This window comes from Notechis scutatus, chromosome 1 (assembly GCF_049901735.1).
Source record: "Notechis scutatus isolate UNSWTSFEM ecotype Mainland chromosome 1, rNotScu1.2, whole genome shotgun sequence".
Classification (NCBI taxonomy): Eukaryota; Metazoa; Chordata; class Lepidosauria; order Squamata; family Elapidae; genus Notechis; species Notechis scutatus.
The window spans coordinates 61,348,149-61,558,892 of record NC_142009.1 but is presented as its reverse complement, the minus strand read 5'-3'; the positions used below and the strand labels follow the sequence as shown (position 1 = coordinate 61,558,892).

General features: G+C 36.2%; 2 protein-coding genes across 3 annotated transcripts in view; both read left to right on the top strand.

The window, feature by feature from the left end:
* The first annotated feature begins 663 nt into the window (after positions 1–663).
* DNAH8 (dynein axonemal heavy chain 8) lies at positions 664–128,271 on the top strand. 2 transcript variants are annotated; one of them, XM_087952510.1, is made up of 89 exons: positions 664–786; positions 1,359–1,548; positions 3,089–3,252; positions 4,798–4,974; positions 6,866–6,979; positions 8,194–8,301; positions 10,828–10,929; positions 14,849–14,995; positions 16,105–16,302; positions 18,206–18,282; positions 19,206–19,305; positions 20,668–20,787; positions 22,440–22,575; positions 22,684–22,871; positions 23,723–23,803; positions 26,325–26,441; positions 26,868–26,984; positions 28,378–28,522; positions 30,810–30,925; positions 31,534–31,640; positions 32,452–32,551; positions 33,519–33,702; positions 35,206–35,402; positions 35,768–35,894; positions 36,882–37,117; positions 37,224–37,328; positions 37,818–37,931; positions 38,919–38,981; positions 41,075–41,175; positions 42,934–43,071; positions 43,484–43,724; positions 46,339–46,538; positions 55,843–55,996; positions 56,120–56,283; positions 57,090–57,192; positions 57,525–57,629; positions 58,555–58,716; positions 59,610–59,834; positions 60,507–60,679; positions 60,899–61,077; positions 65,307–65,494; positions 66,992–67,078; positions 67,248–67,355; positions 68,115–68,249; positions 69,037–69,198; positions 69,853–70,099; positions 70,553–70,794; positions 70,881–71,021; positions 71,258–71,495; positions 72,293–72,435; positions 73,207–73,341; positions 73,568–73,690; positions 75,899–76,112; positions 77,265–77,374; positions 77,989–78,152; positions 79,795–79,987; positions 82,928–83,050; positions 84,780–84,910; positions 86,934–87,087; positions 87,860–88,024; positions 89,679–89,905; positions 90,481–90,599; positions 92,211–92,314; positions 94,462–94,638; positions 95,617–95,784; positions 97,412–97,624; positions 99,220–99,357; positions 100,352–100,479; positions 101,115–101,286; positions 102,139–102,294; positions 103,190–103,345; positions 105,032–105,214; positions 107,092–107,197; positions 107,905–108,157; positions 108,260–108,450; positions 109,030–109,151; positions 109,461–109,579; positions 109,762–109,964; positions 110,892–110,965; positions 111,419–111,571; positions 113,936–114,091; positions 114,791–114,907; positions 116,578–116,679; positions 117,306–117,466; positions 122,575–122,731; positions 125,718–125,870; positions 125,968–126,157; positions 127,141–127,262; positions 127,958–128,271. In XM_087952510.1, exons 1-89 carry the CDS (start codon positions 679–681, stop codon positions 128,243–128,245), a joined length of 13,494 nt encoding a protein of 4,497 aa, XP_087808636.1. In that variant the 5' UTR covers positions 664–678; the 3' UTR covers positions 128,246–128,271. The 2 variants fall into 2 exon arrangements, with proteins under 2 accessions (XP_087808636.1, XP_087808642.1); XM_087952516.1 differs by lacking the exons at positions 664–786; positions 1,359–1,548 and having other exon boundaries at positions 3,226–3,252; positions 32,446–32,551.
* A 68,778-nt stretch (positions 128,272–197,049) lies between these two features.
* GLP1R (glucagon like peptide 1 receptor) overlaps positions 197,050–210,744 on the top strand; it is a 47,155-nt gene continuing 33,460 nt past the window's right edge. Inside the window, exons 1-5 of the mRNA XM_087961793.1 lie at positions 197,050–197,058; positions 197,509–197,605; positions 199,163–199,273; positions 207,399–207,407; positions 210,155–210,255. Coding sequence (XP_087817919.1) covers positions 197,050–197,058; positions 197,509–197,605; positions 199,163–199,273; positions 207,399–207,407; positions 210,155–210,255 — 327 coding nt within the window. The remainder of the gene's footprint in view (positions 197,059–197,508; positions 197,606–199,162; positions 199,274–207,398; positions 207,408–210,154; positions 210,256–210,744) is intronic.

The window sequence follows — 210,744 nt, the reverse complement described above, 5'->3', positions numbered from 1 at the left end:
GCTTGGAAATTCACGCTCAATATTAATTTTAGAGGTGCCATGGAATTTAAATATAACCTGAATTATATGAGGGTATAGCATTAATATAAATGTTTTCCATGAATTATTTTTTTCAAAGCTTTATATTCTATATTTTAGAAAATATATTTGTTATTAACAGTCAATTTTTTGCAGTACATGAGAGATCAGCATAGGACAGATTTAAATTATAGATTGAGGGTAAATATAAGTTAATATGACTAGCCAAGGACCTATACATTTTGATTGACTGACAAGTTGATGTCAACTTTTAGTTGAAATTTTTGCCCAAGGGAAGCTGTTCCCAACCTAATCCATCAGTTCTTCCAAGGGTATGTGCACTGCTGCTGTACTTCTTTTGTACAAATCAGTGTATTTATTACATAGCAGTGATTTGATGAAAAGATAGCTAGGAAAAATTTGATACCCTAATCAAAGGAATTGCCAAAGTAATTCCACCGCAGCTAAACTTAGCCTAACAACAGCAGCAAAAGCAACTATTTATTCAACTGCCTTACTCTCAACAACTCTGGGCAGCTCACAACAATTGTGGAAATTATAATAAAATCAATTTTAAAAAGATAAAATGATTTTTATCTTTTTTTTTTTTCATTTCCAGAGTGTGGGAGAGCAATTCCAGGTATTCTGAAAGGAACTAAAATGATGAAATTGTACGTAGATGAATCTCATGACAAATTCAAAGGACAGTGCTTATATTTTGTACGTGCTAGAAATGACTTGCCTGTGAACATTAAGACAATGCATGAGGTATTTTTGTTTTCTTTCTCATTATTGCCTCCCATCAAAAAAGCAAGATCATCAAATTTGTAAGGAGAATAATAGAAATAAGGCCCATAAATTATAAAGAATCTTAATTCTTGGTGAATGAGTGCATAGTTATTTGGTTTGAACCACATAAGTACCACTTTTTTTTTCTTTGCTCTTGGGCCCTCGTGTCAGATGTAAACATTCAAGCCACATGGATTGCATTATGACATTGCAATACACACTTCCACATCTGAACCCCAAACTATCCTGTAAATGCCAGTGGGTTGGTGTAATGTTACAGTGTCTGGGTTTACAAATTACAAAAAGCCATAATGTATTTGTATTGTTAATGTATTAACAATACGTTCATAGAGTATGTGAACAGAACAACTGTAACATTCTTCATAATTTACGTAGAACGAAATACAAGGAGAAAAAATTCTCATTGCAACATAAATCTTTTTTTAATGAAAGCGTTATATTTATTTTTAAATGCCAAATATTATTGCATAATAGTTTTTTTGATTATTTCCACATCTAATAACCATAGTCTTTTAATCTTCCCTGTTTAGGACATATACTATTCATCATTGGATGGAAGTGAAGGCCTTTTGCTTGCCATCAAAAATACCTTGTCAACAGTTTTTCTGCCTGCTGTTCTTGGCACAAGCAATTGGGGTGCTTTAAATCAAACCAAGCAGGGAGAACTTGAGAAACAAAGTTTCATTGAAACCTTGAACAGATATTTGGCATTTTTGGATGGTAAGATCAAATAGATCAAACAGACAAATAAGCCGAGCCTTCCATTTTAATTTTTAAAATAATTGATAAGTTGTTGTACTGTCTAATATCTGGTTGCAACATATTATATCATTGGCTAGTCAGGACAGGACTTATTCCTATCCTGCCTAGCCAAAAGAACTGCTGATGTGGATAGAAAAGAAGATCTGGAAGATTTGATTGGCTAATGAATAGCATATTTTTTCTGTCCCCTTTTTAAAATTCAGGCATCTTTCTGGGAATTCACTAAAGATCATTAAAACTTTGTCCGATCATATTAAATGTATTCTCCCAAGTAGAGTTGGGAAGAACATAATACTATAAAGTTTACACATCATAGCTCTCTTGTGTCAAATATGAGAAGCTGATTGTTTTTTAGTACATGAAAAGTCATCATAAGACTGACTGAAATAATAAACTGGAGTGAGCCAGTATCATATGATTACAAGTAGGGATAACTTCCACAAATCAAATATTGTACTTGATTTTTGTGCATTTAACCAAGAGACGAGTCTTACTCCAAAGGCATTCCTAAAATTGTAGAGAGGTAATCTAAAGCAATTCATGTTTGCGTTATATTCACTGTCAATTCTAAGAAATTATTTGTCCCTGTATATCACATTCCTATGACAATCTGTTTAATAAGACAGATACATTGTTAAAACTTTCCCGTTGAGCTCCTCCTCTGGATTTTCTCTGACAACAGTATGAATATTCATTTTCTTAGATTTTAAGCAAAACTGTTGTACTTATATAATAATATATTAAGTACTTAATATGTTAAGTAGTTATATATGTGTGTTGAACCACAGCTCTTAATGCTTTATGTTTTCTTCCTTTTACTTTTTCGGTCTTTCTCCTCCCATTACTTTAAAATTTTTATCCATTTAATTCTTGAGGCTGTCTCTTACTGGACTCATCATTTCCTTTTTCTCATTTTCCTAGCCATGCATCCAGGTTAAACCTTTTTGTACCTTTCCTTTCACCCTCAGCATTTATGTGTGTTGTAGTTGTAGCTGTGTCTGAGACTTGCATACCCAGCTCCATACATTTTTATACTTTCTTGAGTCCTGAGCTTCACTTTTTGCTTTTGAGACAACCTCCCCCAATCCTTTGGAGATCTCCAATTCTGGTTTTCTTACTGACACTGCAACACCTCTTAAGGAGTCACTTTATCTCTTCTGTGATCTGCAACACTATCTCTCAGGCTACTCTGAGGATCCCATTTCTTCTGCTTCTGGCATCTTCCACTTATAACCCTGTGAAATCAGACTCTTAGCACTCAAATTAACTGCCTAGATTCTGGAAAGCTGCGGTCTATATATATTTGTATCTTTGAGGTAGGATTCTTCCCTGCCTCCCTCCCCCCATCCTTTCATTCATAATAGCACCACCTGAGAATGTTCAAAGGCTTGGAAAAAGGACCTCTTACATGTTTTTTCCTAGAATGCAAACTGTTGTAATGAAACAGCCCAGGAAACAAATGTTAGAATCTGAAAATGTTCTTTCTCATTATACAAAGGTGCTAGAGTGAGCATCCAGGGAACTGTTCAACTGAAAAAAATAGATAACATGGATTTTTCCAAATTCCAGTCTTTTGAGGAAGTGACAGCAGCAGCTGCCAACCCTGATATTATACATCAGTTGGAGGATGCACTTATGATATGGTACAAGCAAATTGAGCAAGTAAGCAACTTAGCTAAGCAGAGGAGTATGTATGAGAAACAGTTAGAAAAAAGAGCCACGAAGAAGGCATTTCTGAGGCATCTTTTTCAGCACAGAATTATTCACTGTGGTAGCCAATCACATTATAAAATACAGGCACAGTTCCTGTATTTTTATGTTGAGACAAAAGTCAATCATATTGTGGTCGCTACTGAAAAGGGTTCTTTAGTTTGTATTCCATAAATTAAATTCAAACTTTTGCAGAAGATGAGATCGAGGCAGTTGTTTAGTCTAGTGTTGTTGGTTACTAGTTGTTCCAGTCCCAGATTTGTAGTAGCATTGTAGAAGGTTGTGTGTATGATTTCAGTTGTACAATCATTTAGGGTCCAGTCAATATGAGGTAGATTGAAATCACCAAGAAAGATAAAAGGTATGGGCAGGATGCAGCCCATGTTAGTAATGTATTTAGCTTGTTTACATGTTCATGTCATAATCAGGTGCTCTGTAACATAGTAAGAATCGAATTGTGATATTTAAGGATAGTTCACAGATGATGGTCTCAGGAAGAGCAAGCCCTGGGTAACTTGGATATTTTTTAGATGTAAGGATTTTTTATAGAAGATAGCAACACCACCTCCTCGACGATTTTCACGATCTGATCGGTAAACATGATAGTCTCTTACTGTGGTAATGGAGTCGGGGGAGATGCATTGAGCCATGTTTCACAGACAAATATAATGTCAAAGTTAGCCATATTTAGGAGGATGAGAAATTCAGGTATTTTATTCACGAGGCTTCTTGCATTGAGTAGTTTGCATTTAAGGCCGGCAGTAGTTGGAATTGAGGTAGTTGGAATTGTATGTGTGACAGTTCCAAGTGGATGAAAACTGGTTTTAAAGAAGAATCTTTTCTAGACTAACCAGTCATTTGCTTATGTTGTGATTTTACCCTGAAGTTTTAGGAAGGTGGTTTGATCAAGATAAGAAACTGTTATTTTGTATCAAAATGAGTTGGTGCCACATTCACTCTTGGAGCTGTTGTAAGGGCCAATAGCCTGAATGATACACAACTATGTTTCAGCAAATCAAATATTATTACAGCCAATATTATATTCATTGAACATGGCAGCCAAAGATAGGGATTTCAAGGAGCTAATTTTGGATATCTTAAAAAAGCAGCAAACTATTAGCTCTGATGAAGATAGTGGTCGTGATGATGATGATGAGGAAGTTCTGATAGCAAGGAACAGAAGCACTCTGTTTCTAAAACACTTTTGTGCTCTTCAGCTTAAGTTGCAAAATGAAGGCAGTGGTTTCTGTGCTGGAGGCACAGGGATCAGAGTGGTGCAACAGCATAACACTGCAAGCCTCACCCTTTGTCTACATGTAGCTTGGAATGCAGCTTGGAGCATGGTACTGTATGCCAGCCCTCATTTTTCTGAGGAAAGCAGGCAGGGCCCGCAGACCCCGTTGGAAGAATGGAACAAAAAAATGTCGTGTGACAGTCTTGAATGGGACATAGCAACACAGACATGATATTTATCTTGTTCAAATTTAACATTGGCAGGTTTTGATTGAGAGTGAACAAATGAGAAAGGAAGCTGATGACTCAGGTCCACTTACCGAATTAGAGCACTGGAAGCGTATGTCTGCCAAATTTAATTTTATTATTGAGCAGATTAAAGGACAACCTTGCAAATCTGTCATAAATGTTCTCAATGTTTCACGTTCCAAAATTATAAAGGTAATTCTTAGTTGTTGGGTTTTTCATTTTTTTAAAAATGAGGTTTTAATGAGTTTATACAGTCAATTTCAATATATCCCCATTCTCTTTTTAAAATAATATAATCTCTATGAAAATCTGTGGTAAGAGGCAATACATAACCATCCCAGGATGATTTAAACAAGTTAAACAGGTTGGGCCTGTCTTCAACTTGGATGGGAGGCTACTAGAAAATTTTACTACCGTAGACTAATTTGGGGAGTTGAAAACAACCAAATTAAAAAAACACATTCATATTCTGCCAGGAAAATTACATGCAACCATCAAGATAAAGCTTCACTCTGTACCTCTTTAACTTCATAAACATGTTATCACATGTTTGGAGTATTACACTTTTTCCATTGAGTTTAATTGATTCAAAATTAAACTGCTATATTTGTCTGATGCACCTCTAATTGCTAACATGTATTAAAATTGTGACACTCTCATAAGCATGCATTTCAGAAGAAGTAATTGTTTTAATTTAATCAAATAAAATGATTACACAATCTAATGGTATGACACATAAATTATGATCTAGATGTAAGGGCCATGTAGTTGAGATGAGAATCTGATTCTCACATCAAAGTTATTTTGTAAATAAAGGAGAGTGCTTTCAAGGCCGAGTAAAGAAAATATGGGAGAAACAGATCCACAATTTAAAGCTGGGCCCTCAGATACATAGAGAGGAAGACTGGGTGACTGCTGGTTGGATAGCTTCTAATTCTCCACAATAAATCTACTTATCTAACATGTCTGCTTGGAAATGTGGAGTGGATAGAGTTTAAATAGACATAGTATTTGGCACAAAGCCTCGACTCTTCAAAAGTTAGGCTTAAATTTACTGCCTTGTGGTCTCTGTGCATGTCCTAGCATTCAGATGTAATGCAGATATTTCTCTAAGTGCCAGAATTGCATGTGACAGCAATATGATTTGGTTGACTGTTTGATATTACTGCCATTATATGGGGTAATTGGTTTATTTCCGAAAATTGGGGCTGACTTATGGCAACTTTACTCAGATATGAGTATTAACATTTTTTGGAAATCCCAAGTCCAACTTCTGATGACTAAATTAAAACAGTTTATAGAGCCTAGAGGTTTGGTGAGACAGGCAATGGGTTGCCACTCCTCTCAGCAGACAACATTGTAAGCAGATGCCCTTCCATTTTTTGTATTGCATTTCCACAATCCTTGAATTAGCTGTGTAGAAATGCATGAGTGCATTGTAACACCACTTCCCCAGTATGAAAGTGTTCCCCTTCAGTCTACATGAGTGCATTAGTATAGCATGGCAATATCCTAATATATTGTTATGCTGCCTTAGCACTCAGAACAACTTGCAAGTCAGCATGACTATTCTGTCATGGCACTAGCCCTGATATACATGATCCTGACCCTAAAGGCCTTCAGGAAAAATACTAAAACTTTTCCCCAAGGTGCTGGTGTCAGTATGTGGATAGAACTGACATGAGGTGCCTGGTGGATGATGTGAGTTTTGTGAGGCCTCAAATTTGTTTGTTGTTTCAAAAGTTTTCATTCTGCTCACTGTTCTTTCTGATAGATGGGAAGCTATATAAATGTATTTAATAAGTAAACAATATAGTCTTGCTGCATATACAGTATAATCCCTAGTCTCACAGTGAGTGCAATCACTGGTGGTAAAATGAAATAATTTTCTTTACATAATTTATTAATGAAATGTAGTTACCAAGTATTTGGATCTGTAGGATTTTAAATTTATGTATTTGTTTGTTTATTTATTTATTTATTCATTCCAAGTATAGCTAGAATGTAATTATATTTCTACTACATGAATTCTGCACATTTTATTTCAGTGTTTTAAAAGTTAAACATTTTGTTTTTACTATAGCTATGGCGAGAACTGGACGCCAGAATAACAGATACAGCAAATGAATCCAAGGATAATGTTAGATATCTATATACACTTGAAAAAGTTTGTCAGCCACTCTATAATTACGATTTAGTGAGTAAATTTTGAAGACATCTGCATTCAGTTTTGTGTATATTATGTAGTTACATTTTCTATTACATACATGCACTAAAATAAATGGCTTTAAAATGTATATCATAAGCAGAAGATTCTAAATCTAACTATAGTCTAGATATTCTAGTGTCACAAAATATCTGACTTTTAGGGGCAATTATTATTAATTAATGACTTACATCTTTCTATTGATACTGTAGATTTAAATTAATTATCAAGACTCGGTTGTAGATAGGAATCTAAAATAAGGAAGAAACAAACAATAATCCAAAGTATAACCCAGATTGAAAGAAGAACCTGGAATGCATTCATATGAAATAGAAAAGAAGATACTGTATATACTCGAGTATAAGCCTAGTTTTTCAGCCCAATTTTTGTGCTGAAAAAATCCCCCTCGGCTTATACACGAGTCAGATTCCCCTCTGGAAAAAAAATGGTGTGGAGTCGCGGCCTCCGGCGGCAGCGACTCCCAACAGCCCCAGCCGGGAAGGGAAAGGCAAAAAGCGCTTTGCCTTTCCCTTCCCGAGGCGGCGGGACTGGGGCCGTGCCGGCGGTAGTGACTCCTGACTCAGGGGGCCTCCAAGGGAGGGGAAGAGAGTGACTCCTGCCTCCCGCTGTCATCATCATCTTCTTCTTTTGGGTTAGTGAATCAATTAAACCTTTCATGATAGTGAGATCGTTTCCCAAATTAATTATTTTTATTTTTGAAATTTACCAGTAGCTGCTGCATTTCCCACCCTCGGCTTATACTCGAGTCAATAAGTTTTCCCAGTTTTTTTGTGTAAAATTAGGTGCCTCGGCTTATATTCGGGTAGACTTATACTCGAGTATATACGGTACTTGAAAATAGTTTATAATTTACTTGTTAAGAAGTTATGTTTTATTATTTTTATGGGTCTATTGTAAATTGCCTTAATGCTTCTTGGACTAGAAGAGTGATTCCAAAATGAAGATTTACTTTTTTAAAAACTGTTTGTTGAGTGCAAAGAAAATGGGGGACAGTAACTGAATCCAGAAATTTGGCTTTTAACTGCAATGAAAAATTCTTCACCTTGGCACTTCTCATTTTAGGCATTAGGAATTTAGACTTGTTCCGAAAACAGCCATCTCCCTCTTGCACCCATTGTCAGTCCCACCTGGTAGTTTAAAGTATGCCATCTTTCAAGCTCAATTCTACAAAATATTTCTCTTAGGTTTCCATGGCCCACGGAATACAGAATTTGATTAATGCTATAAGAATGATTCATAGTGTTTCCAGATATTACAATACTTCTGAAAAAATGACATCTCTCTTTATCAAAGTAAGTGCTTTTAATCAGAGGACTGGAGAGCACTCGGAACATAAGTATGTTGTGCAAGCCTCAGTGTTGACTATAGTTTTCTGTTATATACAGTATATTTCAATGTTTTATATCTGCTGGTAAGTGTATCATTAAACAACAATATGTATTGCAAGATCTAATAATACATATTCACTCTAAATAGCCAAAGGGCCATATGAAAACTCAATAGGTCACCTGAGGTTGCTCAAGTATTAGCAGACATCATTTTCCTTGGCTTCAACCGGACTTCCTCTCTGTTTGTTTTTTCACATTTTAATTTAAAGTTATATTTTAAAACATTTAATTTTAAAAAGGTGTCATGCTTGAAAGCAAGTCTCCAGCTTCACAGCCACTTTCTTGGAAAATTAAAATAAGCCAGTGCTATCTAGTCATCTCTTTGGAAGGGAGCACAAAGGAAGTGGGAGGGGAGAAAGGTTAAGCAGAGAGAGTTTTCTGGGAGTTAGAGATGTGCTAGGTGGCATTCTAGGAGACCAATAATGGGCTATTTCCCCCCCCTTGCAAACATTGTATATATGAACAAGAAATTGCTACTTACACAGCAGCCATTTCTCAAGAGCACTGAGGGGCACACATGACATGGATTTTATAACTTGTTAACTAACATAGTAACTTTGTACTTAAATATATCTTTTCTCTCTCTCTATTTTAAAATGATAAAAAACATTACAGACTGGAATGTAGGAAAACTTTTTATCCTATTGCTATATGGATTAATCAATAGCTTGTAACATTCCCAAACTAAAAAGATAAACCATAGAAAGGATGGCTGGCAAATATCTTCTGATAAGAGAATGTTTGTTAGTGCTAATTGGCGTCCCAAAAAACTTTTCCCTCATTAACATCTTACATTTTATACCCTTCTGATATCAGAGCTCATTTAAATGGACATACATAGAACATATTTGAGTACATGTAACTGATTTCCTATTCAAAGGGGAGGTTACCTTTATCTCATCCAATCAACTTTTTTCTTGCATTTTTTTTTTTTTTTGATGTGTTAGCTATAAAATGGAATGTAAGCTAAGGATCTGGTTAACAGATAACAGATAATCACAGTTGGAAGGGACCTTGTAGGTCAACTAGTCCAGTGATCCCCAACCTTTTTGACGCCGCGGCCCGGTACTGGCATCAGCTGGGCGCCGCGGCCCGGTACCAGCATCAGCTGGGCGCCGCCATCTTTTTTTGATGAAAAAGTGCTTCCGGTGACCTCACGGAAACACGTTTTCATCAAAAAGATGGCGCGCTAGCGCTCGATGAGCTTTTCCGGGTAGAAATGGCTTTCTACTCGGAAAAGCTCACCGAGCGCTGGCGCCGCCATCTTTTGATGAAACGTGCTTCCGGTGAGCTTTCTACCCAGAAAAGCTCACGGAAGCACTTTTTCATGAAAAAAAGATGGCGCCGCCCAGCAAGCCAGCGGCCCGGTAGGAGTTGTTCCGCGGACCGGTACCGGTCCGCGGACCGGTGGTTGGGGACCCCTGATCTAGTCCAAGCCTAAGCAGGAGACCTTACACCATTTCTGACAAATGGCAGTCCAATCTCTTCTTGAAAGTCTCAAGTGATGACACTCCCACAACTTCTGAGTGCAAGCTGTTCCATTGGTTGATTGTTCTCACTGTCCCCTCTTTGAATGAGAGGAATCTTTTTTTTATCAGAATATTCTAATAAACTGAATAAGATGATCTCAGTGGTGGGATTCAAAAATGTTTACTACTGGTTCTGTGGGCGTGGCTTGATGGGCGTGGCAGGGGAAGGATACTGTAAAATCTCCAGTCAGAGGCAGTATTTGCCAGTTCTCCAAACTACTTAAAATTTCCGCTACCGGTTCTCCAGAACTGGTCAGAACCTGCTGAATACCACTTCTGGATGATCTTCTTGGCTTGGTCTTCTCATTGGAAAATATTCATATGTGTGCACACATAGTATATTTAGTTGTGGAATAACTAAATGCAAGGAAGAGATGGTGTCACACTGCAGAACATGCATCTTTGTTTATTGTGCCATCAAAGGTGGAATCTGGTTCGGATGTAAATCTATTAGTATGACTTTTAAAGCTTTCAGGCACCCTCTTGTCTTTAGGATTTATGTAATAAAATAATGATTTTTAAAGAAGTTATTTTACTGTAAATTATACGGTTTTTGTGATAATCTCAGGCATAACACAATGGTTTAAGAACAGACTGAGACCGTAGTCTGATGCAAGCTTGTTTTCATTATAACATCTTGAAAGATAACAAGGTACTTGTAGGAATAGTTTCTTTTAAATTTTGGATCCCACTGCCCACAAGTACTGATGATTAGATTCCTTTTGGTTTGTCATTAGATAAGCAGTTGCTGTGAAACTGTGGCCATTTATTTTTTTACTGTTAATGGGACAGCACATCTAAATAACTAGCTATATACAAGGTTCTGGAAATGCTGAAGGTGAAATGCTGAACTTTGATATAAAAAACTATGTATATTTTTTCCTTTTTAAAAATACAATAGGTTACAAATCAGATGGTCACAGCATGTAAAGCATATATTACTGATGGAGGATATAGCCGTGTATGGGAACAGGATACTCCAACAGTAATTCAGAAAATTAAGGTATGTTTGTAATGTCGTATATATTTTCAGCGGTATTGTTTCTGCTCCCTACTGAATCCCTATAAAGGAATTAGCATGATTTATAACCGCTATAAAACAAGATTTTGGTTTTCATGTTAGCTAACTTATTATCATGAACTCTCATTAATGTTATTAGCTAAATTCATACAAAGCCATAATTTACCTGATTGTTTATTAAAAACAATTCCAATGTGGAGTTTTCTGCTTAATTAGGCCTCTGGAGATTTACTATAGTATTGCACTTCATAATCTTTATGCTTGGAAATTAAAAGAAATCAATTGTGAATTATTAGAAAATAGTAAGCATCTTGTCAATATTTTCCCTTAATTAGCAAGAAATTATTAGCAATCAGTATAGGAACCTTATTATGTAGGCTAAGAAAAAATTATCTTCAAAAGATTCTGCTTGCTTCTATGATCTAAAACAGATTTAGATTTCTTCATATTTCAGTTGACAGCATTAAACCAGATAAAATATTAATATGAAGATACAAGCCTAAAATCAAGTTCTAATTGAAAAGTTTTTATGTTTTTATTTATTTTGATTTGTCAATCACTTACCAGATAATAGGTATAAGCATATACATAATTATGAATACATGAAATGGGTACATATAAGAAAAATAAAGAAATAATAGGGCAGAGACGGTAGGCATGTTGGTGCGCTTATGCATACCCCCTACAGACCTCTTAGGAAATGGGTGAGGTCAATAGTAGACAGTCTAAGTTTAAAGTTTTTGGGGTTTGGGAAAGAAACCACAGAGTCGGGTAGAGTATTCCAGACATTGACCACTCTATTGCTGAAGTCGTATTTCCTGCAATCAAGTTTGGTGCGGTTATCCTTGAGTTTGTATCTATTGTGTGCTCTTGTGTTGTTATGGTCGAAGCTGAAGTATTCATTGACAGGCAAGTCATTGCAATGTATGATTTTATATACCATAATTAGATCAGACCGAAGATGGTGTAATTCAAGGTTTTCTAGGTCTAGAATTTCAAGTCTGATGGCATAAGGTATTCTGCAACGAGTAGAAGAGTGGAGAACTCTTCTTGTGAAATATTTCTGGACTTTCTCAACTGTGCTAATATCAGATACGTAATGTGGGTTTCAGACTGATGAGCTGTATTCGATGTTTTGTATGCTCTAGTTAGTAGTGTGATATTACCAGAGAAAAAGCTACGTAGGATTAGGTTAGCAACTCTTTTTTTAAAAAAAACAAGTTTTATTTTTCAAGACAAACAATACATAAATACACATAAACACAAAACATAAAAATATAAAAAATCTCTTTTCTGAAAGTTGCTTAATCCCGGGTTAAAACTCTTGGTACAGACACAAATTCAATTTCATATTCATTTTACATACCATTTCATATCTTCTTTACATTTTCAATTTTCTATATAACTTCTCCTCTCCTTTAAATTTTCTCAATTTTTTTTATCTCCTCTCAATTCATATCGTAATATTTATTATTCTTTGTCTGTTCTATTCCAGCCAATCATTTATTTTTCTTCTTTAAAAAAAAAGAAGTACCTCTCCTATACACTATATGGAGTATGATGCCTTTATCTTTTCCCCCTATATTTATAGTACTTAATATAAAATACATAACATACATTGGGATTCTGTCTGGTACATTCTAAAATTATACTATATTATCAAAATAATACAAATCTATTCATTAATATTAATATTCATTCATATCTAAACATAGATGTTTAACTCATTACTTTTCAATTAAATCACATGCTTTTATGAGAGCCCTATTTTTCAAAATTATTCCCCCCACATCACATATTATAGCTCAATATTTCATTGAAATGTTCCTCCTTCTTCTACTTCAAATCTCATTTCACAAAGGGTTTGCTAATATACCATCTTCTAATTATTAATATTAATAATCATTTATATCTTAAACATTTTATCCATTTCAATTGAATATCATGCCTTTGTGGGAGCACTTATGCTTTCCACAATTATTACCCCCCCCCACATCACAATCTTGAATCATATTTCATTACAGTACTCCCTTTTTCTTAACAAAAATTTCACTTGTTTATGTTGAATATTTTATCACATTTTAAACTACATATTATTTCTAATTTTCTATAATTACTTCTAAATACAGATATAAAAATGCAATCTTATGTACCTTTCTAGAATCCCATTAACAATAAGACTTATCCATTATCTCTGAAAAACTTTTGCTTCTTAATATCTTGCTCCCCACCATTAAGGCTTCTCATCCCTTCCTTTCTCCCTTGCTTCTTCTTCTCCTTGTCCTCTTTAACCCCTTGTCTCCCCACCTCCCTTTTATTCTGCTTTCCCCCTTTCTGTTGTTTCTTAACATAATGTCCCTTTTTCACCTTATTCTTCTCTTTTTGGGCTGTTTTTCCAGATCTTAAAGACCTCCGCTTTTTCCCTTCTCCAATCAAAGTCCTTTTCTCATCAAAGATGGCTTCTTCTTCTTCTTTGTCCCCATTATCCTCATTCTGCTTCACATAAATATAAACCGCCATTTCTATCTTCCCCTCCTTGTTTTTCTCTTTCAAATTTTTGATATATAAGTTCCAATTCATCCATAGATGATGCCATTGTGTAGAGAAAAGGTTTTTCCAAACAACCACCCAGATGATTTAATCAGAAGTAATTTCCAAAGGTTCCAAAATCACCAAACAATCCAAACAGACTGTTTCTTTTAGATACCTTCTTCTTCTTGACTTTCTCTTTCTGGGGTTAAAGTAATCACAAATCCTTTTCAAATATATTTTTTGGAAGTTTTTAAACTCTTTGCAATTCTAGGCAATCTTCTCCTTATTTTCAAATTTTGCTCAGATTTTTTTTTTCACTCTCCCTTCCCACTCACAGCCAAAAAGATTTTTTTTTTCCGCTCTCACTTTAGGAAGGAGAGTCGAACAAAGAAAAAAAACTTTTCCCTTTAAGGTATTCGCAGCTTGTAACTCTCGCAAGGAACAATAGATACTTAACAGCTTTCAAGGTTCCAAGTCACTTTCTCCCGTCTTGTCCCAGTTAAAGGCAACTTTCACTTTTCTTTCAGCTTTCTCCCTCCTGCACTTGCTTACCCGGCTGCAGCTTTCTTCGTGGCGGCCATTGCTGACCGCCGTTCCTCCGCCTTGGGAAAAGGGAGTTTAGCTTGGCTGGGGAGGGGTTTGCGGCACCCCAAACCCCTTGCCGGATCCCCTATCTTCTGCTGCCTCTACAGGGCAGCTGTATCCCCCAGATCCAAATGGATCGGGGGAACCTTGGCGGTGAACGCAGCAGGGATCGCACAATGGCAAATCCCTGCCGCCGCTGAAGGCTAGCAAACTGGAAGTGGATTAGGTTAGCAACTCTTAATGCCTTTTTGGCTATGTAGTTACAGTGGGCGCTAGCACTTAGATCATTAGAGATGAGTATTCCAAGGTCCTTTACAGAGCATGGATCATCAACAAGGTCATGACTATTCAGCTTGTATTTTATTTTCTGATTTTTTTTTGCCAATATGTAAGACAGAACATTTGTTTGTTGAGATTTGAAGTTGCCATTTGTTTGACCATTCTGATACATAGTTGAGGTCTTTTTGAAGGGTAGTAGTATTGTCTGTGGTATTGAACAGCTTTACATCATCAGCGAAGAGAACGCAGTTGCTCAATATGATCACAGAAGTCATTTATGTAGAGTATGAGGGTTGGTCCTCGAACACTGCCTTGGGGGATTCTTTGTAAAAGTTCTTTGTAAAAGATCTGTAAATGGTGGGCTTTTTTCCTACAATAAATTATATGTATACATTAGATTTATTGAATTTTTATCCACTGTAATCATAAGGCTCTAAGTAATCTTACTAATCACACTCTGATAGTAATTGCTGCATAATGTTGTTGGTTTTTTTTAACATTTTAGGACTGTATTTTTTTGTTTAAAGAATATCAGAAAAGTTTTCATAAAACAAGAAAACAAATTTTGGAAACTTCAGGGGAGAAGACTTTTGAAGTATCTGAGATGTACATTTTTGGCAAATTTGAAGCTTTCTGCAAAAGGCTGGAAAAAGTAAGTACTCTTTAGAAAATCCCAGTCTTTTGCCTAACTTTTCCTTAATTCTCATTGTGGTTTAGGATATAACACTTCAGGCTGATAGAAAGATTCATGATGAAAAAGTTTGCCTTTTAAATATGGAGCTTCTTTGGTATACTACAGCAAAAGTATGTAACAGCCTGGTTGTATTTCAAGCCAGGGCTTAGTGCAACAACTGACAGTAGTATAGACAGATACTAGAGATAGACATCAACAGTTAGATTTGGTTTGAACCTAGTTGGTGATTCAGGATACAGATCATTTCAACTCAACCTGAAATAAAGTATTTCATGGTGGTAATTCTGTAACCTAATGTGTGAATAAGTGGCTCAGAATGGAAATGGGAGGATTTTCAGAAAAGAATGAGAAAGTCATAATAAGGATTGATTTAAAAAATGAAAACTGGAAGGAAGGAAGGAAGGAAGGAAGGAAGGAAGGAAGGAAGGAAGGTAAGGATTTAATAAGGCCAAAAAGAAATAACTTGTCCCATCACTGCTGCTATCAAAGACAAGCTTTTCACACATGACTCTTTACTTAAAAAAACATTAGGCAGGCAATAAAACAAAATGTGAGATTGAATAAATTTTATTAATTCCTTACTTACTTCTGGACACTTGAGAGGGTCCCCATTGTCTCCAGGAGCACAGAATATATTTGAAGTGTTTGGTTTTTATAATATGACTAAATTCAGTGAATACTAGGTACTGAGCATACCTCAACCTGTTATGAGCTGCTCAGTATTGCTTAGATGAAATGGATGACTATACAAATCAGATTAAGAATAAGCATAAGGATAATTTTGAAAAGATGGCTTAAGATAAAATATGACAATAGTTGTCAATCATAGATTAATTAAATCAGTTCAGCTCTGTATTTTGTAATTGCTGTAATTGAAAAATAAAGTTGATTCTTTTCCTAGAAAAAATATATAAGTCATCTTAGGTGTACAGTATTTACAATATAGTAATGTCTGATTTTTTTTGTCTGATGTTTGATGATTTTGTGCAAAACTTTTCATTTAAGAAAATTATAATATTAAGAGAAACCATAGTTAATACTTGAAAAAACAACCTTTCTGATTTTAGATAACAGAGATGATAACAGTTGTTCAGACTTTTTCTGCACTGAATATGTCTACCATTGAAGGAATTGATATTATGGCAATTAAATTCAAAAATATCTACCAAAGTGTTCAAAAAAAGAAATACGATATTCTTGACCCACGGAAAACAGAATTTGATGTAGACTTTGCAGATTTCATGACAAAAATTGAAAATTTAGAGGTAGGTCACATAAATATCTCAATTCAACTCAGATATGAAAAATGTTATTAATTCAGATTAGGACAGGCTGTGAAGTTGTGGTTTCCTTGGTTAGCCTGATGATCTGTACTTGAACTCCCAGATTTGACAAGCTGTTTATATGGTTTTTCAATAAGGTTTGAAGTATTTTTGCTAAGTGAATAAATTTATTTTATTTTACTTTATATATGTAAATGGCTGTCCATTTCATACCTATAACTGGGCAGCTCACAATTAACAAGATGGTTCCTCAGATATCTTAGACTTATGCCATAAATGGCCTTAACAGTAATAAGCAATCCATTAAAACTGGCCCCAGAAGCAGATCAGCAACCAGTGCAGCTTGTGTAACAGTGATGTTACATTCTGAACCAATTGTAATTTTCATATACTCTTCTAGGATAGCCCTATGAAGAGCACATTGCAGTAATCCAAATGAGAGATGACTAGAGCATGAGTGACTGAGCCTTATGATCCAAAAAATGGTGCAACTGGTTATACATAACAACATGAAGTCATACAAAGGCTCTTCTAGTCACAAATGCCACCTGCTCTTTGATCAGGAGTTGTGAGTCTAGGAGATTCCATGTTGCACATCAGTCTATCTGGGGTAATGCAATCCCACCCATTAAAGATGATAAACCTCTGAAGCCTGAGGTATTACACATCCATAGCCAGGGTTCAAGTGTCTCACATACAGACCCTTTTTCCAGGCACCACAAAGGGCAGTCGTGGCATCACTTGGATCATCTGGGATGGAGATATAGAGTTGAGTATCATTGGCATATTGATGATAGCTCAGGCCATGGTGACAGATGTTTTCACCCAGCATAGTTGTTAAAAAGGAACAAAGAGAGTACAAAGTCCTATAGTATCCCATAAAGGAGCAGCCAAAGGCTGGACCTCTCACTGTCTATCAACACCAACTGAGACTGGTCTTGGAGAAAGGAACTGAACCAGAGCAAGACTCTGTTGCCCAGTCCAAATCCCCCAGTTGACTCAAAAGGATACCATGGTTGATGGTATCAAAAGCCATTGAGAGGTCAAAGCGGGCAAGGATGGATGCAGTACCTCCATCCTGCCCTTGACAGAGATTAACAGGTGCAACCAATTCTCTTTCTATCCCATAACTGGCCTGAAACCTGACTGAAAGTACACCAGATAATCCATTTCATCCAGGAACTTCTAGAGCTATAATAATCACTTTTTCCACCACCTTCCCTAAAAGGTTTCCTGTCATTTAAAACAATTAACCAGTGGAACAACTTGCCTCCAGAAGTTGTGAATTCTCCAACACTGGAAGTGTTTAAGAAGAGCTTTGGGCAACCATTTGTCTGAAATGGTATAGGGTTTCATGCCTGAGGAGGGGGTTGGACTAGAAGACCTACAGGGTCTCTTCCAACTCTGTTGTTCTGTTCTGTTCTGTCCCGTCCTGTCCTGTCTTGTTCTTTTCTATCAAGAAGGTGAGGACTAGACAGGGGTTTCTGGGCAGGTGGGATCTGATGAAGGTTTCTTAAGGAGGGGTGATATGAAGAGGTGGTATTCAGCAGGTTCTGACCAGTTCTGGAGAACCAGTAGTGGAAATTTTAAGTAGTTTGGAGAACCAGCAAATACCACCTCTGACTGGAGATTTTACAGTATCCTTCCCCTGCCACGCCCACCAAGCCACACCCACAGAACCAGTAGTAAAAAAATTTGAATCCCACCACTGGTGGTATGGCCCAGAAATGGAAATCTTTGCCATCTCTATGTACCTCAGGTTGTTCTTTCCTCAAACGACGACTTTACATGCAACAATATTATATTCTTATTCTGTGGCTGTCTTCCTCTCTTGGAAGGAATATTGATTTCTGAATTACTAATATTCAGTTTTGTTTTCTGTTAGGTCCAAATACAGACATTTATGGGTGCTTGTTTTGTAAAAATCTTGTCTTCACAGCATGCTCTCCAACTGCTTCAGAGGTACAGCAAATATTTTAAATTAGCATTTCACTTGGGTAAAGAGTGAAAGAAGAAAGGCTGGTGCTGTTTGTTTTCACAGTTGATCTAGGAAAGGCAGCCCCACATTATCCTGTTTCCTTTTTTTTTTGGTAGGAGGGTAGCACAATAGTCTATATCCCTCCAGCTAAAGCAAGTTAGATAATTATTTAGCAAGTTATATGTAGTAGAAAAACCGTAAGCCAATAACAAAGCTTAAGTTTGTTTTTTGATCAGGTATTTTTTGGTCTTTAATGTTATTCGGCTTCTTTTTTTTTTTCATTTGTTGTTTTCTTGAAAGTGCTTTTTGCACTTTCACCATAACTACTATGTATGTATGTATGTATGTATGTATGTATGTATATATATATATATATATATATATATATATATATATATATATATATGTATGTATGTATGTATGTATGTATGTATGTGTATATGTATATGTATATGTATATGTATATGTATATGTATATGTATATTTAAAGAACACATAATAAAAGCTACCAGATTTAGCTTCAAAAATTGAAATAATTACACAAAACTCTAACACATTGTCTTTAAAGGTTGTCTGGATGCCTGCAGTTCCTATCTGATTCATAATTATGATTAGCATAGCTAACAAACTGACAGCTTCCTTTGAAAAGAACAATCTTTATTAAATGCCCCTTATGAAACTATTATAGAAATGCATGCTGTAATAATTGTTTTTATCAATATAATGTGATGGGACCTTTGTGGATTTTACTACAACAAATTAATACAGTTGATCTTCTGGAAGCATAGTTTCTAGTGTTCTTATAGCCTAATTTGCATCCCTTGAAATAAAAAACCTTTATCTCAGTCTGATTATATCAACAGTATCTTATTCCATACCTCTGTGTATTTGAATATGAACTCTATAGGTTTCAGAAATTGAGCATGCCATGTCTTCAGAATGAAATTGCATATACAATTGGGCGTATTCTTCAGCACTATGTTGCCGAACTTGAATCAACTAAGAAGGTATTTACTATGTGTTTATATTAAACAGAATCTGTTCATTTGAATAGGTTTACTTGGAAAAATCAGTTTTAAGTGATAATTTTGTGGAATGTACTTTAACTCCACACAGACAAATTTTAATAAGTCATGTGGGGTTGTTATACACATATGTTTTTTTTCTCTGATAGTGTTTTATACAAGGCACATCTCATGGAAGAGAAGAAATAATTCAATATTAATATGAATAAATAATAAAGATAAAAACTTTATTAAATATGAGCAGTCTGTAGAATCAAATGGTAGACTTGCTTTTAAAGTTGTAAACTACATTGCACATATCTTCTAAAATGACACTATACAGTTGTCCTCATTTAACAATAGAAATTGAGATTGGCATTTCTGTTGCTAAGCAATACAGTCATAAAGTACATCAGATGACTGCATCACTTAGTGAAAAAATTCTGACATTTCCAGTTGTCATTGTTTAGCGAATCACCATGGGTCGTTAAACATGGATGTCACATGGTTGCCATTTTTGATCACCTATGGATTTCCCCATTGCCTGTGTTGGCAAAGAAAATTGTAAATGGCAATCACATGACCTTGGGAATGCTGTGATAATTGTAAGCAAAAAGACCAATTATAACTATCACTTGTTCAGCACCATTGTAAGTCACTGAACGTGTGTTCATTAAACAAGTAAATGCTTCGGCAATTTGTATAGTTATTCAAAGACCAAAATAATTAAAAGGATAATAATCATCTAATTTGCTTTCATAGATTTCACTTCTAGTAATGAGATCTAAAATTGTGAATGCAATAGAACAGGCAGAGAAGCACTGAAATGTCTATAATGTACTTCATTGTGTATATAATAGATGTTAATTTCATATTGCCTACTTTGCAAATGCTGGTATGCCAACCGGGTTGATTAGCATTAAAAATCAGAACAAAAACTGGAAATGAGAACAAACAAAATGTTGTATATTTTCAAAGCTATCCATAATGTGGAAACAGGGAGTTAAGGTGATTTTCCATTGTCATAGTTATTAGCAAGTAAATGAGCTCTAATATATAATCTTTCACTTGCATGCTTGCCTTTCTCTCTTTTTTACTCCCTTACTGAAAATTATACCTGATTTGTCTGGAATAGCTAAAATGGTCTAATCCAAACCTCTTCCAGCCTGGTGCTCTCCATTGCAGTTGGAAATTCTTGGAAATGTTTTTGCAAATATTCTTGCAAATATTCTGTCTGTAGCACATCAAACTGTAGAGGTTTGGTCTTGTACATTACATTCCTTCCTATGCAGACGCTTCTGGAGTGACTTGTAACTCAAGTATTAATGGCATTCTCATTTGACACTTGACTTTGTTTTATCATAGCTTTATCAGGTACAAAAGGATAATCCTCCCCTGGCTCGAAACATGCCACCAGTAGCAGGAAAGATACTGTGGGTGAGACAACTCTTCAGGCGTATAAGTGAGCCAATCAACTATTTTTATGTAAGTTTGTCATCACCCACTTATTGGTTAACAACAAGACTGACATATGATTTTCAAAATAGATTTCATAGTCCAGTGAGAATACTGCTTGATTCACCAAGTTCTTCACAGTCTTTCCATATTAGTGTTGCTGGCTATGAATTTTGGTAAAATGATTTAGAATAGCCTGTGGAGGGCAGTATTTAATTGCTTTGAAAGCAATATTCCTGCTATCTAGTTTCCACTCTGTTGTGACAGAACCATATTAATCATGGTCTTTAAGGTGTAACTGCTAGAAAACTCCAATAAAATGATTTACACATGTGGTTTTGTTTTCCTTATAATTCACTTTTGTCAGGCATCTCTTCAGACAGCCAAGCCAAACAGATTTGATGTTTAGGACAGTGCTAGGCATTGTGAGAAACACTGTATTATTCATGGTGGTGGTTGTTTTGTCCAAATTATTTCTCATTCAAAATTGATTGCATGTGGAAATAAGCATTTCAGATAGGAAGGTCAGCTATTCTTACATAGATCTGGATTATTTTTCTTCTTATACTGGGGTAATAAATTGTATTGATTATGCAACAGAATATTGCAGAATATCTTTTCAGACTTCCAGCTTGCTAGGTAGTCATGTCTTCTTTGACAGATGCAATAAAGAAGCTCCAATAAGCTAGCTTTTTCTAAAGTTTTACTTCCCTAATCCAACAAGCTCCCTATTTTCTACAGTTTTGTAAAAACTTGTTTCAAAACAAGGAAGGGAGGAACAATTTTGAATGACCCTGCAGTGTCTATCTCTTGTTATCTTTAATTGTGCTGAAAAGCTGCCATCCCTCAATGCAGCTATTAGTCTTACAAAATTAGTTCTGAGTGACATCCATGGAATTAATGTTAGCTTGGAAAGAATTTCACTTCATTGTGATTCTGGCTAAGAAGAAAAAGCTTAAACTTTTCCTCCTTATTCTATGATCAGGTTGAAGATGACCCTTTGCCCATTGCTTTCTATTATATATTATAGATTCCACATGGAATTTACACATTTCAAAATGACCTCATAGGCCACTGAGTCCCAACCTGCAAGCAATAAATGAATCCAAATTAAAGTAGTTCCAACAGACGGTAATTCTATCCCTGCTTTGCATATCCCACAATGGGAAGTGCATCCTCTTTTTCCTACTGTAGATAAATTAATATGTGCCATACTCATTCTGGAGACCGCTTGTTCTCTTTAAACTGATAAAACTAATCCAGGCTCTTGATTTGCCTCTTATTAAGCAGCTTAATATTTGCATTGGGTCTTAGGTCTCAAAAGACCTGGGACAAGTATAATTTTTATCTTGTTTTAGTGCAAATTGGAACACCCACACAACTTAAATTTCATTGGACTTTCTTAAATATTCCTCCAGAAAACACCTTTTACTCATTAAAAATGCTTATGTTTCTCACTGATACATTTATCTGAATTTAAGTTGTGATGCTATCCGTAGAAGAAATGGTGTGAGCTACTGGCATATGTAAAATATTGAAAGGGTTTTTCAAATGCAAACATTGCAAGATTACAGGTAAATTTGAGAGATAGGTATTCTGAATGTACTCTTTAGTGAAAGGAGAAGTATTTTATTCACCTACATTTCAAATATATAGCTCTTTCATTATCATTGTTTTAACAGAAAAACTCAGACATCTTGGCAAGTGTGGAAGGAAAAGCAGTTGTTCGACTATATAATAAAATTTCCTATGTATTGGTAGAGTTTGAGGTACTTTATCACACAGCGTGGACGAAAGAGATTTCACAGTTAGAGTATGGTAAGACATTTAATCCATTGCATTTAATCCATTTAATCTATTGAATAATACCATGATGCCGACTCATTAGTTTGGGGAAGTGTTTCTAATTGCAATATTTGATTTTAGCATTGCAGGTTACACTATTGGTACGTCACCCTGAAACTGGAAAGTTACTGGTAAATTTTGATCCCAAGATTTTAGAGATTGTTCGAGAAACAAAATGTATGATAAAAATGGGCCTAGAGGTACCAGAGCAGGCAAAGAGGATAGTCAAAATTGAAGGAGAAGTAAAAGGAAACAAATTATGCTTGGAGGTAGGTAAAGAAGAAGTGTGTTGATTTCTCAAACAAATGCTTATCTTGATGTAAAGCAGGGCTGTCAAACTCCTGACCCACAGGCCGGATGCTGCTGGCCATGCCGACACCCGGTTTAGTGAAGTGAAGCAGGAAAAGTTCTCATATGTCACATGATGCCGCCATGGTGATGTGAGTTTGACATCCCTGATGTAAAGTATACATTAAGGAGATTTTATGACATATGTTGGGCATATGTTTATACAAGAGAAGAAAATAAAGAGAAAAAACAAAAAGGGGCTAAGATACCTTTAATTGTAAATTACAATGCATTTTGCTGGAGTGGGCATGTATTGTCAGGAAGGAAGAGCAATCTCATTCAACTGACATTTAATTGAGAAATTTGCATCTATAAAAAATGTCAGAATAGTTCAGCAATAATATTCATACATGAATACGGAGTTCAAAGCATGACAGAAAGCTTGAAGCTTTTTAAAATACAGTAAAAAGAGGCAGATATGTCAGGATTGCTGCTAAGGAAGAGGTCATTAAACTAGTAGAGAGAATGGTTTTTCAAGTTTTCAAAATTGTTGCCATAAGGACTTTCTCATCACTGGATATGATCATGAATGCCTTTAATGCTTTTCAGAGCAGTGCACTATAATGTTGAAAATTATATGCATTATATCTTGACTAGATGTTCATGAATGGACTGTATCTAGCTGAAGCTTGCTCCAGAAGATTATAACTTTTAAAAATGTGTATATTTTTACACAGAAATCTGCCTAGTCTGAAGGTTTTAGGAAATTCATTATATATTTTAATTTCTATTAATATTAAGTTAAATCCTGAACATTTATTTTAATTCATAGAGCATTCTACACTGCTATGAAAATTTGTGCCAAGAAATTCCAACAGTGTTTGTCAACTTGATGGCACCTAAAATGAAGAAGGTATATTAGGATATCTTTCTATATACTATTAAAACTCCCATTGTCATGACTTTTAACTGTGAAAAGTACTGTGGTTTTTGAACTAAGATATCTCAAATGGCCTAGCTACAGAATATGTCCAAAATCCAGCATCCTTGACTCCCAAGGAAATAAAATTTGGGAAAAATTTGTCTATTTCAGTGCTACTGGTTGCCGATGTACTGGTGCACTGCTTCTGCTGCTGCAATCATGTGATCTTCATTTTCAACGTTCTGTGACATTTCCCAGTCAGTCTCACAATCCTTCTCTTGTTCCCCAACCCAGCAGCAGCCACTCACCTTCCTGCTCAAAAGGATATGGAAGGCAAGGGAAAAGAGGGAGGGAAAGGGAGGAAGGAGGATAATTATAGTATAACTGGAAGTGAGGGATGGAAACAAGGGGAAGGGAGGAAGAGAGGGGAAAAGGGAAGGAAGCAGAGAAGGGAGGGAGGGATATTTTTCTCCCAGGCAGCTTCCAACAAGAAAACTAAATGGGGAAGCTGCACTAAGTTGGAAGTTTCCTCCATTCCTGCTGCTTTTTTTACCCATAATCATTCTGTTTCTCTGTTTACATAAGGAAATATCTCTGAAATGATGACCCAATGGGTCACAGATTGCCTAGTATGTATACAGATATTCATCTCTTGATTACATTATGTCTTGACAGTTGCAGTGTTCTTTCTAGGATTCTGCCCTATCTCTTTTACTATGCCATTAACAGTAACAGAGTTATTATTAAGGTTTCAATATATTGCTTTATTTTTGTACTTTATATTTATGTGAAAATTGTTTTCAATTTTACAATGTTCATTTTGGATAAAATGTATTTATGAAAAACAGAAATAAATATCTTTTGCTATGTAAACTATGTAAATAGAAGTGTCAGAAAGCAACTTGACAAAAGATTTCAGAGAGTTGTTAGAAGAGGCAGAAGAAATATTATAATAACATCTGTAAAGCCATTGAAGAGAAATGGAAAAACACGGAAAATATTTCAAAAGATCACTGAGCTCCAAAGGAGATTCCAACCTCAAATGTTATACTCAAATACTTCAATAGACAAGTATTTGCTGATTAGAAAATAAAAATAAAAAAGTTGGAAGGAGTATATTGAAATTATTTGCGTCAACATCCAAGATACCTCAGAAGATACTCTCTATTTACAAGCACCTCTAGTTTTAATTTTAGTGTGTGGGGGTGTTTGTATGTGTTTGAAATTTGAAACAGGGCAGAAACCATGGTCAATGGTATCTATCTGAAAGGTCAAGGAGAGCAAGAATGGATGCACAACCCTTATCATCTAGATCATCTAAAAGCATGACCAATGCTGTTACTATCCCATATTCAGGCCTGACTATGATTGAAAGGAATCTAGATAATCTACTTCATCTAGGGTCCTCTAAAGCTGCTACACAACCACCTTCTCTATCTTCAACCTTCCCCCCCAAAAAGAGAGGTTAGATATTGGATAAAATTGTCCATTATATTGGGTTCCAGCAATAGTTTCTTGAAGAGGGGATGAACCTCCTTAAGAGGCAGAGTAATGAATTCCTTATCCAAGAAGGAATTCACCACTACCAGAACCCACTAAGATGACACTTCCTTCCCAGCAACTTTAATTAGCCAAAAGGACCATGGAGATAAAGAACAGGTAGATGAACTTAGCGTCCTAGATGGTCCCTGTCCACCTCCTCAGGTTCAACTTGTTCAAACTGTTTTCAGAAAATAGGGCAAGACTTCCTTGGGACTTACAACAAGGCCAACATCCAGCTGATAATGAATTTGAGTAATTTATCCAACAGAAGTTGAGCACTGTCTTCCACATAGCCCTACAAGGGGCTCTAAAGATCCCCTCTACCCAAAAATATAGTTTTGAGTATGGACCACAGGATGGCTATCTGCACACACAATAAGGATGAAGAGCTATTGTCACTTTGCCAGCTTTACCATCACAAAGTAGGCTTTAATAGCAGTTCTAGCCTGTGTATATTTAGTTCATCCCTTATTGTGTATAAGCAATGCTTTAGATGTCTTTTGTCTCATTTCATCTCCCTCAGTTCCTTCCTCCATGGTGAAAAATGGGATCCATGAGAAGGGAAAGGTTGCATAGATTAAATGTGGTTGAAGGCCTTGATAGTCTAGATGGTATCCAAGGACTCAGTTGGACTATGTGGCAAACTGACAGGCATACCACCAGGTCCCTCTGAAACTCACCTGGTTCTATTAATCACTGAGGATGGCCTGATCCCACTTCCCTGCAATGGATGGTGGTATCAAAAAAACCCATGGTAATCAGGGCATGATTTGACCAAGGGGGCCACCAACAAAGGGTGATACTAAAGAAGTGAGCCAACCTAAAAGGGAAGGGAAAACAGGGAAGACTTTTTTTAGGACTGTAGAAAATGCTTGTGATAATCGATTGAGTTTAGCACAGTATAATTTATAGGATGCTAAAAATCTACTATAGTCCTAATAATTATGTTTTTCCCTTCTCCTTTTACTAGGTGGAATCTGTAATGAGGCAAGGGCTTACTGTTTTAACTTGGTCCTCTCTGACATTAAATAGCTTCTTTCAAGACGTTGATGCAGTTATGAAAATGTTTAATCAGCTTTTGAAAAAGGTATATTTAGTTTTCCCTAATTCCATTAGTGGTATCAAAGATTGAATTTAGGCCCCCAAAATGCAAAGTATGCATTCTGTTGCTGAATTTTGGCTCTACAGCTTAATTCAAATTAAGATTTGCAAAGGGTCATAAGACAAAAAGAACAGTACAGTTAATTTACTACAGTTATTTAAATACAGTTAAGTTACAGTCTTAGTTGAGGTTTGGAGCATAGAGGAATATTTTATGTTGAATGGATTTGAATCACAGCTTTTAAATGTTAACCTTATTTTAACTTATTGTAATTGATTAATCCTAATACATGTTTTTCTAGTGGGGCTTCTTATCACCCCCAAGTTTACGTTTTTTTTAAAAAAAATATGCAAGTAATATGTTTATGTAATCCTAACAAGGAATCAATTAACTATCTTTTCTTTAATACAGATCAATGACTTGTGTGAAATGCAGATTGACTTAATACTGAAGGATATATCAAATACTCTGCTGCTGATACTACCTGAAAGTGCAACAAAAGTGGAGGACTTACTGGCACGCAATGAGGTAAACAAAGTGTTTAGCCATTCTTCTGTTGGTGAGCATATGGGCATATGTTCATAATGTTGGCTCTGTAAAAATCAATTTTAGATATTTAGCTATGAGAATTTTTTCAATATTTCTTTAGAATTCTTTAGAATTCTATTTTTCATACTTTTCCACACAAGATGACAAGCATCTCAATACCAGCATGTTTCCCTTTTAGTTTTATTGATTTGCTTGACATTATGTTTTCTAAATGTATGTAAACTTCAGTCATCTCTGTTGATGAAACACCAGTTCTTTAAAATGCTGAATAACTGCAGAAATTTACTTAGGATATTCATTTCATCTTGTGTGATTATATATTCAGTCCTAAAGAACCTGCTTCAGCTTGTTATTCGCAGTTCCTCTGAATTTACCGCACAGTTCTAATTATTATTATTTATTTCAAGTACATAACTGCTATTCATTTTCAAAAGTCTTATATTCCAAATAGCAGAAAATAATTGTACTAGTAAATATGAAATCGTTGATGCTTCACCCACAGAAGTAATCTAGGTAAGTTGAAGAGCTTCAATATCAGACTATATCTGTAGAAGTAATACATGCCTTAACCTAGGTACATGTAATAAATAATAATGTCAACATTATTTAATGTTTGTATTTCACTCCCATGGTAGAAAACTTTTTGTGCCTTAGTTACCTCCATTTGGGATTGGATGTAACTAAGCTATGTACTCTACACTGAGCTGCTCTTGAAAGCCACTAGAAACAGTAGCTGGTTCTGAATAGAGCAGTTCAAATAATTATGGGCATTCTTTGTTCGCTCATGTAATTTATCTCTTTCAAGAGCTGTACTTGGCTTGTAAAATCTCTAGTCAGAGGTGGTATTTGCCGGTTCTCCGAACTACTCAAAATTTCCACTACCGTTTCTCCAGAACTGGTCAGAACCTGCTGAATACCACCTCTGCTTGGCTTCCATATTCACTGAATGTCACCTATGGAGCCCTTCAGAGAACAGGGTCAAGATATCTCACGGACTGACTTCTCCCAATAGTTTCTACCTGCCCAGTTAGATGAGAAAGAGTGGCTTCTCTCTAGGGCCATGAATGTCATCTACCATGGCACTTTATTCCGGCATTGCATCTCACTGAATGCTTAATTTGCCTTATCAAACTTGGAATTCAGAAAGTCAATCATGTTTGGCTTTGAGGGAGATTCTTCCTGCATATGAATATTGATTATATCAGTTGTTTTTGTTCCCCAGCATAGGTTATCTGTGTTAATGTTAAGGACTTGGAGCTTGGTTGTTTTAATCTTGTTTATGTGCATAAAGATTTTAAGTTGCCCAGTCAATGATTAAAACTACATAAAAGTCTAGTAAAATAATTACAATACTGTGATTCTATTTAAACAGGTAAGCACAAAGGAATGGGCTGAAATATTAAACAATAAAAGTAGGCATATAGAAGATGCCGTACAAGAACTCATAGCGATATTTGAGCAAATTTATGAAGTTAAACATGTTAAAAAGCTGCCTGCCAAAAAATTTCAATCACCAGGTATTTATTTATGGTTCCCTTTAAGAATTTAACTGTCATCATCAAGACTTTTTCTATTTATTTATAGTGATTTTAATAATTAGTAGTAGTTCTCTGTAATTGTAATTTTGGAAGCCTAACAAGGAATACACTCTTTAATATGTCATTAGAACAATATATTTTGCTGTCTGGAAATATATTAATGCTGGCTTGTATTTAATAGAAGCCAAATTGTTTATCTGGCAGTATACTCAGGTAAGAAATCCTGGGATGCTGCAGGAATGTGAGAGGGAGGCTTTGGGAGGGGATTGCTGCAGCACTCTGTGAGTACAGGAAGGTCATGGAGTGGGAGGATGTGGTGCTGTGTGAGTGCAGAAAGCCCATAGAGTGGAGAGTGCAGCACTGCATCAGCACAGGAACACCAGGGGATAGAAGGTGCAAGCTCAGGTAAGCCTGGGGGACTTATCAGAATGACTTGCAACTTTTCTGGCTGGCTTCCCCATTGATTTTTCTTGTGGGGAGACTCCAGAGAAGTCACAAATGGCAATCATGTGCCCATGGCTCCCTGCAATGTTGTAAATGTGAGTTGAACATCCAGTATGCAGTGATGGCCAGAACATCAAGGATTGATCATACATCCCAAAGGAGGGAAAGATGTACTTTCAGGGGTCACCAACCTTTTGGACCTCAGGGACCACCAAACTCATAATTTTAAATCCCGTGGACCAGAGACCCTGGGAAAATCCCCAAAAAACTCTGCAGGAAAATTCCCCACCCTGTATTCCTACCGACTGATCATTCTTTATTTGGGATCGCAGGATACTGTCTCCGGTTCCGTTCTCATGGGGGGAGAGAGAGAGAGGGAGAGAGGGACAGATAGACTGACTGACTGACTGACTGACTGACTTTTGGCTTTATGCAAGAAAAGCAGCAGAAGCAGAAGTCTTTCTTTCTCTCCCCCAAACTCTGCCAGAAATGAGTCTTTGTGAGACTTGTCATGCCAGTGCAGCCTCTTGGAGCAAGATGACTTGCAGGGTCGCAGAGACTCATTTCTGGTGAAGTTTGGGGAAGAGAAAGAAAGACTTTTGCAGCTTTCCTTGCATGCAGCCAAAAGCAGAAGAAGAAAGAAGCAGAAAGAAGCAGGCGGGTGGCCAGGTGAGGCATGTGGGGCAAGTGGGACAAGTTCCCCCCCTGCCCTTTCCCCCATCCCCTCACTACCTCGTGTTGTTCCAATGCAAGTGATGCAAGCCTTGTGTTCCCCCGGGCCATGTGGGCGGCGCAGCCTTGTATTCCTGCGCAGCCTGGATTAATTGCTTTGGGGGTGACATTTCTCTGTGGACCACCAAAATCTTCTCATGGACCACCAGTGGTCTCCGGTCCATTGGTTGGCAACCACTGATCTATAAGATTCTGTTAGTATAACCTTATAATAAAGTAAAGCTAGTACTTCTGGTTAAGTTTCTTATCTGGACTACCTTGCAAGGCTGACATCAACCTTGCAAGTCTGAAAATACAGCTCAAGTGGAAAGAGCACAACTGGCCCAGTTATGGGAAATCATGGTATCTTTCTGGACACTTATGGCGATTAAGAGTGGGATGATTAATGTTGTTTGACTAGTGTTGGCTGGCAGTGGTTGGGAGAAACTGAGCCAGAAAACTCTGAAATTCAGGGTGGATCAGGGTCAATGCTCCCATTTCTTCTTTAATATTTGCCTGAGGTTGATAGGTGAAGACAATCAATAATTTTGAGTCAGGTTAATATCAATCTATCAAAGACTCCCAGGTATACATACAACTTAACCCCAGTCTGACAAGGTGAATTGTCAAGTTTCAGTGTCTACATGCTGTGCTGGTCCCAATTAAGAGGAACAGACTATCTTCCAAATGCTGGGTTTTATGACATATTATTGGATACAAAGTTTGTATAAAATGCTTTTTTTAAAAAGTAGTTATTGTATTTATAAGCTCTGGGCCTATGTCATCAAGTGCAGGAATAGAATCAGTTGGATTTTCCTTTCTTAGATGTAGAATCAATTGTTCCTATGATGTTGCTGCCCCAGTTTTATGTTTCTGTTAACATTTACACCAGTCCTCATATCACTCAAATAATGTGACCAATAAATCAGGATTCTTACTTAACTGACTATCAATAGGAGCGATATGTATTGAGCTCCACCTATTTAGGATTCTGTGGAAATGTTATATTGAAGGTGTAAATGGAGGCAAAAATCTCCCACAATATTTACCATATGAACATATGCACGTGGCTGTTGATTGAATGAATTCACTTCTTTTTTATTTGCAATAGAAGGAAAACATGTAGCATTTGGTGGTGGAGAAGAAGAGAGGCTCTCTTCAGGGTCTTCAATTATGATTAGTAGTGAAGAAGCTGAGGACAGTGAAAAAGAGGATGAGTTTAAAAAGGTATTTCATCATCTATTAAACTACTGAAATGATGGAAAGAATTTAAAAACAATTGTATTATTTATTAGGATAATTGTTGAATGTCCTAAAGTATTTCATGCTGTGAAACTGCTTCAATTGAACAAAATTATAGACAAATTTAATGCAAAATGATCTTACTGGTACAGTATGATTTAAAATAGAAAAGTGGCAAAAAGGAGAAGTGCTGAAACCATCCCCTCCTTTACTGTTGCCAGAAACTTTTCATCCAATTTTCATTTGTGAGACTTAATTCTGGACTTTATCCTGGCCAATATAAAAACAACAAGAAAGTACGTGTCTAGGGCTCCTTCCTGCTAATACCTTCTAAGGAATCACTTAGATTTCCAACTGTGCTTTCATTCCATTATTAAAACCATTCTTTGTCAGCTTGGTGAGCTCTGAGTCAGATCTCATTTGCCTTACATGAGATTTTCTTGTGGCCCATTTAGCTGAAAATAGGAATGTTATTTTCAGCAGGAAATTCAGTATCAGTAACGTTCACAGGCTATTCAGAGGAAGTAAATTGCTGAATGGTTTTGAACAGGTATGTAGTTGACATGAATCTAAATTGCTGCTTTTAACTGCAGGAATGCAAAGAGGTAGTTGCATATTTTAGCCATCAGTTGCTGGATAGCCTGCAGAAAACTACACGGTTATCCTTAGATGCTCTTAAAAGAAGAGTATTTGTTTCAAGGTAAGTGATATAAGTGAAAATTTGTTTTTTTCTACCTGCCCTGATATACTTAGTAGCTTTGTTTCTACCAGCAGAAAGGAACAAATGAGAAAATTTCAGCTGAATGCTTCCTTAACAACTAATAAAGTTTTCAACACCAAGAAATAAACAAATCCCTGAATTCATAATTACATCTGCCATTCCTTGATCATTTGCTTTTTAACCTTAAGGGTAAAAGTATTCAGTAAATATATTCAGAATTTTGATTTTTCTTAATCCAGTAGGATATCACCATGACTTTTATTAAAAAAACAAGTTATGATTTATTTAATAGACTGGTTAATGCAATATGTGAATTTTTAAGGTGCCTAGATTCGTGCAAGTGAAATGAATCCTTCCTTGGATGGTCCATGTAGCTACCAGAAATTAATCTTAACTCAAAATATTTCATCTTTATAAAATTAGTATGTGCACAGAAAACATAGTGCTGGACATAGGGATATATATTTGTTATTAAACCAATTGTTGTTAGTTATTTATTAAACATAAAATAAGCTTTGATCAATGGCCTATCTTAGCCCTGGGAATTGTGAGTGCCATATGGCCTAACAGGGGTGTCGAACACACATCGTCAATATGGTGTCACATGACATATCAGGACTTTTTCCCCTTTGCTAAACCATGTGTGGCTATGGCTAGTTAGGCACAGGCGGGGAGTTTCACAGCCCTGGCCTAACTGATTCCTCTGAGGAGTCCATGACAGCTCTTTCTTCCTGGATTCTTGTGTTTAATATAATATATGATTCAATTCTCATTTCTTGTTCAGCTCCAGCAACTTTGGACGGCTGCCTTATTTACCTCAAACAACAGTCAAACCTGAAGATGTTGTCACTTTTCTGAAAGCTGAAGTGCATTTAGCCATTCCTCATGTGGTAAGTGGTTTTGTTATATGTGATTTTTGCAACCACAGAGTAATCCATAATCTGAATTTCTTCTGACTATGTAACATGCATGGTGCTACTCAACATGATTATTAAAAGCTTTGATGATGCAATAGACAATACATAGATGGATGTAAAATATTCAGGAAGAGATCAGAAGGTTGGAAAGTTGATCTGGTAACAAAAACGAATTACAAGAATAAAATATAGTTAAATAGAATGTAGCACTAATACACAAATACCAAATAGAAATATCAATTTTATGCATGCTGTGAAAGGTTTTGTCCATGAAAGCTCATATTGTACAAATTTGCTGTAAGGTGCTTCAGGATTTGTTTTCAGCTCTTGTCAAAGTCAGTTCATTGAATTACAGATATAGCAAAAGCTCCAGGCACAACTGAACTGGGAAGAAATGGATGACATTCTGCTTCCTAATTTCTAGAATTAAAATTGTATGACATGTACATTAGAGTAAGATTAGAATAACATTAAAGGCTATATATTAGAGTAAGTGAAGTGTTCCATATTATTGCATCATTTACTAATGTTGGAAATTCTGGGTCACAAGAAAGGGAAGCTATAATAGAAGTTCCATTCCATTCCAGTGCTGTCTCTATTTCTGGAAGAAGAAGGGCAGAGGTAGAGAGAAACTTTGCACGGACAGCTCTCATCTGCAAAAATCTACTCACTAGCTCAAACCCTGCATGTTAGTAGTGTGATGGATCATAACACTCTTAAGATTTTGGTACTTTCTCTGCAACCTGGAAACATTGCAGGGTTTATGTTGCATTTGATAGAAGAAAACCTGCCACTTCATTTGAATTTCCAATATTTCATAGTCTACACATACTGCATTAAAACACATAATTTTGTACCAGTGAGTTGGTGACTGATGGTGATAACCAATCCACCATATGCGTTTCTTGAAAAAAAATGGCTTTTTCCCCTTTATTTTCAGGTGATGGTGCCCAGTTTGGATGATATCCAGCAAGCCCTCAACCGTATGATTCAGTTAACCTTGGATGTAAGCCGTGGTGTGACTCACTGGGGCCAACATCACTTGTTAAAATCCAACCACCAGGGGGAAACCAATGTTCCTGCAACACCTAGCATATTAGGGAAACTACAAAAAAAAGAAGAAAGTAAGATAACTGTCTCTTTTTCCCCTCCTTTAAAACTATTGCTTCTAAAAATTTAGCCTTATTTTAAGTACTCAGAAGAGAGTCACAGTGGAATTCTAAACATGTTTGTTGAGATGTAAATCCCTATATATTGAATGGAGTTTGTTTTCTTAAATAGATATATAGAGTAGAATTCTTTTTATCTCTATTATGATAAATTATGAAAGCATAATAGAAATAAGTTTTATCAATTAGCTGCCCTTCAGTTGTTTCTAAATTATTTCTCTCATACACTCTCATAGACTCAGAATTACAGAAGTTTGTCAAGCACATTTGAACACCACTAGGTCAGAGAACTAATGAGTATGATGTAGCTGCTATGATAGAACAATTTGAATGGTTCCCTATAACACCAGAGCCAAGAAGTGTTGAGAGCCATTAACTTGATGCCTTTAAAAGGGGACTGGATAAACTGCTTGGAGTTTCCTACAATTGTTAGACAGGCAGCAAATAAATGTAATAATAAATAAATAAAATATGTCTGCGAGGATTCATCTATCAAAGATCGTTGCTCTTGAAGTTTCAGTGTTAGCTCTACATTGGGAGTACCTTGTCATGAACATGGGGCGGGGGGAGGAGTCTCTCTCCATCTTCTATTTAATAAAGAAAATGCTTTCCTTTATGTGCATTTTTAAGAATGTTTCATTAGTACTGAAACAATTTTCTGATTAATATTTAAATGAAAAACGTTATAGTACTCTAACATCATATTACTGTATTAACATATGCCTTATGGTTTTATACAAATATAACACTAAGAATAATCATTTTAAATTATTAAAACCTCTTTTTGATTGGTATTTCCATTTTAAAAATTAAGGACAATTTGTGTGTGTGTGTGTGTATGTATCACTATCCCTGTCTTTCAGTTTAAATAGCCCTAACCAGAGAAGTAGCTTAATTTCAGTAAATATAGTTTTAAAATAAATGAACTATTATAGGTTTGGCTTCCTAGCACTCATCAACCATTTTAATTCTTCCCGTTTAAAAATATGGAAACATTGTACTAGACATTTTCAACTATGGAAACTTCTTTTACAGTTTTGTGATAAATTTTAGTTAGCAGAGAGGATGTAGGTATGAATAGATAAATCTTTGTCTCCTGCCAATGAAATCAACAATATTCCACATAGGTGGGACTACTGCTTTCCTTTCAGGGAAATATGGAATCTCACCAAGCCAATTAAGGATATTCTCCTGCAGTATTTTGCTGATTTTTTGACAATGAAGCTAAAATTATATAAAACAAATATATGTTTATATTTTATATTTTTACTTTACACATATCAAAATGTGATATAAATGTATCATACTACAAATAAATACATTCTATTGCAGTCAAGAAAATATAAACTTTCTTGAAGAAGATATACATAATTAACATAACTGCTGATTTTTTTTAATGTACTCACTATATAGGTGATGAACGTAAAATATTTATGTGGTGATTTTTTTTTTTGCCAGAAACACTGGAGGATCAATTTCCTGCTAGAAAGCTGAGAAATTTTTATCCGGGTGTGGCCGAACATAAGGATATATCCAAATTAGTTGTGCTTCTGTCCTCAGCAGTAAACTCAGTAAGGAAAGCTGCAAGTGAAGCATTGCAAGACTTTCAAAAATATAAAGCTCTATGGACAGAAGACAGGGATGCTAAAGTTCAGGTAACACCCACTTTGGAATCTTAGCTATGATTTGAAAGTTCTGTGGAAGATAAATAACACAGTTCAGTTTAAGGAAAATGCAAATCAGTTGTAAATCGGCAATAGACCAGTGTGGCCTTCAGCAACCAAAAGCAAGTTCCTGGAGATTCTGGGAGTGGGTAGTTGGTGGGGAGACATTGTCACAAGGGAGACAATGGAGAAGAGGGTAGGCATATATCCACAGCCACAAGCAAATCTATTGTTTATGGTTTACCTGTAGCAATTCAAAGCATATGACTTAATAGAAAGGACTAAAATTGAAATGATACAGTACATGCATAATTTTTGATTAAATAAACAATATTAATGGTTGCAATTCCTCACAGCAATTTTTAGCCAGTAATCCATCTCTGACTGAGATCCGATCAGAAATTCTTCATTATGCTACCTTTGAACAGGAAATAGAAGATTTAAAACCAACTATTTCTGTTGGCCCCATTGAACTCAATACAGGTATGAAATGGTATAAGAGGCTGCAATATTTGGAAAAGCATCTAACAATTAGAAGACAGAAATATTTGCATAGATAAAATTAGCCAAAAAAGGTGCAATAGTATACATCTTTAAATAATATAATTTCTTAATTTTATGTGAATAGCTGTATCAGTATAATTCTGTCCCATTTAAACTTTTTTAAAAAGTGTAAAGACAATATTAATGAATATTAATGAAAGTTGGGCACAGCAATATTAATAGAAATTGACTAAAATATAAAAAATATACTTTTAATCTGACCAGTAATAGTTTTCCTGACAAATCTTTTTTTAAAAAATGAAATAAATAAAACATCAAAAAAGTAATAAATGGGATAAATATTGTAAAGAAAAAGATTAAATGTGGCATGACTCCAGCCATGGCCATAAATCAATAATGAGTAATATTTAAAGAAGAAATGGTCTTTAAAATGTTATCCAGAAATTATCTTTCATTAATTCCAGTCATCTTAGAAAGGGGATCAGTTTTGCATGTATAATTCTCAATCTCTCTCTAAATCTTTGTGCATCATGAAAACTAACATATGATTGTACAAAATGTACAGAATATCAGGTATTCCAAACAATTAGAGGGAGGACCCTATGGACTTAGCTTGCTCTTTTAAGTTTGACAAACCACTACTTGAGCATGTAACAACTGAGCACAGAGACCTGACTGTATGTTTTAAACTCTTTTGAATTTGAAAGCTTAGGATTTTCAACTAACATTTCTCAACATTTATTCTTTTGGGGCAAAAATATTTCAGGGATTTGATGTTCAAACAATAGAAACTCAAAGCTCTTTATGTATGCAAAACTAGCAGCACAACTATTTCAGGCCCAGATGATATGTTGTAAATTTTCTGACAGCACAGTTCTATTTTTAAGCAGTTTGTACAGTTCATTTAAGAATGAGGCATTCAGGCATCAATGGCCTGGCATATGCAGTATGACAATTTTTCAACAGGGCCAATGAAATTAGCTCTTTCGATTGAAGCAAAAGCATGGAAAATGTTGCTCTGTCGCTATTTAAATGAAGAATACAAGAAAAAAATGCAAGACATGATAAGTTTTATAACAGAGTATTTGAAAAAATTATCTCGACCAATTCGAGATTTGGATGATGTCCGTTTTGCTATGGAAGCTCTGTCCAATATACGTGATAAAGAAATAGAAATGGATATGATAATGGGGCCCATTGAAGTAAGTTCCTTAAAATCAAAAATTTCATTGAAACATTTAAAAAAAAAAACAAAAAAAAACAAGAGTGCTCAAGAGTGTGAATTGTGTGATACTGATTTGATTTTAGGAAGCCTACACAATTTTATATAGATTTGAAGTTGAAGTAACAAAGGAAGAATCAGAAGGTGTTGATACGTTACGGTATTCTTTTAATAAGCTTCAAAGCAAAGCAGTAAGTATGTTTAAAAAGCCTATTATATAACAATAGTCTATGAATATAAATTCACAATATACAAAGTAAATGAAATGGTTCTATAATAGCAATAGTCCTCGTATATGGATTGCTACAAAATTCCAAGACTGCTTATAAATTTTTATTCCTTTAGGAATTTATCTAATAACCAAGATAGATCTGCCCAAATCTATAACTTAACTTCATAGACTCAGGGTATTAATTCATTCCATCTATATAATCCTCCAAGATTTTCAGTTTAAACTTTTCTTTTTTCTTTTTCTTTTCTTTTCTTTTTTGCATTCCCAAATCCCTTATTTTCCTCAAACCTTGCCAAGAGATATATACTGGATCATTTATGTTCTCACAGTTCTCCATTTAATTAAAATTAATAACAATCTATCGAGTCCCTAGAATTGGGGAAACATATATAAAACTATAATCATAATTATTTTTCATTCTTACTACAGATATTTATTTCAATTTCAGGCTAGTGTTCAGGATGAACTAATTCAAGTCCAGCCCAAGTTTAAGGGTCAGCTTCTAGAGGCAGTTGAGGTTTTCCGTGAAGATGTATCAAATTATGAAGTGGCATATGAGATGGTAACTTGATTTACATGGGGGTTGTGAAGAAACTACAGCTGGTTGTTTTAACCAAAAAATATTTACTTCTAGAGATTTAAAATACTAAATGGTTAATGCTTGAAATCTAATTACTTTAAGATTAGGACTCGAAGAAAACTTAATCCAACAATAGTAACTTACTGAGTTATTAATAATTCCAATAATTTACTGAGGTCTAACTGAAATATAAATGTTAAATATTCCTGAGCCTAACAGGAATTTTGAGGACCAAAGCTGTTAAGGTCAAATTCAGAGGGCTGGAAATCAGAATGATTCATTACCATAACAAAGGATAAGGGACATCTGTTTTTCCCAGTCCAGAATGAGAAGATTTTAGGTCTTAATAGGTAACATGGGTGAAAGGAATAGATCTCACACTTGCCTTTGTTTCTACTATAACTATGGATTGGATGTAAATCTTGGCACTTGCTAGATTTATTCATATAGTCAGCATTTCTAGTTTTTTCAATAAATAAAGCTAGCTTATTAATGTTTATCCTTGAATCACTGTCTGCAAAACTTGTGATGTCATCATTGACTGGATTAAAAACTGATATGAATGAAGTAAACTAATTAAAAAAAGAAAAGCTTTTGCTATTGTTGTTTCACAAACATGGAATATACGTAAGGAAAATAATTATACCTAGTAGAGCTTTGAAGTACTTCAACTTTAATTCTCAAACTGTACTTTAGAACATGACATACTGTACAACATGTACCATTTCTGTCAAACATTCTTTAAAGCAGCTGCAACCTTTCTCCAGATCAAATACTTGCTTTGAAGAATGAAATCCAAAGTGATACACAGTTGTAACAACTACACAAATAATATAAAGCATAATAGTCTATAATATTAAATTTCTATACCCTAGTGATTATAGGATGTCTCTGTTGAAAGAATGTGAGAACAGAACATAGGATTTAATCTTATCAAATAACTAGCTTTGATACATTTGTGCATTTTAGGAAGGACCAATGGTTCCAAATACACCACCTCAAGAAGCTAGCAATAGATTGCAGATATTTCAGGTAAAATTTTATTGAGTGTTAAATTGAGTAGCAAGATTCCTATTAGCTCTCTCAAAAGGAAATTATTTCAATGTATATTCTACTGAATGTTGCTTTTGAAAACTTTGTTTTATCTTTGAAGCTATAAAAATATTAATGCACTTTTAAAATAAAAGATAACATTATTTTGTGCAGCTGAATTGAAACTTATATTTTGTATATTGTGTATTCTGAAGTTACAATAAGGTTAGTTGGTTTTTTTGTGTCTGATTTGTTCCATATGAGCAGTTACAAACTAATTAGGTATGCAGTATCTCAATTTAATAAAAAATATTGCAGCAAATATGACAGTTAATACAGGAGTATATTGATTGCTTAACATATTTTGTTTTCCATTTATTCCACTATTAAATCATATTTCTTGATATTTTATTTTCTAGTATAATAATTTAGAGGCTCATCTTTTACATGGCACTTGGAGAGCCATTGGGTTAGCCTTAATGTTGCATAGCTATTTTTGTGAAGTATAAGATAGATATCCTATTAGAAAGGAGGTTTGGGATATGATTTCATCCCTACATAGAATATGCTGTTTTCTCTTTTTATGTGTACATGTATTCAGGCATACATAGAATGTTTCACTCTTGTTATTCCCATTCACCAAATACCAGTTTGCAGAATTATGCAATATTACAATGGATTGTAAAGATCACCTAGTCCAATCCCTACTAGAACATTCCTGACAGATGGCTATTTAATGCCACTACTAGAGTATTCCTGACAGACGGCTGTCGAGATTCTGTTTATACATCTTTTCAGTCTTAATTGCACAATGGGATATCTCATGAGATTAATGCATCTCACATGTTACGTGCAGGGGTGGGATGCTACCGGTTCTGCCCGGGTCTATAGAAACGGTAGCCCTGAACAGCAGCAGACACTGAACCGGTTCTGTGTTTGCTGCTGTTTGGCCCACCCACCTGCCCGGGCTTTTACCTGTCCTTTATTTCCTGGTTTTTCAACCTCAGCTGCTTTGCACAGCACGGCTGAGGTTGAAAAAGCAGGAAAAAAGAGGCTTTTCAAATGCTGTGCACCTGCATGCTGCACTTTTCAGCTCTCTGGGCAGAACAGCTTAAGGTTTTTTTACGAAGCGCTCATGTGCACACAAAAAATAATCAACGAACCAGTAGTAACACTGGTTGAATTCCACCCCTGGTTATGTGGGAAGCTGTTTTTCAAGTCCCATTGTTGTAATTGCTCAGTGAAAGATGGAAGGAATTGGAGGGAGTTGGAGTGTGGGTGAATTGGTATATTGAGGGTGTGCTACATGTGAGAAAGGTTACTGGTGATAAGTAGGTATATACAATGGATATGAATATGCATATAATGGCAGGACTAGTCAGTCCTATCTATTCAGCTAAAATGTGGGGGAGGGGGAAGAAGCAAAGAGACTAGCAAGCTTCCGGCAGGGCAGGAAGTGATGCAAACCTGACATCCCTGGCCCCCAATCCTTGAAGTCTTTATCTGGCTATTCCCAAGAAAAGAGGCACAAGGAACCAAAGTAGTACTGTGAACTGATCAGAATTGCTTCTTTATTGTTGCTAATCTATTTACAAGAATCCAGGGTTTTGTGTGTGTGTATGTGTGTGTTGTGTGTGTGTCAGGTTTTTGTCACTTCCTACTGTGCAAAGAGTCTAAGCCTCTTCACACACACACACACACACACACACACACACACACACGCTGGAGATTCCATTGCAGGACATCAGGTCTGGTTAAAAGTTGGGTGGAAGATCACTAGGGAATTCCAGGGCCCTAGACTAGACTGGAACATAAAAACATGCTTGGAGAAGGCAGTAATAAACCACTTAAGGAACACTGCCAAGTAAATGTCATGGTTCTGTCCATGTAGTCAACAGGAATTGAGCTAACACTTTGAATAAATGTATGTTATATGCAGATGTGTATAGGTGTGTGCCCCATCTATTTTTATTTGGTTCTGAACACCACTGACATTTAGCTATCAAAATGTTACCATCTCCCCCCCAAAAAAAGATTATTTGTGAATGATCTAAACTATTAATTCCTATATATATATATATTTTATTCATTAGGCCAACTTTGATGAGCTCTGGAGGAAGTTTATTACATATTCATCTGGTGAGCAGCTATTTGGCTTGCCTGTCACAGACTATGAAGTTTTGCATAAAATCAGGTAACTGTAGAAAATTGTTCTACCTGCCGGAATAGTTAAGGTTTTACTAAAAGACAAGATTGGGAAAAAAAATTGCACAAAATTGTAGCTACTATAGTGCACTTTATACTGGGGTCCCAATATAGTTTTCAAAACTGTGCCTCTCCCAAACTGTGGCAAAACAAAAAGGAATCATAAAATCAATGAAAAAAAATCAGTAAAGGGATTAAGGGACCAACGCAGATTTTTTTTAAAAAAAACCAATGAATATTTGTGATAAGAGAAAACAAGGGTTAAAGGATAACAAGGATAACTAAGTAGGAAAAGCACACAAAGCATAGATTTTATAATTATTTGTAACATCTTAGCAGTGATGCTGCTCTTGGTCAGTATTTTTTAACCTTAGCAAAATGTGTGGACTACATTCCTCAGGCCACATGTCTTAAGGTTGTTGAAGTTGAGAAATATAGAACTAGGTTATATGATTAATGTGCATGAACGTAAAAGAGGAGCAGTTGGCAAAATTCTGAGCCCCTATCCAACTTCTTTTTCTGACGTTTTTCCCTCCAGTCATTGGTAGCATCCAACCAAATTTCAAGCAGTGTTTTCCTTTTATTGCCTTCTTATCCAAAAGTTTCATCCCACTTGAGTTAGTTTTCATACAGTTTTCTTGATAATGGATAGATAGATGTCAGACTTGGCCAAGAACAATGTAGAACAATCCAGTTGGAGTTCTTCATTTGCTTATACACAATGGACAGAATCTTGCCAGACTAAACCCTTACTACTCTTACTAATGGATATAGCTTTGGAGATTCTAGGAAGTGGCTATCTCTTCCTCTTTCTCCTTCAGCTCTGCGCTGTGCTGCTTCTTATCTCATCTTCCTCCATGCTGGGAAACTGCCACATCATTGTAGTCTATCACTCCAGCTCCATTTCCATAGGTATCATCTCTCACAATAGGATGGTTAGCAAGAGTTTAATGCTTTTTTGCTCAATGTTTTCCAACATTCCCTTGTTTGGAAGAGTAAAAATAGGCTATAAAGAACTAATGCTTAACTGGAATTCCATCTTGAGTGAGGTTTTTAAACTTTTTAATCTTTCCCTGTGCTTCTCTTTGATATATAGGATATTCACTTTCCTTCCTTCCTTCTTTTCTTCCTTCCTTCCTTCCACTAGAATCTCAGTAGCATGTAGTCTGAATTCACCAGGTTTGTAATCTCAGATGCAGTTGATATGAATGCCACCTAGAATAACTAATAATTAATAGGTACCTTATTGTGTTTTGGGGAAATCAAGAATAATTTACTTATCAAATTTATATGGCTCCCTATCTCATAAGGGGTGTGTCTGGACAGTGTATAACAAACAAAGAAACAAACCAACCAACCAGAAAAGTGTATTAAGAACAATCATTGTAAAAGTATAAAATATTAGGGACTACAGGGTCATAAAAATGAAGATTTCTCATAGGACATTGGTGAAACCTCAGTTCAGATCCTTATTCAGTCGTGATGCTCTACTGGGGTTTTAGTATGTTTCAATATAACCACTTTCAAAATCTTGCTATGTTATGAAAATGTCTCTAGAAATCTAATGAAGCACATCTACAAAATCCTGAATTTGAATCAGTTATGATTTATTATTTAGACTTTTGTGTCACACTTCCTCAGATTACAATTTTAGAATTTCCTATACTTTTCTAATCACATTGTCGTATAAACAGAAAGAATGCTAATAGTTTTACTATAAGTAATCTTGTCCTTTTTTCTCCTACAGGAAAGAGTTGAGTTTGCTTCAGAAATTATATGGCTTGTATGATACTGTGATGAGCAATATAAGTGGCTATTATGAAATTCTTTGGGGAGATGTTGATATTGAAAAAATCAATGCTGAACTTTTGGAGTTTCAAAACAGGTGAGATTGCTTCCTATATAAACACCTGTACTCAACTGCTTTAACTTTAACACTATTTTCTGATAATTCTGTATCCTTTCCCACAATAGATTTATTCACGTCATAGGCTAGCATTGGAACCACTCCAGGAATTCCTTCTGAGGTTCTCTAATGGGTTCAAATTGAGGGAAATTGCCTATTTGGAAGGGAAGAGTAGCATGCAGCCACTGAGATGTTGTTACTATTTACATTTCTGTAGGCTAAATCTGCCCTCCTTTAAGAGACAGTGCATAAACTTGTAATTTTAAAGGAGTGCTTCTAGATTATTTCATACGGGATTTCATTTTTGTTCAGATAGTTGCCCCGCTTTTCTCTTCATTCTTCCTTTTTTATTTAGAATAGCATTTTTATTACTTTTTCCCCCCAATGAAAGGTGCCGTAAGCTACCTAAAGGGCTTAAAGATTGGCAAGCATATTTAGATCTTAAAAAACGAATAGATGATTTCAGTGAGTCTTGTCCACTGCTGGAAATGATGACCAACAAGGCTATGAAACTAAGACACTGGAACCGGATTTCTGAAACAACTGGGCACCCATTTGATGTGGAATCTGATTCCTTTTGCCTTCGGAATATCATGGAAGCACCACTTCTCAAGCATAAGGATGATATTGAGGTAGCCTTCCCTATTGCTGCATTTTATATTTAACATCAGGAAACACACTGTTAATGCTTTTATCTTCTGTTTGTTTGTTTTTGCAATGGGTGATTTTAATATTTTTTCAGCATTTTTATGTTGTAAGCCGCCCAGAGTTGATGGATATAAGATGGGCAGCAAACAAATTTTATAAATAAACAAACAAACACACACACACAAAACACACAAAACACACAGATATCTATGTGTGTGTATGTAGGAGGATGATAATACATAATATAACTGTTTATTATCCTAATAGGAAATAAGTTATAATAGATATTTTTTTCCATTTAAACATTTGTAAGTGTCCTTATACATGATATATTTCAATATTTGAACCCAGTGTGTCAACTCATAAAACATTTTGTTTACATGTTTTATAGTTGACAACAGAAAGAGGGGGGGGGAGTGAAACACAGTGTGAAATCGAAAGTAAATTCCATTCATATTTTCTTCTGATTAGATGGCTGAAACTTCTGCCTCGAAAAAAATCTAATTGGAGAGCATGATTGATGACTCTTGGCTATGGACGTTTTTTAGTTGGATGATACACCCAGAGGGGTGGGGGTAAAGCAGGATCAAGGGTGACAGTGAATTATGTATCTCAGAGTTGGCTACGCCCAGATTAGTGCCAGACATAAAATGTTACCTTCAAATAAATCCTCTTTAGTTTTGGGAGTGTGGCTCAAGGCTCATGATTTAATTGGAGTAACTGCCGGAACCCTGACACAGTGATTGATTTGACCTACCCAAAACATGCGAACTCATAAAATGACATATTTTTTAAGCATAACATTTTGCTGTACTGAGAGAATGAATGAGACTGTCAGATAGAACAGTTTTGCTTGTTTGCACTTTTGCTGTGCGTCACTGGAACTGTTGATGTTGTATCTTACAATATTATAATACTCAAAGGACTGAGCTTAATGCAAAAAGACTTCAATAACAACAGGAAATAAAACTATCTACAATAAAAAGGGCAAAAAAAGAAAGGAAAAAATGTAGTGCAGGAGGATTTTTGTGAAATTCACCTCCTGCCTCAGCAAAGCTTATATTTTAAGGTTTAATGTTATGTTTTAAATTCTCCTAAGAACTTAACTATATCAACATGTCATGTTTTTCTACATGCATGTTTTGTGTAGATTTCCATGTTATATCGTCATCATATCTACTTTTTAAAACATTGTTACATTTGTTTATAATGATATTTTCAACTCAAAGCCGAAATTACTTAGTGAGATGAGTGGTACCTAAGTTAATAATAAAATAATAAAATGTCTCAAATCACCTAATACCTGATTAGAGAGCCAGTTTGTTGTAGTAGCTGAAGCATCAAACTAGAATCCAGGAGAGATGAATTCTAGTCCTGCCTTAGGCACAAAGCCAACTGGGTGACCTTGAGCAAGTCATTTTCTCTCAGCCTGAGGAAGCAGGCAATGACAAATCACTAATAAAATCTTGCCAAAAAAACTACAGAAACTAGGCCAGGTAGTTTCTGGGGGTCAACAGTGATTCGAAGGCTGAAAAAATAAAAGCAAAATAGCTGATAGAAAATACATGACAGAAATCATGACATTCAGTCCCATCAACCAAAGTTTGATTGCTCAAAGTATAAGAGGTATATCACAATTAACATTGTTCCTACTGTAAACCATTTTGTGGGACCTAATAGACAGCATGTAAATATTCTTTAAATAGATATATTTAAACTATGTATTCAGAAATTGTTATATTTGTCATTAAAAATACAACATTTGAATGATTGCTTGCTATTCAAAAATTATCTTCTATGGTTTTGGCTTCATTAAGCGATCAATTAATATTTTACCAGAAATACTTAAAACTTTCTGAGGTATATCACGAAACTCGCATTGAGATTAGACTTAAAATTTTAATGTACAGTATGTTTTATTAAATTATTCTATAGATATAGTAAAGTTTAGTATTTTTCTTTTTACTAAAATAGAAATATATTACTTTTTAAAGCAGTCTAAAACAATAACGTAAGACTGCATACTTGGATTAACATGAAGATATCACCACTTTTACTCCTCAAAGTAAACTACACATATGTCAAGAATCTTATAAATTCCCTATAGATTATTTATTTTTGAGTAAATGGGTACCAAAATAATCCTCTCCGCCTCAGGAATGTCTATGCAGTTTTTCTTTTTCTTTTTTTTACAATTGACTATCACTTTCTATAGATCAGGTTGTCTGAAGCATACAAAGTCAATTGATGTCTTCAGCATCCTCTCTTTTATTGCCTTTTTGTTTTTATTGATCTGGGGTTACCAGGTGTCAATCAGAGAAATGGAGGGAATATGGAATGTTAGCATCTCCCCCATCCCCAAGTAATTCTTGGTTTTTTTTGTTGGCCTATATAAGTAAGTGCTTATTTCCCTAAGGATACCTCTTAAATTAATTCACATTTTCCTCCAGTTAAAGATGGTGCTTCTTCTGTCACAGCATGATATGTTTTCCATGAAAGAAGGTTTAGGTGCTTTCTTTTTTGCCTTTTTTTTAACTTGCTTTAAAGATACATGCACTTGTGTTTTACATAGTTTAAGTGTATTTCTTTTTGGAATAGGACATCTGTATATCTGCCATTAAAGAGAAGGATATTGAAGCTAAGCTGGCGCAAGTAGTGGATAGCTGGGCATATCAGGTCTTGAGCTTTTCAGCATTCAAAGGAAGAGGAGAACTCCTTCTCAAGGGAACAGAATCATCTGAAATTATCACAATGATGGAGGACAGCTTAATGGTCCTGGGTTCTCTGCTGAGTAACAGGTAATCATAAAATTTTTAATTATTTCTACTGATATGTTTTTATTATGGAAGAACTGCCTCTTGTTTCCAAGATAGGAAGACTGGCACATAGTCAACATTAGCCATACTGATCATTTGTTTTTATTTATTTATTTATTTGATTTGTCAATCACTTACAAGATAATAGGTAGAAGTATAAACATAGTTATAAATTCATGAAATGGATACATATAAGAAAAATAAAAACAAACAATAGGACAGGGATGGTAGGCACATTGGTGGGCTTATGCACGCCCCTACAGACCTCTTAGGAAAGGGGAGAGGTCAATAGTAGACAGTCTAAGGTTAAAATTTTTGGGGTTTGGGGAAGAAACCACAGAGTCAGGTAGAGTATTCCAGACATTGAACACTCTGTTGCTGAAGTCGTATTTTCTGCAATCAAGTTTGGTGCGGTTTACCTTGAGTTTGTATCTATTGTGTGCTCTTGTACTGTTATGGTTGAAGCTGAAGTATTCATTTACTGATAGGACATTGCAATCTATGATTTTATATACTATACTTAGATCAGACTGAAGGCGGCGTAGTTCTAGGTTTTCTAGGTCTAGAATTTCAAGTCTGGTGGCATAAGGTATTCTGCAACGAGTAGAGGAGTGGAGAACTCTTCTTGTGAAATATTTCTGGACTTTCTCAACTGTGTTAATATCAGATACGTAATGCGGGTTCCAGACTGATGAGCTGTATTCAAGTATTGGTCTAGCAAATGTTTTGTATGCTGTGGTTAGTAGTGTGATATTACCAGAGAAAAGGCTACGTAGGATTAGGTTAGCAACTCTTAATGGCTTTTTGGCTATGTAGTTACAGTGGGCTCCAGCACTTAGATCATTAGAGATGAGTACTCCAAAGTCCTTGACAGAGTTTGGATCATCAACAAGATCTTGACTATTCAGCTTGTATTTTATTTTCTGATTTTTTTTGCCAATATGTAAGACAGAGCATTTATTTGTTGAGATTTGAAGTTGCCATTTGTTTGACTATTCTGATACATAATTGAGGTCTTTTTGAAGGGTAGCAGTATTGTCTGTGGTGTTGAATAGCTTTACATCATCACCAAAGAGAACGCAGTTGCTCTTAATATGATCACAGAGGTCATTTATGTAGAGTATGAAGAGAGTTGGTCCTAGAACACTGCCTTGGGGGACACCACTATTGACAGGTACAGAAATTTGATAGGATTTTGACCATTTGTTGTCTGTTTGACAGGAATGCTTCTACTCAGTTATGCAGGTGTGCAGAGATACCGTAAGATTTTAGTTTTAGGAGTAGTTTGTCGTGTACCACTGAATCAAAGGCTTTACAGAAGTCTATGTAGATTGCGTCTATTGCTTTGCTCTGGTCGAGTTGTGTCGTCCATATGTTTTTGCAGTGTAAGAGTTGCAGATTACAGGATAGTTTTTTTCTGAAACCAAATTGTTTATTAGAGAGTAGGTTGTTTGTCTCTAAATGGAGGATAATGGCTTGGTTAATAATTGATTCCATGATTTTACAGGTGACGCAGCATAAAGAGATTGGTTTGTAATTTTCAACTAGGCTGGGGTCTCCCTTTTTGAAGATGGGGATGACCGTGGCTTGTGACCATAGGTTTGGCAAGGAGCTGGTCCTGAAAGATTTTTCAAAGACTATGCTTAGAGGTTCGGCTATGGCAGTAGATAGCTTTTTTAAGAAGTAGGCACATATTCCATCCGGTCCAATAGACAGAGATTGTTTTAGATTGCGTAGTGCTTTTTCAACAATGCCTTCTGTAAAATTGATATGTATTAGATCATTGTAGTTGTCTGTGGTTCAACTAGGAAATACTGGGTATGATCCATTGCTGTTTACAAATACTGAGCCAAATAATGTGTTAAAGAGGTTGGCTTTAATGGTGTCATCGTTGTGTTCTGTCCTTTATAATTACTGACTGAATGTATAAAGGCAGACAGATAACTCTACAAAGCATCCATAAAAAAAAGTATCATCAGGTATCCTCATATATAACTCACGGTTACATCGAGATTCATCTCAATGTCCAAATCTTTGCATAGCTGAATTCATAGTGTAAAAGGATAGTGATCTTTTCATCCCCATAATGAAGGAGCAAGGGGGTGAGGCACCAGCATGCTGCTGGGGTCCAGGGAAGAGTGAAGGAACCTCCCCCAATCCACCAAGGGTCAATTCAGTGACCAATCAGGATTACATATGTGACCATATAACATGGACTACATTTCCCAGGATGTCTTAACTACATTTATCATTTAAGGGGACAGCTCCCAATTCCTAACTAACTATCCCAATTTCTAATTAACTATAAACTGTCTGGACAGCACACTCTCCACCTGGAATTATAAATTCCACTACTAACTAACTATCAATTAACTATATAACTAAGATAAACAGTAAGCATTAATATATCATCAAAAAAAGCAAAGCATGCAAAGCTTGAGGTTCAAAGCATGCAGAGCTTCATTCAGAGCTTTCTCCACAACTACACAAGGTCAGTGACTGGTCTGGTGTAGAGATTCTTAGTGAAAGTCTGCTGGTCGCAGGAGGAATCTAGCAACCTCACTATCAGGACCTTGACTTGGTGGACTAGTCCATCAGAGCTGGGCAGGATTTGATGCACAAGTCCCATAGGCCACAAGTTCCGATGCACATCCTTGTCTTTTAGCAAGACAAGATTTTTTTTAGCAAGACAAATTTGTTTAGAAAATGAGGAAAGGGAGGCTGGATTTAATCTCGCATCTGCAAACAAATGCTCAGGTGCCATCAAAACTGACAGCAATTATTGCAAAGTTGATTGTGGCTCTCCAACCTAGCAAAGACACTGTCAGAGTGTGTTGCTGCATGAGGTTTTGTAACCCCTTCAGTATAAAGGATAACAACTAGCAAAACAGCCCTTGCATTCAGGCAAATTTGTACTTCTTGGTTAGTGTTGATACCAGAGCTATATTGCAAATATATTCCTCTACAACTCTGTTATATATTTGAGCTGGGCAAGACAGCTCTGCAACTTTTCCCAATTTCTCTGGTGAGAGATATAAAAGACAGCATGCCATTAGGTTAGCAAGCTGGTAGAAATATGGAGGTGATTAAAATGGAATGGAATAGAAAAGAATATTATCTTTATATAATAAGAAATATTATAGATAATATTATATTATCTTTGCATTTAAAGTTAGGATCAGGATTATATTTACTTGGAGACATGCCCAAAAACTAATGCTAGTATGGATAAATTCTTAGGGGCTTATTAAAGAAACCAACATTGACATGTTTTCATTCAAAGTTGTTTGTGGACAACAGTAGAATAAATTGCCAGTAGAATACAGTAGAAAACATTGCTAATGAAAATGAATCAAGGGTTAGGGTTAGGTCTACTTGGAGTCATGCCCAAAAACTAATTCTATGAATAGATTCTTAGTGGTTTTCTGAGGAAAGAAACATTGACAGCTTTTTGTTCAGAGTCCATTATGGACAACAGTAAAATACATGGGAAAATCCCATTGCCAATGAAAATGAATCAAAGAATAGGGTTAGGGTTTGGCTTAGGTTTACTTGGAGACATGGCCAAAAACTAATGCTGCAGATAAATTTTTAGACGCTTATTAAAGAAACCCAAATCAACATGTTTTCATTCGGAGTTGTTTGTAAACAACAGTAAAATACACAGGAAAACTCCATTGCCAATGAAAATGAATCTAGGGTTAGGGTTAGGTCTACTTGAAGTCATGCCCAAAAACTAATGCTAGGGATAGATTGTTAGTTTTCTAAGGAATGTGACATTGACAGATTTTCATTCAGAGTTGTTTGTTGATCACAGTATATTACTGTGGGAAAATCCCATTTGAATGAAAATGAATCTAGGGTTAAGTTAGGTTTACTTGGAGTCATGGTCAAACACTAATGCTAAGGATAGATTCTTAGTGGTTTTCTAAGGAAAGAGATGTTTATTTTATTTATTTATTTATTTGATTTGCCAATTGTTTACAAGATAGTAAGTATAAGTGTATACATAGTTGTGGATACATGAAATGGGTACATATAAGAAAAATAAAAGAATAAGAGAAACAATAGGACAGGGGCGGTAGGCACGTTGGTGCGCTTATGCACGCCCCTACAGACCTCTTAGGAAAGGGGTGAGGTCAATAGTAGACAGTCTAAGGTTAAAGTTTTTGGGGTTTGGGGAAGAGACTACAGAGTCGGGTAGAGTATTCCAGACATTGACCACTCTATTGCTGAAGTCGTATTTCCTGCAATCAAGTTTGGTGCGGTTTACTTTGAGTTTGTATCTATTATGTGCTCTTGTGTTGTTATGGTTGAAGCTGAAGTATTCATTGACGGGTAGGACATTGCAATGTATGATTTTATATACCATGCTTAAGTCAGACCGAAGACGGCGTAATTCAAGGTTTTCTAGTTCAAGAATTTCAAGTCTGGTGGTATAAGGTATTCTATAACGAGTAGAAGAGTGGAGAACTCTTCTTGTGAAATATTTCTGGACTTTCTCAATTGTGCTAATATCAGATACGTAATGAGGGTTCCAGACTGATGAACTGTATTCGAGTATTGGTCTAGCAAATGTTTTGTATGCTCTGGTTAGTAGTGTGATATTACCAGAGAAAAAGCTACGTAGGATTAGGTTAACAACTCTTAATGCCTTTTGGCTATGTAGTTGCAGTGGGCTCTAGCACTTAGATCATTAGAGGTGAGTATTCCAAGGTCCTTTACAGAGCTTGAGTCATCAACAAGTTCTTGACTATTCAGCTTGTATTTTATTTTCTGATTTTTTTGCCAATATGTAAGACAGAGCATTTATTTGTTGAGATTTGAAGTTGCCATTTGTTTGACCATTCTGATACATAGTCAAGATCTTTTTGTAGGGTAGCAGTATTGTCTGTGGTATTGAACAGCTTTACATCATCAGCGAAGAGGACGCAATTGCTCTTAATATGATCACAGAGGTCGTTTATGTAGAGTATGAAGAGAGTTGGTCCTAGAACACTGCCCTGAGGGACACCACTATTGACAGGTACTGGATTTGATAGGACGCTCCCGATTTTGACCATTTGTTGTCTGTTTGATAGGAATGCTTCTATCCAGTTATTCAGTTGTCCAGAGATACCATAGGATTTTATTTTTAGGAGTAGTTTGTCGTGTACCACTGAATCAAAGGCTTTACAGAAGTCTATGTAGATTACGTCTATTGCTTTGCCCTGGTCGAGTTGTGTCGTCCATATGTTTTTGCAGTGTAAGAGTTGCAGATTACAGGATAGTTTTTTTCTGAAACCAAATTGTTTATTGGAGAGTAGGTTGTTTGTCTCTAAGTGGAGCATGATGGATTGGTTAATAATTGATTCCATGACTTTACAGGTGACGCAGCATAAGGAGATTGGCCTGTAATTTTCAACTAGGCTTGGGTCTCCCTTTTTGAAGATGGGGATGACTGTGGCTTGTGACCATAGGTTAGGCAAGGAGCTGGTCCTGAAAGATTTTTCAAAGATTATGCTTAGAGGTTTGGCTATGGCAGTGGATAGCTTTCTTAAGAAGTAGGCACATATTCCATCCGGTCCAATAGATAGAGATGGTTTTAGGTTGCGTAGTGCTATTTCAACATTGTCTTCTGTGAAATCGATATGTATTAGATCATTGTTGTTATCTGTGGTGCGGCTAGGAAATACTGGGCATGATCCATTGCTGTTTACAAATACTGAGCCAAGAATGTGTTAAAGATGTTGGCTTTTATGGTGTCGTCAGCAGTCTTTACCATCAGGTCCTATCAAGGGAGGGATGGACCTTGAGTCTTTTAGTTTGTTGTTTACAAAATTGTAAAAGCACGGTGGAATTGGTGCTTAGAAGGTTTTCCTCTTGTTTAATGTGATAATTGGTGCATTCGGTCTTTATCTGGTAGCATAAATTTTTGTATCGGTTTTTGAAATTGGCAACGTGACCAGATTTGTTTTTCCGCCAGAGTGATCTCTTTTTGGATTGAAGTTTCCTTATTGATATGGGTAATCTGCTTTTTGTTTTGTTTTGGGAGTTGTTGTTGGAACATATAGTTTGATGACTCTTTTGACTTCAAGTAAAAATATGTTGTAATGGTCTTCAACAGTATTGCATCCAGTGAATAGAGATTGCCAATCAAGGGATGAGAGATCATTGTCTATAAGATCATAGTTGCCTTTTTGAAGTTACACTTGGGGATTACATCATTGTGGTGATTTTTGTGTGGACGTATGTTGGGACAAAAGTCAATCATGTTGACAGCTTTTCATTTGGAGTTGTTAGTGGAACACAGTAACCTCCCATCAATATGCAGATTCATCACCATCTCAAATGAGACCAATGGCTGATGTATCATCTGCAAACTTCAGTACTTTAGTTAGATGAAAAGGAACAGAAGATGGAACATGAAGCTGTATTCCTTGGATAACAGCATTTCTGTCTCCTAAAGGCTTGGCAACCTCCAGGTTTCATTTATTTCTCCCATTCTGGCTATGACTATTATTGAGCAGAAGTTATTTGACATTATGCATCATACTAATAGTTTTATACTGAAATAGTTTTGTATTTGTGCACTTCAGGAGTTCTTTAGTTGAGTTGTATTAACAGAAGCATTTTGTAGAAAGATCCCTGCCATAACCAGAGGATCCTTCCAGAAGGTCTTTTGATTTTTTGGTTTATATCTCCATGAAATGATGAAAACTGATACCAAGTGTTCTAACTATTGTTCCTTGTAACTATGGCATAGGTTTTTATTTTTTGCTTCTATCAAGTTTTAATCATCATTCCGACTGCTCCTTATAGCAGAGATGAAATTCGCAGTCTACATGTATGTGAAAACAGAAGTTCATGTCAGCTAGGCATTTCCAACCAAATGAATGATGCTGTGCTTTCTGGAGCATTCTGCTTCCCATTCTGTATTGTAAGCAATGGACAAATTACTTATCACGGATTTTATCACCCCAAAAGTGTTTTTCCAAAAAGCAACTGGAGTTTATTTTTCCTTGAAGACATTTTCGCTTTCATCCCAAAAGCTTCTTCAGAAAAATCACCTTTGGGGCAACCATGATCTGGATGACTGAGAATCCCCATAGACATGGGATTTCATCATTAACTGCTAGCTTTAAGGCCAATTGTTTGTTTATGTTCAAATTATTATTAGGAATGCACTGCCTTTCTCTCTTGTTCTATTTTGTGCAGATGTTCACATTTTTCCCTTACTGTCAGAGGCTAAAACAATTGTTAATTAAGAAACATAAATCCTGAAATTATTCTTTGCCTCCTCTTTTTAGATATAATGCACCATTTAAAAAGATATTCAAAACTGGGTGTACAAACTCAGCACCTCCAGTGATATAATTGAAGAATGGTTGATCGTACAAAACCTCTGGGTTTACCTTGAAGTTGTTTTTGTAGGTGGGGATATTGCCAAGCAGTTACCCCAGGTAAATCAGTAGTAAATCAGCAACTGCTGAACTGCGCAAATATTTAAGCTTAAAAGTATCTAGCTTGGACTTAAGAATGACCTCTGAGTCTCATTCAAGTGTATATGAATTTATTCTATTTAGGAAGCAAAACGTTTTCAAAACATTGATAAATCATGGATAAAAATAATGCAGCGGGCACATGAAAATCCCAATGTGGTTAGCTGTTGTGTTGGAGATGAAACTATGGGACAACTTTTACCACATTTACATGAACAATTGGAAGTATGCCAGAAGTCACTTACAGGGTAAAAAAATTACTAATAAATTTTTCAATGCTGCAAAAAAGGTGGCTTGAAATAAAGGAATGCTTTATTGCTGTAATTTAAGAGTGCATTTTTATTTTTATTTTATTAAACTGTCTTTTATTCTAGTGGCATTCTGGATTATGTTTTGGAGGAGGATTTTAAGAATATTAAAGAGAGAATAACATTTTAGATTAATATGTAGCATGCATAGCTAACTGTAAATTTATGCTTTTAGACTTGTGCGCGTAATTTTGGTTATATTCTCTAATGTTGGATATTTCTTTTCATTTTTTTAAATATTCAGAAAATAATTAAAAGTAGTTGCGAAATAAAATAGTATTGTTACATTTATCTCTTGGAGGCAAAAGTTTTGCATATTTAATTAATTGATAATATTTAAAGGAGCAAAAAGAATAAAATAGCCTATATTTGTAGCACCAAACTCAGGGTTCTCCTCATTTGTACCTCATTTTTAAGTTGTATTTGATTTTCTGGTATCAATCATATACAATTGATAAAAGAAAGTGAAAGGAGGATTACAGGGGGGAAGCAATAAAGAAATTTGAATAGGCAGATTCATTGGACCATCTCAAATGGTTGAGACCAATGGCTGATGTATCATCTGCAAACTTCAGTACTTTAGTTAGATGAAAAGGAACAGAAGATGGAACATGAAGCTGTATTCCTTGGATAACAGCATTTCTGTCTCCTAAAGGCTTGGCAACCTCCAGGTTTCATTTATTTCTCCCATTCTGGCTATGACTATTATTGAGCAGAAGTTATTTGACATTATGCATCATACTAATAGTTTTATACTGAAATAGTTTTGTATTTGTGCACTTCAGGAGTTCTTTAGTTGAGTTGTATTAACAGAAGCATTTTGTAGAAAGATCCCTGCTATAACCAGAGGATCCTTCCAGAAGGTCTTTTGATTTTTTGGTTTATATCTCCATGAAATGATGAAAACTGATACCAAGTGTTCTAGCTATTGTTCCTTGTAACTATGGCATAGGTTTTTATTTTTTGCTTCTATTAAGTTTTAATCATCATTCCAACTGCTCCTTATAGCAGAAATGAAATTCGCAGTCTACATGTATGTGAAAACAGAAGTTCATGTCAGCTAGGCATTTCCAACCAAATGAATGATGCTGTGCTTTCTGGAGCATTCTGCTTCCCATTCTGTATTGTAAGCAATGGACAAATTACTTATCACGGGATTTTATCACCCCAAAAGTGTTTTTCCAAAAAGCAACTGGAGTTTATTTTTCCTTGAAGACATTTCGCTTTTCATCCCAAAAGCTTCTTCAGAAAAATCACCTTTGGGGCAACCATGATCTGGATGACTGAGAATCCCCATAGACATGGGATTTCATCATTAACTGCTAGCTTTAAGGCCAATTGTTTGTTTATGTTCAAATTATTATTAGGAATGCACTGCCTTTCTCTCTTGTTCTATTTTGTGCAGATGTTCACATTTTTCCCTTACTGTCAGAGGCTAAAACAATTGTTAATTAAGAAACATAAATCCTGAAATTATTCTTTGCCTCCTCTTTTTAGATATAATGCACCATTTAAAAAAGATATTCAAAACTGGGTGTACAAACTCAGCACCTCCAGTGATATAATTGAAGAATGGTTGATCGTACAAAACCTCTGGGTTTACCTTGAAGCTGTTTTTGTAGGTGGGGATATTGCCAAGCAGTTACCCCAGGTAAATCAGTAGTAAATCAGCAACTGCTGAACTGCGCAAATATTTAAGCTTAAAAGTATCTAGCTTGGACTTAAGAATGACCTCTGAGTCTCATTCAAGTGTATATGAATTTATTCTATTTAGGAAGCAAAACGTTTTCAAAACATTGATAAATCATGGATAAAAATAATGCAGCGGGCACATGAAAATCCCAATGTGGTTAGCTGTTGTGTTGGAGATGAAACTATGGGACAACTTTTACCACATTTACATGAACAATTGGAAGTATGCCAGAAGTCACTTACAGGGTAAAAAAAATTACTAATAAATTTTTCAATGCTGCAAAAAAAGGTGGCTTGAAATAAAGGAATGCTTTATTGCTGTAATTTAAGAGTGCATTTTTATTTTTTATTTTATTAAACTGTCTTTTATTCTAGTGGCATTCTGGATTATGTTTTGGAGGAGGATTTTAAGAATATTAAAGAGAGAATATTAACATTTTAGATTAATATGTAGCATGCATAGCTAACTGTAAATTTATGCTTTTAGACTTGTGCGCGTAATTTTGGTTATATTCTCTAATGTTGGATATTTCTTTTCATTTTTTTAAATATTCAGAAAATAATTAAAAGTAGTTGCGAAATAAAATAGTATTGTTACATTTATCTCTTGGAGGCAAAAGTTTTGCATATTTAATTAATTGATAATATTTAAAGGGAGCAAAAAGAATAAAATAGCACTATATTTGTAGCACCAAACTCAGGGTTCTCCTCATTTGTACCTCATTTTTAAGTTGTATTTGATTTTCTGGTGCAAATTGTGTTTGAAGATGCTGAAGCAAAATGAAGCAGAGATCCAATTGTATCATATACAATTGATAAAAGAAAGTGAAAGGAGGATTACAGGGGGGGAAAAGCAATAAAGAAATTTGAATAGGGAAAACACGAAGGACATTGGCTCTTGGAGTTCAGTGGCAGCTTCACATGGTTGAAAATTTCAGCTGAAAGCACAGAATATTTGTATGTACATATAATGACAGTCTTGGTTGATATAAAATATTCATAAAACAGGAGAATGATTGTTTTTCTGAAATATACTTTTTTTCTTCCTAAAGGTATTTGGAAAAAAAAAGATTGCTGTTTCCTAGATTCTTTTTTATTTCTGATCCTGCCCTTCTGGAGATACTTGGACAGGCTAGTGATTCTCACACAATTCAGGTAGATTACAAGTGTTATATAGGTTTGTACACACACACACACACACACACACATATATATATATACATACATATACATATACATATACATACATACATACATACATACATTCATACATACATACATACATACATACATATATATATAATTATTTACCATATGATAAATCATCAGTGAATATTTAATTATGTCAGAATAGTTATCAGTACAAACTGCTTATATTACAATTCTTCAGTTCTAGAATTTTTTCCTTTAACATGTGATCTTATTTATAAGAATGACTAATTTAAATGATAATTATATTGTTGTAATTGGTCTTATTTTTGTTTTAGCCACATCTCCCTGGTTTATCTGACAATATCAATGAAGTGGAATTTCATCCAAAGGATTATGATCGCATTATGACAGTTGTATCAAGAGAAGGAGAAAAAATTCCTGTAACATTTTACATTGTTAAATTAGTATAATTTTATTTTTAAAAAGTTATTTTATGCTCCAAAATTCTCCTGAATTAAAAAGAAATGCATGTTGCTTTGCACAAACCAATATAACACAAAAATAATCTTATTAAATTACCTTATCTATAAATAATCCTTTTTCCACTACAAGGTTTGCCAAAGCATGATTTTAATTTTATTGAAAATATGTCATTCAGGTGGTATGGAGTAGAATTGTAGTATTCATAGTTTCTATTATGTTATGCATTGTATGTTCATTGTTGAATATATCATAATTCACAATTTAATATTGTATTATTTTTCAACATAGGATAGCAGATAACTTTGATTTTGCAGCCCTGACTTTAAGAAACACTGTTTTAGTGAATATTAAGCTTTGAGATAACCTTGTCATACTAATCCATAATTAACAGCAGGAGGCAGTGTACTCTGATACTGTTAGACAACGTACATATTTTATGTTTAAAACTATAGCAGTAGTTGATTTGTTTTTCAATAAATTATATTGACTTATAATGTTCCTTCTATTTGAAAGAAATAAGCAAATCTACCTCAATGTGGTATCCTCCAGACATGTTACTGTACACCTTTCAGAATGTTCCCTAAGAATTCTGGTAATTGTAGTGCAACACATCTGGAGCATACCATAACAGAAAAGAATCTAATAGATTAAAAGTTATATCCATTAAAGGAAAGTAGTCTTTTTGCTTTCCATTTCTTTTATTTACTTCGTATTTCTCTGTGGTGGCATACATACTCAATACCAGGTCAGAACTTTTAAATACTATATTTTATTGAATAAAAATAACCATATTTGTTGCATGTGTTATGACCTGATATGTATATAATGCTAAGCCATAATAGGTAGTATCACATATGTGATATGTGTTACATATTATTTCAGTTGGATACCCCAGTAAATGCAAAAGGACCTGTAGAGCTTTGGCTGATGGACCTATTGAAAATGCAACAGTCTTCATTACATTGTGTAATTCGGGCTGCATTTTATCAGATTAGCGATCCAGGCTATCAACTGCTAAATTTCCTATATCATTTTCCAGCACAGGTGAGAAATTTGATGAGTAGTTGGTGTTCGAACACAAGCATCCAAAGAGGCTGAACTTGCATGCCAATAATAAAAAGCTTGGAAAGATTTACGTAATTTTCTGAATCATAACTTTGCTTTTTTTGACAATAAATGTAACAAGTAATAGTGTACAGATCTATTGGTTTTTGTGTGAACATTACAACTGCTTAATGCTAATTGAGCAAATTTGGACTCTCTTTTATTGATTGATTTAGACAATGGCTTGTTTTAGATTTGTATAAAGTGAATATGAATAAAAAGTGGTGCAACAGTGACAATGTGGGAAAAGATAAAAGGGATGAAAGAAGAGACAAAAATACTTATGTGAAGTAATCATGCAATGTGACATGATGGCTGCTTTAATTATATATATAAGTGGTCAGTTTTAAAAATGGGAGGCTCCCACGTGTCCCCAGGATTTCAGGTTCTCAGTCAACATGAAATCACCAAATGTCTCAACACTTCTATTTTTAGACTATCCTCACATCCAATGGAGATAAGTTAAGAAGCAATTAGAGTTTGTTCAATATAGGTTGTCCACAATGATGAAAGATGGAAACCTCCTCACAGAAGCTCTTTATTAAGCTTCCCACTTGCTTTCTCAGCCCTTTTCCTTAGAGTGCTCCTTATTCATTATCTCTGTGGCAATGAAGCAAAAGAAGATTCAGGTTTTATTCTAAGTATCTTTGAAGGTGTTCTGATTTTTCACTCTACATAAAATGGAAAGTCTATAATAAAACCCACCTTATTAGCTGTTCAAGTGAATCACCCTAAATTAGAATTTAAAACTGGAAGTTGTTCAAGTATTTCTTATCCATTGAAATAAACTATAAATGTTCCTGTACACATTTTATCATTTGTTTAAATTATAGGTAGGATTGCTGGGAATTCAGATGCTATGGACCCATGATTCAGAAGAAGCATTAACCAATGCAAAAGATGATCGGAAAATTATGTCAGTGACCAATCAGAAATTTCTGGATATTCTAAATACTCTTATTAGCCAAACTACTCATGACCTTTCCAAGTTTGACCGAGTGAAATTTGAAACCCTCATCACCATTCATGTGCATCAGCGTGATATATTTGATGACCTGGTAATATGAAAATATTAATGCTTGAGGTGTTAATGTACATATAAAATTGTTGAAATTATGTTACACGCCTGGTACTGTTCTTGGGTATAGCAATAACACATAGGTGGTACATAAGCCAAAGTGCTATTTGGTAATACTATAGTGATTTACAGAAGTCTCTGGGCAAGTTATAATGTCAGCATATTGCCCCCAACAATCTGGGTCCTCATTTTAGTGACCTCAGAAGGGTGGAAAGCTGAGTCAACTTTGAGGCTGTCAGGTTCAAACTCCAGACTGTGGTCAGAGTTTGCCTGCAATGCTGCACTTTAACGACACCACCACCATGTATAATTGTGAAACTGTGCAGAGCATCAGGATGGGATGCAGAAATGTCTAATAGCAACTGGCAAGCAATTCAGTGATGGACTTCTGTATTTGAGGTCTCATCTTCAGAAGAAAGACTGGAGAATGGGCATAGCAAATATTCCCCAACATTCCTACTGTAAAAATGAGAAAGCAAGTAAATCCAAACATTAAATGTGTTAATTTGAGATAATATTATTTGGGGAGGAAGTTGGCAGGGGCACTAACTAAACAAATACTGGTATTTTATCATTCTACCCCTGAAATTCATCATGCAAATAATGTTTCTTGCAGTTCTTATATAATTCAGGCTCCTTTTCTGTTTTGAAGGTTAAAATGCATATAAAATCAGTGACTGATTTTGAATGGTTAAAGCAGTCCAGATTCTATTTCAAGGAAGATCTTGATCAGACACTGGTGTCCATTACTGATGTTGATTTTGTTTATCAAAATGAATTTCTGGGATGCACAGATCGTCTCGTCATTACCCCTTTAACAGACAGGTGTGAATAATTTATTTATATTTGAGTCTGATGGAGTCTTAGCGTTGCAAACTGGAGCACAATCTTTTCTCCCTGCAACTTCTAATTAATTTAAAGAAGGGACTGCTTTAAATTCTATACTTATCCACTATTCCACTCTATTTGTTAAAAGGTTTGTAAGCTCAAAAATTTAAAAGAATCATTTGTGTGTACAGATATATGCTAAATTTATCTTTACAGATGTTATATTACATTAGCTCAAGCTTTGGGAATGAACATGGGAGGAGCCCCAGCAGGACCTGCAGGGACTGGTAAAACAGAAACAACCAAGGACATGGGGAAAGCACTGGGGAAATACGTAGTAGTATTTAATTGTTCAGATCAAATGGATTTCAGAGGATTGGGACGAATTTTCAAAGGTAAGATTTGGCTTATTGAATGGATTAGGTGATAAAATCATGATCTTTCTAAGAAATTATAAGCCCCATGAAGATAGAATGAAGGAATTGGAGATGTTTACCCTTATGAAGAGAGCAGAGAGGGCAAGGGAATGATAGCATTCTTCAAATACCTGATTCAGAAAGAAATTTCAGAAAGAATTTGAAACCTTGTGGATAGGATAGGATAGGATAGGATAGGATAGGATAGGATAGGATAGGATAGGATAGAATTCTTTATTGGCCAAGTATGATTGGACGCACAAGGAATTTGTCTCCTGTGCATAAGCTCTGATTAAAGCTATACGTGATAAATCATGACCATAGTCATCATAAATACATTAATCATGAATCATAAGATACAACACTTAGTGATAGTCATAGGTTACTAAATTGTTCCAGAAATTAGGATACTAAATAATGGAGTGCAGGGATAGGAAAGAACAGTTTAATGGTAGAACCAAGAACCTTCAAATGAGGTAGATTTAAGATGTTCTTGCAGAGGCTAGACAGCCAGTTACACTGACATGGGGTTGGACTCAATAGCCTAAAATGCTATATAATAAAATGAATTGCTACCTTGTAGTAGTTAGCTGCTATTCTAAATCATAATATCTAAGATGAACCCAACTTTAGGATAGATAGTTAGTGATCCATGCTTTCATGAATATAAATAAGACTATCAAATTATATTTGCATTCCTACACATACTCCAGGATTTAATTATTGTAAATCTGTTTATGATTTCATAATATATTTGGTTCAAAAAATTGGAATTTTTCAAATGAATTCATGAATGGGAAAAATCAGTCTGTTCTCTCTCATTAATAATTGGGATGGATATGAAGAAAGGCAGAGAAAATAACCCTGCTCATTTAAGCACATCAAATCACAGACTTTGCTTTGCCTTCTGAGTCGAGAGCCCATCAATACTACTGTAGCCAATGTTTTCCTATTGACTACAAACTAAGGCTAAAGACATTTAAAAGCAAAAAGAAAATGATAAATCAACTATTTCTTCTTCTCCTTCCCTTCCCTTTCCTGTTGAAGAAAATTCTTGAACTGTACCTCAAATAAGATAGCCATCATATTTCTTTGATATTCAGGAAAGCTGTTGCACAGGACATTACAGGGTCAATACAGCAAGAAGCGGTTCATAATGAAAGCCTCAAGAATCTGATATTGTCTTACCAACTCTCCCTGATTGCCAATATATCCTTTCTGAGATGTAATTGGCTAGCAGGGAGAGGTCAGGAATCACAGCTCTTTTCATTATAGCTTATAAAGCCTTTGAATGCTAGCATACATGTGAGCATGGATTGTATAAAAGAAACAGGAACACAGATATTATTACAAAGATAAAACATGCCTGTATTTTTATAGGTTCTGGGGCGTCTATATGTGTATGTCATTTTGCTAGTTTCCTACATCTTTCTATATTTATATTAAACTCTATTCTGAGTATTATTCTTACATTTGAATGAACATTGTTATATAGTGCACCAGTGGTGAGTTTCAAAGTAGTTTACCACTGGTTCGGTGGGTGTGGTTTGGTAGGCACACTTTGCGCATGTGCACACACTTTGCATGCATGCACGCACCAAATGTGTGCTTTGCGCATGCGCAGAAGCTTTCCTATTCACCTTCCACAATCCTGCATGTGCTCCCTGTGTCTCCCACAGCTGACACGCAAAGCAGCTGTGCTTCAAAAGCAGGACATAAAAGGTCAGTATGGGAGTCCAGATGAGTGGATGGGCCCAACAGCAGATCGTCTGAGAAAACCGGTTTGATCTCAGCTGATCTTCAGCGCTACCGGCTTGGCAGAACCGGGCCAAACCAGTAGCATCCCACCTCTGTAGTGCACTTACATAAAGGTGGTCACACTACATTTTTCCTAATAATTATTAATGGCTCAAAATTATCATATCACTTTAAATAATCTTAGTGAGAAATATATAGTAACTTTTTCTCGTTTTCCATTGTTTTAAATATATTTGAATGCAAATTAAATGCATTGGTTCCTAAATGGGTGCTACAGACTCAAGTGATGGAAACATGACATTTGCATTGCGTCATCCCGATACAAATGTTGTTATGATCTGCTTGTTGTATTTGCATTCCAACATTATCAGCAAGCTCATAAATGCCAGGATTTGCACTGCAACATCACTAGGCACATTTTGTCCCTTGCTCCCTTTTTATATCACCCACAATTCTAAATATTATCTCACGTCTTCTCACTTTTTTCTTTTCCCCGACATGTAAGAATTATATGTATTCACCACATTACATTACATTACATTACTATGTATTCACCACAAAAGATAGTCAAACTACTGTAATGATCTCTGACCAGAAACTGCACAACATCTTCCTATATCTCCTCAATTTCAGTCAAAGCCTTAAGCATGATAATCTTCATTGGCTAAGCCTATGTGTGCAGTTTTGATAAGTCTATGAGCATAGACTTCTTAGTTCATGTTTCATAAGTTGGTCTTTGGTGAAAACTAAGTGAGCCACTTTTAAGGGTGAAGAATAATTAAAGTCTTTTTTAAAGGAGAAGAGAGGAAAGGAAAGGGAAAAAGAAAAAATGGAAATGGAAGTCTCAATAATATTTGGCATTTCCAAGAAGAACTGGAAAACCTGAATAATTTGTAATGTAATATCCATAATCATGGGTTCAATGGGTTTGAAGTTACTCTATACAAGAAAGGTTTTGCATTTCTAAGTGCTTAATGAAGAATTCTTTCCTGGGAGCAATACAATTGAAGTTAAATTGGATTTATTTTTGAGTAAACATTGTCAAATAACATTGAGTTGTTAATACCAGAATAAACTAGAAACACAGAATCAAAAAGAGTTTTCATGGAAACCTACAGAAATGTAAGCATACATATTACATAAGATTTAGATGAATGCAACAGAAAATTAAAATCCACTGGGAGATTATGATCCTGTACTTTATAGTTGTAAGCAATATTTTTTTATAATTAGAATTTTAACACTTTAATTATTATCATGATTGAAATAACTTCAGAAAGGTACAATGCCCACAATTGCTGTTTCATGCATAAAAGATAATATTATAGTACCAAGCATTTTTAAAAGTCATTTTATCTGTAGACTCTACAGAAAAACATTTCAGATTAGATTAGAGACAAAGGTTTATTGATAAAGTGGCACAGAACCATGATCAGAAAATCTGCAACCTATATATCTATCTAGGAGTCAATATCTTTGAAATCCATGATCATTTTGAATTCTTATTATTGCAGGTTGTTAAGCTTTCCAGAAAGATCAGACAGGAATCACCAGATGAACTAACTCTACTTTTATTATAAAGCTTCATTAACAGAAGCTTGGGTGTCTGATACTGCAAATCTCCCAATGACTCTTTTACAGCCTGATAAGTTAGTTAGTGAGGTTTATTTCTGAGATTTCTCTGCCTATTATGCAGTATGCAGCCTATGGCATCTCTTAATTTATCACTCCTGAGACAGCATCTCTCCCCTCCTCCCATCTTCCAAGGTCATTCCCACATAGCATTATACAAGGTTAGATATTCAAATTCAATGTGTACACTAGCTTGGTTTGGAAACAAAAGTCCTTATCAAGTATTACCTTTGAATATTAACACTCTCTGACGGAGGCAGATAAGTAATCCCTCATCTCTCCTAATTTTACTAGAGATGCAATCTAGATCTACCCAAATAGTTTTTATGTGAGCTGTATCCTAAATCGTTAGGTTCCAGCTATCATGGAAGTGATTGCATAGCGATGTAAGCTATCTGCCCTGAACAGTTGTACTGTAAATGCAGAAGTAGATTATTCACAAGTCAGCAGCCTAACTAAAAGAGGGGAAGGTTTTTCACTGTAGCTCTGAGTGGGGCTAATAGAGAATCTTATCATAGATCTTTTCCTCTTACATCTTTTTCAGATGTTTTTCAATGATTGTGATATGTTGCCTGTGCAGTATTATGCTTGATTTAGTAGTATTGCTTCCAAATGCTATTGAATGGCATCCAACATTTACCCTACTAATGGGCGACACTACCAGATGATTTGCTTTTTTATGATATTATAATATCCAGGTTCAGACACTTCATATTTCTTTCTGGAAAAAGAGATGCTGCCCCAATATGGTAAGAACGTGAAACATTGATTACGGGAAAGTTGTAATCTGTTGAAAAATAAATCATTTCCTGTTTCAGGTCTTGCACAATCAGGCTCCTGGGGATGTTTTGATGAATTTAACAGAATTGAATTACCCGTCTTGTCAGTAGCAGCTCAACAAATTTACATCATTTTGACAGCAAGAAAAGAAAGGAAAAAGCAGTTCATATTTTCGGATGGAGATGTAGTGGACTTAAACCCTGAGTTTGGAATTTTTCTGACAATGGTAAATTTATTGTGATAAGAGTGTAGAGGTTCTTTTTAATTATTAATGAGAGAAAATCAATCATACATTTGTTATACAATTTACTTGAAAATAAATTCATGTTTCATTAATTATTTTGCCTATCCTAGCAATATACTTACAAGCTGTGAAATTTAGAGCTATAGCTACAGCTACATTTTATTTCTCACATAAAACTGAATGATTACATGCCATCAAGACATTGTTGACTCTTAGTGACCACACAGATAGATTTTCTCCATGTTGATCAGTTCCTGACCTGGTCCTTCAGCTCTTCCAACAGTGTCCCTATTGCCAGTGCTTCAGTAATTGAATCTATCACCTTGCTGCTGGTTATTCTCTTGTTCTCTTCCATTCCACCTTTTCCAGCATCAGATCTTTCTCCAGACAACTAGGGACTTCCATAAAATGCAAATATTTAATCAAATAAGGTTCATGTTTTAAGAATTTTCTCTGTAGACGAGTTTTTGAAATCTAATACTTTGGCTCAGGGAGGACATTGTTTATCTTCTGACAAGATGATATCTGTTCAGGGTCTATTAAATATTATTTTCATTCCCCCTTCATTACTTGATTGTGCTGTGTTTAAATTTTTGCAAATAACACTTGATTAATTGTTCATTTAGAACGAGAGAGCTGAATTGCAGTCAAATTTATCTGGGATGTGACATTTTAACATGATCTGATCAGAAAACCACTACAAGCTACAGTGTTAGAATCAAGTTAACCATTTGGGCTGATAAGTACTTCCATGCACTTAAGTTTAGAAGTGGGGAATTTGATTTAATGGAGGGAATGGCTGTTGGCAAATAGCCAGCAACCATGTCTATGTGAAAATCAGATGTTACATCCGAACTAACAATTTTAAGACTTAGGCAAAATTAGTATCAAAAAGACAGCAATGTTTACGTTAAATAGATGTGCACATGAAAACTGCTCTTAAATTTCCACTTATTGCCCTTCAGTCATGATGTTTGCATAAATTAAAAAGTTCTCTGTACAGAGAAGACTGTTGGGAGTTCCTCTGAGAATTCTTGAGATGTGGCAATAATCTTTTCAAATGTATAGAATAACAGTCCTATGGTGGTGGGCATTTCTGTCTTCATAAAAACAGAACATGTGCATGGAACTACATGTTCAGACTGTTATTTTCCAAAACTATTTTTGTCGCTATAATAAAGTTTGGGAGTATGGGAATCTATGCACCATGCTCCCGGATATGACAAGAGTAAATGGCTATTTCTTCCCTCACAATCAGGAAACAGGTAGGAAGTTCAGTCTAGTATCCATATAAAGTAATATATATTGCACTTGTCCACTGTGAATTCAAGTAGACCAGAGTCTTTTGCATGAAAGGCAAGGATATGCCCCCAAGCTGACTTTGAAATAAAAAGCACTATAGCTAACATGGCCTATGGTTTGATATAATCAAAATCAGTCCAACTGCTTTGAATTATTTCTGTTTCCTTTTATTCATAGAATCCTGGCTATGCTGGGCGGCAGGAATTACCAGAAAACTTGAAAATTCAGTTTAGAACTGTTGCGATGATGGTTCCAGATAGACAGGTACTGCTACTACTGTGCCATATTGTCATGCAGTATTATTTTAAATTTATAGGGCATCACTTTTATATCCCACAACCCTCATATATTCCTTTATATCTTAGCCTGGGTTGTTTTCTTCCCCCCTCCCTACTTTTGATTAACTGTTTAAATCTGTATGATTCCATTTCAGATCATCATGAGAGTGAAACTTGCAAGCTGTGGCTTTATTGATAACGTCATTTTGGCTCAGAAATTCTTTGTTCTGTATAAGCTTTGTGAAGAACAGCTTACTAAGCAGGTAATATTTTGTTAGCCATGGGCAAAAAGTGATCATAGCTAACAGAGAACAATTCAATCAGAATCTTTTAAGTAATAAAAATAAATATGCAAATCTAACTTATCAAGGCTTTTCCTAATTGATTTTGGCCTATTGCTATAGAGTTCATAATTAGATGAGTCTGGGCTACCTTCCTTATAAGTCTTCCTTTATCATGCTGGTAACTGGCAATCCCCCAGACCCAGGTTATTTAACCACAATTGGGCCAAGAATTTTGGTCATAATTTGAGACACTCATTAAGATGATCATGACCAGATTAAATTTTATGACTTTTATGATATTAAATTAACCATGTGGTCATTAAGCAAACCCAGCACATTCAAAGGTGGTGGGTTTTTTTGCCATTTTCTGCAGGAAAATAGCAAAAAAAAAAAAAAAAACCACTGCAAATTGTGGTCATATGACCATGGAGGCACAGTACAATATTTTATGATGATCGAAAGGGCTTTATAAGCTGTAAAGTATTCTTACTAAGGCCATGATCCTTTTGAATGTTTGTCAAACAACTGGTTGTTTTTTTAGTGAGGATTACATGTACTTTTAAATTAAAATTTAAAAACATTTTAAAATTTAAAATGTACAAAATGTATATGCTTGTATTGAAGTACTTATCTGTAATAGAAAATAGCTTTTACAGTTTTCAAATGTTCACAATTCTGTGAATGCCATTACTAAAGAAAGGAAACATGCACAATCTATTCATCTATTTTGTTTTTCAGGTTCATTATGATTTTGGGTTAAGAAATATCCTTTCAGTGCTTAGAACTCTTGGATCACAGAAGAGGGCAAGACCAGATGACAGTGAAATGAGTACTGTTATGAGAGGTCTCAGGGACATGAACCTCTCTAAACTTGTAAGAATGTATCCATTGCAATGTTTGGTATTGGTCTGGTTGCGATGTTTTTGTTATTTTTTTTAGTATTGCTTTGAACTGTGTTTTCAAATGAAAACAATATGATGCTCTAGAATTATGTTTTGACAACTGTCATTATTTATAAATCAGTTATTCCACTGAATAATTCATGAAAGCATCATTGTCTTTGAAGTTAATTATTGTACTTAAGATTTGGAATAATAATTTATATCTCCAGATAAAATTTTGAAGGCTGATTTTGAGCAAGAAAACTTCTAGCCCCTCTACCCAGAGCCATAATTTTAATTTTGATCAGGGAAGCCAGCAGCTAATTTTGGTAAAAGAAGAAATATACAGTAAAGTGTAATTTAAACTATTCTCTCAGTGAAATAGGAAATGTTGTAAAAGCTATAAATACACTGGAAGCTGTTTAAACTTCCCATTGCTAGAGTAATTTTGAAAATGATTTAGTAAGCTTCTTGTATACTTCTCTAGAAGTATGTGGTTATCAATCTGACTGCATACTCTCTTGTGCATATATATAGTTACTTGATTTGCATACAATAAATTAAGCAAATTACACAGAAAGTAATAATATTGAAACCCCACTGAATCAGGTTGTTGGAATTTATGCAGTACTTCCATAAAATTTATTGACCTTCATAAATTGTATCTAGATTGGTCTCTATGTTCACAAGCTCACAAGAAATATATATTTGAATGTTCTTTTGCTACTCCCTCCCACAAGTCAACAATTTATGTTTAAAAACTTTTTTTTGTTACCCAGGTAGATGAAGATGAACCCTTGTTTCTTAGCCTTATCAATGATCTCTTTCCTGGGCTGGTACTAGATAGTAATACTTACGTTGATCTTCAAGCAGCAGTTGCAAATCAGGTTGATGAGGCAGGACTGATTAATCATCCTCCTTGGAATCTTAAACTTGTACAGGTATAACATCACACATTTTAGGCTTTCAGAAAACAGTACTGTAGAATATAAAACTAAGTTAATTAAAATAGTTGCAATGTGAATATTTTTGAGAGCCTCTTCTCAAATAAATCAAGCGTAAGACTACATATTTTAGATTTTGTGTATAGTTATTAATATTCAGGAACCATACCCAAATATAACTTTACTAGAAAGAAATATAACACCCCTTTTCCTCCACTTCTAATAACCTGATGCATTCAGATAATTTAGGAATATAGTTCCCACAGTAATCAGCCAATGGCCATTTTGGTTGAAAGTTCTGGAAATTGTAAGGTCTGAAGGGGTAAATTGATATGAACTCATAGACCCTCTTATGATTTAGCACCCTTCAAGATCAGTGTTCTATTTCACAGGAACATTCTATTTATAAATTCCATTTCAAATTGATGTTACAGGGAGTTATTATGTACTGTATCATGTTCTATGGCATTTGCAGACAAAGGCGAAAAGGGTAGAATGTTTTATCCAATTTTTACTGGCTGAAATTTTTTTCCATTATATATATTTCATAAAATATTTTCTCCGGCATATATATATATATTGACAGCAAGGTGCCAGAGAAAATATTGAAAGCAAGTCCAATAATCCAGTTCCATTCCTCTCCTTCTTTAGTTATATGAAACTTCTAAAGTACGCCATGGGTTGATGACGCTTGGACCAAGTGGATCTGGAAAAACAGCAGTTATCACTATATTAATGAGGGCAATGACAGAATGTGGATATCCACACAGAGAAATGCGCATGAACCCAAAAGCTATTACAGCTCCTCAGATGTTTGGCAAACTGGATACAGCAACAAATGATTGGACAGATGGAATTTTCTCTACCTTGTGGCGAAAAACGCTTAAAGCCAAGAAAGGTATGATAAACCCACTGAAGAGTCTGTTTAAATTGGAGCAAAGTACAAATATTTTGAAATAAAGAAATAATTAGCAACATAATCTCAGAATATCACTTTCCTATTAAAAGTATTCTTCTGTTTTTATTTATACTGATATTTCTCCTCCCCAAAGGAATTATATCACTTGAACCAAGATAATATGAAAAGCTATGCTTTTCTATGATACAAATTGTTTTTTATTTCAGTTTTTAGAGAAAAAATGTTCCTGTAAAAAAAGCTAGTACTTGCACTACTCTTGGATGGATAAAAGACCTGAATCTGATTGCAATAGGGCTTAAAATGTGCAGCATGTAGTCAAATTGTAACATTAGATATGCATTTCAGAATGATGATAATGAGGACGATGATGATGAGCTTATTAACTGAACAAGAAATTTTGACTTTGTGTAAACTCTTTCATTTTATTTCCAGGGGAGAATATTTTTCTGATTCTAGATGGTCCTGTAGATGCAATTTGGATTGAAAATCTGAATTCGGTGCTTGATGATAATAAGACACTCACTTTAGCAAATGGAGATCGGATTCCAATGGCTCCTACTTGCAAGTTGCTCTTTGAAGTGCACAATATTGAAAATGCTTCTCCTGCTACAGTTTCCAGGATGGGTATGGTGTACATCAGCTCTTCTGCTCTAACCTGGAGGCCAATATTGCAGGTATGCTTTCAGAGAGGATTTAAAAAATAATAATTTTAAATTGTGGGACAGCTGACTGGCATTCTCCCTGTTTTTCCCCACCACAGGGATGGTTGAAGACTCGTACACCTCAAGAAGCAGATGTATTACTGGGTCTATATGACAAAGCTTTTGAAGCAGCATATACCTACATGAAACTGAATCTTTTTCCAAAAATGGAATTGCTAGAATGTAACTATATCATGCAGGTATATTTTTAATAAATCTAACAAAATCATGCCATATTGCTATCAAAATACACAGAAATCTTTTCTTGACAAGGCTATTGGAAAATATGAGGTACATTAAATACAAGTTTGTTATGTTCCGTGTAAGTAGCAAAATGTATTATGTGAATCTGCAGTTATTTTCATATTAGATTGTACTCCAGGTAATCTTACTTCTCTCCTTTTCTCTTCTCTGTTCCTTTTTAAAATATTTTCAGTCTATTAATATTTTGGAAGGCTTGATACCCTCTAAGGAAGAAGGTGGCATTGTATGTCTGGCACATCTTCACAAATTATTTGTCTTTGGCATAATGTGGAGTTTAGGATCCCTTTTAGAGCTGGATAGCAGGGAGAAGTTGGAAGCTTTCCTGAGAAACCATGAAAGCAAATTGGATTTGCCAACATTTGATAAACAGGGATCACATACAATGTATGAGTATTTTGTCAGTGATTATGGTAAGTGATAGCATAGTGCAATGTTTACTTTTTAAAAAACTGATTTTTGAAGTACAGTTTAGCAGAGAACGTTATCTTTTTATAGCTTATTCAGCCTATAACATTTAACTTTGGCACCCTCATTTATTTGGCTGGTTTCTATTTGTACATTAGTAATTGCTACTGATGAGTCAATTCTGATTTAGTTATTTCATTAACTTTGTTGACTTGTATGCCACCTCAGTAACTGGGTGGCTGGAGGCAACTTAGAATCATGAAGTTAAAACATAGGCAAATAACATTTAACAGCAAACAAGGACCAACTGGTCCTTGGCATGGCACACATTGTAGAGGCAGAAAACACAAACCAATTTCCCAACGTTTTGTTTTAGAAACAGCAAGATAGTTCTGAATGGCAAAGGTTTACTCATCAAAGGGCATGCTCTCCAAAGAGAAAAAAAATAGGATTCTTTATTAATATTCTTCATTAATGTTCTTGTCATCAAAGGGCATGCTCTCCAAAGAGAAAAAAAATAGGATTCTTCATTAATGTTCCCTTATACCTCCACCAGAGATCAGAAAGGTTTTCCAAAAATAACACTTTGTTGATTACAGATTATCTCACCACTAGCTTTTGTTGGATTTCACCTAATTCTAAGACCTTATTTTGGTCAATCTGCCTGAATATTGATCTGGCAGGAAAAAAAAAAGAGAGAGACCTTGATTTCTTCAAGCCTATTGAGCTGCCACTTCATAGAATGTCTAATTTCTTAACAGATAAATAATTAGTGTTTTTCTGCTGTTATGCTCCATTTTAGGTGACTGGGATCACTGGAATAAAAAGGTTCAGGAATATATTTATCCGACTGACAGTATTCCTGAATATTCTTCTATTCTAGTTCCAAATGTAGACAATGTCAGAACACAATTTTTGATGGATACAATAGCAAAGCAACACAAAGTGAGTGCATATTTTATTGGCCAATTATGAACTCTTGGGATGCTACTTTGTCACTGAATATAATGCGCACACATTCTGCCAAGCTATCCTAATGTACACTAGTGTGTTTAGCTTTGCCTTAAGATGTTGGGTGAACCTGCCATTCATGTTTTCAAACTATGATTTGTGAAAGTCTATTTGCGTTTTTCATAATTTCTCTCCTAATTTTAATTTTTAGAAGTGGAAGGTGTGATTGACACATTTGTGCTCAATGTAATTTAATTATTTGATTTTTCTATTTGTGTCTATACACTGCCTATTTTGTCTGTGAAGATATTTCCAAATAATTCTCCAATGAATAAAAATACCCTTCTCTATCTAGAAAATATTTTTTTTTCTTTTAATTCTTGTATTTCTTTCTCTTACTTTGCAGACACTCCATTCATCTTCTCTCTCACACCAGTCTTTCCACATAACATTCCATGCCAAAATGGTTTTATTACCTATCGAAATATATGTATATTTGTATGTGTGTGTGCACTGCAAAGCGGGTAACATATTTCACCAGTGTTTCTACAACTATCCTAAAACTCTTTTATGGGTGAAATGGTTTAAGCTCCAATTCATTGAGCCCCAAATATAAATCAGAAATATAATATATAATACAACAAGACAGCAAAATCACATTGCTTTTTTGTTGAGTTTAAGTGTGTAATTTGTGGGGGGCAGAACTGAAGGGGTTTTTATATATAAAATAAGGATGTGAAAATAATGATACTAAAATTATTACAGGCAGTATTGCTCATTGGTGAACAAGGAACTGCAAAGACTGTAATGATTAAAGGTTATTTAAAAAAATATGACCCAGAAGAACAGTTATCAAAAAGTTTAAATTTTTCTTCAGCAACAGAACCTGGAATGTTTCAGGTAAACTGTCAATTTTATGAGCTGTTTCTACACCATCTGTTTCTATATAAACTATTTGAAATAACCTAAAGAAAAGGCAAAATTTTGACATCTATTTTTAATATTCCAGCAATGCTTGCATAATTCCAATTGGTTAGCTTAAATTAAAACTCATTACATATACATATAACAAACAATGAAAAATAGCTTCATTTTTTTTTACTTTTTGTGTTGTTTAATTATTAAGAGGACAATAGAAAGTTATGTGGACAAGCGGATGGGTAGTACCTATGGACCTCCAGGGGGAAGAAAAATGACCATATTCATTGATGACATTAACATGCCCATTATAAATGAATGGGGAGATCAGGTACAGTTCTAACAAATGTCTCTAATTATACAAGTAAGCAATGATTTATTAATAAAAATGATACTTTTAAAAAATAAGCTATTTGGGAAGACTTTCCCCATGTTAACAATATTTTCTGATTGCGTTATAAAATTATTAGCATTGCTTAGAAACAGTATTTTAAGAATCAGTCTAGGAAAATTGTGGGCTGATTATAATGTTCTGCCTGAGTAGGGAATAACAGAATACCACAACTGAATAACAACTTCTGTCTATTAAATAAGTACATATTCTTAAAGCAGTCAAGTCATGTATTTTTGTTGATGTGCTTGCAGGACATTTTTAGGCAGTAAAACCCTTATATGAATCAGGAGTGACAGGGATACATAGATTGCATTTTAATGGTGTTCCTACATATGCAGCTGATCTGTGAGCTCATATGTATGCAGATAGATGTTGTATTGGGTTTTAAATCTGCAAAGAAACCAGGAGCTCAGCAATACGGCATCTTAACTGAATACTCTTTCTTTGATTAAGTGTAAACAATGAAATGGAACCCAGTTTGGGAATAGAAGAGTAATGCAGTAAGGAGCGCCCGTATTTTATTTTAAAAGCCCCCAAATTCATTCCTTAACAATAAGATAGTTAGAATTGGGAGAAATTTTCCATCATCTTCAAGAGCTATTTTCATGATGGTTCATGGGTAAGAAACCAAACTAAATTCATATGCCAGAATGCCCCTTACAACTATGTCATTTACATCAGGGGTCCCCAACCGCCGGTCCGCGGACCGGTACGGGCCGCATGAACAAGCCTTACCGGGCCGCTGGTTGCTGGGCGCCGCCATCTTTTTGGTAAAAAGCGCTTCTGGTGAGCTTTTCCGGTAGAAAGCTCACCGGGCGCTGTTTCAATCATAAAAGATGGCGGCGCCACGCTTCGGTGAGCTTTTCGGGTAGAAAGCCATTTCTACCGAAAAAGCTCACCAGAAGCGCTGGCGCCGCCATCTTTTATGACGCTCAGCGCCCGATGACGTCACCGGAAGCGCTTTTCGTCATAAAAGATGGCGGCGCCCAGTTGACGCTGATACCGGGCGCGGCGCCCAGCTGATGTCGGAACCGGGCCGCGGCGTCGAAAGGTTGGGGATCCCTGATTTACATGATTAGGGGAGATGAAGCCCCTGGATCTACCATAGTCCCACCAGGCTGCCTTATTTATTTATTTATTTGATTTGTCAAATCACTTACAAGATAATAGGTATAAGTATAAACAAAAGAGTACAGGAAATAAGTACGAATAAATGGAGACAATAGGACAGGGATGGTAGGCACGATGGTGCACTTATGCACGCCCCTTATAGACCTCTTAGGAATGGGGTGAGGTCAATAGTGGTTAGTTTGAGGTTAAAGGAGTGGGGGGTTAGAGGATGTAACAACAGTCAGGTAGTACATTCCAGGCATTGACCACTTCTTCCTTGCTGCAAGATTCAAGGAGCAACAATTCTCCCCTTCTGTGAAAAAAAGAGTTTTCCTCACAATTCCAAAATGGTCTGTGCTGGAGTGCTCAGGAGAAAAGCCTGTGGACCATCATAAATGTAGGGTTTCTGAACATTGGGATTCTTATCAGGTATTGTTTGGGCAGAGATCAAGTCTTCAAAAATCTACATGTATGAGCAATGGCGATGGATTCTGTATAAGGGAGAAGGATTCAGAAAAAGCAGAAGGAGTTGACAGAGCAGATAGTGAAGGGGTGTCAAACTGGTGGCCCATGGCCCAGATGCATCACACTCTGGCCACACCCACCCCAGTTCTGTGAAAGAGCATTGCAAAATGTCACGTGATGGCAATATGACGCACTGAGTTTGACACCCGTGAGATGGTGGATTCCATGTATCTGCTGTGGACAATTCTGAATTAGATAACAAGAATGTTCTCAGTATAAAGGGTTAGTGCAGTTTTTATTGTTAATAAAAATGGTCATTTTTGAAATTATTTTCATTTACTGTATATACTGTATTAATTATTTTTGCTGTTGAAAGTTAAAATAGTTCTTTCATCCTGAAATCAGGATAGGCCCATGTTGTTCCTATTCATTTTAGTTGATATAATACTTTGCATACAATGTAAATGTACACTTAAACCACATTCTGCCATGTACCTGAAGTGGAATAAAAATGTGTTTTTTTTCTTTTGAAAGAATGATCCATTGCTTTTTTTAAAAAAAAATGTGCAGGTGACAAATGAAATAGTGCGTCAGATGATGGAAATGGAAGGAATGTATAGTTTGGACAAACCTGGAGACTTTACTACAATTGTTGACGTGCAGCTTATAGCGGCGATGATTCACCCAGGAGGAGGTCGAAATGACATCCCACAACGCTTAAAGAGGCAGTTTACTGTATTTAACTGCACCCTTCCATCCAATGCCTCCATTGATAAAATATTTGGTACTCTCATTTTTCTCTGTAATTTTAAGTAGAACCCAACAGATTTCATGCGTATTTTTTTAATCAGTGGATAATTCTTTTCCTTAGAAAAACTAAAGCCATATGTGTGTAAGCTGGTGCATGGAATGAAATTGTTGGGCATTGATATTTAATCTAGTTAATAATTTTACTTACTGCTCACTCCAGAAGTTCGATTCTGAGTAGTTCAAGGTTGACTCAGCCTTCCATCCATCCAAAGTTGATAAAATGGGGGACCCAGATCGTTAAGGGCAATATGCTGACTCTGTAAACCACTTAGAGAGGGGTGTAAAGCACTGTGAAGTGGTATATAAATCTAAATGCTATTACTATTGCTATTGTTTAATTTTTATTTAATTTTATTTTACAAACTTATTGATTACTGCTGAGGTGATCTAAAGAATGTTCTCCAGCAGAATTAAAAAGAAATAAGTCTGCACCCATATGAATGATCTTGCTGCAAGGAAATTACACCATTTGGATTCTCACCCAGTCCAAAAATTTGGATGATAACTTGGACAAATTCTCTAGAACTAAATGTTTCCTACTAATAGCTGAGCTATTTCAAGGACATTGTAATATAGATTCTTCAGCCATAGATGATTGAGGATTCATATTGTTTCTATATTTTGCTATCTTTGTCCAGTCCTTTGGAGAATTTACATTCTAAGGCCAGAGAGATCCAAGCAATTTGTTTTTGAGAGTCCCTCCTGGAATGTTTCCACATTATATGAGGCAGCTCTCCTGCTTCTGCAGATAATGCGAGTTGAAATCCAAAATATTTGGAAGGCTGACGGTTAGGAAAGATTGCAACCAATTGTTAACAACTGCAATAAAACCACAGAGAGAGGAGTTTATCATTGCAGTCAAAGAAATCAAAGAGAGTAAAAAAAATTATATTACAAGACAGACGATTACACATTATCATATTTAATCTCACCAGTTTTGTAATTGTGGCCTAATGTCCTTTAACTAAGCTCTGTGTTTACAATCCTATACAGCTAAGAGAAAATCAGAAAAATTACAAATCCATATACCTGAGATGACTGCATGACACTGATGCAGTCAAACTTTAGATTTAAAGCTGTTCTTATTTGAAAATGTTAAAGCTAAAACTGTGCTATTATTTTTCAGGAATAATTGGCTGTGGATATTTTCATGCATGTAGAAATTTCAAGCCTGAAATAAGTGATAAGATAATGAAATTGGTATCCGCTGGTAGAATATTGTGGCAATGGACTAAGGTATTAAAATCAGTACTTACTAGAAAGAGATTCACTATTTAGAAGTGCTATCGAAAAAATCTATTTTTATGTATTATAGGTGTCTGATTTAATTCAATTTTCTTATCTGAACATAAAAAGGTAGAAAGTGCCAGAATAATTTTGTCAGGTGCTAGAAAAATCTGGTCCATTAAGATATAAATACTTCTTATGCTTTATGCAGTATTGTAAAATTCTTCATTATCTTCTGTTCTTCTTTGTTATTTTTTCTTGCAAGAGTTGTTTGTTTTTTAAATTTTAAAATGAGAACAAGGCCTGCCCCTTACTTTAATTTATGCAAGAAGCCTTATTCTGAGAAAAATAAAAATTTCATCCTAGACAGGGATAAATCTAAAACCAGTCCCACCAGCCTCTAATTGAAATACACTAGTATGTAGTCAAGGAAAATTCACTCAAAAGGAACTTCACAGGTAAGATATATTTCCCATGTACCAATAGTTTAAAATATTCTGAATACATTGTACTTATGCTAGTGTATAAGGAAGACAATTGTACATGGGAACCTATGTACATGTTTTTCTGCATTAGGAGAACTTGCACAAATACATGTACATGTATATATATTTTTGTTATAGATAAAGATGCTGCCTACACCATCTAAATTTCATTATATCTTCAACCTGCGTGATCTTTCCAGAATTTGGCAAGGGATGTTAACAATTAAATCAGAAGAATGTACTGATATTCATACACTACTGGCTCTATTTAAACATGAATGCACACGCGTAATTGCTGACAGGTATGACTATTTACTAAAGGAATCAGCAACCTTCTACTCAGCTTTCATTTTGAAATCCAGATTCCAAAGATGAAGTTGGAACCCCAAAACAAAGCTACAAAAACAAAACTGCAAAGAAATGCTTCATTGTGCTTGCACAAAAGTGAACCCACACCCTGCACAAGTCACTTTGGCAATATGTTAGGGGGAAAAAGAGGTGAATGAGCAGGCAGAGTCTAACATATGTATTTTGACTCTGTAGTGAGTGAACTAGACATTTTAAAAGACATTTTTTTAAAAATAAATTATTATCGTTCCTTTCCATCATAGGAAAAACTGGTGAGGGACTTCATATGTTGAAGGAATTTTGAACTGTCGTCTTCTCCTCTCCATTTTTTCTGTCTCTCTTTCAACTTGGCTAGTATTCAGAAGGTTGGTGTAAGGAGACTTGACATAGTGATTTAGGATATTTTATATCACCACAGAACTGCTAAAAAGGGCAATAAACCCCATATTTCCAGAAGGTCAGTGGTGGTGATGAAAGTAGAAGGCCTTTTTCAATATTCTTCCACCTCTGCCCTTTCCAGCTGCCAATCAGTAGTTGTTTTTATACCACAGGCCAAGGAGATGAATTTGAGCTGTTCCCATTTAGATTTGTGTGTCATGGTTAAATTGACACCCAGTGGTGCTGAAAGCACTCATAGAATAACAGAGTTGGAAGGGACCTTGGAGGTCATCTAGTCCAACCCCTTGCTCTAGCAGGAGAGTCTATTCCAATTATTAGTCTCTGTCTATGATCAAACTCACAGCCTCCTGATTGTGAGGCGAGAGCTCCATCTCTAGGCCACCAGAGCAAAGGAAAACAAGACCCATCGAAGATCTGGATGGCCTCTTGCCATGTAACAGGAAGTATGTAAAGTTCAGATGTAGTGAAGACTCCATTTTGGTTCCTCTAAACTGGATTTGGGGTAGGAGTCTAAAAGAACAAATGAACTGTTATGCAGTAAAATGTTTCTGAATTTGATCAAACTCAGTTTTCACACAAGAGTAGTTGGCATGCTATTTTGTGATTATTATTTTTTTGTGAACAGTGATTTACTGGTCCTGTAGCCCAAGATGAAATGGCCATGGAGGGTAGTAACCAGTAATTAAATGGAAGGGTATGTTCTACCATGGGGAACAGTATCTGGGAGACATTTTTCTACAATACAGTGAAATGAAGAAAAGTAGGCAAACTAGACAGCATCACTTGATCCATCACAAATTAGAATAATATTTTTTAACCCTGCCAACTTTAAGATGTTTGAACTTCAACCTGCATCCAGGAATGAAAAATACTGAGCTAGAGAATACTACTTCTTAAGTTTGGCAGGAAAACACAGATGGACTGTTGAAGTTAAGTAGAGGATGAGACTGTTGTCTTTTGTTGTCTTTTGTATTACAAGATAGTTCATAAGATAACTTTAAACCTACCAGTTTACTTCATGATGAAATATGGTTCTAAATTGTAGTTTGGCTTCATTCAGAAATACATTATGTACCTAGTTCTAAGAATAATAAGAATATTACTGAAATGGTTTTGTTCTCATTTTGTTTAGATAGTTATTTAATCCAAAATTAGTGGGAGTTTTGCACTTATAATGACTAAATTTGTTTCTTGCAGATTTATTACTGAAGATGATGAAGAATGGTTTGACAGAAATTTTGGCAGAGTAATTGAAGAACATGTGGATCAAGACTTACTACCATTAGTTTCAGCTGAACCATATTTTGTAGATTTTTTGCGGGATATGCCTGAGCCAACAGGTGAAGAACCAGAAGATTATGTATTTGAAGCACCAAAAGTTTATGAAGCGGTATTTACATAGATTTTGATTTTTATATCTTTTCTTGAGTCTAGGATGAGTAATTGCAAAAATGTAATGAATAGAGTTACATAAAATTAAAATCCATAGTTGAAAACTGCATGAAGTGTATCCATTACATTCCAGCATAATAGTCTGCAATAACTCTCTATAATGTTCAAGATTAGAGCCAATTGCACTTGGTAGTGGTACTTCCAAAGATAGAAAAAGTTCCAATAAAGGAGAATATTTGTAGCTCAGGGTTGAAATGAAGGGTCCTTGGTGCTCTCTGAGCTTGGCTGTTTTTTTTCAAACTTTTCATTATCCTAACTAGGTAACATCATCAGTGCTACCTAGTGCAGGTAATGAAATGTTTGAAGAAAACAAGCAAGCTCAGAGAGCACCAAGGACCCCTCATAGAAAAAGCTATCCAAAGAGCACCTTTCTATTTATTGGTAAATAATGATACAAAAAATATTGATCCACAGCAGCCATTCAGAAGCAAGAAAGGAGATTACATGCAAAGAGGACTAAGATTAACGTTCTTGCAATTAATAATTATTATTAGCTACCAACTATATGGATTTAAGATGCTCACAAGCCAGTCTAAGAATTGGCCATGTTTCTCATTTTTTTACTAGTAGAAAAAGACTGGCAAACTAAGTTGTCTGTGTCTATGAATAATTTAATTTTTGCTATCTTGGCAGCTTCCCAAATCAGGTTGTAATCTTAAATCTTATCTCAAAATCTCTTATGGAGAGTTTAGGGTTTCTTTTCTTGCCAATTTTTTTCCTTGCTCATGAACTTGAACTCATGACCTATTTACATTTAGAGAGACACATAGACACTTTTATATGTCACACACACACACGTTTTACTGGTCCAGGCAACAACATTTAATAACATGAACTGAGAATATGACTATCACTAGACATGGGTTAAGCTCCTGCTCACAATATGAAGGGAAAATCAAACTAGAGCTTGAAGGTATATACAACCTTTCACAGATCTGGTCCTGATCCATCTTCATGCTATATCTTCATCTCATGAACAAAATCTCCCTTGTACATGGATTAATTGAGAGTGAAGGTCCAATCTCCAAGTTTGTGGGTTGGCTTGCAAATGTTTTGTTACCAGGCTAGGTAACATCTTCAGGGAGTTTAGGAGATGTCAGTGTTCTGTTTATAATGGCTTCAGGTGAGGTGTGTTAAGTGAGGGTCTTGGGATGGTCAGCTGTGAGTCATCAGTGAGTCTTGTCATAGGTGAGTCTTGTGATAAGGAGATTACATCAGATCAGGGTCATTGGGAGGTGAACTGCTTGGTGGGGGGTTGCATAGGTTGCTTAAAAGTAAGTGCTGTCTCTGGTTGGCAGAGCGATTGATTTGGTTTCTGAGGGGTTCTAGGCTAGTTGTAAATCAATGTGTCTGTTGATTGAATTGCTTGTGGAGTGTTATTAGCCTATATTCCCCTGTGTGAGTAAACACAAGCGGTACTGAAGAAAAAAATAGAATGTGCTAGATGTTGCCTGCAACCATGGCCTCCTCACCAGTCACCTATTTTTCCAAAAAATTAGGGTAAGAAAGAAACTTTTTTTTTTAGTACAAACTCATGATAAAATGGATGGCAGTGCTCCAAATATCATCTTATAAATAAACAAAGGGTCGGAACTTCTTTTTCCTAGTTTTCTTGGTGACAAGACTTAACGCTTGTTTTCTCAAAGCAAGCATTCTTAACCATAGAAACCATAGCAAGCAATAGATCGGAGAATATAGGAAAATTGAGGTGAGTAGTGTGCTGGATAATAGTACAGAAATATATCAACTTTATTATTTATTAAGCATATTTGTAAGTTGCCACAAACAAAACAGTTATCATGGCTCATACAGAAATATGATTTCAAGAGTAACCTAATTTTAATAATCTTTCTTATGATTCACACTTACGATGCACTTAAGTTACAAGAAATTACAGTTAAAGAAATTGTGTAGTAGCTATGTTCAGGAAGCTGGCATAGAGAAGAGCAACATGCAGGTTGAAAATCCAACTACCACAAACTCAAGGTCATCCAACTAGTACAAACCCAAGGTCAATTGACAAGTATTATAGCTAAAAAGGGGATAGCCAGTGAAATAAGACAGATGCAAAACATGGATAAAGAGGTTATTGTACATGGTATAAGAGTAAGCTGCCTGCAGCTCTGGAACAAGAGAGAGAAGATATTGGGGTTTACAAAATGCAATCATGTAATTAGGGAAGGACATTTATTTCAATAAAGTTTGTGTCTCAAAAACCAGTGTGGGTACATGCCTGGACAGAGCTGATTTCTCTGCATTTATGTGATGACATTTCTATAATTATTATAGATTATAATAACTATAATTATAAATATTATAACAAATATTAATTATTCTGTGATATGTTATATAATTGTATAAATTATATCATGTTTGATTTTACTTTTGGGTGGTATATTCTTTCCCCCACCCCTTCTATTCAATCATGTGCAATTCTTGGAGAAGGCCTGGACAGGTCCATGCAGTTTCGTGGCAAGGTTTTTCAGATGTGGTTTGCTATTGCCTCCACCCTAAGACTAACAGAAAGTGACTGGCTCAAGGTTACCCTGCAATCCTAACCTTTACATTATATTTACCTTTCTTTAATCTTTTATTTTTAGATCATGTTAATTTATTGAATTTATTTATTGAAACAGATTGTAATCTCACCACCATACACAATAGCCTCTTTATCCATGCTTACATCTGTCTTATCTGACATGCGTATTTAATATAGCCTCCTATCTAGGCTTTTGTTTGTTGAATTGTTTGTTTGTGTAGATATAAATTCTTTGGGGATATAATTTTTTTTTTCAATTTTAGTGATTTGTTGATTGCAATGGTGATTAATATTATTTTTAAATGGTAGTTTTAACATATTTATTTTCTTGACCATTAGGTTCCATCTTTTGAATTTTTATCTGATAAATTACAGTTCTACCAAAGACAATATAATGAAAATGTTCGTGGGGGACTGCTTGATCTGGTGTTTTTCAAAGATGCTATCACACATCTTGTTAAGGTTTGTGTCTTTAACTCTAAAAGTAAGCTTCATTTCAAATCGTTCATTTATTTGGATTATGCTGATGCTACCTTTTATCAATTTCAGTATAAGTAAATAATGTAAATAAATGAAAACCAATTATTAAGAATTCAAAAGCTAATAGCTTGTTACCGTGATGATAGCATGATGATAGTGATAATGACGGGTGGGATTCTACCAGTTCGCACCTATTCGTTAGAACCAGTTGTTAACATTCTAAGCAGTTCGGAGAACCAGTTGTGAGAAGAAAGTACTGGCCTAATCCTGTAAGGAAGGCAGGAAGGAAACATTCTGGTGTTGCTTACAGAAACTGCCTCTCCGTTAACCCTTATTACATTCTTGGCAGGACTAGACTTCCTGTCTCTGGAACTTCTCTGGAGTTTTTTTTCCCTTCTTTTGCTAGTACTTTGCTTGTGTGGAGTGACCATTCAAAGTTACAATGGCACTGAAAAAAGTGACATGACCATTTTTCACACTTACGACTGTTGCAGCATCCCCACAGTCATCAGAGGCCAGGCGAGGAGATATGTGCCTCGATGTGAGTGATATTGAGTTGGCTACGCCCAGCCAATAACATGAGCACCAATCCACATCCACCCAGTCACATGACCATCAAACCATGCCTACCACCTAAGCCACGCCCACAGAACCGGTTGTTAAAAAATTTGAATCCCACCCCTGGATAACAATAATGATGTTTTTAGCCTGGCAGAAATGTTGGTACTGACTATCTTCCTGGTTTGCCATTACTGGGAAAACACTTTCTCGTAGGTGACCTTGTCATGGAAATTATTAGCTTTCATAGAAACACTGTTTTGAAAGGCTGCATATTATTTTAAGAAATTAGTTAATCTGTTAGATATAAAGGTTAATGTGCTACTTAACTTGGATTATGGTATTAATTAAAGATTATTAGGTCTATATTTTACCAGCAGAAAAGCTATAGAATTACCTATAAAACTCAAAGGGACATAAAAGCAATTATGTAGAGCAGGGGTTCCCAACCCCCCCATAGTTAAATGGGCTGGTGCTGGTTTATGGCTTGTTAGGAACTGGCCACACAGCTGGAGGTGAGTGGCAGGTGAGTGAGAGAAACAAAAACCATTCCCCACTCCCCAGTCTGTGGAAAAATTGTCTTCCACAAAACTAGTTCCTGGCACCAAATAGTTGGGAACCACTGTTGTGGAGGAGACTTCAGTGTGGGATTTTGTAAATACTGTATACGCATTGGAATTGTATAATAAAATTTAATTATTTTTTTTACAGCACAGTTCAGAGAAAGCTTCTATGAAGCTCCTTTGAGATAAACAAATGCGCACAGAGATGTGCACCATCCTCAAAGAAGAATTTTTTTTTATCTTCTTTTCGTTGCTTGGAGAAGATTAATTAAAAACTGACAAAATTCCTTTTTAAAAAATAAATATTCATGGTAATGTAGTGGCTAGGACAGGAGAGACTTGAATCCATTCTTGGCTTAGGCAACTAACTGGGTAACTTTAAGCCAGTCATACTCCTAGCCCCACTTACTCCTCACATTTGTTTTGAAGCTAAAATGAAGTTCTAATTTTATTTTCCCATCGCACATCCTGAAGAAAACAAAATAAAATAAAATCTTTAAAAATAGACTGAGGCTATGATTCAACTTTTCCATCCTTATGCAATGAGTTTATCATACACTGTATGTCCTTTTTTTCTTTGAATATTGTAGATCTCCCGAATAATTCGGACAGCATGTGGAAATGCTTTACTCGTAGGAGTTGGTGGTTCTGGAAAACAGAGTCTTTCCAGGCTTGCTTCTTTTATAGCTGGATACAGAATCTTTCAGATAACTTTAACAAGGTCAGAAACATTTATTTAACCAAAATGATTGCATGCAGAATTAGAGGCTCCTATTTGTGATGAAGGTAGATTGTGTGTATTAACGTGTATACAGGACCACTGTTACATTAATGATTATATGTTCTACTATTGAGACATATTAAACCAAATATTTTTTTAATGATATAATTGGGGAAAGAGTTTCTAGGCACGTGGAGGAATTCTTGTCCTGCCCTCTGCCTATAAAACATCATTTCAAATGGCACTTGGCAAAATACTTATAAAAGACCTGAAAGTTCCTTCTACGGTGCCTATCCCAGATCTGTGGGAAGGACTTCATAAGTAGATAAAAATGACAAATGCAGTCTAATATCTGGCTAACTGTACAACCAACTATAATGTAAGAATTACAGTATATTAAACTAAAATATTTCTATGCCATCTATATGCCATCTAGCGATAAACAAAAAACTAATTTCATTCATGATGACTTTCAAATTAAGAAATATACAGATTTTCTTTTATTCATGAATTCTTTTAACTGCATTGATACTTTGCATATGCTAATTTTTTACTGGCATCCTTATAATGCAGACAAGTTATTACATTTTAAGTTGATCACGTTGCTATGATTATTGATTGATAATAACTCAACCTATTTAAGATCAGGATTTGGCATATATTTTGAGGCTATGCTGCAGGGTTAAGTATTATAAAGCATCAGTGAGACAATGCGGTCAGTAGATGCTAGTTATAGTTCAAACAGAATGCTAATATAACTAATATAAACTAGTTGGTTCACTAATGTTGGTTCACAGCTGATTCATGATGGCTTTGTGCTTAATTTATACAAGGATAACCTTAATTTCTCCTAAGATGGTGAACATTTTTTTGCATAAAAATATCCTGGAACTGTCAATAGCTCAGAATGAAGAAGCTACCGGTACTTGGATAAGCAGCAAAACATTTAAAAAAGAAAAAAGGAAAAAAGATCCAGTTGGCATGACTCAACTCTACCTGGATGATGGAGAATCTTCGTAGATATTCTGAAACCAAGTTTAATTTTAAATTTGGCTTATTTTTAACACATAATCCAGGGGTGGGATTCAAATTTTTTAACAACCGGTTCTGTGGGCATGGCTTAGTTGGTGGGCGTGGCTTGGTGGTCATGTGACTGGCTGGGCATCACTCACATTAAGGCACGCATCTCCTCACCTGGCCTCTCATGACTGTGGAGATGCTGCAACAGTCGTAAGTGTGAAAAATGGTCATAAGTCACTTTTTTCAGTGCCATTGTAACTTTGAATGGTCACTCCACACAAGCAAAGTACCAGCAAAGGAGGGAAAAAAACCTCCAGAGAAGTTCCAGAGACAGGAAGTCTAGTCCTGTCAAGAATGTAATAAGAGTTAATGGAGAGGCAGTTTCTGTAAGCAACACCAGAATGTTTCCTTCCTGCCTTCCTTACAGGATTAGGCCAGTAATTTCTTCTAACAACTGGTTCTCCAAACTGCTTAGAATGTTAACAACCGGTTCTAGAAAATAGGTGCGAACCTGTAGAATCGCACCCCTGACATAATCCAATTCGACATCTTTCTCTTTGTTTTGATTCAATTTGAACAAATTATATCTTTCAGTTGTTATAGTCCAGTCCTGGGAGTCACCCCAAATAGCTTTCCTTTTTATCTCTTAAATCAGATGTGCCTTTATGTACTAAGAGCTTAAATTCACATTTTGTTTCTTTCCCACACTTATTAACACACTCATTAACATGTGGGCAATGAAGAGCATACACTTTATGAACAATACTTTTTCTCATTTTTGCTTGAGTGGTTTCAGAAGTTCCATTTCAGTAACACTCCCCATTAAAATATGCAACAAAATTTCTTTGTGGATATAAGTCCCAAAGGGAACATTTCTAGTCACATATGGAAGTCTTCTTACTTCCAATCCCTGCTGTACTGATTTCATTAATATTTGTTACTTATATGTGAAGAATTTGTACTGCAGGTTAAATTTGCTTGTTGGTTTGCTTTCTCCTGTCAGGTCCTACAATGTGATCAATCTAACAGATGACTTAAAGAACCTATATAGAGTTGCTGGTGCTGAGGGAAAAGGAATCACATTTATTTTCACAGATAATGAAATAAAAGATGAAGCATTTCTTGAATATCTTAATAACCTGCTTTCTTCCGGAGAGGTTAGAATTTCAAATCGCTATAGATGTTGCTGTTATGCTGATTATTACATTCTTACTCATAGTTAAATATACCAGTAAGCTTCACCTTGATTAAGACCCTGATACAATGATTCATAAAACATAGAATTCACCTCTGAAGCACTTTGGAAGTTGCTGAGTTTTATTATATTAGTTTGAAAATCTGAAATTTCATTTATTCATTGACATTAATCTAATAATAATAACATTTATTGTCATTGTTCATATATACAATGAAATTGATTGAAACTGAAGCAGAAAGTGGTATAACATTTTTTTTTCTCACAATAAATACATATGGAAGCAATAGAATTTTATAAGAGAACGAAACCTACTAAATTTGAAACAAATACATGCATTTGAATCTTTAACTAGCCAGTACCCAATTTTTTCCAGTGGAGTATATTTGCTATCACTTGATATTAGTATTCATTTATCATCTAAATGAAGCTAATATTTCTAGAGTGTTCAACATTTTAAACTAACTGTAAGCATTGGAAAGAATAAAATCCCAAGCACAAAAGACAAAGTGCAACATTTTGAATACTGTGTACATGAATATCTATGCTTCATTATTTCTTGACATCATAAATTTTCATAAAATATATTATGGACATCAGTTACCTATGAATTATAAACTGAAGTAGATATCTCCTGAATTAGGATAGTCTTGGAATCTATAAATTAAAAACTGTGGTATTTTAATAATATTCATAAATGTCTTTTTTCTGTAATTTTTGCTTTTTCTGATAAGATCTCCAATTTATTTCCTCGAGATGAACTGGATGAAATAACTCAAGGACTTATATCTGTAATGAAAAAAGAGCTGCCACGAGTTCCCCCAACTTTTGATAATCTTTATGAATATTTTATATCACGGTCAAAGAAAAACCTCCATGTAGTACTCTGCTTTTCTCCTGTGAGTTTCCTTTAAATATATTCTTAAGACAACCAATGACCCATTAGGTCATAATTTCAGAGACATCTCCTTGCCTAAACAGAGAAACAGAATGATCATGGGTGAGCAAAAAAGCAGTGGGAATGGGAGCAACTTCTAACTTCCTACTGGCTTTTCATTGACTTCCTACATAGGAAGTTGGCACGGAGCACTGGAAATGACAATCATGGGATTATGGCTGACCACAGCATCAAGATGGCACTAAAGTAACCACATCCTCAACAAATTTGAATCTTATGGGACTAATGGTTCCTAGACTTTCAATGCATTAAGTCAACCTGTTTAAGATAAAGATGGTCCTCAACTTACGACTACAATTGACCCCAAAATTTCCATTGCTAAGCAAGGCAGTTAAGTGAGTTGCATCCCATTTTATGAATTTTATTGCCACAGTTGTTAAGCCAATCACTGCAGTTGTTAAGCAAATCTGGCTGCCCCCGTTGCACTTTGCTTGTCGAAAGCCAGCAGTGAAATCATAAATAAATGCCAGTTGCCAAGCACCTGGATTTGTTCAAGTGACCAGGGCAATGCTGGAAAGATCATAAACGTGAAATGTTGTCATAAGTCACATTTTTCAGTGCCGTTGTAACTTCGAACAATCACTAAACAAATCCTTGTAAGTCGAGGACTATCTGTTATCTCAAAACTGTTGCTGTACGATGCACATGGTACCCAATTGAAAGTTACAAACAGGAGAGTTTTAGTAGTATGTGAGTTTGCGTGTGTGTGTGTGTGTGTGTTTAGTAAGGGATTGCAGGATCATAAATAGGATTTTTTGTTCATTCTAAAACCAGTGAGAAATTATAATAATTTGTAAGTAACATTCTAAAGAAATCTTTATTATCCTGCAAGTTTAATTCTGCAGTCATTTTTGTGGGAATGTTTCTATTAAGTTAAAACAGACTGCTGTATATATAAAGTATAGTATAAAATTGGGATATACAACCCAATTCTGTACATGCTATTTGGAAGTAAGTGCCACTCCCAAATAGCATGCACAGAAGTTTAAAGTAAAGGATACAAATAATGTTCTTGACCTATTTATTCCATATCTAGACGTAGCATGGCATTTATGTTGTATGGCAATATTCAACATAAGTCTGCATTTTTTAAAAAAATGTAAGCATTGTTAGAATTGTGTTTCTAATATTTTGTTCCTCTCTTAAATTATTTAATCGACAATTATTATTTATTATAATTAACAGTTTATGTTCTAACATACTTATATTAAAATATGAAATATTTCATAGGAGTCTTTTTTCTCCTCTCTCCAATGAGGTTTTATGATATTCCAGATCTTGTGCAGATTGGTTCGTATTTAAAGCAAGCAATAACGGGATTTCCTTGGAATGTTATATGAATATAGCTAATATGAATATCCTTAGTGCCTTATGAATTAACACATTGTTTATTGTGGTTAATCCATAGGTTTAACACAGTGTATAAACCTAGACTGTGTGAATAGTCACAGCTTTTTTTATGTGTAACAATTGCACTGGAAACTGTATATTAGTCAGACAGCAGATAAGTTTAATAAATCATCATCATCTGCTATATTTCCCATAAATATATTTCACTGATATGTCACTTTTTGTCTATTTCTTATTTTTGCTAGGTTGGTGAGAAATTTCGTGCACGGTCTTTGAAGTTTCCTGGTCTTATATCTGGATGTACTATGGATTGGTTTACTCAGTGGCCCAAGGAAGCCCTTGTTGCTGTGTCACACTATTTTCTGTCAGGTTTCAATATTGTCTGTTCAGCTGAAGTTAAAGCCCACGTGGTAGAAACTATGGGCATCTTTCATGACCTAGTTTCAGAAAGCTGTGACAATTATTTTCAAAGGTAGTGTATTTAACCATGTATAATTCTATAATAACTGTTTTAAAAATAGATGGTTTTAGGTATAAAAGAACCATTTTGCAATTTAATCTCAACATGAGTTATAAATTTGAAATAATGTTGAAGGTCATCTAGTCCAACCTCCTGATCGGGGCAGGATCTATAATAGCATCACTGATAGATGCTAGTTCTTCTGTTTGAAGAACTCTAATGAAAGAAAATTCACATCATTTGGCTGCTGTAAATAACATCACTAATATAAAGTAAAAAGCATATAAGCGTCCATTGCCTTATTTTTCTAATTGCCACCCTTGCAAAATATACTTACAATTCAAAAGCAACTCTCTCACACAGTGACAATTGATAAACTGAGATGTAACATAAAATTATATATAGCACCATTATTTTCATTTGAGGGAAAACATGATTATTTTACAGACTTTACTTCATAAATTACTGCTTAGAACTTTGATTCATGTATATAATCTAATAATCTAATACCCCAGGCTGTATCTTGAGATCATTATATAGTTAAATAGCGTTTGAACCTAAAGTGGCATCATTATTGTAAATTACAGATATCGGCGGAGAGCTCATGTCACCCCAAAATCTTATCTTTCTTTCATCAATGGCTACAAGGAAGTTTATGCTGAAAAACTGTTCAGCATTAATGAACAAGCTGAGCGTATGAATATAGGTAAGATAAGTACAAGTCAAAGACCTTATTTTCTCAATCCTTTTACTATGTCATCATATATCAATATGTTCAAAGTAAGTCTCAGCTGGACTTGTTTTCAAAAGCATTTATAAGACTATAGCTTACTCTTCTCTACTAATTGATTTTAACATTGCAAATGGATCAGTTGTTCTGTTCCTATAATTTTTTTTATTACTTTGCAGGAGTTAATTATTATTTTTACTCTTGTGTAACTATCCTGGGAATGCTTGTTATGAAAAGTAGGATGTAAATCTAATAGATAAAGCAATATAACAGTTAATTGTACATAACGATTGATTCATTATGTGCCATAAAGTTGAAGTCCAGTCTTAGTGACTTAGCACAAGGTAGATGCACTCAATTACAGCAGCGATAGATACAGCAATGTTTCTCAACCTTGTCAACTTGAAGATGGGTGGACTTCAACTCCCAGACATCAACTCTGGGAGTTAATGTCCATCCATCTTCAAGTTGACAGGGCCTCGGTGGCACAGTGATTAGAATGCAGTACTGCAGGCTACTTCTGCTGACTGCCGGCTGCTTGCGATTTGGCAGTTCAAATCCCAAGGTTGACTCAGCCTTCCATCCTTCCGAGGTGGGTAAAATGAGGACCCAAAATTGTTGATGGCAATATGCTGACTTTGTAAACTGCTTAGAGAGGGCTGAGAAGCACTATGAAGCGGTATATAAATCTAAGTGCTATTACTATTGCTATATACTATAAAAAGCTCTGAAGGGCGTGGTAGGGAAGATCATGTTGGAGAAAGTTTATGTGGTTGTTAAGTATTAACATGGACTTAATGGTCCATAATCAATCAAAGAAAGTGAATGGATAAAGACTTAATTATAAAACATGATTTTAAAAAATCTGTGAATGGGTTAAGTACATGGGATCAAATTACAGTTAAATTGAGTTGATGAGATCCTCAAAACAGATGAAAAGTTTGAACAAGAGGCACACTATGAAGTGCTGCTAATTGTGAACTCAAGCACCATTTTGTTATGAACTCAAGCACCATTTGTTATGAAATCTGAGATAGAAAGATGTGGGGTAATTTATTCTATGGCATTGACATTAAATAGGTTTAGCTTTAGTAACTTTTGGTTTTTTTTCAATCACCTACTTATTTTCTTCAGTTTACTTTTTCTTTACTCTTACTACTTTTTGTACTTTACACTGTGTTACTTACCCTGAAAAGGAATAGCAAAGTAAATATAGATTGATAGATTTGTTTAGCTGAGCTCTCTGGAGAACTGAATCTACTGGTAAATCCTAGTCTAGAGCAGTTGTGAGATTCAAATTTTTTTACTACCAGTTCTGTGGGCATGGCTTGGTGGGTGTGGCAGGGGAAGGATACTGTAAAATCTCCAGTCAGAGGTGGTATTGGTTTCTCCGAACTACTCAAATTTTCTGCTACTGGTTCTCCAGAACTGGTCAGAACCTGCTGAATACCACCTCTGGTCCAGAGGCCAGATACTTACCATCTTTTAGTGGAAGATGTTGGCATTTTATGTTCATAATATTGTCTTAATACAAAATAGAACTATAAATGATTGCCAACTTCCTCTGGATTTTGACCATTTTTATAGGCCTTGCTAAACTAATGGAGGCTAGTGAATCTGTTGCTAAACTCTCTCAGGAACTGGCGGTAAAAGAAAAGGAATTGGCTTTGGCTTCTATAAAAGCAGACAAAGTAAGTATAAGCACACATTAGAACATTAAGTACACAAAGGTTGCTCATGGATTTTTATTTGTTTGGCCTATGTTTTTAAGCTGTTGGAACCTCCTGAATCAATCCATATTTTCCCTACTGCTCAAAAATATGCATTTTAGAATCTGTAATGGATGGAGGTGCATAAAAGCCTAATATCATCTATTCTTGTTATTGTTTTTATACTGTACAGCTTCAGAGTTCAGACAAATGCTCAAAATGATCTGATGACATATTTCCTTGATCCCATAATGATTATTTTAACTGCTACAACTGGGTTATGTCTGTTTATTTATTTATGGCAATTGATTAAATACTAGTCTGGTCCATCAACTCAAGGCACTTTAGAACAGTTAAACTGAAAATAAAATCACAAAATCTAGCACCATACACAACCCATTATGTTAAGATCATAAACATATAAAACACATAAAAACAAACAGTTGTTTAGCCATGCAGTTACCGGTTGAAATTATTGTAGTGACCTTCCAAAAGGACAGTATAGTGGGGGCTATATTGCCCTATGTTTTGGGGTGATCCTCAATATCAATGAAAGTTATTAAATCTATCTTTCAGTGATAATATGCTCTCTGTTCTCATCAAAAAGTCATGCTAAGGCTTTTACTAAAGATTTTAGAAATAGTTAATTGAGCCAGTTATTACCAATATTTAATCCTCCATTCTTCTCAATTTTAGGCAGCGTTGAATGAGGATGATTTTTAAGATTCTTGTCACCCTAACCCAACAGAGATCTCTTTTTCAAAGGTGAAAAGCCCAGGAACCAGGATAAAGTAATCAGTCTTACCTTGAAAAACTGGAGCTGCTTTCTAGCTACACTTTTGTCTGACTTGCATTGCTATATTCCCTTTCCTTCCGACTATGTGCTCAACTTTGTGCTTAGTAAACAAATATTTACGTACATCTTCAGGCAGAAAACTGCATAGCTCTCTACAAATTCCCATTAAAAAGGCAGGGTGATTTGCAAGGAATGGAAGAAAGGACTGATAACAAAAGGGATATACAAACTGGTAAATGAAGTCAGTAAGAATGGAGTCAAGAAAATTAAAGCTGAGAAAGAGCGCATTGGGGAAAACTGCAGGATATAAATAAAACATTTCCAGAGTGTTAAAATATGATTCAGGGCATTTGGTGATGAATAATATGAGGAAACATCGATAAGGAGGATGTGCTTTGTGCTGTCTATGCACTTCTCTTATCCCAGAAGAAGAAATTCTTCTTAACATGCCTGAGGAAAGGAGGGAAACATAGTTCAGAATCAAAAAGGTTATATTAAGAGTCTACCTTGCTACTAAAAAGAAAAAAATACAAACCTCTTTCCAACCACATCCTATGATTTTTATGAGGTGGTCCTTTGCTTCTTTACCTTGATTGGCTTCCTTGATTTATGTCTTTCCCTTCTTACTTGTACGTTCAGTGTCGTTTTCTGGTTCATGAGAATGAACCAGATTTGCTTCGATTTGCTAATTCCAGCAGACTTTTATCCTTAACTAGAACATGTACTGAAAATGGATGAGTTGAGCCTCTTGGCTCTCCAAAGCCGCTCAGTAGTTTTAAATAATTTTAAATTAAAATATTTGCAGTATCACTAACTGATGAAGAAATTACTGTTTTTTATATTATTTCTTCCATCCTGCAAATCATTTTCCACTGAGTGGGGGAAAAAATGGTGTTTTTTTTTAAATTTAAAGGTTTTTTTGTAGATTTGTTATTAATAATATTGTTATTAATAATAAGGTGAAAAGTAAATGTTTTTGGTAGGTGATGCATCAATTAATTAATTGTGTTCAAGAACTACAGGCTTAATAAGTGTTATTTTCCATCTGCCACATGATCATATACATGATTCTTCAATAGGAAGGAATTTATCCAATTGATATTGTGCTGAAAATGACAGCTTATTTGGTGCATTGTTTCCTTATTTAATACAAGTTCTTCCTGTTTCTGGAACAGTATGCTTGAGAATGAAGAAGTAAGGAAGACTAGGGAGTCTGTCCTGGCTAAGCCAGTTCCCAATGTCAGCCATACTATAGCTTTGGCCTTTACCATTCTAAATTTGAGATATTTGCTCTGCAAATGATGGTGCATCCTTTTTAACAATGTTATATTAGGTGCTGGCAGAAGTGACCGTAAGTGCTGAGGCTTCAGCTAAAGTGAAGAATGAAGTTCAAGGGGTGAAAGACAAAGCCCAGAAGATTGTAGATGAAATTGACTCAGAGAAAGTGGTAGCAGAGGCAAAGCTGGAAGCAGCCAGACCAGCCTTAGAAGAAGCTGAAGCTGCTTTGAATGTGAGTGGTGTTTAGCATGTTGTGAATGAAATGTGCAATATAAAAAATGCAGCTTGTGTAATTCTTCTGTAAATTTATGGTGCGAAACTAGAGAATGTTAATTCAAAATAGTCTCCATGTAAGCTTAAATTACCTGCTGTAATTTACCATCTTGATTATAGCGCTTTTAATGGTTGGCAAAATTAGTGTCTCCCTATTTCAAATTCCCAATGTCATTTTTGGCAGCTGAAATAAGAATTAAATGTAAGAGTAAAGTTTCTTAGTAATTTTATAAAATATTAATCAAATATTAGTCATATATTTTAGCACGCCTGGCGACTCGATGTTTAAATACCTTAATTGAAACAACATTCAGAATGTCTGAGCTTCATATATTACGTCAAACCCAGAGAATACAGCTGCCGCTAATTAAGGAAGAACAACCTATCAGCACCAAAGCCCTTTGTGTTTATCAGTTTGTTTGTAATTGTGGAAACAATTACATCAGCAGAATTGGTAGGTGCTTGGCTTTCAGAATGAAGGAGCATTTTCCAAAATGGGTCCAGGCAGCCTTGAGTAATCCAACAACAACAAAAAATCATGGCCATAAAATGCCTTCTTCGGCCATTTGTGAGACACTTACTAGCTACAGGCCACCAGGTGGATCCAAACTCTGCTTTTAAAGTTTTACTGCAACATAGGATCTCTCATTTTCTGCATTTTGCCAAAGCCGTTGCCATGAGTTGATTGAAGCTTCCCTAGTGCATGCAGAAAAAACTGTATGTCAATCTACGCCTCCTATGGGCTTGAGGTTTGTCATTGGTTGCTTCCCTGCACACATTATAGGCTGAATTAATGCTTTTGCTAGATTTTATACTTCAGGCTTATTTTAATCAGGTTATTATAATGTTGGTACTGATGAGTCAAGATGAAATTCTTGCATCTACCACTGTTTGTCTTTTAACTGTATTATTTTTTAAAAATACTTTTTTTCCCTAGACTATCAAACCTGCAGACATTGCAACAGTTCGAAAACTTGCCAAGCCACCTCATCTGATTATGAGGATCATGGATTGTTGTCTATTGCTATTCCAAAAGAAAATTGATCCAGTTACCATGGATCCAGAAAGGCCTTGCTTAAAACCATCCTGGAGTGAATCATTGAAAGTAAGCAATGTTTCCAAGCACTGTTAATATATTCTTTAAATCTATGGTTGAAATCTCATAGAATCATAGGGCTGGAAGGGACCTTGAAGGTCTTCTAGTCCAACCTCCTGCCCAAGTCAAGAGTTCTTATACTATTTCAGACTAATGGTTGTCCAATATTTTGTTGAAAACCTCCAGTGTGTAGCAAAGCCACAGTGCAGTTTTTAGAAGGGGGAGTTCTCAGTTTCAGTTTGCCTTCTTCAGCCAAAAACATAATGTACTAATCTAAAAAATTCCTGATTCTCACAAATGTTTTGTTTTTAGGTGTGATGTCTACAACAACAAAAAAGCATTATTTAATGAGAATAATTTATCTTCCTTTTCTTTTCTCTTGGTCCATTTGATCCATATGTTCCATATACAATATTTGTTTTTGGATTTGATCCTCATTTATCCTGAAGTGACCAAACCACATCAACATACTTTCTTGTACTGGCTTTTTACTTTTGTATTCAATTCAGATGTATTGTCCTCTATACTTCATGACCTTCTCTTTTCTTAAGTAATAATTGCACAATACCACGAGCACCAGAAAAAGCTATTTAGTTTTTATTTATTTATTTTATTTATTTATTTATTTGGTTTGTCAATTGCTTACAAGATAATAGGTATAAGTAAAAACATAGTTATGAATACCTGAATACATATAAGAAAAATAAAAGAAACAATAGGACAGGGACGGTAGGCACGTTGGTGCGCTTATGCACGCCCCCTACAGACCTCTTAGGAAAGGGGTGAGGTCAATAGTAGACAGTCTAAGGTTAAAGTTTTTGGGGTTTGGGGAAGCATGTCCATGCTAATATATATACACACACACAGGCACAAAGATACACAGACACACTTTGCCAGTATGATTTGAATTAATTTTTTAAAGAAGTTTTTTCTTCTGTTCAGTTGTGTCTGGTTCGTAGAGACTGCCTGAACAAGTCTCTGCAGTTTTCTTGCATAGGGTTTTCAGAAATGATTTGGCATTTCCTCCTTCCTTGGGCTGAGAGAAAATGACTGGCCCAAAATTACTCAGTTGGCTTTGAATCTAAGGCAGGACTAGAACTAGCCTGGTGCCTTAACTATTACACCAAGGAGGTTTAAGAAGGTAATCAACAATAATATGATTTGGGTTACTCATATATTACATAATTAGCATTTCTCAAATATCTTCAGTCCAATAACATTTTACACTTCATCTGTTTGCTTCCCCTGCTTCCTCAGGTCAGTTCTTTAATCCTTCATTTCAGCCACGTTCCTAATTATAAAATCTCTTCCTCATCCCACCCCACAGTAGTGGAGCTTGCTGTTCCTCAAAACCTCATATAATAAAATCACAGATAAATAAACTGAGAATAGGTATCTGAATCAGCCAAAAATAGTATTTTGAAACATTCCATATATTAACATTTCTTACTCCATCATTTCAGTAATGGAACTAACAATGGTGTTAAAGTTTTGAGACTTGTTTAGGGAGAGAATTTTTTTTTAATTTAGAGAGGAGATGGGCTCAGAAAACTATAATATCTGGAAATGTGGTAAAGGAAAACATTAATTTTTTTAGGCAATGATGCTTTCTGTTTCCCCACTGTTCTTTTTACAGCTAATGAGTGGACCATTTCTCCAGAGTCTCCAACAATTTGCCAAGGATACTATCAATGAAGAGATGGTTGAATTATTGCAGCCTTATTTTCAAATGGAGGATTATACTTTTGAGAATGGCAAAAAAGTCTGTGGTAATGTGGCAGGGCTACTTTCTTGGACCCTGGCCATGGCAACGTTTTACGGCATAAACAGAGATGTATTGCCTCTTAAGGTAAAATAACATGATTTAGATTCATTTCTAGTTAACAAGAAGAAAACTATCACAAACTCTTATTATCATTTCCATTTGCACAGAATAACTACAGAGACATCAAGTATCTCATCTACTTTTAGTTTCAGAGACTTTGTAACAAATAATTTAACTATTCTTGAAAACTGATACATGTAATTTAAGATAGGGACAAACAGAAATAAGTTCTTCAACTGTACACAGTGTTGTAAATAGTGCTAATTAAAATGCAAAACCATTAAAATACACCATTTTGAAAAAGACATAGCAGTGACTTTGGCTCTGTGATAATGATGCCTTTCCTTCAGTGGTGGGATTCAAAATGTTTTACTACTGGTTCTGTGGGCGTGGCTTGGTGGGCGTGGCAGGGGAAGGATACTGTAAAATCTCCAGTCAGAGGTGGTATTTGCTGGTTCTCCGAACTACTCAAAATTTCTGCTACCGGTTCTCCAGAACTGGCTAGAACCTGCTGAATACCACCTCTGCTTTCCTTCCTTTCTCCCTCCCTCCTTCCCTCCTTATGGCTATAACAAGCCGTAGCTTGGGTGGCTTACTTTAGTTGAACAATATAAAACCCTCCTTAATTAAACAGAGAAATAACAAGCTCAGTGGTAGATTCATCAAATATCCTGACCCAGTGCCTACAGAAAGAATCAGGACCTAATGGCAGTGTTGGGGCCATGCACGTTCCAGAAAGATTTTTGTTCCGGATGGCAGAAGCAGTGATGGAGAAGGCATGCCTTTTGAATCCTATAAGATGGCATTGTTTAATTAGCAGGACTTAAGCATGCTGATCCTTCTGGATTTTCTTGAGCAGACAGAGAGAATTAGAATCAGGGAGCTCCAGAAATATCCAGACCATATGCTATGCAGTGACAAACCAGCACTTGGGTACGAAGTGTTTTGGACCTGCATATGCCACTATGAAGGGATATTCTAGGCTGTAAGACTAGTAAATATAGCCAGCTGCCCAATCATGGATCTCTTGTTTTATCATCAAATTGTCACCTTAGTTATTCTTTACATAGAAGATAAGAATCAAAGCAGTGTTTTCTGAGATTGAACAGTTACTTGGATAGTAACTTCCTACTAAATTACTTCCACCCCATCCCCCACTTTATAGAAAAATATAGGAAAAACATATCTACAATGACTAATTGATTGATTATGGCCCATCAAGTATTTTTCAGCTTCTAGCAATCACAAATATATATTTTCTCCATGACATCCTATCCCTAATCTGGTCTTTCATGTATTTCAATGCTGCATCCATCATTACTGTGACCGAGTACATCTACGTTCCTGCTGGTCATTCTCTAGTTCTCTTTCCTTCCACCTTTCCCAATATTAAAGTATTTTCCAGGTGGCTTGATGTGTTGAAAAGAAGATAATTTGGGCCTGATCATTTGTGTCTTCAGTGAGAACTGGTTTTGTTTTTTTTCTTGGCTGTCCATGGTATTCTCAGACGTCTTCTCCAACAATAACTCAAATATGTCTTGCTTCTTCCAAGGCTAACTCACTTTAAACATAAAAATAATTTTTAGTGAACATACTGCTTCATTTTTTTTTATTTTTAGACTAACTTAGCGAAACAAGAAGGACGCTTGAAAATAGCCAATGCAGAATTAGGGAAGGCACAATCTTTGCTAGATGAGAAGCAAGCAGAGCTGGACAAAGTACAAGCCAAGTTTGATGCAGCTATGCAGGAGAAGATGGTAAACAAGATAAAAATTCCAAATTACATGTTCCATATATTTTGCTATTACTTATTGTATGCACTTTTCAAAACAGAATAGGAAAGTGCTTGCTTGGCAATTTTGGATGCTCTTTGCTTAACTTGTCATTGCCCCTGCTTCCTCAGTTTTAAGGCAGGGAGAGGAATCAGGAAGTAGACATTGGCACTGTCTACTTTTGCATTCCCATATCCATATCATCAAGCTTCTGAGATTGGTATGATACTGAAATTTCATTGAAACTCTAGTTAGTACTTTAAGTAGAAATCTTAAGGCTGTATTGATCATCAGCCTGTTGATCTTGCTGCCTTCAGATCTTCGCCCCATCTTATTGAAATTCTCTGTTCAATTCATGTAATTAGAAGTTGGCATGTTGCAAAGGGGAGGGGAGAGACATTGAAACATTACCAAATAAAGAAACTATCTAGTTTTATCTTGACTTACAGAAATGTTTCTAGGCCTCATGTATTGCTAACAAGCATTTTGGAAAGTAAAAATGGCAGATGGTTGTAGATCAATATTTTATTTGAATGTGTGTCTGCCTGGGGTGTGAAGAAAGAAACTGAATAATAATTATAGCTTCCAGGCAAGCTCAAAGAATTAGCAAGACATACCTACATTAATCTGCCTTTTAGTAAGTTAATGTTTTGTGATTAGTTGTTTTGCCAGCCAAGAGACCTTGGTAGGAGGCAGTGTGTAGATAATTTAAATAGAATTCTGAGAAAAAGCAGGTATTTTGATTCCTTGGTTAGTGAAATTCCAAAATCCATTAAGGTTCCTAAGCTATGCATGCTCTGAATTAATTATGCCTAGTAAAAAAGTGACAGTTTTTTTTTATCTTCGTACCCAAATTTGCAACTAGAATCTGTGCCAAATATGTTGGGGTTAACATATTTATTTTCAAGTTGCATGGTCAACCTGCACAGTTCTTGGGATGAAGCCCTTGAAAAGTGTAATGAATATTTTCAAATGTCAGGACCTCTTGAATGATGCTGAAATGTGCAGGAGAAAGATGCAGGCTGCCTCTGCCCTTATCGATGGCTTGAGTGGAGAGAAAATCCGGTGGACTCAACAAAGTAAAGAGTTCCGAGCCCAGATAAATAGGTATAGTATATGACCAATGCAATAGTCATATTCTTTTTAAAATAACATAAAGCAGTCATAGGAAAATTGAGATCAATATCTGTCTTCAATCCATAAAGTATAACTGTCCTTTTTATTATTATTATTTTTCATACTGTTTATCTTTTAAAATGATTAGAAATAGATAACTTTCAGATAACTGCTGGATGGACAACAACAAAATTTTAAATGTGACTCGCTCCCTTCTTGTGATAGAGACCTAGATATGTCAGCCAAAATTGGAACCTGTCAATGTGGCTTCATCCTTCTAATTTTTTTTACATCTCCAGAGATGGTTAAATCAGGGCTACTAATTGCCGAGGTTATGCCAGACATGGTAATGCTGCTTCACTGTGCTGTATTCCATTTAATCAGCTCACTGAAGCAAGTGGTTAGTGCAAGTACTGTAGGAGCTTTGTTCATTTCAGCAGTCAATCATGCACATGTTGAAAAAGCTATAAACCTTCCAGCTTGAACCTGAGAAGAAAAATAGATATCAAAGTAATTTGTTTTAAGTGCCTTTTCTGAGTGAGCTTTTTAAAATGCCTTTGCCACATTCCTTTTTTTTTAAAGGTTAAAAAATGTATCTTAATGAAAGATTCCATGATTTTTCCTAGGCTTGTGGGAGATGTGTTACTTTGCACAGGCTTCCTTTCCTATTGTGGCCCTTTTAATCAGATATTCCGGAATCTCTTGCTTAAAGACTTATGGGAGACAGAGATGAGATCACGAAAAATCCCTTTTACCGAAAATCTGAATATCATTTCAATGTTGGTAGATCCTCCTACGGTAGGTCTTCAGTTCTGTTAGGTTTTTTTATAGTTTAGATTTTCCATTCTATTGATCATTTCACTATGTGGTTGGCTAAATCTATTAACACATGTTAGTGGCTTGATAAATTCCTTCTCACTAATTCTGTCTGAGTGCATGTTGTCACCTAGCCAACTTTGCCTGTGTGGAAAGGTTCAGCAGAGTAATCGCTTGGGTAAAAATATTCCAGGTTATTATCATGCTCTAGAGCAGGGGTGTCCAACCTTGGCAACTTTAAGACTTGTGGACTTCAACTCCCAGAATTCCTCAGCCAGCTTTGCTGGCTGAGGAATTCTGGGAGTTGAAGTCCACAAGTCTTAAAGTTGCCAAGGTTGGACACCCCTGCTCTAGAGTAAGAAGTTGAAGAATTGCACTTACATGTAAAAATGTTATTAAAATAGCAACAGAATATTCATTGCACCCTCAAAAATTGTATTTAAGTCACCCCTGCCTCTGGGGTGAGAATGAAGTCAATACTATAATATTACAAAGGAGACAGTATTACAATGAAAGCTGTGGAGAGGCTGTAGGTGATTGCCCTTTGGAAGGCCAGGCATTTTTACGGGGAAAATATAGTAAAAATATGTCAGTGTGTGGTGGGGAAATAGATAGGGGCTCATATGTGGTACTGAGTACATAAACCATACTTTTCCCTGTCACTTCCATGTTGAGACTGTAATCTTTACAATAGGCTGCATTAACTGCCATTTTACAGTAGCAGTAAAGTGTCCTGGGTAACCAGGATTCTAGAAGGACAGCATTCAGAGCTTATTGTTCTTGTTGTTTGATTCAATTTTCTTATTCATTTTATGTCTTCTTCTACATATCTAGATCAGTGAGTGGAATCTGCAAGGGCTTCCAGGAGATGAGCTCTCAGTTCAAAATGGCATCATTGTTACAAAAGCAACCAGATACCCACTTTTGATAGATCCACAAACTCAAGGGAAAACATGGATTAAGCAGAAAGAAAAGGATAATGATTTACAAGTATGTCTTACAGAATTTTAATATTCCCTTCAAATTCCTGTTTCTCTTCCACTCCCACATTCCAGAAAACTCAGCTACAGTAATGATTACATATGAAGAGGAGAGTTACTGCATTGCAGGGGCTAGAGCAGATCAATAGCAATGTTTCTTGGGTGAGGAGGAGATAAACTGGAAGAGGTCACTGGAAGAGATGCCCCCAGGTTTGCCACTTTGGCACCCTCAAAAAAAAAAGAAGTTTATCAGTGCATTAAATCAATAGTTAATTAAAGAAATGTGTCACGCTGTAATCTGATACCTGATGGTACTTCTTCCCTCACACCTGGTGTTGTTTATTAAATTTAAATTTTCCTCATTTAATATTTTGGGTAGTAACTCCTTCTTCTATTTGTTTGGTATCTTCCAGAAATGATCTTTTATTCATGTATTAAAAGCAAGATAATTCTACTCAGAACCATCTAACCCAAAGAGTTATAATCTTCACAGAATTTTCATTTGTCAATCTGAAAACACCTTAGATAATCCATCCCTGTGCTTTACAAGGCACTGGAATAAGGTCATGACCTTAGAAAACAGGAACATTAAAAAGTAGTTTAAGTTCTGGTTAAAATTTCTCATACAGAAGTGGGTATTCTGGGATTCAAAATGGAAAAATAGTAACTTGCCTCCAAGAATTGTCATAAAGTAAAATATAACAGGAAATTTAGAGAATTATGCAATCCTATATGAATCCTCACAAGGGTAAAGGATTCACTAAAACTAAATTTACTGAGATTTACATCAGATTAAGCAGGCACATGATTACAAGAACTTTAAGAAAATTCTAAAAACAAATGAAAATAAGAACTTTGGTCAACTATATTGCCTTTGTTTATAATCAACTATTTTTATTCCTAAGGTGACAACTTTGAATCATAAATATTTCCGTAGCCACTTAGAGGATGCCCTTTCTCTGGGAAGGCCACTTTTAATAGAGGACATCAGGGAAGAATTAGATCCGGCGCTTGATAATATATTAGAAAAGAACTTCATTAAATCAGGAAGCGCTTTCAAGGTTAGCTATGTTATTCATTATATTCTGCTTTTTGTTTAAGTATATGACAAATGTTCTCAGATAAACCACTTAAAGAAATTCTACAATCAAACAGTGAAGCTTCCTCTTCATTCTAAGACCAGTTCCTTCAACCTCCAAAGAATAGATAAGTCAGAAATCTCCTTGACAAGATGTTATTTGTTTCTGAACCTCTAGGGGAAAAGATTCTGATTTTTCCTCCCACTCCTTTCCATTGCTTCATTGGAAGCCTCCTCCCACTCACCCACCCACTGCTTGCCTGCTACAAGGACAGAAACGTTTTACTAGATAATGGTAGCAGCATTTCAGAGATTTTTTTTAAAAAAAATAATGCTAGGCTTTTTTATGAGGCAGCCTTGATTCTCCTTGACATATTGGTTTATTCTGCAGTTTGGCTCACTGAGGTACAGAAGTGGCATGATTTGCCTGAACGCAACATGTAGCATCCCACTCTGGACTGACAATTCCAATAGTTTGAAAGTTTCTTTCCATGCTCAGAAATCTGTGTTCGGCCAATACTGGAGGAAGCAAAGCATAGCAATCAGGCTACTTGGTTTTGCTTTGCTTCACTTCACTGCTAAAAAAGGATTTACTGTGGGTTTAATGAGATGGTTTAATGAGATCCAAGATTTCTGTCCTACTGAAGGCATCTCTTTGTCCAAGTGAAGCCATCCTTTTAATGATATGAAGCAACCATTATGTATCCAAATGGCATTGATTCTGCTCCACCCTGTGATAGAAAACAAGAATGGTAGCTTTTATTTAACATATTCACTACCGGCATCATTTTCTCCCAGCAAAATACCATCCCACATGACCACCAATTTTCCTAGGGCAGTTGATAGATATCAAATTACATTTGTCAGCAAGCTACCTTCTTATGAAAACCATTGTGTTTTGGGCCATATATTTTACATTTCTATGGAAAACAGTGGGCAAATTTACCATCAAATTATGGCAATGGGGAGGAGAAGGGGATGCTGTCAGCCTTAAACTAAGGAGTTTGGAAATTGCATATAATCGATCTGTCCAAAGCTTGCTACCCCTGATATAAATCAGTGGCAAAAACACAATGCATTCCCTTCTTTCTTTGTAATGTTATATTAAATTCCTTGTGTGTCCAATCACTTGGCCAATAAAGAATTCTATTCTGTTCTGTTCTGTTCTATTCTATTCTGTTCTGTTCTGTTCTATTCTATTCTACTCTAAAGGTTTAAATTACTAATTGAATTTGTACCATATACCATAGAGATTAACTAACTACCATATGATAAGAAATATAAGAAATCTGAAATAATTATATATTAATATCTATATATTTCTAGATATAAAAATACTGAAATAAGTATATTGGTTAATAAATGTACATGGTTAATTTCCTTGATTTTTGCTCATGTTGCAATACTTCCTCTTCACTTATATATTGGGATGGATGGGAGAGGGGCTCAATTGATTGAACAGTGATTTAAGGACAAAAAAATATTTTATTAGAAAATATTTAAAATATTTGTTTTACTCAGGTCCAGTTAAGAAAACTGTCCATTAAGAACTGGGATTTTAAAAATACATTGAGCTGTGTGAATTTTGCATACCTTCCTGAACAATATTTTTCAGTTATTAACTGTATTATTAACAATGCAGTGAAACAAGATTTGAATTTTTATTAAGGTGAAAGTTGGAGATAAAGAAGTAGATGTCATGAATACATTTAAACTTTATATTACTACAAAATTGCCCAATCCTGCCTTCACTCCTGAAATTAATGCTAAAACATCAGTAATTGATTTTACTGTTACAATGAAAGGACTTGAAAATCAGTTATTGAAGAGAGTAATTCTCACAGAGAAACAGGTAAGATACCCTGTACAATGAGTTGTTATACATAATGAAACACCAATGTTTCACTGAAGCTTAAATATTGATTCCAAAATTGCAGTTTGCAGTTTATTAGTAGGCAAGGTGAATTTAAGATGGTGGTTAGCAATGCATTTTGGAACAAAGAGAACAGGCAAAATCTATAGGATAGGAAAGGGAAAAGATTTAGACACAAAAGTTAAGAACATTATTTTCCCTACTTTTCCTCCCCAAAATTGATTATATTATTAGGTTAAGGTAATTACAAAGATCTTCCCTCCAAAGTGACATCAGTCAACTCAAAGGGAGGTATTTCATCAAGTGTCAAGACTTCTTTGGAACCACCTTTCTTCATAAGGAGGCATTCTCAGGAGTGAATATTTTTAAGCACTTTCTCTTATAGAAAGGTGTAGAACAGCTAAGGCAAAGCCTAATTTGCCATTAATCAAAATAAACATATCACAAATAAGATTCTAGGAAGATTTGGAAGGGGAAGAAAGGTCTTGTTTGCTGGTGAGTTGGCTTAATCCCAGAAATTGAATGTTTTTAAATTTTATGTGATATCTACAACTGGAATAAAAGTATTCCTAGCCCAAACAAAGCTTCAGTGATGGAAGAGCACAGTCTTGCTCAACTTATTATCATCTTGTTTTTATTAGAAGATCAGTGAACGTATAATACTGCATTCTAAAATGTGTATTCTTTAGAAAGAATCTAAAGGCTTTTAATATGATAATATTTAATACTTCTGTTATGCTATTTTGGAGCTTATTAAGCAATTTTTGGTTTGCTGTTTTAAATTTTTTGTGCATTTAAATTTGCTGTGTAGAGATATTATTATTAGTATTCGATTTTTACTTGTTATGCTTAGTCAAGGCCATTAGACTGTGACTCTAAACTGGGAAAATATTTGTTTTGAAGGACTTATGTGTGCATTTATATAATAAAAATAAAATATGTAAAATCTATAAATAAATATATAATAAAATAATTGTAAAATAAGTAGTATGTTTTATGCTATCTTCTAGGCAAATCTATGCATGATATTTTTACCTTTATTTGATTTTATTTAGTTATTAAATTTATATGCTGCCCATCTTACTATCAAGCAATGATATGAATCCTGTTGTGGTTTTTGATATTGCACAATGCAGCAATGAAAGAAGCAGAGTAGAAGGAAGCATTTGCATGAGAAAAACAGCAGTAGAAAGAAGAGATTAAACTTTGTCCTCCAGATTTGTGTTGCAGTTCATTTCAAAGCTATTTTCTTAAGGAGGGTTTTTAAAGTCCTACTTCCAGATTCCATTGGGAAAGTTGCTTACTGGAAATAACTGTACAGGAAGAGTGATGTACCCATTTTCTACTTCTGCAGTACACAATTTGTAAAATATAAAGTATCTAAATGAATTGTTTAGGATGAAGACTAGATTGTAGCACAGGGGTCTTCAAATATAAGTGAATTTAAAGTTGTATGCATAATTATTTAGTTTTTAAAATAGTGAACATTATTGCAGCAATTCCTTAAAAAGTTAGACATGGAAAAAGTAAAACTTGCAAATTTGGGTAGATTATGTTGTAGGCAGTAACTGTTTCATAAGAATGTAGGAATGTAAAAGAAGACAATCATGGATTTCTATAGAAATAGGTTTGTGAGATCTAGCAAAACCATTTATACCATGGCACATTTAGCAGCTGATTTCTAGTACCTAATGTTCCTGTGATCAAAAAGATCACCAAAATCCTATATGTCCTGAAGCATACACAAGTACTTTCCTAAGAAGACAATCAATAAACCAGATTTAAACTAAACTTCATCTCCTTTTTAACGCAAAACTGAAGAAGTAAAGACATTTTTGTTGTAATATTTAATATAGGAACTAGAAGCTGAGAGAATTAAACTCATGGAAGATGTAACTTATAATAAGAGGAAAATGAAAGAACTAGAAGATAATCTCCTTTATAAATTAACTACAACTAAAGGTATGGTATTTATGTTTACCTACTGTTACATAAATAGTATAGACATATTTACCAGTGCATTATAATAAAAGATAAATTTCTAATTTAGTTCTTATTGGGCTATTAATTTGAATCTAGACTATCCCTCCAAAATTTTCTACTATATTTGAAAACAATAGACTCTGAGGCAAGGAAACTTTGGTTCTCTGCAGATAAAACAATGGGTGTGGTTTATCCTGTTGTTAACAAGCAACCTTAGACCAATACCAGATATATAGATTCAGTTGCCTTAAATTAGCAACTGGGATGGCATGGTAGAACAATTAATTGTTCTAGCACCCCACCTAACTGGCAATGGCCGTCTAAACTATCATGAATTGATTTGGCCATAATTATACTGAGACGTTAAGGCAAGTTGAGCAATGGAACTTTACTAGGGCTGAAGAATTGTTGTTATCCTTCACTGTCTTCCCTGACTCTAAAATCTATAAAAATCTACAAAGAATGTACATTGAGCCAGTTTGGTATTGAGTTTAAGATACTTTATTATTCATTTCATTCATTGTTACTTTGAATTACATAGTTGCCCATTTCAAATGCATGACTCCGGACATTTTATTGAAGGCTTTTCTATTAGTCTTTTTCATGCTACCCTTCCCTCTGGAAGTGAAAAATCTATTCAAAATATTCTAAAACTTTATTTGAACATTTACTGTGCTCCTCTTTAGGGTCTTTGGTGGATGATGAATCACTGATAGGTGTTTTGAGAACCACTAAACAAACAGCTACAGAGGTATCTGAAAAACTGGAAGTTTCAGGAGAAACTGAGAAAAAAATTAACACTGCACAAGAGGAATATCGTCCTGCTGCTACACGAGGGAGCATTCTTTATTTTCTGATCACTGAAATGAGCATGGTTAATATAATGTATCAGACTTCCCTAGCCCAGTTTTTAAAACTGTTTGATCAGTCCATGGCTAGGTAAGAACATAATGTTATTGTACACAGTGGTGTTTTTTTCTGCTTTCTTTCCAGTATTTGTTGTAACTTAATCCGTTTGCTTGCTTTGTTTTGGCACCTTAGATCTGACAAGACTCCAATTCCACAGAAAAGGATCACAAATATTATTGAGTACTTGACATATGAAACTTTCACATATTCTGTTAGAGGCCTGTATGAAAACCACAAATTTCTTTTTACCTTGCTTTTGACATTAAAAATTGATCTTCAGAGGGGGCAGGTCAAACCAAAGGAATTCCAGGCTCTCATTAAAGGTAATCAAATAGAATTCTATCTTAATTTTATTTTATATATTTTGCATTTTAAATCTTCATCACAATCTGATATGAAGATTAAACAGAGCAGGCAACACCTAAAGAATCATCAGAGTTTTGTAGTAGTCATAGCCAAAAAAGTTATTCATAAAAGAATATCTGTTCATCATAGAAAAATGCAAACTATATAATATGTCACCATAGATACAAAGAGTGTGAACTTAGTTTGTTTCATTCATTCATTCATATTCAGTAACCAGGTTATAATGCTATAAAACAAGAAAATTACTCTGGGCAGCCCTGAACATTTTTTATTCAGAAGCCCATCTCATCAAGCCCAATGGTGTGAATGTTCTTTGGATCTTTATTCTCTGTCTCAAATAGAGATAAGCTGGAAAAACAACTATGCATGGAATGTGATACTTGGGATAAAAATTGCTGGGTTTTTGTTATTGTTCAGATCTGTAACAAGCATAACATGCATGTTTTTCACAATAATATGAAATATTAAGGCTTGATATAGTTCTTTGTCAATCCTCAGGGTCATTTTTCAATAACTATTCATGTTTTTTCATCCAGGCGGTGCTGCTCTGGATCTAAAAGCTTGTCCTCCCAAACCATTCCGGTGGATTCTAGATATGACATGGCTCAATCTGGTAGAACTGAGCAAACTGCCCCAGTTTTCAGAAATTATGAATCAGGTATGTTTACAGCCTTAGTTATTTTTACTTCTTTTAGCATTAGCAAAGAATCCTATTGCCTTTTATAAGCACTTGTGACATGGCCATTCATGCCAGGGCATACATTTTGTTCTGCATTTTAATTGCAAATATTTTTTTCCCCATGCCTTAAGGTATGTGGATGCAGAAATCATAATAAATGCTATCGTCTTTTGAAATGCCATGTGAAGTGACCTTTCCTGAATCCAAAGACCTTCCATAAAGTACAGACTTCTTGTCCATTCTTTAAAGGAAAAATAAGCTTAAATGTTACCTCTGGTTCTTCATTAGATATCCCGTAATGAGAAAGGATGGAAAAATTGGTTTGATAAAGATGCTCCAGAGGAAGAAACGATTCCCGATGGATATAGTGATTCACTAGATACCTGTCGCAAATTATTGCTTATCAGGTAAAAACCACAAGTAATGTTGGTATTACTTTTTTTATATGCTCTTAGTTCTTTTCAGGAAGTACCCAGATGCGCATTTTCTAAAATGTTGTGTTTAAAGCATTAAAATAATTATGACTATGATAATTATGAATTAAAATAATACTGATATAACACTAATTTAGGAATATCTTTTTTTGTAGGTCTTGGTGCCCAGACCGCACACTTTCTCAGGCCAGAAAGTATATTGCAGACTCCTTGAGTGAGAAGTATACAGAACCTGTCATCTTAAATCTAGAGAAAACATGGGAAGAAAGTGATAAAAGGACACCTCTCATTTGCTTCTTGTCTATGGGATCTGACCCAACGAACCAAATTGATGCATTGGCTAGAAAACTTAAACTGGGTATAAATTTATGTTGCATTTTATAACAAGGGTATTAGAAAATTGCTACACTAAATCTGCCTTTGCAGTAATTGTTTAGTGAATCTCCTAGGAATCCTACTTTTTGTAATAGTTTCTTCCACTAAATAAAAGCCCAGCTCCTTAATACGGTGCCTACAAACACTCAAGTCTCTGTGGGCAGCTACCTCAATACCTGCAGGCTCTGTATTATACTTTATTTCATTTCCATTCGTTTTCATACTTTTCATTAAATAAACAATGCAACAGAAAGCTATCATGCTTTAAAGGTAACATGGGCCTAGCACGAGCAAACATAAAAAGAGCAAAATAATAACTCTACAACTGAGCTAAATAAAAGATATCAGGTGTTCTTGGGTAGCAAGTACCGTATTTTCCCATGTGTAAGATGATACTTTTTCTTTAAAATATTTATCTAAAAATGGAGGTGCATCTTATAGACTGGGGGAGGCTGAGAGGAGAACCGTGGTTGTGAGACTGCCAATATCTTATCTCTGCAAACCAGCCTCATGAGTGAAACTTCCAATTGCAGAGACAAGCTAACAGGTTTTCTCCAATCATGAGCCTTATATGTAACTGATGTCAGCTGATGCTGTTGAGAGCGTGTAGCCAGTGCCCACATGGGACAGGGAGCGGTTATGTCAGAGCATTCTGAGCCCATAAAAATGTCAGAAAACAAAAAGTAAATATCTGTACCAGTAAGCGAATGTCGTACCCTACAAAATAAATGTCTTCTATTTAATGTTTAAAATATTGATTTCTGAATTTTGGATAAGAAATTCTATACATGCGGCATCTTATAGACAGAAAAATATGGTACATCAAATCTATAATTGAAAATTGGTTTGCAATTGCAAAAGCAGGAATATTTTCATTTATTAGCATTTTATTGTGTTATTTTTTTTGTAGAAAACAGAGCTATATCCATGGGTCAGGGACAAGAAGTCCATGCACGCAAACTAATTCAGGTGTCAATGGTCCAGGTAACAAGCAATGTCTTTTTAGCTGGGTTTTAACTTTTTTCCAACAAAAAAGTTTCGTATTTGAAAAAGGCTACAGTCTTTTACTTATTGATTTGAGAATAACTCTCCTTCAACTAAATAGCTCAATAATTATGTCCAGGTTTCAAAAAATAAGATTTATTGCCTTGGTAATTATCCCAAAAAATTACCATTTCCCCAATTGACAATAGTTATTTGCTTGTAATTTTTATAATGACCACAAGATGGCAGTGCTACTTTATTTACAATTTGAAACTATTCCTTTCAATCTGTATGCAAATCCATACTTGTTTTTGATAGTATTAACAAACAAATATTGGAGAACAAAGCATGTATGATATATGAAAAATAAATTTCCATTAGAAAAATCTTCATATAGTGTTATTAATCAATAGCAATATTCTCAAATGGTTTAATCAACTGTTTTGTGAACAGGGTGGCTGGGTATTACTTCAGAATTGTCATCTAGGTCTAGAATTTATGGAAGAACTTTTGGAGACAATGCTGACTGCTGATATTCCCGATGAGACCTTCCGAGTTTGGATAACCACTGAACCACATGATAGATTTCCAATAACTTTGCTGCAGGTTAGCTAAAACTAAGGAAAATGGGAGTGTTTATTGATAAAATAAAATCAACTAAAAATGCTACCTTCTTTGGGCTGAAAAAGCTAAACATGTAAGTCATTTGAGATAGTTTGCATTTAGACTGGTTCAAAAAGCAAATTGTTTTCCATTCCTTTATGGGGGCTGTTATCTGCCAAGCAGATGTGTGATACATTCAAAAGCAATCTAAACTCTATAGCTCTGAAGTGTCTGGTGCTCTTGAGTTACTCACTCATTGCAGATCATTGCTATTTTCAATTAGCAACAGAGTAGTTTGTATATTCATGATAAGAGATATTAGACAATTAAAGAGATGAAAGTGAACATAGGCAACATGGATTAAAGAATTCCAATCGGAATCAAAGCTGGGTGTCTAGCAGAAATTGCTACTCAATGGTTACTGATTCCTCATTGTTCCTGTGGCCATCCATGTTCTTATCAATGCTGGGGGGAGATGGGTGATATCCACTGTTAGGAATGATAGTCACCTAACAGTTGGGTTGGAAATATATAAACCAGGATAGTAATTTAATACTGTATCTTTAAGAGAATGCTGTAAGTGTGATTGGCAGTGGTTCCTCCAAGAGCCATCAGATGGAGCCAGAAACCTGGTTTCTTTCTTCTTGCATTTCCTGTTTTGCCCTATTTGCCTGATTGTAGTTCTACTTGGATTGCTGTGAGTTTTTGCAACTGTTAGCAAACTCCATTGACTGAGCTTTGTTTATGATACTTGACTTCGTTTTTGGATTATCCCTGGACTGATACTTACTGATTTAACCGTGTATGATTTGGACTGTTTATTGGACTTTGTTTACCCGTTTACTGGAAGTAAAACCTACATTTTACTATTCAGTGTATCTGTATGCTGGTTGTTTATTATTCAACATCACTCTCACTACGTTTCCCTGAGCGCACTCATTCTCCTAACGGGGAATACCTCAACACTGGTTATGGGCCCAGGCCATACTAGGCTCAGATAACTGAGAGTTAGTGTGAATACACAGTACCATTTACAGACAGCTGTTTAACAAGTTTTGTGGTGAAGGGAGACTTCCATGATCCAATGTTTCCTCTCAGTCTATGAGTCAGATCTATATACTCTTTTTGAAAACAAAAGTGGCAGAGGCTAAACCCAACTTTCTAATTGCAAGATCAAAGTTTAATGAAGGGAAAACACACTGAATATACTGAGACTTTATTAATACTCCTCATATCCTAGCAGTCTTCTTGTAATTAAAAATCAAAGCCAAGACTGAAGACTCATCAACACTAGATAGGCCAGAGCTGAAAACCAAGTCCACATGAAGGCTACAATTACTTTTATTAATAATTGATATAATAAAAAGAATATCACAAGACAACCCCTGATTGTCCTCCCCTTCCTTATATTTCTGTAAATTAGTGAGGTATCTATCTTCACTACCTCCCAATGTCACATTATTGTGTTGTTATCAACTTAAAAATATTTCAGCCTCTTTTGCCTAAATAATGGTCCCTGCTTATTTCTGTCAAGGTCATCTTCCTTACTCTGAAATTATATGGATTGATATGGAGTAGTGGGATTCAAACTTTTTTACTACAGGTTATGTAGGCGTGGCTTGGTGGTTGTGGCAGGGGAAGGATACTGTAAAATCTCCAGTCAGAGGTGGTATTTGTTAGTTCTCTGAACTACTCAAATTTTCCGCTACCAGTTCTCTAGAACTGGTCAGAACCTGTTGAATACCATATCTGGATTGGGAGGAAACAGTTGAACAATGGGAAAATGTAAAGATTGGATAAGGCAATCCGCACTAATAGAAAGAAATAAGCAAGAAAAGGAAAGTTTCTAAATGTTTTGTGATTGGCTATTTTTAGGATTTAAATTGACATGCTGAGATGAGGTGGATTACCTTAATGATATTTAACTGCCTTGTAAGACAATGCAGGACATATATGAAGTCCATGTGCTTTTATTTTTGATCACATTTCCTTCATTCAAGTGCTCAATAAGCACAGTCATAGTAGCATTTGCAGTAAACTGCAAAAACAGCAAATATTACTTGAGATGCATACAATGATGCCATCATGCAAATGCCACCATTACGTACTATGCCCCAATATCTGAGGCAGGTATATAAGTCACAACATCTGTGTGATGCCTATCATGAACATATCCTCATTTGCTCTTTCTGTGCCCTCGCAGTTGCTATGGTAAACATTCTAACCAGTACATTTTGTTGTATTTGTGGACTTGATGAAACAGCATCATTTTCTAAATGATGTGCCCTGACCTTTAATTTTCAAAACAGGGTGGCATGCCTCCTTTGGAATCAGAAATAATAAACACTTTTTTTCATGTTATGCCAGACTTCAATAAAATTCACCAATGAACCTCCACAAGGTGTACGAGCTGGTTTGAAGAGAACGTTTTCTGGGATAAACCAAGACTTGCTTGATATCAGCAATATGCCTATGTGGAAACCTCTCTTGTACACAGTGGCCTTCTTGCACTCCACTGTTCAGGTATTACAGACAGAAACCCCATTTTTTATATAAAAGAATCTTTCCTCTGGGAACCACAATAAATCATTCTGGTATTTTATTGAGGCCTACAAGCTTTGTATGTCTCATGCCAAATGAAGGCCATTTACTGTAGATTCATTCCTTAACTTCAAATGTTCTTCTATTCGGATTAAAAAGCCTGGTGACAGTTTAAATAATTTATTACTTCTAGCTGTACTGATAGACCTGTTATTTCCCTGTTCCTTATTTATATTTTGACCAAGAATAACAAATAATATTGTAATATTAAAACTATTATTTCTTGTATCTCTTGAAGAAGAAATATAAATAGAATTAGGGAAAATATACCATGTTCACTTGTCATAGTACTCTGAAATTTGGATTATTTCCAGTTGTATATACATATATTATGCTGCATAAGCTATTCACAGAAAGAAAATGTCCATCTTTCTATTAAATAGTTTGCTATATTAATGTCAGTAATGGAATTTGCATTTTAAAAAAGATTGTGTTGGTCATGAAAAAAATCAAAATCTGTATAAAAGCTATATACTGAGAAAGATTAATAATGATATTGCTCTAATATGGATATTGGAAGTTGCTAAACAAAATATTTATCATTATTAATGAAAAAGCAATATATGTATACATTCATAAATCTAAATAAATTACTACTTGTTATATATTTTCTATAATAAGGAAAGGCGAAAGTTTGGTCCTTTGGGCTGGAATATTCCCTATGAATTCAATTCTGCAGACTTCACAGCCAGTGTTCAATTTATACAGAATCATTTGGATGAATGTGACATTAAGAAAGTAAGTATCTGTAGATTTCTACCTAGAAATGCTGCCAAATATTTACGTATCTCAAATGGGATGAAAATTTCACAGGTTTCTAAGGCTCACTGGAGATGCAGCTTTGTTAGTGATGTAGATGAAAATTCAGGCTGAAGTGTCATTCTGGGTTTACCCCTTTGCTCCTCAACCCCGTGTTTCAAACAACTGCTTTATTTGACAAGAATTGTCAAAAAAATTTGTAGAAAACATATATATCCTGGCAGTATAAGGAACTGGGATCAGGGAGGAGTGTTTGGTTCGAGTTTAATTAAGAGTTGGCAGAATGATCTCGTTCTCACCGGAACTGGCTTAGCTAATTGCATAGCAAATTCAATGCAATGCAAGTCAAAAGTCACTCTTGCATCTCTATCAGTACTGTTCTTCTGCTACCTTATATTGTATTATAAAAATACCTTAATTTAAAAATTTCATAAGCAGAACCATAGTCCTTCAGTGTGTGCAAAATTCTTACATGTGAAAATCACTTGTGTATTTATTTTCAGGATTTGTCTCCATTTTTACAAAATGAATTTGAACTATGCGTGCATGCTTTTTAAAATATAGCGTATATAAGTGCTTAATTATGAGGAAAAATGTGCTTTGAATTGCAGGACTATTGCCCAGCCAACACTGCACAGCTAAATTAGACAGGGGGATTAAGTTTCAGAAGTATTTTTATGCCCGTCAGAATCAAAATGCACATTTTGGGCAATAGGGGGGAAGTCATTAAAAGAATGCAGAAACACAGATGAAGGAAAGAGGAGATGTATTTCTGATCACGTTGTGTAAGAAAATGAAACGTTCCTTGGCTGCGTATAGTAATATATATTCAACTGCATGCATTTCTTTCTTCTGAAGTCGAGTCTTTTCTCAGAAGACTCGATCAATCTAGAGTGTGTAAGAGGTATTCTATCCTCCCCCACTGCCCTGCCAAGAGCCAAGAGATTGCAAGGAGCTGGTAATCTTGTACAGAGTGGTTTTAGCCTCCCGATGGTACTGTAATCTGCACAATATTGCTGTTATTGGGATTCACATACACTTACCTGAACAACTAGAGTTAACTTAAGGGCTCAGTGTGAAAATAATGCCCATTTGTTTACCTTTGCTGGCAGCGCTATACAGACAACATTTTGGCTTCATAAGGCTCATACGTGCTTTTAGTTTTCCTGGATTGTATAACTTACGAAAGAAGAAGAATATGCCTTGCCCAAGAGTGAAAACTGAAGCCAAAGCAGCAATATACGATGCAGTATTCCACTATCTTTTGTATGCATATCTGCACCTATTACAAGATGGATCATACGTTAAACAATTGCTTAAACAACAAGGAAAAACCATATATATTTTAGACAGCTATTCAGCATTTCCCATAATACATTTAAAATACATGCAGTTAATACTGTAATATGTAACAGGATTATCAAAACAAATTGGCAAATGATATTTTGTTAACCATTTTCAGCTATGGATTGATGCAAATTTGGGTGATATATGAAGCAGAAAAGAACATTTGGTGAAAATCCAAGTCTCACACTTTGATAAGCTTCAAGATCCCTGCATATAAACAGAATGCAAACTGATGCGAGGGAGATCTTTGCAACAATAGACTATGACTAAAAACTTGATTTTTGATACATATTTTTACCTAGGGGATCTCTTGGAGCACAGTCCGATATATGATTGGAGAAGTACAGTATGGAGGCAGAGTCACTGATGATTATGATAAGCGTCTTCTTAACTGCTTTGCAAGGGTAAGAAAATAAGATGAAACAGTTTTTAATCAAACAAAACTAAAGAATGCTTTTTAAAATATACTCTCAAAACATTAAGGCAGTCACTGTAAGAAATACAGTTTCTGGAAACAGGGTTTTGCTGGACATCTGACAAAACTCCTGCTGTCTCAGAGACCTGTGCTGACCTTAGTTTCCTCCAGGCCCTGTTCTCTTCCTCCTTTCGCTGCTAGTGCTGATTTATTTGCTCTCTATGCAATTGGCAAATTTTTTGAACTACCCTTTCTCCTTGAAGGAAGTTTATGCCCATGCCAAACGAGTGGACAATGGAAACAAGAAGAAAGTGGATCCTTTAGATTACCTTTCTCTAAATGTTTCCTAAAACTTGGAACAATGGCTAGAAAAATTAAAGCTTATTACTTTTGGATGCTGCGTTTCCCTTAAGATCCATACATTAGGACTGTGTAGCTGGATTGAAGATTATGTCTCTTTCATAGGCTTTTGGTTTAAGAAAGACATTCCCAAATCATGAATGAATCCATTAATAGTCTTGATGTATACCTATAGTTTGGCTTTAATGAGTAGCCAATTTCTTTTTTTCTATTTGAATCACATAACTGTTAACTTTTTGCCATTGATTTGTTTAGGTCTGGTTCAGTGAGAAGATGTTTGAAAACACTTTCTGTTTTTATATTGGATATAAAATTCCAGTTTGCAAAACTCTTGAGCAATATCAAGACTACATTTCAACTCTTCCTGCCATGGATAGTCCTGAAGTCTTTGGTCTCCACCCTAATGCAGACATAACGTAAGTAGATCTAACAAGTTGATATTCAGGTTTTTAAAAAGATTTTTTTTTAATAACAAAGGACATTTTACTGGGAATTTTAGAGTCTGAATAAATGCAACATTTAAGGAAGCTTTCCTTGACTTCCTAAAGATTAAAGATTCAAGCTGATGCACATATATCTGGACTGAGCTCTGTTGAAATCATTAGGACTTACTTTTGAAGTCAAATGCACAAGACTGTGCTGTAAAGTGTAGCTATTGAAAAGTATAATCAATGTGATTGTGCTATAAACATAAAGCATTTCTCATATGTTTAGGCATAAAATTCAACAGTACTTTTGTCCCACTTTATTATATTAAGTGATCTGGTTGACACTTCTACAAGCAGAACATAGATTAAACAAAATGGAAGAAAAGTAATAATTTTGAATTTTTCAGGAAGTGCTTTTAGTTTAAAAATAAAATTTCAGCCTCAGCAGTTTCAAATAGAAATAAAATGTATGTGAACATCTTTTACCCTTACCAGGTTATTTCTTATATTTAGCTTCAAAAATTGTATAGCTTATTGTAGGATATAACCAGTCTATGAAATTTGTCTCCTTATAAATTCATTTAATTATGTAATGAATTATATAATTTGCATAATGTTCATTCTTAATACATTGCTCAAAAAAATAAAGGGAACACAAAAATAAGACATCCTAGATCTGAATGAATGAAATATTCTTATTAAATACTTTGTTCATTACATAGTTGAAGGTGCTGACAACAAAATCACACAAAAATTATCAATGGAAATTAAATTTAGCAACCCATGGAGGTCTGGATTTGGAGTTATACTCAAAATTAAAGTGGAAAAAAACACTACAGGCTTATCCAACTTTGATGTAATGTCCTTAAAACAAGTCAAAATGAGGCTCAGTAGTGTGTGTGGCCTCCACGTGCCTGTATGACATCCCTACAATGCCTGGGCATGCTCCTGATGAGGTGGCAGATGGTCTCCTGAGGGATCTCCTCCCACACCTGGACTAAAGCATCCCCCAACTCCTGGACAGTCTGTGGTGCAATGTGGCGTTGGTGGATGGAGCGAGACATGATGTCCCAGATGTGCACAATTGGATTCAGGTCTGGGGAACGGGTGGGCCAATCCATAGCATCAATGCCTTCGTCTTGCAGGAACTGCTGACACACTCCAGCCACATGAGGTCTAGCATTGTCGTGCATTAGGAGAAACCCAGGGCCAACTGCACCAGCATATGGTCTCACAAGGGGTCTGAGGATCTCATCTTGGTACCTAATGGCAGTCAGGCTACCTCTGGCGAGCACATGGAGGGCTGTGCAGCCCCCTAAAGAAATGCCACCCCACACCATTACTGACCCACTGCCAAACCGGTCATGCTGGAGGATGTTGCAGGCAGCAGAACGTTCTCCACGGCGTCTCCAGACCTGTCACATCTGTCACATGTGCTCAGTGTGAACCTGCTTTCATCTGTGAAGAGCACAGGGCGCCAGTGGCGAATTTGCCAATCTTGGTGTTCTCTGGCAAATGCCAAACGTCCTGCACGTGTTGGGCTGTAAGCACAACCCCCACCTGTGGACGTCGGGCCCTCATACCACCCTCATGGAGTCTGTTTCTGACTATTTGAGCAGCCACATGCACATTTGTGGCCTGCTGGAGGTCATTTTGCAGGGCTCTGGCCGTGCTCCTCCTGTCCCTCCTTGCACAAAGGCAGAGGTAGCAGTCCTGATACTGGGTTGTTGCCTTCCTACGGCCTCCTTCACGTCTCCTGATGTACTGGCCTGTCTCCTGGTAGTGCCTCCATGCTCTGGACACTACGCTGACAGACACAGCAAACCTTCTTGCCACAACTCGCATTGATGTGCCATCCTGGATGAGCTGCACTACCTGAGCCACTTGTGTGGGTTGTAGACTCCATCTCATGCTACCACTAGAGTGAAAGCACCGCCAGCATTCAAAAGTGACCAAACCATCAGCCAGAAAGCATAGGAACCGAGAAGTGGTCTGTGGTCACCACCTGCAGAACCACTCCTTTATTGGGGATGTCTTGCTAACTGCCTATGCTTCCCACCTGTTGTCTATTCCATTTGTACAACAGCATGTGAAATTGATTGTCAGTCAGTGTTGCTACCTAAGTGGACAGTTTGATTTCACAGAAGTGTGATTGACTTGGAGTTACATTGTGTTGTTTAAGCGTTCCCTTTATTTTTTTGAGCAGTGTATTTAGGGATTGTTAAAAATAAACTAAAATGCCTCAGTTGTATTACCATCAAAGTTCAAACACATTGTTTATATTTAGTCCCTCTTTTTTACTGTGCTCCATGTCTTTTCATTTTCAGCATTTGTAGATCATTCACATTTTCAGTCATTAGAATAATATCAAGCTCTTGATGTTTCTTTCTTCAGTTTTAAAATCATGTTCATCTTAAAGTCTTGCACTTATATTTTCTTAATATATATTCTGCAGTACAGGTTGAATAAATACGGAGAGAGCATAGAGCTTTGACTCACTACTTTGCCATCATACTGTGACTTTCTGATCTGCGTATCAGTTTTGAATAAGGGCAATGAGATGTTCTGGGATTCCCATTTTTTTCTGAGCACTTTCCACAGCTTGATATGATCGACACAATGAGAGGCCTTCTTATAGTCAATGAAACACATACTGACTGACTTCTTTTTGGCATTTGGCTTTCTCAGTTATCCAGGATGTGTCAGAAATAATTCTGTGGTCTTTTCTAAAATCAACTTGAATATCTGGCATCTCCCAGAAAGAAGAGAAAAGGCATAAAGAAACTGTGACACAACAGTTGCACCATCACTGTAGTATGGCCTGAGGGTGTGTTTTAAACAAAAGGAAAGACTTGGCAACTATCCTTCAAGGCTCCTGCCTTGAGAAGAGGTTGAACCAGAAAACCTCTGAAGTCCCTTCCAGCCCTATGATTCTATGTTCCATGCTGCTCCAAAGGCAGCATATCCCAGGGAATAGGAACTACTACCAGGAAAGCCTGGCATTTCATCCCAAGCCATAGCTCTCTCAAGGTAGGCAGTTTCTCAATAGATAACTGGACTGGATATCAAAGCATGCTTAGAAAAACAATCCCTGATACACTCCATAAGGTTTTATGGGTAATACCCAGCACTTTGAACTCGGTACAGAAACTTATTGTCAGATATTGTGCAGCAGCCTAAGCAATAGGTGGAATTCTACAATAGTGTATTTCTCCAGTTAGTAGCATTGCCACCATTTTCTGTATTAGTTGCAGTTTCCGAGATACCTCCAGACATAACCTCATATAAAGTGCAATAGTTCAAAGGTGTGGTAATCAAGACATGAGCATTTTGGTTCAGGTTGGATTGCAATTGACAGTCAATGATAAGGTCCCATGATTTTATTTATTCACTTAAAACTTTTATATATCTACCCATATTGAACAAAACTCCGGGTGGCTTACAACTAAAAAGACAATATTTACCTATAATAAAAACATTAAAACCAAAACACCTGGAACTACAGCTAAACTTTCCCATTCAGTGAACAAATTCTCACCTTATCCTGGCATTTGGGAGAAAAGCCAGTTCTTAAGGTTTTTTTAGGCTAAAGGGGTAGGGACCTGTGAAACCTCAGAGGAAATGGTATTCCATAGAGAAGGGGCTGCCAGGGAAATGGCACATTTCTTAAGTCCTGTAAGATGACAGCCTTTAAGAGAAGGCCTTAGGAACATGCCCATCCTTTCGAATGTGGTAGGACAGGCAGATGTCCTTGGGGAAAGGCAGTCCCAGAAGTGACTTGGTCCCGTGTCATGCAAGGCTTTCAAGCAACTTGAATTTTGCCCAGAAGGAAATTGGAAGCCCGTGTAGCTTTGCACACAGCCACAAGGACCCATTCTACTTTCTCAGAATCAATTGCTTTAAACTCCTCCCAGATAACAGGGCACAGATGTGCCTCAATCACTTATTAGGAATCTGCCCAACTGGAATCCAACTCCAAGTGAAATTGAGCAACTTTGTGTAGCAGATGCTAGGAATCTCTTGTGTTGCTTCATCTCTCAGAACTGCTTAATTGATCTGGAACGATTGGCTGAAAGGAAACCAGAATTTATTTATTTGTTACCTTTTTTGATCAAGTTTTAAGATCACCACTTGCTGAATAATTTTGGATGGATTGCACAATGCATTTTTTAAAAGATAATCTGTTTCTTCAAGCATTCTCTATAGCTAATTGCTCATTAGTTTCTCAACAACCTCATTTGGAATGCTAGGAAACACTTGATGCAGCAGCTTTTTCAAAGTTTGCTGTATGAGTTGAGGATACCATCCACTATGCAAAGTTAAAGAACAATATACTGAAGAATTTAAGTGACATTTCTAGTTTGAGAAGCTAGCATCTAACTGTCTGGGGAATCTACAAAAGCTTTAGATGTTTCTCCATGGGTCCTTCCCTTGCTTCAAATTTTCTGCTTTAGAATTTAAAACCTTGAAAACCCATTTGGAGCAGTAATATCTCCCTGTCCTTTACAACTTAAAATATTTTCAAAGCAATGCTGAATTTATATGCAGAGCACATGTTTAATAACTGTAGATCTTGTAGACAATCTGGTCATGAATAACAAATTGTTCTGAAAAACTCCAAAGCACTTCAGAGCCTCAGAAACTCGAACCTGAAACTTAGCTTAACTAAAAGTTTCCAGGTTCCTCCTTTTCAGGAAAGAGGATGAGGAGATGGTAAGGGAAAAGATGCAAGACAGAAGCCTTTTGAGATAGGTCAACAAACTGCTTAATATTATACCTGAATACAGCTGTGGGTTTTTCTAAAACTAATAATTGAAACTGAGTTTCATATTATGAGCTGTTGCCTATTTTAACATCTCAGAAATATATTATACAAAAGCCATTTTTTTGGTTACAACCAATTGTCATGGCCAGTCATGGTTTGATATCTTCAGTTTAATAAATTTGTTGTCTTTTCCCCCCGATGCCAGAAATAGTAGGAATCAATTGAATTATCTGTGGCTTTTTATTGTGGGTTATGTATAGCAATTCTATTTGACAATTTACAGTTCTTAGAAGTTCCGACTTTATTATGTATCATTTAATATTCCTTTCAGATACCAGAGTAACACAGCAGCTGATGTCTTGAACACTATAACCAATATTCAACCAAAAGAGAGTGGAGGTGGAGTAGGAGAAACTCGAGAAGCTATTGTGTATAGATTAGCTGAAGATATGCTTGAGAAACTGCCCCCTGATTATGTACCCCATGAGGTAATTGTTCTAAAGTACACATAAGCATGAAAATAATAATCCATAGTGGTAAACCCCATGTGTTGTTTAAGAGTGCCCCGAAGGAAATACTCTCCACAACCACTTCTTTGTTTGTTGATTTCACACTTCTGCTATTGGGCAATTCTTTTTCCAGTCATGGCCAATAACTGAGGACCGCAGAAATATCATGGTTGTGTTGTGCTATCGCTGGAGGGAATAGACAACATTTGGGGGAGGGTGTGAGTTTTATGGCATAGTTTAATATATTTCACAATTGCTTTTACAAAAGCAAAAAAAATTCCTTGTATCTTCTTTGTGGTCAAGTATTAGAAGTGGGGATGGATTCTGGATATCATCCAAATAGCCCTGTTGGACTACTTGGAGCAGCTATTTCAATTTTGCTAAAGGATCATATAAATCATACAGCAATTATTGAAACAATGTTTTGTTGGCAAATGCCTTTGCAAAATGTGAAATGTTGCATTCCAACAAAAGAACCTCATCCCAATCTATTATTTTTATGTATTTATTTATTGATCCAATTTATGTGTCCACCCTTCTTAGCAAATGACTTTGAGCAGCAAACAAAATTAAAATACCATAATTATAAAGCATGAAATTGGAGCTATAATGGCTTGAGCTGTTTTGCACTCCCATAATTTAAGGAAGACTATAATTAACTCCCCTCAGACAATATATTTATTCTTGACTCATCTTGGACCATATATTTATTCTTCTGAGGGATTTCCATAGGATAGACATTACTTACCCCAGCAAATGCTATTCAGTATGAATCCAAAAAGTTGGTACAGTATGATTTGGCTTAGCCAGGTATAAATAAAAGATGCCAAGCCTTTTCTTTTTGTTTGATTGAAAGAAAAGTATCTACTAATATTTTAAGCAGTAGTTGAAATTTGAACTCTTTGAACAAGCTCAATCTGAGCCAGAAATTATTCAGGCTCATTTCTGAGTTCTGCAACATTATCATTGGAACATTACCTTGTTTTTAAGTATGCTATCAGCATTACTTGATTGAAAGCCTGAGATTAAATATGCATTTCCAAAGCTCTCAGTATCTTAATTCCAAGGGGCTTGTCCTATTAAAAAGTTTATCGCTAGTGATTCTCCACTACTCATTGTCTAAAAAAGAACTAAAATCACTAAGGCTGCACTAAATATTAATGAAAAAGAGGCAAAAGTAGCAGCTTTGAGGGCAAATAATTTCAACACCTATCCCTGCTTCTTCTGTTTCTCATTCACTGGTGTCTTTTCAAAGCTGCTTCTTTTCTTAATATGTGTTTTTGAAAATACTTTTTAATTTTAAAAAAAGGATGTCTTCCTGAGGTGATCCTGTCTCCCACCACCACTAAAAAGATGTCATTATATGATAATATCAGCAAATAAAATTAAAATAAAGAGAATTTTACTTCTGGATATATGAATGGATGAAATATGAAATGCTTTGTCCTGCTTTATAACCTTCTGCTTCCAATAGACTCGGATAGGATTTTTATTTTGTAGAGAATAGTTTTCTGAAATGCAACCATCTTGCTTTAGCCGGACTCTTAGAAGAAATCCTCGGGTGCTTCATAAGAATGAAATGAGTCCCTTCATGATGTTAAAATATGAATTTTGCTGTATATGTATCTAATGATTCTAGCTTAAGGAAAAATTATTAGCTAATAATTTACCAATGAGAATATTTCCCTTGATTCCATATTTCACATGAAAGGTCATGTGCATCCTTAGATTGTAATAACTGCAAACAGCTGGGTATATTAATGAATAATTTTCATATTTATAGTCAGGATGCTGCAAACATTGGCACATCTGTGCTGCCATTTAAAACTCTGATGAGGAGTTCAAGAGCAATGAGAAAAGATGCTATAAAGATTCACCCAGAAGAGATATGAAAGAATAAGACAAATATTAAAGTTGTAATTTCTCCTCTTGCTTAAAGAAAAAAACATAAAAGCTTTATTAAATGTAGGATATATTTACTGTTGTTGGTTACTGTACTTATTTCTCAAAATTTAATAGTTATTTGCATTTTCTGTAACAATGGCTTACAAATCTTAAATAAATGTAAGAATATAATAATTGCATTGCTTTCCACTAACTGGATAGTCATTTCCATTGTATATCTGAGCTTAGATTATTATAATGTCTTGTGATTTAAGGCATATTCCAATGAGAGCTGCTCACAGATATTCTCCATTAGAATTCATGGTGGCTGCATAGAATTTCTTTATGAAATTGATCCACTATAATTATTTGAACGCATACAGGAATACTAAAGTTTTAAAGATACACTTGGTTTTGCAATAGCATTATAGTGCTTCTTTCTTTTTTCTAAAAAAAAGAAGAAGAAGAAGAAGAAGCATGATCAGAGGTCCTTGGTACTCTCTGAACTTGGTTTGTGGTTTTTTTTTGCAGATGTTTCATTACCCAAACTAGTAATAACATCAAAGCACTTCATTTCAACCCTTAGCTACAAATATTCTCCTCTATCAGTAAAGCATGGTCAATTTCTAGGTTGAACTTTTAAATTTATTTTTTATAATCTATTGTCTTTATTCTCACATATTCACATGATTTCCTGTACATATTTTCACAATAGCCCACCAAACCAGTATCTAAAGTTCATTTAAGCCAGCCTGTTGTAAGGGTGAAGTTGCACTTCAAACTGGTGTACCATGAAAGAGCAAAATAAATTCATTATCAATGTATCAAGATTATTCTCAATGGGCTTTTACTATGATTTGGGAAATTCTACCTCCCGCACCAAATGGGAACTAAATAGTATACTTGGTTGGGAAGAGGAGAAGGAAATTGCTTGTTTACAGTGCTGATGCACATGAACATACGGGCAGATCCTATAGTACTGTAAATAGGAATACTGTTGCCTAAATATTATTTATTTAGCATAAAGCTGTCCTAAATGCTTTGTTGAGTGATTTGTTTTCTTTTAATGATTTTTATTTAGGTAAAAGCTCGTTTAGTTAAAATGGGCCACCTTAATTCCATGAACATTTTTCTTCGCCAAGAAATTGACCGAATGCAAAAAGTTATCAAAATCGTCCGAAACAGCCTCATTGACCTTAAACTAGCCATAGAAGGAACTATTATTATGAGCGAGGTAACCAAGTACAGTATTATGTATAATCATTCATTCTGAGATAAAGACATTTTCTCTTCAAATACGCCATGACACGTTTTAACTTTCACTTCTCCAGAACCTAAGGGACGCTCTTGATAACATGTATGATGCTCGAATTCCTCAGCTCTGGAAGCGTGTATCATGGGATTCTTCTACCCTGGGTTTCTGGTTTACTGAACTTTTAGAAAGAAATTCCCAGTTCCGTGTTTGGATCTTCGAAGGAAGACCACATGTGTTTTGGATGACTGGATTTTTTAATCCGCAGGGTAAATATCATTTATTATAAATAAAATAAACAATATGTTCTGTTATAAGAGTGAAGTCATACTAGTCTATTAGAAACATAACTTTTCCATTTCATTTGATTTATTCTATCACATTCATAGAGAAGTGGAGGCAGAAATCCAATATATATACTTTTAAAATTTCTGTTGGATTCATGTGAAAGTTATGTTTCTCCTTATCTGATTATTTAAACAAACCAGTGAATATAGCATCATTTAAGCCATACATATTAAATATATACATACATTTCTTTCTAAAACTGTTGACATGTACAAGCTTGTTTCATATAGGTGAAAGTCAATATGCAGGCACTGTTATCAAGGATCCCCCCCCCCATTTTTATATAGAATTTTATTACAATTTGAAATAACTAAATGACAATTTATTGTATCAAATGAACAAAATTCTGCATTTCATAAAGTGATTTAAAAATTCATTGTCCTTTTAAGGATTGCTTTTGAAATTCTTATCCTGGTCTTGATTAGATCTACCCCTTATTGGCACTTTTCTTTTATTCACAAAAGACATTAACAGGGTTTAAAAAAACAAAACAAGGGGAAGATAAATAATTGCAAGAGAATACAACCAAGCTATTTGGTATCATCAATAGTTCGATGACTCTTGTGATGAATTGATGCACTGTATAGTTCTTCTAAAAGTTTATTGCTGTATTTCTTTCTTTGTCCAAGTTCAACACTCAGTTTAAAAGCATTATGCTTCTCCAAATGTAAAACACAATCCAGGGCTTTAGTCTATATCCAGACCAGACCAGCAGCCTATAAATTTATAATTGTATTTTTCTTATTTTGTTAATTTACCCACATTTTGTATTACATAATTTTGCTGAGTATTTTAGTGGTTCTTTTTTATGTGAATGTTTTAGCCATAAAACACTACAGTATAAAAATGTATACAAGAAAAAGGTTGTATTAAACGTGTCTTATTCTTTGGCTTGTTTTTACAGGCTTTCTAACAGCTATGAGACAAGAAGTTACAAGAGCACATAAAGGCTGGGCTTTGGATACAGTGACCATCCATAATGAAGTGCTGAAACAGATCAAAGAAGAGATAACAGCAGCCCCTCCTGTAAGTGTACCATGGATACATCCTTCTTTTCCCATTAATTTCCAAACTAATTCTATGTTATGATCATTCTAACCTGATTTTTTTTTATAAAAAAAAAAGATTTGGTTTCTATTTACTTTACATTTTTTAACAATGAAATGGGCAATAAAAGAAAGAAACCATGTGTGATTTTCATTATGTAGCCCTGACTTGCTCCTTTCCTACCTTCCATTACCAAAGTAGCAAAGATGGAGGTGGGAGATAGAGGAGGATGACATCACTGTAACAAAAACTTCTCTAGGTTGATTTGCTTCTGTCATCTGAGGGCGAGGAGGAGCTTTGCAGGAAATGTAGGATTCTACAAGGCATTTTTCTTATTGCATTCTTAAGGAATTAGAGAATATACTGGTTGAGACTGTGCCTAGATAGAAAGGCAGATAGAGCATAAAACAGAAAACTCCTTTTCTAGATCTCACAGCCCAAAAAGTATTTCAATTCTTTTCAGTAAACACAAATATATGTTACTTTGTTCATTATCGTTCAGAAACATTAAAGCTTGTTTCACTTTCTCAAATTTTGCTAGTTTTTTTTTCTTTTTTACATTTTGCTAATTATACTATAGTTTATACTACACAGGTTAAATCAGTCAAGTTATGTTATAATATTAAAAGTTGATAATTTTCTAACCATAATAATTATACATTCTTTTTATATAGGAAGGGGTTTATATCTATGGATTATACTTGGATGGAGCTGGATGGGACAGACGTAATAATAAGCTTACTGAATCTACAGCAAAGATTCTTTTCACTTTACTTCCTGTTGTACATATATTTGCAATTAACACAACAGGCCCAAGAGATCCTAAACTTTATGTTTGTCCCATTTATAAGAAGCCAAGAAGAACAGATTTGACCTATATCACTGCAATCTATCTAAGAACAACTGTATCTCCTGATCATTGGATACTGAGAGGAGTAGCTCTTCTGTGTGACATTAAATAAATTCTAGTCCTTGGAGTACAACAGAAACATGCCATATGAGGTTACAAAAATTATTTTTTCCTTAAAATTAGATATTCTGTTTCCTCTTTCTAGCAATTCTTGTATTGTTAAGTTTTGTTTCCTATTATATTAAATCTTATTGTCAAAATGTAAAATCAGTTTAAGTTTTGGTCTTTTTCTCTTTTCCATAAGTACTTTATAACTAAACATATTATAGTGTTTGAATTATATGGGACAAGTTTTTGGAATTTCTGTAGGAACTAGGCTTTTTAAAATTAAGCATCAATTTTAAAATTAATTGTTAAAAGTAAGTATTTTCTTAGAACCCAAGTTGGTTGGTGAATCAACTGCCTGTCAGAAGCTATAGAACAGCATATACCATTTTTGAAAGTTTTGAAAGAAATTTTGAAAGAAATGTGTGTGGACATCAGTGATGGTATTCTACCAGTTTGGCTCAGTTTGGGCAAACTGGTAGTAAAAAATGCTACTGTTCGGCTGAACCGGTATTTCTTTCTTTTTTTCCTCCTGACAATCAGCTGTGCTGGGATTCCCCCTCACCGTCTTACTGCTTCACCCAGGAGGCTTCCCTGAGGCCCAGGAGGCAAAAAAACAGGGGGGGGGGGGTGCTGCAAAAGAAGAAGAAGAAGAGGAAGAAGAAGAAGCCATGTCCGCCCAGTCACATGGCCACTTCCATCTAGCCATACCCACAGAACCGATAGTAAAACAATTTGCATCCCACCCCTGGTGGACATTTCTTTAAAAAGGCATTGCAAGTAATAGCTCAGGCACAACATTTTAAAGCAAGTTTAACTGGATTGAAATCTAAGAAAGCCAATTGAGGGAAAGGCATTTCTTTGCGTGAGATGTAACCTACAGCCATTATAAGTGTAATGACAAAGGCTGCTATTGGAACAAATTTTGCTACAGAGAATATTTAAATTTTTAGACTAACATGTCTTTACAGGTGGAAAAACAGCACTTCCAAACTTATCTCTGAGGGCAAAACTTTCACAATGACCAGTAGAAGGTACTAACATTGGACAATGACACTAAACTTTCTCAGATAGTGGGTGGTCAGCTCATAGTTGCGTATAGACATCCATGAAACCTGAAGTAGATTCTTATAAGGGAGCAAGAAGAAACAAAATTACAATTATGGTAAACCTGAAATAAGCACAGATGTCTATGTGGCCCTACACTAGGTACCAAGACAGGTCCTAAGAAGAACATAAACATCAGTGGAGGAACCTTCACATACTTTCTTCTAATGTGACGTATGCCATCATTTGCTGACCAAACCCCTCTGGATAGGAGGACCTTTGTGCCAAATAATTAATGGGTAAAAGTTTGACATCAAGGCACAAGAACAAAATAATAACAGAGCATTTCAATTTGTCAGGATATTTTGTGGCAGATTTCAAAGTGGCTGATATTTGGGGTGGAGGGGTTAAAAAAGGGCCCTGAATGAGAGATTCCTGCATCCACATACCTACAGAAGTTTCAGGCAAACTCAGAAGGTCCCAACAAACAGTATGGGATTTATAACACAATTACAATTGTTAATTTATAAAACACAGGTAATCTGACTTACATTTAACATGTATCTGCACAACCTGTTTTCTCCTCCCTTTCCTCCTACCCCATTTAATTTCAATTTAAAACCTATAATCAATTTGCCACTCTGTTATGTATCTGGTGAAGTAAAATACAGTTCCTGAAATACAACAAGCTAACATGTCTCCTCTTCTATACTGCAAACCCAGTAAGTCAATCATATACCAATTTTGCCTGCTATAAGAAGTATCTGATGAACTACTTTGCACATATTGTATGTCATGATTTGCTTGAACATAGTTTATTTGTTAAATTACTATTGGGATGTACTATACATTATACCATGAACCATGGTTAATTTATAACATACAATGGTCACGTTTTCACAGTGCATTAAGTCAGATCCAAACAAATCCCATGACGGTGAGTCATAATATATGAACCCACACATAAATATTCTTAATACCTCTCATGCTAAGGCGTTTCCTGTCTCTAATATGGTGTTACCAGATACAAGGATCAGAGTTAACATAAAGAATGCAAATTACTTTCCATTTCATTGGCTGTTAGGTTTTTCTTCTAAGAAGTTTTTTTTATTTCAACAATTTATGACAAAATGCTTTTTCTTTGAGATTATCTATACTTGATCCATTTTGACAGAATGCTTCAAATTAAGCTGTGCAGAAAGATAACTCAGCTCTGATGTTCAAAATCAAATTACTTAGCTGGTAATTTTTCACTCATTCCTGTTTAAATCTCAGAAAGCTACTTTTGTACCTATTCCATTAGTTATTTCCAGCTATGAAAATGTTGAGCCTAAATGTAATGATCTGCTTTAAGGGGCTGATTAGGGTTACGTTCATTTTATTTTATCAAAATTTCCATCAGACATAGGGCATGATTACCAAGATAGTGATGAAATAGTTCACTGCCTTAACCATAATAAATTATTTCCAGTTTCTTACCAAACTGCTTGGTATGGTACAATGCTTTTGCAATACCTGTCTTAAACAATCTTTCTATCAATTAATCATAGGCATAGTGTGGGTGGTTTATTGCTAGAGTAAATCAAAAGTATTGACATATCACAAATTTGCAAGTGGGGACTTATTTCCCTTGCTGATTATTCATTAAAAAACATTTCTCATTTCAAACTAAAGGATTCCATTAGAAAAGAAAAAGTTGGGTTCAGTGAAGCTGATTCACTCAGTCCTTCTCTAACTACTCTTTTAAACCATAGTTCTTCCTAGAAATTAAAATAATTCTAAAAAGAAATTGAACTTAGTCAATGATATATTCATAAATTCAATAGCCCACAAGCTGGTACCCTGTGAATATACTGGAATTTAGGTTACTCAATTTCCACCTAGTAGGTGAATGGTGATATCAGCTGATGGTCATGGGAATTGAACATCCAGCATATGTGAAGGATCTTGGTGAAAAAAAGGGGGTTCAAAATGGCATTTTACCCCATATCCTTGGAAATCTGATCTGGGATGCATGCCTTGCTTATCCCCATTTTTTTTTCTTTAAAGTTTGGGGAAACAGAATTAGTTAAAGAAAAAAGTCTTTGGAATTCACTTTTTTAGTTACATATGACATACCATAGGGGAAGATGGAGGAAGATGGAGATTGACTTTTAAATTTCTGATATAGGTCCTTTGTTACTCTACAATACTGCAATAGGAATCGGGTAGACGGCCTGCAAGGGATCTCAGAGGTCAGCCAGTCCAACCCCCTGCTCCAGCAGGATATCTTTACAGAATCAAAGAATAGCAGGGTTAGAAGGGTGTGTGTGTGTGTCTGTGTCTGTGTGTGTGCATGCCTGTCAAAATTCCAAAAACAGGTCAAGTAGCACTGCCACCCTCGCCGCTCGCCTTCTCCCCTGCTCACCTTTTGCCTTTTGCCACCACGGCTGCTGCTACCAAAGCCGCCCAAGGAAACTCCCCACTGCCAGGAAGTTCCGGGACACGCCACCGCCATTTGCCTTCTCGGCAAGAGCTTTTCCATCAGCGAGAGAAGCTCTGCAGCCCCTCTCACCAATGAAAACAACTGGAGCTATGCCACCGCCACCACCGCCACACAACCCCAGGTATGAAGAGCCCCAGATCGGGACTTGATACACAGGGCATTGCTGGAGCTGAGGGGAGAAGGAAGGTTGGGCAAGATAAAGCCAAACCGCTGCCCAGGCAAGAGCTGCCATTGGGGATGGGTGAAGCTTCAGGGCGAACCTGCCTGGAAGTCGTTTGTAAATCTTCCCAAAAGAGGAAGGGGAGGAAGTTCCACAGCTGTCCAGGATGATTTTATAATAAGAGAAGACCTGGGTACATTTTTATTAGACAGCCTTTCCTAACGACTGATTTTTGCTTGTATCACTGTTGGTCTCAATGAGCAACTCATCTGCCTTTTGGTGCTATGCAGTTAATCATGCATTGCTTAAATAGTTTGTTAAGTCCCCATCTTTTCTGAGGGCAAGATAATTATGTTTATGAAATACTAATATCACCCTCCTGAGTAATTCCCTTTGGAGCCCTTTCCATTTTGACAACTTAGGAAAGAAGTATTGTCTTTTGGGTTTACCTGAATTGAATGCAGGTGTAGGCATCAGGGGAGGGTTAGTTTGAAAAGAGCAGTAAAAGAGAAGCACATTTCTGTACATAACAGAAAGGAAAGGAAAACATTGAGAGGTGTTGAGGAGCTGAGGGGTGTGAGTATGAGTCAAGGAATTCCAGACCAGAAAGATTGGTTTTTGTATTCCAGTTAAATTAAAAATGGTTCTTTGTGAATGATCTGTGAAAATGTTGGTATATTGCAATAAGGCCAAAGAAAAAAATATATAAAGCAGAAAGATTTAATTAAAGGAGAAGAGAAAGAATGGTAAGACATCCACTAACTGACTGCTTTGAAAATACCTTCCAAATGTGTCTTCAGTTGTAGGATTGGAAATATTTGCTTGACTGTATGCTTTAATGTTCAAAAAGAATAATCTGTATCAGTATAAGCAGAGATGTATTCTTCAAGCTTTAATGCATTTTGCAAAAATCATTGTAGTAAACTGAATACCATTGTAGAACAATTTAAATATTTAATGGAGAGTAAAGTAAGATTTTACACAGGCAAGAAAAAAATGTATAGAATAGGTGGCTCAACTGGAAGTAACTGAGATGGAAACTTATCAAACAGATCCAACCTAGAAATAAGAAGAAATTTCCTGACAATGAGAGCAATTCATCAGAGAAATGGGACGCCTTCAGAAATTGTGGCTTACCATTTTAAGAAGAAATTTGTCCATAATAATATAGGGTCTCATGCTTCAGCAGGGGTTGGACTAGAAAACCACCAAGATCTCTTTCAACTCTGTTATTATTTATAAATCTCTCCACTCAGTCTTTCCAAGAGAATGGTGATAATATTTGGAAATGTCCATCAGCTCTTCTGATAGCAAAATCTCATCTTATTGGCTAGTGTCAAGGGGATGATGACTTTGAAAAAGCTTTCTCTCTCACCATAACATGAAAAACGAAGCGAGGACTGGCTGGGAGGGGAGGGGTGAGGAGTCTACATAAATGACCTCTGTGATCATATTAAGAGCAACTGCGTTCTTTTCGCTGATGATGTAAAGCTATTCAACACCACCAACAATACTGCTACCCTTCAAAAAGACCTTGACTATGTATCAGAATGGTCAAAAAAATGGCAACTTCAAATCTCAACAAATAAATGCTCTGTCCTACATATTGGCAAAAAAAATCAGAAAATAAAATACAAGCTGAATAGTCAAGACCTTGTTGATGATCCAAACTCTGTCAAGGACCTTGGAGTACTCATCTCTAATGATTAAGTGGTAGAGCCTACAACATAGCCTACATAGCCAAAAAGGCATTAAGAGTTGTTAACCTAATCCTGCGTAGCTTTTTCTCTGGTAATATCACACTACTAACTAGAGCATACAAAACATTTGCTAGACCAATACTCGAATACAGTTCATCAGTCTGGAACCCGCATCACGTATCTGATATTAATACAGTTGAGAAAGTCCAGAAATATTTCACAAGAAGAGTTCTCCACTCCTCTACTCGTTGCAGAATACCTTATGCCACCAGACTTGAAATTCTAGACCTAGAAAACCTAGAACTACGCCACCTTCAGTCCAATCTAAGTATAATACATAAAATTATATATTGCAATGTCCTACCTGTCAATGAATACTTCAGCTTCAACCATAACAATACAAGAGCACACAATAGATACAAACTCAAGGTAAACCGGACCAAACTTGATTGCAGGAAATACGACTTTAGCAACAGAGTGGTCAATGTCTGGAATACTCTACCTGACTCTGTGGTTTCTTCCCCGAACCCCAAAAACTTTAATCTTAAAATGTCAACTATTGACCTCACCCCTTTCCTGACAGGTCTGTAGAGGGCATGCATAAGCACACCAATGTGCCTACCATTCCTATCCTATTGTTTCTTTCTTTTTTCTTATATGTATCCATTTAATGTATTCATAACCATGCTTATACATACCTGTTATCTTATAATAGCTTGATAAAATAAAATAAATAAATAAATATATAAAATAAAGAAGCCAGATGAGGCTCTCCTCCATGTGAGTGACATTGAATTGGCTATGCCCACCCAATCACATTATCACCAAGCCGTGCCCAACCGGTCACATGACCACCAAGCCACACCCACCCAGCCACATGACCACCAAGCCACACCCACAAATTAGGCCACACCCACAGAACCAGTTGTTAAGTAATTTGAATCCCACCCCTGGAGAGGGGGGAAGAGAGAGAAAGAGAGGGAGAGGGGGGAGAGAGAGAGAAAGAAAAAGAGAGGGGAGAGAGAGAAAGAGGGAGAAAGAGAGGGAGAAAGAGGGAAAGAGAGAGAGAGGGAAAGAGAGAGGGGGAAAGAGAAAGAAAGAGAGAAGGCAGAGACAAGAAAGAAAAGAAAGAGAAAAAGGAAAGAAAGAAAAAGAGAGAGAAAAGAAGTGAAAGGAAGAAATGGGGGATGGAAGGAAGGGACAGAAAGAAAAAGAAAGAGAGGGAGAAAGGAGAAAGTGAATGAGATATATGAATGGATAGATAAATACATGGAGGGAGGGAGGGAGAGAGAGAAAGAAAAAGGAGAAGAAGGAAGGACACAAACCCTGGCTTCAGAAGACTCTTTGAAGTAGCGCAGCAATCTAGGGCTAGCCTGCAAGGGATCTCGGAGGTCATCAAGTCCAACCCACTGCTCCATCCGGAGATCCTTACAGAATCAAAGAATAGCAGGCTTAGAAGGGAGTGTGTGTGTGTGTCTGTGTGTCTGTCTGTGTTTGTGTCTGTGTCTGTATGTGTGTGTGTGTGTGTGTGTATGTGTGTGCATGGCTGTCAAAACTCAAAAAACAGGTCAAGTAGCTCTGGGGAGATCAGTCATAAATTAGAACACTTGCTAAGCAACCGGCCATTAAGCGAGGACCACTTGTATTTGGTTTGCCAGGCACATGGCCACCTGGCCATGCCCACCAAGCCACGCCTATCCGGTCACATGACCACCAAACCATGCCCACCCGGTCATGTGACCAGCAAGCCACACCCACAAATTAAGCCACGCCCATAGAACCAGTTGTTGCGAAATTTGAATCCCACCCAATTCCTTCTGTGAAGAAATTTCCATCTTTCAGCAGATCCAAAATTCCAATCCAGTTACCATTTCTGGGTGGCAAAAATCTGAATAACTACTATATGGCAGCAAAGACTCTGTTTTGTATGCCAAGTTATATGCCACATTTAGTTCTGAAGTTATACTCAGCAGCTTCATAGACCATTAGAACAGATTTTTAAAAAAGTGAAGAGTCAATGCTATAAAAGTATAAAATGAAGAGGTGCAAATCCACATTATCATTCCCTTTCAAAGTAAGCAACGTTATGTAAAGCATAGAAACCAAGAATGAAACATTAAGCTAAGGTACAATGTAGGGAAATTAAAGTATAATAAAAGGAAATATAGTTAAATCTGATTCCTATCAACACTACTCACTGTATCTAACCATCTAAAGATAACCATCTAAAGATATCTAACCATCTAAAGATCTAACCATCTAAAGACACACACGTATTGTACACACACACACACACACACACACACACACGTACCTATATTAAAAACCAAAGCTGAATAATTTGGCATGCATCCTATTTATTCCAATACATTATATCCCCTGAACACTCAACCTTCTTAAAATAAATGAGGATTAAAACAGCTTCTTTTTTCATTTCAAATGCAACTGGGTTTTGAATGAGAGCCTGCTGATCATCAGCCCAGCATCCTAATCACGTGAGCCACCATGCTCCCTATTGCACCAATAAAGGAATGTCATTATATAAAACTTGGTGCAGCCAAAATTTAAATATTAGGTGTATTTGGAACCCAGCTTGCCAGAAAGGATATTACAGAGTAGTGGGAAAATAAGAGCAACTAAGAAAAGCATGACATGAAATCTGTAATACATTGCCTGAAAGAAATATGGTTGATTTTTTCTCTCTCTTGCAGTATTAAGAGATTTGAACAGTTCACTTGACTTAGTTGGGCTGAATTTCATCTGAAGGTATATAGCCTAGTGGTTTATCAAACCATCACTGTTACTAGATGTATGAGTGGCAGCTGTAAAATGAACATATTCCTACTTTAGCTGGTGCTATAGCAGGGGTGGGATTCTATCGGTTCTGTCCTGTTCTATAGAACCAATTGTTACAGTTCCCGGTAGTTCGGAGACTTGGTAAAATGGGCCCCTGGCTGGCCCTGCCCCTCTCCGCCCGCTTCTCCGGTCACTGCCCAGTCAGTCCTTATTGCGCATGTGCAACTTCACATGTATGCACGACAAGCTGACTGCATTCTAACCCCGCCTCTCCTTATCATGGCCATCTGCCATCGCTGCCTGCAGTCTGCCTTCGCCCACCTGTCAGCCAGCCATCACTGTCTGCCTTCCACCATGATCTCCTTAGGTAAGTCAGGCTCTGCATGCAAGCCCTGGTCACCTACCTGTCGCCACTAGTCACCTAATTTGTCCCTAATTTTCACAAAGATAAGGGGAGTGAAGGGGAAGCACATTCAGACTTGCAAGGTTCTGTTACTGTAACCTTTAATAATAAAAATTGTATTAACATTCCAAGCTTGGGTCTTGTCTATCCCAAAGGGCTGTCAGAGAAGTTCCTTCAAAGAGTAAATTTGTAGTAGAAAAAGTAGCATAATCTCCTCTTGTATGTTTTCAACAAGCCACACTTGAACTGCTCTTTCTGTTTGTAAAGAGGGTTTATTGGCCTATTTTATATTTCAGTATAATATTTATGTATTTATTTAAATGTCAATGCTTGCAGTTAGACAAACAGAGCAGAAATCTTGTAGCTTACAATTCATGCAGAGTTTCTGCATAATATGGAATTTGTCATAAATTGGTTCTGGGAGGCACAATAAGTACCACAAATGATGAGCCAAACAAATTTTTCCCATAATGTAAATAAATTTAATGCATTGCCAAACAAAAGATAATGCACATTTTAGGCAATATGTAAAAAGATAAGAGTTGTATGTCATTGCTTTATATGAGAAATAAACCGAAAAATACTTACATTAAATAAAATAAAAATGTCATTTTGTCTGTACTGATGAAAAAAGAAGTGCAAAAATACACAAAATGAAGCAAAGATAAGACTGCAAGGAGATGTGCAGAGGGCAAGAGCTATCACATGACTAATGTGTCACCCTTTGTTTGGCTGGTAAGGGTAGTGAGTCATGAGGCAATTGACAACAAGAAATTCTAGCTTGTGCGTTGGGTACCGAACAAATGACAAGTACTGGGACAAAATGTTCTGTCAAAATGAGTTAAGTACCAAATTCAATGAGTTTCAAAGCGGTTGAGTACCGAGGTACCATTGTACAGCTTTTTAAACCACGTGAGTGTCTTTTAAGGAACTGAAGTAGAGGGAAGGGCCTTAAACAGGAAATCTCAATTTTCTTCCCTTTTTCACCGCTGTTGTCACCATTCATTTGCTTGTCCCTCCTGGTCTTAAAAAAAAAAAATCACTTCTCCAGAAAGAGAACATAAAATTATGCAAAATGGGATGACACAGCCTTGTTCAGACTATGGGTCACATGGGGCTTGTGAAAGCCCTGCCAGCAACATGTAGGATTTTAATTAAAGTAATTTAACATAATTAATTACTCTCTCTATAATTAATAACACCCTCCCTTCTGTCACATTAAACATAACAATTCAGCAGGAATGTTTAGAGAAGCTAGGGTTTCCTTCCATGCAGCATAATGATCACTCTGCGACTTCCTTTTACAGTTCACAGCTTTGCAAATCAGGCTGAAATAACAAGCAGGAGAAACAGCAGCAGTGTCAAAAGAATCCAGTTCATTGGCAATGAGCTCCTTGTTTTAATGTGGTCTCTGGCAGGTGTCTAATAGAACTATTCCTCCCCGTCTCCCATTTGTGTCTGTTGTTTTTGATCCAAATGGAGACTCCAAATCAGCAGTTCTCCCACTCTGAAGGCAGTACCACATCAATTGCAGGAAATCAATCAAGCATTGCCTTGAGTTACAAACTATCGCTGTCTGGCTTCTTGTTCACCATTTCCTGAAGTGGCTTTGCAGTGGCTGAAAAATAATTCCTGGCTAACATTCTGAGCAGTTTTCTTCGCTGAAGTTTCAAACTACCTTAAACTCTTGTGTTTCAGAAGCTGCAATGTTTCTTATATTGTATATATAAATAAATAAACTACAACATTATGCCTATAAGTCTGCAGAGAAGAATTTCATTGATCAGATAGATTTCCCGTCCATCCGTTGCATATTCTATGAAAACTGTGAAGGGGTCAAAATAATTTCATTCTGGAGATTCAAATGCACTATTCAAATCTGATATATTGCTACTTTTTTTGATTTGGCTGGTTCCTTCCATTTTTTGATGTATGTCTCAACAAATGTTCTAATAGTCTATTCTCACATCATTCAGGGCAAACTTTCCAAACCTATAACACCATGCAAGAAATGATTATAACTTCTTTTTTTTGAAACCATTTACACATTTTATGTTCTATAGGTATGCTTCAGGGATCAGCAATTTCTTCTGAGTAAAGGTTGCTCTCCCCAAAGGGGGAGGGGACGCTGAGAAGAAAACAGGTACAGCAAGATAGGCGGCACTCAAGTCCATCAGATGCCCATGTGCTGTCCTGCTCACACACACCACACACACACACACACCTCTGGTTTAGTGGGTTAATATTCCCCAGGGGTGGGCTGCTGGGGGTTTGCAGGGGTTCAGGAGATCCCCTAGCTCAGATTCTGCAGAGTCCAGAAAACCCCCAAATCCCACTCCTGGCTGGCCTCACCCACCCTACCCTGCCCCTCCCAGGAATCCCTAGGCAGTCCGTTTTGGATGCAGGTAACTGCAGGGTGCGCACAGAGGCTCAGAGAGGGCAAAAAACAGGCCTCCCAGAAGTTTGGGAAGACAGGAAACAGGCCTGTTTCCGGCTTCCAGAGAGCCTCCAGAGCCCGAGGAGGGCAAAAATACCCCACACTGTGGTGCAGGATGCCAACTAGGCCATGCCTATCATGGCCATGCCCACCCAGCAACCAGGCAAAGAACCCCTTGCTAAAAATTTTGAAGCCCACCCCGATATTCTCCCACAACTCTCTTCACTAAAACCTCAGAACTGAGCCCAGCCACAAGCAAACTAATGCTAGTCCACAAAATGAGTATACAAGGCACTTGGAAATTTCTCAGTTAAAATAAACCCACCAGGCAAAATTAAATCCACAATACAAGAGGGTTTATTTATTTATTATTTATTTATTCGATTTGTCAAACACTTACAATATAATAGAAATAAGAATAAACATAAGTATAAATGCATTAAATAGGTACGAATAATTGGGGACAACAGGACAGGGATGGTAGGCACGATTATGTGCTTATGCACGCCCCTTACAGACCTCTTAGGAATGGGGTGAGGTCAATAGAGGTTAGTTTGAGGGTAAAGGAGTGGGGGTTTGAGCATATGACAACAGAGTCAGGTAGTGAGTTCCAGACATTGACCACTCTGTTGCTGAAATCATACTTCCTGCAATCAAGTTTGGCACTCCAAACTTGATTGCAGGAAGTACGATTTCAGCAACAGAGTGGTTGCTCTTGTGTTGTGTGGTTAAAGCTGAAATAGTCATTAACTGGTATGACATTGTAACAGATAATTTTATGTATATACTTAAGTCCAATCTTAGCTGGCATAGTTCAAGGTTGTCTAAACCTAGAATCTCAAGTCTGGTGGTGTAGGGTAGTCTGTTGCAAACAGAGGAGTATAGTACTCTTCTTGTAAAATACTTCTGAACTCACTCAATTGTATTAATGTCTGATTTACAGTATGGATTCAAGACAGCAGAGCTGTATTGAAGTATAGGTCTAGCAAAGGTTTTGTAAACCCTAGTTTGCAAATCAGTATTTCTGGAGAAGAAGCTTTGTAAGATTAGATTTACAACTCTTAAAGCCTTTTTGGCAATGCTGTTGCAGTGAGCTCTGGCACTTAGGTCATTCGATATGAGTACTCCAAGGTTTTTGACAGAAGGAGGGTCATCAATTAGGTCATATCCACCTAGTTTGTATTTGGTATACTGATTTTTTTTTACTAATGTGTAGGACAGAGCATTTGTTGGTTGAGATTTGGAGTTGCCAACTGTTTGATCATTCAGACATATAATCAAGGTTGCTTTTAAGGATGGTACCTTTGTCGGTGCCGTTGAATAGTTTTATGTCATCAGTGATAAGGACACAGTTTCTTATAAGGTGATCACAAAGGTCATTTATATAGAGTAGAAAGAGTGTGGTCCTACAACGCTCCCTTGGGGGACACCGCTGTTAACAGGATTTGATAGGGCGTTTCCTATTTTAACTATTTGTTGCCTGTTTGACAGGAAGGCAGTAATCCACTTATGAAGGGATCCAGAAATGCTGTAAGAGTTTAATTTTAAAAGTAGTTTGTCATGTACCACTGAGTCAAAGGCTTTGCAGGAGTCTATATAAATTATATCTATTGCTTTACCCTGGTCAAGTAGTGTAGTCCATATGTTTTTGCAGTGTAGAAGTTGCAAATTGCAGGATAATTTTTTTTCTGAAACCAAATTGTTTATTAAAGAGTAGGTTGTTTGACTCTAAGTAGAAGGTAATGCATTGGTTAATGATTGATTCCATGACTTTTCATGTGACACAACACAATGAGATTGGTATGCAGTTTTCAACCAGGCTGGGGTCCCCTTTTTTGAAGATCGGGATGACCATTGGCTAAAGACTATAGGAGCTCTGAATGATATCTCATATATTATGCTTATATGCTCATATATTATGCTATGGCAGTACATACATTTTTAAAGAAGTATGCACATAAGCCATCAGGGCCAATAAATAAGGATGGTTTTAGGTAACGTAGTGCCTTTTCTATGTTATCTTCAGTAAAGTCAATATGTAGTACATCATTGCAGTTAGTTGTGGTATGACTAGGAAATGTTGGCCAGGAGCCATTGCTATTTACAAAGACTGAACTGAAGAACATGTTGAAGAGGTTTGCCGTAACTTCATCACTATAGTCTTTCCCATTTGGTCCTTTTAGGGGTGGGATGGTTTTTGAGTCTTTAAGTTTGGTGTTTACAAAGTTATTGGAGGCGTAGGTAGATTTTGTGTGTAGAAGGTTTTCCTTTTGCTTGCAGTGGTAATTGATGCATTCTGTCTTTATCTGTTGGCATAAGGTGTTGTATCGGTTTTTAAAGTTAGCTACGTATCTAGTTTTGTTTTTACACCATAAAGATTTTTTTTAGATTGAAGTTTTCTTATTATTTTGGGTAAATTGTATTTTTGTTTTTGTTTTGGGGGTTACTAATGGAACATATAGTTTAATGACTCTTTCGAGTTCGAGCAAGAAAGCGTTATAATGTTCTTCTGTTGTATTACAGCCAGAGAACAGAATATGCCAATCAAGAAATGATAAGTCAGCAGCTATGAGTTCATAATTGGCTTTTATAAAATTGTATTTTGGGGATCCATCATGATGATCCTCTTTGAGAGGGTGTAAATTTAGACAAAAGTCAATCATGCTATGGTCACTGTTTGAAAATGGTTCCTGTATTTGTAGGCCATAAATTTAGTTTGAGCTGTTGCAGAAGATGAGGTTGATGCAGTTGTTTAGTCTAATTTCGTTATATACTAATTGAACCAGTCCCAGTGTGGTAACGGCATTATACAGGGTTGCATGTATGGGTTCAGATGTACATTCATTTAATGTCCAAGTTGAGGTCACCAAGAAAAATAAGATGGTGTGCGCAAGAGGCAGCACATATCAGTAGTGAAGTTACCTTGTTTGCATGAATTATATCAGTCAGGGGCTTGATAGCATAGTAAGAAGCGGATTGAGGTATTTAAGGACAGTTCACAGACAATGGTCTCAGGAAGAACAAGCTCTTGTATAATTTGAATCTTTTTTAGATTTAGAGGCTTTTTATAGAAGATAGCAACTCCACCTCCTCTATGAATTTCATGATCAGACTGATAAACGTGATATTCTCTTACTGTGGTAATGGAGTCTGGGAAAGATGCATTCAACCACGTCTCACAGACAAATATAATTATAATACTGAATGTGGTTGTGCCTAATAAGATGAAGTCATGCATTTTGTTTGCAAGGCTTCTTGCATTGAGTAGTTTGCATTTTAGATATGTAGTAGTGGGTCTAGAGGAAGTAAGGGGCATGCATCCCTAACGTTGGATGTTTGGGTGATGTTTATTGGGACATAGGTTGTGAGTCTTGCTTTTGATACATTCTGTGCAGTAGTCAATGTATAGGTTAGTATTACCTAATTCATGTAGTCTTTTGAGCTCAGAGCATAGTTCATGGGATTGTACACATTGCTGTACGGTTAGGTCAGGTTCACAAGCCAAGAAAAGTCCAGAGTTGACAGGGCACAATCCAAGTCAAGGCATGATATCAATCCAAAGCAAGGCAAGAATCACAATGACAAGGAAACACACAGCTGGGAAACATACATATTATTCCCAGCATTGCTTCCATTTGTCTGCTATGCTAAATAACCAGTTTCTGGTGCAGCCATCAAAAAAGGCAAGTCTCTCTCCTCACAAGTAATCCTTTTCTGCTCCTGTCTTTTCTCTGTCCTACGGGTTCTTGGATCAGGTGCAGAAGGCAGTTCCTCTTCTTCATCACCAGCTGGCTGCAGCAGCTGCAGCGGCATGCTTTCTCCTCCTGAAGCCTCAGGGGTGTCCCCTTCAGACATGCCTGGAACTGGTTCATCTTCCTCCAAGCTAATATCTGGAGTGATAACTGGGGAAGTGTCCAGGAGAGTCATCACAGCCAGTTGAAAAGAAATTCTTAGTGTTATTTTCCCATTTCCTTCCTTCTTACTCTTCCAATCATTTGTCATGTTTTTACCTTGTAAGCCTATCAATTGATTATTATTAATTATTAGTTTAACAATAAATTAAATTATTGAATTATTACAGCCAATTGCAATCAACAATGAATTGAATATAAATTTATGACGACAACAACAACTTACAATGGAAATTTTGGTCCCAGTTGTGGTTGTAAGTTGAGGACTAGCTGTAGCCAACATGGTTACAGTGTAGTTTATGGTCCAAATGTATAAGTGATGCTTGTGCTGTTTGAAACAGGTATTCATGATATGAACATGATTTTCATGACAACATTGAATCAGCTGCATCATTCCTCCTCCCAGAACTGAAGTTGCCGGTGACGCCTGTTTCTGCTTTTGAACTGAAATCAACCAGCATACAAACTATGTCCTTTTTGGATACAGGTAGTCTTCGACTTACAACAGTTCATTTAGGATGGTTTGAAGATACAACGGGACTGAAAAAAGTGACTTAAGTTCAATTTTCACACTTATGACTGTTGCAGCATCCCCATGGTCATGTGATTTACATTTAGCTGCTTGACATCTGACTCACATTTATGACAGTTGCAGTATCCACGTCATCACCTTTTGCAATCTTTGAACAAACAAAGTTAATGGGCAAACCAGATTCACTTCATAACTGTGTTACTAACACATTTTTTTTAATGCTGACAAGAAACCCTCCATTTCAAGCTTTGTTGCATTAGTTGTTGGGGCACAGCAGTGGTGGTATTCAACCAGTTCTGCCCAGTTCTGGAGAGCCGGTAGGAGCGATGAGCAGTGGAGACAGAACTGGTTGTCTCTGTTGCTCTGCTGTTGGGCTCAGCCACCCGCTCAGGTTCCCATACTCACCTTTATCTGCTGAATTTGAAGCGCAGCTGCTTTGCGTGGCACAGAATAGCGCTGCGCTGCAGCTGCTGAAGTGACCGGGATTGTGCAGGCTTGCAGGAGGCGAGTTAGAACGCCTCTGTGCCTGCGCAAATGCCTCTGTGCCTGCACAAAGTGCGTGTTTGGCGCACATGTGCACAGAAAGTATGTGCACACATGCAAAGTGCGCCCACCAAGCCACACCCACCGAACCGGTGGCAACAATATTTGAATCCCACCACTGGGGCACAGACTTGGACAGCCGTGATTCTTAGGGGTCTGGCACAGATTTGGATGGTTATAATGTTATCATTAACCATCAATATGTTTTCCACTGCTTGGATGAATTTCTTGCTTTTGATAAATGTCACTCCATTCATTTTCCTGGTGACACGTCTTGAGTAACAGATAGGGAATAATAGATAGGGAATTCTTTAAACTTTAAATAGCCGTTGTCAATCTAGTATACCTCTCTAATGCTAATTTTCAATCTGTCCATCTTCCATTTGATGTCATCCAATTTACCCTGGCTCATTCCTCAGGTATTCCATGTTGTTATCTGATATATCTTTGTAGAACGCAGATGTTTGCTTTCACCAATGGCTGCATCAGAATCTGGGATTCTTGCTGAGTTTGCTCCGCTACATCATTAATGCCTTGACTACTCGCTGCAGAACCTTGCTCTTCCCCAGTAACTTGTTGGGTACTTTCCAGTCTACCACGGAGCACAATATTTGGTTCATTTGAGACCTTTCCATAACAGTTTTTGGCAAGGTTTTTACAAGGTAGGCCACCAGATCTTACCTCAGCCCTCCCCGTTTATCTAGGCTTGGGCCCAGCACACAGGTCCTAGGAATAGTTATTCCCTAATTTGTAATAGAACCTGGACAAAAGACAAAAAAACATTTTTACAACTAGCCTTTACTATGGAAGGAAAATATCTTTGGCATTCAAATTCTGACAGTACAACCTGGCAGACGAAGGAATTGTGAAATTTAGTTATATTACAAAGAGATAACGAGCAGCAGCTCACCAAAGTAAATTGAGCAAGTGTCTTTCTCTCATGAGTGATTTTAAGTAATGTCTTTATGAGGGAAATAATTAGGAAAAAAGACATTTTTGTCTCACAGCCTTAACCATTTCTCAGTATTTGTGACTAGTTTTGGGGAAGAGCAAATGTATTTATAAAGTTCAACATATTAAGATTTTAGATACTTCCAGATCAGAGATGGTTCTTCTAGGTCAGCAGGTTCTGACCAGTTCCGGAGAACCAGTAGCGGAAATTTTGAGTAGTTTGAAGAACCGGCAAATACCACCTCTGACTGGAGATTTTACAGTATCCTTCCCCTGCCATGCCCACCAAGCCACACCCACAGAACCGGTAGTAAATTTTTTTGAATCCCACCATTTTTCTAGATGAAGCCAATATTAAGCAGTAATTCTAATTACAGCATAGAGTGGAGAATCAGACATCTTCCCCTCTTTTCTGTTTGCATTTTCTCCAATAGGCCAACTGCTGGAACACTACTAATCTGAGGAATATGAGTGCCTATCATCTTCAGGCATTATGTAAGTGGGGCTGAGCAAGGTGTTTCGGGGAGAACTTACACAAAAATATTCTATTTTCAATATTCTAATTTTATTAATGAATATGAATTGTAAAATTGTTTGATCATTGTCTTGGAAGAATGGCCCCTTGATTAGATTCATCTTAGGTACCAAGTGTTGGCAAGCAAGAACATCCTAACCTCACTAGCACTTGAGACCAACAGCCCCGAGCCTTGAAAGGATGCCTTAACAAAGAGAAAAACCAAATGTTTTCTCCTCCAAAAGGCAGCCTCTAATGGACTGTCCGTTCAGCGGCCAGTAGCTCCCCCTCAGCCAAAGGAAATGCCAACCCACTTCGAAGCGTAAGGTGCAGGGTTTGTTATTACAGTTGGTCGCCGTGTGCGGGAATCAAAAGAAGCAGCAGAGAGTGACTTCCGGTTTGAAGGGCTTCGGCGACAGACAGAAATCCGCGATCATGCACAGTTTCTGTCTGGGCTCGCCGCTGGAGCGCCCCAAGCCAGCTGGTTTCGGGGCTAAGCGACCCCGTAGAGGTGGTGAAGAGGGGGAGACTGCCAGCAGGGTTGAGGAGAGCCGCATCTCTCCTCCTCAGCTGGCCATTACTCCCTTTCCCGAAGGCGGTTGCAGCGGTGGTCGACCGGAAAAGAATGTGCAGGAGGAAGATAAGAAGTGAAAGTTTTGGCTGACCAGGTTAAATTGTAAAAGCAACAACTAAGGTACCCTGGAATTTAAACTTACAAAAAATAACATCGCTCCCAAAGAAGAGTCGGAAGCAGCAAAGGAAAGTGAAAAGGGAAAGGTTTGGCTTTTTTTTCCTTCTCTCTCCTTCCCTATACTGACAACTAAGAGACTTAAATAAGAAATCGGAAAAATCCGCTTTGACATCAATAGGCAATTAAGCTGAAAATAAAACAAAATGCCAAAGGGATAATAAAGATTTCTGGACATTAAAAACTTTCTTTTTCATAAGCAGGAAAGGAGAGAAAAAGAATAAGGGCAGGATCTGGAAGAGGGAGGAGACTGCCTGGAATTAAAAAGAATCTACAGTAAAACTTCAACAAGACTTCTAAAAGATACATTTTAACTGAAACTTTGCAACTAAATAGTAACCCCAGGAAGAGAAAGTGAAAAAAAGAGCAAAAAGGAAACAGCTTGCGTGTATTTGGATTATTTGGTGATCTTTGGATTCTTGGTTATTATACTTGAATGACTAAAATCAATTGGGTGGTTGTTTAAAAATTTATACAATGGCACCCCTTCTGGATGAATTGAAAATGGAACTTAAAAAGTACAAAGAAGATGCACAGGAAGGGAAGGGTTCTTTTGGCTTCCTTTTTCAATTCTTAGAAATGGAGATTTGGAACTATGAGAAACAACAAGAAACGACTGCAAAACCAGAAGATTGGGACAAAGAAGAAGCCATTTTTAATGATCAAGTAATTTTATGTGGGGAAGAAAAAGGAAAGCGGGGAAAGAGAATGGAGAATTTAAGACTTAAAAAAACAACCAAAGAAAAGAAAACTAATTTGAAAAATAAGAATAATACTGGAAAGCAACAGAAAAGGGGAATACAGAAGAGAGAAATAGAGGTAGAGAGAAAGGGGGTAAAAGGGGAGAGAGAAGAAGAGAGGGAAGAAGGAAAGGAAAAGAAGTTACAAAGGACCGGAGCAAGATATAGAGAAACAGGACCTATTTAGAGATAATGGGTGAAAATCTAACTGAAAAAGGGATTCTGTAAAGGTACATAAGATTGTACTGTTATATTAGTAATAGAAATAACTTTAGAAAATAAGAAACAACGTATGATTAAAATGAGGGATAAAATAGTTAGTGTAATTTAGTGAAATGTTTGTGAATAAAATAAGTGAAATAAAATAAATGAGAAAATTGAATTAGGAAGGAACGGGAACATTTTAATTAGTTAATGTTTTATAAAATATAAGTGAAGGGGGGGGGATTAACTATGGAAAGCTTATAATTGTTCCCATAGAAGTATGATATTTAATTGAAAAGTAATGTTAAAGATGTTAAGACTTTAATGAATATTAATATTAATGATAGAATTGAATTGGAATGGAATGTTATTTTAATTATGTACATTTATATTTTTTTCTTTTTTTAAGAATACAGTGTGTATTTTAAGAATGTGTCAAGCAGAATCCGAATGGAAGTTATGTATTATATTGAATGTTACAACTTTAGGGAAAAGATATAAAGGTGTCATGCTCCAATCAGTAACTACAGGAGAAATTTTGTTTAATGAGAAAAGATAATAGATAATTGAAACAGGACAGACAAAAAATATAAATACAATGATTTGAATTGAGATGAGATAATTAAAATAAAATTGAAAAAATGAAAAGAGGGGAGAAGCTATGCAGAAAATATAAAATAGTAATAAGATATGGAATAGAATATAAAAATGAGCATGAACCTGAATTTGTGTCTGTACGAAGAAATGTAACCCGGGATTATGCTGCTTTTAAAAAAGATGTTTTATTTGTATTTTTTTTTCTCTTTGTGAAAACTCAAATAAAATTTACAAAAAAAAAGAAGAAGAAGAAGAAGAAGAAGAAGCAGCAGCAGAGAGCGGGCACTCGCGCGCACGAGGCGTATACTTTCGCGGCGGGGAGAGAAAGGGAGGGTGGGTCTCACGGTTGCGCTTCGGTTTCTCCCAATCCAAAGGCAGAACACCCCCCCCCTCCTCAGGGGGCGCGTGCTCTGTCTGGATGCGATTGGCTGGAAGGCCGCGCGCTGACTGAATTGGGCTCGCGCTCCCCAGCCCCCCCCCCCCCAGCCCCAAATCGCCGAGACTTACAAATGCCGCCGAGCCCGCGCAGCAAAGTTCACTCAAAACTCCGCGGCGCAGGAACTAAAGCCAAGCTTTCCCCTGCGCGGCCGCCTTGGGGCAAGTTTTGCGGGGCTAACATGCCCTCGGCGCTTCTTGCTCCCTGGAAGAGCTTCACTTTGGCGTTGCTCCTAACCACGGGGGGAGCGCCCTCGAGCAAGGTGAGCAGGCGGAGGTGACTGAGAGAGGGGGACCCTCCTTCCTCTGAGCCCGGGGACTCGAAGCGGGGTAGCTATAGGGAAGGCAGGAAGGTTGCAGTCTCCTGCGGTTTCGGGTCTCCCATTGGGTTTCGTGAGGAGCAGGGAGAATTGGAAAGAAAAAAACGGAGCTCGGCTTTTGCGAGGTTCGTCCCCGAGGAAGGCGCCAAATGATGGAGCTGAAAGGCTTCCTCGGGTGGCTAAAATTGGTGGAAATCCCCGGGCAAACTTCGGCATTGCCTCTCCTGATAATGCCCAATCTCACACTTAACGATCTTCGAGAAAGACACTCGGGTTGGCTAAGCTGTGTTTGGGGGATCTCTCCCCCCTTTCAGTAGTAAAATGTAAGGCAACCAAGCAAAGGTTTGGGAGGACGACGGGGTAAAGGTGGTGGCATATCGTCGATCTATTTAGTGTAAACATAAAAACAAGGTTTTGCACTGAAACGATGTGATTTTCCTAAGTACCAGCGTCACTTTTGGGGTGGTGGGGTAGTGAAGAGGGGTAATCCTTGTTTTCAAATTCAATGGCTGCTCTGATGTTCTGACATTTCCCTAAGAGCCATTTGAAGAGTTTTGTCCCAAGAATTAGCTTCCTAAATCTGTTTCCATAAGGTTTCAAGTTATACATAAGGTCTGGTGCTCTGGGGCTACTCTGGGTGTTTCTTGGTAAGGTTTTCCATGTGCATTACCCGTTGTTAATAGCATTTGATAGTCTCCAGATGCTGTCTTCAATCTGTAACTTCCTATGATTTATCCCTACTATTTCTGCTTTTTATTCCATGAAATATCCATCAGTGAGGAAGAGAGAGAATAAGTATTCATTATTGCTGTTGTCTGTCTAAAAGCCTTGAGTTGAATCACTTCTGCTCTGGCTTATCTGAAACCAGATCATTATTAGCCAGTAAATGAACATCACACAAATATATGAATTTTTATGTTTTCTTTTCCCTTTGTGTCATTTCTGTACAATTTTGTGCTTTTAGAAGGGTACTGGTGAATGGAACCAGTATGGGAAATCCTTGGTGCTCTCTGAGCTTGGTGGTTTTTATTTTGGGAGACTTTTCATTACCAAACTAGATAACATCATCAGTGCTAGAAAAGAGTGGGGTTTGCTCTCATGTTATGTCCTGGTGGCTTGCCCTGTCAACAATGGTAGGAGTGGTCTTGGTGGTTCTTTTAAGGAACGCCACAGTTCAACTCTGAGTTACAAAGATTCTCTTCTATTGGGATTTAAATGTGTTTCAGGATGGGGGGAAATTAGGCACTTGGTTTGTTAAGAAGTAGCTGATTTTAAAACAATGTTCAAAAATCATTTTCATTTCTGAACATTACTTAAGGTGTAGATGATTCAAATGGTGAACTATATAACCCAGGTTCTGGTCGTCTTTTAGGCATGGAAGCCAGCTGGGTGGCTTCAGGTCAGTCACTGCCACAAGGTATCTGAAAAACAAAAGCTCTCGGGCACTGATAACTTTTCATACCTTCATCATGAAAATTGAAGCAAGTGTGCAAAATAGGTTACCCTGCAATTTGTTGTACAACAAATACTAGGAATAACAACTTGGCAGCAGCATCTCTATCAGGCTGTTGTCTGTGCTGTTGCTTGTGGTCAGTTTACTAATGGGGTTTGCTCTAGGAATGTGTTATTTATAATTATTTTTTCTTCATATAATTCCAGCTTAAATCAAATTTGCCTTGAGGTTTGTTTCTAACATTATTTAAATTGGAATGAAGTGGTACAGAATAGAAATTCGTGAATAATTGGGATGCAGTTCTTTTTTTTTTTTTTTTAAAGTATAGCATTTCTTAGCATTTTGATTGAAATGAACCAAGGACTTAAAATGCCAGGTTTTACATTGTTAATCATTAGTTTTATTTATTTGTTAAATTTTTATACTGTCTGAATCCCACTGACTTTATATATGTGTATTATACACGGAGCATAATTCCAAGGCAATGGACAAGTAAAAGTCCCGTGATTTTAGGAGTTTCCCCTGGTTAAAACTTTGCAGAATAACCAAAGTGTACTGTAAGTACTGTGGAGAAGGAGATTGAGATCCAAGTTGTAACTCAGGCATCTGTTTTGCGTTTGTGTCAGTGATTGATATATGACTATTGCTTTTATCAAATCAAAATAGAAATGATGGTTCTATTATTTAAAAATGAACATTATATAGAAAAAAAAATCTGTTTATCAGATTTTGTTTAAATATGAGTAATAGTAATCTCAGCCAACTCGTTTTCTAATAAAAAAAAACTATGGTGAAGCTAACTATAATAGAGAAAATTGTGAAAGAAGCTAAATTTTAAATAGAGCCAAAAAGGGTAGCATGCGTTTCAGTTATTTGATCCAAAGTTAATCTTTACTTCTTCCCAAGTGTTACCTTCTATACTACAGTGTGAGCTAAATCAGAACATTAAAAGACAATGCATGAACACAATGCTGGATTGCTAGACGTGGAAAGGATTGAAAATAAATGATTTCAAAGAGCAAAAGAGGTTAAACGTCAGCAAAATATATGGTGTGCTTTGTTTTAGACATGTTTGCCATTTGTGCATTAGAGAGGTTTTTTATAAAACTTGTGTTTTGTTCAGTACCTATCAGTAATGGTAAAAAACCTGAGTATTTTAAGGTATTGCAACTATACTTTTCTTCCTTTGTTCTATTAAATGTAAATACAAATAAGTATATAAGAAACTTGTCAGTATAAAACTAGGGTATCTTCTGAACTTTTTGAGAACTGTCTGAAGTCATTGGAGTTTGTTAGAAGTATTAAGAGTGAGTTTCTTTTGTGAATATAATATGAATTTAATACAGAAAGAAAATGAGAGAAAATAAAGACAGGATTCTGCTGTTGAATAATGGGAAAAAGAGGAATGTGTTTTAGTACAGCTTCTGCATCTAATAATGCAGGGAATTGCATTATTAAATGAGAAGGTAGGGGAAGATACCACTGTTGATCAAGTGAGAGAATTAGGACATTTTACTGATAAAAATCAAGTACTGTGAGGTTTTGAATGTGCAGAACGAAATGTAAAAAAACTTGTCAAAACTTTGTTCCATTTCTTTAGAAGAACAGTCTCAAGGTACAGACATCCTTGACAAAAAAAACTCAGGAGTTTGATTCTGGATAAAGGAAGGTTTCGTTTAGGCAAACAGTGTTGTAGTAACCCAAGTCAACTGCTGAATGAGAACAAGTTGGGATGCCTTTTATTTTTCATCTTTATAATTAACTAGCTCTATAACCGTGCTTCGCTATGAAACTATGTGATCGGGCTTAGTTTTTTGGGAGGAAAATAAGGGGAAAAAAAATGTGCCTCTGCCTACCAGCATCCTTTGGTATTCATCTGGCTAATGTCCTGTCAGTGTGTGAGAGAGTTGAGGGGTGTTTGGAAACTGAAACAGTATTTGCTGTGTGAGCAAGGAGATAGCAAGGAGCCTGGCTCAACTGTTCTGGACTAAAGCTGCTTGGTACTGTGAAACTAAAACTGAAACCGAAACTCCTTTCCTCTGCTTGTGTTTTGCATTTGGAAGAGATTTCTTATCAGGTGGGGAGAGGGAGTGGAACTTCTTAGCAGAGCGTGTTAATAATAATATATGAAATACTAATGCTATGATGGTCATTTCGAAAAATCCTTTCTTAGTGTGCACCTAGAAGCCAAGAGGAACATACGTGCCAAATTTCACGTTTGTAGGCTTTATGGTTCTGGAGATTTTGTGATGATGTGTTAGTGGTATTTCGCTTTTTATGCATATAGATTAAGTTCTGGGAACAATGTTGCAACTAAGCTTTTTGATCAACCAACTATTGGATCTTTTGGTAACATTTTTACCTGTTACTTGGTGCTATGAAAATATTTTTAAAAGGCTGCATTATTTAAGTGCATAAAAAGTACCAATATCAATTAGTTTGTTTGAAGACAAAAGTGACTGATGCCAGCCCACCATTTATTAATTGCAAGCAACTCTTCTACATGTATTAATTGCAAGCAAGCAATTAATATTTCTCTTAACTTTTCAGATTTCAATAATGTATTAACTATCCACCTCATCCAATTGCCATATTTGCAGTACAATTCTATAAGTATTTACTGAAAAGTAAGCCACATTTCATTCAGTGAATCTCACTTTGAGATAGATTAAAGGTAATGCTTAAAGAACGCTAATCTACTTCCCCTATATTAAGTTTATTCTTAATTTTTGTTTTAAAAATATTTTAATAAAATTATATACCCAAAACTTTATTTTATTTTCTGTACAAATATGAAGGAAAATGCTCGCTTTAGTATATTTAGAAAATGTACATGGCTGCCTATCTTAAATAACTTAAATAGCCATCCATCTTCCTGGATGGCTAGGAAGTATTTTCTTTTTCATGATCTCATAATTATCTTTCTTAAACATATATACTCCTGCTGCAACAATTACTTTGTTTAATCAATTCAAGTGAAAGATGTAGTAAACTATATTAAATTGGAGCACTGCATAAAGTTCTTGTTTATTCCTACATAATTTTATTTACATCATTAGCCACAGCAGGGGGCAGCATCTAGCCTGCCTTGGCTGATCTCAAATAAACTAAGTAGGGTCAAACATTGTATGGTGAGCGACTATCCAGAAATCTTAGGATGACAGGGTAGATTCAGAAGTCAAACATCCCAATAGCATAAAAAGATAGCAATGGCAAGCCACTTCATTATTTTTTGTCAAGAAAATCATATGAATGCTTAGCTAAACCTAATGTCAATGAATAGTCATCTTACCTTTAGTTTGTTTAGATAATTACTTTCCCAATGTTACATATAGTGGTCTTTAAGCATTTGACTCTCCACAGAAATATTTTAAGTGCTCAGTTCTGATGGATTTCTTCTACTAAGAACTAAAGTAAATGTAACTTTTGTCGCTTTAAAGTGTAAATCTGTTTGTCTTCCATGCAAGAGTTGTCTGAAAATGCATGTAACAAAAGTTTGATCCTGAGCACAGTGCTATTTCTTTACTAATTGTGATCAATCTAAATCTGAAGAAATCAATTTGTTAGTATCAAATGTGTTGTAAATGACTGATGAATTTTATTGGAACTAGATATATTTCCAGGAGAACAGACTTTAATTGGGAGTTGAGTAAGCTTAGATTGGTGAGATCAGCACAGAAAGGTAGACAATTTATAACATGCATCATTCTGTTGATTAGTTCAACTGAAATAGCTGGGAGACGGTTAATTATCAATAGGAAGACTCCTCCACCGTTCTGAAGAAAAATTCCTTCTGGGGGTTGTTCTTGTATTATTATTATTATTTTTTGGGGGAGAGAACTCTTTTGTATAGAACAAATGATATACACAAAAACTCTGTATTTTTTCATCCCCCACATTTAGTACCACTATCTCCTTCAAGGCAGGAGGTCATCCTTGCAGAAAAAATTACATTAATTCCAGTTAGCCTGCATCTAAACTTTTAGCCTTGCAGGCAGAACCATCAACTTCAAATCAGTTCAGTCCAGTTAGCTTTTATAAACCAATAAAAGATTTGTAGATTCAGAGCTAAAGAAAGAAAAAAAAAGCTACTACCCAAGAGAGAGGCTTTAACCTCAGAAGTAGAAAATATTCTTCCTGTGTAGCTACTTTCATTTAAACACTAAATATAAACGACACTAGCATCTTCAATACTCAGTGACAACTAGGCTGGATCCAGTCAGTGTTTGGGAGCAGGGAGGGAGGACTGTTCTGTCTTCCTGTTGCTTTAGAACACCTTTGTGAAGGTGCTGGGTAACATCATCCAGTGGCATGGGATGAAGGAACAATAGTTCCTTGACCAAGTGATGCTACTAAGATTCTAACCCAATGTTTGGAGATTAAAAAAGTCTATGGGAAAGAACAAGTTGTGACTCAACCAAGGAAAGAGTGAGTGGCTGTGGTTTTGAAGCCACTCAGATCTGGAGGTTTTCCACCTCTATTTCTGAATAGGATAGAATCCTCCAGACAGAGCTGGTACACAATCATGGGTTCACTTTTCTTACTCGAGCAAGCGGTAGCTATGATTGAGAAGACCTATGCACAAATCCATCCTCTGTATCAGTTGTGCCCATTCCAGGATTGGAAGGTCCTGCATATCGGCCTTAGACTACTGCAGTATGTTCTGCATGGGGCTGCCCTTATAGAGCATTCAGAAGCTGCAGCTAGTCAGAATGCAACAGTTTTAAACCTTCTGCTCTGTACTTGCACTGGCTAGTTGTATTCCAGGTGCAATTCATGATGCTGAGTGTCTCTTGTAAATCCTTGCATAAATAGGGATAGGTGCCAGTCTCACTTGCTATTACCGATGTCTGAATAGTGTGCTTGCCTTGCTTGCTTTGTTTGCCTTACTTGCTTTGTTTGCCTTGCTTGCCTGGCCTGACTACATGTGAGGTTGCAGTGACACAGTTATACTCTGGGTGGTGCTGCAGTCCCAAGAGAACTTCTTATGACAAGGAGTTTCTGAAACCAAATTCTTTGAACTGTGGCTGCTCTCAGAACTGTGCTACTCTGGACTAATAGCATCCAGGATCCAGGTTTAGACTAGAGGTTGGCTCCTAGACTTGCAGTGAATGGTGGGATTTTGGGGGGAAAGTTGGAACAATAAAGAGGAGTTAAGCTTGCTCAGTGGCTAAGACAGTGAGCTTGTCGATCAGAAAGGTCGGCAGTTCGGTGGTTCGAATCTCTAGTGCTGCATAACTGAGTGAGCTCCCGTTACTTGTCCCAGCTTCTGCCAACCTAGCAGTTTGAAAGCATGTAAAAATACAAGTAGAAAAATAGGGACCACTTTGGTGGGGATTCCCTGTGCCCTTGGCATTTAGTCATACTGGCCACATGACCACGGAGACGTCTTCGGGCAGCGCTGCCTCTTCGGCTTTGAAATGGAGATGAGCACCGTCCCCTAGAGCCAGAAATGACTAGCACATATGGAAGGGGAATCTTTACCTAAGCTTTCGATCTGGCTTTGTTGTTCCATGCCCAGCCCTAGGTCATCACATTTTCCTTCTATTTTCCCACAACTCTCAGAGGTGACTTGGGGCTAAGAAGGAGTGACTGGCCAAATGTCACCTACTGGCTCTTATGGCTAGGATGAGACTAGAACTCATGGTCTTCTGTTCTAGCTTTTTTTTTTTAGCTTCATTTGTTCTATACTATAATTCTACCTTGTTATCAGCTGAGTCCCAAAGCTACCAATATTTACAATCTCCAAAATACTATCCAATATATCCAATATATATCCTTTCTATTTAACCAGTCATCAGAGGCTGAGGTTAGTTTCCTGAACATGGAAGCGTGCACTGAATGTCTTTGTCTCTTATTTCTGCCTGAAAGTTGCAGCTTTCCATTTGCTTGCTATAGTCCAGTCCAATAGATTCTTAATCCAAAATCTGCTTTTTGATGCTTCTGCCTTTTCCATTGAGATGGGATCTCTCTACAAACATTTGAAGAGTGGTTCTTAGCTATTGATGGACCATTATCTGTCATTAGCTCCCACTTGATAAAACATCAGTGATCATCTGAGTCTATTAACAGAAGATGAACCTTAGATGTCACAAATGTATGGGAATATTTGCATGTGCCTGCATTTTCTCTGGCTCCTGTTGTAGACAAAGGTTTTAGCTATGAGAAGTAAATCAAACATCAAAACTTCCTGGGCTGAGCTGCCAGAATGCAAAAGAAAAGTATCTGATGAGTCATTTTCATCTTCTGGGATCTCAGTATTAGCTGTAAAAAAACCTAGAACAGTACTGCAATAGCTGTTGATATCCCTTTTCTACATCTTAGAACATTTGAGTCAGGCTCTTAAGGACAGAAAGAACAAATCTATGTTATTCACACCTATCTGATAGTTGAAGCCTGAAGACTGGATAAGCTGCCTTCTCTCTTCTAAGCATTTTAATTCTATTTTAATAGAAGCAAACATTGTTGTAATGACGAGGCAGTCGAGTTGTTTGATCATGAACAACTGAATTATGATGATGATCTTTATTGGAGTATAGTCTTGCATTTATATACATTTTTAGTTATCCTCCATCATTGGTTAACTTTGGTTACTGCTTAACTTTCATTATTGTTTAGTACAGTAATCCATACAATTAATTATCTCTAGTTAAAGTCTAACATATGTCTACTTCCCCTCTCTAATCCTCCTTTATCCATAGATTAGTGACTTCGTTTGCCTGAGTTGTATTTGCTTGGAAACATTCTTTATCTGAGGTTTGCCATCCGAGATTGGAACATTCCTGCAGTTACAACTCTACAAAACATAGTGTACAAGAAATAGGAATAATAAATATTTTGTCATAAACATTAATGTTTGAATACATGATGTGTTAAACTATAACTGTTGAAGAGAAAAAAGAGGCAGGTGTTTCTCAGATTTAATCACAAGCACACTTTTCTTACAGTACACCTGATAATACTGCTTCAGTGCTGAAAAGAACAGAATAACAGAGTTGGAAGGGACTTGTAGGTCATCTAGTCCACCCCCCTCATCTAAGATGAAAACTCTACACCATTTTTGACAGTCCAGTTTCTTCTTGAAAGCTTCAGTGATGAAGCTCCCACTACTTCTGAAGGCAAGCTGTTCTATTGGTTGATCAGCTATGTTTAACAGCATCTTTGAAGGATAGCATACTATTTCATCATGTAGCTTTTAACAATCATTTCTAATAAGCACTTGTCAATTTTGTAAAATGTATTTGATTTTAAAATGCTAATCACTACTGAAAAAGCTGTCTCTAAACATTTGCAGATTCAAATATGGAGCATTCACATGATTGAGCACTCTTCTTTAAGCACTTTGAGCACTCTTCTTTAAGGGAACCAACCTTCCTTCCTTCCTTCCTTCCTTCCTTCCTTCCTTCCTTCCTTCCTTCCTCTTTTATCAAATATTGCAGCCAGAGTGGCAAGATAAATGTTATGATAAACAGACTACACTGATTCCTTTTTTCAGTTTATTTTATGTGTAAATGGGAAAACAAGCCTAAGGCAAGATGGATTCAGGATGCCCAAACATAACTGGTTTCATAAATCACCAGCAAATCTTTGTCAAGGATAGTTTAAACATCTGGTTATTTAGATATACCTAAGCATTCTACCCACGTTTAACATTATACAAAGCATTTTTATTGATTTATTGGTCTTCTGAAGGGAGAAGCAGAGTAAGAAAGGATTTCTTGTATGTACTTCTATCTATCTCATTCTCACATTAAACCAAAGTGTTTTAGTTTGTTGTTAAATATAAACAGTATTGCTTACATTTTCTGTCTTGATCTTTTCTGATGATCTTTTTATCTGCTGCTTACTTTAGATTTGATTCAGTGGTAAAACATCTGCTTTGTGTGTTTCTCCATAATTTCTGAGACAACATTTCATTATAAATCATAATCATATAGCATTCTGACAGATTTAAGTTGCATTTTAATTCTTTGCATCTGGTTTTATCTGTGGCATTACCTGAAAGTACCAGTGCTATCTCTATATTTCCTTCAGAAGTGCTGTTTCCAAATCCTGTCTCTCATGCTTAATAATTCTTTTTTGATACAGGGTTGAGAAGTGATGACTATCTTTAGTGAAATAAAAAATGGAAATAGAAACTTTTAATCTGGGCATTAAGATCTAACTCTAAAATTCACAACTTGCTTTCCAGTATTCATTCATTCTTTTTTTTTTTAATCCTGCCTACTCCTTCCTCTTTTAAGTTGTGAAAAACAGTGACAAATCCAGATGAATATATATTAGAATCTAGATGTCCCTGTTTCTAGTCCAGTACTTTCACAAGTACACTATGCTGGCTCTCAGTGTCTTGATTCCCCTTGTTGGACTTGAGCATTCATTCATTCTGTGTTCAATTTGTTTGGGAATACTAGAAGTTAGTTTGCTATATTTGGAAGTCAGCAAATTGGGGAAAATTTGCATAGAAAAAACACATATAAACTTGATTTTAAAATACTGGCATTTCTGTGACTATCAGTTTTCAGAGAATATTAATTAACTTTGCAAACAGTAAGTGAGTGTGAATAAATGCTTATGCAGTTGTAAATGCAGTGTTTGGCAACTGTACACAAAGCCTATAATTCTGAGAAACATGGATGCTGTATGCTTTTATTAAAACTTCTTAATTTTTTTTATTAAAACTTCTTAAGGATTTGAGTGGCTATCTTAGCCTTTTCCCACCAACATGCATTGATGTTATATATTTGAAATAAATCTGTGGGCACACTTCAGAATTGAGACGTTTTGGCATGGAAATGTGTTACCTTAGGTACATAATTTTCTTTCAGCACAGCCTGTGCAACTCTGAAGTGTAAATCATAAATTGTTTTTGTTAACAACACATAACTTTAAAGGAGATGATGGGAGGCAATCCAATCACCACTTTTGTTGCACTGGGTTTATTAAAAGATGTTCTGGTTCTGTAATTAAAAGGAGAGAAGAGAAAAAAAGTTGTTCTTTTTTCGAGCATGGAAAAGAGTATTCTAAGAACATCCAGTATCATCACCTGTTATTTAAGCATATTCACGAAAAATAATTTCAGATTCATTATTTACAAAGTTTCTGTTCTGTTTTGTTCCCTCTTTTATTATTATTTTTCTTTTTCCTCTTAGCATTGTCTTATTTTCTTTTTTAATTCCCACTCACTTTAGAATGATAGTATATTTGGTACAGAAGAGATTTCTTGATAGTAATGATAGTATATAGAATGATAGTATATTTGGTACAGAAGAGATTTCTTTTATTCCTTCATTGTGATAACTCTTATGTTATAAGATATTGATCATTTGTAATAACAGTGGTTGGTCAGATATTTGTTACACTTCTATGTTATGTTTCTATTATGCATTTGTTTATAGAGTTGGTATTTCTGTTTAAATTTTTTGGTATTAGAGTACTAAATGATGTATCATTTGAAATTGGATTCAGTTTTGTTCGAGTCAGAACAGGGGTGGTATGCTACTGGTTTGGCCCAGTTCTATAGAACCTGTAACTGCGAAGAGCAGCTGACACCGAACCAGTTTGGTGTTTGGCCCACCCGCCTACCTGGGCTCTAGGCTGTTCTTTATTCCCTGCTTTTCCCTCCTCAGCTGCTTTGCGTGGCGCAGCTGAGGTTGAAAAAGCAGGAAACAAGAGGATTTTCACGCGCTGTGCACCGGAGCACAGCGCTTGTCAGCTGTCCAGGCAGCACAGCTGATGATTTCTTGCAAACACTTCACACACGATTGTCTGCAGTTCAGAGAACTGGCAAATCGCTCCGCTGGATTATTTGAGATGCAGTCATTGGTATATAGGGAGAAGAGAAGTGGAGAAAGTGCACAGCCTTGTGGGGGGGGGGGCTGTACTAATTGTACAGGTATCGGATGTGATTCTGCCTAGCTTCACCTGCTCTTTCCTGTCTGTTGGGAATGAATTATATGAGTTATATGAGCAAGACACAATGGAACAGATCAGATTTCATGTGGAATGTTTTCAGAGATATAAAAACTTTCATGAGCAATCCATTAGAAAGTGATTTGAGAGCGTTTCAGGGGGACATGACCTGGAAGTTGTGAGCAAATTTGAGGGGGACTTGACTGCATGTTTCCTGAACATGTCAAACAGGACTTGTTCCATCTGGACAAACTGCCACTCAGATTGGAGAAGCCAAACAGAGAAGAAAGCCTGGGGAAAAGTCTTCCAGGACTCCCAGGTTTGTGTGAAGCCTCCTGGCATGTACATTCCAAGTTGAATTGCTGTCAGAACTTGTTTCTGTTTTGCTTGGACAAGCTTGCAGCTGCCTTGTTCAGGTAAAGTAGAAGTCTCAGCCAGTCCTTGAGTATTGAAGATTTGTCCTGAAATGAGTACAAACTCTAGCTCCTTTGTAGTGCAATGATGGTTTATTCATTAGATCAGCAAACAACAAATACTCATATCTGACAAGAAAGTCTAAAAGCCAGGCAAGGTTAGAGTTGGGTTTGAGTTTGCTCCCTTTCCTTTTATTACCATTATCGCGAGACGCACCATACCACACCCAGGCCTATACGCAGTTCTAGTTCTGGCCACGCCTAACCCATTATCCGTAAATGTTATTCACCTTATAACATGTCTACATCCCTAACCTATTCTGACCCTCACTAACTGATCCCCACCTGGTGGCACCTTCACCATGTTTAACCTAAGGCTTACTTACCACCTATACTTGCCCCAATCCCCTCTAACAATATGCACCACATCAATACATGAAAAGAGCCATTTCCAGCCCCACAGTTGCTTCAGAATTCATCCTGCAGCTGAAATACAGATCTGGCACCAGCAGAGATAAAGTGACATTCTCCATGGCCAGCTGACTTGCGAGGCGTGTTCGGAGCTGACTGGCTCCATAGCGAACTCGGAGCCCGACAGGAATGAGTTCCAACAAGGTTCTAGTTGTCCATCCCTTGTCTCAATGTACTCTTCATTTTTATTTCTTAAACAAATTCATTTAGCATTTTAGATGACTGACTGCACAGCAGAATTTGAGAGGTCCCTATTCAGGTATCTTTTCAAGAAGATGGAATGTGTCTCTGTTGTCATTTTTCTATGAACTGGATAGTTTTGAACGGAGGTCTATTGGCTTAAAGCTAACATTTTTCTTTTGATTATCTGTTAAATGACTTTTCCAGTTTTCCCAGCAGCTTGGCTATTGCTGAACTTTTTTTCTTCCCAATGGCATATTGATAATGGCTATAAATTACATTACTGTGCAAGTTAACAAGCCAGAAGGAAGATTCTAAAAGACTTAGCTGAAACATCAAAAATTTATATGCTTGTTGAATTAGCGCTTTGAAGAATGTTTCCATCCCATTTCCAGAATCTCATTTTCAAGTTATTTATTTTACATTAGGAGAGAAATTAATCCTAAATATAGGAAGCGGATAAAGAGAAAAAAGAACGGAAAATAAATATGGAATGTGGAATGGAAGAATTCATTTGTGACTACAGGAAGAACAATAGATAATGTGTCTCTTTAATAAAATTTAATCTTTGTTCCTTGTTAAACTTTGTTTCTTTAGGACACAAAGCTTATTAAATTAATTTGGAAAAACCACTTAATCTATACTTTATATGAATTTTAACACATAAACAGTATGCTTTATGCACCTACTGCCATTTAAGGGGCTAATCAAGGAATTATGGGATTTAAAGGGACCATTTAGGTCCATGATGGCAAACCTACAGTATGCGTTCAACAGGTGGCACGCAGAGCCATTTGAGCAGGCACGTAAACCCCAGCCAAACTTACCTGCACTGCGCATGTGCGCGCCTCCCTGCTGATTTAGGTGCACAGTGCAGATAAGGCGGCAGCGGGGGATCACGCACGCATGCTCAGGGGGCAGGGAGGCAGCGTGCATTGCCTTCTGGGTGCTGGCATGCGAGCACGCGCACATGAGTGCGCACACAATTTTTGGCACAGGAGCCCCAAAAGGTTAGCCACCACTGATTTAGGTCATTGTGTCTAACATGTCACTCAATGTAGAAACATAAATTATTGTCTACTCTCCACTTTTTAGGTCTGCATAGCTGTTTCTACTAACCTCTCTGAATATCTCTTATTCACAGGAAGGTTTCCTACCATTCTTTTTGATTTTGCTCTCAGGACAGATGATACAAACCTATTATTTTATATTCTGCTCTTTGGAACAATGGAGAATAGAACTGGCCATGTGCTGTGTGACATGTTTTCAGATATTTGAAGAGTATATCCCATAACTCTTTTTATCTAATTTAAACCTTTCTTTCAATTTGTAAATACCGCGTTTCTCCAACAATATGCCCCCCCAATAGGAAGGCCCAGCATGTTTTCTTGGCATGAGGTGAAATTAAGCCCCTTCCCCAAAATTTAGGCCTATTTAAAACATGCGAAATGGCGGAGAAGGGCAGGGGGGAACTTGCCATTAGGAGCAGCCCATGGGCAGCTATGCCTCGCCACCAGCCGCTCCTAACGGCCGATCATGGCAGAGTGCAGAAAGCTTGCCAAGCGCCTTTGCTGCAGATCCAAGTATAATGCTGTCTGCAGGCCAGGTCAGTGGGTAGGTGGCAGTGGCATGGATGTCAGCCTCAGCAGCGGTGGGGTACTTTGTGCCGCTGCTGCTTCCTCCGCTGCCATCTCTTTCCCTTTTGCCCTCACTGCAGGTTATACCACATTTGGACTGCTGCCATTGGCCAAGCCACAGAGGCCAGAGTCCCTGCTGGACATCACGGCGTGGTGGTAGTGAAGAAGTGGCCCTCCCAGTGGATGGAGGAATGGTTTGAGCACATTCCTCCGTCGGCAGCATTTCAGTCGCTTCTCGGGCAGGGAAGCTGCCTCCATAGCTTCCATGGTTCCCATCAGCGGTGGGGGTAGGGAGCTCTCCGCCCTCGCCATGATTGGTTGTTAGGAGCAGCTGGTGGCGAGGCAGGGCTGCCTGCGGAGCGCTCTAGGCAAGGGTGCACAGGGTAGGAAATTAAGTCACCCCCGAAAAGACAGCCTAGCCGTCAAAAGAAAATAAGGCCCAGCCTTATTTTTTGAGAAACACGGTATGTAAACCAATGGCAAACACCTCCTTCTGATTCTAACTCCTCTTTGGGTTTTAGGATAGGGTCACCAAAATTAAAAGAGATTATTTGACCATAAATCCACCAAACTGGCTTCACTGCTATTTCCTTTCTTTAAAAAAAAAAAAAAGCTTCCTGGGATAACACTCAGAGAGGCATTTCCACAGGAAATCTTGTTTTATATTTATTTCAAACTCTTAGGATGGCACGTCTAACAAAATGGTTATTAAAATCAACATTTACTTTAATCTTGTCATACCATAAATAGCCATGGTCCTCTGAAGCAAATAACCTATTGCTTCCTGTGACTTGGAAATTTATATATGTTGTTGCTTAAATTTTGTTTGCAGTTTTGTAGTCATGCTGCACTGCTGACTCACATTTAGTTTATATTTAACTGTTTTTTTTTAAATATCCTTTTTTGGGAATACCACAATATTGCCAAGCCAGTTATGTTTTATTCCATATATCTGCATTTGACCTATGATTCCTAAGTGAAGAATTATGTATTTGTGTGTTGTTAAATTTTATTCTGTGATTTTCAGTCCATTTTTCTAACCTATCAAGATCATTTTAAATTTTACTTGGTTATATCACCCAATGTTGTATTGCCATGAACTTTGAAAAGCATTACTTCCATTTCTGTATCAAATCATTAATAAAATATTAGAAACTATGACTGAAACTTATGATTCCTTACTTATTCCACTGACCACAGTCCTTGAGCGCTGCTTTCAAATTGTTTATTTATTTAATTATTATGCTGTCCAGACCTACAGTCAACTAGTTTGTTATCAGAATACGATAAGATACATTCTATCTATAATATTTTCAGAATTTACTAAGGAACTTTATTTATTTATGAGGTTACTCTCCCACCTCAATTCAAACAGACTCTAATAGAAAAATAATAAATAATACATTTTTAATATCATAACATCTCTATTGGCACCAGTGATTCCACCATCAGTCTCTGAGCATCAACCTATTTTACCAGATTCTGGAAGACCATGACAATAACAATAGCAATAGCATTTAGGCTTGTAGATATTGTTGGGGGAAACCCGGATTGTTGGGGGAAATATACAAATAATGCTCTACATTGCAAACTGGCCAGAGGGCTGTGAAGTGGTATGGGTGGTGGTGGTGGTGGTGGTGTGTGTATGTGTGTGTGTGTGTGTTTATATATACATTTTACTGACCTCAGAAGGATGGAAGGATGAGTCAACCTTGAGCCCCATCTTGATTAAACTCTAGTCAGTGAAGGTTATCCACACTTCAGGGGCCAACCTGTTCCAAATGTGGGAACCTGTTCCAAATGTTGGAACTCCCCAGTGATGGATGGTAATTCTTGGCAGGTATTATTTGGTCTACTGGACAGGATAGTCAAAAGCTGTCTGGGAAAGGAGGTCTTCTAAATATTGTAGCTAAAGTCATTTAGGACTGTAAAGGAAGCAGCAGCACTTGAGTTCCACTCAGTAACATTGCTTGAAGACCTGATCTAAAAATGAGATGTGTTTTTAACAAGTCCATTTGCTTTGTAATGACCACTTCATTATTTTCATTCATCTTTTTATGAATCTTCCCATATATTTATGTTTTACTGAGTAGTCTATGGCCCCCTGGATCTTTCTTTTCCCAAGATGGTAATATTTTCTGTTCTCCAGTTACCTCACTCATTCTCTAGCATTTCTCAAAGATAATAAGAATTTTGTGAAAGAGTATTCTACGCCTTTCACAGTTTTGAATACTTATTAAGGGGAACATTGATAAGTGATGGGATGATTTCTGAAGGATTGTTCTATAGACCATTAGTGACACAGAAAACAAAAAATGTTTTCAGAGATAATTTTCAAAGATAACTTTGAGGAATATATGCAGGATTAAAGTGCAAGAAAATAATTCAGTCCTGGAAAAGGAGGAGAAAGAAACTCAAAATAATTCTGCTTATTTCTCCTTGCACCATTTCCTGATCTACCTTGAAGGACTTACATTTTTGGATTACATTGAGTGTTATTTGGTCTGGTGGAAATCAAACCATAATACAACAAGAACCTTAATATAATCTATCAGGAGTAGTGATTTTTGGAAATGATTTGCTACATCATGACCTGGTTGGCTAAAGGGAACTTAAATTCTGAGGCACAAGGAATTCATGCAGAAAGGCAGCAATCCCAAGTATAAAAACAAGTGTACAGTAAAATGGATAAGGAAGAACAAATTCAGTGTTTTAAAATGATCAAACCAAAATTAAGACCTAAAATCCACAGAAATGTACAGGACTAGAAATGAGCAATTCATGCTAGAAAACTCTAAAATATTATTGTTGAAGCAGTTTGCCATGGAGGAATGGGTAAAAATTGTTATACAGCAACATGAGAATCTTACCAACTGTTACAGGAAGTGTTTGGTTGTGTTACTGCAGTTAAAAGTTATTACTCTTTAATGTTGCACATTGAAAGCAAAATGTTTAGAAAAACCTAAGAAACAAATATTATAATCATGGAATTATACAATACATTTTCAGCAGACAGCAATTTCTTTCAGTATCATAGGGTACAATTGATGTTTTGAGCTGGTCCTTCTCCATCCTTCCATCTCCCCCCCCACCCAAAAAAAAACCCCACTGGTTTAATTTTACACATTATTCTGAATATTTTTAAGATTGGTAAATTATCATTTATTATTATCATGTATTCTAAATTGTGGCTTTTCTGTGATGATAGCTGATACACTGTTTCTTTCGGCTGAGCCTAGTGAGATTTTTAAAATCTTAGTTTAATTGAAAGTTAAATAGCATTGGAAGGATGGGTGTTTTACCATGTTCATTGACAAATTCATTGACTGAACTGGCACAACAGTATTGGATCTTATACTTCTGAAAGCCTAGTGACATTATGATACAGCTTAGAATTTGTTCATTATCTTTGCCTATGGCGTATTTTTATTCTTCCAAAGTATAAGGGAATGGAAGCGGGAGGCAAATTATGTCATTTTATTATTCTCTTGCATTCAAAATTCTTTTGCAATCCTGCAACATATACAGAGTATCAAAGGAAACTAAGTATGAAAAATAAAGAGTTCCATTAGTTCTGGCTGAAAATGTCAAAAATAAAAGTTAAAACCATGAAGAAATTACCAAAAGTCTTATTTAGTAGTAAGGTACCTATTTTATTGATATTTCTAATTCCTGTTTGACTAATCATAAGAAAAAATACCCAAATGAAAATGAAAATATAGCATAGTAGGTTTCTTCTGCCTTATTAATTTGTGTGTTTCTGTATATTTTTCCTTATTTAGGTATCTGAACATCAGCATTTGGATCACTTAGATGAAAGGCTGGAGCAGAATGAGACGAATGGTTCGGTAAGATTGTCAGTATTCTTACAGTAATTGTCTCTTTTCTAATTCATATACCATTCGTACATATTTTGTTTAGAAAATTACATTTCCAGCATAATTGTTCTATTCAATATGTACTAAAGCTCAAGGTTACTTGTTTTCAGTTTAGTATAATATACAGGTAGTCCTTGACGGATGACAATTGGGATCAGAATGTTTGTTGCTAAGCAAGATGAGTTATGCCCAATTTTATGACCTTTTTGGCCATGATTGTTACATGAACACAGGGATGGGATGCTACTGGTTCTGCCCGACTCTATATATGCTGCTGTTTGGCCCGCCCGGGCTGTTAACTGACCTTTATTTCCTGCTTTATCAACCTCAGCTGCTTCGCGCGGCACAGCTGAGGTTGAAAAAGCAGGAAAAAAGGCGTTTTTCAAATGCTGCGCACCCGCGTGCAGCGCTTATCAGCTGTCCGGGCGGCACAGCTTATTGTGTATTACATGCGCGCACAGTGCGCGCCTGGCATGCATGTGCGCAAAGTGCACATGTGCATGCAAAACAGGTCGACAATGTAATTACTGAACTAGTAGTAATGCTGGTTGAATCCCACCCCTGCATGAACATTGCAGTTGTTAAGTGAATCACATAGTTATTAAACAAGTCTAGCTTCCCCTGTCGACTTCCTTGTCAGAATCCAGCTGGGAAGGTTGCAAATAGTGATCATGTGACCCCAGGATGCTGCAACCGTTGTAAATACATGGTTGCCAAGCACCCAAATTTTGATCATAGGGGAATGCTGAGGTAATCACAAGCCTGAGGGTCAGTCATAAGTCATTTTTTTCAGTGCTATTGTAACTTTGGATGGTTGCTAAACAAATAGTTGTAAGTCGAAGACTATCTCTACAGACTCAAGCATTATGCTATAAAGTGATATATACAACCTGGTCTCTATGATTTGTTCATTAATTGATTGATTCTGTGGCATTTAGTCACATAGACAAATGTGCCAGCAACAACATGGACAGATCTTCTCCATGACAATCTGTACCTAATCTGGTCTTTCAGGTCTTCCAGGGATGTACTCACCACCACTGTAACTGAGTCCACCTACCTTGCTGCTGGTCATTCTCTTCTCTTTCTTTCCAATTTAACTAGCATTAGAGCCTTTTCCAGAGAGCTAAGTCTTCATGTAATGTTGCAGAAATAGGATAAATTGAGCCTTGTAATTTGTGCCTTAAGTTAGAACTTTGCATTGATTTGTTAAATTGCCCATTTGTTTGTTTTCTTGGTTGTCCATGGTATTTTCAGGAATCTTCTCCAACACCAAAGTTTAAAAGCATCCATATTCTTTCTATGCTTCTTCTTTCAAAGTCTGACTTTCACTTCCATAGAATGTCACAGGGAATACCATGGTGCGCAGTATTCTGATCTTCATACATACAGACAGACATCATGGCAATTGAATACTGAGGTGTTTTTTTTTTATATTCTTTGACTTTTTCAATTAACCAGCATGCATCAGCAATAATGTTTTGTTCACTAAACCATTTTAGAAATCCAGGTATTAGGAGTAGATATGGCATTGTAATGCATACAGTGGACTTTATAATTTAAGTAATAATACAGAACACTTAGTTAAGTCTATGGTGCAGTCCAAAATATTTGGCTGGTCTTGAGAACTAATCTAAACATGGAAAGATGCCTGCAACTTCTCTCCCTCTTTGAGACTGTGCTGTCTTTGTGTCAAAGATACAATCTCTTATAGTCTGACCAGTTATATGTTTGAAGTTATAAGAAATTATAGAAATGGTAATAGAAGGGCTGCTGATATTTGTGTAATGATCAAGATATTCTTGATTTCTTGATGATGCAAATCTTATTTTCTGTAGGGAACAGTTATGCAACTTTATATTTTTGTTAACTGAATAAACTGCTTTCCATTTTGTCTTGTTCTATAGCTGGCTAAACTGTGTCAAAAACTTTTGCTGTTAAAATAGGATGATCAGAGATTAGTTTATAGAAACACATGAAAATTATACTCATGACATATGAGAACAAAATGTGGCACACATGAAGCTAATACTTGGCAAATTATTTTGCTGTTAGTCTCGCAATGTTAACATTTCATAATCTAATTAAGCATCCTTAAATGTGTAAGTACTGTGATATTTACAGCTCAGTTAGGTGGCGGCACATAGCTGAATTTTGCTGATCTTGGAAAACTGAACAAGGTTATATATAGTACTTGGAAGTGAGTTCATCAATAAATAATAGGATTGTATACTACTAGAGTGGGACTTGAAGCATGATTTCAGAAGGTGGCAATGCAAATTATATTAATATATTGCCAAGAAAATATTAAGGAAAATGCCCAATAAATCATCATGAAGACTTCACCTTTTATTTGTGACTTTCAAACTTCTGAATGCTTAGTGAACTGAAATACTTTTTTGCAGTGCAGTCTTTCAAATCAGATTGCTGGTGAAAGTGGCTTCTTTCCCCTAGTACTATTTCTCCTAGAATAGATGAGGCAAAGGTACTTTGGCTTCAGGGGTTCCAGTTCTGGCCTCATTCTCATCTTCTGGCACTCCCACGGAGCCAGAAGATATCCTGAAACTGGATGATAAACGTTCCGAACAGACCCTCAAGCGCAATCACCAGGCCGCTGCTTGGGCTGTTCGGGCTTCAACAGCAGCATCCTTTTTCACGAGGGCTTCCATACGGTGGCTGCGCCAACTCCAGAATAGATTGCCTGCTTCTGACCTTCGGTCTCACCAAGACCTTAACAAGATTATCGCAGTGGCAGAATTCACTGTGAATGCCACTCTCAATTCTGCCAAATTTGCATCTAGGGCCATGGCATCTTCAGTAGCAGCAAGAAGACTTTTATGGCTCCGAAATTGGCAGGCAGAGTCACGCCAAAAATGGAAGCTGGATTCAGTTTCCTTCACAGGTGATAAGCTTTTTGGCGTGCTCTGGAACCTTATCTCATTGAAACTAGAGATAAACGTAAAATTGTCTCTTCCTCTGGGAAGAAAGCAGACTATCTCCCAGCTCCTTATCACCCTCCTGCCTTTCGAGTGGAGACCTCCTCCTGATTCCCTTGCTCTCAGAGGCCGTACTCCCAACACCAAGACCAACATGTGGAAACATCTGGCAGGCAACAACCTTCTACTGGTAAATGGCTCTTTCGGGGTGGAGGGGGTCGTTCCTTCCGTCGCTCTAAGTAATCCCTCGTTCTCCCCACCCATCAGATGTCACCTAGCCTTCTTTGCCTCCAAATGGGAGGAGTCAATGATGGATGCCGGGGTGCTCAACACTATTAGGTCAGGGTTACAACTGAACTTCCTAACGCCACCCACAGAAAATTTTTTGATCTGTCCTGTCTCTCAGGACATTTCAAGACAGGCCCTCATGAATCAGGCCATTCAACACCTCCTAGTCATCAGGGCTATTCAACCTGTTCCCCCCTCCAACGACGTGGGTTTTACTCTCACCTTTTCATCGTTCCCAAAGCCTCGGGCGCGGGGGGGGGGTGTTGAGCCATCATTGATCTAAAATTCCTCAACCAATTTGTAAAATACAGGCGATTTAAAATGCAGACTCTGCATTCTATTTTAGAGAGTGTTCGGGAGGTCCTCTCTTCCATTGATCTTACGGAGGCTTACCTCCACATCCCCATTTGGCCTCATTATCTCCAGTTTCTCCATTTCTGTTATCAGAATGCCCATTACCAGTATCGAGCACTTCCCTTTGGCCTCTCATCGGCTCCAAGGGTCTTCACAAAGGTTCTGGCAGCATTGATAGCATATCTGCATTCTGTTCCAGTGACGATCCAATGCTACTTGGACGACATGTTGATTCTGCCCTTCTCCATCCAAGTGGCCCATCGGGATCTGCAAATTACCCTGTCATATCTCCAGAGCCACGGGTTTTCCATCAACACCAAAAAGAGCCAGCTCTCTCCCACAACCAAATTGCAACACTTGGGAGCAGTCATCGATACCACATCATGCCAAGTTGTCCTGTCCCCAGCTCGTGGAAAGAGCCTGGCAGAGTTCATCAGCTAGATCCAGCACCATCGAACTGTCCCCCTGTCGCTGCTGTCCAAACTTCTGGGGAAGATGGTCTCCTGTATTGTCATCGTCCCGTGGGCTCGGCTTCATTCCTGACCCCTCCAATGGTTCCTGCTTCCCTACCAACGAGCAGGAACCAGCCACTCATCCATCAAGGTCCTGCTCCTGCCACAAATCTGGCAATCACTCAATTGGTGGCGCTCCCCATCAATCTGGAAGGAACTCCTGTTCAGGGACCCAGACAGGCTAGTGATAACCACCGATGCCAGCCTCCAGGGTTGGGGTTCCCATATGCAGGGCCAGATTGCTCAGGGCGTTTGGTCCAGGTCAGAGCAGACCTTTCCCATAAATTGGCTAGAGCTCAGAGCCATTTTTCTGGCTCTCAAACATTTCAGGCAATCAGTGACCGGCTCTCATGTTCTGGTCCTTACAGACAACATGGCCGCAAAGGCTCATGTCAACCAGCAAGGGGGGATGAGGTCCAAGGCCTTCATGAGAGAGGCTCAACGGTTGGGTTTATGGGCAGAGAAACACCGGTTGTCGATCTCAGCAGATCACATCTCTGGGGTTGACAACTCCCAGGCCGACTGGCTCAGCAGGAGCCCAGTAGACCAAGTGAAATGGTCCATTCCTCCATCTCTATTCAGGGACCTTTCCCTCAGATTCGGAACACTGGAGGTGGATCTCTTCTCCACTCCTCAAAATGCCCAAGTCACCAGTTTCTTCATCAGGTTTCCTTGCCAGGGACCGGAGGGGACCAATGCTCTTTGGTGCAGATATCCCAAGGGTCTCCTCTACACCTTTCCTCTGCTTTCCATCATTCTGGCAGTAATTCGGAAGATGTTGGAGGAACGAGCAGAGCTCCTCCTCCTGGCCCCCTATTGGCCAAGGAGGCCCTGGTTTGTGGACCTGGTCAACCTATCTGTGGCTTCTCCTTGGAGGATCCCAGCCCATCTAATCTCCCTTCACCAGGGGGCTCTGCTCCATCTGGAGCCCCAGGGGCTCAAGCTGACCGTGTGGCACTTGAGCGGCAGTGCCTAGAGGAGACTGATCTCCCAGAAAGGGTCATCCTCACTATCCTGGCATCTCACAAACCTTCTACAAGGCGCATCTATGATGCCACCTGGTAGGCCTTTTCCCGATGGTGCCTTAGGGAGGGTCTTTCTCCTGCTTCAGCCCAGTTGGCGGAAGTTCTCAGATTCCTTCAGCATGGTCTGGAGAAAGGTTTGGCCCCCAACATCTTATGCAGGCAGGTTGCGGCCCTCTCCTCGGTTCTCTCATGGGGTTCGCTTCCTTCCTTATCCCATCACCCTTTAATCAGGAGGTTTTTGAAAGGGGCTTCCAACCTGCACCCTCCGGTGGTTCACAGGTATTCTTCCTGGGATCTTCATGTGGTCCTTAATGCCCTTACGAAGCCCCCCTTTGAACCCCTTAGAACAGTGTCTTTCTGTTTCCTGACTCTGAAGGTAGTGTTCCTCGTCTCCATCACTTCAGCCAGGTGGGTTTCCGAGCTAACGGTTTTTTCCATCAGACAGAACCTTTGTGCCTTTCACGATGATAGTGTTGTTCACCATTTGAATCCCTCATTTATTCCAAAGGTTAACTCCTGGTTTCACAGGTCTCAGGACATTGTGTTGCCTGACTTCTGTTCCCTTCCGCACCATAACTTCGGCAGTGGCATACGCTAGACGTAAGAAGAGCTCTTAAAATATACATTAAGTGCACTTCCTACTTCAGGAAGTTGGAAGTCATGTTCGTTTCCTTCTCCCCTTCTCACTTGGGGCACAAGGCCTCTTCTCCTACTATTAGCAGGTGGGTCAGGACTTGCATTGAGCAGGCCTACAAAGCTGCGGCCCTTTCGGTTCCCCGAGGTTTGACTGTGCACTCTACCAGAAGCGTGGCCATTTCTGCTGCTTGGGCGACCCAAGTATCCTTGGAGGAGATCTGTCGTGTGGCTACGTGGACATCCCCGTCTCCTTTCATCAGGCACTACTGTCTGGATACCTTTGCCTCGGCGACTGCAGCCTTTGGCAGACAGGTGCTTCAACGAGTGGTTCTACAGTTGGTGTGACGAGCTGGACGAGGACCCGCCCGTGGACATGCAAGCTTTGGTATTTCCCATCCTGGGCTCTCGATGCAACATGGAGGAGAATGGGCATTGGTAAAAGTTACTGTGAACGCCCTTTCTATCTGTGCTGCGAGAGAGCCCAGCCCCTCCCTTGATTCGTCCGGAGAGGGTAAGACATATTTCTGTATTCATTTGTGCTTTCAGAGACACCTTTCAGTCTGTCAAGTATCTTCGCCAAAGCTGGGGTCTCTCCCAGGGGCTGGCTTTTATATCTTAGTACAGACTCAGCTAAATGACACCATAGGAACGAGTCAACCCATCCTGGGCTCTCTCGCAGCATAGATAGAAAGGGCGTTCACGGTAACTTTTACCAACGCCCATTCATGGCAAGTGAGATTGTGAAGTCTTGAAGAGTTTCATAACTTTTCCTCAATATGGCAATCTATCTTCCCATTCTGTCTGAATTGGGTGGGATATGGGTTGACTGCTGGGGAGCTATCTGACACTAATAAATCAGTGTATATTGCAGTAATTATGCCTGTTGGCTCACAAATCAAAAGCCGACCACAAAGTGACTTCTTTCTTTAGTGTATTCTGAGATTAAACCGAGTAGAGTCCTCCGTTCAGAGAAGATGGTAAATGAGCTACAAATGCAACTGCTGTGATTTGCTTACAAGAAGCAATGCAATTGCTGTGATTTGCTTACAAGAAGCAAGCAAATTTTTAGGGGGTGAGTGGGGGTGGAAATTAATCATTATGTCTTTCTGTGTTCTATAGATTGAACCTAAAACCTCAGTGGATTACAGAAGTGATTTTACATTAAGATAAAAATTATTGTTGACTTTTTTTGAAAAGACTGTAATTAAGCTTGAGCAGACATAATACCGTATGTTCTCTCACATACTATCTCACTGTTTACCTCTATTTCTAGTTTCTTTTTCTTTTTTGTATTATTCCTTCTATGTTGAATTTTAGATTGTAAGCCAATCAAGGCAAAAAGGGACATGTTCTCTGAAATAGTCCTGCTTTTGAAATCTGTTATGCCCTTGTTGGAGTCAGGCTCTGAGAGAGAGGAGAAACAGCTGACAGGGAGTGGAGGTGTGGCTCTAGAGGTTGTGGAGGAGGCTGGGGAGGAGCAGAGGCTGTCTGGGCAGTCAGAGGAAGAACCAAGCCCATCCCCTCTTCATCCTAGGACACGCAGGGAGGAACAGAGAAGGCAACAACTTGGCTTGTGAGGGAGGAAGCGGCTATGATCCCCCTCATTGGTTGCAGCTGGGGAGAATAGTACATAAGAGATATGGTTAAAACACAGGGTTGCCAGAAGCAAAACATGTGTTATTTTGGGCTGAAGTTATCTTGGTTGGCATCCTTCCAACAGACTGTGTCTTGTTATTTCCTTGAAGTTGGTAATTACTTATCCTGGTTCGTTGTGGAAATTCCTTCATTTTAACTTGTTTTAGTTTTTTATTTCACCTCTATCTGCTCATTAAGTTCGGATTGCTTTCTTTTGAAGACTATTTTTGAATACATTTTATTTCCAACTGAGAATTATTGAACAGTGCGGCCAAGTTGGAGGCATTAAAGGACATTTATTTACGTTTTGGATTTTGTTACATTTGTATTACACTCTGGGTCATCATATTATCCTTACCTTCCCTTGTTTGCCAGAACCCAAGATATGCCAGTCACCTTCATCATTTTCAAAAATTCTCTCTGGTTATATTTCTTGTATTGCAGAATCATGTGAAATTTAAGGCTGCAATTGCTCCCCTCATAGCAGGCAATGTAATTTTTATATGGTTTTAGTTTCAGTTTGATTGAAGTGGTTTCAATTTTTATATTTCTTAGAAATACAGGTAGCCCTCAACTTACTTTAGTGACTGTTTGAAGTAACAACGGTGCTGAAAAAAGGGACATATGACCATTTTTCACACTTATGACTATTGCAGCATCTACATGGTGACATGATTTACATTTGGATGCTTGATAGCTGACTCATATTTATGACAGTTGCAGTGTCCCAAAGTCACGTGATCCCCTTTTGCGACCTCCTGACAAGCAAACTCAATGGGAGAACCAGATTCACTTAACAACTGTGTTACTAATTTAAGAACTGCAGTGATTCACTTAAAAATGTGGCGAGAAAAGTTGTAAAATGGGCCAAAGCTCACTTAACAAATTTCTCATTTAGCAACATAAATTTTGGGCTCAATTGTATTTGCAAATTGAGGACTACCTTTATTAATCATTAATGTAGATCCACACTTGTGGAACCTTATCCTGAGAGTTGTATAATTGCAGTGGTATAAAAATAAAGAAATAAGCTTAAACTAAAACACTGGCATTCATTGAAATGCATTACTGAGTGATTGCTGCTGGCAAAAAGAGATTACAAAATGATATATAGTCAAGCAGCCTGCCATGAGTGGCATTGAAGTATCATTCTAAAGGAACAGAATTTTGCCCAGGAATTTTTTTTAAAAAACCATAAAATAAAATATATTTATTTGAATGATAGAATTATTATTCTTTAGTTATTAACAGTTGCTGCCTATACATTTTAAAAGTGTGAGAACTGATGAAAATTAAGATTTGTCTAGAGTAAACTATCATGATCATAACGTTTTCTAGAGTAGGACTTAGAAAATGTCATGAATGCAATTTTAGCTGATTAATTAAACTGCTTTAGTGCAGGATTATATCAAATTTATATCAGTTATAATTCAATTGAAATTTTATAATTATGTAAAATTTATAATTGTATATAGCTTTGATTTATATAAAATTACCGCACCACTATGAAAGTTGGGATTATAGTTAGAAATTGTTATTTCATTCCTCTATTTTCCTTGTCTAAGGAACAGACTTTCTGTTGTATATAATCCAGCTGTGGTTTGCACAGTGCTTTTGGAAAACCAGTGAAAAGGTAGCATTAGCACTTAGACTTATGTACCGCTTCATAGTGCTTTACAGCCCTCTCTAAGTAGTTTACAGAGTCAGCATATTGCCCCAACAATCTGTGTCCTCATTTTACCGACATTGAAATGATCTTTTTACTAATTATCCCAGCACTAGAGTGAGCTTTCAGAGGGTGGGAAAGTGGGGGGAAGCACAGTTGCGGTCACATGATTTTCACTTAGCAACCACTTTGCTTAATGACTAAGTTCCTGGTCTCAATTGTACAACCTGTAAGATGTACTACCCATATATCAATGTTGTCTAATGATCAATATATTTTCTTCTCTTTGTGTTAGCCTATAATATTTATCGAAGATAAACTGAAATGTGTGTAGCTTGCTACCTATATTCCTAGTATTGTTTCTCAACTCTTGAACCGGTGAGACCCGAACTGCCAAACTGCTGGCAGCCGGTCATCAGCAGAAGTAGCCTGCAGTACTGCATTCTAACCACTGTACCACCACGGTATCACACTTCACTCAGACAGATGCTTAAATTAGAAGGCTTGTAGGCAAAGATTTGGGGACACTAGTCTTTTTAGAAGCATTGGAGATGGTTCTATAACAGATAGTAGGGAAGTCTTTAATAACAAAGAAAGGCAGCATGATAAAAGGTAAAATTCATACTATATATTTAGTAGAACCAAGACTGAAAGTTTCTTTCTCTTATCCTTGTATCACAGCAGTCTGAGAAGCATTGACTTCTTACTGGAAGTAATAGTGATTCCCATGGATTGTTATTGTAATGGACCAGTCTTGTCTCAGGCCTTCTTCTGACCATGCCTATTCAGACAGCAGTAAGCCTCTGCCTATTAGACATGAACTCTTGAAATTGCTTTTGATGGAACCTGGCTGAATTATAGTTATGGGAATAAAAACTGAAGGATCCTTAGCAGTCTTAAGGGAGAGGTATTAATAATAGACTGCTTATGCTGACAGCAAAATGACAATTGACATTGTCAAATAAATAAAATAGCTATGTACTTACATCAAAACAACAGAAGTAATTGTGTCAGTTGCATAGTAATATCATTATGCATGTAGCATCATTGTCTTCCTCTTTCCTTTGCCACCATAAGCATCACACTGTGAGCTCCTGAAGGAAAGAAGGCTATAATCTATAAATTAATAAACTAAATGTATTTTTATATATTGAATTACATGTTTGGGTTATAGGGAATTAGGGATTTTCTGTCTTGAATTAAATATTTATAGTTTTAAATCTCTATGGTGAATTCCTCAAACTTTTAAAAACTGAATTTCCTTTGTAGGCTTACTACAGCTTTTTTCTGTTCTTTCACCACTACAGGAGGTGGTGTAAATATTTCATCAAACAGCACAAGTGTGTTTTTTTAGTTGCACATGAAAACTAGCTCTGGAACAAATTCTGCAGTTGAGACCAATATTATTCTGTAGGAAAATGCTTATTTATTATAGTTGTTTGGTTTCCCTTTTGTTCCTTTGTTTGGAATAATTTCCATTTTCTGAGGGGGGGGGGAGCTGATAACAAGTCGGTACTTTCATTTCCTCATCTTACTATTCTTTTTCATTCAAGTTTTAAAGTCATTTAAAGAATTTAACCTTATCGCCTAGAGCACAGCGAAGATTAAACTATATATTGAATATCCTGCACAGCTCTGTTAGATTTCTATTTCCTTTGTCAGATCTTGTTATTATGTTTACCTAAAATGTTATTTACTGTTAATATGAGGAAGGATTGTGATTATTTTTGATTCCTTGCCCACTTTCTACTCATGTATATTCTACATTTAGCTTACTCCTCTGTCTACAATCTTATTGTACAATTTTGTCAGTAGAGTCTGGCTTCTTATTCATAGGGCTTTGTCAATGAAATAGAAACTAGAATATGCACTATAGAATCATAGGGGCGGAAAGGACCTTGAAGGTCTTCTTTTTTAATATTTATTTTATTTTATTAGGAACATAGTTAAAATAGAAAACACAAAACTCAATAAAAATCCAGAAAGATATAAACGGGAAAAACCCACAAAACAGTCAGAACATTAAAAAGGGTGCATCAAGAAAGAAACACACTTATTATCCCCTGTAATTGAATACTGATTAATATATTAGTACAATTAGTTTTACCCCTTGCGAAACAGGCTCTCCCAACATTTTTAAATCTATTAGCAACTTGTTGACCTATCTTCTATATGTTATATTAGTAACAATGTAAGCAGAAAAAACAATAATAGTAAAGGAGAAAAAAAAGTTTCAAATCTCTCTATTAACAAACTTATTGTAATCCTTCCGTAGAAAATTTACCACAGTACCTTAACTATCCTGGATCATCCCAAAAGTTATAAATAGATCATCCTGGATCAAAAATCCATGTTTGTTTCTTAATATCATCTCTTGTCAATTGTTGTTTAATTAAATATAACAAATTCAGCATCCAGAATTGGTAAGATATTGTATTATCTTTGAGTCAGAGTGCAAGCAGAAGTAGTTACCAGTTAACTGTAATAATCCATCCAGTCTCCCTCCATCTTTATAGAGGAAAGGGATTCATTTGTAGAGGAATGTCTCCCTCTCAGCTTCAAGCTGAGGCCGTAATGTTGGAGAAGTATACAGACTTAAACTTATGAACAACAAATGAAATCCAGCTGTATCTTTCAGGTTGTAATATTCTTTGAAGTGTCATTAAAGTTTGATCAAGTTTATGTAAGAGAAAACCAGCTAGAAGCTACATATTTTCCCATCCTTCTTTCTTAGATTTTAGACACTATTCAGCCATTTTAATTTATGAAACTTAATCAGGGTACAAAGAACAACAAAAATATTTCCCTCTATATTTCAATCTAAAATTATAAGAAAAATTCAATAGAAATAAACTCTAGGTATTTTGCACATTCAAAAAATAAAGAATCCAGTGGTGATACTCTAATATCTCTTCACCATGCTCACCAAACGCTGCCATGCTTGCCATATGGACAGAAGTTATCCGGAACAATATATATATGATAGATAGATAGATAGATAGATAGATAGATAGATAGATAGATATAGATATAGATAGATAGATAGATATAGATAGATAGATAGATAGATAGATAGATAGATAGATAGATAGATAATTAAATGATTGATAGATATATAGATAGATAGATATATATATATAGATATAGATATAGATATAGATAGATAGATATATAGATATATATAGATACATATATCAGAAGGAAAAAAGAGAAAAAGCAATTAGGGTCCAGCAAGGGGTTGAAATAAGTCAGCATTCAACTGCTGATCAACTTTTAAAGCAGAAAGCAAAATAAAACAATAAAATCAAAAAGTGAATGTTAAAATTCCAGCATGCTTAGAAAATGAAATACTTGCCAGGAAGATGGATATACCCAGTGACTTTTCAATCACTTCCAGAGGGAATTGGAATCTTCAAGACCCGCCCCTCCTTCCCCACTGGGTCCACAATCATCCAAAGTCATCTTGTCTCACTCCTAAGTGCTCCCCTTCAAAATCAGGGAGAAGCACTGCTAAAGAAGCAGCTTTAGCAGTGAAATCAGCAGATTGTCAGTAAGAGAAAAAAGAAAACCTTATCGAGCAGCAGCCATCTGGAATGGAGAGGCAGGACTTTGAAGATCTTCTAGCCCAATATCCTGCTACATACATACATACATACATACATACATACATACATACATATGGGTATATATATATATATATATATATATATATATATATATATATATAGGGTGTGTGTGTGTGTGTGGGTGGATGGATGGATGGATGGATGGATGTATATATGGGTGGAGTAGGCATGATGGCAAAGAAGACCTTTTTTTTCTTTACAAAATGTAGTTTTCCTTTGTTGCCCATTGTACACATTTGTAAGATGTTGCTGCTTCTTAGCAATAGCACTTAGACATAAGTCTACTTCCTAGTGCTTTACAGTCCTCTCTAAGCAGTTTATAGGCTCAGCATATTGCCCCCAACAATCTGGGTCTTCATATTGCTTACCTTGGAAGGATGGAAGGCTGAAGTCAACCTTGAGCTGGTGAGAATCAAACTGCTGGCAGTCAGCAGAATTAGTCTGCAATACTGCATTCTAACCACTGCACCACCACAGCCATCAAGGCTCCTCATTTTCCTATTGCAGCTTTTCTTTGTCTTTGCCTTTTTACTTAAACAATTACTTACTAGCTCTTGGACCATAATCTTTGCCCACAATCTGAAATCATTTGTTGCTAAAATAGACTGTTAGTTATAAAAGATATATATGTATAATGTATGAGGGTCAAGAATTTTTATGCTCTTCTTGATATTTGAAATATTGAAATATTTTAGTGTTTACTTAAATTTATGAATAGTTGGAGTTAACAATACATACTGTATTTAAATGTGAACTTGGCTTTGCCGATTAGTTGTTTCACTGTTGAATGCCTAAGTATGTGAATTCTCATTATTTGTGTTGAGGATATAAGCTGTTCACTACATTTATTTTGTGTTTCAAAGTGAGAACAAGCCTTTAAATCAATATTTCAAGCTCTTGATGGAAGAACATAGAAAACTGAAACTAAAATGTACCATAGTTAAACAGCGTATCCAAAATCCCTTTGATGGTGGCCTATTCTGATGGCCTTTTCATCTTATTTTGCCACTAAATTGTGTACCTCTTGTTCCTTAGAAGAAATGGGCTCCCAGTCCATTACAGACAATGAGCAGTAACTTTGGAGGCTGAGTCATTTTTAAATTTTAACTTCTCTTTTCATCTTACCCAATTCTACACCAAAATGCCTTTTTTGAAATACAAGAATCAAAATAATTGCTTTATTCTTTTTTTTCTTTGCATTTGTAGTGCACAGCTTTTGTCCCTCAACTTATATTTATCTTATTTCTAGATTGTCAGAGAGAAGAAATGGGAATTGCCTGCTCCCCAGCTTATACCTTCATCTCCAGTGAGTACTTTATCATCATTTGCTCTTCAGATAGTACATTTCTCATTTTTCCACTCCTTTCCTATTCTTTAAATAACTGAGCTCATATTAGCTATTCCAATAGATGAAAACAGCCTCATAAAGTGGTGATGTATTTCATTTGAAGCTGTGATTCATGTTAGTGCCCTCCTGTGCCTTGTTCGCTTTTGTTGCAACCTTTTAATCTTTCAAAAGACTTTCTGTGTCAAAGCAGTGTTTTGTGGTTTGACTGGGAAATAAAACACACAAGAAGAGTTGTATAATACCCACTGAATGAATCTTCTTATCTAGAAGGTTGTAACATGATCACCCTGAAAGGCTTGACACTATTTTAGTACCTGGCAGATGAGATATATATATACACCCACACCTAAAAAGGCAAAACTAAGTGAAAGTCCATCTCCATCAGCTTTTAGTTTCTTTTTTTTTTGAAAAAGTTTTTTTAAATTATTGAAGTACATCTTTGTGAGAACAGCGTGGTTTTTCAGGTGTTTTACATTTTAAATCAATCATATTGATAATCACAAATACAACTTTCCAGTATCACTTCATTATCTAATCATCATTTTTTAATCTTTATATTCTTATAAATTACTTCATTTCATTAGTCATTCAAAATTTTCATCTTAGTTTGTAGTTATCCTTAATTGTATATTCTCATATTCACAATATTTATGTTATCAAATTTTAACATATCTTCTTATGCAAATGGATAACAAAATAATTAATTCATTAAAGACATAGTAACCCATCTCTAATTTCCTTAATCATGTATTCTTGTGCTTACTATGTTTACAATTCCATATTATTCTTTAAACATTCAAAAAAATATCATCTTAATTTATATTATTCACTATTATTTTCCCCCATCTTACATTTGCCACTATTGCTTATATTTTATCTTCTATATGTACCCTTCCCTCTAACATCTCCTTTTTGCATAAACATTTTCTTTTAGACAATAAATTCAAATTTACATTATTATTACCTTATTACCTTATATATATGAATAACAAGATACATAACTAAACATTATCCTACTTTATGGTTATATCTTTAATCACATTTCTATTTTATTTAATTAGTCTATTATAAATTCTTATTTCCATCACTACTATATTATAATTATATTCTAATTCTTTATTCCAATTCCTCAAAATCTGTTATATATATTTACTACAAAAATACCTCTTCATGTAGAGTCTCATTTTTTCCTATTTCTAACCATTATCTCTAAATTTCCCTTTTATATTAAATCATCTTTTCTTACTTTGCTTACCATTTACTATCCCTTTTTGGCTTTTTCCCTTGATCATTCCCCTTTTTATTATCATATTCTCATATTTTCTCTCCCATTTATCAAAGTTTGTCCCCACCCTTTTTTGATATCTTTGTATTTCACTAACCATTTCATTTATCAACATTTCAATCTCAATTTCCCCCTCTTTATCTATTATATCCATCATTAATATCTCCTGTTCAACTTCTTTTTTCTTCTTTTGTATTATTTGCTGTTGCTTTTGTTCCATTTTACTGGTTTTGCTTGTTTCTAGTTCCTCCCCCTTCCTTGTTCTTTCTCCTTCTTCTTCCTCTGCTGTCGTTGCCATTTTTAAATCTTTTTCTCTATTCTGTATTTTAGTGCATAAATCCCACACTCTGTCCCACATCTCATTCTTTGCACAAATGTCCATTCTTATTTCATTACATATTTCTTTCATCTTTATATTGCTTATTATTCCAATTTTCAAGTGTCCAATTTTATTTTATTTGAACCAGTATCTCTTCTTTGTTTAAAAAAGTCAATATCCTCAAGTCTTTATTTCTAATGTTAATCACTCCAGAAACACTGATAATTCTAGATGAAGTATTCTTCTCCTTCATTCTTGCTTTTTAAATATAGTATAATCCAACTTTCAGGGGTCTTGTTGTAATATCTTTCTTTTATTTCTTTTTTCCCCAAGTTTCTTCTTTTAATAATATCGTTAGATTGAAGGGATCTACAAAATTTTTCTTTCATCAGCAAGTGGCACTTTTAATCCAGTTCCACAGCCACTCTTTTTCCTTTTCTTTATTTAGCTTCACCAATTTTTAGAATCAAACTTTACTTTTTATTTAGAACAATTATTTCCAGCATCCAAATTAATGCCTTTTAATGCCAAATCCTGCCCAATCTCCAAGTCCAATTTAAAGTTGTTCTAGGTTAGTTTCTTTTCCAATTTTAAATTTTTTAAAAGCTTTGAAGTTCTTTATAATTCCAAGCTCTTCATCTTCTATCTGTCGCTAATACAAATTTCTTTCTCCTTCTTCTCTGTTATAATCTTTTGGGGTAGCAAGAAATAGAAAAGTATCTTCTCACCCTTCTCCAAACACTGTTCCCAATCTCCACTCCAGCGCTACACTTAGGTGTTCATCGGCTGTCCCAACTTTGAAGCATCCATCTTGGCCCTCTCTTCTCTCCATCGTGGTGTAGAGAAAAATCTTGGGGACTCTACAGGGGGGTTGCGTTCTCCCCTGGAATCTCACCGAGTGCTTCTCCTTTGCTTCACTGCCCCTCCAAGGTGGCTTTCGGCTCTGTCTGGAGCCCACAAACAGTGAGAAGCCAGCACAGGAACGGAAACCTCCATTCCCTGCTTCTGGTCTCATTGCGACATCCGCCGGAAGTAGCTTTTAGTTTCTTAGAGTGTACATACATTCTATGTACATGAATACATTCTGTTATAGTTTAATGTGAGCTTATGAATGAAAAGTGGAATATAAATCTAATAAAAGATAATCCTTGTATTACAAAGGCAATTGGGACCAGAATTTCCATCACTAAGCAACGCAGTCATAACACCAATGTTACCTGAATTAAATGCTTAGTAACAGTAGTAATTCATGAAGTCTCAATTACTGGTGTTTCAATTGAGGACTGCATGGGTCATTAAGGGAGGACATCATGCAATCACGACTTCCAACTTGTTACCAGCTTCCCTATTGACTTTGCTTATGGGATGATGGCAGGGGATGCCAAAAGCCATAATCAGCTCACTGCAATATCCTTATTGGCTACTAGACACTAAGTACCCACATCACAATCACAGGACTACAAGGACACTCTGATGTCCTTGTATATTGCACCCAAAATTATTTTTTTAATGTTTGCCTAATATAACAGCAAACTTTCTACTGAATCATTATATTTAGAAAAAATCCTAATCAGCTATTTAAGTTGATGGGTGTAAAATGCAGAGTAGCTGTGATAATTTCTGTGTTATATGGGATAGGAGAATAAGGGTCATTGCATCTCATCCGAAGACAGGTGAGTAAGAAAGTAACTTGTTTGGAAATAACTAAATATTGGATAAAGCTGTGCAAAACTTTAAAGGAGTGCTCTCTTTTTTTTGATGAAATTTCAGAGTAATTTCCAGAAGGATGAAGCTCTTTTTTCCCTTTTCCAGTGTAGCTGTTACTATGAAAAGAGGCTGAAATAGCTGTTCTTCAACAAGGTTAAGAGATGCCTTCTCCTGCAGTGTGGTCAACCTCAAGTCAGGTGGCTCCATTACCAAGGGAGAAGCATATGCCCCAGAGGCATTCCACAATTTCACTGCTCCCTGAGCTTTGGCTAGCAGGTCTTGAAAAAGGCAAGCCAAGAAGCTGTTCATCTCTCTTTGGTTTCCACTGGTTAGGGTTTCTGGGCAGTGCATCAGAAGGAGGAAAATTGATAGTGCTGCTCACCAATCTCATTTTGTTGTCAAGTGGTGAAATCTCCTGCTTGCTGGTGGTCATTTAAAAAAAAATGCTCTTGCTTCAGTGCTGGAATAGTTTATGCTTTGACCCTTACTTATTTAGGACTCCAACTTTTTTATTGACTTGAATACACAAGAGGTAGCATAAACAACCTAGTATTTGCTTTAGTCAGGGCTATAAAATATTTTCAACCTATGAGATGACAAACTAGTTCGTACTTCAATTACATAGACCTTTTCTGAATAGAGATAATCCTTGCTTAACAACGGTAATTGGGACTGGAATTTCCATTGCTAAACAGCATGGTCAAAAAATGTTATGTCACATGACTGCATAGCTTAATGACAGCAATGCTGGCATTCCCCGTTGTTGTCGTTAAGTGAGAAGTACTATTAATTAAGTGAGGAACATTACTGCCAGGTGGAGGAGTCTTACCAAAGTGACTGACAGCCTTTTCTGCAATCTTCCCCATTGACTTTGCTAGCAGGAGCTGGCAGGGAAGTTAGCAGGTGGCAATCACGTGACCACAGGGCATTGCAACTGGTGTGACTGAACTGGTTGCCAAGTTCCCAGACTGTGATCATATGATCACAGGAATGTTGTGACAATTGGAATTTCAAAAACTGATCATAAGAACCAATCATTTAGCACATCACAACTTTGAACAATCACCGAGTAAGTGGTCACTAAACAATGACTACCTGTAAAGCAATTTGTTCCATGATACATGTGCATGTAATGGATAGGTGTACTAATCACATTGTTCTGTCATTCTTCCCTTTCTTTGCAGTAGATTCCTTCTTTGTAACAAGTAATTTAGGTTCAGAGGCAAAGGGCTGTTTCTCCCTATTCTTTTTTAAAATGTCAATTTATTGTTAATTTCATGATTGTTCCAAGAGATTCAGTCTGGATGGGTATTGAATATGGCTTTGATTCTTGATAATTGAAAAACACTCCTGAGTGTTTCTTGTTTGCGACATTTATTCAAAATGCATCCATAAGATTTTCAGCATGAAAGCCTGAAGCTGAAAAGTGGCAAACAAGAATTTATTCTATTGTTGTCAAAAATAAAAATTGATTTATAAAATTGGCAATGCGTTTCAATTTTATTCCTGTTTCAGTTCTTTATTCAGTTGGATAATTAATAATTCTAAGATTAAATGAAATGTAATGCCAGAATGAAGAATTTCTCTGGTTTCTGCACAATTTGTACTCTCTATCTATGTATAGTTTATACTGTCTTTTTCTTTTCATGTATTTTCTCATCTTAGTGAAATATGTACTCAAAACATTATCCAATTCTATGAGAAATCATAATGTTCCCAGAGGTATACTTAGGTATAAGATCTGCTGGAGGCATTTTGAGATCTGCTTTATGGTATTTTCCCTCCAGTGAAGGCACATTCCTTCACTAACCAGTCTGGGACTCTTGATTTAGTTAGGAAATTTAAAGATAAATTACTATAAATTGTTGTGAGCTTATACATTGAATAAAAATGTACAAAATCTAATTTCCAACTCATCAGTTTTCATCATGTACATGATATATATTTATCGATTTCTACTGGACTCCCACAATGCTAAGAACTACAGAAAAACTGTCGGATTATCGTTATGTCACAGAGTCCTCCGGTGTAAAAAATATAGAATATCTGAAATACTTTCTGTAAATTGGAGTGTGAAATGTAATGGTAACTCCCTTCTGATAGAAAAATTGTAATTTAGCAAGGGGGCTTAAGCTTTGATGGGACAAAAGATCATACCTGACATAGCTAATGCTATACATATTGGCATATGATGTAAGGCATTTTCCTGCTACAGATTGTATTAACATACCTTGCAGTTAAAGACACAATTAAATTCTGCAATTACATTTTCAGTTGGGATTGTTCTGATCTTATTTAATCAGAAGCATTTGACTAGGCTTATGCATTTTAAGGGGGCTGAAAATGAATGTTCATTAGATTTTTTGGGAAAGTTATGTCAAAACCACATTTTATAAAAATGCTCATATGTATTTGTTAGGGTTTGAGGAATTAACCCCTAGCAGAGTATTGCAGCAGTAGTCAAGCCAGGAAGCCAAAACGAGAGTGGAAGGGCCACGGAGTATACACACACTGAACACAAACACTGTTTGTAGTTTAAATAGTTTTTAATCCAGTTAGAGTTTAAGCATTGTCATTCAGTCCATTAAGTCATTCACAGTATTTCCATCCAGTAAGACTCACTAGTATAATCCAAGTTAAGAGTCCTTGCAATATCTTTATCAGCCGATAAAGATATCTTCTCCTCCTCCGGTTTCACTCTCCAGAGAAACAAACGCTGGATATTCAGCAAACAGCAAACAATAACAGTTCAGTCTCATGCACTCACAGTCAGTAATCACAGTTAGTCGCAGCAGCACACAGTTACAGTAACAGACAGTTACAGCCAGACAGAGCCAGCAGGCAACAGTAAACTTTCCTGCTTCTAATGCTTCCTTATATTGTAACTTCTAACCGCACCCTTAATCGGCTAATTGCCTGCTGCATTGTGCTTAAAGTGATAAGCACTTAAACCATGATATCTAAGTTTTATATATTTATTCACCCAAACCATATTTGGTATCAATGTTATACCTAACATACTCCCTTTTGGGTGAAACAAATATATAATACCTTTACAATCTTATCCCATATTTTTCACAACTCTCCTGGTGCTTACTGGCACCTTGGGCTTTAGTAAAATTATCAGCTAAATTGTCCTCCGACATACAGTACTCTAGCTGAATCATCTTACTTCTTACAGATTGTCTCACGTTTAGGTATCTTAGATCTGTATGCTTGCTCCTTGTTTTTACTCCAATATTTGTGGCCATTTGAATTGCTGCCTGATTATCTTCATGTATAATTATAGGATAATCTACAGTTATACCTATATCAATTAACATTTGTTTATACATTATTAACTCTGTACATAACAATGATAAACAGGAGAATTCTGCCTCCATAGTAGACAAACTTATATGCTGTTGTCTTATTGACTTCCAGCCTATTAATGTCTTACCCAGCATTATGGCTGTTCCTGAAGTCGACTTTCTAGTGTCTTTCTGATGCAAAGCTAGCATCTGCATAAGCACTTAGAATTAAATCACCCTTTGGTTCTAAATACAATGAATAATTCATTGTCTTTTTAAGATATCTTAATATCCTCTTAGCTGCAATCCAGTGTCTTTCACATGGTGCAGAATTGAATCTAGCCAACTGATTCACGCAGTACGAATATCTGGTCTAGACCAATTACTAATATAACTCAAACTACCAATTAAAGATTGATAAATCACCTTATCAAACTCAGGGCTTTGTACATCAGTGTTGCTAAACTCCTGACTCATTGGAGTCTTAGCTGGCTTACAAAGCTCCATCTTGTAATCTTTTAGTAATTTGCTTATCTTATCTTCCTGAGATATCTTAAAACCTTTCAGTGTTTTCTTTATATTCAAACCGAGATACTTCTTTATCTCCCCTAATTGCTTGATCTTTATTCTCTTTCCTAATGATGCTATTATTTTATTTGCTTCATCATTAGTTTCAGTTATCAAAGCAATATCATCTGTGAATAGTAATAATAATGATACTTTCCCATTTGTCTCCCTCTTAAACAGACATGGATCGGCTAAACCAGCTTTAAATCCTATATTGTCTAGTTCCTTTACAATATACTGGTTCCATTCATAGCCTGATTGTTTAAGACCATAGAGACTTTTCTTTAACAACCAACAATCATTATTATCCTTATTATCACTTTTAATACCAACAGGTTTTTCATATAAATAGTATGTTTTAATGGGGCGTGCAAGTAAGCAGTTTCCACATCTAAATGGTTAACTATATAGTTTTTACTAGCTGCCCACACTAAAGCTGCCCTCAAGGTTGCTGCCTTAAGACTAGGTGCAAACACCTCATCATAGTCATTAGCATTCTGCCTAAAACCTTGGGCTACTAACCTTGCCTTATGGATTAAATTACCATCCTTATCTGTTTTTACCTTAAATATCCATTTGCAGCCAATGGATTTCTTTCCTGCAGGTAATTTGGCATTTTCATACACCTTCATATCTCTTAATGAATTCAGTTCCTTATTCATTGCTGCATACCATTTTACTTTTTCCTTATTAGGATACTTTTTAATTTCTTCTACAGAATTAGGAACTTCATTAATCTGGCACACTGTGTTAGCCTGGTATCTATCAGGCGGTCTAGATATACGTGTAGTTCTTCTGGGAATTACAGGGCTTACAGGAGGACTTTGTTGAACTACTACCTGTTCATCTTCCTCATCCTGTTCAGCTATTGAATCTGTTTCTTCCTTTATGGGCACTATTTCATCCTGTATTTGTCTCTTTACTTTATTTTTAAAGTTACAGGGATAACTAATGGGATTTCTATAGGATTCAATAATTACATCTTTATTGTCATCCTGTTCTAATTTCTCCCATCCTTCATGTTCTAGAAATTGGGCACTAGCACTACATAACACTTTAGATGTGCCTTTCTCCCAAAATCTATATGCCCTATGGTTTGCCTGATAACCAACGAAGAAAAATCTTTTAGCTCTATGTTGCCCTTTTTTTCTGAGTTGTGCAGGAATATGCACCCATGCTGGTGCACCAAATGTGTGCAGGTAACTTAGATCAGGTTTCCTGCCATGCCACCTGGTAAATGGTATTTCACCTGTTGTTGTATTAACAACGTTGTTCAATATGTTATTAGCACACATTATAGCCTCCCCCACAAAGAATCAGGTAACCCAGAATCATTTAACATTGTTCTAACCATTGCCTGTAGTGTTTGGCCTCTTCTTTCAATAAAAGCATTATGTTCTGGCCTGTATGGAGCAGACTTCTTATGCTCTATTCCAGCTACTTTAAGTCTGTTCTGGAATTTGTTATTAATAAATTCCGTACCATTATCTGTCACCAGGGTTATCAGTTGTCGTTTAGACTTTCTTTCAGCAAACCTAAGCCAATTGAAAAAATGTTGATATGTTTCAGTTTTGCTTTTCATTAAATAGCAAAACCCATATCTAGAATAATGATCCATAATGCTCAGTATATATCTAGCACCTCCCATACTGGGTTTCTTTGGACCTATGATGTCTGCAAATACTACTTCTAAAGGTTCTTTTGTTTTGAAACCATTTAGCCTATTTGCAGGCAATACCTTGCTCTTATCTTCACAGCAAACATTACAACGTAAATATTTATCACAAGGTTTTAACCTTATTTCTTCAGATAACTCAACTGTACGTTTTAGCATTTTAAAATTTACATGCCCCAAACGCCTATGCAATAAATGGATACATTCATCATGAGGCTTTATATTATTAAATACAGTTTGAGCCTCCCTTTCTTACTATTATCTAATACATATAATGTTCCATTTAAAGCTGCAGTTACCCTTTTGTTATCTTTTTCAATTATGCAATTATTATCTTTAAAAGTAATTACATAACCTAATTTATCTAATACCCTTACTGAAAGCAAATTAAACTTTAGTTGCGGTACATACAACATTTTTTATATCCTGGTTTATGTACGGACAACGCGCAAAACCTTGACCTTTCGCTTTCAGGTTCCAGCCATTTGCAAGAGATATATGTTGAGAACTTGTAGACATTTTTATAAATTTTGTCTTATCTCTTGTGATGCAGTGGGATGCGCCACTGTCAACCACCCATAAATTATTCTTCACATCAGAGTTGCTAAACATGGCTAGTTCAAATGCTTTCTTTGGCTTTTTTACATTCTGGCTTTTTCTCTTTTGCAGAACCTTGCCAAATGTCCTCTGTCTCCACAATTAAAACACTTTTTAATTGTGTATGCTGTTGAAGATAAATTCTCTTCTTCCGGGTGCTTTACTTTGTTTGCTGGTTTCTTTCAAGCTTTGAAGATAATTTCTCTTCTTTCTTATCTTCTCTCAGCTCGTCACGCTCACGCCTTCTTCTGGCTTCTTCTAGTAGCCTGCCTGTAATCTCGGTTAATGAGAGGCTTTCTTTTGGCAATACCTCTAACGAAGTCACATAGTCATCATAGCTTTGATCTAATGAAGATAATATTATGTAGACTTGTTGCAGTTCATTAAATATAAGCTCTTTTTCTTGCAAATCTTGAAAAATGCTCTTCATACAGTTTAAATGAACTAACATATCTCCATTCCTCTGAAGATGCGTTCGAAAAGCTTCCGTGTAAGATTTATATGTGCTCCTACACTGTCCCGAACATAAATCTTCCTGAGGTTCTCCCAGCAGTTTGCAGCATTTTCTTCTCCACGAATATGGACAAGCTGCTGATCACAGAGAGTCAGTCCTATGATGCATAAAGCCTGCTCATTCTTCAGTTTAAAGTCTTGTAACTTTTCGTTATCATCATCATTAGCAGGATCCCAGCTACTCACATCTGGTGGGTTTGCTATAATGTCCCACAAACCTTCTCTGCGTAGAAGTAAACTACATTTCATTGACCATGAAACATAGTTTGTTCCATCCAGCCTGGATATCATGGACAGTTGTGACAAATTTACTTGTGCCATTGCTCTTCAGATATTTTGACTATTTTAAACTAATTAAAACAGTTTGTTTTTACAGTAATGTGCAACTCACACCAACTCTCTCTGCTATATCCTGGTTAGTTAGACTATGCTGCTGGGCCCATAACCAATGTTAGGGTTTGAGGAATTAACCCTAGCAGAGTATTGCAGCAGTAGTCAAGCCAGGAAGCCAAAACGAGAGTGGAAGGGCCACGGAGTATACACACACTGAACACAAACACTGTTTGTAGTTTAAATAGTTTTTAATCCAGTTAGAGTTTAAGCATTGTCATTCAGTCCATTAAGTCATTCACAGTATTTCCATCCAGTAAGACTCACTAGTATAATCCAAGTTAAGAGTCCTTGCAATATCTTTATCAGCCGATAAAGATATCTTCTCCTCCTCCGGTTTCACTCTCCAGAGAAACAAACGCTGGATATTCAGCAAACAGCAAACAATAACAGTTCAGTCTCATGCACTCACAGTCAGTAATCACAGTTAGTCGCAGCAGCACACAGTTACAGTAACAGACAGTTACAGCCAGACAGAGCCAGCAGGCAACAGTAAACTTCCTGCTTCTAATGCTTCCTTATATTGTAACTTCTAACCGCACCCTTAATCGGCTAATTGCCTGCTGCATTGTGCTTAAAGTGATAAGCACTTAAACCATGATATCTAAGTTTTATATATTTATTCACCCAAACCATATTTGGTATCAATGTTATACCTAACAGTATTCATTGTTTTACTTGTAAAATGCCTTTTATGTGTATTATATGTTAATGTACATTTTGATTTGATTTTCATTCTTTCATAGTATTTTTTAAGTCAATCTGATATACGTTGTCTGAAAATTATGGCCAAAGATTTTTCTGAATGTTATTTGCCTGAATTACAGCAACATGATGTTTCTATTAAAATGGAACCCTATAAATTAGGCATTCTTGCAAGAAGGGCTATCTTGTTATTATTTTTATTATAGTTTGTTAATAATATTCCAAAGCCTGGCTAGGAATAATATAAAAACCACTACAGACTGTGGTTAAAATAATAAAAATAGTATTCCTTTATTTCATTTCCATAGAAGGAATTTATCATTTATAAATTATATATAAATTAATTTATAATTTCTGTTGTTAAGGTATTTGATAAGTGAATTTTGCTCCATTTTATGACCTTTCTTGCCACAGTTGTTCAATGAATCACTGTAGTTGATAAGTAGGTAACATGGTTGTTAAGTGAATCTGGCTTTCCTATTGATTTTGTTTGTCAAAAGGTTGCAAAAGGTGATCACATAACCTTGGGAACAGCAACAGTCATAAGTATGAACCAGTTGCCAAGCATCAGAATTTTGATTACAGGATCATAGGGGTGCTACAAATGTTGTAAGTGTAAAAAAAAGTCATAAGTCACTTTTTCAGGACCGTTTTAACTTTGAAAGGTCACTAAATGAACTGTTGTAAGTCGAGGACTACCTGTATTTATTTGAGCAAACCTTACTAAAATCATTAAACTTTAGCAAAGTTTATAATTGTAATATGATAACTAATAGTTTGTGATTATTGTGACACAACCATGACCCTGCAGGCTAACAAAGATAGAACACTCCTTTGATGTTTACTGGACTTTTTAATGCCAAATATTTGCTAAAATTTCTACTCTGCAGTGTAAATTTGAAATGATATCTTTGAGTGTTGATTTGTATTTTAGTTATTTTTAGTTAAAAAGTCTAGAAATCTAGAATCATACAAATGGGAAGGGATTACAGAATCCCTGCTAAAGCATTTTGAGCAATGTCTCTCTGAGGATTTTCATTGAAAGGCAACATATAACTTTATGAGGCAATCTACTGTATTTTACTGGATGACAGTTCATACCATCAAGAAACTTCTCTTAATAACCTAATTTGAATCTATTTTCCGTAATTAAATCAGTTGATTCTGATTCCTGCCTTCTGGAATAAGAAAGAACAAGATCGCTTCTTTCTCTATTTGTTAATTTCTGTGGTGTTATTTCAATTGTTTTCTATTAAGACTTCTTTCTCTGTTCTTTATGGTCATGTCTCCCAGTCTTGTACATCATTTTGGTAGCCCTCCTCTAAACATATTGCAGTTTAAAAAGACATTGAAAAACTGTCTGGTATTGACACAATATTCCAGGTTGAGTTTGACCAAGCTAAAATATAATGGGATAATTACTTTTTGTGATGAGTACTCAAACTCATGTTAATAGATCTCAAAAGAGCAGCTGCGTCACACTCTTGGCTCATGTACAACTTGCGATCTACAAGAACATCCAGATCCTTTTTATATTTACAGTTGTCAAACCAGGTCTGTCCCATGTTTTTATCTTTCTTTGTAATTTCATCCTGTACTGTTTGGCCATTGTTCAAGCCTATTTAGATTTTTTTGAATCTTTTCTTCTGGTTCTAAAGCATTAGCCATTCCTTATAAGTTTTTATAATCTGTAAATTTAATAACTATCCCCTCAGCTCCTTCACCCAAGTCATGAATTAAACTGTTGAAAACTATAGGACCCAAGGTATTACTTGGTGGTTTCTCACTGCTTTCCAATCTGATGTGGAGCCATTTTTAATGACAGAAGTGTCTATGTCTACACCCACATGTTACATGTCATACCTGGTAACACATATTTTTTTAGAAGCCATTACTTCTATTTCCTATTTTGTTTATCTTTAATTACCTCTCTTGCATCACTGTGGAACAGTTATTTTGAAGCTGGTGTTTGTTTCACTATTGTAAACCCTTAAAACTAATTCCATCTAGTAATAGCTTAATTATAGTGTGAAACTATGGTTATCACTATTCATAAAAGAACCATCCTAAAGAACGCTTCAACAGTTATATCCACGCCAAGATGAATGTAACACTATTACAGTTTTTTAAAAAAATCTAAAATTACTGATGCAATCTGCTTGTTCGCAATTTTAATTCCTAAATCGGATCCACGGTTGCAATTTATGTTTCAACAAGAACTATACTGCCAAGGATTAGACTCACAGCAGGGAGCTTTGCATTATAAAGATAAAGAGAGTAATTATTATTAAAAACTGTACAAATAAAGGCAGTCAATAAATATGCATGTTGTGTAACAAGTACATAGGTTAAATTGTCTTTAATGATTCTCTGAGAGCACCTTTGTAATTGATCATAATGAGTATAACATTGGCTTGTTTGTTACACAAAAGCAGTTCCTCCATCAATGTCTTCTCCATGTATGTGAAGGCTAAACAAGGGTGGCTTTTCAGTTGCTTCTTTTTTCAGTGATGTGCAGAGAAATATAGAAATGCATAGCAGAAAGCAGTATTCACATTCATGCTTTTTAACAGTAGCCTAACTTCTGTGGAGGGCAAATGGTCTTGGTTTTAGTGCTTAATTATCCACATTAGTATACAAAGAGGTACGTGATGTAGCTTTCTAACGTACAATGTATGTAGAAAATTTAAAAATATGTTTCCTGAATATAAAAGGAAGCACTATAAAACTCAGTGTGTTGAGCAGGGCTAAAACTGTTGAAAGTAGTGCTTCCAAATTAAAGAAGACACTACAGTCTGCAGCATCCTTACAGAGTATAGCAGTAGACTAAATGCAAATAGGACAAACCTGTTTAGAATTGAATTTCAGAGTAATTGAAAAAGATCTAAATGTTAACATTTTTTCATAAACAAAGATGAATGCCATTTATTAGAATATTTACCCTGTCTTTCATTCATGCAGCATCATGCAGCTAATAATAAATTGTAAGCAAACCAGTCCAACTAGATCAGACAGTGAATTTTTGCTCAGTTATAACATACAAAATACTGTGCTTAAATGTGTGATCTGAAGACAGATGGAGTAATCTGGTATTTAGAGGAAAATAATTTAGAAATCTCTGTTCTAAAGTAGTGCTAACCAGTATTGTTTAGCTAACTGTAACTATGTTCTTGCAATTATTATGTATATTCAAAATACAAATAGTAACCTTTTGACCACTTCAAAAATATTTAGAACAAGTCCTTTGGGCTTGTCAATTAACCATGTTGAGCCGTGGTGGCACAGTGGTGGCACAGTGGTTAGAATGCAGTACTGCAGGCTACTTTTGCTAACTGCCGCTAGCCAGCAGTTTGGTAGTTCGAATCTCACCAGGCTCAAAGTTGAGTCATCCTTCCATCTTTCTGAGGTGGGTAAAATAAGATGAGGGCAATAGGCTGACTCTGTAAACTGCTTAGAGAGGGCTGTGAAGCACTGTGAAGCGGTATAGAAATCTAAGTGCTATTGCTATTATTATGTTACAATATAATCATTTTCAAGCTAACAAAAGATGTTGATCTCATTTTCAAAAATGCTATTAAGAAACTGTCCATTTGTATTTCATAAGAAAGAAAATTTCATAGGATTGGCAGACTTCCCCTCTGTTTTGTTATCCCACAGAGAGAGGGAAATACCAGGTATGATGATCCAGTCGTGTCCAGCTCTTGACAATTCTATGGGCCAGGTCTCTCCACATCTTTCAAACTTGCACTAATCATTTGAGTTGCTCTATGCTCTGGCTGGTGTCAACTTGGATAGTGCCCAACCATCATGTTCTATATTTATATGTAACGTATGACATGTGAATATAACTTTTTCAATTAAATTGTGGAAACTATATGCCAAGAAATGCATTGTTTTTCTCTCGTCTACTTTTTTTTTTTGCTAGAAATAAAGCATGGATATGCAAAATCACAGCAACCCCCTTCTCCCAAATTCATGCAATCATGACACAAGAGCTATTAATCTTCTGCTTGGGGATATAGACTAGTAACAATAACTCTGGTCAGGAAATACAGTATATCAGCAGTTTAGTGGTAGATTCTGCACAATTAGGTTTCTGCTGATGGTTTTATGACTTTTTCTTAAGCATGTTGCCCAAACTATCCTGAGTACAAGGAAGATAGTTTAGATGGGTCATTAGTTATTTAAAGGATTGTAAATTTTACAATTCATTATCATGTTTTATAGAATTTTGTTTTAGAAGCTATGTGATGAAAAGATAGAGAAATGTACCAAAATGTTATCATTTGTAATGCTAATACAAAAAAATTGCAATCAGATTAATTTCTTTTAAAATGTTGTTCCCATTTTCAGATAATCTTACATTTTTTTTGTACTGCAAAATACTTAATAAAAATGAGGATTATGTATATGTATTGTGTATAAATTAATCTTACTACAGATAACCATATACAAAAACAAAGTTTCATTTCATGACTTTTTTTCCAATGGTTTGTCCATCAACTCCAAAAGAAAAACCTCTGATCTCAATTATATATTAATCTTTAAAATCTACTGCATCAGTCTATTACTTTGAATCCAAAAAATTTTTTATATAACCATCAAACAAAATAAAATGTCCCTTCTTGTTCTTCACATATCCAACAGAAATTTGAATTGCCTTTATACATTCTAAAGTTTGTCTAGTGATATATATCCATGATACATTTTTAAATAAAAATTCTCTTTTAAGACTATAAAAAAGTCTAAATTTCAGTCCTTTCAACCACATGTTTTCCCTTTGTCTCATCTGTACATTAAGACCAAAAAGGTTTAGCCTACTTTATCATACATTATTTCTGTTTTAAATTTCTATAATTACATGTTCATTGTTTATACGTAATACTATTTCAGACTCTGTCTCACAATGTTCAGAACCAAGAACTCTATCTACTTTAAATCATTTTAATAATTGTAAATAAGAGAACCATTGATAACTATATCCCCATTTAACTCATAGTATTTCCCCACCATACAAATTTAAAAATGTTCTTCTGCCACTGTTTAAAATGGTACATACACATTTATGTCCCCAACCAACATATAGCTAGCAGTACCATGAGCTTTCCATATACTTTTGTCCATAAGCAAACAATGGAAAAGACATCATACATCCTCATATAATTATTCTACTCATTGTTGAACCATTTGCTAAGCATTCCATTTATTTTCAACATGCTTTAATTTCATCATACAAAGCTCTTATCACACTCAACAACAATCCTTCAGTTAGCATGTGTATTGTGAGTTATTGTCAAATTTATTTAGCAATTTTGTAATATTGAAAGGATTGAAAGGATAGTCTGTTCATTAAAGAAGATAGAAGAAGCCCCTGCATATTAGAGTCAGTGTGTAATTATAATAAATCATGTCAGATGCCAACAAAAGAATGCATGAAGGAACAAGTCCTGAATAATTAATTTAGAGCTAGCTATCAATAAGCAAAGTTAAGAATGATTGTTAGTATCAATTTCCTGTTTTACAGTTAGAAAGGTGTAGCATAGCAAAGATTACTATAGCAAATTTAGCCAAGTATTATAATTTATTGAACATTAATTACTAATTGTCTCTGTACTAGTTCATAATTTCCAGTTGTGAATTTGAGCAGATGATCACATGATAAATAGTTGTTTTAATATTATGGGAAAATAATGGACAATCCAATTTAACTGACTCATTTTCTTTCTTTTCAGAAACCATATTCTTCATTTCCCTCCCTAAAGCAGAATTGGGAAGAATATCGGCTTCAGTGTTTAAAGTATCTCCGAGAAACCCCCCCTCTTGTGGCAGGTAGGGCTTCTTAAAACAAATGGCAACCACAAACATATCATATTTGGGGAGCTACAGAATATTATCTAAAAATGTTGCCAAGAAATCCAAAAGCAGAATCTTAATAAGGTTCAAACATCTAATAAGGTTCAAACTTCAAACAAAGATTGATTTGTGTACTTTCGCACAACTGCCATTGATGAACATCTTTAAAAGCATATTTTGCTCTATCACAAAATATTGGTGGGGGGTTAGCTATAAAAGGTATTTTATCTATAAAAGGCATTAGAAACAACAGCCTGCTTTGATTTTTAGAAAAGCCTTCATCACTATAACATTTGGTTGTATGTCTGACTCTAATCAATTGATAAAGATAAATTTTTAGATCTGATTCTGAACCATTTTTTTCATTGCTGCCTCTCAGAATTGCACTGCCAGTAACAGCCATGGAGAATTACTCCTACTTGTAATAATAATAGCCAGGAAATTAATTTTCCTTTATGTTTGTGGGCAACTAATACTGTTACTATCATGGTTTAATAAATGCTGTTGTAGTTTTAACATGTTGAATAATGCTGCATGTTAGGTTTTTTGAGTGGGAATTTCTGCAGTGTATCAATGTATATCATTTATAATTTAAAACAACAGGACAAAATATCTCTGTCTAGGACAAACACATGAAGTTCTCTAAATAATTTGATAGACCAGTAAGACAATGCCAGGTATTACGTGTTGTAAGCAAGACAAAGTGGAAGATGCCTAGGTGGTCTCAACGAAAGCAATTGCTTTCTTGACCATAGGCATAGTCTTATATATTTAAGTCATTATCACGTGGTTTCTGTTCATCAGCTAAAAACAGAAGAATTTGTGATTTACTGAATCTCTTGGAAATTTTGTCTATATACAGTATGCACACGTGTACACAGGCCACTTTCCAGTCCTGGAATATAAAGTAGAGACTTTTATTAGTGCAATATTCTTTATTAAATGATCAACAATGTATAATTTTAATTAAGATATTTAAATCTAATAGTGTAATTTTCACTTTGTCAGTAAAAATAGTCAACCCAGGACCAATATTTGGTTCAGTTCTTAAGATTCATTCTGAACATATAAATATGTACTACTGTACATGGCTAGAAGTTTTGAAGTTTTTGTCAGCTATGCTGTAAAGAATATTGCAACAATTTGTGTAGTGTATTCTTCCTTTTTATTGTTAAGTAATTTATGGTTGATAGTAGGTCTATAAATGTTGTGAGAACAAAATCTCTCACAAAGGTTTAGCTTAACAACGGGAAAAATGTGTGCCATTGCCATGACCTGCAATTCTAGCCTGGCTTTTTAAAAATCTTATTGAGGATATGTGCTGTTGAATTTTGAAGTTTATTTGTAAGGTTAAATCTTAAATGGTTTCTTTTAAAAATTCAATTTGCTGCTTTGAAATGGTATTTAATGATAAAAAACAGGGTGGAAACAATCTTTTTAAAAATCAAATAATTAAATGAATACATGTAATATAATGTTTTTGGGGGGAGGGTTTTCTCTGCTGACTTCTTCTAAATTATTCTCTGTTCATAGAAGGCAAGTTTTGCAACAGGACTTTTGATAACTATGTCTGCTGGCCCGATGGTATTCCTGGCACCTATGTGAATATGAGCTGTCCTTGGTATTTACCATCAGGTAGCTCAGGTAAGTTACTTGCATACCAATCCTGGAAAAAGATCAAAATGTTCTTTCTTCTCACTAAGATGCTAAACTTGTCAAAAGCTTAATGCCCATCAGACAGTTTTTTACAGCCTATTGCTCTTCAACCACGGTACAGGTAGGCATTGATTTATGATGACAATTGGGAACAGAACCTCTGATAAAGGATGCAGTTATTAAGTGAGTCATCATGTGGCCTTTTTTTGTTTCCATTGACTTGACTATTGTAAACCTGCTATGAAGTTGCAAATGGTGATTATGGCACCCTGTGATATTGCAACCATTGTAAATTCAAGGCAGTTGTCAACTGCTTAGATCACAAACATGTAACAATAGGGACTCTGCAACAGTCATAGGTTATAAATTACTTTTTTTTCAGACCCATCATAAGTCTGAATAGTCACTAAATGAATAGTCTTAAGTAAGTAGATTAATAGCTTCCTGAATTATCAGGTATGCTTGGCCAGGGATATTATTAGCTATCATCCTCAGACATCTAGTGAATTATCATTTTATCAGATTTTGCAGAAGGAGGAAAGTGTTATAATGCAATGGGCTAGACTTTAGCTGACCTATGTACTAAAAGATAGGATTAGATGTCTTGTGGCATTCTAAAAGTTTCTGATCTACAATGCCCAGCAGTTTTAGCCAGTATGATCAGTGGTGAGGAATACCAAAATTAATGGATCAGCAGATTCTGGAAACCCAGAAATTGATAGTACCTGCTTTGAAATATTATTGTTTCATACAAATATTATTCCTAACAAATAATATATGGAAAGATGGGCCCTAGATTGGAACAGCTGTTAACGAAAATTGGCCTCAGATTGTTGCAAATTACTTGGCAGCTTTTAGGAATTTTAAGCAGAATGGGTTAATTTTATTCATTCTCTTTCAGAGTTACAAATGGAAAGAATAGCCTTGGAAGAATATTTAGATGTAACCTTTTATTTTAAAAATATGTCTCTAGAATGTAAGTAAGGGAAATCTCTTAACACCCTGCATGAAGAATTAGAGGTCTTCCTTCCTTCAAGTAGTCTATTTATTTACTATCCTTAGGATTCATGGCAGCAATTTTGGCTGCACACTACCAACAGCCTTCACTATGGGGAAAAAACAAAGATTTACCATACTCCTGCACCATAAATAAATTATCACAATTGGCTGTATTTTTGAAAATAAGCATTATCTGGGGATAGCATTAGTGTTTTGATTTCTGGTGAGTTGATCATTAAAAGATTGCAAGCCCCTTTAGTAAGTAAATTAAGGCTTACAAGCTGCCTTTTCTCAACTGCTCTTGAATTTCCTATTTTTTCTATGGCCAAAATGGGATGTTTGTTTTAATTATGTTTGATCTTACACTACCTAACTTCACCTAAATTTGTGTCCTTTTCTTCCCTCCTGTCCCCATTTGCATCGTAATATGTCTTAACCTGTATTTTCTTGATTCTATATAAATCTTTCAATCTCAGACCTACATAGTTTAGTTTTCTTCCATTTTCTCATCATATCACAATACTGGGAGACAAGCAATAGTGAGAACTCTGTAGCCAAATAATATAGTGGATCAAATTATTTGTTCAAGGTGACAATAAAATACAAATGTGTGCAGTGTCAGTTCTTCTCCTGTTGGAAATATTTTTTGGAATGACTTGCACAGACCTGTAACTTAGCAAAACCAGCAAGTGAGTAGCTTTTGTCATTTTTAAAGGCATGTATTTACTGCCTGGAGGCAAGAAATAGTTTTGTATTGCTTCAATCTTAATAACATAACTTTCCTTCTAAGTTCAGAATCACAAATGAAACAATGCTAAAATCTCTTAATTTATTAATTAATTAAATTAATTTAACAAATAAATGCTCTGTCTTACATATTGTCAGAAAAAAATCAGAAAATAAAATACAAGCTAAGTAGTCAAGACCTTGTTGAGGATCCAAACTTTGTCAAGGACCTTGGAGTACTCATCTCAAATGATCTAAGTGCTAGAGCCCACTGTAACTACATAGCCAAAAAGGCATTAAGAGTTGTTAATCCTACGTAGCTTCTTCTCTGGTAATATCACACTACTAACTAGAGCATACAAAACATTTGCTAGGCCTATACTTGAATACAGCTCATCAGTCTGGAACCCATATCATGTATCTGATATTAACACAATTGAAAAAGTCCAGAAATATTTCACAAGAAGAGTTCTCCACTCCTCTACTCATTGTAGAATACCTTATGCCACCAGACTTGAAACTCTAGACCTAGAACTACGTCGCCTCCGGTCCGATCTAAATATAGTATATAGAATCATACATTGCAATGTCCTACCTGCAAATGAATACTTCAGCTTCAATCATAACAATACAAGAGCACACAATAGATACAAACTCAAGGTTAACCGCACCAAACTTGACTGTAGAAAATATGATTTCAGCAACATGGTGGTCAATGTTTGGAATACTCTGACTCTGTGGTTTCTTCCCCAAACCCCAAAAACTTTAACCTTAGACTGTCTACTATTGACCTCACCCCCTTCCTAAGAGGCCTGTAGGGGGCGTGCATAAGCACACCAATCGTGCCTACCGTCCCTGTCCTATTGTTTTTTATTTTTCTTATAAGTATCTATCTCATGTATTCAAAACTATATTTATTCTTATACCTGTATCTTGTAAGCGATTGACAAATCAAATAAATATTAAATACTATTCTAACTAGTAATATTTTTTGACCTTGGTAGTTTCTCCAAAACATATTTTGCTTCCATGAAAGTAATTATAGCTGCAGTAATGGGGAGAAGGGATGCTTTGTGTTGGAGCCCTCAAATTGGATTAATACAAAATTTCAGCATTTTCTGTTGTTAATTGTCTATTTTGACTATGAAAAACACAAGGGCTTGGGTACTATTTTGTCCTTCACTTAGGTTCACATGCCCAGATTTTTCCTTCTATGCATTTGTACTTCACAGTTGGACCCAAGGCAAATCACAGTGATGCCAAAATGAAAACATGCATTTGGTTATACCATCACTCAACATTTATAAGAGATTCAAATCACATAAAATTAGATATAAAATGAAGATAATGATAAGTCCCATTATATATAATAGGAATTCAAGAAGACTGCTAATAGTCCATCTCATTTTAAAAACTCTAAGAGTTTTTTAAAACTTGGAAAAGAGCTGTGTGAAAAAAGACAGCTTATGTAATTCACAATGTAATTTCATTTTTGTTCATTTTTATAATTTAAATTGAGCTGCCAATAACTCTGTGTAAACTAAAAAAGAAAGTTTGTACCTACAAAGATAATCCATTTTACCTTTTGTATCTCCTTCAAGGTCCTTTATGTTAATGGTTATGTCTAATGGCACTAAATCCTGTAAAACTGAAATCTTTCAAAGATGCAAGTTCCCCACATGACTTATAGGAACTATAACCATACTTACTGTTTATGGCTTTTCAGAATAGAGGAAACCTGGTATAGTATAACATGCCCATTCAGTCTTTTGATGTGTCCATATAGTTCAAGCAGGATCTTTAAGACAAGGACCAGCAATGCATTGCTTCAAACTATACTTACAGTACGTTAAGAAAATGCACTGAGGGGCTGAACTGTCCCAAGAAATGTTGTGTGAATTGTATACTTTGATAAAGTTTGGGCAACACATACTTTTCATGTATGTATTTATAATCAAACACACAATTTATATTTTACTCTGGATTATGAGTAAAAGAACTCAGCACCACTCATAGGTATTGTGAGAAGGGTGGTTATCAAGTTGGATGGATGGATAAATAAATAAATAATTCATTAATTAATCTGGGCACATTACATATTCAGATCAGGAGGCTTTGTTTAAACAAATGTTCTTCCAAGTCCGACTGCTTATAGAAAAACAAATTGAAATGAAGGGAATCTTTAGATATATCTAGTAAACATTTGCTGTGTGCTTATAGGAGGGATATCAGTTGAAACACAAGTAGAGGATCATGCCAATTAAAGAGTAAGGCTTATTGGAATTCTAATTTCACAGTAAAAGAAGCAAGCATTTTGGGAGGTCTTTTCACATCCACTTGTCAACACTCCCGTGCTGTACTGTGTACTGGATAAAGGACTCTTTCAGACTGTCTAATCCCAAGGGATGTAGAATTTTTCAGGTCAGAAGCAGTCACATCAACATAGCTTAGATGGCCAGTGAAGCGGTGGTAAAGTCAATGATTTGGTTAAAGCATTCTTAGCCAGCTGATATTTCTGAATACTTTTTAAAGCCAACTCCGGTAAATTTGTTACTGCAGTCATTCTGGGATGTTACAAAGGCATCATTGCTTCATAACTTCTAGATAAAAAATAAAAATTTATGTTGTTCACTATTAATTCACTGAGACAAGAAATTAATACATATTTGCATGCTGCATAATATAGAATCATTCACATGGACACAAGACATAGTTATAATTAGCTTGTAACATAAGTGGATCATGGCTACAAGTGTAGCCATTTCTAAATTTTGTAAATTAACAGATTAACAGATAATCAGAGTTGGAAGGTAACTCGTAGGTCATCTAGTTCTAGGGGTTGCCAACCTTTTGGACCCCAGGGACCACCAAACTCATAATTTTAAATCCTGCGGACTACTAATATGAATCCAGCGTGCCGCTCGCTGAAGCGCCTGGACTCCCAATGAAGGATGTGGTCCTTCAGGCACTTAGCTTGGCTGCCTGTTGCTGCAACCTTAAATACTCAGAGTCATTTGGACCCATTTCCCACAGAAAACAAAACACCAGGATCTCTCATCTCTCTTTCTCTCTCTCTCTGTCTCATCTCTCCCACTCTTTCCCTCCCCCTCTCCCTTTCTCCCTTTCTCCCTCTTTCTCTCTCCCTCTCTCTCTTTTCCCTCCCTCCCTCTCTTTCTGTCTCAGGGTTGGTGGGAAAGGAACCTCTGAACTGGTGTTGCCTCCTGCCTCCCCCTCTGGCAGCTGCCAAGCCTCCTCTTTCCCGTTGGGTGTATGAGCACTTCTGGCAAGGAGGAAGCATGGTGGGAGGAGGCTTGGTGGCTGCCAGAGTGCTTTGCGGCTCCTAAGGGGAGGGGTCGAGCCTCTCCCTCCAACATCTTCACTTGAGGACATAGCTGGCAGCTGCTTGGCCTCCTTGATGCAATGGAGGCAGGACGCAACACCACTTCAGAGGTCCTTTTCCCCCCACCCACTCACAAGCCAGGGAACACTCGGGAAGGGCTCCGATGCCACGATCTGTGCCCCTCCCCTCAGGAGCTGCAAAGTGCCTGCCACCCCTCTGGCAGCTGCCAAGCCTCCTCCCATTATGCTTCCTCCTTGCCAGAAGTACTCATACACCCAATGGGAAGGAGGAGGCTTGGCGGCTGCCGGAGGGGGAGGTAGGAGGCAACACCAGTTCAGAGGTTCCTTTCCCCCACCCCATCCCCTCGCAGGCCAGGGACCACCCGGGAAGAGTTCTGATGCCGCAATCTCCTGCCCGCTACCCTCCCTCCCCACACGCATCCTGTCCATCTGCCACCAGTATCACTCGTGTTGCAGACATGGGTGTGCTGCCACCCACCAAAATTTTCTCATGGACCACCAGTGGTTGGCAACCACTGATCTAATCCAACCCCCTGCCCAAGCAGGAGACCCTACACCATTTCTGACAAATGACATAATTGGCATAATTTTGATAAATAATTTTGATCATATCAGAACAGTGCCATGAAATTATTTTGTGGAAAAGTGTTATCTAAAGATCCACAGGAGAGATAAAAATGTTACAAAATGATTTTCTGAAGTCTGGTTGGATCAATGTATCCTTTTATATATAAACTGGTGAATTTTGCTTATATTTATAGAAAAATGACATAGCTTATAGATAATCAAATGTTTCATATTTAAAAAATATATGCTGGCAAGAACACATTTGTGTTTATCTCCATTAAAAACAGGCATAAAATAGGTGCAAAGTCTTGTTCTACGATTTCCTTCCTTCCTTCCTTCCTTCCTTCCTTCCTTCCTTCCTTCCTTCCTTCCTTCCTTCCTTCCTTCCTTCCTTCCTTCCTTCCTTCCTTCCTTCCTTCCTTCCTCTTCCTTAGAATGAAAGTCTGTCTACTAACTGAAAAGAGTCATCCTGTTATATCCAAGTTCTGTGAGGGAAAGTTTATTTTCACAGACAGGTTTCAACTAAATCCCTTCAGTTATGGATGTTAAGTTGATTTTTTTCTCTCTCATTGCTTCTAAACTTTGACTCCTGTTTCTTCAGGCTCTTGGCTGAATTCTGTAATTCTAAGAAAGAAAGTTTGTAAATAGTTTAGTATTTAGACTTTGTTGAAAGCAGCAATAATATAATTGCTTCCTAAGTTTTGGCTATACATATTGCAGGATGTGATGTGCCCTGAATGACTTTCTACTATTGACCTCACCCCTTTCCTAAGAAGTCTGTAGTTGTGCCTACCGTCCCTTCTTTTATTTTTCTTATATGTATCCATGTATTCATAACTATGTTTTTACTTATACCTATTATCTTGTAAGCAATTGACAAACCAACAAAATAAAATAAAATAAATAACTGGAAATGTGTAAGAATGTATTGTCTTAATTATCTCCAGTTGAAAATGGTGGGTTTATGTTTCTTACCTATTGGTATCATATAATCCAGAAAATTAATATATTGCAGGTTAATTGAAAAATTGATATACAGATAGATTTGGTTGATGATTCTACTGGAATTACTGAACTGTTTTCTTTTTAAGCTACAATTCATACAAATACTGTATATTATTTGAAAGCTGTAGAAAATAGGGACTTTGTTTCAAATTATCATATGTTGTCTTACTGTAAAAATAATGCAGATACTACATCAAAATTGGTAATCTGAAGGTAGACCACATCATAGAGAAACATGAGGTGTAGAGAATATTGTGGCCACAACATTTCTAAAATCCCACATCTTTCTATCCCTTTCCAAAAGAATTTCTTATATATGCTGACTGAGAATTCTAAGAATTTGAACCCAATTACCTGTTAGCTTCTTTCACGTACCATTATTTTAAACGGGCATCACAATGTTTCAGTTTCTTTTAAATATTATTTTTAAACTTTGCATTGACTGCAACCATTTTGCCATCACTATATTTACAAAGAAAACAGTGTGAGAATAAAAGGAAGCATTACATTAGATACACTCTAACTTCAATAGAAAAAGTAATCCTGGAAATTTTATAAGCAGAGTTTGCCCAGCCTACAGCCCAGCCCTTCCCACTGGAAGCCAATGTATTCAGAATCATTTCCTAAATTAAAAAGAAAATGCACACAAAATGCACACACAATGCATGAGAAAACTCTACTCTACTTCCTCTCTCTCAAGTTTGTCTTTCCCTGTCTGGATAAATTGTGATAGTCTATGAGCTGCTGTAATTTGTTTCAAAGATAAATTATGTGGCAGTTTATTCTGAAAGACAATTGGGTGACTAATCTCCCACTATTCCTGTTCTGCAGCTGCATAAAAATACCAATCAGATTGGCTATTTTAATAGGGAAAGCATTTAAAAGAGCTAGCTGATAAAATATTTGTGAGCCTCCTGGCATGTGATAACATATTTTCCTATATTCAAAAGCCTTTAGCCAGCTGTAACATTTGATTTGATTTATAAGTTTATTGCAGAACAAGATAAATGATGACATTAATTCCAGATCTAACTGTTGTCCTCCCTTCTTGCTCTTTTATGTACATATAGGGACTGCTTGAATTCTAGGCACCACTCCATATCTTTAAACATTTAATATCAGTAAGATGTAATTGACATGGAATTCCAGCAGACAGGGTCAAAGAGAGCTACTTCTAAGAAACTAACTTTATTTGAAAGCATATTCCATCAAAAGATAAATAAATCAAAGCCCTAGCCTAATTGTGTAGTTTTACAGCATAATTTCTGGAATATTGCTCCCTTTTGAATAAGATTTAAATGCTTATCGATTTCTCTGGTTCCAGATGATACACAAGATCCCCAAGAAGAAATAAGAGCTTAGCAATTGGACATTAACTTAAAGTTGTTTATAGGTCACCAGCACAAGTATATTCATAAAGCTACACTAACCCCCTGATAACTGGATTTAAGGCCAGAATTACATGGTAGATCTTTTATTCTTCTATGGCAGAGTGCTGCCTCCTAAAGCAGTTGACCCTATGCTGAGAAAATACATGGAATTCATCTTTTGTTATCCAGAAAAGCCTCTCCCATGTAAAAGGAATCTGCAGCTAGGGAGATTTTAAATTATCCCTTATTATGGTTTACAATACAGAATTACATAATTATAAACTTTCAGACTACAATGCTATGTCCTTGGAATGAAGATAGATAGATAGATAGATAGATAGATAGATAGATAGATAGATAGATAGATAGATAGATAGATAGATAGATATTTCCATTGCACAGTTGAAACTATTGTAGAGTTCTTGGTGCTCATGGAGTTTTGGTTTTTTGCTTGCAGACATTTCTTAACCCATCTAGGTAACCACATCAGCAACAAACTTGCACTAATTGGATAATTAATTAATAATTAAAATAATTAATTAAAACCAGGCTCCAGGTTGACTCAGCCTTCCATCCTTCCGAGGTGGTTAAATGAGGACCCAAATTGTTGGGGGCAATATGCTGACTCTATAAACTGCTTAGAGAGGGCTGTAAAGCACTATAAAGCAGTATATAAGTCTAAGTGCTAATTCTATTGCTATAATATATAACATATAACATATATATTATATATATATAATATATAACATATGAAGTAAACAAGCAAACAAGCTCAAAGAGCAGCAAGAACTCCACAGTTAAGACTGAGCTACTACTCTTATTGAAATTTTAAGGTGGGGAATATGGGGGATTGTTGCTACCAACCTCTTCATAAAAGGTGTGGGATTTGTGTGTGTGTGTGTGTGTGTGTGTGAAAACATCCAACACTTTGGTAGTAGAGTAAGAGAAAAATTGAATCTCAAGCTGCCTCGATTTGTTTTTCCCCATGTTCCTAATTCAAGAGGTTTGGACCAAAATAGAAAGGCTGGATAAGTCCAAATACATGATATCATGAACAATATTGTCATCGGCTACCAAAAGTAGCTGCTGCCTTATTTCTGTCCTCTTGTTACTAGAACACTGAATATCAAAGTGTGGTGGAATCTCCAGTTAGACTGGAGATGTTAAGGTTTGAAGTCACTCCAGTGCAGGAAACAGCACAGGTCTTATCATCCCAGAATCCTTAACTTGCAATTCCCAAAGTCATGCAGTCAATCTGGTGAGATTCCTGTAACATTGTTGACTAGCTTTTCTTAACACAAAGTCAAGTTTTATAATGAATTAAAATGCCCTGCCAATATATATAAAACTTTATTCTAGAAGACAGAATTTCCTGGTTGAAAAACCTATTATGAGCAAGTAGGAGGGAATTTGTTCTCCAGATAGGACTGAACTGTCCAACAATGGATAGATATAACTACAATTTCCTATTATAGTTATACCGATCCTTCAGAGAAGAAGATTAAACTTTTGCATGGGTGAGAGAAAATACAGAGGTGAAGGCTGAACTTTTAAAAGGGTGAAAGAAAAATGATTTTATGAAGTCTATGAAAAATAGAAAAGGAAAATATGTTTTATGCCATATGAAATTTAGGTAGTTATTCAGTATTCTTGATTTGGAGATGATATGTTATATCCCTTTGGATACAAAGTCTGGTTATTTGTTTGTTTTTAAAGAGATTTACAAAAAGCAACATTTTAGTAAAAACCTACATTGATGGTAAATGTAACATGCAACAAAAATAGTAAGCCAAAAGAATGTTAAAACCATGTTATTTCAGTAAACCATTTTTTCTGTTTTTCAAAAAGGTTAATAAAAACAGCTATTAGCCCCAATCTCTTAAATAAGACTCTTAAATAAAAGCAGCCTGAAATAAAAACAGATTAAAAAAGATTGCCTTGAGAATAATCTGAAGTTTGCTAATATTAGGTAAATGCCACCAGGCAGATCAATCATGTTTTTCATAGGAATCCTGAATATTGGAATACGTAGTGTAAAAATAATGGGATATTCCCATGTGGTGTTTTAAAGACTTTTTTTATCCTGCCTTTATCATTATTTTTGTTATATATAAATAACCCTCAGCAGAAAATCTACTTTCCACTCTTCCTGCCCCTATTTTCTCCACAACAACAACCCTATGAGGTGAGCTGGGCTGAGAAAAAGTAACTGCTTTAAATTACCCACCCAGCTTTCAGGTCTAAGGTGGGAACTGAACTCACAGTCTCCTGTTGCCTAGCCTGTTGCTTTATCCACTAGACCAAACTCAGGGATGGGTCCAAATCCTGTGGCATTTCTTCTTTTTAGAAATTAAACATTACAACTTTGTAATTAAACGTAAGTTGATTTCCTTATTTAATAACACTGCAGCAAAATTTGATGACATATACTTAGCTGAATGTAAATGCTATATTGACAGCACAGAAAATTCTAAGCTGCAAATTATTTGATTGTTTCTTACATGCCAATCAAATACTATTTTTTTAATCTGGTGGTAGAGAAATTGTTTCCACTACAAATGGCCTGATTCTGGGAATAGATTGATTTTAAATGTATATAGAGTTAAACCTCTAGTGTACTGAAAAACTTTGTTTGCCAAAATTGGTACAAAGATTTGAAGCCCACAAACTCATTTCCAACTTTCGGGTTCTAATTTGTCTTGGGACTCCCAAAACATGTAATAAATAATTTACAGTCTAGTCAGGGCTATATTAATATTGTGGGCAACTTCTGGATAAGATTTTAACTATATATGCAGTTGATTTGATTGCATTTGGCTTTTTCTATCACCTGCCTTTTCAGGGCAAGTTTACCGTTTCTGCACACTGGAAGGGACATGGCTGATGGAGGAGAATTCCACCAATCCATGGAGGAACATTTCTGCATGTATGGCTTCTGATGAAGTAAGCAAACAATATTTGTTTGAAGAATTTATTGCCCAAATGCTACATTCTTTGTGCTGTGGAAGTGTCTTAAAATAAAGTTTTCTATTAACAATAACAGCATGGAATCTTCCATTAGTTCTTATAGAATGATTTGGATTGTTTCACAGTTTTAGTGGGATTGAAAACAGGGAAATGTAATATAATATTCTTGATTGTTATGTCCTTCGGGCTTGTAATACTGATAATTGCAATGAAACTGAAGTTAGAACTTGAAATTTTTTTAAAGAAACCATTTGAGTGTGTGATACAGAGGGACCAAGATAATACATTGACAAAATTATAAAATTTCTTCTGGTTTCATCATCCAGGAAGATAATGAAAAAAAGATTTTGAATTCTATCTGGTGACATTTCTCTATGTCTTACTGCATTTCATCTATCTATTTAATTGTATTCCACCTTTATTATTTTTACAAATAACTAAGGCTTTGATATTTTATTTTGTAGT

Coding starts and splice junctions, on each gene's coding strand:
- DNAH8 (XM_087952510.1), top strand. CDS start 679: ATGATGAAATTGTACGTAGATGAATCTCATGACAAATTCAAAGGACAG. Junction 20,788..22,439: donor AGCCAATCAACTATTTTTAT/GTAAGTTTGTCA, acceptor TTGTTTTAACAG/AAAAACTCAGACATCTTGGC. Junction 100,480..101,114: donor TTCCGAGCCCAGATAAATAG/GTATAGTATATG, acceptor GATTTTTCCTAG/GCTTGTGGGAGATGTGTTAC.